Source organism: Canis lupus, chromosome 4, assembly GCF_048164855.1.
Source record: "Canis lupus baileyi chromosome 4, mCanLup2.hap1, whole genome shotgun sequence".
Taxonomy (NCBI): domain Eukaryota; kingdom Metazoa; phylum Chordata; class Mammalia; order Carnivora; family Canidae; genus Canis; species Canis lupus.
In genome coordinates this window covers 88855970-89110198 of record NC_132841.1, presented here as the reverse complement: position 1 = coordinate 89110198, position 254229 = coordinate 88855970, and the positions used below count along the sequence as shown (strand labels likewise).

General features: G+C 52.5%; 2 protein-coding genes and 3 long non-coding RNA genes across 6 annotated transcripts; 2 read left to right on the top strand and 3 right to left on the bottom strand.

Annotated features, from left to right (window-relative positions):
* Positions 1-11591: 11591 nt before the first annotated feature.
* On the bottom strand, positions 11592-48503 carry LOC140632756 (mineralization regulator ANKH-like). The gene is made up of 9 exons (XM_072825069.1): positions 48369-48503; positions 43592-43762; positions 41876-42010; positions 40517-40609; positions 36228-36323; positions 17492-17621; positions 14944-15067; positions 14389-14488; positions 11592-13028 (listed from the first exon to the last, which is right to left on the bottom strand). Exons 1-9 carry the CDS (start codon positions 48486-48488, stop codon positions 12915-12917), a joined length of 1083 nt encoding a protein of 360 aa, XP_072681170.1. The 5' UTR covers positions 48489-48503; the 3' UTR covers positions 11592-12914.
* A 13953-nt stretch (positions 48504-62456) lies between these two features.
* ANKH (ANKH inorganic pyrophosphate transport regulator) lies at positions 62457-178542 on the bottom strand. 2 transcript variants are annotated; one of them, XM_072825067.1, is made up of 12 exons: positions 178093-178542; positions 108559-108775; positions 101998-102116; positions 99330-99413; positions 94559-94729; positions 92843-92977; positions 91483-91575; positions 87182-87277; positions 68408-68537; positions 65854-65977; positions 65299-65398; positions 62457-63900 (listed from the first exon to the last, which is right to left on the bottom strand). In XM_072825067.1, the coding sequence occupies exons 1-12, from the start codon at positions 178186-178188 to the stop codon at positions 63787-63789; spliced, it is 1479 nt and encodes a 492-aa protein (XP_072681168.1). In that variant the 5' UTR covers positions 178189-178542; the 3' UTR covers positions 62457-63786. The 2 variants fall into 2 exon arrangements, with proteins under 2 accessions (XP_072681168.1, XP_072681169.1); XM_072825068.1 differs by lacking the exon at positions 178093-178542 and adding an exon at positions 177459-177563.
* Positions 178543-179376: 834 nt separating this feature from the next.
* Positions 179377-182574, top strand: LOC140632754 (uncharacterized). Its single transcript, XR_012030447.1, has 3 exons — positions 179377-179948; positions 181280-181958; positions 182084-182574. It is a non-coding gene; the product is annotated as an uncharacterized lncRNA (long non-coding RNA).
* Positions 182575-204149: 21575 nt separating this feature from the next.
* Positions 204150-214279, bottom strand: LOC140632753 (uncharacterized). Its single transcript, XR_012030446.1, has 3 exons — positions 213687-214279; positions 212547-212680; positions 204150-210986 (listed from the first exon to the last, which is right to left on the bottom strand). It is a non-coding gene; the product is annotated as an uncharacterized lncRNA (long non-coding RNA).
* A 6538-nt stretch (positions 214280-220817) lies between these two features.
* Positions 220818-224694, top strand: LOC140631649 (uncharacterized). The gene is made up of 4 exons (XR_012029184.1): positions 220818-220993; positions 222364-222452; positions 222877-223254; positions 223518-224694. It is a non-coding gene; the product is annotated as an uncharacterized lncRNA (long non-coding RNA).
* Positions 224695-254229: the final 29535 nt, after the last annotated feature.

Here is a 254229-nt window from a genome sequence, read left to right as displayed (position 1 = left end):
AGCACATGGCGAGTGGGAGCTCCTGAGGCTCCGTCCCCGGGGCCCGGGGCGGGGGGTGGGGGGCACGGCCCTCCCTCCGAGCTGCCCAGAGTTGGGGTCACATTCCTCGCCCTGGGGCCCGGGGGGCGCCCTCGGGGCTGGGCTGGGCCGTGGGGAGCGCGTCCACCCGGCTCCAGGGGCCGCGGCGTGGGGCCTGAGCACCTCCTGCCCTCCCGCCAGGACGAGGAGCAGATGTCCACCGGCATCTATACCCCAAAGTGGTTCTTGCAGTGCTTCCTCGACCGGGTGAGGCCCCCCCGGGACCCCCGCTCCCGGACCTGCCCCCTGCCCCTGGGGAGGGCCCAGCTCAGCCCCACCCTCCAGATGAGCCAGGCCTGACCCGGAGCTTCCAGCAGGTTTCAACTTCCTGACATGAGAAGCTAGTTGGAAGGTGCATTCTAGGAAGGCTTGTCTCCAAGTGCGTTTTTCAGTGCATTTTAGTTCCCCCCTGAACACACTGCATAGCTGCTACCCCCTTGAGTGGCATCAAGGGACGCTTGCACCCAGGGCTGGACAGCAAGTTCCCTGGGCCTCCGACCCATTGTTGAGCCAAGGCGACCTCCCTAAAGACAACGGCTAGATGAAAATTCCTTCGTAGCAGCTGTGTCAGAGTCCCTGCATCTCCTCGTACCTGCGCCTCCACACCAGCATTCGGGAGAGGTCCTAACTCACTCCGGTGTCAGATACTTGCACGCTGTAGGCCAGGAAAGCTTTTCCTAAGTGGTAAGCACCTGGCTTTTCCACTGTGCCAACGTCTAACGTGCGGGGTTAGCTGTTAGGCTCCCTCAGGGTGAGGGCTCGTTGAAGGGTGCCTCTGCGAAGGCTTGGCCTCCTTTCTTTTTTTTCCTTTTTTTTTTTTTTTTAAGGGTTTGGCTCTCAAAGTGAAGCAGACGACTTTCTGCTGCACATATGCAACCCTGTGGGGCTCTACCTTCTTTTTGAAGATGCTGTGAAAACCTGCACTCAAGGGACTGGGGTGTCCCAGCGGCACCCAGCGCATGTGTACCCCACCTCCACATCTGCTGTTGAGATGGTTTGGAACCGCCTTGATGTAGAGGTCAGCCAGCTAGGAAGGCCTGAGGCTCTGATTATGGCCAGTTCGTGGCCGCCGATCCTTCGCAGCTGCTGTGGGGTAGAGTCTATCTCATGGATGTGAGAGGCCTACTGCAGAGCCTCCCTCAGAGAAAGATCTGTCCTCAGAGATAAGGAGACCACCTTCCCTTCGCACCAGCCCTGCTGCTGAGACATATGACTTAAACTCCCTGATGTGACAAGCCCGTCAGAGGGGCACTCCAGGACGCCCGTGTCCCCTAGAGGTGGACAGCGCCTGCACGGCCCCTCCAAACTCACTAAGGAGCTGGGCTCAGAAATCACTCCCTGAGAGGCCAGCGGAGAGCCGACATTAAGGTGAGCTTCTGCTCGGGGTCCACGGCAGCCAGTTCCACTGCGTCTCAAGGCTAATGTGGGACCAGAGCTGCCACCCACCTGGGAGGGGTAACTGAAGGTTTCACTCCAGGAACGCTCGTTCCCCAGCCTTCGGGAGGTCGCAAGGAATATGCACCTGCACAACCACTGAGGAGAGGTTGTGCCAACTCACCCCGGTGACAGGTTTGTGGTCAGCCTCAGGCCAGGAGAAGTGCCTGGCCTCTGCCCCCGCCCCGTCCCACTGAGGTTGGCCCTAGCTGCTCACCGCCTCAGCTGTGAGGGCTGGCATGTGAAAGGTTCCCCCTAGAAGGGCTGGTTCTCACGCTGAAGCCCACGGCCTCATCACTGCCCTGGCCCCTCTGTCTACTGGGCTGAGAGGTCCGACTTTCCTCACAGAGGGGCCCGGTGCAGAGCTGTGACTATCACGTTAGCGTCACCAATTGGCCATCGTGGGCTTTTAAGGGTTTCATTTCTGAGCCTCTCCTTTGGCCTTCTCATCTCCTGTGTGAATCCCTGATCCCACGTCGTAGCGTCCACCGCCCCGGGATGGAAACTGTTCCCTGTAAATCCTACATCCCGAGCACTATGAAGGCTACTGAGGAGATGCCCACAAGCGAGAAATCAAGCAAGTCATGTGGCTCGGGAGGCTGGCTGTCCAGCGGGTTGAAAACTTGACCGAACATGAGAAACTTGAAAAGGAGGGTTTTCTTTCAGGGAATCCTTCCTCAATAGGCTGAACTCTGTGTGTTGCTGGTATTTCCTCCACCTGGAGGGCAGCTGAGCAGAAGGCTGCTCAGCAGGGGAAAGGTCACAGGTGAAGACCTCACGTTTGTTTTTCAAAGACACGTATTTCAGGGCACCTGGCTGTGGCTCCGTGGGTCGGAGGAGCCTGTGCCTCCACACGCGATGGGTGCATCGCGCCTCCCGAGGGCCAGCACCACGTCAGATGGGTGTAGAGATAACCTGGACAAGCTAGACAGGCAGAGGGCCAGGGATGCTATGGGGTCACGGGGACTGTCCCAGGAGTGGGGTGGCTGGGTCCTCCAGGAAGAGCGTGTACAGCTCGCAAAGCATCGCCCCTCCCTGGGACCTTCCTGGAAGTGGTCTCTGGGAGCCGGCGGGGCAGCACCCTGAAGGGAGTGAGCAAGGCCATGAAGGAGGTCGACTCCAAAGATGCTGGAAAGGACAGCGTCCCCGGGCACCACCTTGACCTCCACCCTCTCAGCGTCTGGGGCCCCCACCCCGAGGATGACCTTGACGTCAGTCCTAGGAATGGGGAAAGAAGCAGACGAGTTTGCTTCAGGTGGCACAGCCCTCCTGAGCAAAGACCCAAGGAGTGGCAAGCCCTACATGCTTGTCTCTTGGGTTGAACGAGGAGAAGAGATTGTGAAAGAGGAGCGGGGGGGTGGGGGTGGGGGTGGGGGCTAAAAGAACATAAGGATTTTCTTTTTTTTTTTTCAATAACAAGATCTGTTTGTCCAGAATTCTCATTGTCATGCTCAACTTCCTGCCCTTGAAGATGAGAACGTCTAACTGTGCCAGCTCACGAGGAATGCCGTACGCTATTAAGGCTTTAAAAACATCTTTTGAAAGCATATAGTTAACGCCACTGGATATTTTCAATCTTTGAGATCATAAGTAGTGCTGTAATAAGCATTCTGGAGGTGAATCGTTTCAGGCCTTTCTAGATTCAACATGTGTAAAGCTCTTAAAATATATTTCCAAACAACCCTCCAAAAATGTTGCAAGAATTTTCAGGCTCACCAGGACATACCTGAGCCGTAGGACTGATAGTAGGTATGATTTAATTTTTAACTTTGACGATTCAGCAAGAAAAATATTGGAACGAGAGGGAGACATAGTTTTTGGTTCTTGTTTCGTTTTTAGATTTGAGAGAGAGAGATCATGAGCAGGGGGAGGGCGGGGGAGAGGGAGACGGACGCCCCACAGAGCAGGGAGCCCGACGGCGGCTCCGTCCAGGACCCCGGATCATGACCTGAGGCGAAGGCAGACGCTTGGCGACTCAGCCACCAGGCGCCCCAGACGTCTAGGTATAATTGGCTCCGATCCTGGAAGCGGTGGACATTTTTCCTAGGTATTTATCAGTCATCGGATTTCTTTCCTGCTTTGCCTGTTCACGTTCACCCATGACCTTAATCTCCCTGGTTGAGGCTGTGCGTGAGGCATGTTGCCGAAGTGTCCCCTGAAGAGGTGCCACGGGTTGGCATCTCCAGGGGACCAGGGGCCACCTCCTTAGGCCCCTGCCGGCCGAGCTCCACCACGGCTTTTGGTCTCTGCTGGTCGGTAGTTGGACATCGGTTTGCATCCCTGTACTGAGACTGAACCTGCTTCTGTTTGTAGAAGCTGTTCACAGGCCATTTTCTGGGAGCTCTCGTCCTTTGGCGGTCTGTCTGTCTAACTAGACTGTCATCTGCGAGGGTACCTTTGGTTCACATTTCTGTATTTCACAGAGATTTAGGGGGCACGTGGAGAAGGGGAGGCCGCAGAGGGGTGCCCACACATCTGTGCTGAGCTCTTCTGATGGCAAGTGACAACTGGCTTAGGTAATGTTAGTTCATGGAGGGCTTGACCAACTTCACCATCAAGAAGCGACTTGGAGGTAACACGGCCTCGGGGAGGCAGCCGCTGCACAGGTGTCCTGGGTTAGCGTGTTCCAGGGAGGAAGGTGTGAATGCCGTCGCTTTCTCCAAGAGTGCTGCTCTGGGCGGCACGGTTCCAAACCCAGCTGCGAGGAGGAGCTGGCCCAGCCTTCCCGTCCCGGTGCCTCCCGACCGTCCCTGCCCAGCCCTCCCAGGCCCTCTCCAGCTGTCCCCAGCTCTCACACACCTCACGTGCATCTGCAACAGGTGAGCTGAATGCATGCCTCCGCGGACCGGGTCACACAGCGATTTTGTTTTCCACTGTTCAAGAGGCAAGCACCAGGAGCACTTCCCCAGCCCTGGGGGGGCCTCACCTCTGGGCTCCATGACTTCACTGAGCACCCTTGGATAATGAAGAAAGCTTATGGGGCACCCAGGTGGCTCAGTTGGCGGAGCGTCTGACTCTTGATTGCAGCTCAGGTCGTGATCTCAGGATTGGGAGATGGAGCCCTGTGTCGAGTCTGCTTAAGGTTCTCCCTCTCCTTCTCCCTCTGCCCTCCCCCCACTCCAGCTCTGTCTTGTACGTGTGCTCTCTCTAAAATAAGTAAATTAAAAAAAAAGCTTACCATCATCTTATGCTACCAAAGTGATTCCCGCTGAGAAGTTGGAAGCCCCCTCGGGTAAGTGGCAAAGCCATGAGCCATCGCTGACGGCCCCGGAGCTGAAGCAGGGAGCAGAGTCTCCTGAGGAGTCCTAGGATGAAGGCATCAAAGGCCCCCCAGTGCCCCCAGTGCACACGTGCACACAACCCTCAGAAGGAGAAGGGCTCAGCTTTGCTCTGCAAAGAAATCATGTCTACAAATGATAAGTACTCTTTGTTCTTTTATGCCCTCTTGGTAGGTGAGGATGAAAGAGGGGACAGGTTCTGGAGTGGGCCAGGCATGAAGACAGCTGGAGCAGGAGGCTGAGCACCTGCAGGAGTCCCCACCCTGGGACGCTGCTCCTCACTGGGTGTCAGCATCCACCTTTCTGGTAGGGCCCTATTTACTATGTGTAGCCTAAGCTCAGCCTGGTTGCCACCCACGTAAGTGTGAGGTCCTCCTTGTGGCAACCCAATGCCTAGAGTGAGAGGAAGGGTCAGGTTGGAAAAGCAAGAAGGTAGTGGGGGGTGGTGGGTAGCCTGCCAGGAATGGTTGGGCATGTTGTGCACTGCAAAACTCCAGGAGGTGTCATTCACTTCACAGTCCAGGGGACACATGAGCCTGAAGGCTCCTGCAGCATCCTGTCCTAGGTGACCAGGAGTCCCTGAGCTAAGCCAGAGGGACTAAGGATGCAGAAGACGGACAGACGTGAGAGTTACTGGAAGAGAGAGCTGCTCCTGACTTGATCCAGGGAGGGATGGGACATGGAGGAAGCTTCTGGGTGGTGATACTGAACTCACCTGGCCGGAAGTCTGGAGGAGGCAGGGAGAGGGTGGTGAGAAAGGTGCAGGGAGGAAGACCCTAAGGGCCTAGGCCCCTCTGGGACCCCTGTGAGAGGTTGGGGGTACTGGTCTGGGCTGGGAAACTGCCCTGGGTGTCCCGTGTGTAACTGGAACTGGAGACAGGCCCAGATTATGTCGTCTGGGAGCATGCAGACCTGGATTCCCGTGGGGGCCAGGTTTACTCTTTTCCAAAGAAGGTGGAATCCAGTAGCTCCGACCATCACAGCTGTAGGGTGCAGGGGGTGGGTGGGAGGTGGCTGGAAGCACAGCAGCAGTGGGGGGAAAGCAGAACAGCTGAGGCGGGGCGTGCCGCCGGCTGGGACACGGGAAACCGCTGCTGACCTGATGCAGGAGCCTGCGAGCGTGTGTCCTCATGAGTCTGGGGCTGGGGGGCAGCGAGCTGGCCACAGAGGCCTTCCTGGGCTGCCGGCCTCTACAGCAAGGCAGCTTTCTGCAGAAATCAGAGGATACTAACTCGTTCATTCTGTTTTGGTCTCCGGACTCAAGGGTATTTGAACTGAAGACCAATTGGCCACGGTTCTGTGTGGTACAAGCTGTGGTAGTTCGCGTTTGCTGAAAGCAGGCGGGCAGGTGTGCTTGGAGAGTCACCAGCCCTCAGAGCTAATCAGCAGCCAAGACGGGGTAAGAGTCACAGCTCCTGCGTTTTGAGTTTTGTGCTTTTGTTTTTCTTTTTGTGCAAAGCCAGTGTATTGACCTGTGAAATCAGCACAGTATTTATTGGCTTGTGTGGTCCAGATGAGCCTGGAGCTCATGGCGGGTGAATTGAAGAAACAAGCAAAGCGAACTCCCCATGCTCCCCCGACTCAAGTGTTGCTTTTAAGAGTGTTGAAAAGGATAATTTGGAAGAGGGTAGTTTTCTTCATGACATTAAGCTAAAAGCCAAGTAGATCATGTCTGTGGCTACATCTGAACTACCCGTCACAAGCGTAAACCTTTTGGAATTTTGCTCCCACTGTATAACATGTGGCTGTGGGTGGTTTGGGATAATTTACAGACACGCAAAGAGATTAGGGGCAGGTGCTTCAAAACCATGAACTGTCTCATGGTTTATTTTAACAGTCCCTGGATTAAAAGCTCTCAACTATCCTAATTGAAGAAGACAAGTATGAACACTAAAAGTCCTCTGCAATGTATGACATTGAGTGGAGGTAAGGAGAGGTGGGCAGGCCGCTGGGAATGGTTGCACGGGTTGTGCACTGCAATCCTAGGTGTCGTCATTTACATTGTAGTCCAAGGGGACACATGAGCCTGGAGAAGGCTCCTGTAGCATCCGGCCCTAGGTGACCAGGAGCACCTGAGCTAAGCCAGTGGGACTAAAGAGGATGCAGAGGAGGGACAGACGTGAGAGTGTGACTGGAAGGACAACTGCTAGGGGCTAGTGGGACCCTGCTGGTGCAGGAGAGGAGTGTCATGGAGTAGGCTTTTGGGTGGACGATACTGTGACTCATCTGGGATGTCAGGAGAAAGCCCGGGAGGGGTGCAGACTTGCATCTTGCGCAGTGCTACTCCCAGTGGGGAAGCTGGAGGATGCCCGGGCCAGCACCACGCCACATGCTGACATTCGAGCCAGGCAGGAAGACGGGCCAAGCCCGAGTGCCACGGATGGCGAGAAAGGTCCACGCCGCCTTGGCTCTAAAGCATGGTGGGGTTAGAGGCAGTTCCAGGGAAGCAGGATAGAGGCGTGAGATCCGGGCTTTAACCCGAAGACAGGGAGCAGAGCGTGTGGGGGACGCGCAGGCTCGGCGGGGCCCTGGGGCTCCTCCAGCCTCTTCAGTGCAGGTGCGTAACGGAGCCCTTCCTCTGCAGACCCTCCCATGGGGGTTCACAGTGAGCGCCGTGACTCTGAGCTCAAGACACGGCGTTTCACACAGCGATCGAGAGGAACAGGAGTCTCTTGGGCGCGGGCAGGAGGGCGCTCGGGTCCTGGCCGTCTTGTTTGCCCGCGCCCGGCTAGGTTGGGTGTCCCCCTTCGAGCAGGGCCGAGGAGGAGCGGAGCCACAGAGAAGTGCTGTCAATACGATGGGAAGGAGAAACTCATTTTCACACGGAGTACAAGTTGAAGCGTTAGGTCCTATTTAAATAAGGGAGTGTAGAGAACTATCCCAGTGGTCAGAGAACTATCCCAGTGGACTGTTCCACAGTCCGTTCTAATCAAAGGCCGCACCAATGTTTGAATGTGATTGATTTCAATGAAACCCACAGTTTTAGGGGCGTCTGGGTGGCTCAGCGGCTGAGTGTCTGCCTTCAGCTCAGGTCGAGATCCTGGGGTCCTGGAATCAAGTCCCACATCAGGCTCCCTGCATAAACCCACAGGTTGGCTTCTTTTTTTTTTTTTTTAAGATGTTATTTATTTATTCGGAGAGACAGAGAGAGGCAGAGACCCAGGCCGAAGGAGAAGCAGGCTCCCTGCAGGGAGCCCGATGTGGGACTCGATCCCAGGACCCCGGGGTCACACCCTGAGCCGAAGGCAGACACTCAGCCACTGAGCGCCCAAGGGATCCCCAAACCCAGTTTTGACGTGAAACCGAAAAGCTGGTACACTGACAAGCACGCACACGTGGAATGACTCCCAGTAGACTTCATTTTGTTAAAATGGATCCCGGATTGCTGCTAATGTTCACGTCTGAGGGGAAGACTGCGGTGATTCTGTCTTTCCACTTGCAGGATCCCGAAGCGTGTTCTAAATCCGGGACTGTACACGGGGTGCCAGCCCTGGAGGGAGCCTCGGCGGTAGCGGCCGAAGCCTCTCGCTGTGCAGGTGACGAGCGTGAGGCGGGGACACTGTGAGACCTGTGGGCCGTCGTGCGCCACACCCGCGGCGGCTAAGCTCTCTTAAACCAGGAGCACAGGCCGGGCCGTGGCCCACGGTCCCAGGGGAGGCTTGGTCAGGGTTTCTGGAGCTCCACGGCCAGCTCCTTGGGCATTTCAGCTTTGGGTGTCTGTGCTCTCAAAGCCTCACGAAGCAAACCAAGCAGATCAAGGCTGCAGGGAGCGAGTTTGTGGATGGGGCCCCTGGGGACTGCTCTGTGGTGACCGGCCCTCCCTACGGCCGGGACAGGTGCTGGCACATACCCTACTCCTTTGTTCCACCGGGCCGGTCGGGACTTCACCTTTATGGCAGGTTCCTCCAAGCCGTGGGGCCCCCACGTTCACGGCCCCACGCTTCGGGGAACCGGAGTCCACTGGCCACAGTGGGGCCCGACTCCAAAGGCACCACCTCTCGTCCCCGGCGCAGGGCTGGGGAGCGGCTGCCGCTGGGCCTCCCGGTGCCCCCCGACCTCCGCAGGCCACTAACTTCCCCGAGGCCAGGCAGGCCGGCCTGGCTCTAGCGTTCTTTAACCTACGGAATCCACGTACACTTGCAGACACAAAAAGCACTCCTAGGTCTCATGTGTTTCCGTGTGCACGCCCGGCTGCGCTAAGTCTTGTTGGCCAAGTGCACTCACGTTCCATGACCTCACTTAGAAAGAGGCACCGGGTAAGACCCGTGTGTAGCAGCCTGCCGGCTATAAAAGCCCGTGACTTGTGCAGACTTCAGGACCCTGGTTGATGCTACGTGAAGCAGAGGGAAAAAATCTTTCCGAGTCACCTGGACTTGGCCAACACCCTGCCAGCTGGAGGCCGAGCTCTGGTGTCCTGCTTAGAGGAGACTGCTAGGACTTCACCTCTGCCCCGAGGAAGAGAGTCCACTCAGAGCATCTCCTCTCCACTGCTTTTCCCTGCTGAGATCAGAGAGTAAGCTACACACACACCTCTCCTGACCTCTGAGTGAGGTTTGGGTTATTTTCATTACATAATAACATTTATCTCACTTTGAACATTAGTGTAGTTAATTTTAGATGTTTTGCCCTTAAAAGGCCAGGCAACAGGGCCTCTTTGTACGTTTGTCTTCAGATTGCTTCTACATCCTGTCTGATGTGTGGTTAGATCAGCTGATGAATCATGTGATGTTTTGCTGCTTCAGATGACAGAAATACAGACTCAAAATAACCAGAGAAGCATCTCGAATGTTTACTAAACACGTTGCTCAGAAAGCATGCTTTTCTATGATTCGCGGGCTTTTTATGACAGACCTGGGTGAGGGTGGCTGCCTAAGGGAGGCGGGGGCTGGTGGGTCTCAGGGAATTGGCTGCAGGTGGGACACAGTTGTCCCCACCTTCCGAAGCCCTGCCCATCGCAAGCTGGGTGACCCCAAGGGGGGCGGGACTTAGAACATGAAAGGCCCCTTGTACTGGGCTGTGCCTCACTTTGAAACCTTCATTCTCTGTTTAGGGGTCAGCTCACTTGCAAACAGGAGGCCAGAAGCTGTGGCTGGTTGGAACACGACAGCATGTGCTGTCCTGGGCACTGGCCTCTTAGAGACTGGCTGAGGTAGAAAGATTTTTTAAATACTTCTCAAGGTCTTGTAATTTAATTGCAAGATTATAAATACTATTTCTCTTACAACCACAACCTCTTGGGCTCTCCCACTTCAGTCTGAATAAAGGAAAAAAAATACAGCTGGTCAGAGAACTACTGAGTCTTTAAATTGTTTTGTTTCTAGAAACTAAGAATACCAAAAACAAACAAACAAAAAACCCTTACTCTCCTCCTCCTCCTCCTTTCCTGTAAGAAAACACCCCAAATGGGGAACAATGAGGGTAGGGAGCTGTTGAGTTGTATTTTTTAAAAATTTACTTCTTAACTCTAAGCTATCATTGAAGAACTTCCGTCGTATTTGGGAGATGTAATGACTATCCCAACCCTGAAGGAGATCCAGAAAAGGCTGCTTGTGAGGACCACGGAGCCGGACCCTGGTTGGGAAGTGCCATGGGGTCTGGAGAACTTTCAGCCTGATGGAGCTGGGCTTCGGTGGAGCCCCTCCCTCCCCGGGGCGTCCCTCCTCCTGGGCCCCTGCCCTCCGCACCTCCCAGAAGTCATTTATCGGTTGGACTCCAAGAGTTTTTGAGAACGTGCGTTTGCTACCCTACCGAAGCCTTCCTTGGCCCCACCTGGTACCACCTAAGCAGCCCTGAAAGCTGCTCTTTCCAAGGGTATCAACCATCCGTGGCCATTTCCAAAGCCAAGCCACCTGCCAGGGCTGACACAGGAAACAAAACGCAGAACGAGACGACTTCTGGAAGAAGACAGACCCAACACAGGCAGCTCGAGGCCATGCCCGGCTGCCGCCCGACGTACACCAACGGCCTTCCACTCCCAAGTCAGAGTCCCAGAGAGGCCAACGTCCAAACCTCACAGCACGTCCTGAGCCTCACGACCAACAGGTCCAACCCTCTCCCGACTTCCCTGGAGCAAGCCTTGCCTGGTTCCTTCTGCTCACGTCTTGGGCATCTGATGCCCGGGGCCACCACGCTCCAAGTGGAACAGAGCAGACGGCACCTGCATGTTTAGAACGACCTGGCGCATGACCCTCAAAAAAGCAGAGAGGCCACAGAAGCAGCTGCTCCGACCTGGGAACACCCTCAGGGTGGAAAGCCTGCTTTGAGCTGCCCCCAAGGCAGTCCTCCGCCCTCTAAAGTCACGCTGGGCTTGTCATGGTCCTTGACCCGTGGCTCTCGTAGGCAGCACGCCCTTCTCATCCTATCTGTCAGCTGAGCGACTTGCAGTTAAGAAGAAACCTGCGGGGGAAATCTTTGGTAGGCAATGTAAAAGGGGTGCTGCTCCCACCCCTGAAAGTGGGTTAGGGTGGATGCAGACAGGCCACTGTGTGTCAGGCCGCGAGTTAAGCCCAAGTGAAGGAAGTGCGGGGGGTCGGCGTGCTTCCAGGTGGAAGGTTTTGGACACGACCTCTACAATGTCTGTCATCATCGTGGTCTGGTGTGGGTGGCTTCCCGTGTCCCTTGGGCAGCCACATATTCACCGCCTGTGATGTTCACCCCCGATGGGTCCCTGAGGCCCGTGCTCTAGTTGCATCATGAGGCGTCTCTAGCTGCTCTCTCCCCATTTTTTAGAGAGAGGAAGAAGTGGCTTTCACAATTTGATCTCTGAGCTCCAGCCCCGCAAGCATGAGATAGTCACACATGTTAAAAAATACTGCTGTTTAATTTTCTAGTCATGTACTTTTAAAAAGCTGATACAATTAGATGTTTTTCCCCCCCGTCTTGTCAGATCTGCCCCTGCACCGCCTGTGAGCTCCGCGTCTTAGTTTCCAGCACTCATGATACGGAGGAAGTCTCTCCGAGGAAGCCGAGAAGTATGTCCCCACGGTGGGCACACCCAAGGTCACTTGTCCGGAGATGTGGATGCGGCCCTGTGATGTTCGTGGCTGACTTTATGCCCTCACGTTCTTTTTTGTTTTGCTTTTTAACGAGGAACAATATGGTTACACGTACTGAGAACAATGAACACACAAGGCTTGTCTGTTTTCTTTCCTTCTTTGGCCCTTCCAGTGTATGTTTGCATTCCCACTGCTGTCTAGGCCGGCTGGCCCCATTCCCACCCTTACCCATAACGAAAAATAGTTGTCTTGTCGCGTACTGATCCTTACATTTATATACAAACGACAGACTCCAAAACTGCTGTAAATAACATACAATGTTCATTGATACAATACGTCTCAACTGCAAGTCTGGGGAGCACACAAGCAATCAACCGTATTGTATTAGAGACATTTTATTGAAAATGCGAAAATAGGAAATGTATTATAGCCTAAAATAAATTACATAACATATACAGTATATATTTATATCTTTAAAATATTTTTGTGTTTAGGTTCTTTCCGTCTAGGAATTTTGACTAAATCAAGAATTTAGTGAACTGTGTCCATAATTTTTGTAAAGAAAAAAACCCGCTTTCCAAAACTTAGAAAAATAGACTGCACTACGTGGATTTCAAATGTGTCTCCCGGGGTGTCCCCGCGCCTCCGCCGTCGCTACAAAGTGTGTCGCCGCGGGGGGCCGGGCTGGGGCGGGCAGGGGGCGGCGCTTCCCTCCCTCTGGGACTAAGCGGACCGGGCGCGGGGCGCGGGGGTCGGGCCCTCCCCGGGGACGCCGAGCGGCGGCAGGTGCGGTCCGGGGCGCGGCCCGAGCCCCCGAGCCCCGAGCCCGACCCCTGCACCCCCGGGGCTCTGCAGCCCGCCCCGCCGCGCGTCCGTCCGTGTGTCCGTGAGTCCGTCCGTGTGTCCGTCCGCGGTCGCGCGGGGCCGCTGCGGGGGCGCGATCCCGGGGGGCAGCGGGGGCGCCGGGGGTGGCCGCGGGAGGGGGTCGGGGGGGGGCGGCCGCCGTCCTTGGGCCGCAGATTGTCCGAGGGGAGGCGCAGCCGCGGCCCCGGGTCGGGCGGGTCGGGCGGGTCGGGGGGGGGGGGGGGTCACGTGGCCGCGCTGCCCCCGCCGCCCGCGGGCCCCGCGCTCAGTCGTTGTCCCCCCGCATTTCCACCACGTCCGCGCCCTCCTCCGCCGGCGGGATGTCCGTCATGGCCGAGTCCTCGCCCTCCGCCGCCGGCTCGCTCTCCAGCTTCTTTTTCTAGACCCAAGAGGACGCCTGAGTGCGGCCCGGAGCCGGGGCGGGGCAGGGAGGGGGCCCCGCGCCCCGGGGTGACCTGGCGGGCGGCTCCGGCCCATCCTGCCTCCAGGCCTCCAGGCCTCCAGGCCCGCCGCGCAGGGTGCAGGGCGCCGGCTCCCCGCTCCCCGCCCCCCCTCCCCGCGGCCTCCGCCTCCCTCCGCAGCCCCCGCCCCCTCCCCCCTCCCCCCTCCCCTCCAGGCTGGTCTCCCCCTGCTCCCCGCGCCGGCCTTGCAGGACTCGGCCCCGCCCCGCCCCCTCCTCCGTGGGGCTCCCCTTCTCCAGGGCCCCCCCCACTCCTTGGCGTCAGCTACAAGGACTCGGTCCTCACCTCCTGCCACGCCCGGCCCCTGCCCGAGCCCATCGGCCTTCTCTCCCCTCTCATCCGCCCCAATGAACCTTTCCGTAATTATAGACACTTCTGGGCCCCGCCCCTCTTTCCTTTAATCTCACATGCAAGCAAAACCCCGACCTTGGTTGGGCCCAAACGTCTCCCAAGTTCAGCCCTTGACCTGCTGCCGCGGCTGGGGGACCACCCAGGTGAGCCCCGGCACCCATGCTCGGCCCCGCCCGTCTCCACCCCCACCCAGTCCGTCCTGCTCCCTAGTCATGGTCTTAGGACTAAACCCCTGAACAGGTGGGCGACCCTGCAGGACAACTGAGCTCCGTGCTCAGGGTGCAGAGTGCCCAGTGTGTAGGTGGGTGCGGCGCGTGGTGGGCAGCTGGGAAGACTTCCTGGAGGGGCCTGGGGCCGGAGGCTGAGGAGAGGAGACGCTCTGCGGAGGGGAGAGGGCATCCTGACCCCCCACATTTTCTGGATTGGTCCCTCCTCAGCAATAAAGTCTGAGCGGATAAGGACTCAGAGGATGGAAGGCTTGCAACAGGAAGCACCTTTTGAGTACGTCCTGGCACCGTTCAATCATTATTCAGTGTCTATAACTTGAGATTGTCCCAAGGCAGCACCAGGCTGCAGGGCTGCGTCCTCCTCGGTGGCTCCCGGGCCATACAGCTGCCCCGGGAGACCAGGCAGGACTAGGCCACGGGGCTGCATCCCTTGGCTGTCACTCCCGGGCCATACTACTCCACAGATTAGTGCAACAGTGGGTCCCCTTGTTACCACCCTGACCTGGGGCCCAGGTGCTCTGGCCTAGAGGGTCCCTGGGGTTCCCGTGAACAGGGTGCGTCCAGCCGCAGTGAGGTGTGAACAAGAGGTGCCACCGCCTTGGCCGCCTCCCCCGGGGCCCTCAGGGAGCCACTCAGGTCCCCCTCTCCCCGGCATGGTGTCCCCCCGGGGGCAGGTGTGCAGGTCTGGGGCTAGACTCACCTGTTTCCGATAGACGTAGCACGCGGCTATGGCAACCATGGTGGACTCTCCCACAAAGCCCGCCAGGAGGGAGCCCACGCCCAGGGTGGCCCCGTGCACGCTGTGGAGGAGAACACAAGGGCCGCGTGTGTCAGCCACACGGAGGCACAGACGGGCAGAGATGCAGGCAGGGTGCAGGCGGGGAAGGGAGCTTGCAGGAGAGCCCTGGTGAGGCCTGCGCGGGACAGGAGCCCCCACCTGGCGGGACCTGGGGCTGCGGGGTGAGCCGCCCCCACCACCCTCCCGGGGCTGCACCTGGGCCCCCGCCCTCCCCGCCAACTCCGGGCAGAGGTGGGCTCTGAGGGCGGGGTCACCGCCCTTGCTCCCTGGTGTTTGGTCCTTCCCGCCCTGCCGCCTGCAGCAGGTGCTCAGTGAGGCCTGACCACAAAAGTACCCTTCTAGAATGCTGCTGAACAGAGAAAGGAGGGCTCAGTCAGCACTTCTAACTGTAGACACACTTGGGGGACGTACTTCAGTGGCAGAAGGACCCACAGCCCCAAGCCCCCGACAGCATACCCCAGGTAGGGCAGGACCACGAGGCTGGTGATGAGGACGATGATCCGCAGCACGGAGCTGGGGGCCAGGACGAAGGTCTTCTTCAGGGTCATCAGCCACCCGGTGAGATGGGCCCTCACGGTGACTGAAGGACACAAAGGACTCATCAGCGACACCCTGCTTCTCCTGGTCCTCGGCCTCTCCCCCTGCCTCGCCAGCACACCCGAGGCCGTGGGGTGCTGGGTGAGGACACAGGCCTGGCTGCCGCCGCCCTGGGCTGGCCACCACCATCTCCTGCCAGGCTTCCTGACCCTGCTTCTGGGCCCCTGGTAACCCCGACCCGGCCTGCAGGCAGCTGCCCCTCTCCACTGTCACTGCCCCCATCCGTCTTCGCTGAGCCTGCTGGCCCCTGGGACGCTCCTCCAGCCCTGCCCCTGCCTCCCCAGCCCTGCCTCATGCTCTGATGTCTCTTCTCTAGAAGAGAAAACACTGAACACTGACAACTTGCCGGCCATCCAGTTTGACTGCGGGTGAGGAGGGAAGCTGGACCAGAGGCCCCATCTTCCGGAGGGTGGGGGAGCAGGGAGAGGGAAGGCGGGGGCACCCTGGCCATCTCCTCTTCCCCTTCCCTCAAGTGCCCGCCCCGTCTCGGTCTGCAGTGCCCTCCCGCACTGTCCCCCATCCACGCTAGCGAAGTGCAGGGTGGGGGTGCCCGGCCTGGGCACAGAGGGCTGCCGGGACGGGCAGCGTGGGAAGCACAGGCCCCAGCAGGAGGACGTTTAGATTTGGTCTGAAACTGCAAGGGGCGGTTGGAGGCTGTGGCCTGGTCCTCTGTTTAGGGTGGGCAGCGCCAGGCAGACCTTGGAGGGGCGGAAGTGTTCACTCGTGTCCAGGGTACGTTTGGAGGGAGACTCTCCTGTGCTCCTCATCTAACGGGCTGCCCTGTCTGCCCCAGGTGGAGGCCTTGGGCCTGGCTGAGTCTGAGGGTAGGGCGCACACTGGAATGCTCGTCGGCTTGGCCTCAACCCGAGGTTGTAAAGGCAACAGGGCCCTGACGCCTGGCTGGAAGCCCTCGTTACAACACAGAAGTGAGTTGAGAGATTAAAAACCAGTCCAGGGGCGCCTGGGTGGCTCAGGGCACGATCCCAGGACCCTGGGATCAAGTCCCAAATCAGGCTCCTTGCTCAGCGGGGACTGCTTCTCCCTCCCCCAATCACGTTCTCTCTCTCTCTCTCTCTCAAATAAATAAAATACTTAAAAAAAAAAAAAAAAAACCCCAACCCAAACCAAAGGAAGAAACTAGTCCAGTTGCAGCTGGAGTTGTCCGGGGCCGGGCTGGGTCTGGGAAGGAACAGCACGTGTCAATCTCCAGCGGAAGCATCCTCCTCTAGGGGTCACCTTCCGCAGCCTGGCTCCCGTGGGGACCCCAGGGCAAGGACCAGACTCCACCCCACGGCCACGCCCTCCCACTCCTCCCACAACCTGAGAGGCCTGGCCCCAGGGAGGCGTCTAAGAGCAGGGCTGGTGCTCAAGGATGGCACCACAGGTCCGGGCCTCCTCCAAGGCTACTTCTCAACTTGGGCTTTGTCAATCCTGCTTTCCCGGTGGAATGATTTAGTGGATTATTTGGGCAATAGAAAGATTCTATTTTCAAGTAATCTCTACACCCACCATGGGACTCGAACTCACAACCCCGAGATCAAGCGTGGCATGCCCTTCCGTCCGAGCCAGCCAGGCGCCCCAGGCAGTAAATTTCTGAATAAGTAACGAAACCCACTTGGTACAGAATTTAAAAGGTGAGGAAGGGAATACAGTCCCCGCCCAGGCCCTCGTCCCGCTTCCAGAGGCAGCCACGGCTGCCAGTTGGGCGAGTTACTTCCAGGAACAGCGGGAGTGACACGCGCTTACCTGAGCATCACACACAGGTGTACAAACGCGTGTGATGCACCTGTTGCAGGAAAGGCAGCTCCTGTTGACCCCCGTCCCGCAGCCTGCGCTTCCCGTTAATAAAGCACCGGTAAGCCTCCGCCTACCCGATCAGGTTGGGAATTTTCAGACGGGCTTCTTTTTGGCTACAGAGGTTTTCCTCTCTGGCCATTGGCCGCCTGGCCTCGGCCCTGCCCCCGGAGTCTTCACTCCAGCTGCTTTTGTACATCTGCAGGGTTTACCAGCCTGCCTACCTTCTATTTTTTATGGTATTTTTTAAATACCGTATCATAAAGCCGACTTTGGAGCATAGAGCTCGAAGAATCTTAAGCCCTGCCCTGCTGTGTGTGGCCTGGACACCACCAGGGCACGGGCAGCCCTGTGGCCCCCAGAACCCCTCACGTTGTCCCCCCGGGTGTGCTTCCTTTCTCCCGTGTCTGCAGCCTCAGTCCTTGAAGACATAGCGTGGCTGCTGTCCCATTTGCTTCTGGAACTCGCCACCCACTGGGTAATGGGGGCACCTCTTCAATCCACCGTGAGATTTTATGGTTCTGGGGGGACATGATCGCAAACCGTTCTAAAGACAGAAGACCGAGTCGGGCCTGAGGGTGGCAAGACCTTCTCTTCCCTTCTCTGTCTTTACCTGGAACCGGGAAGAAGGAGAAGATGCGCAGGGGAACCACACACAGTTCTGCAAATGCGAAGTCCACTCCAATGATGTCTATTAGGATTTTCTCGGAAACGTCGGGAGTCCAGAACATCACGAAGCAGAGCTGGGGGCAGAAGGGACAGTCAGGACGCCAGGCAGGTGTCTGGAGACGCCCCCGGGGGGCCAGGGAGGAGGTGAGCCTGCCCACCAGTCCTCACAGTGGCCCCGTCCTGCTCCGTCCTCGCCTCCGGGCCCGCGCTGGGGACCCTCCTGCAGAGGGGGACGCACGAGCGGGCCGTGGGCTGGCGGGGCCCAGTGAGCTCTCACAGAGGGCCCTATGGGCCGTGAGCAGCTGTGGGTGCAGGCGACCGCGCTCCATCCTGGGAGTTTTACGGCTTGAACCAAAGAGTGAGCAGTGGCCCGGAAGCACCTACAGTGATGGGCAGGCGGAGGGGCCCGCTGCACATGCGCCCCTCGGGGAACCGGCAACAGTGATGCTGAAATTAGCGGCGGTTCGGGGCTTGTCGAGGCCTAGTTACGGGAGCAAGGGAAGTGCCATGCGCTGCGCACTGCCGGGCAGCAGATGGGCAAGGAGCAGCTGACGCAGCAGATCGTGTTTACCTGACGGGTGGCGGCGGGCAGCGAGCTGCTCCAGCCCTTCCCTCCCCCCCCCCCCCCCCCCCCCCCCCGCCGTCAGGAAGTGTGGCCACGGGCCCTTCTGGACGTGGGGCGAGGGCAGGGCCGACAGCAGGCTGGTGGGAAGTGCAGACAGCAAGCAACCTGTGCGCAGCTGCTGACCGTGGCTCCTGGACGGGCGGCCCTGGAACTTCACCTCTGGACAACGTAAGAGGGGCGGCGAGGGCACCAGAAGCCGGGCATGCAGGGAAGGGAGGAGGGCAGGGAGGAGGGAAGGCCCTGTCGTCTTCCTCTGTGCGGCTCCTGGGGTTCCCAGGCCGGAGGCTCCTGGTGAGCACCAACCCCTGCGCCTGACCAGCCACCACCAGTCGGCTCCTGATGCCCGCCCATTAAGATGAGGACGAGCAGGTCAGCCTTTGAGGAAGGCCTCTAAGCTGAAGAGGCTAAAACAAAGGGGAAAAACTGGGAGGAAACAGAGACAAAGCGGAGAAGTGGAGACGGACCGGCGTGCGCACACGGGGTGGGGGGTGGGGCCCACTGACGCTCTCAGAGCGATAGAAGATCCTGCATCCAGGAAACAAGGACCAAATGGAAATGTTATTTTAAAAAGGCATTCAAAGAATAAGAAAGCACTTCTGAAAATTAAAAGATTAAATCAGAAATTAAAAATGCACAAAATGACAGCAAGATAAAGTTGAAGAAATCTACGACAATGACAGAGCAGGACAGCGACACGGGAAGCACATGAGAATGGGCTTAAAAAATAAAAGAGCGATCTAGAGGCCCCACATTCGAATAATGCGAGTTCCAGAAAGAGAGAACGGTGAAAACCTGAGAGCTGAATGGTGCGGCCTTAAGACCACCCTGGGCTCCCTCAGGTGGACGGAGCGGAGCGGAGGAAGGAGGACCGCTGAGCGGGCGCCCACGGGGCTGGGGGCAGAGAGCCGGGCCTGGGAGCTCCCTGCTGCGGGCAGAGACTCGGAGCAGGTCAGGAGCAGAGACGCCCATCCTAGGGCCAGGGCAAACCGTCCATCTCACGTGTTGGAAGGAGGACGTCTTCAGACGCTCAAGGCCTCAGAGGATTTCCTGCCTACACACACCTTTCAAGAAGCCTCCGCGCTACCTCTGCCAGAGCAAGGGAGTCACAGACAAAAAAAAAGATACAGGATGGATCTCAAGGAAAAGTCCTGAGGGGAAGGGTCCCTGGGTGGGGTCAGCGCAGGTCCCACAAGCGCCGGGAAGGCCCCTGGGTTGGCGGGTTTGCACTGGTGCTGCCGGCATTTCTTCAATGAAGGGCAAGTACACGAAAGCTAAGAAAAATTATAAGCAGGACAAAGATGAAGTCCAGGAAGGTCTATAATTTTTTCAAGAAAAGAGCTTGGGGGGCTCAGGTCGTGACCTGGGGTTTCGGGATCAAGTCCTGCATGGGGCTCCCTGCAGGGAGCCTGCTTCTCCCTCTGCCTGTGTCTCTGCCTCTCTCTGTGTCTCATGAATGAATAAATATAATCTTTAAAAAAAAAAGAGAGAGAAAAGAAAAGAAGGGAATCAGAGCTCAGCCGTCAGAGGTTGCCCTAGTTGGAATCCATGGAGAGAGCTGCGGGGGGCGGGGGGTCTGGGAGTTCGGGAGCGGGGGGCGCACAGACTAGGGGAAGGGCTGTTGGCCACAATCCTTAGCTTTGTGCGTGTGTAGCTGCTCAACAAACTCCGAATTAAAAAATGTAATACAACTTTGGAAGAGAATGCTCAACACCTGCCAATTCCATCAAATATCTTTCTTTCTTTCCTTCCTTTCTTTATTAGTTATTTCAGAGTGACAAGGAGCAGTGGGGAGGGGCAGAGGGAAAGAGAGAGGGAGAAGCACAGTCCCGCTGCGCAGGAAGCCTGACGCGGGGCTGATCCCAGGACCCCCAGGACCCCGGGATCATGACCTGAGCTGAAGGCAGACGCTTCACCGACTGAGCCCCCCAGGGGCTCCTTTCTCTCCTTTTCTTAAGGTACAAGTGATTCTTCTTTAAAATGAAAGTGAATATGTTACAGTATGAATCACAATCATGTAAAAACAGAACGCTGAAATTTTAGAATAGAACATCCTTTAGGCTTTGGGTAAATTAAGTTTCATGGAATTAGGCTGGTCCCATTAACTATGTTGCGCTGAAATATTTTCTCAGCTATCTCGGAAGATCTATTATAAATACGTTCCCCCTTATAAAGGTAGTGGAGCTTTTATTCTATCATGCATTCTTCAGCATCTGGAAAGAATATTCCGTTGCTTTTCAGAAATGACAGATGTACAATCATTTAACCCTCCTGCCTGATGCCAGCACTCACACCCCATTTTTGACGTGAAGGGAAAATGCTTCCTTAGATCTAGCAACCCAGAGTGCAGAGCTTTATCACCCAGCGGCCTGGACACGCGGCCCCGTCATCTTTCCCATTGCGGAGCTGCCAGCCTGAAATGGGGAGGTTCCCGCCCACGGCTCGGGGAGGGTCGGGGCAGGGCGGCAACTCCACGTAATTATAACTTCAGGAGGACAGTGAGCGTGAGACTGGGAGGGACACCATGCACTTCCCTGATGAACAGATGGATCATCTCTCCTCCTAAATATTTTCCATCGCAGTAAAGCTGTAAAGATGAAGATAAGCGAGCATCGCCCCAAGTCTGGACCTGCTCTGTGTCCTAGGACCTGTGGGGGGCACGCCATCCTGGGTTTTCCTGGCTGGTGGGACATACCCAGGGCATGTTCTCCTAAAACCCGGAGACGCCCTGGTACGCCGTCTTTATTCTATAGCCAGCAGTTATCTGAAGGCGAGATCACGCCGCACGCTGCGATCCCTGAGATCTGGAAGTCGCTGTAAAGTAGCCTTGAAGTTTCAACAGGCCAAGGACAAAGGAGGGTGTAACTGTGCATGAGACAGGACGGTGCAAGCAAGCATCGTGGCCAGGCCAGGCAACTCCTCCCTCTCGCTTCTCCACGTGGATAATGTTCACCTGGAAGCTTTTTACCGCCTTGGACGAGACTCTCCGTAAACCTTTGAAGGGGGGAGTCCAATCTGAGGACGCAGCAGCAGTGAGCACGCCCACGTCACGCGAGACGTTTACACGGATATTAACCTGGATGGGTGGCCACCGTCCTGGTCCCCTGCAAACAAGACGCTGTGATTTGGCGGGTCTCTCACAGGGCCCCCAGGAGGGTGGCTTGATATTCCATTCCTAAAGTTCCACAGTATTTCACTGGGACCCACTGAGCCTCGGCTCTCCGTCTGTGCCACGCGCACCTTAAACGTCCCTGCCAAGGCTGCATGCACCGAGGTGCCTCTTCGGAGCTTTCAATCACACACACACGCACACCTAGAGTCTAGACTGGGTCTTCCAGAGCGAGGTAGCTGAAGGCCGCCAGTCTGGGCTGGGTGTCAGCAGTCCCAAGTAACCATTCAAAGGGAAGGAACACGACCTATCTCCAGGCTCCCTTTCTTTTCTCCCCAAATTTCTAAGTATGCCCTTTGTCTTGGCCATGCTTCCAGTGTGAAAATGCCCCTTGTCTTCCAGCAAGTTCCTCAAAAACTGGCTATTTCCTACGTTGCCCAGCAGGGAAGATGTGCAACCTGGAAGTAGGTGTGGTGTTGCTGAGCAGCTCATTATCTGTCTGCTGGTCAACTTCCCCTAAAAAATAATCATCAGATCACATTTGACCAGCCTGTTTCAGAAAACAAGAAGCTTCAGAAATTAACCTAACAAAGAACATCTCAGGAAAAGTGTCATTCCGATGGGTCGCCCGGAGGAGGCTTCCCTCAGATACGTGCCCTCCCAGCTGACCACGACGTGCCGTGTTCCTCAAATATTTGCAGAGCCTAATGACATTGACTTTTCCAACCAGAACACAAACCTAATAAACTGACAGTGAACACTATTTCTTCTCCTTGGAGCAGGGGTTGGGTGTTTTTTTTTTATTTATTTACTTTTCCCCTGCAGAGCTTGCTGTCGACATTATCTCATTAGGAAGCAGCCAGCAAAATGGAACAACCCATTCGATGCCCAGATATGGGTTTTCCTGTTTATTCTCTAATAAAAGGAACCAGGCAGGGCTTCTTAGAGAAGCGGCTTATCCTAAGACCAGGGCAGGACATAAACTAGGTGATCGGCTTGGAGACTGTGTCAGGGGACACAGGAGCTCAGCACAAGGCTCCCAATAGCTGAGGCTGGAAGAGTCTGAGCACAGAATAATACAGCATTGAGTTACGGCCCGGAGTACAGAAGGAGCTACCCACGAGTCCACACTGATATAAATAGGGACAATTGCCCGCGTAGCATGCCAGAGGGTTTACATATTGGGTAAGGACCCAGGGAGGTGGAACGACAGCAACCTCCTCCTAGAGTCAGGAAAGGGGGAACGCGTGCCCACAGTGGGGAACGCAGGCCGACCGTTAAGTCACGCTGGCAGCATCAGCATGGACTCTTGACAAGATGGGACGAGCGCACGTCACCCGCGTCGGCTTCCTCCCCCCCGGAGACACTCCCCACAACCCCATCCTCTTTTATTTGACGGTCTGTGATCCTTCTTCCCATGGACTCTGAAATTCCTATTCTGAACTTGGAAATACTTGTGTTTCAAGATTCTTTCATCTCTAGCGGAGCACAGACGCCTCTGGACAAACCTCCCTTCACGATCACCGGCTTTTGGTATCAGGCTCTCTACAGCTGACCACCCCGCGAGGCCACCGGCCTTTCATCACAAGCAGAACGTGAAGGTCCCAGGCGGTACAGATGCCACGGTCATGGTTTCTGACGACCCTCTGGTTCCTTACAGGCATCGGCCTGGTAAGCAGGCTTCACGCGGACGTAGCCGCTCTGTCGGGGGCAGCATTTATCCTTCGTTTCCAAATCTGTGTAACGAAGACCTAAGCTATGACAAAGCCCTGCTGCACATTAGAATCCTCGAGCAGGATTACGGCACGTGCGAAGGATGACGGAAGCCCCGAGCCTTCCAGAAACATCTCCTAGGTCTAAGATGTTAGTGTCTGAGTCCATGGACTAGGCCCACAGCAGGGGCGTTCTCTCCCAGCCTCCCTTCGTCACCCGCGGCGTCAGTCCCCACCCCTGGGACGAGGGCCTGGGAACGGGATTTGAAGAAGCCAGCTGTTTCTATCAGCATCTGAACTCAGAGAACATGCGAACCCAGCCACAGTGGGGCAGCCAGGTCCGCGCGTCCCAAGAGGAGCCAGTTCCACAAAGAAACACTGCCAGGACGTCTGCGTTTGACTTCATTTCCAGAGACTGTTGACCATGCTTTTGAGGAGCTCCCAAAGCTGTCTTCATTACCCCAACACTCAGGATTAGCAGGAAGTCAGAGGTTCTTATCTCTGCCAGTACAAAACGTAAGATGCATGCAGGTGTTTTTAGTTAAACTGCCAGCCCTGGGCTTTCTTCTGATGTGGAGATTTTACTTAGAAGGGTACAATATCCTTTTAAGTGGCCTTAATTCTCCACTGGGTTGACCCTCAATAATACTGTGTACGAAGGGGTGGTAAGGAGCTTGGCTCTGGGCCGTGTGCTTGGCTGTCCTGGGAAGCTGCAGCCCGCGTCGGTCCATTCTGCAGGCACGCTGATTAGACTTGTTTGGGGGTGGAGGGGTGCTAGCAGAAAAGCCGGACCCTGCCAGGTGGCACAGGCCTATCTTGCCTGAGATTTTCAGTGGCCCCAGTACATCCACCAGAGCACCCAGGCCCAGTACACCCATAGCAGCACCCAGGCCCAGTACACCCACTGAGCACCCAGGACCCAGTAAGCCGACAGCAGCACCCAGGGCCTAGTATGCCCACAGGAGCACCCAGGGCCCTGTACCCCCACTGAGCACCCCGTGCCTCTTGGGGCAACGTCTGGACTCTGCAGAAGGCGGCAGCATCGCGCTCCAGCAGCAGGGGGCGCTGTGCACCCAGCCCACAGAGGCGGCTCCCTGCCCCGAAGGTTTCCCTCGTCCGTCCGTCTGTCCCAATGGATGAGAAATATCAGAAAGGGAGACAGAACATGAAGACTCCTAACTCTGGGAAATGAACTAGGGGTGGTGGAAGGGGAGGAGGGCAGGGGGTGGGGGTGACTGGGTGACGGGCACTGAGGGGGGCACTTGACGGGAGGAGCACTGGGTGTTATTCTGTATGTTGGCAAGTTGGACACCAATAAAATATATGTATATATAATTTTAAAAAGCGTTTAGGAGCTCCCCGCTGAGCCTCGGTTTAGCCTAAGGTTTCCCTGAGGTCACAGTGAAAGGGCAGGGTCTGGGGAGACGGTGCAGGCGGAGAAGCGTGGGGCGAGGACTGGGGCCCTGCAAGCGATCAGTGGGCACCGGGCACCGGGCACAGCAGGGGCAGCGACATCCTAAGGTTTCTAACTTGAAAGGCGGTTGCACACTCGAGGATCTTTAAAATGTTGAACTTGAACAGCGGTTAGGGCGCTAAGTGTTATGTTAAGTGCGTTTTACTGTGAATAAAAGATCTTCCGATATCATCATTTTATCAGCGCGCTCAGGCTGGGCTCTCGGGGACTGAGCAGCCTCATGGGTCTTTGTCCCCCAGGAGCTGTGAGGACGCGGGGGGTCCTCCTCGGAGAACGGCCACCGTGCCCGAGCGGGGAAGGGAGCCCCGGGGAAGCGCCGCTCCTGCAGCCGTGGGTCCGGGTCGCGCCAAGCGACTCGGTTTCCAATGGAGTTTATTCACCTTTGGTCCTTTTTGTCCTCTCCGTGCACAAGGGGGTCATTTTCTGCTCCCGGAGGCCGCGAACAATGAGCGGGCAGTCTGGGCGCGGGGGCGGGTGCCGAGCAGAACAAAGCCTCTCACAGGCCCTTCCTGCGGGAGCCCCGGGTCCGCATGGTACCGGGCCCGGAATAAGGCCCGTAGTGTCCGCTGCCCCGATGGCCGGGTGACAGCCCGGGGGCGGGAGCCGCAGCAGGGTGAGGCTGGGTCATCCCATGTCCCTAACTTCCAGCTCCAAAGACGGGGCCGACTGGACGTGGTCTTCTGGGACAGTGGCTTTCCTGTTGTCCTACTGGGATCCCGCAGCTTTCTAGCACAGCTGAGGGCCTCCGGACGGAGGAGGGATTCTGGACGCGTCGGCTGACGCTCTGCGTGCTGCTCCGGGGAGCGGCAGGTGGGGACAAGTGGGGCGGCTGGGCACCTGAGGCCCTCTGCGTCGACGGAAGTGGTTCATCCTGAACCCCGGATGCCAACAGGCTCCTGAGGGGGGCCCCGAAGCTGCAAGCAGCACTGCGTGTCGCAGCTTTGGGGGAGGCCGGTCTCCTTCCCTGCGATGCTGCTGTTCTGCAGCAACACCTCACACCCCGAGCACAGGCGGCCGGAACCGGGGAGCTGCCGGGCTTTGGGACACCACAGACACCGACGGCCTGGGCCACCTGTCTTCCCAAGGTCGGGACGGCGGCTGGGGAGACAGCGAGGCGGAGTTCCGGGTCCTTGTCCTTGGGATTTGGGCTTCCCGGGGCCTTATCTACTGTGAACAGCGCAAAAAGCATTTCAGGATTATCTCCGTGTGTCACGAGAAATCACCTGACCGCTCCCCTCCGATGCTGCAGCCTCTGGCTTTCCTTCCCCACTGCAGGGTGCCTTGGGGCCCAGGCCCTGCAGCTTTAGGAGTCACGCGCTGCCAACGCCAGATGTCTCCACCCCTTGACGGCACCTATTGCCCCCGGACTCCGGGCGGCACAGCTGGCAGGGGTGTCCGCTGCTGCAGCCCCACGCCCGACTTCTAGAGTGTCTGAATCCCGTCTCTGGCGGACTGCATGGTAATGCCCGTGCACGAGGCTTATCTCAGGAGGCTGGGGCCCGGGACGGAGCACAGACCGCTGCATGGGACTCGGACCCGCAAGGAGGAGGCGGCTCGCGTGGGAGCAAGTGACCAGTGACCAGGGAAATTAAAAAAAAAAAAAAAACAACGATTTCAAATTTTGTGGAAAAGAGCTACGATGGAAGAGCGCTAGAGCTTCTGAAAGGGGGCTGGGAAGCTCTCAAGAGACGCTGCCCCACGTAACCAGAAGAGGGGAGCAGAAGACGCCTGCTTGTGCGCAGGTGGTTCCCTCAGGGGCTTCCCCGGCCGCCCCTCACCTCTTCCTCCAAAGCACCTGGGGTCCCTGCAGCAGGTGGCACGAGGCCCGCCCAGACATACGGACTCCCAAATCCCCAGGACACGTATTTATTACTTAATAGAGCAGTAGGTGTGATTAGATTAAGGGTCTCGAGATGAGATCATCTGGGGTGTCGGTGGGCCCTAATGACTATCCAAGGGCCCCTGTGACGTGAGCTCCAGGGCAGGGGCGATCCCACGTGGGTGCAGGGAGGAGGCGGGATGTGCAGAGCCAGGGCCAGCGACCACTGCGGCCGCCGGGAGCTGCACGTTGCTTGGACGGGCACCTTCTCGGAAGCCGCAGGGGGCAGCACGCCCTGCCAACGCCCCTGTCGCAGCCCTGTCGCCAGGCTTCCCGCCCCAGGCCTCCAGGACTGTCGGAGACAACACTTCCATGGCCTTGGAGCCCCGACCACGGGTGGCCATGGACCTCCCACACTGCCAGACACCAGTGTCCGTGTCCTGCCTGTCTGCTCCAGGGGATGACAAACTCCAAGCAGAGCGGCTCGGGGTGTCCATGCACCATGGCAGCCTCGTGCCTGGCACGCAGCAGGGCGCAGGCCTCCGTGGTGGGAGAGCCTGAATCAGTACGCGTGCTCTTCCCCTGGTGGCCGTGCCCATCAGCACCAGCTTCGAGCTTCCTCTAAAGCTCAGGCTCCAGGGAATGTCTGCGGTGCACACGTGTGTGGCTTAAAGTCTTTCTGTACTATCATTTCTAATATTTGGTTGGAGTCTCCAGATGTACTGCACTCCTGGGCCGGAAGCCTGACGACATGATTCTCCTTCTGCGCTCACTGCTGATGCGGCCAAGGACATTCTGAGTTAGCGAGACGGCGGGGCTGGGGTGAGCCGCGTCTGCCGCGGGCGCCGAGGTTGCGGACAGGAAGCAGCAACGGGCATCGCAAGGCATTCCCAGGCCTCAGGGGGAAAACCGGTGCTCGCGTTATAGCCTTGGGTACACGTCATGTCCCCCATGCAAGGTACGGATAAATCTATCACGATGCTGATTTTTTTCAAAACAGCTCCAAAAAATCCCATAGGAATTTGGAAGGACAGATTTTATAAAATCAGAAAAATTCACACGTATGTCCATTGGCATCCAAGGCACCAAGAAGCATTGGCTTACGTGCACGGGCATCTACCTCCGCCCGGAAGCCCCCGTGTCTGGGGCTTCCTGCTACGAGAGCCACCGTTCTCGGCCGACAGCACGCCTGCCAACGTGCTAAGCTGCTTTACTTTCGAAAGGCCTTCAATAAATCTTTAAGAATCTTAAAAAGGGCAGGGGGCACCTGGATGGCTCAGTCAGTTGAGCGTCTGCCTTTGGCTCAGGTCACAATCCCGGGGAACTTGGGGAGCCTGCTTCTCCCTCTGCCTCTGTCTCTCATAAATAAGAAGATAAAAAGATAAAAACCTCTTCGAAAGGTCCTATAAGGTGGGTATTTCCATCATGCCCGTCTGGCAGCCAGGGACGCTGAGGCTTAGTTCAGGACGACCTTCCCAGAGCCACCCAGTCGGGGCACAGAGGAGCCAGGATGGGACTCCAGGCCCCGGGACCTCAGGGTCACATCCATAAACCCCACATTCTGTGGCTCCGAGCTCAAGCTTGAGGTAAGCCCCTCTCCCGGGGCCCCGGGGCCATCGGTGCGGCCTGCAGCCCTGCCTCCGAGCACGGCTGGCTCTGGCCAGTGCGCCATGGTTTTCTGGAAATGTCTTATTTTGTTTGGTGAGGGCCAGTTTGCTCCTCAGGCCGCATGGGTTAAGAGCCGCCTCTCGGAGGATTAAAGGCAGGCCCTTGAGGGCCATCTGGCACCTGGCTGATGCTGAGCAGCTTCTCCAGGCGCCCGAATCTGCCACGTGTGCTCTTTCCCAGCATCGTACGGCAGTTAGTTCTTTGAGGGCTGCCCTGGGCTCGGAAGGCACGTATGAGAGGACATGGAGAACAGCCTGTGGCCCGATCCCCCTGTGTACGTCACGGGGTCGGAGCTAGAGCTGGAAACGCAGTCGTAAATCCTTTCAGGGGAAACACCGAGTGTTTTGAGCAACAGCCGTCCATCGTTGGCTAAGAGCGACTTTCCTTTCCGGATCGCTTTCCACATCCATGTTCGGGGACAGGGGACGCGTGGCAGTGGGGAGGTGAGGCCGTGAATGCCTCTGCGTGGCCTGAGTGGTTCTTCACTGCTCTGTTTTGTTCCTGGGTCCAACGGTCTCTGGCGTCCTTAAGCACATAAAACGACCATTTAACCTGCCAATTAGGGTCTTGTGTCCCTGACGGGCTCTTTCCCGCGCTGCCTGATGTGTGTAGGTCTATGTGCTGTTCTTGGAGGCTGCGGAGACCCTGGCCACGGGCCTTGCTGACTCCCTGTGTATCCCTCAGTGTACGTGCACAGGACACCAAGACCTTGGGGCCACCAGAGGCAGGCTCAGGTCCAGAGCCCCACGCCGGGAGTGTGCGCACGGGCTAATGTCGGAAAACCCGGGAGCACGGCCTTCTGCCTCGTTCTGCCCACACGTCTTATCGCCAGCCGTGGTCAGGAGGGTCAGACTATGTGTGTGATCGAGCAACATCTCGGGCCTGCACACGGCCAGGTGGCCGCGCTGGTTCTGTCTTTATGCCGAGACTAAATAGAAACCACCATAAAAGGAGCCACAGAGGGTCCTAAAATACAGCGTCTCTGGAAGTCTATGAATAATCTCCACCGGGTTACTGTGCCATTGCTGGAGCAACAGCTCACACTGTCATCTCATTCCCATAAACCTGCTGTGGTGCCAGAAAAGCCTCAGGGGCGCCCGGAACCGCACCTGGGATGTGGGGCTGGCTGGGAGCACTTGGCAGGTGCAGGATCCGCGGCCAGTCGGCCCCGCTCAGCCCCGGGGCGGGGCGAGGGGTGTGCTGTCCTCCCTGCGGGGGCTCTCTGTAGACCACAGGTGTGTACTGACACGGTGGAGGGAAACGAAGTAATTTTCATAATTTTGTGCCAAATCAGATAACGTCTATAGGGTCTAAGGAGAGAGGAGTCGAAGTGTCAAGCTTCTGAGACAATTTGGGGAAATAAACACAACTGGATAAAATACTAGCGACTGAATTTGTTCTCTGAAAACTGGGAAGGTGTTTTGGCTCTTCGGAGTTCGCGACGGTGGGTTCCGTAAGGGCTGGTCCAGAGGCCCCAGGTTAATCAATTAGCGGAAAGCAGAACAAAGCCAAAAAGCAAATTAACCTAAATCCAGCAGCGCTGCTTCTGCTGGATGCTGTGATGTCAACACCCCCCCAAAAAAACCCCCGAAAGTCGTATGCCAGTAAAGACATAATTAATCACATAAATCTGGGGACAGTCCTGTATCCATGAAAAATATTCCTAAGAAAACCCTCTACTCAGAATCTTACATGGAGAATCTGGAAATAAAAGCATAGAGAGGTCTTATGGGAACAGTGAGTGGAGAATTTAAACAAGGATGGGCGCCTGGGGGGCTCCATAGGTTGAGCATCTGACTTCGGCTCAGGTCACCATCTCGGGGTCCTGACTGAGCCCCACGTTGAGCTCCCTGCTCGGTGTGGGGTCTGCTCCCCCCGCCTCGTGTTCTCTCTCTCAGATAAATAAATATTTCTTAAAAAAGAAAACAAGTGGAATAGTTACATTAGGGGAATCCACCCATGCGGCCCTAAGTGACTAGAGGAGGACTCTCTCGGAAGCCCCGTGTGAGTTTGCAGGGCTGCCGGAAGCAGGCAGGCACCCGGAGGGTTGGGGCCCCGTGTGCAGGCGCCAGGCCCCTCCTGGCTTCCAGCAGACACGCGGCCCGCGCCGGCCTGCACCCCGATGCCCCGTCAGGCCACAGTGGTACTGGCTGGTGCCCCCGCCCCCGCCCCGCCAGCCCTGAGGCACCTGCCGGGACCGCGTCCTAACTCTACTTCCAAGTAAGACCTTTTGGAGAGGCCGGGGGTTGGGACCTCGGTAGCGCCATGCTTGGTGGACACGGCTCAGGCCAGCAGAGCCGGGACGGATGACGCAGGGCTGGGGGCGAGTCGCACTCTCCCTCTTCACCTCTTCACCACCATTGACGTCGAGAAGCGAAGCCCAGGAGGAGCCACAGTAAAAGCCTATTTTAAGATTTTACAGGACCTGATGCTTCAGTGGTCACAGCCACTGGGCTCGGATGCCCTGGGGACGCTGTCCTGTGAGGCGGTGCGGGGCGCTGGCACCCTGCTGGAAGCTTCTGTTGCTGCTCTGGGTGACGGCGACACACGGACACGGACACGGACACGGACAGACACACAGGCACACACTCCCCCCCCGCCCCCAAGCAGCCCCCACCGGCGGGACAGGAGGGAAGCCCGGGGTTGCTGGTCCCACCACGCGGGCAGAACGTGCACCTGGGGCGGGCGAGCCGACTGTGCAGGGCCTGCTGAGGCTCCCACTCCGTCCTCTAGGAGGCCAGTTCACCAGAAATCAACCTGTCAAATGGCCTATGTGGCAACCAACAGTTTTTCAAATTCACTGATTTCTTAAAAACTTGTCTTTGTGACCGTTCCTGAGCTCACAGCAACTGGTGCTGGAAGGACGGGCGGGGGTCCGCGGGCCCTCGCAGCCTTCCTCTGCCCGGTCCCCACCGCTGCCTCTGCTCCGTCCGCCCTGACCCCCAACCTCTGTCCCTTCCCCGACCTCCTCCTTCTGACCTGCACCCCCATCTCCCCTCCCGACTTTCTCCGGGTTCAAGGGGCGCCGGGTATGACTGCGGACGTTGTTCACTGCACAAAAGTGCCCTGCTGGCCCTGCCTGCCAAGACCCGTCTGGACAGATGCCCGTTTCCATTTTGCAAGGAGGGGGTTGGGAGGCCTCAGGAGCAGCCAAGCCTGTGCTTTGCAGGGATCCTTCTCCAAGTGCCTCGCAGCAGAGCGGCCGCCCTCTTGGCACCGGCTCCCCAAAACCGGAGCAGAAAAGAGCTTAAGGAAATACCGCATGTCCTTGAAGTGCTACAGTGGAGTCAAAATGGAAATGGGTCGACTAACATCCATCGACGTTAAGATCTCCCCGTTTAATCTGATTCGCTATGAACTTTAGAAATAGTCTAAAAAACAAATGCTTGGAGTAGATCGGCAGTTTGGTGAACTGAGCGAGCCGGTCCCTTGGCCGCACCAGCCTGGCCCAGCACCCAGAGCGGCAGGTCCCTCATCTTTTGGGGACACTTCTTCCTCATCAGAAGGACCGTTGATAAGACACGTCCTGCCCTGGCTGGTGGTTCTGTCTGCCTCCGAGGCTCAAATCCAGGCCCGCGTCGTGGTGAACCGTCAGGCTGACGGGAGGCTGAGGCTCTGCACCTCGGCCGTAGCAGCGCTTTCCTGCGAGAGGAGGGGTGTTGGTCCCACCTCCTGCCGGCCAGCCCAGCACCCCCGGCCCGGGGTCTGCTGGGGGAGCGGCCCTCGGTAATCAGCACCGCCTTGCGGCCTGTCACACAGTAGGGGCACCCGGGGCTCCAGCGGGAGGTTCGGGCAGGACTGGCCGTTTGTTGGGACGGCAGCCCCAGCTCAGCCTGGCAGCCCTGCCCCCTGGGACTGAGACCCCTCGGGGCTGGGACGGCTCGGGTCCGGACCGCTCGGGGCCACCGCAGCACGCTCTCCGGTGCAGCCCAGCCCTGAAGCCCTTCTTCCACATCTTAAACTGCATGTTTTTAAAGATTTTATGTATCCATTCATGACAGACCCAGAGAGGCTGGGACCCAGGTAGAGGGAGAGGCAGCTCCCTGCGAGGAGCCCGACGCAGGACTCGATCCCGGGACCCTGGGGTCCCGCCCTGGGCCCGAGGCAGCCGCTGCACCGCTGGGCCCCGGCATCTGTCTGTTCCACCCGGTGTCCCTTTACTGCAAACAGCGCCGTGGCCACTCCTTCCCCAGCACCGGGGGGACGGATCACCTGGGGTGACGGTCCCCCGTTCTGGACTGCTCCCTGGCTCCCCGAGCCCCCGTGTCCCCCGCCATCGGCGGCCACCAATGGGCGCTGCTCGGAGGCCCGGGAGGTGCAAACGGGACACGGCTGCTGCCCGCTCTCCGCCTCCCGCCCCCAGGGGCATCTGCGGCCTTTCTCGAAGGAAAAGCGCCGGCTGAGAGCGCGGGAAGAGCCCGGACGCAGGAGGACGTTGCCTCCGACTTGACGTCGCCGTCTTTCCGAGGGAGCAACGGGGTGTCAGGCGTCAGGCTCCCCGGCCACAGCGGCCCCGGCACAGCCCAGGCAGCCCCACAGGCCGGCCGGTGACCCAGCGACACGGCTGCCCGAGGGAGGGGCCCAGCGCTTCTGGCAGCACCCGCTCCCCCGAGAAGCCGTCCTCGTTCCTGGGTCACCTGGGTCATGGCGACCGCGGAATGTGCGGCCTGTCACCCGCCCAGGACAAGAGCCGGCGCCCTGGGAGCGGCGCTCCCGACGGTGTTCGAGGCCTGGGCGATGCGGCATCGCGGGGAGGCACCCTGAGTGCGGCCTCGGTGGCTCTGCCCGGGGCCCCCGACGCGGAGAAGTTTTAAAGCCACAAAAACAAACCTGGACTCCGAGTAACGGGTGCCTTGGAGGCTGTGGAAGTGGGATGAGCGGGACGTAAGGCGGGGGCTGCGGTTCAGCCAGTGCCGGGGCCGGCGGCCGACTCGGGGGGCAGCCTGGACAGCAGCGCGGCATCACCTTCTGGGTCCAGGGGACGACCCCGCAGACCCGGACCTGACCGCCAGAGCCGCCAAGGGGCACCACGCGTGCACACGGCGTATGGGCAGTGGCACAGGAAGGAACGTGCGCCTTAGGGTGACGGCCTGACGTTTAATTTAGTAAAGAAAAACCAGGAACAAACCCTACGCCTAAAACGGATGCCGCGCTGTGTGTCGGTTATGCTTCAGTTTAAATAAAGTTGCTTCCGGGCCCCCGGGTGGCTCCCAGCTAAGCGTCGGCCTTCAGCTCAGGTCCTGGTCTCAGGTCCTGGGCCGAGCCCCGAGTCGGTCTCCTGCTCAGCGGGGCCACGTCTCCCCCCCCTGCTGGCGTTCTCTCACGCTCTCTCTCAAATAAACAAACTATTTTTAAAAAAATGTTGCTTACTTTCCTGTTTTTTTTTTTTTTTTAAATATTTTATTTATTTACTCATGAGAGACACAGAGAGAGAGGGAGGCAGAGACCCAGGCAGAGGGAGGAGCAGCCTCCATGCAGGGAGCCTGACGTGGGACTCGATCCCGGGACCCTGGGGTCACGTCCTGGGCCCAAGGCAAACGCTCCACCACTGAGCCCCCAGGAGTCCCTTTTCCGTGTGTTTTAAGCATACTTCCCGTAGCCAAGATGTTGGACCAACTGACTGAAGCGTAAGGATAATGTGTATGAGGATAACGTACTTCACTAGCTGCAAACTCAAATTCCACGTTTTTAGTGTTAAGGAAAATGCCGTCGCAAGCAGGGTGCCCAGCTCCGGGGGCTCAGGGCCGGGCAGCCCTTCCTCCTTGCCGGGAGCAGCACAGTTTGGACTAATGGGCCTGGAGGGTGGGCCTGGAAGCCCTGGCATCGGCTTGTTCTATGACAGGTGCTCAGGTGAGTCACCGATCCCAAGTCCTTTCCCCCTTCCTAAGAAATGAAAGGTTTGGGGCCCCCAGGGGGGCTCAGCACTGAGCATCTGCCTTCAGCCCAGGGCGTGACCCCGGGGTCCCGGGATCGAGTCCCGCATCGGGCTCCCTGCAGGGACCTGCTTCTCCCTCTGCCTGTGTCTCTGCCTCTCTCTGGGTCTCCCAGGAATAAATTCATAAAATCTTCAAAAAAAAAGAAATTAAGAGTTCTGCCTCCCTCGACTCCAGTCTCTCCCCAACGAAGACTGTGCCTCCATTTGTCTGGTGCAAACCTCCCCTGATATACTTCCAGTTACAGGAAGGACGACGGGATTAGGATAATGAAATAAATAAAGCCTGTCCGTGGGACATGGAGCACTCTTCTCAAGCATCGTCACACCCACGAAGGCGGCGGCTCTGGTCTCAGGCACAGGTCAGCGCCCGGGCACCGACGGGGGGCGGCCTCACGCCTGGGCCGCCCCTGTCCTCCGTCCGACTCCACTGGGCAGACCCTGGACCGCAGAGCCAGTGACACCCGAGAGCTTCCAGCTTCCAGCAAGGGCTGAGCTCCAAGTCGCAGGCCCTGGCGTCAGGTCCAACTCAACTTTGGACTTGCAATCGCTTCACATGGTCTCCAAAGGCTGAGATCTGTTCCTGGAATAGAAACCTTCTCTGCTTTTCCTAAAATCCTCTTTTAAACCGTTTCAAGGTTGCTCAATGTTTTCCTAATATTTTAGGGAACTATGGAAAAACTTGCACGCCGTAGAGAAATAACACACGGAGGGGAGCGGGGTTGCCCGGGGTAACCTGTCCACCCACACACACACACAGACACACGCTATCAGGAATTCCTCCTCGGTGACGTGGTGCTGAGACACGTTCCCCACACCCGTCCCCGCTCCCATGACGGAGGCAGGTTGGGGCGAAGGGGCGGCTGAGGATGTGGGGTCGTGATGCGCGACCAGACGGCTACTCGTCTCGAGCTGCCCTTGTCACAGTCTGTTCAGGTGCGGGATCCGCGGATCAAATGTCCCTCTGTGGGCTTTGGAAAAACACCCACTGAGGGTTTAAAACGTGTGCGGGGCTTGATTTGAAGGACCACGGCTGGGCGCAGCAGGCCAAACGCTTGTGAGGACAGGGAGGGGCTAGAGCCGCCGCGCCTCTCCGCGCCCAGCCCTTCGGCCGGGCCCTGGATGCCCAGAGCCGCGCAGCCCAGGCATTTCTGCAACATCCTTGCGCTTTATAAACGGAGAATTTCTACAGGACTTAATAGGAGATGCGGAGCCACGACAGCCATCAGGAAGACTGAACAGAGTTCAAAAGACCCACATCTCAGGGCAGCGGGGTCGCTCAGTGGACTGGGTGTCGGCCTGTTGATTTCCGCTCAGGGCGCGACCTTGGGTCACGAGATGGATCCCCGACCCCGATCCCGATCCCCGATCCGATCCCCGGGCTGTCAGACTCCGTGCTCAGCAGGGAGTCCGCTTGGGATTCTCTCTCTGTCTCTCTCCCTCCCCTGCTTGAACGTGCTCTAGATAAATAAATACCATCTTTTTTCAAAGATGGTATTTATTTATTCATGAGACCCCGAGAGAGGCAGAGACCCAGGCAGAGGGAGAAGCAGGCTCCATGCAGGGAACCCGATGTGGGACTTGATCCCGGGACCCCGGGGTCACGCCCTGGGCCCAAGGCAGATGCTCCTCCGCAGAGCCCCCCGGGCGCCCCATAAATACAATCTTTTAAGAAATCCGCATTTCTTTTACCTCCTGCTCATCTCCGCCTTCAGAGCTCAAGGGCACAGATGCACATGCAAGCCGTGTCGTACGTGCTCTCCCTACGCACACATGCCCCCATGCTTTGGCTTCCTGAGCGCCTGCCTATGTGCTTGTTCCCTACGTCCCACGCTGGAGCACCGTGGGGGCTGGCGGGGAGGACGCGTGCGGCGCGGTGGCCTGCGGCTGGATGCGGGGGGTTGCAGAGGGCCGGGACGAGTGGGGGCCGGATCCGCACATGCCGCGTGCCGGGGAGACAGGACACAGGGGCCGCGCAGTGCAGTCAGGAAAGGGGCCTCCCCTGCGGCCACTGAGGTGGGGCTGGGGTTTCTACACTCGACCCTGACGCTTAAACGGGTCTGCAGTTAGGACGACAGGCGTGTTACTACAGGGAAAGGCAAAGGCGGCCTTTCCCCGGCGAGTGACAAGTCCCTGGAATTGCAGGCGTCCACCCTTCGTTCCCCGACTCAGTGACCGTCTTAAGGAGCTACTGTTCCTATTTTGGGACAAAAATGTTCTCAAGAGGTTGTGCGTGGAACCCACAGGCCGTGGCAGTGTGGAGTACGACACGTGTCCCTGAGGATGGCCCCTCCCCTTCCAGAAACACGGGGCGCGCGGGGGGCGGGGGGTGGCGTCTCCTTACCGTGAGCGACAAGGCCATGCACACAAACGTGAACTTCTTGATGTGGGCGGCGGTCACCGTGCTGCTCGCGCTCACCAGCTTATTGCTGGGGTTGTTCTGGGGGAAAGAGGAGGGTGGAGGTTACCCTTGGCTGACCCCGCGGCCGTGTGGAAAGCATCCTCAGTGCCCTGTGATGCGCCCGAAGGACAGACGTCGCCCGGCAGCTGGGCGGACGGCTGTCCCTCTGTCCGTCTCTGGCAGCTGCCGGGTCCCTGGACGTGACCGTGGGCCAGAGGAAGCTCCGGAGGCGCGCGGACATGAATGGGCCCCGCGGCCCTGGCCTCCCGCAGTGGCGACAAGCTGAGTGGCATCCTCGGCCCCGACCAGACTCCTCCACTCCTGTCCCAGACAAGACCTGCTCTTCCCGGCACACCTGGGGTTCTCAGATTTCTGCACTTTTGCTCCACCTGTTCTCGTTGGGGCTCCTGATTCTCAAAACCCCATCTTCAGGGCCCATCGCTGGCACGGCCCATCCGTTCCTCACGGGCCGGCTGACCGTACTCCCAAGCGCCCCGGGGGCCCGCCTCCCGCCATCCTGGGGGGCCCTGGGGCCCTGTGGGGGTGCACGTGCCCGCGGGGCACACGTGGAGGCTGTGAGGTGACCACTGGCTCTCTGAGACTAAGGACTGTGCGCCTCGCCCTCCCCTTTCACTCCACAAGTCAGCACAATCCTTCTTGACTGGAGAGGGTGCAATCTGTGTTACACTTATTTCTTAAGATTTTATTTATTTATTCCTGAGAGACACAGAGAGAGGCAGAGACCCAGGCAGAGGGAGAAGCAGGCTCCATGCAGGGAGCCCGACTTGGGACTCGATCCTGGGACCCCAGGGTCACGCCCTGGGCCCGAGGCAGGTGCTCTGCCGTTGAGCCCCCCGGGCGCCCTGTTAAACTCAATTTTAAGCAAATTGTGCAGACAGCGCCAACGTTCTCCTGCACATCCCGAGGCCCCGAGACCATCCCAGCACCTGCTGTGCTGCCCCTCACCCCATCTCACCAGGGCCTGGCCCCACCTTGAAAACCAGTGGACGAAGAGCCCCCTGCCCCCGGACAGATCCCACTGGGCCCGGAGGCGGCCCCCGAGCACCTGGCTGGCGTCCATCTGAGCGGAAGTCACCGGAGTGGAGCGACTGCAGGCTCCACTCGGAAACAGCTTTTGACGGCTCCTTCATTTTGGAGGCCGTGGCGACCTCGCAAATCCCTTCCCCAAGATGCCGCCAGCACAAACTCAGGCTGAGGCCGTGTTTCCTTAATTCTAGCCTCTAAAGCAGATCCGTTTCCTGAATAACAGATTTTGCTGCCACAGCCGACGTTCACAGGCGAGTGTGGGAAGAGGGGCAGGGGACAGTGACAGGAGGGGAAGAGGGGCAGGTGCCAGCCAAGTGCAAGTCCCCGTGTGGGCACCCCGAGGAGTCAGGCAACCTCCCAGCACTCCCGCCTGGCGGGTGGGGGGCCGCGGTGCCGTCGGGGGCTTCCACTGACAACGCAACGGTTTCTCCCGGCGTGGCTGGAATACGCTAGTACGGCCATGGGGCCGGCACCTCATCCCCTTGTGTTTGCCCGATCTGCATAGGGTCACACCCTCGCGGGGACGGCGACCGAACATCGGAGACTCCGTGCCAACGACAGCGCTCCCAGTCGGCATTCAGCAGCGGCCACCAGAAGCTATGCAAGAAATGCTAACTCTCCTATTCTGGAACCACAATGAGACTAAGGACTGCAACTGTCAATGCAGCAAATTCTGCAAGTCCACACAGAGGTGTCTCAGATTTGGGTGAATAGACGGCATTCACGCGGACGGCTTGGAGGAGCTCCCTGGAATGCCTGGAAACAATGAGGGAGGCTCCAGAGGGTTCCGAGTCGCTCCAGTGGCTGTCGAGAGGTACGCTCCTTAAAGGGGTCTGTCACAGCACCTAACCTCTGTGACCCCGCATAAACCCAAGTTTTTCTTGGATGCTCCAGGGAAACTGTAGAGTGTTCTACTGTTGTTTCGAGGGAGCCAGGAAAATTCTAGATTTGACTTTCCCAGCCAGGAGGTCCTAACACTTGGGTCCCTGCTGTGCTCAAGTTCTATTGTACAATATGGTTCTCCAAGAGCTAGAAGTTGAGCAAGAAAACTTATAATCATTTTGGTTTTCTAGGATTCACTTCTATACGTACATTCCTTAAAACCAAAATAGCGATTTCTGTCAGTAGATTGGATTAAACTCGCTCAAACAAGGACTGCAAGGAGACAAGTGTCCTGCAAGCCACTCATGCCTTCTCCAGTTTGCTCCCAAAGGCCGGAGCAGTTTTCAGAAGACGCTGTGCATCCCTGATGTGGCTGATGTTTGGGACGGGTGGTGGGTTCCTCTGTGTACTGGGGAAGTGCCACGGACTTCCAGTAGAGACCTCAGGGCATGCCGCAGCCCTGTCTCACGTTAGGCAGCAGGGTGGGAATCCTGAGTGAGCCGCCGTTCACAGGCCAGTGTGGGAAGATGGGAGGGTGAGAGTGACGGGAGGGGAAGGGGCAGGTGAGAGTGACGGGAGGGGAAGGGGCGGGCGACAGTGACAGGAGGGGAAGGGGCGGGCGACAGTGACAGGCGAGCCGCGTGGGGGCTGCAGGGTGTGGAGGGACGTCACAGATGGGGACGTGTGACGGGGTGTGTGTGCGCCCGGGTCCGCCGGGGCACAGTGAGGGGGTGGACCCATGGTGGCCGCTGTCTTCCCAGGCCTGAGCCTCAGCCCCACGTCACCGCCGTCAGAGGTGCCCGGGAGCGTCCTGGGTCGGGGCAGGTGGCCAGGACACCTTTCTGAGCCCCGCTGCACAGGCCCTGCCCTCCCCGGAGCCCACAAGCAGCTACGGGTGTGAAGAGCTGGAAGCTCAGGCTGAGGCGGGGCCTGCCTATGGGGCCTCCAGGCCATCCTGCGCCCCCACGGGTCTGGCAGCTGGTCCAGTGGCGGGGGGGGGGGCAGGCCCTCTGTCACCTGCAGGGCCACCCTGCCCGAGCTGCCGGCTTCACCTGCCGATACCGTCTTATCTGATCCCCCACGAGAGCCCTGGGCCGCGAGGAGAGGCGGCCTCTGTGCTGGAGACCCCGGCAGATGAAGCAGCTCCGAGCCGCTGCTGTAGAAACTCAAGGCAAAAGAATCGCTATTTAAAGCACAAGTGGCAGCTTGTGTGCTTCTTTTCCTATTTTTTTCATTTCATTTTATTTTTTAAAGGATTTTCACTTACTTGAGAGAGAGGTGATGCACGAGGGGAGGGGCAGAGCGACGGGGAGAAGCAGGGCCCCGCTGAGCTGAGCAGGGAGCCCGACGTGGGGCCCTGGGGTCATGATCTGAGCGGGAGGACGACACGTACGTGACCGAGCCTCCCGGGCACTCCCCCGTTTTTCATTTTTCATTTTCATGTCATTGTACAGGGGCTGCGGGTGGCACAGTTGGTTCAGCGTCTGACTCTTGGTTTCCGCTCAGGTCACGCTCTCAGGGTCCCAGGATCAAGCGCTGAGCAGGCTCCAGGATGAGCACAGAGTCAGCTTGAGTTTCTCTCCCTCCCCATGTCGCTGCTCGCTCTCTCTCTAAGTTATTAAATCTTTAAAAAAAACCTGTATACTATCTCTGGGGGAGGGTGTGTCGTCTATGAAGGTCTACAGGCTCAAGTAATTAGGCTTTAATGAAATCACCATTGATTCAGTGACCGGTAGGACAGTCCCCAGCGAGCCGCAGGCTACGGGTCTGAAGGGTTAGGTGCCTGCCGAGGCTCGGCCAGCAGCTACCAGAGGACAGAGCTTGCAGCTGGACCAGGTCTGCGGCATCCAGACCGAGCTGGACCACACAGCTTCAGGGTCCATGGGGTAGACCTATCCAGAAGCTTAGGAGCTCAAGAGCACAATCCCGTCTGTACCTTTGCATCTGCTGTGAGGGCAGCAAAGCATTCGTTTAATTAAGAAAACAAACCACAGGAACAATAACCAGGGTAATAACATTTGAGAGTATATCTTCCCTTTGCAAAAAAAAAAAAAAAGATTTCTCAATAGGAATAAACCCAAAAGTGAATTTGGTTCGGAGGGTGTTAGAGAATCGGCATCAAGGTAAGCTTAATCACATCCGTTATCTTTGGAGGAAAATATTGCACGGCTAGGTCGGATTCCGCATCCTGCGCAGGAAGCTCACAGGGAGGTGGAACCGGAAACCTCAGAGCGGAGACACTTGTGTGTCAGAAGCTGATTTTAAAGAGGGTGTTTGAGACGTGACAGCGTACGGGTTCTCACCTTGTCAAAAGCAGGGTAGACAGCACGGATCTCCGTCAACCAGCCGTACGGCATGTGGCCCACAGGGTACGTGGCCGTCAAAATCGCCACCGCCTGCAAGAGGAAGAGCCGGCAGTTAGCGTCGGCGTCCCCGGGAGCTGCTCCCGCCACGTGGCAGGGAGCGGCCTCCGGCGCGGCCACCACAGCAGATCGTGCCACCGGGTGATGGGCCCCGGCCAGCTGCAGGCCAGCCTGGGGACCGGGAGGGGTGGCCCTCCGCAGCCTCCCCGGCGGTTCCTCCAGCACAACCGTGCGAAGAAGATCCGTCGCGCAGCTTTGCCGGAGTCGATGAAACGGGCACAAACGGACACGTCGTAGCTGGTCAGCACACGTCTGTCCTGCACCCTGCCTGCTGTCCTCGAGGCCACTGCAGTCCTAGGAATGGCTCTATGAGAGCATTTACCTTGCTTTCTTAAAAGGGGAAGCTGGAGTTCCAGCACACAAGGGAGGAGGCTCACGTACTTTCTTCTGAGCAACTTACGCTGATGCGGTCGCCTAAAAGCTGCCGGGTGAGCAGAGCCACCCAAGACGTGATCCAAAACGCAAACCCCGGAAAGAGACTGGGGGGGGGGGGTGAGCATCCTGCTGTGGGCACATGAGCGGCTTCCCAGCACGTGGTGACCGGCAGGAGGCTCAGGCTGCAGATTGCTCGCCGCGCTAAGGGCCACGTGCGAGCAGAGGCCCTAATGAGCAGCCACCAGCCTTCCCGAAGGATCAGCAGTTCCAGGGCAGCATCAGTTCTCCGGAGGGCAGCGGAGGGGGAAACAAATGAAGTCACTCTATTCGGAATGGAAGATGGAAAAACCGATCCAACTCTTTCTTTGGAGCAGCTGCCAGTTTCCAGATAAATCTCTTGAGTCGTGAGCGAGTAAATAATGGGGATCCTTGTCTAGGGGAGGGCAGGCTGGCAAAGGGGAAGGCGGGGCAGGAGCAGGGGCGCATGGCCGGGACAGAGAGAGGCACGGCGCCCTCGGCTGGGCCCTGTCACTTCGGCTGCGGCGGCGTCCTCGCTCTCTGCCTCTACGGCAAGGCGGCGTCACGCGGGCTCCATGGGGAGACAGGCCACGGGGCGGCCGCGTAAGCATCTGTACTCCCTCCCAGCCCGGCTCCCCACCAGCTTCGCATCCCGGACCCTGGGCCCCTGCCCGGGTTCCTCATCTGGTCGGGGGAAGAACGGAGGAGGCGTCTCCCTCCAGCCTCAGACAAGCGCACGGTCAAGGCCTCGTGGCTTCTTTCTCAGTGGGAACAGGTCACATGGCTTGACGCCGCGGAGGAACCGGAGGCCTCCCCACCCCCACTCTTCACCAGAAACCGCCCTACCTCCGTGGCTGCGGAGCTGCCACCAAGATCCCGGGAAACGAAGAGGTTGACGATAGGCCTACTGATTCTCTGTGTAGCCAAGATGAGAGCCAAAGGCCACCAGAAGCTCAGCATCTTCCGTATGGTCGCATCTCCCTGCGTCAAGACATGCACATAAAACTCAGTAAACTCTAGAAGCAGAGCAGAAAAAAACAATTCAGAGCCAAAAAGCCTTTTCCTTTTGAGGTCAATAAGGAGCCAGTTCGTTGCACTTAAAAATAATATAAGGAAAAGCCTCTGCAGCAGAGCCAACCTGACCTTAAAAATGAGACGTACAGTCTTGTTAGAAGGCAACTCGGGCAGCTGGCAAGCTACTGGGGAACCAAAACAGGTGAGGCCTGGTGGGGCCAGACCTCTGTTCTCCGGACACGGCGGCTCCCCCCAGGCAGAGCCCAACTCCACGACCTGGGAGACCGGCTGCAAATGGGTGTTTAAGTCTCCAACCGACTGGCTGGAAGCCGGGTCAGGAAGAGGAACCTCTCACAAGCAAAATGTTATTATAATTTATTTTTATCACCGCTCAGGTCATAGACACCTAATGATCCGGGCACCGTACAGATCCACGAGCAAGGGCCTTGTCCTCAGGGCTGGAGCAGAAGTCACGTGAATGCTCAGAAGCACGCAAAGAAAAGCAGGGTCAAGGGAAGTGATTAATTAAGAATCCTACAAAGCAAAGAGCTGTGCAATCGTTAACGCCTGGCTTGTAGGATTTCACTCTGGTTTCGGTTCCTCGGGGGCGGAGTCACACGGTGGCATCACGCCAGCCACCTCTGAGCCCCCAGAGACGGACAGTTGCCCTCAAGACCGATCTGACGTGGTTGCCGTAGTGACAGAGACAACCGGACAGACCTCGGATGGGGGTCAGCGGTCTGACCTGCCGAGGGCAACGTGCGGTCCGAGGCGGGATGGGGTGCCGTGCTGACCCCCCGGGCTTCGTGGAGCTGTGCCCATCGGCCTCACAGCTGCGAGGAGCCGGAGCCCAGGGATGCCGGGTGCCAAGGGCAGAGACAAGCAGCACATACAGGAGGCAGACACCGTTTGCACTCATGGTGAGAACGTGCCCGCGCCGCTCAGGCCGATCGCACCCGGCTGGACGCTGACTCCCCTTGGGAGGCTCGGGCCAAGCTCTGCCTCCTTCAGGGCCTCTCCGTCTCCCCACTGTCTGCCCCCCCGAGCTCCACGGGCTCCCGTACTCCCCTGGCACATGCACGTCTGACCACTGCTCCTGTGTTGGTCGTCTACCAGGTGGGCTGTAACAAGCTGCCTGAGGGTACAGACCGTATTTTAAATTCCTCTGTGCTCCCTACGGGGCTCCCGTGCTCTGCTTCCCCCAGAAGGTGCCCGAAGGAGCGACTGCGTCTGGCCGGTAGGGAAAGAGTGACCCAAAGTGGGTTTAAAGGTACCGTGGGCTGCAAAATTCTTGATTTATATGTGGGATGACTCACTTTTGACCACAGACGCTAAGAACCAAAAGTGCCGTATCTACTCTTCAGCCTGACCTGACCCACTGCGCCTCCGTCCCCGACAGGGAAGGAAGGAGGCTGCATGGGAACCCGAGGCCTCCTCCATCTCCTGAGGCCATTAACTCTCCACCTGCCTCTGCCTCCAGACACGACCCAGCGCTGGACATTGGGTTGGGGACATGCGCGTAGGCCGGGGCGAGTTCCAAGGACGTACCCCCAGCTCCGGGCCGCTCCTGTCGGGGATGATGTCATGGATGTTCTTGTAGTAGCCCAGGCACAGGGTGGTACAGCGCACGAGGGCACCCATGTACAGGGAGAGGATCGGGATGAGCAGCGGTTCTCTGCATTCCAGGTGACTGTGCAGTAAGATGGCTACAAACACGACCTGGAAGGTGAAAAAGCAGGAACGAGTCAGCGGGGAGAAGTGCAAGCAGGCAACGGGCGTGCCCCCGACGGGACAGGGACGCCCAGGAGAAGACAGCCGGGCCGGGCTGGACGCTGCCCACACAGAGCTCGGGCCCGGGCATCCTCTCTGCAGGGGAAGAGTGCACCGTCACTGTGCCACGGGCTCCTCTAGGGATCCTTTAAGGCAACAGGTCACGGTCATAGCAAAAAAGTATCTGGGACTTTGGTCCCCCAGATTCCCAAAAGATGTCAGAGGTTTGCCCTCCTGAGCCCAGGGCCTGGCATGCACGAGTAACCCACACCGGAGGCCCTTGGGCCAAAGGAAAACATAACAGTGATCGGTGACGGATACAGGAAAACAGTCACGTCTGTAAGACGGAATTCACGGAAAAATGCCACAAAAGGCACCAATGGTGATAATTACAAAACTAAATTGAAATTTAAAATACGAACTTACAAAAGTGCAACAGGTCAGAAAAACACTGAGGAGGGATCGAAATAATAATGTTGATCTCCACTGGCTGTACAGTCTCCAAAGCAAACCTAACAATGTGTTTAACTTTCCCGTCTGCAAAAGTCAGAGCAGCAGCCCAGCCTCCGTGCAGAGGCGTCCGGGGAACCCACAGTCAGGAGGCCGCTGAGCAGACGAGGTGTGGAAGGTGAGGAACGGGAGGGGGACGCTATTCCTGAGCTACGGTGACTCTTCTCTTCTTCCAAGGTCTCCATGGAGCAGCAAACTCCACGCCTAACGTGGGGCTTGGCCTCGGGCCTGAGATGCAGACTCGCCGGGGAGCCCGGGAGCACGGCTGCCCGAGGCCACCCACCTGGGCCGCGCTGGGCGTGTGCGGCAGGGGCCTGGCCCAGGGGGGCTTAGCCCATCACCGCGGGACCCGACACCAGGAGACACGAAGTTGGAGACGAAGGTGGACCCAGGCCAATGACCCACGGGGGGGCCTGTGGCGGGCGCGGACCCGGAAGAGCCAGTGGTGGAGACGCCCGTGACCGCGGCGGGAGGACCGGATACTGGTGGTGGCCCATCTGCGGCCCATCATCCGCACACCCAGCACACGAGGCCCATCAGCACCGGGCCTTGGGGCGCGGGCGACAGGGGCACCATCTGGCCACGTGGACGCGCCCAGGCTGCATGCAGTCCCCATGAGGCCAGAGGACACAGGCCAGAGGATGCCCCGAGGATGCCCTGACGTGGAGGAGGCCAGGTGAGAGCTGCCGGCCCGGGAACCCCCGTTCCCCGAGCCCCCCACCTCCCCCTCCTTGCCTGCATCCCCCCTTCTCCTCTGGGCCACATCCCCCTCCGAGGTCCTGCTCGGCAGGCCTGCACCCCCCAGCCTTCCTGGACAAGGCGGGGGCTTGGTCCTCAGGACTCCGCGTTCCTCCCAGGATGGCTCAGTGTCTTCACACGTTCGTCTTGGTTTCCTCCGGGGCCCCCGGGGTGCCAGATGCCCCCTCGGTGTGGGCGAGCAGAGCAGCTCCCGTGGCACCTGAGGCGCTAGAGAGACTGCGGCATGGAGCTCCCCCCTTTGGTTCCCTCACGGGAGCGAGCAGTGACACGGTGACCCGATGTCCAGGGAGTGGAGGAAACTGTCCGGGGGATTATGGGGCACAAAGGTTATTGGCGAGAACTGTTAGTGTGAACCTGGGGAGGGGGGTCGACCTGGAGTCCGTGAAACATAGAAGCAGAGAGAGATGGGGACAGCGAGGAGTGGGAAGCCCGGGGAGGAGAACCGTAGCCGCCAGGCACAGGGAGCGGGCAGCTTCCTGCGCTCACTGTCGAAGCGGCAGATCCTGGAGCGCGTCTACACGTCCGGAGAAAGGACTCGGGGGGACCACGGCTCCCGAGGAGGCACGGAACCCACGCACGGGCGCAAGAGGTAGTCCAGCACCCTGGGGAAGGGACGGGGAGAAACGGCGGTGACACAGAGACGAGGGCAGGCTGGGGGTTTGGCCGCCAGGACTTGAAGAATCCAGCTGCTTCGACTTCCCCACAGAGGTGGGAAGGGAGCCCGTGACCGGGCAGAGCGAGGAGGGTAGGGACCCACTGACTCAGCGCCTGGAGTCCGCTGGGCGGGTGACGGGCACGCGTGCCACCCGCGGGGGAGAACAGTGCAGCATGGGGGCTCAGGGGCGGGATCCCGCCAGAGGGCTGGGGGCACAGGGCAGGGGCAAGGGGATGCACGGCGTGCAGCAGGACTGCTGGCCCAGGATCACGCATCCCATCCTGGGGCCCTCGTAGGGCAGGAGGTCCCGGGAAGGCCCAACAGCGCCGGGAGAATTCTCACGCTGCCACTGAGCAAATGCTGACCAGCTGATTGCGAAATAAACCAGAAACAGCAATATTTTTCGTAAGCTCTTTGGCACCAGGTTGGGACATAGCGCTGCTGGCAGTGGTGGTGGCACAGAAAGCGCAGCGCGGGGGACCGGGCCAGGACAGGCTTCTCGTACTGCGGCCAGAGATCAATTAGCTTAGTAAAACTTTTTTTTAAAGATTTTATATATTTACTTATGGGGGCGGTGTTGGAGAGCAAGCGCAAGCACAGCTGGAGCAGGGCCGGGGGCAGAGGGGGACGGAGAAGCTGCCTCTGCCCGTGGAGCCCAAGGTGGGGCTCGATCCCAGGACCCTGAGATCACGACCTGGGCAGAAACCAAGACTCGGACACTGAACCGACTGAGCCACCCAGGCGTCCCAGCCTAGTAAAACTTCAAAAAATGGGAGTTGTCACTGAAATTCAAGGCACTGAAAACCATCTTCAGGGCAGCCCGGGTGGCTCAGCGGTTTAGCGCCGCCTTCGGCCCAGGCCCTGATCCTGGAGTCCCGGGATCGAGTCCCACATCGGGCTCCCTGCATGGAGCCTGCTTCTCCCTGTGCCTGGGTCTGTCTCTCTGTCTCTCATAAGTAAATAAATAAATCTTAAAAAAAAAAAAAAAAAAAAAAAAAGAAAAGAAAACCATCTCCATTCTACTGGGGGCGGTGTGCCGGCCGCCTCCCTCTGCCGCGCGGGGTTTTCAGGACTCGGCCCGAGACCTACTTACTCCCGGATTCGCCAATTAACAAATGCGTCAGGTAACGGGAAAAGCTGGGAGGGGCGGGGGGCAGGGGTAACAGAAGACTTAGGAACAAAAATTGCATTTATTCCCCCAAACTTTCCAACTACAAGGCTTAAAATAGCTCCTTCACCAGGAATAGCCGAGGCCAGACGGCTCCGGGTCTGGCTCCCACCCCTCCCACCAGCAGGTGCGATCACCGTGCTCGGCAGGCGCCGGCCGGGACCAGCTCTGGGAAGGACGAGGGCCGTGGGCGTCCCGGCAAAGCATTTTTCACGGATATGGTTTCCTCTTCTACCCTTAGATGCTCGCCGTATTTATCTTAGGCAAAGCGGAGTTTTTCTGTGTGTTTGCCCTTAAGAAAACCTCTATAAATGCGCACTGAGTCGCTGATGCCGATGCTGCAACCGAGAGGCGTCTCCTTAATGTCACATTAAGGGACTTGAGTGAATAAGGCAGTTAGTTCATCTCTCGGAGGACGAATGAAAGTAAGATCGGGATAAAAATCTCTAGTGACTCACAAATAAAATTCCCAGGGCTGTACCATCAGCTGGCGCTCAGGCCCGCGCATGCCCGCAGACACGGCCATGCAGGGTTCACGGGAATTAACCTGAAGTACTTCGAATGGTGACCCGTGGAGTGACTGCAATTTCTTTGGAAATGTACTTGCTGGCCTTTAGGGAGGTGCTGACGGCCCGACAGCGGGTGATCTCAGAAAGGCGGCTAAAGGACGAGCACGTGCAATTGGGGGAAACCCGCAGAGGCGCATGGAAATGCCCCTAAGATGGAACAGAGAAGTGGAAAAGGTGCTTAAACATCAGCCCGCCACTCCCTCCCCCTCGGCGAGGACACTGCTCTCCGGAACCCCTGATTGTGGGAGCTACGGCTGGTTTATGGGTTGCAGGGATTAAATCTGATTTTCCGCTGAAAGTTTTCACGCATCGTCCTCGGTGGCAGGAGGAAGGAAGGAGAAGGAAGATGCGTGGAAAGCCAGGGCTGGTGCCAGACCCTGGGGACCTGGGCTCGGAAGAAAGTGTGATGCAGGCCTGCTTCCCGGGCAGCGTCCAGCTTCCCGGCTCTCTTAAAACACGGGTTAATGACGGGTTAAACGGCAGCCCCGTGTGGCATCTACACGAGAAACAACACGTAAGGATAATTCCTAAGAGCCCTCCCTCCCTAGAGCCGTGGGGCAGACCGTGCATTGTTGGGCAGCACAGAGGCCCAAGTGTACACCCGGCCAGGTGCCCCGCGACCCCATGACCACCAAGCCCGCACCAGCCGGGACCCGGCCGTCATCCCATAGGCGAGCCTGTAAGAGGAAAAGTCAAAACCTCCGAGGCTGCATCTGAATTCTTACCACCTCCTCCTCGCAGGCTTGGACCCAGGTCCACTGCAAGAAGTCTCATTTTCTCACTTGTGTAACGAACCTTTCCTGACGCCCGCGTCGGGCACAGGGCGCGCGTGTCAGGGAGGCAGGGGTGGGCTGAGGCCCGAGGAGCTCCGACCGGCGCACGGCCCACACTCACCTGAGCTATGACATCGGAGATCGAGGCACATCCCACCAGGAAGCTGTATTTGTGTTTTAGGAGAATGCCAGCATGGGTCCATGCCTTCCGGAAAGAAAAGAGTTTGGCGTGAGATGCCATGGACACTGGAGGGCTTCGGTCGTTGTGATTTACTGGGCGTTCCTGAGAGAGACCTTCTACCCCCCGGGACCTTCCGCGGGGTCACGGACTCTGACTTGGGCCGGTGGGTAGGTCCTTGCTAGAACCTTAAGTGGACTCAGTGACTGCAGGTATTTATTTAGTACCAACGGTATGCAGAGCGGCGTGTGCGTCAGCCTTCCCGCTGGAACGCGAGGCGCAGACCAGGGATGGAGGGAGCACGCCCGCCCCGGGGGCCTGGGACTGGCAAGGGCTCTGAGCTACCACCGGCATTACGGGTTCTCATCAACGGTCTCCTTCTCTCCAAGTTGGGGCAGGATCTGAGCTGAGGGAAGGCCCGGGAAGGTGCTCCAAGGGGAGCAGACGGCGCCCCTGGGGGTGTCGCGGCCAGCCAGGGTCCGTGGGAGGACCGTGCTGGAGGCCGCCGCGCCCGACACCACGGGGACGTCTCTGTCCAGACCTCCTACGGCAGCCACACGGCTACCCCGTCCCGCAGCCCACAGGCCGCGAGCTGCCAGGCGGGGAAAGAAAGGCAAACTGCCGATAACATTTGCAAACAGTGGCTCGTGGGCTGCGTCTGTTGACCGAAGCCATCGGGGTGATAAGCCTTGTGGTTTTCAAATATCCTCTCTCCCTCCCGATGTCTCAGGGCCGCGGCAGGTGTAGGCGGCAGGTGCCTGTGCCTGGGGAGGCGACCTGGCTCCTCAGAGAGGTTCATTATTTTGTTTTTTTATTAACACTCTCTTACTGCTGGGTCTTTGGGGCGGCCGGTAAATGAATCAGGAAGGTGAAGGTGTGGATCACACTGAGTGTTACACCGAGTTACACGGCAAACTAATAGGGCAGAAGGGAACTAGGGCACGTGGGGCTTACGGTCCACCCTCAGTCCCTGAATTCACTGGGTCACCACAATCTTCCGTGTTTGCGGAGTCCCCATGGACGGGGGCGGGCGTTACAGCAAGGTCAGGACTCTGTCTAGGAAGTTGGGCTTTTACTCTTTGAGGACGTGAGAGAGGTCGCCTCATTCAGCTTCCTGGTTCAAAGCCCTGTGCTGCCCCGTAGGCGGGCGTGGGCCCCCTGGGGAACCCGGTTCTAAGAAACCCAGCCCCTTTGCCTTTTTTCTTTCCTATTTTAGAGTATGTGTCAGCTACTAGTGTAAATACAGAGTAAATTTTTTACTTGGTGGTAAGTAAGGAAACCCGGGCACCAGTGCTCCAATGGCCAAGAGCACCGTGACCCGACGTGACCCCAACTGAGCATCTGAGCCTTTGGGTCAAAACTGAGAGTTTACGAGCCCCATGCAGACTGGTGGAAAGAGTCCAATCCAGGGAGGCCACGTCCCTATGCTACCTACAGGCAGTGTTGCCCCCACTAAGGCCAAGGGTCTCCTTCCTCCAGGGATGCACGTCGGCGGTCTCACCTGAGTGTAGACGCCCGCTTACCTCACATGTCCACAGTACGTAAGATTCGAGGGTGCGTGTGCGTGAAAAACCATGCAGATTAACTTATTTTTAAGTCTCTTTCCTCAGGTAATTTGAAATGGAGCCAAAGAAGGCAGTTACTTCCCAGCGTTGCACATTACTGGAAATCCATGTATACAGAGTTTGCTAAGCCTCCTTATGACTATGACCCAGAGGAACAGGAAACAGCTTTCTCTGAGAACTCTCTAGTATCATGACAAAGCATGATACTAACCCTAACCCTAACCCCTAACCCTAACCCTAACCCCTAACCCTAACCCTAACCCTAACCCTAACCATCTGCGGGCTGGGTTCGCACTCCTGCTGCTCCCCCAGCCTCCTGCCCGGCTGCCTGCTTGCCCCTTAGGCCCCCCTGCCAGCCCACGGCCACACGGGGCCCAGGGGGCAGCGTCTCCCCCTCCTGGGGGCCCCCAGCCTCACTCCCAAGCCCCACAGAGGGCCGTGCACGCCCATCACCCTCCCCGTGGCCTGCACCCGCTGTTCCCTCGGGGCTCGGGACCCGCCTTTCCCCCGGCGGCCCCTGCAGGAGAGAGGGTGCTGGGTCAGCCGGGCCAGGTTCTCAGCCCCCAGCCCACGCCCCGCGGGGTCTCTGTGAGGATGAGGGTCCCCGGGCCCCGCGCCCCCGGCCTGGGAGGCAGCCCTGCCCTCTGGGAAGAGCGGGTCCAGTCAGGGCTCCGAGGGCGGTGGGCACACGGGGGTCAGGGCGTGGGGGGAGGCCCCTTCCCCGACACCCCCCACCCCGCCTGGTGCAGGAGGAGGCCCTGACCGTGGGGGCCTGGGGCCTTCTCAGGGTTCTTCATCCCGGGCTTCCCGAAGCTCCTCAGGTTCCGGGCTCATCATGAGCGCATCCTCGAAAGAGCTCTCCCCAACCTGAGGAAGCACATGGCGAGTGGGAGCTCCTGAGGCTCCGTCCCCGGGGCCCGGGGCGGGGGGTGGGGGGCACGGCCCTCCCTCCGAGCTGCCCAGAGTTGGGGTCACATTCCTCGCCCTGGGGCCCGGGGGGCGCCCTCGGGGCTGGGCTGGGCCGTGGGGAGCGCGTCCACCCGGCTCCAGGGGCCGCGGCGTGGGGCCTGAGCACCTCCTGCCCTCCCGCCAGGACGAGGAGCAGATGTCCACCGGCATCTATACCCCAAAGTGGTTCTTGCAGTGCTTCCTCGACCGGGTGAGGCCCCCCCGGGACCCCCGCTCCCGGACCTGCCCCCTGCCCCTGGGGAGGGCCCAGCTCAGCCCCACCCTCCAGATGAGCCAGGCCTGACCCGGAGCTTCCAGCAGGTTTCAACTTCCTGACATGAGAAGCTAGTTGGAAGGTGCATTCTAGGAAGGCTTGTCTCCAAGTGCGTTTTTCAGTGCATTTTAGTTCCCCCCTGAACACACTGCATAGCTGCTACCCCCTTGAGTGGCATCAAGGGACGCTTGCACCCAGGGCTGGACAGCAAGTTCCCTGGGCCTCCGACCCATTGTTGAGCCAAGGCGACCTCCCTAAAGACAACGGCTAGATGAAAATTCCTTCGTAGCAGCTGTGTCAGAGTCCCTGCATCTCCTCGTACCTGCGCCTCCACACCAGCATTCGGGAGAGGTCCTAACTCACTCCGGTGTCAGATACTTGCACGCTGTAGGCCAGGAAAGCTTTTCCTAAGTGGTAAGCACCTGGCTTTTCCACTGTGCCAACGTCTAACGTGCGGGGTTAGCTGTTAGGCTCCCTCAGGGTGAGGGCTCGTTGAAGGGTGCCTCTGCGAAGGCTTGGCCTCCTTTCTTTTTTTTCCTTTTTTTTTTTTTTTTAAGGGTTTGGCTCTCAAAGTGAAGCAGACGACTTTCTGCTGCACATATGCAACCCTGTGGGGCTCTACCTTCTTTTTGAAGATGCTGTGAAAACCTGCACTCAAGGGACTGGGGTGTCCCAGCGGCACCCAGCGCATGTGTACCCCACCTCCACATCTGCTGTTGAGATGGTTTGGAACCGCCTTGATGTAGAGGTCAGCCAGCTAGGAAGGCCTGAGGCTCTGATTATGGCCAGTTCGTGGCCGCCGATCCTTCGCAGCTGCTGTGGGGTAGAGTCTATCTCATGGATGTGAGAGGCCTACTGCAGAGCCTCCCTCAGAGAAAGATCTGTCCTCAGAGATAAGGAGACCACCTTCCCTTCGCACCAGCCCTGCTGCTGAGACATATGACTTAAACTCCCTGATGTGACAAGCCCGTCAGAGGGGCACTCCAGGACGCCCGTGTCCCCTAGAGGTGGACAGCGCCTGCACGGCCCCTCCAAACTCACTAAGGAGCTGGGCTCAGAAATCACTCCCTGAGAGGCCAGCGGAGAGCCGACATTAAGGTGAGCTTCTGCTCGGGGTCCACGGCAGCCAGTTCCACTGCGTCTCAAGGCTAATGTGGGACCAGAGCTGCCACCCACCTGGGAGGGGTAACTGAAGGTTTCACTCCAGGAACGCTCGTTCCCCAGCCTTCGGGAGGTCGCAAGGAATATGCACCTGCACAACCACTGAGGAGAGGTTGTGCCAACTCACCCCGGTGACAGGTTTGTGGTCAGCCTCAGGCCAGGAGAAGTGCCTGGCCTCTGCCCCCGCCCCGTCCCACTGAGGTTGGCCCTAGCTGCTCACCGCCTCAGCTGTGAGGGCTGGCATGTGAAAGGTTCCCCCTAGAAGGGCTGGTTCTCACGCTGAAGCCCACGGCCTCATCACTGCCCTGGCCCCTCTGTCTACTGGGCTGAGAGGTCCGACTTTCCTCACAGAGGGGCCCGGTGCAGAGCTGTGACTATCACGTTAGCGTCACCAATTGGCCATCGTGGGCTTTTAAGGGTTTCATTTCTGAGCCTCTCCTTTGGCCTTCTCATCTCCTGTGTGAATCCCTGATCCCACGTCGTAGCGTCCACCGCCCCGGGATGGAAACTGTTCCCTGTAAATCCTACATCCCGAGCACTATGAAGGCTACTGAGGAGATGCCCACAAGCGAGAAATCAAGCAAGTCATGTGGCTCGGGAGGCTGGCTGTCCAGCGGGTTGAAAACTTGACCGAACATGAGAAACTTGAAAAGGAGGGTTTTCTTTCAGGGAATCCTTCCTCAATAGGCTGAACTCTGTGTGTTGCTGGTATTTCCTCCACCTGGAGGGCAGCTGAGCAGAAGGCTGCTCAGCAGGGGAAAGGTCACAGGTGAAGACCTCACGTTTGTTTTTCAAAGACACGTATTTCAGGGCACCTGGCTGTGGCTCCGTGGGTCGGAGGAGCCTGTGCCTCCACACGCGATGGGTGCATCGCGCCTCCCGAGGGCCAGCACCACGTCAGATGGGTGTAGAGATAACCTGGACAAGCTAGACAGGCAGAGGGCCAGGGATGCTATGGGGTCACGGGGACTGTCCCAGGAGTGGGGTGGCTGGGTCCTCCAGGAAGAGCGTGTACAGCTCGCAAAGCATCGCCCCTCCCTGGGACCTTCCTGGAAGTGGTCTCTGGGAGCCGGCGGGGCAGCACCCTGAAGGGAGTGAGCAAGGCCATGAAGGAGGTCGACTCCAAAGATGCTGGAAAGGACAGCGTCCCCGGGCACCACCTTGACCTCCACCCTCTCAGCGTCTGGGGCCCCCACCCCGAGGATGACCTTGACGTCAGTCCTAGGAATGGGGAAAGAAGCAGACGAGTTTGCTTCAGGTGGCACAGCCCTCCTGAGCAAAGACCCAAGGAGTGGCAAGCCCTACATGCTTGTCTCTTGGGTTGAACGAGGAGAAGAGATTGTGAAAGAGGAGCGGGGGGGTGGGGGTGGGGGTGGGGGCTAAAAGAACATAAGGATTTTCTTTTTTTTTTTTCAATAACAAGATCTGTTTGTCCAGAATTCTCATTGTCATGCTCAACTTCCTGCCCTTGAAGATGAGAACGTCTAACTGTGCCAGCTCACGAGGAATGCCGTACGCTATTAAGGCTTTAAAAACATCTTTTGAAAGCATATAGTTAACGCCACTGGATATTTTCAATCTTTGAGATCATAAGTAGTGCTGTAATAAGCATTCTGGAGGTGAATCGTTTCAGGCCTTTCTAGATTCAACATGTGTAAAGCTCTTAAAATATATTTCCAAACAACCCTCCAAAAATGTTGCAAGAATTTTCAGGCTCACCAGGACATACCTGAGCCGTAGGACTGATAGTAGGTATGATTTAATTTTTAACTTTGACGATTCAGCAAGAAAAATATTGGAACGAGAGGGAGACATAGTTTTTGGTTCTTGTTTCGTTTTTAGATTTGAGAGAGAGAGATCATGAGCAGGGGGAGGGCGGGGGAGAGGGAGACGGACGCCCCACAGAGCAGGGAGCCCGACGGCGGCTCCGTCCAGGACCCCGGATCATGACCTGAGGCGAAGGCAGACGCTTGGCGACTCAGCCACCAGGCGCCCCAGACGTCTAGGTATAATTGGCTCCGATCCTGGAAGCGGTGGACATTTTTCCTAGGTATTTATCAGTCATCGGATTTCTTTCCTGCTTTGCCTGTTCACGTTCACCCATGACCTTAATCTCCCTGGTTGAGGCTGTGCGTGAGGCATGTTGCCGAAGTGTCCCCTGAAGAGGTGCCACGGGTTGGCATCTCCAGGGGACCAGGGGCCACCTCCTTAGGCCCCTGCCGGCCGAGCTCCACCACGGCTTTTGGTCTCTGCTGGTCGGTAGTTGGACATCGGTTTGCATCCCTGTACTGAGACTGAACCTGCTTCTGTTTGTAGAAGCTGTTCACAGGCCATTTTCTGGGAGCTCTCGTCCTTTGGCGGTCTGTCTGTCTAACTAGACTGTCATCTGCGAGGGTACCTTTGGTTCACATTTCTGTATTTCACAGAGATTTAGGGGGCACGTGGAGAAGGGGAGGCCGCAGAGGGGTGCCCACACATCTGTGCTGAGCTCTTCTGATGGCAAGTGACAACTGGCTTAGGTAATGTTAGTTCATGGAGGGCTTGACCAACTTCACCATCAAGAAGCGACTTGGAGGTAACACGGCCTCGGGGAGGCAGCCGCTGCACAGGTGTCCTGGGTTAGCGTGTTCCAGGGAGGAAGGTGTGAATGCCGTCGCTTTCTCCAAGAGTGCTGCTCTGGGCGGCACGGTTCCAAACCCAGCTGCGAGGAGGAGCTGGCCCAGCCTTCCCGTCCCGGTGCCTCCCGACCGTCCCTGCCCAGCCCTCCCAGGCCCTCTCCAGCTGTCCCCAGCTCTCACACACCTCACGTGCATCTGCAACAGGTGAGCTGAATGCATGCCTCCGCGGACCGGGTCACACAGCGATTTTGTTTTCCACTGTTCAAGAGGCAAGCACCAGGAGCACTTCCCCAGCCCTGGGGGGGCCTCACCTCTGGGCTCCATGACTTCACTGAGCACCCTTGGATAATGAAGAAAGCTTATGGGGCACCCAGGTGGCTCAGTTGGCGGAGCGTCTGACTCTTGATTGCAGCTCAGGTCGTGATCTCAGGATTGGGAGATGGAGCCCTGTGTCGAGTCTGCTTAAGGTTCTCCCTCTCCTTCTCCCTCTGCCCTCCCCCCACTCCAGCTCTGTCTTGTACGTGTGCTCTCTCTAAAATAAGTAAATTAAAAAAAAAGCTTACCATCATCTTATGCTACCAAAGTGATTCCCGCTGAGAAGTTGGAAGCCCCCTCGGGTAAGTGGCAAAGCCATGAGCCATCGCTGACGGCCCCGGAGCTGAAGCAGGGAGCAGAGTCTCCTGAGGAGTCCTAGGATGAAGGCATCAAAGGCCCCCCAGTGCCCCCAGTGCACACGTGCACACAACCCTCAGAAGGAGAAGGGCTCAGCTTTGCTCTGCAAAGAAATCATGTCTACAAATGATAAGTACTCTTTGTTCTTTTATGCCCTCTTGGTAGGTGAGGATGAAAGAGGGGACAGGTTCTGGAGTGGGCCAGGCATGAAGACAGCTGGAGCAGGAGGCTGAGCACCTGCAGGAGTCCCCACCCTGGGACGCTGCTCCTCACTGGGTGTCAGCATCCACCTTTCTGGTAGGGCCCTATTTACTATGTGTAGCCTAAGCTCAGCCTGGTTGCCACCCACGTAAGTGTGAGGTCCTCCTTGTGGCAACCCAATGCCTAGAGTGAGAGGAAGGGTCAGGTTGGAAAAGCAAGAAGGTAGTGGGGGGTGGTGGGTAGCCTGCCAGGAATGGTTGGGCATGTTGTGCACTGCAAAACTCCAGGAGGTGTCATTCACTTCACAGTCCAGGGGACACATGAGCCTGAAGGCTCCTGCAGCATCCTGTCCTAGGTGACCAGGAGTCCCTGAGCTAAGCCAGAGGGACTAAGGATGCAGAAGACGGACAGACGTGAGAGTTACTGGAAGAGAGAGCTGCTCCTGACTTGATCCAGGGAGGGATGGGACATGGAGGAAGCTTCTGGGTGGTGATACTGAACTCACCTGGCCGGAAGTCTGGAGGAGGCAGGGAGAGGGTGGTGAGAAAGGTGCAGGGAGGAAGACCCTAAGGGCCTAGGCCCCTCTGGGACCCCTGTGAGAGGTTGGGGGTACTGGTCTGGGCTGGGAAACTGCCCTGGGTGTCCCGTGTGTAACTGGAACTGGAGACAGGCCCAGATTATGTCGTCTGGGAGCATGCAGACCTGGATTCCCGTGGGGGCCAGGTTTACTCTTTTCCAAAGAAGGTGGAATCCAGTAGCTCCGACCATCACAGCTGTAGGGTGCAGGGGGTGGGTGGGAGGTGGCTGGAAGCACAGCAGCAGTGGGGGGAAAGCAGAACAGCTGAGGCGGGGCGTGCCGCCGGCTGGGACACGGGAAACCGCTGCTGACCTGATGCAGGAGCCTGCGAGCGTGTGTCCTCATGAGTCTGGGGCTGGGGGGCAGCGAGCTGGCCACAGAGGCCTTCCTGGGCTGCCGGCCTCTACAGCAAGGCAGCTTTCTGCAGAAATCAGAGGATACTAACTCGTTCATTCTGTTTTGGTCTCCGGACTCAAGGGTATTTGAACTGAAGACCAATTGGCCACGGTTCTGTGTGGTACAAGCTGTGGTAGTTCGCGTTTGCTGAAAGCAGGCGGGCAGGTGTGCTTGGAGAGTCACCAGCCCTCAGAGCTAATCAGCAGCCAAGACGGGGTAAGAGTCACAGCTCCTGCGTTTTGAGTTTTGTGCTTTTGTTTTTCTTTTTGTGCAAAGCCAGTGTATTGACCTGTGAAATCAGCACAGTATTTATTGGCTTGTGTGGTCCAGATGAGCCTGGAGCTCATGGCGGGTGAATTGAAGAAACAAGCAAAGCGAACTCCCCATGCTCCCCCGACTCAAGTGTTGCTTTTAAGAGTGTTGAAAAGGATAATTTGGAAGAGGGTAGTTTTCTTCATGACATTAAGCTAAAAGCCAAGTAGATCATGTCTGTGGCTACATCTGAACTACCCGTCACAAGCGTAAACCTTTTGGAATTTTGCTCCCACTGTATAACATGTGGCTGTGGGTGGTTTGGGATAATTTACAGACACGCAAAGAGATTAGGGGCAGGTGCTTCAAAACCATGAACTGTCTCATGGTTTATTTTAACAGTCCCTGGATTAAAAGCTCTCAACTATCCTAATTGAAGAAGACAAGTATGAACACTAAAAGTCCTCTGCAATGTATGACATTGAGTGGAGGTAAGGAGAGGTGGGCAGGCCGCTGGGAATGGTTGCACGGGTTGTGCACTGCAATCCTAGGTGTCGTCATTTACATTGTAGTCCAAGGGGACACATGAGCCTGGAGAAGGCTCCTGTAGCATCCGGCCCTAGGTGACCAGGAGCACCTGAGCTAAGCCAGTGGGACTAAAGAGGATGCAGAGGAGGGACAGACGTGAGAGTGTGACTGGAAGGACAACTGCTAGGGGCTAGTGGGACCCTGCTGGTGCAGGAGAGGAGTGTCATGGAGTAGGCTTTTGGGTGGACGATACTGTGACTCATCTGGGATGTCAGGAGAAAGCCCGGGAGGGGTGCAGACTTGCATCTTGCGCAGTGCTACTCCCAGTGGGGAAGCTGGAGGATGCCCGGGCCAGCACCACGCCACATGCTGACATTCGAGCCAGGCAGGAAGACGGGCCAAGCCCGAGTGCCACGGATGGCGAGAAAGGTCCACGCCGCCTTGGCTCTAAAGCATGGTGGGGTTAGAGGCAGTTCCAGGGAAGCAGGATAGAGGCGTGAGATCCGGGCTTTAACCCGAAGACAGGGAGCAGAGCGTGTGGGGGACGCGCAGGCTCGGCGGGGCCCTGGGGCTCCTCCAGCCTCTTCAGTGCAGGTGCGTAACGGAGCCCTTCCTCTGCAGACCCTCCCATGGGGGTTCACAGTGAGCGCCGTGACTCTGAGCTCAAGACACGGCGTTTCACACAGCGATCGAGAGGAACAGGAGTCTCTTGGGCGCGGGCAGGAGGGCGCTCGGGTCCTGGCCGTCTTGTTTGCCCGCGCCCGGCTAGGTTGGGTGTCCCCCTTCGAGCAGGGCCGAGGAGGAGCGGAGCCACAGAGAAGTGCTGTCAATACGATGGGAAGGAGAAACTCATTTTCACACGGAGTACAAGTTGAAGCGTTAGGTCCTATTTAAATAAGGGAGTGTAGAGAACTATCCCAGTGGTCAGAGAACTATCCCAGTGGACTGTTCCACAGTCCGTTCTAATCAAAGGCCGCACCAATGTTTGAATGTGATTGATTTCAATGAAACCCACAGTTTTAGGGGCGTCTGGGTGGCTCAGCGGCTGAGTGTCTGCCTTCAGCTCAGGTCGAGATCCTGGGGTCCTGGAATCAAGTCCCACATCAGGCTCCCTGCATAAACCCACAGGTTGGCTTCTTTTTTTTTTTTTTTAAGATGTTATTTATTTATTCGGAGAGACAGAGAGAGGCAGAGACCCAGGCCGAAGGAGAAGCAGGCTCCCTGCAGGGAGCCCGATGTGGGACTCGATCCCAGGACCCCGGGGTCACACCCTGAGCCGAAGGCAGACACTCAGCCACTGAGCGCCCAAGGGATCCCCAAACCCAGTTTTGACGTGAAACCGAAAAGCTGGTACACTGACAAGCACGCACACGTGGAATGACTCCCAGTAGACTTCATTTTGTTAAAATGGATCCCGGATTGCTGCTAATGTTCACGTCTGAGGGGAAGACTGCGGTGATTCTGTCTTTCCACTTGCAGGATCCCGAAGCGTGTTCTAAATCCGGGACTGTACACGGGGTGCCAGCCCTGGAGGGAGCCTCGGCGGTAGCGGCCGAAGCCTCTCGCTGTGCAGGTGACGAGCGTGAGGCGGGGACACTGTGAGACCTGTGGGCCGTCGTGCGCCACACCCGCGGCGGCTAAGCTCTCTTAAACCAGGAGCACAGGCCGGGCCGTGGCCCACGGTCCCAGGGGAGGCTTGGTCAGGGTTTCTGGAGCTCCACGGCCAGCTCCTTGGGCATTTCAGCTTTGGGTGTCTGTGCTCTCAAAGCCTCACGAAGCAAACCAAGCAGATCAAGGCTGCAGGGAGCGAGTTTGTGGATGGGGCCCCTGGGGACTGCTCTGTGGTGACCGGCCCTCCCTACGGCCGGGACAGGTGCTGGCACATACCCTACTCCTTTGTTCCACCGGGCCGGTCGGGACTTCACCTTTATGGCAGGTTCCTCCAAGCCGTGGGGCCCCCACGTTCACGGCCCCACGCTTCGGGGAACCGGAGTCCACTGGCCACAGTGGGGCCCGACTCCAAAGGCACCACCTCTCGTCCCCGGCGCAGGGCTGGGGAGCGGCTGCCGCTGGGCCTCCCGGTGCCCCCCGACCTCCGCAGGCCACTAACTTCCCCGAGGCCAGGCAGGCCGGCCTGGCTCTAGCGTTCTTTAACCTACGGAATCCACGTACACTTGCAGACACAAAAAGCACTCCTAGGTCTCATGTGTTTCCGTGTGCACGCCCGGCTGCGCTAAGTCTTGTTGGCCAAGTGCACTCACGTTCCATGACCTCACTTAGAAAGAGGCACCGGGTAAGACCCGTGTGTAGCAGCCTGCCGGCTATAAAAGCCCGTGACTTGTGCAGACTTCAGGACCCTGGTTGATGCTACGTGAAGCAGAGGGAAAAAATCTTTCCGAGTCACCTGGACTTGGCCAACACCCTGCCAGCTGGAGGCCGAGCTCTGGTGTCCTGCTTAGAGGAGACTGCTAGGACTTCACCTCTGCCCCGAGGAAGAGAGTCCACTCAGAGCATCTCCTCTCCACTGCTTTTCCCTGCTGAGATCAGAGAGTAAGCTACACACACACCTCTCCTGACCTCTGAGTGAGGTTTGGGTTATTTTCATTACATAATAACATTTATCTCACTTTGAACATTAGTGTAGTTAATTTTAGATGTTTTGCCCTTAAAAGGCCAGGCAACAGGGCCTCTTTGTACGTTTGTCTTCAGATTGCTTCTACATCCTGTCTGATGTGTGGTTAGATCAGCTGATGAATCATGTGATGTTTTGCTGCTTCAGATGACAGAAATACAGACTCAAAATAACCAGAGAAGCATCTCGAATGTTTACTAAACACGTTGCTCAGAAAGCATGCTTTTCTATGATTCGCGGGCTTTTTATGACAGACCTGGGTGAGGGTGGCTGCCTAAGGGAGGCGGGGGCTGGTGGGTCTCAGGGAATTGGCTGCAGGTGGGACACAGTTGTCCCCACCTTCCGAAGCCCTGCCCATCGCAAGCTGGGTGACCCCAAGGGGGGCGGGACTTAGAACATGAAAGGCCCCTTGTACTGGGCTGTGCCTCACTTTGAAACCTTCATTCTCTGTTTAGGGGTCAGCTCACTTGCAAACAGGAGGCCAGAAGCTGTGGCTGGTTGGAACACGACAGCATGTGCTGTCCTGGGCACTGGCCTCTTAGAGACTGGCTGAGGTAGAAAGATTTTTTAAATACTTCTCAAGGTCTTGTAATTTAATTGCAAGATTATAAATACTATTTCTCTTACAACCACAACCTCTTGGGCTCTCCCACTTCAGTCTGAATAAAGGAAAAAAAATACAGCTGGTCAGAGAACTACTGAGTCTTTAAATTGTTTTGTTTCTAGAAACTAAGAATACCAAAAACAAACAAACAAAAAACCCTTACTCTCCTCCTCCTCCTCCTTTCCTGTAAGAAAACACCCCAAATGGGGAACAATGAGGGTAGGGAGCTGTTGAGTTGTATTTTTTAAAAATTTACTTCTTAACTCTAAGCTATCATTGAAGAACTTCCGTCGTATTTGGGAGATGTAATGACTATCCCAACCCTGAAGGAGATCCAGAAAAGGCTGCTTGTGAGGACCACGGAGCCGGACCCTGGTTGGGAAGTGCCATGGGGTCTGGAGAACTTTCAGCCTGATGGAGCTGGGCTTCGGTGGAGCCCCTCCCTCCCCGGGGCGTCCCTCCTCCTGGGCCCCTGCCCTCCGCACCTCCCAGAAGTCATTTATCGGTTGGACTCCAAGAGTTTTTGAGAACGTGCGTTTGCTACCCTACCGAAGCCTTCCTTGGCCCCACCTGGTACCACCTAAGCAGCCCTGAAAGCTGCTCTTTCCAAGGGTATCAACCATCCGTGGCCATTTCCAAAGCCAAGCCACCTGCCAGGGCTGACACAGGAAACAAAACGCAGAACGAGACGACTTCTGGAAGAAGACAGACCCAACACAGGCAGCTCGAGGCCATGCCCGGCTGCCGCCCGACGTACACCAACGGCCTTCCACTCCCAAGTCAGAGTCCCAGAGAGGCCAACGTCCAAACCTCACAGCACGTCCTGAGCCTCACGACCAACAGGTCCAACCCTCTCCCGACTTCCCTGGAGCAAGCCTTGCCTGGTTCCTTCTGCTCACGTCTTGGGCATCTGATGCCCGGGGCCACCACGCTCCAAGTGGAACAGAGCAGACGGCACCTGCATGTTTAGAACGACCTGGCGCATGACCCTCAAAAAAGCAGAGAGGCCACAGAAGCAGCTGCTCCGACCTGGGAACACCCTCAGGGTGGAAAGCCTGCTTTGAGCTGCCCCCAAGGCAGTCCTCCGCCCTCTAAAGTCACGCTGGGCTTGTCATGGTCCTTGACCCGTGGCTCTCGTAGGCAGCACGCCCTTCTCATCCTATCTGTCAGCTGAGCGACTTGCAGTTAAGAAGAAACCTGCGGGGGAAATCTTTGGTAGGCAATGTAAAAGGGGTGCTGCTCCCACCCCTGAAAGTGGGTTAGGGTGGATGCAGACAGGCCACTGTGTGTCAGGCCGCGAGTTAAGCCCAAGTGAAGGAAGTGCGGGGGGTCGGCGTGCTTCCAGGTGGAAGGTTTTGGACACGACCTCTACAATGTCTGTCATCATCGTGGTCTGGGTGTGGGTGGCTTCCCGTGTCCCTTGGGCAGCCACATATTCACCGCCTGTGATGTTCACCCCCGATGGGTCCCTGAGGCCCGTGCTCTAGTTGCATCATGAGGCGTCTCTAGCTGCTCTCTCCCCATTTTTTAGAGAGAGGAAGAAGTGGCTTTCACAATTTGATCTCTGAGCTCCAGCCCCGCAAGCATGAGATAGTCACACATGTTAAAAAATACTGCTGTTTAATTTTCTAGTCATGTACTTTTAAAAAGCTGATACAATTAGATGTTTTTCCCCCCCGTCTTGTCAGATCTGCCCCTGCACCGCCTGTGAGCTCCGCGTCTTAGTTTCCAGCACTCATGATACGGAGGAAGTCTCTCCGAGGAAGCCGAGAAGTATGTCCCCACGGTGGGCACACCCAAGGTCACTTGTCCGGAGATGTGGATGCGGCCCTGTGATGTTCGTGGCTGACTTTATGCCCTCACGTTCTTTTTTGTTTTGCTTTTTAACGAGGAACAATATGGTTACACGTACTGAGAACAATGAACACACAAGGCTTGTCTGTTTTCTTTCCTTCTTTGGCCCTTCCAGTGTATGTTTGCATTCCCACTGCTGTCTAGGCCGGCTGGCCCCATTCCCACCCTTACCCATAACGAAAAATAGTTGTCTTGTCGCGTACTGATCCTTACATTTATATACAAACGACAGACTCCAAAACTGCTGTAAATAACATACAATGTTCATTGATACAATACGTCTCAACTGCAAGTCTGGGGAGCACACAAGCAATCAACCGTATTGTATTAGAGACATTTTATTGAAAATGCGAAAATAGGAAATGTATTATAGCCTAAAATAAATTACATAACATATACAGTATATATTTATATCTTTAAAATATTTTTGTGTTTAGGTTCTTTCCGTCTAGGAATTTTGACTAAATCAAGAATTTAGTGAACTGTGTCCATAATTTTTGTAAAGAAAAAAACCCGCTTTCCAAAACTTAGAAAAATAGACTGCACTACGTGGATTTCAAATGTGTCTCCCGGGGTGTCCCCGCGCCTCCGCCGTCGCTACAAAGTGTGTCGCCGCGGGGGGCCGGGCTGGGGCGGGCAGGGGGCGGCGCTTCCCTCCCTTTGGGACTAAGCGGACCGGGCGCGGGGCGCGGGGCGCGGGGCGCGGGGGTCGGGCCCTCCCCGGGGACGCCGAGCGGCGGCAGGTGCGGTCCGGGGCGCGGCCCGAGCCCCCGAGCCCGACCCCTGCACCCCCGGGGCTCTGCAGCCCGCCCCGCCGCGCGTCCGTCCGTGTGTCCGTGTGTCCGTCCGCGTTCGCGCGGGGCCGCTGCGGGGGCGCGATCCCGGGGGGCAGCGGGGGCGCCGGGGGTGGCCGCGGGGGGGGCGGGGGTCGGGGGAGGCGGCCGCCGTCCTTGGGCCGCAGCGGGCGCAGATTGTCCGAGGGGAGGGGCAGCCGCGGCCCCGGGTCGGGCGGGTCGGGCGGGTCGGGGGGGGGGGGGGTCACGTGGCCGCGCTGCCCCCGCCGCCCGCGGGCCCTGCGCTCAGTCGTTGTCCCCCCGCATTTCCACCACGTCCGCGCCCTCCTCCGCCGGCGGGATGTCCGTCATGGCCGAGTCCTCGCCCTCCGCCGCCGGCTCGCTCTCCAGCTTCTTTTTCTAGACCCAAGAGGACGCCTGAGTGCGGCCCGGAGCCGGGGCGGGGCAGGGAGGGGGCCCCGCGCCCCGGGGTGACCTGGCGGGCGGCTCCGGCCCATCCTGCCTCCAGGCCTCCAGGCCTCCAGGCCCGCCGCGCAGGGTGCAGGGCGCCGGCTCCCCGCTCCCCGCCCCCCCTCCCCGCGGCCTCCGCCTCCCTCCGCAGCCCCCGCCCCCTCCCTCCCCCCTCCCCCCTCCCTCCCCCCCCTCCCCCCTCCCTCCCCCCCCCTCCCCTCCAGGCTGGTCTCCCCCTGCTCCCCGCGCCGGCCTTGCAGGACTCGGCCCCGCCCCGCCCCCTCCTCCGTGGGGCTCCCCTTCTCCAGGGCCCCCCCCACTCCTTGGCGTCAGCTACAAGGACTCGGTCCTCACCTCCTGCCACGCCCGGCCCCTGCCCGAGCCCATCGGCCTTCTCTCCCCTCTCATCCGCCCCAATGAACCTTTCCGTAATTATAGACACTTCTGGGCCCCGCCCCTCTTTCCTTTAATCTCACATGCAAGCAAAACCCCGACCTTGGTTGGGCCCAAACGTCTCCCAAGTTCAGCCCTTGACCTGCTGCCGCGGCTGGGGGACCACCCAGGTGAGCCCCGGCACCCATGCTCGGCCCCGCCCGTCTCCACCCCCACCCAGTCCGTCCTGCTCCCTAGTCATGGTCTTAGGACTAAACCCCTGAACAGGTGGGCGACCCTGCAGGACAACTGAGCTCCGTGCTCAGGGTGCAGAGTGCCCAGTGTGTAGGTGGGTGCGGCGCGTGGTGGGCAGCTGGGAAGACTTCCTGGAGGGGCCTGGGGCCGGAGGCTGAGGAGAGGAGACGCTCTGCGGAGGGGAGAGGGCATCCTGACCCCCCACATTTTCTGGATTGGTCCCTCCTCAGCAATAAAGTCTGAGCGGATAAGGACTCAGAGGATGGAAGGCTTGCAACAGGAAGCACCTTTTGAGTACGTCCTGGCACCGTTCAATCATTATTCAGTGTCTATAACTTGAGATTGTCCCAAGGCAGCACCAGGCTGCAGGGCTGCGTCCTCCTCGGTGGCTCCCGGGCCATACAGCTGCCCCGGGAGACCAGGCAGGACTAGGCCACGGGGCTGCATCCCTTGGCTGTCACTCCCGGGCCATACTACTCCACAGATTAGTGCAACAGTGGGTCCCCTTGTTACCACCCTGACCTGGGGCCCAGGTGCTCTGGCCTAGAGGGTCCCTGGGGTTCCCGTGAACAGGGTGCGTCCAGCCGCAGTGAGGTGTGAACAAGAGGTGCCACCGCCTTGGCCGCCTCCCCCGGGGCCCTCAGGGAGCCACTCAGGTCCCCCTCTCCCCGGCATGGTGTCCCCCCGGGGGCAGGTGTGCAGGTCTGGGGCTAGACTCACCTGTTTCCGATAGACGTAGCACGCGGCTATGGCAACCATGGTGGACTCTCCCACAAAGCCCGCCAGGAGGGAGCCCACGCCCAGGGTGGCCCCGTGCACGCTGTGGAGGAGAACACAAGGGCCACGTGTGTCAGCCACACGGAGGCACAGACGGGCAGAGATGCAGGCAGGGTGCAGGCGGGGAAGGGAGCTTGCAGGAGAGCCCTGGTGAGGCCTGCGCGGGACAGGAGCCCCCACCTGGCGGGACCAGGGGCTGCGGGGTGAGCCGCCCCCACCACCCTCCCGGGGCTGCACCTGGGCCCCCGCCCTCCCCGCCAACTCCGGGCAGAGGTGGGCTCTGAGGGCGGGGTCACCGCCCTTGCTCCCTGGTGTTTGGTCCTTCCCGCCCTGCCGCCTGCAGCAGGTGCTCAGTGAGGCCTGACCACAAAAGTACCCTTCTAGAATGCTGCTGAACAGAGAAAGGAGGGCTCAGTCAGCACTTCTAACTGTAGACACACTTGGGGGACGTACTTCAGTGGCAGAAGGACCCACAGCCCCAAGCCCCCGACAGCATACCCCAGGTAGGGCAGGACCACGAGGCTGGTGATGAGGACGATGATCCGCAGCACGGAGCTGGGGGCCAGGACGAAGGTCTTCTTCAGGGTCATCAGCCACCCGGTGAGATGGGCCCTCACGGTGACTGAAGGACACAAAGGACTCATCAGCGACACCCTGCTTCTCCTGGTCCTCGGCCTCTCCCCCTGCCTCGCCAGCACACCCGAGGCCGTGGGGTGCTGGGTGAGGACACAGGCCTGGCTGCCGCCGCCCTGGGCTGGCCACCACCATCTCCTGCCAGGCTTCCTGACCCTGCTTCTGGGCCCCGGGTAACCCCGACCCGGCCTGCAGGCAGCTGCCCCTCTCCACTGTCACTGCCCCCATCCGTCTTCGCTGAGCCTGCTGGCCCCTGGGACGCTCCTCCAGCCCTGCCCCTGCCTCCCCAGCCCTGCCTCATGCTCTGATGTCTCTTCTCTAGAAGAGAAAACACTGAACACTGACAACTTGCCGGCCATCCAGTTTGACTGCGGGTGAGGAGGGAAGCTGGACCAGAGGCCCCATCTTCCGGAGGGTGGGGGAGCAGGGAGAGGGAAGGCGGGGGCACCCTGGCCATCTCCTCTTCCCCTTCCCTCAAGTGCCCGCCCCGTCTCGGTCTGCAGTGCCCTCCCGCACTGTCCCCCATCCACGCTAGCGAAGTGCAGGGTGGGGGTGCCCGGCCTGGGCACAGAGGGCTGCCGGGACGGGCAGCGTGGGAAGCACAGGCCCCAGCAGGAGGACGTTTAGATTTGGTCTGAAACTGCAAGGGGCGGTTGGAGGCTGTGGCCTGGTCCTCTGTTTAGGGTGGGCAGCGCCAGGCAGACCTTGGAGGGGCGGAAGTGTTCACTCGTGTCCAGGGTACGTTTGGAGGGAGACTCTCCTGTGCTCCTCATCTAACGGGCTGCCCTGTCTGCCCCAGGTGGAGGCCTTGGGCCTGGCTGAGGCTGAGGGTAGGGCGCACACTGGAATGCTCGTCGGCTTGGCCTCAACCCGAGGTTGTAAAGGCAACAGGGCCCTGACGCCTGGCTGGAAGCCCTCGTTACAACACAGAAGTGAGTTGAGAGATTAAAAACCAGTCCAGGGGCGCCTGGGTGGCTCAGGGCACGATCCCAGGACCCTGGGATCAAGTCCCAAATCAGGCTCCTTGCTCAGCGGGGACTGCTTCTCCCTCCCCCAATCACGTTCTCTCTCTCTCTCTCTCAAATAAATAAAATACTTAAAAAAAAAAAAAAAAACCCCAACCCAAACCAAAGGAAGAAACTAGTCCAGTTGCAGCTGGAGTTGTCCGGGGCCGGGCTGGGTCTGGGAAGGAACAGCACGTGTCAATCTCCAGCGGAAGCATCCTCCTCTAGGGGTCACCTTCCGCAGCCTGGCTCCCGTGGGGACCCCAGGGCAAGGACCAGACTCCACCCCACGGCCACGCCCTCCCACTCCTCCCACAACCTGAGAGGCCTGGCCCCAGGGAGGCGTCTAAGAGCAGGGGTGCTTGTGGTCCAGCTCAAGGATGGCACCACAGGTCCGGGCCTCCTCCAAGGCTACTTCTCAACTTGGGCTTTGTCAATCCTGCTTTCCTGGTGGAATGATTTAGTGGATTATTTGGGCAATAGAAAGATTCTATTTTCAAGTAATCTCTACACCCACCATGGGACTCGAACTCACAACCCCGAGATCAAGCGTGGCATGCCCTTCCGTCCGAGCCAGCCAGGCGCCCCAGGCAGTAAATTTCTGAATAAGTAACGAAACCCACTTGGTACAGAATTTAAAAGGTGAGGAAGGGAATACAGTCCCCGCCCAGGCCCTCGTCCCGCTTCCAGAGGCAGCCACGGCTGCCAGTTGGGCGAGTTACTTCCAGGAACAGCGGGAGTGACACACGCTTACCTGAGCATCACACACAGGTGTACAAACGCGTGTGATGCACCTGTTGCAGGAAAGGCAGCTCCTGCTGACCCCCGTCCTGCAGCCTGCGCTTCCCGTTAATAAAGCACCGGTAAGCCTCCGCCTACCCGATCAGGTTGGGAATTTTCAGACGGGCTTCTTTTTGGCTACAGAGGTTTTCCTCTCTGGCCATTGGCCGCCTGGCCTCGGCCCTGCCCCCGGAGTCTTCACTCCAGCTGCTTTTGTACATCTGCAGGGTTTACCAGCCTGCCTACCTTCTATTTTTTATGGTATTTTTTAAATACCGTATCATAAAGCCGACTTTGGAGCATAGAGCTCGAAGAATCTTAAGCCCTGCCCTGCTGTGTGTGGCCTGGACACCACCAGGGCACGGGCAGCCCTGTGGCCCCCAGAACCCCTCACGTTGTCCCCCTGGGTGTGCTTCCTTTCTCCCGTGTCTGCAGCCTCAGTCCTTGAAGACACAGCGTGGCTGCTGTCCCATTTGCTTCTGGAACTCGCCACCCACTGGGTAATGGGGGCACCTCTTCAATCCACCGTGAGATTTTATGGTTCTGGGGGGACATGATCGCAAACCGTTCTAAAGACAGAAGACCGAGTCGGGCCTGAGGGTGGCAAGACCTTCTCTTCCCTTCTCTGTCTTTACCTGGAACCGGGAAGAAGGAGAAGATGCGCAGGGGAACCACACACAGTTCTGCAAATGCGAAGTCCACTCCAATGATGTCTATTAGGATTTTCTCGGAAACGTCGGGAGTCCAGAACATCACGAAGCAGAGCTGGGGGCAGAAGGGACAGTCAGGACGCCAGGCAGGTGTCTGGAGACGCCCCCGGGGGGCCAGGGAGGAGGTGAGCCTGCCCACCAGTCCTCACAGTGGCCCCGTCCTGCTCCGTCCTCGCCTCCGGGCCCGCGCTGGGGACCCTCCTGCAGAGGGGGACGCACGAGCGGGCCGTGGGCTGGCGGGGCCCAGTGAGCTCTCACAGAGGGCCCTATGGGCCGTGAGCAGCTGTGGGCGCAGGCGACCGCACTCCATCCTGGGAGTTTTACGGCTTGAACCAAAGAGTGAGCAGTGGCCCGGAAGCACCTACAGTGATGGGCAGGCGGAGGGGCCCGCTGCACATGCGCCCCTCGGGGAACCGGCAACAGTGATGCTGAAATTAGCGGCGGTTCGGGGCTTGTCGAGGCCTAGTTACGGGAGCAAGGGAAGTGCCATGCGCTGCGCACTGCCGGGCAGCAGATGGGCAAGGAGCAGCTGACGCAGCAGATCGTGTTTACCTGACGGGTGGCGGCGGGCAGCGAGCTGCTCCAGCCCTTCCCTCCCCCCCCCCCCCCCCCCCCCCCCCCCCCGCCGTCAGGAAGTGTGGCCACGGGCCCTTCTGGACGTGGGGGCGAGGGCAGGGCCGACAGCAGGCTGGTGGGAAGTGCAGACAGCAAGCAACCTGTGCGCAGCTGCTGACTGTGGCTCCTGGACGGGCGGCCCTGGAACTTCACCTCTGGACAACTTAAGAGGGGCGGCGAGGGCACCAGAAGCCGGGCATGCAGGGAAGGGAGGAGGGCAGGGAGGAGGGAAGGCCCTGTCGTCTTCCTCTGTGCGGCTCCTGGGGTTCCCAGGCCGGAGGCTCCTGGTGAGCACCAACCCCTGCGCCTGACCAGCCACCACCAGTCGGCTCCTGATGCCCGCCCATTAAGATGAGGACGAGCAGGTCAGCCTTTGAGGAAGGCCTCTAAGCTGAAGAGGCTAAAACAAAGGGGAAAAACTGGGAGGAAACAGAGACAAAGCGGAGAAGTGGAGACGGACCGGCGTGCGCACACGGGGTGGGGGGTGGGGCCCACTGACGCTCTCAGAGCGATAGAAGATCCTGCATCCAGGAAACAAGGACCAAATGGAAATGTTATTTTAAAAAGGCATTCAAAGAATAAGAAAGCACTTCTGAAAATTAAAAGATTAAATCAGAAATTAAAAATGCACAAAATGACAGCAAGATAAAGTTGAAGAAATCTACGACAATGACAGAGCAGGACAGCGACACGGGAAGCACATGAGAATGGGCTTAAAAAATAAAGGAGCGATCTAGAGGCCCCACATTCGAATAATGCGAGTTCCAGAAAGAGAGAACGGTGAAAACCTGAGAGCTGAATGGTGCGGCCTTAAGACCACCCTGGGCTCCCTCAGGTGGACGGAGCGGAGCGGAGGAAGGAGGACCGCTGAGCGGGCGCCCACGGGGCTGGGGGCAGAGAGCCGGGCCTGGGAGCTCCCTGCTGCGGGCAGAGACTCGGAGCAGGTCAGGAGCAGAGACGCCCATCCTAGGGCCAGGGCAAACCGTCCATCTCACGTGTTGGAAGGAGGACGTCTTCAGACGCTCAAGGCCTCAGAGGATTTCCTGCCTACACACACCTTTCAAGAAGCCTCCGCGCTACCTCTGCCAGAGCAAGGGAGTCACAGACAAAAAAAAAGATACAGGATGGATCTCAAGGAAAAGTCCTGAGGGGAAGGGTCCCTGGGTGGGGTCAGCGCAGGTCCCACAAGCGCCGGGAAGGCCCCTGGGTTGGCGGGTTTGCACTGGTGCTGCCGGCATTTCTTCAATGAAGGGCAAGTACACGAAAGCTAAGAAAAATTATAAGCAGGACAAAGATGAAGTCCAGGAAGGTCTATAATTTTTTCAAGAAAAGAGCTTGGGGGGCTCAGGTCGTGACCTGGGGTTTCGGGATCAAGTCCCGCATGGGGCTCCCTGCAGGGAGCCTGCTTCTCCCTCTGCCTGTGTCTCTGCCTCTCTCTGTGTCTCTCATGAATGAATAAATATAATCTTTAAAAAAAAAAGAGAGAGAAAAGAAAAGAAGGGAATCAGAGCTCAGCCGTCAGAGGTTGCCCTAGTTGGAATCCATGGAGAGAGCTGCGGGGGGCGGGGGGTCTGGGAGTTCGGGAGCGGGGGGCGCACAGACTAGGGGAAGGGCTGTTGGCCACAATCCTTAGCTTTGTGCGTGTGTAGCTGCTCAACAAACTCCGAATTAAAAAATGTAATACAACTTTGGAAGAGAATGCTCAACACCTGCCAATTCCATCAAATATCTTTCTTTCTTTCCTTCCTTTCTTTATTAGTTATTTCAGAGTGACAAGGAGCAGTGGGGAGGGGCAGAGGGAAAGAGAGAGGGAGAAGCACAGTCCCGCTGCGCAGGAAGCCTGACGCGGGGCTGATCCCAGGACCCCCAGGACCCCGGGATCATGACCTGAGCTGAAGGCAGACGCTTCACCGACTGAGCCCCCCAGGGGCTCCTTTCTCTCCTTTTCTTAAGGTACAAGTGATTCTTCTTTAAAATGAAAGTGAATATGTTACAGTATGAATCACAATCATGTAAAAACAGAACGCTGAAATTTTAGAATAGAACATCCTTTAGGCTTTGGGTAAATTAAGTTTCATGGAATTAGGCTGGTCCCATTAACTATGTTGCGCTGAAATATTTTCTCAGCTATCTCGGAAGATCTATTATAAATACGTTCCCCCTTATAAAGGTAGTGGAGCTTTTATTCTATCATGCATTCTTCAGCATCTGGAAAGAATATTCCGTTGCTTTTCAGAAATGACAGATGTACAATCATTTAACCCTCCTGCCTGATGCCAGCACTCACACCCCATTTTTGACGTGAAGGGAAAATGCTTCCTTAGATCTAGCAACCCAGAGTGCAGAGCTTTATCACCCAGCGGCCTGGACACGCGGCCCCGTCATCTTTCCCATTGCGGAGCTGCCAGCCTGAAATGGGGAGGTTCCCGCCCACGGCTCGGGGAGGGTCGGGGCAGGGCGGCAACTCCACGTAATTATAACTTCAGGAGGACAGTGAGCGTGAGACTGGGAGGGACACCATGCACTTCCCTGATGAACAGATGGATCATCTCTCCTCCTAAATATTTTCCATCGCAGTAAAGCTGTAAAGATGAAGATAAGCGAGCATCGCCCCAAGTCTGGACCTGCTCTGTGTCCTAGGACCTGTGGGGGGCACGCCATCCTGGGTTTTCCTGGCTGGTGGGACATACCCAGGGCATGTTCTCCTAAAACCCGGAGACGCCCTGGTACGCCGTCTTTATTCTATAGCCAGCAGTTATCTGAAGGCGAGATCACGCCACACGCTGCGATCCCTGAGATCTGGAAGTCGCTGTAAAGTAGCCTTGAAGTTTCAACAGGCCAAGGACAAAGGAGGGTGTAACTGTGCATGAGACAGGACGGTGCAAGCAAGCATCGTGGCCAGGCCAGGCAACTCCTCCCTCTCGCTTCTCCACGTGGATAATGTTCACCTGGAAGCTTTTTACCGCCTTGGACGAGACTCTCCGTAAACCTTTGAAGGGGGGAGTCCAATCTGAGGACGCAGCAGCAGTGAGCACGCCCACGTCACGCGAGATGTTTACACGGATATTAACCTGGATGGGTGGCCACTGTCCTGGTCCCCTGCAAACAAGACGCTGTGATTTGGCGGGTCTCTCACAGGGCCCCCAGGAGGGTGGCTTGATATTCCATTCCTAAAGTTCCACAGTATTTCACTGGGACCCGCTGAGCCTCGGCTCTCCGTCTGTGCCACGCGCACCTTAAACGTCCCTGCCAAGGCTGCATGCACCGAGGTGCCTCTTCGGAGCTTTCAATCACACACACACGCACACCTAGAGTCTAGACTGGGTCTTCCAGAGCGAGGTAGCTGAAGGCCGCCAGTCTGGGCTGGGTGTCAGCAGTCCCAAGTAACCATTCAAAGGGAAGGAACACGACCTATCTCCAGGCTCCCTTTCTTTTCTCCCCAAATTTCTAAGTATGCCCTTTGTCTTGGCCATGCTTCCAGTGTGAAAATGCCCCTTGTCTTCCAGCAAGTTCCTCAAAAACTGGCTATTTCCTACGTTGCCCAGCAGGGAAGATGTGCAACCTGGAAGTAGGTGTGGTGTTGCTGAGCAGCTCATTATCTGTCTGCTGGTCAACTTCCCCTAAAAAATAATCATCAGATCACATTTGACCAGCCTGTTTCAGAAAACAAGAAGCTTCAGAAATTAACCTAACAAAGAACATCTCAGGAAAAGTGTCATTCCGATGGGTCGCCCGGAGGAGGCTTCCCTCAGATACGTGCCCTCCCAGCTGACCACGACGTGCCGTGTTCCTCAAATATTTGCAGAGCCTAATGACATTGACTTTTCCAACCAGAACACAAACCTAATAAACTGACAGTGAACACTATTTCTTCTCCTTGGAGCAGGGGTTGGGTGTTTTTTTTTTATTTATTTACTTTTCCCCTGCAGAGCTTGCTGTCGACATTATCTCATTAGGAAGCAGCCAGCAAAATGGAACAACCCATTCGATGCCCAGATATGGGTTTTCCTGTTTATTCTCTAATAAAAGGAACCAGGCAGGGCTTCTTAGAGAAGCGGCTTATCCTAAGACCAGGGCAGGACATAAACTAGGTGATCGGCTTGGAGACTGTGTCAGGGGACACAGGAGCTCAGCACAAGGCTCCCAATAGCTGAGGCTGGAAGAGTCTGAGCACAGAATAATACAGCATTGAGTTACGGCCCGGAGTACAGAAGGAGCTACCCACGAGTCCACACTGATATAAATAGGGACAATTGCCCGCGTAGCATGCCAGAGGGTTTACATATTGGGTAAGGACCCAGGGAGGTGGAACGACAGCAACCTCCTCCTAGAGTCAGGAAAGGGGGAACGCGTGCCCACAGTGGGGAACGCAGGCCGACCGTTAAGTCACGCTGGCAGCATCAGCATGGACTCTTGACAAGATGGGACGAGCGCACGTCACCCGCGTCGGCTTCCTCCCCCCCGGAGACACTCCCCACAACCCCATCCTCTTTTATTTGACGGTCTGTGATCCTTCTTCCCATGGACTCTGAAATTCCTATTCTGAACTTGGAAATACTTGTGTTTCAAGATTCTTTCATCTCTAGCGGAGCACAGACGCCTCTGGACAAACCTCCCTTCACGATCACCGGCTTTTGGTATCAGGCTCTCTACAGCTGACCACCCCGCGAGGCCACCGGCCTTTCATCACAAGCAGAACGTGAAGGTCCCAGGCGGTACAGATGCCACGGTCATGGTTTCTGACGACCCTCTGGTTCCTTACAGGCATCGGCCTGGTAAGCAGGCTTCACGCGGACGTAGCCGCTCTGTCGGGGGCAGCATTTATCCTTCGTTTCCAAATCTGTGTAACGAAGACCTAAGCTATGACAAAGCCCTGCTGCACATTAGAATCCTCGAGCAGGATTACGGCACGTGCGAAGGATGACGGAAGCCCCGAGCCTTCCAGAAACATCTCCTAGGTCTAAGATGTTAGTGTCTGAGTCCATGGACTAGACCCACAGCAGGGGCGTTCTCTCCCAGCCTCCCTTCGTCACCCGCGGCGTCAGTCCCCACCCCTGGGACGAGGGCCTGGGAACGGGATTTGAAGAAGCCAGCTGTTTCTATCAGCATCTGAACTCAGAGAACATGCGAACCCAGCCACAGTGGGGCAGCCAGGTCCACGCGTCCCAAGAGGAGCCAGTTCCACAAAGAAACACTGCCAGGACGTCTGCGTTTGACTTCATTTCCAGAGACTGTTGACCATGCTTTTGAGGAGCTCCCAAAGCTGTCTTCATTACCCCAACACTCAGGATTAGCAGGAAGTCAGAGGTTCTTATCTCTGCCAGTACAAAACGTAAGATGCATGCAGGTGTTTTTAGTTAAACTGCCAGCCCTGAGCTTTCTTCTGATGTGGAGATTTTACTTAGAAGGGTACAATATCCTTTTAAGTGGCCTTAATTCTCCACTGGGTTGACCCTCAATAATACTGTGTACGAAGGGGTGGTAAGGAGCTTGGCTCTGGGCCGTGTGCTTGGCTGTCCTGGGAAGCTGCAGCCCGCGTCGGTCCATTCTGCAGGCACGCTGATTAGACTTGTTTGGGGGTGGAGGGGTGCTAGCAGAAAAGCCGGACCCTGCCAGGTGGCACAGGCCTATCTTGCCTGAGATTTTCAGTGGCCCCAGTACATCCACCAGAGCACCCAGGCCCAGTACACCCATAGCAGCACCCAGGCCCAGTACACCCACTGAGCACCCAGGACCCAGTAAGCCGACAGCAGCACCCAGGGCCTAGTATGCCCACAGGAGCACCCAGGGCCCTGTACCCCCACTGAGCACCCCGTGCCTCTTGGGGCAACGTCTGGACTCTGCAGAAGGCGGCAGCATCGCGCTCCAGCAGCAGGGGGCGCTGTGCACCCAGCCCACAGAGGCGGCTCCCTGCCCGGAAGGTTTCCCTCGTCCGTCCGTCTGTCCCAATGGATGAGAAATATCAGAAAGGGAGACAGAACATGAAGACTCCTAACTCTGGGAAATGAACTAGGGGTGGTGGAAGGGGAGGAGGGCAGGGGGTGGGGGTGACTGGGTGACGGGCACTGAGGGGGGCACTTGACGGGAGGAGCACTGGGTGTTATTCTGTATGTTGGCAAGTTGGACACCAATAAAATATATATATATATAATTTTAAAAAGCGTTTCGGAGCTCCCCGCTGAGCCTCGGCTTAGCCTAAGGTTTCCCTGAGGTCACAGTGAAAGGGCAGGGTCTGGGGAGACGGCGCAGGCGGAGAAGCGTGGGGCGAGGACTGGGGCCCTGCAAGCGATCAGTGGGCACCGGGCACCGGGCACAGCAGGGGCAGCGACATCCTAAGGTTTCTAACTTGAAAGGCGGTTGCACACTCGAGGATCTTTAAAATGTTGAACTTGAACAGCGGTTAGGGCGCTAAGTGTTATGTTAAGTGCGTTTTACTGTGAATAAAAGATCTTCCGATATCATCATTTTATCAGCGCGCTCAGGCTGGGCTCTCGGGGACTGAGCAGCCTCATGGGTCTTTGTCCCCCAGGAGCTGTGAGGACGCGGGGGGTCCTCCTCGGAGAACGGCCACCGTGCCCGAGCGGGGAAGGGAGCCCCGGGGAAGCGCCGCTCCTGCAGCCGTGGATCCGGGTCGCGCCAAGCGACTCGGTTTCCAATGGAGTTTATTCACCTTTGGTCCTTTTTGTCCTCTCCGTGCACAAGGGGGTCATTTTCTGCTCCCGGAGGCCGCGAACAATGAGCGGGCAGTCTGGGCGCGGGGGCGGGTGCCGAGCAGAACAAAGCCTCTCACAGGCCCTTCCTGCGGGAGCCCCGGGTCCGCATGGTACCGGGCCCGGAATAAGGCCCGTAGTGTCCGCTGCCCCGATGGCCGGGTGACAGCCTGGGGGCGGGAGCCGCAGCAGGGTGAGGCTGGGTCATCCCATGTCCCTAACTTCCAGCTCCAAAGACGGGGCCGACTGGACGTGGTCTTCTGGGACAGTGGCTTTCCTGTTGTCCTACTGGGATCCCGCAGCTTTCTAGCACAGCTGAGGGCCTCCGGACGGAGGAGGGATTCTGGACGCGTCGGCTGACGCTCTGCGTGCTGCTCCGGGGAGCGGCAGGTGGGGACAAGTGGGGCGGCTGGGCACCTGAGGCCCTCTGCGTCGACGGAAGTGGTTCATCCTGAACCCCGGATGCCAACAGGCTCCTGAGGGGGGCCCCGAAGCTGCAAGCAGCACTGCGTGTCGCAGCTTTGGGGCAGGCCGGTCTCCTTCCCTGCGATGCTGCTGTTCTGCAGCAACACCTCACACCCCGAGCACAGGCGGCCGGAACCGGGGAGCTGCCGGGCTTTGGGACACCATAGACACCGACGGCCTGGGCCACCTGTCTTCCCAAGGTCGGGACGGCGGCTGGGGAGACAGCGAGGCGGAGTTCCGGGTCCTTGTCCTTGGGATTTGGGCTTCCCGGGGCCTTATCTACTGTGAACAGTGCAAAAAGCATTTCAGGATTATCTCCGTGTGTCACGAGAAATCACCTGACCGCTCCCCTCCGATGCTGCAGCCTCTGGCTTTCCTTCCCCACTGCAGGGTGCCTTGGGGCCCAGGCCCTGCAGCTTTAGGAGTCACGCGCTGCCAACGCCAGATGTCTCCACCCCTTGACGGCACCTATTGCCCCCGGACTCCGGGCGGCACAGCTGGCAGGGGTGTCCGCTGCTGCAGCCCCACGCCCGACTTCTAGAGTGTCTGAATCCCGTCTCTGGCAGACTGCATGGTAATGCCCGTGCACGAGGCTTATCTCAGGAGGCTGGGGCCCGGGACGGAGCACAGACCGCTGCATGGGACTCGGACCCGCAAGGAGGAGGCGGCTCGCGTGGGAGCAAGTGACCAGTGACCAGGGAAATTAAAAAAAAAAAAAAACAACGATTTCAAATTTTGTGGAAAAGAGCTACGATGGAAGAGCGCTAGAGCTTCTGAAAGGGGGCTGGGAAGCTCTCAAGAGACGCTGCCCCACGTAACCAGAAGAGGGGAGCAGAAGACGCCTGCTTGTGCGCAGGTGGTTCCCTCAGGGGCTTCCCCGGCCGCCCCTCACCTTGTGCCTCTTATCTTCCTCCAAAGCACCTGGGGTCCCTGCAGCAGGTGGCACGAGGCCCGCCCAGACATACGGACTCCCAAATCCCCAGGACACGTATTTATTACTTAATAGAGCAGTAGGTGTGATTAGATTAAGGGTCTCGAGATGAGATCATCTGGGGTGTTGGTGGGCCCTAATGACTATCCAAGGGCCCCTGTGACGTGAGCTCCAGGGCAGGGGCGATCCCACGTGGGCGCAGGGAGGAGGCGGGATGTGCAGAGCCAGGGCCAGCGACCACTGCGGCCGCCGGGAGCTGCACGTTGCTTGGACGGGCACCTTCTCCGAAGCCACAGGGGGCAGCACGCCCTGCCAACGCCCCTGTCGCAGCCCTGTCGCCAGGCTTCCCGCCCCAGGCCTCCAGGACTGTCGGAGACAACACTTCCATGGCCTTGGAGCCCCGACCACGGGTGGCCATGGACCTCCCACACTGCCAGACACCAGTGTCCGTGTCCTGCCTGTCTGCTCCAGGGGATGACAAACTCCAAGCAGAGCGGCTCGGGGTGTCCATGCACCATGGCAGCCTCGTGCCTGGCACGCAGCAGGGCGCAGGCCTCTGTGGTGGGAGAGCCTGAATCAGTACGCGTGCTCTTCCCCTGGTGGCCGTGCCCATCAGCACCAGCTTCGAGCTTCCTCTAAAGCTCAGGCTCCAGGGAATGTCTGCGGTGCACACGTGTGTGGCTTAAAGTCTTTCTGTACTATCATTTCTAATATTTGGTTGGAGTCTCCAGATGTAATGCACTCCTGGGCCGGAAGCCTGACGACATGATTCTCCTTCTGCGCTCACTGCTGATGCGGCCAAGGACATTCTGAGTTAGCGAGACGGCGGGGCTGGGGTGAGCCGCGTCTGCCGCGGGCGCCGAGGTTGCGGACAGGAAGCAGCAACGGGCATCGCAAGGCATTCCCAGGCCTCAGGGGGAAAACCGGTGCTCGCGTTATAGCCTTGGGTACGCGTCATGTCCCCCATGCAAGGTACGGATAAATCTATCACGATGCTGATTTTTTTCAAAACAGCTCCAAAAAATCCCATAGGAATTTGGAAGGACAGATTTTATAAAATCAGAAAAATTCACACGTATGTCCATTGGCATCCAAGGCACCAAGAAGCATTGGCTTACGTGCACGGGCATCTACCTCCGCCCGGAAGCCCCCGTGTCTGGGGCTTCCTGCTACGAGAGCCACCGTTCTCGGCCGACAGCACGCCTGCCAACGTGCTAAGCTGCTTTACTTTCGAAAGGCCTTCAATAAATCTTTAAGAATCTTAAAAAGGGCAGGGGGCACCTGGATGGCTCAGTCAGTTGAGCGTCTGCCTTTGGCTCAGGTCACAATCCCGGGGAACTTGGGGAGCCTGCTTCTCCCTCTGCCTCTGTCTCTCATAAATAAGAAGATAAAAAGATAAAAACCTCTTCGAAAGGTCCTATAAGGTGGGTATTTCCATCATGCCCGTCTGGCAGCCAGGGACGCTGAGGCTTAGTTCAGGACGACCTTCCCAGAGCCACCCAGTCGGGGCACAGAGGAGCCAGGATGGGACTCCAGGCCCCGGGACCTCAGGGTCACATCCATAAACCCCACATTCTGTGGCTCCGAGCTCAAGCTTGAGGTAAGCCCCTCTCCCGGGGCCCCGGGGCCATCGGTGCGGCCTGCAGCCCTGCCTCCGAGCACGGCTGGCTCTGGCCAGTGCGCCATGGTTTTCTGGAAATGTCTTATTTTGTTTGGTGAGGGCCAGTTTGCTCCTCAGGCCGCATGGGTTAAGAGCCGCCTCTCGGAGGATTAAAGGCAGGCCCTTGAGGGCCATCTGGCACCTGGCTGATGCTGAGCAGCTTCTCCAGACGCCCGAATCTGCCACGTGTGCTCTTTCCCAGCATCGTACGGCAGTTAGTTCTTTGAGGGCTGCCCTGGGCTCGGAAGGCACGTATGAGAGGACATGGAGAACAGCCTGTGGCCCGATCCCCCTGTGTACGTCACGGGGTCGGAGCTAGAGCTGGAAACGCAGTCGTAAATCCTTTCAGGGGAAACACCGAGTGTTTTGAGCAACGGCCGTCCATCGTTGGCTAAGAGCGACTTTCCTTTCCGGATCGCTTTCCACATCCATGTTCGGGGACAGGGGACGCGTGGCAGTGGGGAGGTGAGGCCGTGAATGCCTCTGCGTGGCCTGAGTGGTTCTTCACTGCTCTGTTTTGTTCCTGGGTCCAACGGTCTCTGGCGTCCTTAAGCACATAAAACGACCATTTAACCTGCCAATTAGGGTCTTGTGTCCCTGACGGGCTCTTTCCCGCGCTGCCTGATGTGTGTAGGTCTATGTGCTGTTCTTGGAGGCTGCGGAGACCCTGGCCACGGGCCTTGCTGACTCCCTGTGTATCCCTCAGTGTACGTGCACAGGACACCAAGACCTTGGGGCCGCCAGAGGCAGGCTCAGGTCCAGAGCCCCACGCCGGGAGTGTGCGCACGGGCTAATGTCGGAAAACCCGGGAGCACGGCCTTCTGCCTCGTTCTGCCCACACGTCTTATCGCCAGCCGTGGTCAGGAGGGTCAGACTATGTGTGTGATCGAGCAACATCTCGGGCCTGCACACGGCCAGGTGGCCGCGCTGGTTCTGTCTTTATGCCGAGACTAAATAGAAACCACCATAAAAGGAGCCACAGAGGGTCCTAAAATACAGCGTCTCTGGAAGTCTATGAATAATCTCCACCGGGTTACTGTGCCATTGCTGGAGCAACAGCTCACACTGTCATCTCATTCCCATAAACCTGCTGTGGTGCCAGAAAAGCCTCAGGGGCGCCCGGAACCGCACCTGGGATGTGGGGCTGGCTGGGAGCACTTGGCAGGTGCAGGATCCGCGGCCAGTCGGCCCCGCTCAGCCCCGGGGCGGGGCGAGGGGTGTGCTGTCCTCCCCGCGGGGGCTCTCTGTAGACCACAGGTGTGTACTGACACGGTGGAGGGAAACGAAGTAATTTTCATAATTTTGTGCCAAATCAGATAACGTCTATAGGGTCTAAGGAGAGAGGAGTCGAAGTGTCAAGCTTCTGAGACAATTTGGGGAAATAAACACAACTGGATAAAATACTAGCGACTGAATTTGTTCTCTGAAAACTGGGAAGGTGTTTTGGCTCTTCGGAGTTCGCGACGGTGGGTTCCGTAAGGGCTGGTCCAGAGGCCCCAGGTTAATCAGTTAGCGGAAAGCAGAACAAAGCCAAAAAGCAAATTAACCTAAATCCAGCAGCGCTGCTTCTGCTGGATGCTGTGATGTCAACACCCCCCCAAAAAAACCCCCGAAAGTCGTATGCCAGTAAAGACATAATTAATCACATAAATCTGGGGACAGTCCTGTATCCATGAAAAATATTCCTAAGAAAACCCTCTACTCAGAATCTTACGTGGAGAATCTGGAAATAAAAGCATAGAGAGGTCTTATGGGAACAGTGAGTGGAGAATTTAAAAAGAAAACAAGGATGGGCGCCTGGGGGGCTCCATAGGTTGAGCATCTGACTTCGGCTCAGGTCACCATCTCGGGGTCCTGACTGAGCCCCACGTTGAGCTCCCTGCTCGGTGTGGGGTCTGCTCCCCCCGCCTCGTGTTCTCTCTCTCAGATAAATAAATATGTCTTAAAAAAGAAAACAAATGGAATAGTTACATTAGGGGAATCCACCCATGCGGCCCTAAGTGACTAGAGGAGGACTCTCTCGGAAGCCCCATGTGAGTTTGCAGGGCTGCCGGAAGCAGGCAGGCACCCGGAGGGTTGGGGCCCCGTGTGCAGGCGCCAGGCCCCTCCTGGCTTCCAGCAGACACGCGGCCCGCGCCGGCCTGCACCCCGATGCCCCGTCAGGCCACAGTGGTACTGGCTGGTGCCCCCGCCCCCGCCCCGCCAGCCCTGAGGCACCTGCCGGGACCGTGTCCTAACTCTACTTCCAAGTAAGACCTTTTGGAGAGGCCGGGGGTTGGGACCTCGGTAGCGCCATGCTTGGTGGACACGGCTCAGGCCAGCAGAGCCGGGACGGATGACGCAGGGCTGGGGGCGAGTCGCACTCTCCCTCTTCACCTCTTCACCACCATTGACGTCGAGAAGCGAAGCCCAGGAGGAGCCACAGTAAAAGCCTATTTTAAGATTTTACAGGACCTGATGCTTCAGTGGTCACAGCCACTGGGCTCGGATGCCCTGGGGACGCTGTCCTGTGAGGCGGTGCGGGGCGCTGGCACCCTGCTGGAAGCTTCTGTCGCTGCTCTGGGTGACGGCGACACACGGACACGGACACGGACACGGACAGACACACAGGCAGACACACACTCCCCCCCCGCCCCCAAGCAGCCCCCACCGGCGGGACAGGAGGGAAGCCCGGGGTTGCTGGTCCCACCACGCGGGCAGAACGTGCACCTGGGGCGGGCGAGCCGACTGTGCAGGGCCTGCTGAGGCTCCCACTCCGTCCTCTAGGAGGCCAGTTCACCAGAAATCAACCTGTCAAATGGCCTATGTGGCAACCAACAGTTTTTCAAATTCACTGATTTCTTAAAAACTTGTCTTTGTGACCGTTCCTGAGCTCACAGCAACTGGTGCTGGAAGGACGGGCGGGGGTCCGCGGGCCCTCGCAGCCTTCCTCTGCCCGGTCCCCACCGCTGCCTCTGCTCCGTCCGCCCTGACCCCCAACCTCTGTCCCTTCCCCGACCTCCTCCTTCTGACCTGCACCCCCATCTCCCCTCCCGACTTTCTCCGGGTTCAAGGGGCGCCGGGTATGACTGCGGACGTTGTTCACTGCACAAAAGTGCCCTGCTGGCCCTGCCTGCCAAGACCCGTCTGGACAGATGCCCGTTTCCATTTTGCAAGGAGGGGGTTGGGAGGCCTCAGGAGCAGCCAAGCCTGTGCTTTGCAGGGATCCTTCTCCAAGTGCCTCGCAGCAGAGCGGCCGCCCTCTTGGCACCGGCTCCCCAAAACCGGAGCAGAAAAGAGCTTAAGGAAATACCGCATGTCCTTGAAGTGCTACAGTGGAGTCAAAATGGAAATGGGTCGACTAACATCCATCGACGTTAAGATCTCCCCGTTTAATCTGATTCGCTATGAACTTTAGAAATAGTCTAAAAAACAAATGCTTGGAGTAGATCGGCAGTTTGGTGAACTGAGCGAGCCGGTCCCTTGGCCGCACCAGCCTGGCCCAGCACCCAGAGCGGCAGGTCCCTCATCTTTTGCGGACACTTCTTCCTCATCAGAAGGACCGTTGATAAGACACGTCCTGCCCTGGCTGGTGGTTCTGTCTGCCTCCGAGGCTCAAATCCAGGCCCGCGTCGTGGTGAACCGTCAGGCTGACGGGAGGCTGAGGCTCTGCACCTCGGCCGTAGCAGCGCTTTCCTGCGAGAGGAGGGGTGTTGGTCCCACCTCCTGCCGGCCAGCCCAGCACCCCCGGCCCGGGGTCTGCTGGGGGAGCGGCCCTCGGTAATCAGCACCGCCTTGCGGCCCGTCACACAGTAGGGGCACCCGGGGCTCCAGCGGGAGGTTCGGGCAGGACTGGCCGTTTGTTGGGACGGCAGCCCCAGCTCAGCCTGGCAGCCCTGCCCCCTGGGACTGAGACCCCTTGGGGCTGGGACGGCTCGGGTCCGGACCGCTCGGGGCCACCGCAGCACACTCTCCGGTGCAGCCCAGCCCTGAAGCCCTTCTTCCACATCTTAAACTGCATGTTTTTAAAGATTTTATGTATCCATTCATGACAGACCCAGAGAGGCTGGGACCCAGGGAGAGGGAGAGGCAGCTCCCTGCGAGGAGCCCGACGCAGGACTCGATCCCGGGACCCTGGGGTCCCGCCCTGGGCCCGAGGCAGCCGCTGCACCGCTGGGCCCCGGCATCTGTCTGTTCCACCCGGTGTCCCTTTACTGCAAACAGCGCCGTGGCCACTCCTTCCCCAGCACTGGGGGGACGGATCACCTGGGGTGACGGTCCCCCGTTCTGGACTGCTCCCTGGCTCCCCGAGCCCCCGTGTCCCCCGCCATCGGCGGCCACGAATGGGCGCTGCTCGGAGGCCCGGGAGGTGCAAACGGGACACGGCTGCTGCCCGCTCTCCGCCTCCCGCCCCCAGGGGCATCTGCGACCTTTCTCGAAGGAAAAGCGCCGGCTGAGAGCGCGGGAAGAGCCCGGACGCAGGAGGACGTTGCCTCCGACTTGACGTCGCCGTCTTTCCGAGGGAGCAACGGGGTGTCAGGCGTCAGGCTCCCCGGCCACAGCGGCCCCGGCACAGCCCAGGCAGCCCCACAGGCCGGCCGGTGACCCAGCGACACGGCTGCCCGAGGGAGGGGCCCAGCGCTTCTGGCAGCACCCGCTCCCCCGAGAAGCCGTCCTCGTTCCTGGGTCACCTGGGTCATGGCGACCGCGGAATGTGCGGCCTGTCACCCGCCCAGGACAAGAGCCGGCGCCCTGGGAGCGGCGCTCCCGACGGTGTTCGAGGCCCGGGCGATGCGGCATCGCGGGGAGGCACCCTGAGTGCGGCCTCGGTGGCTCTGCCCGGGGCCCCCGACGCGGAGAAGTTTTAAAGCCACAAAAACAAACCTGGACTCCGAGTAACGGGTGCCTTGGAGGCTGTGGAAGTGGGATGAGCGGGACGTAAGGCGGGGGCTGCGGTTCAGCCAGTGCCGGGGCCGGCGGCCGACTCGGGCGGCAGCCTGGACAGCAGCGCGGCATCACCTTCTGGGTCCAGGGGACGACCCCGCAGACCCGGACCTGACCGCCAGAGCCGCCAAGGGGCACCACGCGTGCACACGGCGTATGGGCAGTGGCACAGGAAGGAACGTGCGCCTTAGGGTGACGGCCTGACGTTTAATTTAGGAAAGAAAAACCAGGAACAAACCCTACGCCTAAAACGGATGCTGCGCTGTGTGTCGGTTATGCTTCAGTTTAAATAAAGTTGCTTCCGGGCCCCCGGGTGGCTCCCAGCTAAGCGTCGGCCTTCAGCTCAGGTCCTGGTCTCAGGTCCTGGGCCGAACCCCGAGTCGGTCTCCTGCTCAGCGGGGCCACGTCTCCCCCTCCCCTGCTGGCGTTCTCTCATGCTCTCTCTCAAATAAACAATTTTTAAAAAAATGTTGCTTACTTTTCTGTTTTTTTTTTTTTTTTTTTTTTTTAATATTTTATTTATTTACTCATGAGAGACACAGAGAGAGAGGGAGGCAGAGACCCAGGCAGAGGGAGGAGCAGCCTCCATGCAGGGAGCCTGACGTGGGACTCGATCCCGGGACCCTGGGGTCACGTCCTGGGCCCAAGGCAAACGCTCCACCACTGAGCCCCCAGGAGTCCCTTTTCCGTGTGTTTTAAGGATACTTCCCGTAGCCAAGATGTTGGACCAACTGACTGAAGCGTAAGGATAATGTGTATGAGGATAACGTACTTCACTAGCTGCAAACTCAAATTCCACGTTTTTAGTGTTAAGGAAAATGCCGTCGCAAGCAGGGTGCCCAGCTCCGGGGGCTCAGGGCCGGGCAGCCCTTCCTCCTTGCCGGGAGCAGCACAGTTTGGACTAATGGGCCTGGAGGGTGGGCCTGGAAGCCCTGGCATCGGCTTGTTCTATGACAGGTGCTCAGGTGAGTCACCGATCCCAAGTCCTTTCCCCCTTCCTAAGAAATGAAAGGTTTGGGGCCCCCAGGGGGGCTCAGCACTGAGCATCTGCCTTCAGCCCAGGGCGTGACCCCGGGGTCCCGGGATCGAGTCCCGCATCGGGCTCCCTGCAGGGACCTGCTTCTCCCTCTGCCTGTGTCTCTGCCTCTCTCTGGGTCTCCCAGGAATAAATTCATAAAATCTTCAAAAAAAAAGAGAGAAATTAAGAGTTCTGCCTCCCTCGACTCCAGTCTCTCCCCAACGAAGACTGTGCCTCCATTTGTCTGGTGCAAACCTCCCCTGATATACTTCCAGTTACAGGAAGGACGACAGGATTAGGATAATGAAATAAATAAAGCCTGTCCGTGGGACATGGAGCACTCTCCTCAAGCATCGTCACACCCACGAAGGCGGCGGCTCTGGTCTCAGGCACAGGTCAGCGCCCGGGCACCGACGGGGGGCGGCCTCACGCCTGGGCCGCCCCTGTCCTCCGTCCGACTCCACTGGGCAGACCCTGGACCGCAGAGCCAGTGACACCCGAGAGCTTCCAGCTTCCAGCAAGGGCTGAGCTCCAAGTCGCAGGCCCTGGCGTCGGGTCCAACTCAACTTTGGACTTGCAATCGCTTCACATGGTCTCCAAAGGCTGAGATCTGTTCCTGGAATAGAAACCTTCTCTGCTTTTCCTAAAATCCTCTTTTAAACCGTTTCAAGGTTGCTCAATGTTTTCCTAATATTTTAGGGAACTATGGAAAAACTTGCACGCCGTAGAGAAATAACACACGGAGGGGAGCGGGGTTGCCCGGGGTAACCTGTCCACCCACACACACACACAGACACACGCTATCAGGAATTCCTCCTCGGTGACGTGGTGCTGAGACACGTTCCCCACACCCGTCCCCGCTCCCATGACGGAGGCAGGTTGGGGCGAAGGGGCGGCTGAGGATGTGGGGTCGTGATGCACGACCAGACGGCTACTTGTCTCGAGCTGCCCTTGTCACAGTCTGTTCAGGTGCGGGATCCGCGGATCAAATGTCCCTCTGTGGGCTTTGGAAAAACACCCACTGAGGGTTTAAAACGTGTGCGGGGCTTGATTTGAAGGACCACGGCTGGGCGCAGCAGGCCAAACGCTTGTGAGGACAGGGAGGGGCTAGAGCCGCCGCGCCTCTCCGAGCCCAGCCCTTCGGCCGGGCCCTGGATGCCCAGAGCCGCGCAGCCCAGGCATTTCTGCAACATCCTTGCGCTTTATAAACGGAGAATTTCTACAGGACTTAATAGGAAATGCGGAGCCACGACAGCCATCAGGAAGACTGAACAGAGTTCAAAAGACCCACATCTCAGGGCAGCGGGGTCGCTCAGTGGACTGGGTGTCGGCCTGTTGATTTCCGATCAGGGCGCGACCTCGGGTCACGAGATGGATCCCTGACCCCGATCCCGATCCCCGATCCGATCCCCGGGCTGTCAGACTCCGTGCTCAGCAGGGAGTCCGCTTGGGATTCTCTCTCTGTCTCTCTCCCTCCCCTGCTTGAACGTGCTCTAGATAAATAAATACCATCTTTTTTCAAAGATGGTATTTATTTATTCATGAGACCCCGAGAGAGGCAGAGACCCAGGCAGAGGGAGAAGCAGGCTCCATGCAGGGAACCCGATGTGGGACTTGATCCCGGGACCCCGGGGTCACGCCCTGGGCTCAAGGCAGATGCTCCTCCGCAGAGCCCCCCGGGCGCCCCATAAATACAATCTTTTAAGAAATCCGCATTTCTTTTACCTCCTGCTCATCTCCGCCTTCAGAGCTCAAGGGCACAGATGCACATGCAAGCCGTGTCGTACGTGCTCTCCCTACGCACACATGCCCCCGTGCTTTGGCTTCCTGAGCGCCTGCCTATGTGCTTGTTCCCTACGTCCCACGCTGGAGCACCGTGGGGGCTGGCGGGGAGGACGCGTGCGGCGCGGTGGCCTGCGGCTGGATGCGGGGGGTTGCAGAGGGCCGGGACGAGTGGGGGCCGGATCCGCACATGCCGCGTGCCGGGGAGACAGGACACAGGGGCCGCGCAGTGCAGTCAGGAAAGGGGCCTCCCCTGCGGCCACTGAGGTGGGGCTGGGGTTTCTACACTCGACCCTGACGCTTAAACGGGTCTGCAGTTAGGACGACAGGCGTGTTACTACAGGGAAAGGCAAAGGCGGCCTTTCCCCGGCGAGTGACAAGTCCCTGGAATTGCAGGCGTCCACCCTTCGTTCCCCGACTCAGTGACCGTCTTAAGGAGCTACTGTTCCTATTTTGGGACAAAAATGTTCTCAAGAGGTTGTGCGTGGAACCCACAGGCCGTGGCAGTGTGGAGTACGACACGTGTCCCTGAGGATGGCCCCTCCCCTTCCAGAAACACGGGGCGCGCGGGGGGCGGGGGGTGGCGTCTCCTTACCGTGAGCGACAAGGCCATGCACACAAACGTGAACTTCTTGATGTGGGCGGCGGTCACCGTGCTGCTCGCGCTCACCAGCTTATTGCTGGGGTTGTTCTGGGGGAAAGAGGAGGGTGGAGGTTACCCTTGGCTGACCCCGCGGCCGTGTGGAAAGCATCCTCAGTGCCCTGTGATGCGCCCGAAGGACAGACGTCGCCCGGCAGCTGGGCGGACGGCTGTCCCTCTGTCCGTCTCTGGCAGCTGCCGGGTCCCTGGACGTGACCGTGGGCCAGAGGAAGCTCCGGAGGCGCGCGGACATGAATGGGCCCCGCGGCCCTGGCCTCCCGCAGCGGCGACAAGCTGAGTGGCATCCTCGGCCCCGACCAGACTCCTCCACTCCTGTCCCAGACAAGACCTGCTCTTCCCGGCACACCTGGGGTTCTCAGATTTCTGCACTTTTGCTCCACCTGTTCTCGTTGGGGCTCCTGATTCTCAAAACCCCATCTTCAGGGCCCATCGCTGGCACGGCCCATCCGTTCCTCACGGGCCGGCTGACCGTACTCCCAAGCGCCCCGGGGGCCTGCCTCCCGCCATCCTGGGGGGCCCTGGGGCCCTGTGGGGGTGCACGTGCCCGCGGGGCACACGTGGAGGCTGTGAGGTGACTGGCTCTCTGAGACTAAGGACTGTGCGCCTCGCCCTCCCCTTTCACTCCACAAGTCAGCACAATCCTTCTTGACTGGAGAGGGTGCAATCTGTGTTACACTTATTTCTTAAGATTTTATTTATTTATTCCTGAGAGACACAGAGAGAGGCAGAGACCCAGGCAGAGGGAGAAGCAGGCTCCATGCAGGGAGCCCGACTTGGGACTCGATCCTGGGACCCCAGGGTCACGCCCTGGGCCCGAGGCAGGTGCTCTGCCGTTGAGCCCCCCAGGCGCCCTGTTAAACTCAATTTTAAGCAAATTGTGCAGACAGCGCCAACGTTCTCCTGCACATCCCGAGGCCCCGAGACCATCCCAGCACCTGCTGTGCTGCCCCTCACCCCATCTCACCAGGGCCTGGCCCCACCTTGAAAACCAGTGGACGAAGAGCCCCCTGCCCCCGGACAGATCCCACTGGGCCCGGAGGCGGCCCCCGAGCACCTGGCTGGCGTCCATCTGAGCGGAAGTCACCGGAGTGGAGCGACTGCAGGCTCCACTCGGAAACAGCTTTTGACGGCTCCTTCATTTTGGAGGCCGTGGCGACCTCGCAAATCCCTTCCCCAAGATGCCGCCAGCACAAACTCAGGCTGAGGCCGTGTTTCCTTAATTCTAGCCTCTAAAGCAGATCCGTTTCCTGAATAACAGATTTTGCTGCCACAGCCGACGTTCACAGGCGAGTGTGGGAAGAGGGGCAGGGGACAGTGACAGGAGGGGAAGAGGGGCAGGTGCCAGCCAAGTGCAAGTCCCCGTGTGGGCACCCCGAGGAGTCAGGCAACCTCCCAGCACTCCCGCCTGGCGGGTGGGGGGCCGCGGTGCCGTCGGGGGCTTCCACTGACAACGCAACGGTTTCTCCCGGCGTGGCTGGAATACGCTAGTACGGCCATGGGGCCGGCACCTCGTCCCCTTGTGTTTGCCCGATCTGCATAGGGTCACACCCTCGCGGGGACGGCGACCGAACATCGGAGACTCCGTGCCAACGACAGCGCTCCCAGTCGGCATTCAGCAGCGGCCACCAGAAGCTATGCAAGAAATGCTAACTCTCCTATTCTGGAACCACAATGAGACTAAGGACTGCAACTGTCAATGCAGCAAATTCTGCAAGTCCACACAGAGGTGTCTCAGATTTGGGTGAATAGACGGCATTCACGCGGACGGCTTGGAGGAGCTCCCTGGAATGCCTGGAAACAATGAGGGAGGCTCCAGAGGGTTCCGAGTCGCTCCAGTGGCTGTCGAGAGGTACGCTCCTTAAAGGGGTCTGTCACAGCACCTAACCTCTGTGACCCCGCGTAAACCCAAGTTTTTCTTGGATGCTCCAGGGAAACTGTAGAGTGTTCTACTGTTGTTTCGAGGGAGCCAGGAAAATTCTAGATTTGACTTTCCCAGCCAGGAGGTCCTAACACTTGGGTCCCTGCTGTGCTCAAGTTCTATTGTACAATATGGTTCTCCAAGAGCTAGAAGTTGAGCAAGAAAACTTATAATCATTTTGGTTTTCTAGGATTCACTTCTATACGTACATTCCTTAAAACCAAAATAGCGATTTCTGTCAGTAGATTGGATTAAACTCGCTCAAACAAGGACTGCAAGGAGACAAGTGTCCTGCAAGCCACTCATGCCTTCTCCAGTTTGCTCCCAAAGGCCGGAGCAGTTTTCAGAAGACGCTGTGCATCCCTGATGTGGCTGATGTTTGGGACGGGTGGTGGGTTCCTCTGTGTACTGGGGAAGTGCCACGGACTTCCAGTAGAGACCTCAGGGCATGCCGCAGCCCTGTCTCACGTTAGGCAGCAGGGTGGGAATCCTGAGTGAGCCGCCGTTCACAGGCCAGTGTGGGAAGATGGGAGGGTGAGAGTGACGGGAGGGGAAGGGGCAGGTGAGAGTGACGGGAGGGGAAGGGGCGGGCGACAGTGACAGGAGGGGAAGGGGCGGGCGACAGTGACAGGCGAGCCGCGTGGGGGCTGCAGGGTGTGGAGGGACGTCACAGATGGGGACATGTGACAGGGTGTGTGTGCGCCTGGGTCCGCCGGGGCACAGTGAGGGGGTGGACCCATGGTGGCCGCTGTCTTCCCAGGCCTGAGCCTCAGCCCCACGTCACCGCCGTCAGAGGTGCCCGGGAGCGTCCTGGGTCGGGGCAGGTGGCCAGGACACCTTTCTGAGCCCCGCTGCACAGGCCCTGCCCTCCCCGGAGCCCACAAGCAGCTACGGGTGTGAAGAGCTGGAAGCTCAGGCTGAGGCGGGGCCTGCCTATGGGGCCTCCAGGCCATCCTGCGCCCCCACGGGTCTGGCAGCTGGTCCAGTGGCGGGGGGGGGGGGGGCAGGCCCTCTGTCACCTGCAGGGCCACCCTGCCCGAGCTGCCGGCTTCACCTGCCGATACCGTCTTATCTGATCCCCCACGAGAGCCCTGGGCCGCGAGGAGAGGCGGCCTCTGTGCTGGAGACCCCGGCAGATGAAGCAGCTCCGAGCCGCTGCTGTAGAAACTCAAGGCAAAAGAATCGCTATTTAAAGCACAAGTGGCAGCTTGTGTGCTTCTTTTCCTATTTTTTTCATTTCATTTTATTTTTTAAAGGATTTTCACTTACTTGAGAGAGAGGTGATGCGCGAGGGGAGGGGCAGAGCGACGGGGAGAAGCAGGGCCCCGCTGAGCTGAGCAGGGAGCCCGACGTGGGGCCCTGGGGTCATGATCTGAGCGGGAGGACGACACGTACGTGACCGAGCCTCCCGGGCACTCCCCCGTTTTTCATTTTTCATTTTCATGTCATTGTACAGGGGCTGCGGGTGGCACAGTTGGTTCAGCGTCTGACTCTTGGTTTCCGCTCAGGTCACGCTCTCAGGGTCCCAGGATCAAGCGCTGAGCAGGCTCCAGGATGAGCACAGAGTCAGCTTGAGTTTCTCTCCCTCCCCATGTCGCTGCTCGCTCTCTCTCTAAGTTATTAAATCTTTAAAAAAAACCTGTATACTATCTCTGGGGGAGGGTGTGTCGTCTATGAAGGTCTACAGGCTCAAGTAATTAGGCTTTAATGAAATCACCATTGATTCAGTGACCGGTAGGACAGTCCCCAGCGAGCCGCAGGCTACGGGTCTGAAGGGTTAGGTGCCTGCCGAGGCTCGGCTAGCAGCTACCAGAGGACAGAGCTTGCAGCTGGACCAGGTCTGCGGCATCCAGACCGAGCTGGACCACACAGCTTCAGGGTCCATGGGGTAGACCTATCCAGAAGCTTAGGAGCTCAAGAGCACAATCCCGTCTGTACCTTTGCATCTGCTGTGAGGGCAGCAAAGCATTCGTTTAATTAAGAAAACAAACCACAGGAACAATAACCAGGGTAATAACATTTGAGAGTATATCTTCCCTTTGCAAAAAAAAAAAAAAAAAAAAAAAAAAAGATTTCTCAATAGGAATAAACCCAAAAGTGAATTTGGTTCGGAGGGTGTTAGAGAATCGGCATCAAGGTAAGCTTAGTCACATCCGTTATCTTTGGAGGAAAATATTGCACGGCTAGGTCGGATTCCGCATCCTGCGCAGGAAGCTCACAGGGAGGTGGAACCGGAAACCTCAGAGCGGAGACACTTGTGTGTCAGAAGCTGATTTTAAAGAGGGTGTTTGAGACGTGACAGCGTACGGGTTCTCACCTTGTCAAAAGCAGGGTAGACAGCACGGATCTCCGTCAACCAGCCGTACGGCATGTGGCCCACAGGGTACGTGGCCGTCAAAATTGCCACCGCCTGCAAGAGGAAGAGCCGGCAGTTAGCGTCGGCGTCCCCGGGAGCTGCTCCCGCCACGTGGCAGGGAGCGGCCTCCGGCGCGGGCACCACAGCAGATCGTGCCACCGGGTGATGGGCCCCGGCCAGCTGCAGGCCAGCCTGGGGACCGGGAGGGGTAGCCCTCCGCAGCCTCCCCGGCGGTTCCTCCAGCACAACCGTGCGAAGAAGATCCGTCGCGCAGCTTTGCTGGAGTCGATGAAACGGGCACAAACGGACACGTCGTAGCTGGTCAGCACACGTCTGTCCTGCACCCTGCCTGCTGTCCTCGAGGCCACTGCGGTCCTAGGAATGGCTCTATGAGAGCATTTACCTTGCTTTCTTAAAAGGGGAAGCTGGAGTTCCAGCACACAAGGGAGGAGGCTCACGTACTTTCTTCTGAGCAACTTACGCTGATGCGGTCGCCTAAAAGCTGCCGGGTGAGCAGAGCCACCCAAGACGTGATCCAAAACGCAAACCCCGGAAAGAGACTGGGGGGGGGGGGGTGAGCATCCTGCTGTGGGCACATGAGCGGCTTCCCAGCACGTGGTGACCGGCAGGAGGCTCAGGCTGCAGACTGCTCGCCGCGCTAAGGGCCACGTGCGAGCAGAGGCCCTAATGAGCAGCCACCAGCCTTCCCGAAGGATCAGCAGTTCCAGGGCAGCATCAGTTCTCCGGAGGGCAGCGGAGGGGGAAACAAATGAAGTCACTCTATTCGGAATGGAAGATGGAAAAACCGATCCAACTCTTTCTTTGGAGCAGCTGCCAGTTTCCAGATAAATCTCTTGAGTCGTGAGCGAGTAAATAATGGGGATCCTTGTCTAGGGGAGGGCAGGCTGGCAAAGGGGAAGGCGGGGCAGGAGCAGGGGCGCATGGCCGGGACAGAGAGAGGCACGGCGCCCTCGGCTGGGCCCTGTCACTTCGGCTGCGGCGGCGTCCTCGCTCTCTGCCTCTACGGCAAGGCGGCGTCACGCGGGCTCCATGGGGAGACAGGCCACGGGGCGGCCGCGTAAGCATCTGTACTCCCTCCCAGCCCGGCTCCCCACCAGCTTCGCATCCCGGACCCTGGGCCCCTGCCCGGGTTCCTCATCTGGTCGGGGGAAGAACGGAGGAGGCGTCTCCCTCCAGCCTCAGACAAGCGCACGGTCAAGGCCTCGTGGCTTCTTTCTCAGTGGGAACAGGTCACATGGCTTGACGCCGCGGAGGAACCGGAGGCCTCCCCACCCCCACTCTTCACCAGAAACCGCCCTACCTCCGTGGCTGCGGAGCTGCCACCAAGATCCCGGGAAACGAAGAGGTTGACGATAGGCCTACTGATTCTCTGTGTAGCCAAGATGAGAGCCAAAGGCCACCAGAAGCTCAGCATCTTCCGTATGGTCGCATCTCCCTGCGTCAAGACATGCACATAAAACTCAGTAAACTCTAGAAGCAGAGCAGAAAAAAACAATTCAGAGCCAAAAAGCCTTTTCCTTTTGAGGTCAATAAGGAGCCAGTTCGTTGCACTTAAAAATAATATAAGGAAAAGCCTCTGCAGCAGAGCCAACCTGACCTTAAAAATGAGACGTACAGTCTTGTTAGAAGGCAACTCGGGCAGCTGGCAAGCTACTGGGGAACCAAAACAGGTGAGGCCTGGTGGGGCCAGACCTCTGTTCTCCGGACACGGCGGCTCCCCCCAGGCAGAGCCCAACTCCACGACCTGGGAGACCGGCTGCAAATGGGTGTTTAAGTCTCCAACCGACTGGCTGGAAGCCGGGTCAGGAAGAGGAAGCTCTCACAAGCAAAATGTTATTATAATTTATTTTTATCACCGCTCAGGTCATAGACACCTAATGATCCGGGCACCGTACAGATCCACGAGCAAGGGCCTTGTCCTCAGGGCTGGAGCAGAAGTCACGTGAATGCTCAGAAGCACGCAAAGAAAAGCAGGGTCAAGGGAAGTGATTAATTAAGAATCCTACAAAGCAAAGAGCTGTGCAATCGTTAACGCCTGGCTTGTAGGATTTCACTCTGGTTTCGGTTCCTCGGGGGCGGAGTCACACGGTGGCATCACGCCAGCCACCTCTGAGCCCCCAGAGACGGACAGTTGCCCTCAAGACCGATCTGACGTGGTTGCCGTAGTGACAGAGACAACCGGACAGACCTCGGATGGGGGTCAGCGGTCTGACCTGCCGAGGGCAACGTGCGGTCCGAGGCGGGATGGGGTGCCGTGCTGACCCCCCGGGCTTCGTGGAGCTGTGCCCATCGGCCTCACAGCTGCGAGGAGCCGGAGCCCAGGGATGCCGGGTGCCAAGGGCAGAGACAAGCAGCACATACGGGAGGCAGACACCGTTTGCACTCATGGTGAGAACGTGCCCGCGCCGCTCAGGCCGATCGCACCCGGCTGGACGCTGACTCCCCTTGGGAGGCTCGGGCCAAGCTCTGCCTCCTTCAGGGCCTCTCCGTCTCCCCACTGTCTGCCCCCCCGAGCTCCACGGGCTCCCGTACTCCCCTGGCACATGCACGTCTGACCACTGCTCCTGTGTTGGTCGTCTACCAGGTGGGCTGTAACAAGCTGCCTGAGGGTACAGACCGTATTTTAAATTCCTCTGTGCTCCCTACGGGGCTCCCGTGCTCTGCTTCCCCCAGAAGGTGCCCGAAGGAGCGACTGCGTCTGGCCGGTAGGGAAAGAGTGACCCAAAGTGGGTTTAAAGGTACCGTGGGCTGCAAAATTCTTGATTTATATGTGGGATGACTCACTTTTGACCACAGACGCTAAGAACCAAAAGTGCCGTATCTACTCTTCAGCCTGACCTGACCCACTGCGCCTCCGTCCCCGACAGGGAAGGAAGGAGGCTGCATGGGAACCCGAGGCCTCCTCCATCTCCTGAGGCCATTAACTCTCCACCTGCCTCTGCCTCCAGACACGACCCAGCGCTGGACATTGGGTTGGGGACATGCGCGTAGGCCGGGGCGAGTTCCAAGGACGTACCCCCAGCTCCGGGCCGCTCCTGTCGGGGATGATGTCATGGATGTTCTTGTAGTAGCCCAGGCACAGGGTGGTACAGCGCACGAGGGCACCCATGTACAGGGAGAGGATCGGGATGAGCAGCGGTTCTCTGCATTCCAGGTGACTGTGCAGTAAGATGGCTACAAACACGACCTGGAAGGTGAAAAAGCAGGAACGAGTCAGCGGGGAGAAGTGCAAGCAGGCAACGGGCGTGCCCCCGACGGGACAGGGACGCCCAGGAGAAGACAGCCGGGCCGGGCTGGACGCTGCCCACACAGAGCTCGGGCCCGGGCATCCTCTCTGCAGGGGAAGAGTGCACCGTCACTGTGCCACGGGCTCCTCTAGGGATCCTTTAAGGCAACAGGTCACGGTCATAGCAAAAAAGTATCTGGGACTTTGGTCCCCCAGATTCCCAAAAGATGTCAGAGGTTTGCCCTCCTGAGCCCAGGGCCTGGCATGCACGAGTAACCCACACCGGAGGCCCTTGGGCCAAAGGAAAACATAACAGTGATCGGTGACGGATACAGGAAAACAGTCACGTCTGTAAGACGGAATTCACGGAAAAATGCCACAAAAGGCACCAATGGTGATAATTACAAAACTAAATTGAAATTTAAAATACGAACTTACAAAAGTGCAACAGGTCAGAAAAACACTGAGGAGGGATCGAAATAATAATGTTGATCTCCACTGGCTGTAGAGTCTCCAAAGCAAACCTAACAATGTGTTTAACTTTCCCGTCTGCAAAAGTCAGAGCAGCAGCCCAGCCTCCGTGCAGAGGCGTCCGGGGAACCCACAGTCAGGAGGCCGCTGAGCAGACGAGGTGTGGAAGGTGAGGAACGGGAGGGGGACGCTATTCCTGAGCTACGGTGACTCTTCTCTTCTTCCAAGGTCTCCATGGAGCAGCAAACTCCACGCCTAACGTGGGGCTTGGCCTCGGGCCTGAGATGCAGACTCGCCGGGGAGCCCGGGAGCACGGCTGCCCGAGGCCACCCACCTGGGCCGCGCTGGGCGTGTGCGGCAGGGGCCTGGCCCAGGGGGGCTTAGCCCATCACCGCGGGACCCGACACCAGGAGACACGAAGTTGGAGACGAAGGTGGACCCAGGCCAATGACCCACGGGGGGGCCTGTGGTGGGCGCGGACCCGGAAGAGCCAGTGGTGGAGACGCCCGTGACCGCGGCGGGAGGACCGGATACTGGTGGTGGCCCATCTGCGGCCCATCATCCGCACACCCAGCACACGAGGCCCATCAGCACCGGGCCTTGGGGCGCGGGCGACAGGGGCACCATCTGGCCACGTGGACGCGCCCAGGCTGCACGCAGTCCCCATGAGGCCAGAGGACACAGGCCAGAGGATGCCCCGAGGATGCCCTGACGTGGAGGAGGCCAGGCGAGAGCTGCCGGCCCGGGCACCCCCGTTCCCCGAGCCCCCCACCTCCCCCTCCTTGCCTGCGTCCCCCCTTCTCCTCTGGGCCACATCCCCCTCCGAGGTCCTGCTCGGCAGGCCTGCACCCCCCAGCCTTCCTGGACAAGGCGGGGGCTTGGTCCTCAGGACTCCGCATTCCTCCCAGGATGGCTCAGTGTCTTCACACGTTCGTCTTGGTTTCCTCCGGGGCCCCCGGGGTGCCAGATGCCCCCTCGGTGTGGGCGAGCAGAGCAGCTCCCGTGGCACCTGAGGCGCTAGAGAGGCTGCGGCATGGAGCTCCCCCCTTTGGTTCCCTCACGGGAGCGAGCAGTGACACGGTGACCCGATGTCCAGGGAGTGGAGGAAACTGTCCGGGGGATTATGGGGCACAAAGGTTATTGGCGAGAACTGTTAGTGTGAACCTGGGGGGGGGGGGTCGACCTGGAGTCCGTGAAACATAGAAGCAGAGAGAGATGGGGACAGCGAGGAGTGGGAAGCCCGGGGAGGAGAACCGTAGCCGCCAGGCACAGGGAGCGGGCAGCTTCCTGCGCTCACTGTCGAAGCGGCAGATCCTGGAGCGCGTCTACACGTCCGGAGAAAGGACTCGGGGGGACCACGGCTCCCGAGGAGGCACGGAACCCACGCACGGGCGCAAGAGGTAGTCCAGCACCCTGGGGAAGGGACGGGGAGAAACGGCGGTGACACAGATACGAGGGCAGGCTGGGGGTTTGGCCGCCAGGACTTGAAGAATCCAGCTGCTTCGACTTCCCCACAGAGGTGGGAAGGGAGCCCGTGACCGGGCAGAGCGAGGAGGGTAGAGACCCACTGACTCAGCGCCTGGAGTCCGCTGGGCGGGTGACGGGCACGCGTGCCACCCGCGGGGGAGAACAGTGCAGCACGGGGGCTCAGGGGCGGGATCCCGCCAGAGGGCTGGGGGCACAGGGCAGGGGCAAGGGGATGCACGGCGTGCAGCAGGACTGCTGGCCCAGGATCACGCATCCCATCCTGGGGCCCTCGTAGGGCAGGAGGTCCCGGGAAGGCCCAACAGCGCCGGGAGAATTCTCACGCTGCCACTGAGCAAATGCTGACCAGCTGATTGCGAAATAAACCAGAAACAGCAATATTTTTCGTAAGCTCTTTGGCACCAGGTTGGGACATAGCGCTGCTGGCAGTGGTGGTGGCACAGAAAGCGCAGCGCGGGGGACCGGGCCAGGACAGGCTTCTCGTACTGCGGCCAGAGATCAATTAGCTTAGTAAAACTTTTTTTTAAAGATTTTATATATTTACTTATGGGGGCGGTGTTGGAGAGCAAGCGCAAGCACAGCCGGAGCAGGGCCGGGGGCAGAGGGGGACGGAGAAGCTGCCTCTGCCCGTGGAGCCCAAGGTGGGGCTCGATCCCAGGACCCTGAGATCACGACCTGGGCAGAAACCAAGACTCGGACACTGAACCGACTGAGCCACCCAGGCGTCCCAGCCTAGTAAAACTTCAAAAAATGGGAGTTGTCACTGAAATTCAAGGCACTGAAAACCATCTTCAGGGCAGCCCGGGTGGCTCAGCGGTTTAGCGCCGCCTTCGGCCCAGGCCCTGATCCTGGAGTCCCGGGATCGAGTCCCACATCGGGCTCCCTGCATGGAGCCTGCTTCTCCCTGTGCCTGGGTCTGTCTCTCTGTCTCTCATAAGTAAATAAATAAATCTTAAAAAAAAAAAAAGAAAAGAAAAGAAAACCATCTCCATTCTACTGGGGGCGGTGTGCCGGCCGCCTCCCTCTGCCGCGCGGGGTTTTCAGGACTCGGCCCGAGACCTACTTACTCCCGGATTCGCCAATTAACAAATGCGTCAGGTAACGGGAAAAGCTGGGAGGGGCGGGGGGCAGGGGTAACAGAAGACTTAGGAACAAAAATTGCATTTATTCCCCCAAACTTTCCAACTACAAGGCTTAAAATAGCTCCTTCACCAGGAATAGCCGAGGCCAGACGGCTCCGGGTCTGGCTCCCACCCCTCCCACCAGCAGGTGCGATCACCGTGCTCGGCAGGCGCCGGCCGGGACCAGCTCTGGGAAGGACGAGGGCCGTGGGCGTCCCGGCAAAGCATTTTTCACGGATATGGTTTCCTCTTCTACCCTTAGATGCTCGCCGCATTTATCTTAGGCAAAGCGGAGTTTTTCTGTGTGTTTGCCCTTAAGAAAACCTCTATAAATGCGCACTGAGTCGCTGATGCCGATGCTGCAACCGAGAGGCGTCTCCTTAATGTCACATTAAGGGACTTGAGTGAATAAGGCAGTTAGTTCATCTCTCGGAGGACGAATGAAAGTAAGATCGGGATAAAAATCTCTAGTGACTCACAAATAAAATTCCCAGGGCTGTATCATCAGCTGGCGCTCAGGCCCGCGCATGCCCGCAGACACGGCCACGCAGGGTTCACGGGAATTAACCTGAAGTACTTCGAATGGTGACCCGTGGAGTGACTGCAATTTCTTTGGAAATGTACTTGCTGGCCTTTAGGGAGGTGCTGACGGCCCGACAGCGGGTGATCTCAGAAAGGCGGCTAAAGGATGAGCACGTGCAATTGGGGGAAACCCGCAGAGGCGCATGGAAATGCCCCTAAGATGGAACAGAGAAGTGGAAAAGGTGCTTAAACATCAGCCCGCCACTCCCTCCCCCTCGGCGAGGACACTGCTCTCCGGAACCCCTGATTGTGGGAGCTACGGCTGGTTTATGGGTTGCAGGGATTAAATCTGATTTTCCGCTGAAAGTTTTCACGCATCGTCCTCGGTGGCAGGAGGAAGGAAGGAGAAGGAAGATGCGTGGAAAGCCAGGGCTGGTGCCAGACCCTGGGGACCTGGGCTCGGAAGAAAGTGTGATGCAGGCCTGCTTCCCGGGCAGCGTCCAGCTTCCCGGCTCTCTTAAAACACGGGTTAATGACGGGTTAAACGGCAGCCCCGTGTGGCATCTACACGAGAAACAACACGTAAGGATAATTCCTAAGAGCCCTCCCTCCCTAGAGCCGTGGGGCAGACCGTGCATTGTTGGGCAGCACAGAGGCCCAAGTGTACACCCGGCCAGGTGCCCCGCGACCCCATGACCACCAAGCCCGCACCAGCCGGGACCCGGCCGTCATCCCATAGGCGAGCCTGTAAGAGGAAAAGTCAAAACCTCCGAGGCTGCATCTGAATTCTTACCACCTCCTCCTCGCAGGCTTGGACCCAGGTCCACTGCAAGAAGTCTCATTTTCTCACTTGTGTAACGAACCTTTCCTGACGCCCGCGTCGGGCACAGGGCGCGCGTGTCAGGGAGGCAGGGGTGGGCTGAGGCCCGAGGAGCTCCGACCGGCGCACGGCCCACACTCACCTGAGCTATGACATCGGAGATCGAGGCACATCCCACCAGGAAGCTGTATTTGTGTTTTAGGAGAATGCCAGCATGGGTCCATGCCTTCCGGAAAGAAAAGAGTTTGGCGTGAGATGCCATGGACACTGGAGGGCTTCGGTCGTTGTGATTTACTGGGCGTTCCTGAGAGAGACCTTCTACCCCCCGGGACCTTCCGCGGGGTCACGGACTCTGACTTGGGCCGGTGGGTAGGTCCTTGCTAGAACCTTAAGTGGACTCAGTGACTGCAGGTATTTATTTAGTACCAACGGTATGCAGAGCGGCGTGTGCGTCAGCCTTCCCGCTGGAACGCGAGGCGCAGACCAGGGATGGAGGGAGCACGCCCGCCCCGGGGGCCTGGGACTGGCAAGGGCTCTGAGCTACCACCGGCATTACGGGTTCTCATCAACGGTCTCCTTCTCTCCAAGTTGGGGCAGGATCTGAGCTGAGGGAAGGCCCGGGAAGGTGCTCCAAGGGGAGCAGACGGCGCCCCTGGGGGTGTCGCGGCCAGCCAGGGTCCGTGGGAGGACCGTGCTGGAGGCCGCCGCGCCCGACACCACGGGGACGTCTCTGTCCAGACCTCCTACGGCAGCCACACGGCTACCCCGTCCCGCAGCCCACAGGCCGCGAGCTGCCAGGCGGGGAAAGAAAGGCAAACTGCCGATAACATTTGCAAACAGTGGCTCGTGGGCTGCGTCTGTTGACCGAAGCCATCGGGGTGATAAGCCTTGTGGTTTTCAAATATCCTCTCTCCCTCCCGATGTCTCAGGGCCGCGGCAGGTGTAGGCGGCAGGTGCCTGTGCCTGGGGAGGCGACCTGGCTCCTCAGAGAGGTTCATTATTTTGTTTTTTTATTAACACTCTCTTACTGCTGGGTCTTCGGGGCGGCCGGTAAATGAATCAGGAAGGTGAAGGTGTGGATCACACTGAGTGTTACACCGAGTTACACGGCAAACTAATAGGGCAGAAGGGAACTAGGGCACGTGGGGCTTACGGTCCACCCTCAGTCCCTGAATTCACTGGGTCACCACAATCTTCCGTGTTTGCGGAGTCCCCATGGACGGGGGCGGGCGTTACAGCAAGGTCAGGACTCTGTCTAGGAAGTTGGGCTTTTACTCTTTGAGGACGTGAGAGAGGTCGCCTCATTCAGCTTCCTGGTTCAAAGCCCTGTGCTGCCCCGTAGGCGGGCGTGGGCCCCCTGGGGAACCCGGTTCTAAGAAACCCAGCCCCTTTGCCTTTTTTCTTTCCTATTTTAGAGTATGTGTCAGCTACTAGTGTAAATACAGAGTAAATTTTTTACTTGGTGGTAAGTAAGGAAACCCGGGCACCAGTGCTCCAATGGCCAAGAGCACCGTGACCCGACGTGACCCCAACTGAGCATCTGAGCCTTTGGGTCAAAACTGAGAGTTTACGAGCCCCATGCAGACTGGTGGAAAGAGTCCAATCCAGGGAGGCCACGTCCCTATGCTACCTACAGGCAGTGTTGCCCCCACTAAGGCCAAGGGTCTCCTTCCTCCAGGGATGCACGTCGGCGGTCTCACCTGGGTGTAGACGCCCGCTTACCTCACATGTCCACAGTACGTAAGATTCGAGGGTGCGTGTGCGTGAAAAACCATGCAGATTAACTTATTTTTAAGTCTCTTTCCTCAGGTAATTTGAAATGGAGCCAAAGAAGGCAGTTACTTCCCAGCGTTGCACATTACTGGAAATCCATGTATACAGAGTTTGCTAAGCCTCCTTATGACTATGACCCAGAGGAACAGGAAACAGCTTTCTCTGAGAACTCTCTAGTATCATGACAAAGCATCTAAGCTCTGGACGCGAGCCGCCCTTAGTAATGCACTAAAGCTGGTTATTAACGTAATGAAATCCTACCAATATTTTCAAGAGATTCTTATTCTAAAAAGCTTTGGGTGCTTAAGCCACACAAACGGTGAGTTTATCGGAAAGCTGTCCTGATCCCTTGATCCTGAACGTAGCAGAAAACAACTTCATATGTAAGGAAAATTTTCAAATAGGCTCTCTTGCTTCCCACCAGAACTTGTGGGACCACGGAGGATTGTCCTGACGCCGCTGGCAGCTGGGCTCCTCCGCGCGCTGGTGCGGGAAGGGACGTGGCACAGCTGCCGCGGGGCTCAGTCTGAGGGTCCCTCCGACACTAAACATAGAATTACTCTGTAATCCAGCAATTCTCCTTCCGGCTATCCACCCAAAGGATTAGAACAGGAGACTCAAGGCGGGATTTGTATGCTCGTGTCGGTAACAGGCGTCATCAGAAAGGCCAAAAGGCGGGTCACCCGGTGTCCACTGCGGTCTATACAGACGGGGGACTACGGCGCGGCCTCAAGACATCCTGGCTTTGGCCGCAGCACGAGGAACCCTGAAGATACTACGGGAAGCTAATGGGCCAGCCACAAAAAGACAGACGCTGTCCTGTCCCGCTTACGGGAGATCCTGGAATGGTCGGATTCGCAGACTCGGACCGTAGGGCAGTGGTGCCGGGGCGAGGGGACAGGGAAGTAGTGTCAGTGTCACGAGACTCCCGGCGAGGCAAGACCCTCCACGCCGCTGCACTGTACGTGCACAGATGCTCACGTGGCCAATCTTATGTCCTACACACCACAATTTTTTCAAGTGCCCCGATTACTCACCATTGCATCCATAAAAGGGAAGGCAGCAAGATACAGGAAGGCCCTTCTCGTTTTGCTCCCCACCGACTCATCCACATGGTGCAGTTTATTGATAATGTAGTAGCCTAAGTCACTATAAGCTGCAAAGGGCCCAAAAACATAACATGGCGATATTTAGAAGAGGTTACCTTTTAAGGTTTTCATCTCAAAAGTACAAAAACAATGTTAAACATAGTTTTTTTTTTTTTTTTTTTGTAGAAAATTAGAAAATGTCATTGAGCAAATAGGAAAAAAAAATCATCTACAATCTCACCCCTCTATCCAGAGGGGATCATGGTTAATGGCCTGGGTTTAACTGTCCAGTTCTCTCGTGGGCATGTGGGGTACGCACGTGTTTTAACATAAAAATGGGGTCACACTGTGTATATACATGCTTTCGTCAACCATGAACAGCTTTCCATGATTTCCAAGGACATCTTTCACGTTTTAATGGTTGCGATGAATTCCTTTTTGGAGGTTTACTTAACATCGACATAATCTCCTATTACTATGCATTGTGGATGCGTCCATTATTTTGAGATCATGAAAGGATGCTTGAGGGATCATTTGGAAGCTCAATGTTTACACGGAGCTTTACTAATTGACTAAGAAAATTCCCAGAGGTTAATATGCTTTTTCTTTTATTTTTTTAAGGGGGGGGGGCAGAGGCAGAGGGAGAGGGAGGAGAACCCTAAGCAGACTCCCCGCTGAGCTCAGAGCCTGACTCGGGTGGGATCTCACAACCCTGAGGTCACGATCTGAGCCACAATCAAGAGTCAGATGCTTAAGCGACTACAACACCCCAGCGCCCCGTTAATATGGCTTTTCAGGAAAGAATGTAAAGCTAGCTTTTGGCGGCTTGCTATTTTTTGTTTCACCTTTAGGGAGGAGCGTGTGGGCACCGAGCTGAAACAGGCTGAATGAATCTGAAGCCACCGAATAGCTAGAAAGGGAGAGAGAAAGGTGTTTGTGGTGTATTAGCCGGGCATCCTGACAGGTGCCCTTAGCAAAGACGAAACACACTATTAAGATATCTTTACTTCATTGACAGATGTTTAGACGACATCAGAAAATAGTGACTTTCATGCTTCTCAGTGTTTTACACAGTGCTTTAATAGCAGTGCACCTGCTGTGTTCATTTTTTCATAAATATGGACACTAATGGGTGGACAACTACAGAAGCTGCTTTGAATTCATAAAGGAGATAGGATGCAGTGAGTCCCATTTTATGTGAATCATAGGATCCCTCCTTCCACTTCAAAGTTTGGGAAATGGTTTATAACCGTATGAACTGATAAGAAGAAGAAACTGATGGTAAAGAAGTAAGCCTCTACTCTTTTGGGGGATTAGTCTTGCACCACAGGAAGTTTGAATGAAGTCAGGTCTTTGGGATGATATCAAGGATATTCAGATGCACATATGGGGATCCCAGAAGGGGAAGAGGTACAAGTGGGTGATTCCAAGGGGCAGGGGGCTGGCATGGGTGAGACAGCCCGAGAGTGAGGTGGGACGGGGTGGGGGGGCCCTCCAGGAGGGGCAGAGGTGAAAACCTAAGGAGAGCCACCAGGTGGGGGAACATGTCAGGTGTGGAGCAGGCTGGGGCCAGTAGAGCCACCGAGGCAGCAAGAAGAGAACCGGGAGGGATGGTGTCACAGGGCAGAAAGAGCAAAGACCCGGGAAGGGGGGACAAGGAGGGAAGGGGAGCTCTGTGAGGTCCCCGCTGGGACCCGGAGGCACACAGGTTAGAGGAGAGGGGCGGAGAGAAGGCTGGGTCTGACCCTGGGCGGCTCAGTGGAGGGCAGGGGGGAGCCTTCCCCGGGGTGGGACGCGCACGCAGAGCGGGGTGTGCAGACATGCGGAAACACCAGGCCAGGACGGTCCAACCACAGGGACGGCTTCCCCGGGGCGCTGGACCTCGGGGGCTTGGGCTCAGAGTGCGTCGCTGCCACCGTTTATGTGCACGTTCGTTCCCTTGAGCCGGGAACCAGCCACTGGGCTGGGACCTGCCAGGAGCAGCCCGGCCCGGCCCCAAGCCCGGCCCCACCCTGGTGGACGGAGGCAGCTGGCAGGCTGAGGCAGCCGAGCCGGGTGAGCCGGGGCAGGAGCTGGGCAGCCAGGAATAGATCCCGGGCTGAAATTGCAGGGTAAAGAGCCCACACACAGGGCCACAGGGGGAGCCTGATGGGACTCCGACCCCGGGGAAGGCCGGACCCAGAGGGCCTCGTTCCCTCGGAGTTCAGAGGTCAAGCCCGTCCCAGGGGCTGCAGACTGTGACCTTCCTAGTGACAGGTCACTGCAGACGTAGCTAGGTAAGATGCGGGCATTCGGAATGGCGTGGGCCCCCCAATATGACTGCGGTCCTGAGAAAGGGAGATTTGGACACAGAAGTGCACGCACACAGGCAGGAGGCCACGGGGACGTGAAGGCAGAGATGGGCTGATGCCTCGGCCCCCAGGACGGCTCCAGGTCGCCAGCAAACTACAGAGGCCTGGAGGGAGGCCCGATGGACTTGACTGTCCAGCCTCTAGAGGGGGAGCCAATGCGGTTGCGCGGTCCTAGCCCTCCCGTCCCCGTGCATGGTTGGGACAATGCACGGTCGCACGGTGGCTTCTGAGGGAGGGAGACTTGGACCTGGGAGTCTGAGCAGCTGAGAGCAGGGCCTGTGGTCGCCTGTGTGGCCCGGGGGCGGGGGCAGAGATGGGTGTCAGCTCCTCTCCTGCAGATGGAACTACAGGCACCTACTCTCCAGAGTGTCAGGGTAATGAAGGGTGGTCTGAAGGCAGGCTGGGGGGGGGTGGGCTCAGCCGGCCAGGCATCTGGGCCCCCCACCCCCACCCCTTTGCTTTCTTCAGCCCCGGCTGCTTCTGGCCTCTCCTGCCTCCAGGCTCCAGGGGACTTTGGGACTGACTGGCCCAGGGCTGCCTTGGCTTCTTTTGGCCTCTTATTCTCTCTCGGCCACTTCCTCCTCCCCCTGCTCCTCCCCTACGCAGAGAGGAGTGTGACCATGACCACGAAGGTTGTTGTTCCTGCCCTGTGAGCTGGGAACGTAAAATCCCAGCAGCTGTTTCTCGCCCAATGCCCCCTCCCCGCCGCCCGTGCCCTTGAGCTGCTCCTGGCCCGCGCTGTTGGCTGGGGTGATCTGTTGGGAGCGCTTTGCATGGAGTCCACAGTTAGCAGGCTAGCTGCCCTAACATTCAGTGACCATCGGCTCCTATCAACTGCCCTACCTCGACCCTTATTTTCCTTCTGAAGAGCAGAGCATTAAAAAAAATTAAGCGAGGCTTTTGAACAGATGTAAACAGATCTCATGCCGAGGTGGCGACGGGAGGACACAGACCTGACCTTTTAGGGGCAGACAGCTTTTGACTCCCCCCCCCCCAAACAAGAAACCAGAAGGGCCACTCAAGTCCCTAGCTCTCCTGCCCCGGGCCCATCGGGGCGACAGACTCTTTCCAGAATCAGTGGTTCTCAGACTTGTTCAACCAGTGGCTCCTAGGGCTTGTTGCAAAATGCCACGAAATATCATTAATCAAGACAAGTCTACACACCTATTTTCTCACGGGAATTGAGGAGACAGCCCTCCTCCCACCCTGGTAACAGGATACTGCGGGTATTTCCAAGAGGCAATGCGAGAAGCCCTATTCTCATTCAAATCCCCAAGTTCCCATACCTAAACGTAAATGTCTCACAAGTACAACTGATTATGCCACTAGGTTCTGTTCCCTGGGCTTTCCAGAGGCAGGTAACCTGACCCCTATGCTTCTAATGAATCATTTCAAAGTGTGTGTGCTTGTATGGCCGATACTTAAATCGCTTCCACACGTATGGCTGAATGGCTTCTATGCACCAGGCGCGGTGCCAGCTAACCCAGCCGTGATGGGGCCGGTTACGGGGCTGGGGCAGGGACACAGGACACACCCCTGCGCAGCCTGCACCGTGCAACATTTATCTGGAAGACCCAGGGGTGGGGAGTACGACGCTGCCCCGGCCTTGGAGAGACGGCATAAACCCCTGCAATAAGAAAGTACCGTAAATGTGAGATTTTAACACAAGAACATAAGCTTGATCTCACTGCTGTCAAGTCCTGGTGGATGGGATTTGGAATAATTTGCTGTATGATTATCTTGCGTCTCTCTGGAGAATATGCCTATTCATATGTGCATTCCCAGGACCTAGCCCACTGCTGGCCACACAGTAGGTGTTCAACACATACTGATTGGATGGATGCATGAAGCCATCATCCCCCAAAGAGGGGACCAGGGTAGATGGATTACAAGATGTCCCTGCTTCTTCTCTCCTCCTAACATCCCTTCTCTGCAGGATGACTTTGTAGTTCCTCTGGGGAAAAGCTGGAGTCTATTTCCCTGCCCCCTTGAACCTGTGCAATAGCAGTGATGGTGGCCACTTCCAATTCTCGGCCTCAGAAGGCCTTGTGGGCCTCTATCTTCTCACTTGGGGTATCGGCAGAGCTGTGTGCTCCACACAAGCTCAGGCTGGCGGAGGAGAGCCCCGCCGTCCCAGCACAGGCCATCTGGACCAGCCCACCGCTGGCTGATGGCCACCCTGTGAGCCCACCACGAGCCGCCTCCTGGCTCTCAGCTGACCACAGAGGTGTGAGCACACTGAGACCAAAGGGCCACTCGCTGGCCCGTCTGATGAGCAAGAATAAACGCTGTGCTTTGGGTCACTGAGTCTTGGGGTGGTTTGTTACGTGGCGACCCATTTTGAGACTATGCTGAAACTTCCTAGCACCCCTGACCATATCAAAATGTACTGAGAAGGGAAGACGGGCAGACGGATGCATTCTAGCAGCTGCTTCAGCTCCTCCCCATAGGAGCAGCGGAGCTGGCTCGCCTGAGCTGCACTGTCTGCCCAAGCGGCTTTGGACACGGGAGAGGCCTTGCAGCTCACTGTCGAGAATGAGCTGTGCAGAGAAATGCAACAGCCACAGCAGTGGCTTCTCCACCTGCGTGAGTTAGGTGGTCGGGCAATGCTGGCTTCATGCGGTGCGATGACCGTGGACTCAACCAAATACACGGTCAGCAAGGTTTCCTCTTTTATAGATTAATTAACGGGGGGAGTTGGAGAACACCTACATCCTGACCACTGGCCTAAATTAAGGTCTAGTTGGTGGCAAACCCTGTGCCCTGCAATTTAAAAAAAGTGGTGTCTCACAGATGAGCCCATGATAACAGTGGTGGCCACAATTTGGCTAAAATGAGACAATTACTGGCGGCTGCCCAACAAAGAGCAAGAACCCAAAGCTAGAAATACTCCCAAGGTTCCTGCAACTTGGGCGTCTAGAGCGAGGCTCTGGTGGATGCAGAATAGACACGAACTTCTGGGTCGGTGGATCTCCTAGACCTCCAAGTCTGTGAGTCCAACAGAACTGCCAGCGTCAACTCCAGACAACTGCTAAGTCTATCTGGGCTACAGAACCATCTTGATTCCAATTGAAGATTTTATCATTCTCTTTTAAAATGGGAAACTTTAGGGGATGCCTGGGTGGCTCAGCGGTTTGGTGCCTGCCTTTGGCCCAGGGCGTGATCCTGGGGTCCCGGGATTGAGTCCCACATCGGGTTCCCAGCATGGAGCCTGCTTCTCCCTCTGCCTGTGTCTCTGCCTTTTTCTCTCTCTGTGTCTCTCATGAATAAATAAATAAAATCTTAAAAAAAAGGGAAATTTTAGATTTAACTTGAAAAATGATAATTTTTATCTCAGTGGCCACGGGTTCCTCACACCAGTTTCAATGACCCAGGATACTCAGCTCTTCTCTTCCGTGATTACTGATGGCTCGTAATTAACTCTTAGTCCCAAAGTCTTATTCAACGATGACGAAAACACAGAATGTTTTCGTTAGGCGGGCTGAAAACCTGGCCCGTGAGCGGCATCCTCTCATGGCCTCACGGTGTTCTCAGCACCAAAGTCGGTGTCACATTCAAAGGGAAAACCAAAACGGTCTCACCCCGTTTACGTTTGGGAGGAGCAGGGCTGAAGCTCCAGAGGAAGTCCTTTTCCACAGTCCTGGAGAAACTACGCTAGTCACCGCAGGTGTGATACAGCTTCCTTATTTTTCCATGGAAATCATGTTTTGCCCCAGGGTTTAGTCTGGTCTTTGAATAAAACAGACTAGTGAGCCCCTGAAATAAGTTAATTTGATTACATAAAGCCATCTGTCATTTGATTCAGTGGATAAGCACTAACCCTAATCACCACCAGGCTATCTTGGTTTTTAAGACGGAGCGTGTGCAGGAATGCGCGTCTAGTAGGGTGCCCGGGCCACCCTGTCGACCTTCCTGAGATCACATCCTCTCTGCCACAGGCTTGGGAGTCAAAGAATTAAAACTAGGGCTTCCCGGGGAAAACACATTCCCTCTTCTTGCGCTAAGGGGCACAAACCCGGTCTCTTCATCCCTTGGAGTGTTCATGACAAATGTCTCAATAATCACGGAAGAAATCCTTATTACAAGAGACACGTTGGAGCGGATGGAAAGGAACAGGGAGGACGCGGGCTGGTGCCTCCCAAACGCTCAGCAGCCTTACCGATGAGGGTGTGGAAGACGGCAGCGACGGCGCCGGCCACCACCATGCACAGGACGGCCTTGGTCCTGTCCCGCTTGCTGTTCACAAACACCAGGCCCACGTTCTTAAAGTCGCTCATGGGACCCGTGAAGAACTTCATCAGCGAGTACGCCAGCCCGTAGCTGGCCAGCATCTCCACTGCATCCTCCTTGACAGCAGCGATGCCCCGGTTCAAGGCCTGCGGGGGAGAGACAACCCACAAACAGCATCAGAAGTGTGGGCGCACCTCGGGGGACTCACACCCCCAAGGAAGCCCCAACGGGTAGGTTTCTACGGAGACGCTAAGCAGCGTATAGGGTGACGCTCACTCTGATTTGATAAAGGGTATTCGCTTTCATTTTCACCCATATTAGCTTCGGGTGCAAATAGCTCCTTGTAGGGGAGACACCTGCCCGCTGGGGCTCAGGTAGTAGAGGAAAAACGCAACAGGCATTTTATGTTCAGACCAAAGTCATTGTAGGAAGTTTTGGTTAAAAGCAAAACATGTTAATTTTACTTGTAGGCTGAGTTTATGTAACAGCAACGGGCATTCTGGAAATGGGTCCGCCGCCTTGCACGGAGTGGGTGACGGCTTCTCGTTTTCTTTAAGGAAGGGGCATGTGTGCACGGGACGAGTGCGCGCCCACGCCGCCACGCCCCGTGTGCGTTACGTGGCCCCTTCACGGCAGAGTGGGTTCTATGAGCAAAGTGCTGGAGGAATACATTATATGGCGGGTGCTGTTTACCCAGTTCTTGCTGTATTTTAACTCGAAATGTATTCCTCAGCTCCGTGCAAACAAGTATGAAAAGAAAGCCTTTAAACCAAATACACTGTTTGCGGACGATGCTTGCTCAGGAGGTTGTGGTCGCAGCATATTCATATTCTGATTGCTCGACAGATTATAGCACAGATGGTGGGAATGGATGTCTGGGTGGAGAGGATTTTTTTTTTTTTTTCTGATGTCACAGGACATCAGCTGTTCCTTAGGAACCGGAAGCCGATTAAGGAGGAGAATCGGCTTTCTGTATAGTCACAGACCTTCAGAAGCAGACGTGCCGTAGGCACGGGGCAGGCGCGGCCCAGGTGACACCCGAGGGCGGCATCGACTTTCAAGACAACGATCCTGAATGAACCACGGCCAGGCCCGCGACTACAGGAAGGGCCGGGCTACCTCCCCCGCCGCCGCCGGACCTCCTTGGTTTTGGAGACCTTGGCTGGTATCATCATAACTGGCCATTTGGGGCACTTGTCATTTCTCTTCCCCATGTTTTAAATTCCTGCTCTTATGTCCCAAACTCACCAATAAAGAGTAAGCCTGCGAAACTCTGGGTCCCCACCCTTGACCCCCGAGCAGGCTCTCCGGCCTGTGTGCGTGTGCTCTCAGCCCCCACCCCCACCTCACTGCTGTAACCCCAGGTGTATGGTGCCACTTCCAGGTCTTGTGAGTAATGAACCTTTATTTTTTCCAAGTTTCATGACGGCTGTTGCTGCAGGGCATCTTGCAATCATATTAAGATCCACAAGGGTCAGCCCAGTAGTAACATCGATTCTGAAAGGGGGGATGTCCCTGGAAGGCTCACCGCGGCCCACGTGAGCACCCTGCAGCATTGGGATTAGTACCGACAGGCTGAGAGCGGCGTAAAACAAGACTTCAGTTTTTAGAGCCACACAATGGAGCAGAATGGAGCAACTGCTGGACTCCCCTGGCCCCACTATCCCACTATCGATAACCCCTGCCACAGTGGTCCATGTTTTTTTTTAAAGATTTTATTTATTTATTCATGGGAGACAGAGAGAGAGGAGCAGAGGCAGGCTCTCCACGGAGAAGGGAGGCTGATGTGGGACTCGATCCCAGGACCCTGGATCTCAACCTGAGCTGAGAGCAGTTGCTTAGCCCACCGAGCCTCCCAGGTGCCCCGGGGGTACATTTTCAGTCAATGAGCCTACAGTGATGCATCTTTATTGCTCAAAGCTCACGGTTCGCAATCCCTCTTGGGTCGTACATCCAGGTGCTTTGACAAATATATAATAACAGCGTATCCATCATTACATAGTTGAACGTTCTATGCAAATCACCATTATAAAAAAGGTATTTATAGTAAAATACCGACGTGTGAAATGGTCTTAGGAAAATGTAAAAGAAGGGGAGGAGGGCGGGGGGTGGGGGTGAATGGGAGACGGGCACTGAGGGGGGCACTTGACGGGATGAGCACTGGGTGTTATTCTGTATGTTGGCAAATTGAACACCAATGAAAAATAAATTTATTAAAAAAAAAGGAAAATGTAAAAGAAAAAATATCTAACAGCCGTAGGAATTGGGTATCATTCTTCTGACAAAGTTGGTATTATATAAGCTAGTTTTTGACCATTGTTTCCGATTATATGTTTAATCCTCTTTTCCTTTTTTTTCCAATTAATACCTTAAAAATTTCCATAAGAAGTGTTGTAGCCGTTGCGGAGCGTACCTGCCCTGACGCCTTCCTCAGAAAAAATTTCCCCTCTAGCCCAGCTGATCTAATACTGTAACACCCTAAAGCAAAATAAGAATCAAGAAGCTCCTTGATTGGGACGCCCGGGGAGCTCAGCGGTGGAGCTGCTTGGGCCCAGGGCGTGACCCCGGGTCCCGGGATCGAGTCCCGCGTCGGGCTCCCTGCACGGAGCCTGCTTCTTCTTCTGCCTGTGTCTCTGCCTCTCTCTCTGTCTCTCGGGAATAAATAACAAAATCTTTTTAAAAAGGAAAAAAAAAAAGCTCCTTGTTAATAAATCCCGTGTTCAGCAGACACATCTAAGCAGACTGTCCTGTTTTGTGTCAAAATCTCTCACTTAAAAAAAAAAAAAAAAAAAAAAAAATCTCTCACTTGATCATGTTCCAAAGTAACGTATTTGGACTTGGGCTGCGAGTGTCCCTCCCAGGCCTTTTCCCCGCAGAGCGCCCGTCGGTGCACACCTGCCTCCTCCTCAGAGGAAGCTGTCCCCAGGCACTTCAGGCTCATTAGGGGACCCCTGACCCCAAGGCCCCAGCCAAGGGCTGGCGGACAGAGGGGTATAGAGGGCCCCGCTCCCCGGGGCCGGGCTGCTCTGCTGCGACCCAGGCCCCAGAGCTCCCTGTGGGCTCAGGTGGGTGCTCGCTGCCTGTGGACACCAGCTCCTCGCTCAGCTCCCACCCCCCCGCACCCATCAGCCTTCCCTGCACCACGTGCCCCAGGATTCCCCCGCGCAGTTCAGCTCCGGGGACCCCAACTTAGCACAGCTTCCAGTGTGTCTCTCGCAGACACTGAGGCCAGTGCAGAGCTTATTCTCTTGCCTTCCTGTCCCAACCCCCAAATCTGGCTGCTGATTATTTATTTATTTATTTATTTTTTATTGCCAACAGGTCTGTTGAAATCTAAGGGATGTATATTATTTAGCGCAGGTTTAAAAAGCAGACAGGACGGCACCTCAATGACGTAGGATTAGACTTTTTCTGGATCTTGTTGGCGGAACGTTACTCTTGGCTCAAAAGACCTCAGCCCTGGCTGGGGCGCTCGCTGCGACGCTTCCTACTTCCACCAGCAGTTCCCTGACGGGGTCCTAACCCAGGGTTGAGGCAGGTGGGTGGCGGGGGGGGGGGGGGGGGGGAACGGGGAACGGCGGCTCTGGCAGCAAGACTGAGTGTGAACAGTCCACTTAGCTCCACAATCATGGTAATCTGGGGGAAGCACACAGGATTTAGAGCCACGCAGACCTGAGCTGCTTCTATCACTTAACTGCTGAGTGCTGTTGGCCAACGTGCTTATTCTCGCTGAAATAACCTGATTTTTAAAAAGATTTTACTTATTTACTCCTGAGACACACAGAGAGGGAGAGACACAGGCTGACGGAGCAGCAGGCTCCATGCAGGGAGCCCGACGCGGGACTCGATCCCGGGACCCCGGGGTCACGACCTGGGCACAAGGTGGACGCTCAACCACTGAGCCCCTTAAATAACCCAATTGATCTTAGATTGGATGTAAGTATACGGGGCCTCAAGCCGCGACTGGCCTAGAGGAGGCACCTGAAAGCAAGGGTTTTTGTCTATCTTGTTTACCAGTCTACACCTACCGCCTCACCACACCATAAACACTCAAATAGTTGTTAAAGGAATTATTTTCTACCGAGAACTTTAATGTTCATATTAATTTCTATGAACTTAAAATAATCGCATTTTGTTTGTAAGAGGATTGGTCGTCAGATACACCACTGATTCGATGCTTTTAATGACCACGTTGTGCATATCCAGTGAATGAAAAACATTCTGGTTTCAAGAAACATTAAAATGTAAGGAAAGAGGAGCTTTGCCGTTGAGGGCATGTGCCGTATTAGTATGATTAGCCTTTCCATTATTCTCATTTATACCCAGTATTTCCTTCAATTTCTCTACTTCTTCATTTCCTGATTTTCTCTTGATCCCCCAGGAAGAAGTCACATGCAGCCCATCAATCGTCCCGTGGAGTTTCTCCCCGTACTTTTGGACTCTGCCATTCTGACCCAATCCGCAGGGAATTCTATCCTAGTTGATGGTTTCACTGGCGCAAGTAACTTTCCATCCCCTCAGGGCGTGTGCCATGGGCCATGGTTGACAATTCATTTTCTAAAGAAATACTTTATTTCCTCAAGGCCGATTTGAACAAAGCACCAATGGCCCATTATTATTATTATTATTATTATTATTATTTTTGCCCATTATTTGTGATGCTTTCTTTCCAGTAGCTCATCCTTCCGGATCCTCCAGTGCCTGTTTGCCTCGGCTGTGTCAACGCGCTTGCTCTTTCCCTTCACAGCATGTTCGTTACCTGACCCTATATTTGCTCTTTATTTGTCTTACTGTCTGTCTGTCTGTCTCCGTTTGAGCGTAGCCTCCAGGGCACACAGAACTTGGTCGGATCCACGATAGCTCCCCAGACATGCGGCGGGAGGGGAGCATACACTGGTAGCCGTGTGAAAGGACAAAGTGTCAGGTTCACAAGTGACACAAACACTCTCTGTGACAGGTACCGAGGAAACAAAATATGCAAATGAACCAGGACCCCCGGAGAAGCTTATTCAGATGGACAGGAAAGGAAATCCGTCTAAGGAGGAGACAACCGAGGTCACGGTGGAGCTGAGGCCCCAAGAACAAGAAGGAACCAGCTGGGGACAGAGCTGGCGGCAGGGGCGGGGGGGGGGGGGGGCGGCGGTAGGTGGTGGAGGTAGAGGCCAGTAAGCCTGGCAGGCGGTGGGGACAACGGGGTCTGGGAAGGTAGTCGACGTAAGATGGTTCCAGGTCACGGTGAGGAGCACGTGGGAGAGGGTCTGAGCAGGTGGGACTGAGGCTCCTGCTGGCCACGGGGAGAGGGAAGGGTGGAAGCGTGGAGTCGAGGGCTGGTCGTGATCCAGGTAAGAGAGGGGACAGCTCAGGCCAGGAAGCGTAGGAGATGAGGAGGAGGGGGCCGGCTTGAGAGCTTTTTGGAGACAAAACTGATGTGGTGAGGGACCCCATGGGGGCATGAGGACAGGGAGAAATCAAAGCTGAGTTTGAGTTCAGTTTTTTGGGTTTGAGCCTCCGGTCAATTGTTGCAACTGTTTCGTGAGATGAAGGGACTGGGAGAGGGAGGACGGGTTGGGGAGGAAAAGCAAGCGCTCCACCTGGGTGCTCCCCATCGGGATCGGGTAGGACAGCTGGCTCGGAGGGTCTGCAGTCCAGGGGAGGGTGCGGGCTGCGGACACACAGTTGGAGGCCGTCAGCGCGAGGGCAGCGCTTACAGGCAGGAGACGGACGGGAAGCCCGGGCAGGATGCGGAGAGGGGCGTCGGGAGGCAGCCCCGCAGCACCCGAGAGATAAATGAGACCCACTCGGGAGGTGGCGGCTCCCCAGGGCGCAGCACGAAGCTCCGGGAAGGTGGCAGGCGGCACGGCGGGTAACGGGGAGCACTGCGGTCTCCTCGGGGGAGCACCCCGGTCTCCTGGGGGGAGCACCCCGGGCTCAGGGTCTCGCCACAGCAGCGTCTGCACCGTCCTTGGAAAGCATTCGGCTTCCAGTCAGAATCCTGCCAGGACTTCAGAGCTTCGCCTGCTGTGGAAAGTGTCTCCATGTTCATGAACGTCCCACAGCAAAGGCACTTCGGGTGCGGGCGAGGCCCAGGCGGCTTCCACATGGCTAAATGCAAGGCTGCCCTTGTCCCAGCGCCGTGCTGCTCACAGACACCGCGCCCGGGCTGCCCCACACCTCCCACCAACGTGCCCCACGCTGGGGCCGCTCGGCAACAGGGCACGTTGGACTCAAAACTGGGCCTAGGAGGCATGAGTGGATCCCCCTGCCTCAGTATCCCCCAGAGGCTGCCAGGCTCACGGTGTGCTGCGGCCTGCGTGTTTTCCTCCCAGAAAGTCATCAAACTACAGGATATTAAAAAGTAAGAACCAAAACCCAAAACAACCCCCAGGGAAATGGCTAACAAATCCGACATGCGATCCGCCTGATATGAACAGTCTCAGCTCCTTAAACCCCAGAAGATGAACCAGAAACATCCCCATACTGCAGACTGAGATTCTCAGGCCAAGGCCCCCCCCCCCCCCCGCCCACATCCTGCAGGCATTTGGTGGCCGCGTGACGGCAAGCATCCCCTGGAGCGGGGGGGACGGAGCCCGAGGGCAGCCCCCGCCTGTCAGGCCGCTGTGGGGCCCCCGTTCCTCCTATTCAGGTTCCTGGAGCCTCGTGGCTTGTCCCTCCTTCGACTGCTCTCCGGCTCCTCCCGTCTGTCCCTCCACACTGTGCCCGGTGTTTCAAGAGCATCCCCTGGAGCACACGCATGTCAATACCCACAACTCCTCGTGTACAAATCCCGGACCTCAGGTTCATCCAGCGATGTCCCCCTCCCCGTCCTCTGTATTTAGGGGCTCTGCTTGGGCTCCCAGAGCGGCTGGAGCCAGAAGCACAGCAGGGAGAGCTGGCCGCCACCCCACCGCCCCACGTCCCCCCCACCCGGCTGCTGGCTGCTCCGTCATCCTCTGTTTCCCGTCTCCTCTCTCTGCGCCTCTGCCCTGCCTCCTTCCCTCTTACGCAGCTCACAACCTCACCTCTTGCTTCATCTACAACGTGGAATCCATCAGAAACGAAATTTCTTCGGGGCGCCTGAGTGCTCAGTAGGTAAGCATTTGACTCAGGATTTCTGCTCAGGTCATGATCTCAGGGTCCAGGGATCGAGCCCCAGGTTGGGCTCCGAGCTCAGCACAGAGCCTGCTTCTCCCTTTCCCTCTGCTCCTCCCCCGCTCGTGTGTTCTCTCTCTAGTAAACAAATAAATGAAAATCTAAAAAAAAATTTTAAAGATAGAATTTCTTGTTGCTTCTTTCTCTAAAACAAACCTCAACAAAACACACCTGCCCAAGGCCTTCCTTCCCCACCACCTGGGTCCTGTCACATGGAAAAGGCCAGTCTGCCCAGTGACTGCAGGGGTATCGACCCGGGCTCTGCATTTCGGACCCTGTGACCTGGACAGGAGCCCAAGCTCCCGGGCTGCTCTGAGCCTGGCTACGCGCCTGGCTCCTCCCCAGCAGCACTTGCAGACGTACAGGTGTCTTCCAGCCTGAAAGGAACTTCTCGAGTCCTCGGGGCGCCTAGTGCCCCCTGCTTTCTCACCTGCCTTTGGCAGGAAACCTCTATACAGCGTCGCCCCCTCGCCTGCTCTTCACCTCCCCCAGGTGCTCCATCGCTCTTCACCTCCTCCCAGGTGCTCTTCACCTCCCCAGTGCTCCTGAGCCCGTGAGGACAGCAGCCGCGTGAGCGAGCGCCAGGCCTCACCTGGACACCAGAACCACAGCCGTCGCGTGGTCACATCACAAGCGGTCAACCGCCGGCCCGGCTCCTCCCCCCTCCCTCCTCCCCCCACACTCTTCTGGCTGAAGCCAGCGGACACTCTCTGCTCCCACCTTCCCGACCCTGTCGGCTCCTCCCCCTCCTAACGAGTCTCCCCTCGGTGTCCGCAGGACTGAGGCGCCTCTTCTGCTCCAGCTGCCCCCCCCACGTGTGGGAGCTGGTGGCCGGGCCCTGCCGAGGCTGCTCCTGTCCCCGCTCTCGCCCAGGTGCCCGGCCGCCCGCACAAACCGCAGGTACTGCCTGTCGGCCTGAATTCTCGGAGGGCCCTCTGCACGCTGCTCTCCCCTCCCAAGCCACGTCTGCCCTGAATGGCCCAGGGGCCCCTCACACCCACACTCCCAAGCCTGGGGTCACCAGTAGAGATACCTGGGCTCCTGCAGACCTGCCTCCCCTGGGCCTCCAGTCCGTGCGTGCCCAGAGTCCCTGCCCAGGAGACGGGGTGAGCTCCTGACGCCTCTGATCCTGGCTCGCACCTTTCTGGGCCCCACCCATACTCCCCAGTCCCTCCGGACTCTGGCCCCGCTGCCAGGCCTTGGGTCGGGTCACTGACGGCCTTCCAGTTCCCAAGCCCTTCCCCGGTCCTCCCCATTGTGGTCAGATCGCAAAAATCCAAATTCCTCCAAATGCACCCAACATGCCTCGGGGCTGCACCCCGCGCACAGACCACGATCTCCACGGCCTTGTGCTACTAACGTCTGTAGCCGCGACCGGCGTGTGGTTAGTCGGCATCCAAGAAATATCTGGGCCATGAGTGAACCAGTAAAAGGCCTTTCACGACCTGACCTTGCGTGGTGCTTCCTGCACCGTGTGTGGAAGCCTAAATGCACTGCAGTTTCCGGGATACACCATGCTCTCTCTCACCTGAGGGTCCTCAGCTTAAGCTTTTTCTCTCTGCACAGAATCACCTTTACCTGGTCCCACCCATCACCCGGTAAACCCCCATCAGCCGAGGGATCACATTTGCTGGGAGCCGTCCCTGGAGCCCACTGCCTGCCCTGTGCTTTGCAGCCGCCTGCGTGGACCGCGGACCCCATGCCTGCACCTACCACGGTGTACCATGCTTGCTTTCACTTGGCCGCGTCTCCCTAGACCCCCGAGGCAGGGATCGGGCTTCCTCGCCGCCAGTTCTCCCACATTTGTTCAGCACACCTCACACGCGGTTGATACGCGATCCACGAACAGACACGGGTGTTCCTTGTACACACAGCTTACGTACGGTCGTTCACAAACAGAACCCTCCGGCTGCAGGTTTGGGTGTCTGGGTAAAGAAAACGATTTTTGGTAGGACCTATGTATTTAAAATAAGCATGCAAATTGATGGCAGGAGCGCCGTATGCATTCTCAAGAGATGGGCCAGGACTTGGTCGTTACTTTTTTTTTTTTTTTTTAAAGATTTTATTTATTTATTCATGATAGACACAGAGAGAGAGAGAGGCAGAGACACAGGCAGAGGGAGAAGCAGGCTCCATGCAGGGAGCCCGACGCGGGACTCGATCCCTGGGCCAAAGGCAGGCGCCAAACCACTGGGCCACCCAGGGATCCCTTGGTTGTTACCTCTATTGTGCCTTCCTGGGTGCCCGTCGGCGCCGGACGAGCACTGGCTGCTTACCTAGAAACACGGACCTAGAGGATGTGGCATCGGGCCTCCTAAGGAGCTTCTTAAGTGTAGAGCTTAAGCAAAGACTTTTGTCCTGGCTCCCTTCTTGTGGAGGTCACCTGGGATGTAGGACGTGCTGTTCCCCTATAGAGTCCAATCCTCTAACAGAAGTTAGCTGCCACGCAAAGGAAATCGGAAATTCAGAGTCCGAGGAGCGCAGAGAGAGCTGGTGCGCTGCTGCGGCCCGAAAACCCGGGCAGTAACCTCCAGATTCTGAAAGACGGGGGACAAAGAGGCATCGGGACGGAAGGCCACACCACCCAGAGGCCTCAAGGGCCACCAGAACCTGACACGGCAACTGGCATTCACGGCCAATTGGTAAGAACATGACCGCGTTGCCACAAAGAAACAGCTTTTCAGATTCTGCACAGTAAGGTGTGGAGTCGGGAACCGGTGGTTTCCCTGACGTACCGAGAGGCTAGTACACGAGATGCTCCAAGTCCTGTTTCTTTCTTTAATTTTAGTAAGATGGACACTTCCTTTAATGCCTCATCCTGGGTTAGAAAAACGAACAGGACACCAGGCTGAGCAGTAACTCTGTCTGGTGAGACGCATCTTTTTGATAAAAGACCACGCTCCTCTGCCTCCAGCTTCAACGATCCTGTTAAACCTTTAAGAACACGAAGCAAACTCGCTATTGTCACGAAAAGGTACAGTTTAAAAATCTCCCTCAAATCCAGGGTCCTCAAGAGAATCCACGTTGGTGAAAGCAGAGGGAACTCCGGGGTGGCCACGTAGGCCGGGCTGCCTGGGGTGGGGGTAAGTAGTTTTTTTCGACGACATGGGTCATCGGCACCCCTGGATTTCCTTCCTCGAGGAGTCCGGGTTCCTGTAAGTTTCCACTGTTATTGTTCTGTTTGTATTTTAAAAAGTGGTTTTGGTTAAATTAGATCATTTGTCTTCCCGGTAGTTTTCCAGCCATGTTTTATTTTCTCAGGATCTATACTGCTCTAAATGAGACACCCTCGCCCTGTTTAGCCGGCACTGCAGCCAAGAACTCGACACCCACACACAAGGTTGTGGTTTAAAGGGGGCAGCAGAGGAATGAAGCCTGGTCCGGGCTCGCCAGCGGCCAGAGGCAAGGCTCCGCGGTGCCGTCCACAGTCCAGGCTTCCTGAAAACACAGAGGCAACCGGGGCCAGCCCAAAATAGGACGCAGCTGCTTCTGCCACTTTCCACACCTGCAGGACAGTTTCTTTTTTTTTTTTTAAGATTTATTTATTTATGATAGACATAGAGAGAGAGAGAGAGAGAGAGATGCAGAGACACAGGCAGAGGGAGAAGCAGGCTCCATGCAGGGAACCTGACGTGGGACTCGATCCCGGGTCTCCAGGATCACGCCCCGGGCTGAAGGCAGCACTAAACCGCCGAGCCACCCAGGGATCCCCAGAACAGTTTCCATAAAGAATAGAGACAAACTACCAAACAGCTGCCAAGCATGGCCAATAGTTTCCTCCTGTTGCTTTTTTTTAATTTCAGGGGAAATAAAAAAAAACATGTTACTTTTTGGCCTCTTAGATGGAAGTATGTTAGTTCATTAGAAGATACACTGTAGTGTTGGAGGACCCTCTTCAAATCATCTTGCTCCTTCATTTAAACACGGATAAGGGGGATCCCTGGGGGGCTCAGCGGTTTGGCGCCTGCCTTTGGCCCAGGGCGCGATCCTGGAGACCCGGGATCGAGTCCCACGTCGGGCTCCCTGCATGGAGCCTGCTTCTCCCTCCGCCTGTGTCTCTGCCCCTCTCTCTCTGTGTCTCATGAATAAATAAATAAAATCTTTAAAAATAAATAAATGAAAATAAGTAAACATGGAGCTTCTTCACTGGCTTCCCTTTGATCCAAGATGGTGGAGGCTCGACAAGGAAGAAATGTTCCCGTGGACCAAGGCTTCGTGTGCCGTTCAACCACTCGTTCCCCAACTTGACCCCACATCTTTACTATTAGTGAAATTCCCAAATGTTTTTATATGGTCCCCAAATGATGCTGTTCCTTGATTAATACGTCAAGGTTATATCCATTCCACTTCACGGCTGTGTTTAAAATACTTTTATATTGGAAAAAAAAAATCAACCCATAACTCCGTGAGCAACATGCTGGAGCAGATGACCTCTGGGACCTGCAAAGCCTTTTTGCTCACTGGCCACACGATCACCCGCGGGCATGCACACTGCCCGCCCCTACAAGCTGAGGCGCCTACTCCCTCCCTGCTGATAGTCTGTGCCCTCGACGGTTCTAGAACCTGAACCTGTCTGCGGGCCCCCGGGCAGCTCAGAAGCCCCATTCTTCTTGGGCTCCGCTGCAACATTCAGAAGCGTCACCCGTCGCCTTCCACTCTAGCCCAGGTTCAAACGCATTTGTACTAACGGGATGAACAGGAAGCCTCTGCATCCAGGCCTTGTAGGGCCAGGGAGCACTCCAGTGATGACAAGGCTGCCCCCAGCCAACTCCGAGGGCCCGCTTTGCGGCAGACGCTGCTCCAAGGCCGTCTCGTCCCCCGCACTCTGTGGGCGAGGTACTGGCATTCCCCACCTCCTGGCGGGGACACGGGCTTGTGGGGAGGCTGGTCACCTGTGCAGGTGACCTGAAGCAGGAGCAGAATGCGGGTGCCCTGTGCCCTCGGCCCCGCAGGTGGGTGCCCTGTGCCCTCGGCCCCACAGGTGGGTGCCCTGTGCCCTTGGCCCTGCAGGTGGGCACCCTCTCGCACCCTGTGCGGGTGACCCGGAGTGGGAGCACAACGCTGACCCCCGCCCTTTTCACGTGGAATGAGATGTTGCTGCACTTGGACCCAGTGCTGATTTGAAGCAGGATTAGCTGGTCAGAGTAGAGAGAACTTTTGGATAAAAGCTATTCTTGGGAGAAATTCCAAAGACCCTGAGGTAAAGATTGACTTTTCAACAGTAACGTGGGGCAAGTGCTCCGAGTGGACACACGGAGGGTGAACGGTGAGGCCGCAGTTGCTGTCTTACCTGGGCTGTGCCACGGCTGAGGGCACAGGGCACCCACCCATGAGGCCGAGGGCACAGGGCGCCCACCGTGCAGGGCCGAGGGCACAGGGCGCCCACCCTGCAGGGCCAAGGGCAGAGGGCGCCCACCCGCGGGATGGGGCACCGTGCGCATTGCCAAGCTCAGACGCCACCTCAGTGGCAGAAACGGCAAGAGGCTCCCGCCGCCCTCTGCAGACTCGGGCGGGATGTCACGGCTCCTCTTACACACACGTAAGGCCCCACCCCAGTCTCTTGAGCCCGTTCATGGCGCCACGCGCTTCTCGGCTGTGGGACTGCCTGGCTTCTGCGAAAGGCTGGGTGACGACTCCGTGCCTACAGAGGGGCAGATGCCAACATCCTTGGACCATTGAGCCTCTGGGCTCCTGATCGGACTGTCTTTAGGAGGCAAGTGAGATACTGAAAGCTGGTCCTCAGCACCGGGCGTCACACGCACCTGATGGATCACTGACCTCCCCTCTTGAAACCGGGACACACTGTACGTCAACGACACTGAATTTAAACAGAAATATAAAACACCTAAGGACCGAACAGCACGGTCCGTGCAGCCCGCAGACGCAGGCCGGTGGCCATCCACGCACACGCGTGCACACTGGAGATGAAGGCTCGCAATCAGCTGCCTCGGCGCTCGCGTCCCGTGGGCAAGCAGAGCTGCCGTTACCTCCCGGCTCCCACGGCAACGGCGAAACTATTGGCCTGACTTGTGGTATTTTACGTGTAGGAGTTTTGTCTCACTGAGTAAACAGCCTAGAACAGCAAAGAGAGGCTGGGGGGCATCGCTGTCACACAGCAAATAGCAGCGGGGATTAAAGAAAAGTACATACGACCCCGAATTTACTGTCTTTGCAACTATGACTGTGCTTTACGTTTGATATTTTTCACCTAATGCAATACATTAATAAGCTATAGAATAATGTGGATAAAATCACAGTATTTTGAAAATTTCTAAACAGAGAACAACAAACACATCTTCACGAGTCATACCTCATGCAGCTAATGCACGAGAGAGTAACTGCACATGTTGAGCCTCGTTCTAAAAATTCAGCTTCCCTATAATTGAGGTTTTGCACCTTTGGCTATCAGAGTAGCCCAAGCATCTGTCTTCTCAGCCCTTCACCCACACACACGAGGGGGATGGACGGGCCCTTGTGCCCCCTCCGCTTGGCCCTCTGGCCCCGAGGGTGTTGCATCCTAATTCATTTGGGCAACACGGGTCGCGTGAAGAACAGGTCGTACGTGCGCAGAACGGCAGCCCTGGACGCGCCTTCACGCATCCCCCTATTGGTTTTATCTCACGACGCTGCGACAGCAGGGTAAGGGCTGAAAGTGCCCACCGTGCAGACAAGGAGCCCGAGGCTCAGAGATCCCGTGACTGGGTCTTCGGGGTCCGCCGGGGCCTGCGAGCTGACTTAACTTCCCGGAGGCTTTTCTCTTGGAAAGCAGCAAAGCGCAGGCTCCTGGCATCAAGCGATGCCGCTGCAGGGGGCCGAGAACAGGCCCGGTCAGCCTCGACCCTGCAGTCTGGGCAAAGAAGCCTGGAGGACAAGCAGCTCCGGGAGCTTCCAGGGAGACCTGTGTCAGCCTGGGAGAGGCGTCCGCTAGAGCAGGACGGCCTCAGTCAAGGCCCTAATGATCCCAAAGGGAAAGATTGGTGAGTAAGTCTGGCTGCACCTGACTCCAGGAAGGCCCATGGGTTGCCCCCTGCGCTCAGCTCTGTCTGTGGCTTAAATGTACGGAATCCTCCACATATGGCGGGCTTGGGGTTTTCCCTCAGTTTCTGTTCCTCTTTCTGACCATCAGAGGCCACTGCAACTGTCCAGGGTCAAACCAAGAACAGAGCGTAAAGGCCCCCAAGACCCACGACCCCGGACCCCGGAGGGGCCATCCAAGCGTTGAACGTCCTCTGGGAGTTCCGCTCGGAGTTGAGATTCCGCAGGACCAGAGCACAAGCACTAAACCCTAGCAGCCAAAAATGAAGTTGTGGTTTTAAACCATCACTTGGGAAAATATGAACATAAATGGGTACGAGAATCAAACTCCTTACTCTATTATTACTTAAAAGTACAGTTGAGGGGAAAAAAAAGGAAAGCCTGTCTCCTGTCTTTGTTTCTGATGACAGTCTTTGTCTTATTGGACTAATAAGCTTATCAGACCAATGTGAGAATAACAAACTGCAAAAAAAAAAAAAAAAAAAAAAAAAAAAAAGAATAAACTGCCTCTGTCCTATTATAGAAGAGAAAAAAACCATATAACTCTTGGGAATAAACTCAACAAGGAGTGTAGTTCCTAAAGCAAGAAAAGCTAAGAATTTTCTGAAAGTTCATCTACTTAGACCCGAATAAAGGGAGAGCAAACTATGTCCCTTGACGAAAAGACAAGGTCGCAAGCAAGCCCATCAGAGGTCTTTCAGAACTCATCGGTGAGGTTAACCGCCTTCCGGTAAAAATTCCAGTGATTTGGGTTTTCATTTGGACGTGGGTAAAATGATGCTCAGCTTCATACAGGAGAGGTTAGCCAAGAAAATGGGATAAAGGGGGCTGGTGAGGGGCACTTGCCTCTCCAGGTATTCGCGGTTCCTAGAGAGAAGGCAACTCGCACAAGTCTCAGATCTAGACTCGAGACGCGAGAAAAGAGGAGTCTTGGGTTCAACGCTCCCTCCTGATGCGGCCTGTTGAAGCCATGACCTACTTGCTTTTACTCCAGCACCTGCACCCTGACTCGTAGCGCAGGGCGACCGGAGCCCGGGGGCGGGGGCAGAGAAGGCTTGCTGCGTCCCACACACTGCGTAGGCCCTGGACGTGCCCGTCCTCCGCGACCAAGGGCTCCTTCCTCGGGAAGCCCATAGCCCGAGGGGCAGGTCCGTGTGGGCTCGGGCCTGGGCTTAGCTTCGCCGTCCACTCACCCGCAGAACGATTCCATTCACTCGGATGCACCTGGCGAGGAGGGGGCGAGGAGGGGGCGCCGGCCGGCACCACGCTGGCACCCGAGCTGCGGGCCCACAGACCCGGAGGCCTTCGGGGCCAGCGTGGCCGCACACCCAGGGCCGCCTCGCACACGCACTACCGGTACCCCATGTTTGTGTCCTGCAAACACCTTGGAATTGGGGTTACTTGGCGATGAAGAGCAAGGATCCCAGCACCTTTGCGCGGCAGGAGGAGGACAGACTCCGAGCGCTGGAGATGAGAAAAGCGGTGAGGGGAGGAGAGGAGGGGCTGCAGGAGAGAAACACAGGACCGTGGCTGGAACACGTGCAGCCGCACGGCCGAGGGGTCCTAACTGACCCAAGTGAGTCAGAAAGGGGCCTTCATGAACAAAGGGGTTTTGGAGTGTGCCCCAAGCGACTGTGTAAAAAGAGAAAAAAGATGTAGCTTGGACTCTGGGCATGAGTCCAACAAACTCACTGGCGTCACACAAACAGCGTTTCTGTAAGAAGCTAAGAATTGTTGTTCCCTGCAATTGCTTTATTTGCATTTGAGCCTCCTTATGGCTTCTGTGCATTCTTTTTTTTTTTTTAAATAAAGATTCCTTATTTATTTATTTGAGAGAGAGAGAAGTAGCAAGAGAGGAGGAGCAGGGGGAATGGGAGGCGCAGGCTCCCCGCTGAGCAGGGGCCCAGCACAGGACTCGATCCCGGGACCCTGAGATCATGACCTGAGCCGAAGGCAGACGCTCAACCCATGGAGCCACCCGATTAAGGTGCGCCTTAAACCATTCTCCAAAAAGTAAATCTAATATTCTCACAACACATTGAACCTCCAGGTAAACTGCTCTCAACTCCCATTGTGATTCCATAATGGCTATGATGAAAAAGCTAATAAGCTCTTTTTCTAGAAATTTTTTGAGGTGTTCAGTATTTTGGCTTGATAACCTCCCCTTAACGTCAAGGAATAAACCAAAATAAGTATTTCTTCCTATTTTACTGGGAGCAAAAGGGCCTCTTCCAAGGTGATTCGTTAAGTTTCTAAATGGCAAAGTGCAGATTTAAAAAATCGTGCTTCAAGTGTGAAAACAGTGGCTTTGAATAGTAACGGATTCTTCTCATTGTGTGAAATTACTGTGTCCATATATTTTAACCTGTTTTAAAGTAAGCTTTATGATACCTCTCGATTGCTCAGGATAGAATATGACGGTTCCTTGCAAGTTAAGATGCACTAAGATTTTCTCCTTGGTCTCTCTAAATGACCATTTCCACAGAAGAAGAAAAAGGTTAATTTACAACTACTCCCTTTTATGTGAAGATGAGTCTACATTACTTAGATAAAATAGGACATAAACTAGGATATCACCTAATTTCTAATCCCCTCAAACACAAAGGAGACTTAAGACTAATCCCATAGGACCATACTACATGTTTTCTCGGCTGATGCAAAAATTGAAGAATTAAGAGAAAAACAACTGATCGGGGAAAAACAGGAAGTCCCAACTCTGCAAAAACACTCGATCCACCTTCTACACAAACCACAAAAAGATTAGACAAACTAAGTATTTGTTGACATTGGCTGAAATTTTTGAAAAGGAATAGAGCCTTAAAATACATCTGGAATGAGACTTGAATCCTTTTCCACTGGCCTTTTCTTTTTCTTTCTTTTTGTAAAGTGTATTTTAAAGGAACTCTTGGGTAGAAATTCGAGATTATTTTCGTATTCACCACCGTACCGATGAGCAGAGTCGCGTGAACCTCCAGCTCTGGGGACCGGGGTCTGTGCTGGCATTTGAGTTACGAGATTTCATTTAATCCTCCTGAAAATCCAGCCAGGTAGGGAGTCTTGGCTCCTGTGGGAGATGGGGAGACCGAGGCTCAAGGGCCAAATAATTTACCCAAGCTCCTACAGCCGTCAGTCGCGGAACCGATGCAGCGGCGAGCTGGAAAGCAGCTGGGCCACCACAGAGACGGGGGCAGTGCCGTTCCTTTGGGCTCAGGACTGCACCTCTCGAGTGTCTTCTAGTAAAATAGGAATGTCACCCAAATCTGTCTCCCGTAGAGGGGATCTGAGGGATTAACTGAGATCATGTGTATACAAGTGCCTGAGAGCAAAAGAGGCAAAGCACCAACCCACTCTGCTCCCAAAAGAGAGCGCTGGTGAGACTGGTCCGGGTGCCTGCCCTGCCCTGGACCAGAGGACCTGGCATATCTGGGTCCTCCTGGGGCTCCAGGGCCCTCAGGATGCAGCTTTGGTTCAGGGCAGATGAAAACTGGTCCTATGGGATCCCTGGGGGGCTCAGCGGTTTAGCACCTGCCTTTGGCCCAAGGCGTGACCCCGGGGTCCCAGGATCGAGTCCCCCGTCGGACTCTCTGCATGGGGCCTGCTTCTCCCTCCTCCTGTGTCTCTGCCTCTCTCTGTGTGGCTCTCATGAATAAATAAATAAAAATCTTAAAAAAAAGAAAGAAAACTGGTCCTAAAGACCTAAGCCAGGTCTAAATCTCTTCTGGAATTTGCTTTTTAGAATAGCCACAGCCTATGGACAGATTGAGGCCAACAATCAGCTCCGTGATCCACCGGGTCCCACCCACACGGCCCCTCACGTGGACCCCCCTGGTCGGGCCGATGAGCCCGGTCTTCTAGAAATGACCGTGCTGACCCAGGCTGCCGGAGCCCTCACCACGCTCAGTTGGCGGGAGCAGCGGGAGGCAGGAAGGGCGGTCGTAGCTGCTTTGTGATCTTCGTGAAAGATGCAGAGATACAGATTCAGTGAAGTTCCAAAGTGGCTCCTACGCCAAGACCCTGCACTACGTTGCCAGGGCCCCCAGCTTTCACACCCCCTTTCTGCCTCCCTCCCTCCCTCCCTCCCTCCCTCCCTCCCTCTCTCTCTCTCAAGATTATTTATTAGAGAGTGAGCGACCAAATGTCTTACGGCTCGATGTGTATGTTCCCCTGACAGTCTGCGCACAGTGGGGGCACGGCGGGGGCACGGCGGCGCTGGCGTTACTGGCCACAGGCCTCTTAGGGACACCCCCATGGGTAGAAAGCCTGCCCCGGCCTCTCTCTGGGGCCTCCTGACGCCTGCACCTTGGGCATCCCTGCCAGCAGGTGCTGCGTGGACTGGCCTGTCTGGGATTAAGTCTCCTGGTTATTGGCTGCTCATCGTTATGCGCCCGGAGCCACGGGCCGACCCAGGAGACTGCATGGGGGCGCCGCCCTCACGGAGGCTCGGGTGACCCCACGGAGCAGGTGGAGGTGGTAAAGGTGGCGCAAGCACACACTTGAGCCACGCGGACACCAAGCCGTGGGCTGGGGAGGACGGGAGGAAGGCTCCGGGGCCCAGAGGGGGGCTGCGGGCAGCGGGCGGAAAGGCCGGCCAAGGTCACGCGGTCCCAGGCGGGTGGACTGGGGCTGGCGGCGTGGGCGCGGGAGCCCGTGTCTGCGAGCTCGTGAATGACTGGTCTGGCTGGGATTGCACGTCACGGGCTGGTGGCCGGGGGACAGCACCAGAAAGCCATGGCTTGTCGCAGCCCCGGGGAAGAGGTGCGGAGTCCGGGACGCACGGCGTTGGTGGCTGGAGTGGAGGACAGGAGCCGATGTTTATTTTGGTGCAAGAAATCAGAGGTTTCTTGCCTGCCTTGAGCACCCCCATCCTGCAGCCATCTCCCTGGGGATGGAACCTGCGTCTAGGTTGTCAATGAAACTGGCTTCATGGTCAGCGGCGGCAGCCGATGCAACTGCAGGCTCCTTGTCTCCTTGTCCTGGTCTCTGGAAAGCCCTCAATGCTTTCAGGAAGGAAAGCGCTGCCCGGAGAGGTGCCGGGAAGACCAGCCTGTTGGGGGGCAGCAGAGCCCATTCTCACCCCCCAGTAGAGCCCTGGGAAGGCGGACGGCCCTCCCCGCGGGCCCTGCCCTGACCCCGGCTGCAACCTCGCTGCGGCAGAACGGGGGGAGCCGAGCCACAGGGCCAGACGCCCTCCCAGGGACCGTGCAGGCTTCAGGGCCTCCAGAATCTTCCACCACCTTTGCTCTCGCTTCCGTTTCCCACTCGAATTACTCAGTAGTTCTCCTTCCACAGAAAACCCTTTTGCTTACTGATGGGTTGGACGATGCAGTCCCCGGGCTCGCTACCTGCTGTGACCTAAGCGAGCTGAGGCTGAAAGCAGACCCCGGAGCAGACCACTCTCAGGGCACCGTATGGAAGGACGAACGTAAGACACAAGTGACAGAGCTCGCTGCAAGTCCCATAGCAGACTTTTTATTTCTTTTCTTTTTTTTCTTTTCTTTTCTTTTTTCTTTTCTTTTTTCTTTTCTTTTCTCTTTTCTTTCTTTCTTTCTTTTTCTTTCTTTCTTTCTTTTTCTTTTCTTTCTTCTTTCTTTCTTTCTTTCTTTCTTTTTCTTTCTTTCTTTTCTTTCTTTCTTCTTTCCTTCCTTCCTTTCCTTCCTCTCTTTCTTTTTTTCTTTTCTTTTCTTTCTTTCTTTTCTTCTTTTCCCTCCCTCCCTCCCTCCCTCCCTTCCTTCCTTTCTTTCTTTTTCACAGACGTGGCCGTATGCCTCAGACACCGCCGTTTGGAACAGACCAGTCTCCTTTTCTCGGAAGGGGCCTGGGGTTGCCCTTAGCACCACCTTGTCCTAGGACTTCGAAGAAATACATCGCATTTGCTTCGGCATAAGGTGAGGCAACAGGGAGGAGACAGGATTCCTTTTGTGCCTTACGAGCAGGGCCCCCGTGTTTTCTTTGCTGTATGTTTTCTGAGGCAGTGGAAATGGAGACAAAGTGTGCTCTGTGCTCCTGGCTGAGTGACACTGTTGTGCGCCTGGACTCCGGTCCCCAGGCATATCCACTGGGCCTCACTCATCACACACCCTGCAAGCAGCTGCTCTTTTCCGAAGCTGGATTTTTCATGCTTGTGCATGGAAACCTTTTCCATGTTCCCCGTGGCGTGCTCATGGCAACATGAAGTCTGGCCGCCAACTTGGAGCTCCTGCCCGCCAGATCTCAAAATGCAGGTGGCAACCAGAGGGTAGAAAAAGAAATTGGTCTTCGGTGACACCAAAACCTAATCAGGAGCTACTCAATGTCGCTGTTCGCTATCTGAACAGGCCGACTTTTCTGTATTTAAAAAAAAAAAAAAAAAAGATCCAAAAAACAGATGCAGATCTTCTAAAGTAGAATTCCCTTAACACTTAACCACTTTCTGGTTCTTAAATTCCCTTTAAGTGAAAATAAGTCAAGATCATACAAAACTAATGAGACATGAAAAAAACCAAGAAGGAAAATGCTGGATTCCTTAAGCAAACCTTCCCCCTTTTCCAGTGAGAACCGTACAAGGGATGTCGCAAAGCAGGCTGGGGCACAAATACATAAAAGCAAATATCCTGAGATGAGGCCAGAGACTGTGGGGCTTGTTAGTTATTCCTTTTGCAATGTGACATCTTATTAGTGTTCCGTTCCTTGGAGCCTTTGATAAAATTCTGTTGGACATATTTTCCTTTTCGACTGTCAAGGTGGGCTGCAGCTGAAGAAGCTCTGTCTTTCTGTGATGTGGTATTTTTACAAAGAAATTAATATCTGTGCCTTTTGAGTATAATTTGCTCTACATATCTTCAATGATTTAACAGAATCACTAACTAAAAGCCTTTTTTTAAAAAACATGTTGTCTCATTTACTTCCTACCTTTGTATAGGACCTTATTAAATACACTTTCCTTTTTTTTTTTTTTGTAAGATTTTGTTTATCTACGAGAGAGAGAGAGAGGCAGAGACACAGGCAGAGGGAGAAGCAGGCTCCCCGCAGGGACCCGTTGCAGGACTCGATCCCAGGACCCCGGGACCATGACCTGAGCCAAAGGCAGATGCTCAGCCACTGAGCCACCCAGGTGCCCCAGCGTTCTTTTCTTCAAGTCTTTAAATTTTCTGACTCCCCTTGAAAACTCTCTCCCTAATTCCTAACCTGGTGATTACCAACACTTACCCTGAAATTCCCTAGCTTGGAAACTGAGGAACTCACGCAGTGTTTCTGAATATGCCCTTAGGAACGTGGTTTCCCCCAGATGTTAACAGGTGCTATACTAGGCAAATTCTTCAAGGATTCAAAGCCAAACTCTTTTTTTTTTTTTTTTGCTCCAGGGACACAGCTTCTCAAAGATGTTAAATGCCAACGTGTGCTATAAATCTCCCACGGGAAAATAGTATCAGAGAGTTTCCCATATGTTTTTACCTATAGAATCTGTTTTTGAGGTGCATGTTGCACTGTTGACTTTCCTAAGTAAGATATACTCTTGCGAGGTGTGCACGCACAGGCGAGGAAATGAAGACTATGGTATTTTTAGAACAGGAGAATAAAGACTCCTGATCGACGCTCACCGACGGTTCAAACAAGGTGGTAGTATGAGGAACAGCAGATGCGGAGTCAGTAGGCACGCATGCACACGCGCTCTCCCTTTCTATGTAATATATATTTATTGTATGTATATTTACTTGAGAGAGAGAGAGAGAGGCGGCGGGAAAGGGGCAGAGGAAGAAGGAGAGAGAACCTCAAGCAGACTCCCCATTGAGTGTGGAGCCTGACACAGGGCTGATCCCAGGACCCTGAGATCGTGACCAGAGCTGAAACCAAGAGCTGGACACTTAACCGACTGAGCCACCCAGGCTCCCCGTCAGCAGGGTTTTTTTAGGATCTAGTTCCTTCCTCGGCACATTAGGCTTTGGGATCCTGGCGAGGCCGCCAGGTCACCTTGTGTGGCTTGGATGGCCCCTGAGTCCTCTGCTTGCGTGGCCCTTCATCTACTTGTACCATAGTCTGAAGCAGCTAGAGACTGTCAAGGTTTAACGCTTTCGAAAGTGAGTTTAGCATTTCTTGTTTTAGGCATTTATTCTGAAGTACCCAGTTTGCAGGGAATCTGCTCAACCTTTCTCAATTATCTTGTCTACAGGCTTAATCCACACATTTCTTCTCTGCAGCAGACAGTAGCTCACGTTGACGGAGGTCATCAAACCTGGATGTGCTGACAACTTTGCAGGTGCAAAAATACCCCCCTCCTCTTCCCACACGAAGTTAGGTAACACTGTCACTGGATAGGTGTGTCCACCTAGGTCACCCGGGCCCTCGGCCTAACCAGGTATCGTGTGGATGGTCTGCTGGCCCCAACAGTCTGCGCGTCTACGTATTTCTATTAGTGCTGAGCTAGGAGTTTTAGGAAGATGCACAGCGCCTTATCAGGCGATTTCTGACTTGTTCAGTCTAGGTAGGGAGTTAAGGTAAACAAATGTATAAAAGTATAAAACATGTACAAGTAGACAACTTTTATGAGCACAATTTTCAACTCTTCCACATATTTGCTTTGAAAACGCTAAGTACGAGCTGCCTAATTCAAGAGTTGCTGAGTAAAATAAAAACATCAATCAGGTAAAGAGCCTTAATCCCCATGTAGCCCGTCTTCCCTTTTACCATCCCCCCTTGAAAAAAAAAAAAAAACATAAAAACCCTCTAAATATCCCATTTGTAAACGATGTTCGGGTTAGGGGAAAAACCTATTACATAAGTTTACTGTTTGAACAGGGTTAAAACAAGAAACTTCAATGTTTTAAATGGAACATTGGTCACAATTCTAATAATTACCACTTAATGGTTATCTTGGAGTCCAAGGGAACACTCCCCCACAGCAGCGTCCGAGGCGCAGGGCTCTGCTATCACCGCTGCCGCTGGGGACCCATCGGGGAAATGTGCGGAGACGGGAGCCCCCGGGCTGATCCTCCACAGGGTGACAGAGGACGAGACGCGGCATGAGGCGCTGGTGCTTCTTCGCTTTCAGAAGCCCGTGTCATTTCAGATAAGTGGCCTGCACAGTATCGGTGGTCAGGAATTCCGAAAATACAGTTCTACTTTAAAAAAAACCCTCATCTTTTGTTTTTTGATCCTGTGTGATGATGGAGGGTTTCTTGTGCCCCCTTCACTGGCCCAGCAGCAAAGTATCTCCCCCAGCCTTACAGCTCCACCGCTGCCTTCAGGACTGGCAGGTTCGCTCCTGTCACTGAGTCAACACTGGGGTCCTGAGGGTCGAGGGTCTAATGTTTCCTGGGCACAGTTTCCTATTTGTCCTTAACCCGAACCAGTTGCGAGAAAGGGAGGACTAGTAACATATCTTCAGCTTCTGTATGTGCAGCTTCACACACGTACAACCTGCGCCAGGGTCCCCTGTTTTGGAGGAGGAATCTCTAAAACACAGGCACCGCGTCCCCCCCGCCCCCCCCCCCCCCGTAAGCCTGCACTCGGGGCGGCGGCACACGGCAGCGGGAGGGTTAAAGTGTTTTGGCGGGAAGTGTGCACGCGGGGATCCGCTCCCCCCGCCCTCCGTGGTTTTCTGTTTCTCCTTGAAACAAACTGTTCAGGGCGTGAACGATGCTTTTCTAGAGTGATGATGCGTACAAGTAAGTGCATCCTGCAAACGCTCAAGCCTCATCACCCTTGAGTTTTCCAGACTCCCCAGGCTGAGGCCAGGGGCCGCTTGGATGAAAAGTCTCCAAAGAAAACTCTGGACCCACAGGAAAGAGGGTGGATGAGTCACCAGGAGTCAGCCTGGTCTCAACGTGACCCCAGAGTGGGCACTGGGCTCCTTAAGCCAAAACAGAATGAAGACCTGAAAGCAAGCTTTTGCTCACAAAGGAGCCTAAACAGGAAGCTGGCTGCTGGATGCCAGCCCGACTGCGGCCACAGTCTGCGTTCACCCCCCCGCGGCTCTGCTGCCTGCTGGGCTGACTTCTCGGGGCCGCAGGCAGCTGTGAACCCCGCCCGGGGCAGGGCAGACACGGATGCACTTGTGGACCGCGGGCAGGGCTCAGTGTCACTACTGGGGAAGCACGCACGCCCCTAAGGCTTCTAACGTAAAGCTGAATCGCGATGGCATGTTGGTGCCTGATTGCAGCGACAAGCCAGGTCCGGATCACCTTGCACTGACTTTGAGTTCCAAGGACCCAAGTAACAAGACCAACTGCATTAAGCGTGGATTCGGTGCCTGACCATGGAGTCCAGCATTTTCAGGTTTCGGGAATTGCTTGCAACACTGAGGAACTAGAAAGACAAGTGCGTGTCAGCTCCTGCCTCCTGTGCCCTTGGAAGCCGCTGCTCGTCCTTCGTTCCCTGACTTACTATCCCAGTGAACTTTTTGTCTCTAAATTAAAAAGTCAGCCAAAAGGAAAAAAAAAAAAAGATTTAGTATGGGATCAAACCTTGTGAATCACTGTCAAGGTCACTTTTACCTCCTCTCCTCTCCCCCTGGACTGCTGGATGGCATCGTGCGCTCATAATATTCCAGATTCAACGCTATCATTTCCGTGGAGACAAAATGTCCTTTTACAGAGAATTATGAATTCAAGGGGGCACTACAGGGTGAAGAAGGTAGGTGGGAAATAAATGGACTAAAAGCAGAAGATAAATCACGTTCCTGCGAGTACAGCTCCGTCCGACCCCTCGGGCACGGCCCCCGCAGCGCCCGGGCCCACGGCGTCCCCACACTGCACTTTGGGAACAGAGCGGTTACTTGGCTTTGCAAAGCCTCGGTTCTGCCAACGAAGGAGCTCAGATACTCCGTGTCCCCACTCGGAAGAAAGAGGCACAGCTGCCCAGTAATACAGGCCAGAGACCGAGAAGGGACAAAGAATTCTGGCGGCCCAGGCAGCAGGCCTCCCCCGCCGCCACCGGCCACCAGCCCGTCTCAGCACCCGTGGGCACCCCCAGGGCTCACTCCTAAACCCCAGGGTCTGGGGCCCTTTACGGTGCCGGAGAGCGTGAGTCTTCCGACCTAGCCGCTTAACAGCATTCCGCTTCTGTTACGCGCCGTCGCCAGACACAAGCTACGATCAAACCTGTGTGAGGAGACAACAAAACAGCAGGAAGCCTTGATTTTCAGCCCACGGAATTTTCAGTTTCTTAGTAGGTGCATATATTTCTATTTCAGAGGCAACTCCTTTCCCTTGTAGTCCCAGGCTCTCGCTCAAAAGAGGAACTTTTACCACTTTCTCTACGTTCCTGTTTTCAGCAAAACAAAATCTCTGAGATGATCCCATTTTCAAGTAAAACAATGAAATCAGCCGAGGCGGCCAGGCCCTGGGGCTGGATGACACCATTGCTTTTTCATGGAGTCTGTGCTCCGTGTTATCGATCTTAGTCAATTTTTTCTTCCATCCTTCATTCTTGAAGGTCTGCAGACAGACAGGAGAAGTATGCGGCGCCACTGGGGCCCATTAGAAACTCTTCCTAAGTCTGAATGTAGAAAATCACTTTTTTTTCCTACTTCAATTCATGGCACCATCATAGTCCATTCTCTTTCTATGTATATTTCCCTCCAAACAAATCCTTGACTAGGTACTTTCAATCATTCGATCCTGAAGGTAGTTTTTTCCTGTTAAGAATATTTGCTTTAAAAAAAAAAAACCCCAACAGAAAGAGCCCCAGGAAGTCCACATTGATGTCATGTACCAGACACCTCCTTCCCCAAGAGGCCCCTAGACTGTTCCCCAAAATCTCTGGTGATGCTTCTTGGCTTGGAATCAAACTGCAAGGAAGCATTTACAGATTTTCCCGCCACACACACATAACACCGCGTGTTTCCCAGTTTTAAGGTGCTGAACGAGACTCTCCTTGACTCAACATTAATCAGGCAGCATTGGGCCCCTTCTGGATGAGGCCTCGTTGAACTTGGGTCTTGGTTTTGTCCTGTCTAGCCCACTTGCAGCAAGTCATTCTTCACCCTTGATATGTGATCTCCCTCACTAGCCGTTCAGTTCCTCATCCTCGACCTTGGATGTCTAGGCTCTGGGCCCACCCTTAGCAAGACGCTGGTAGCAAGAAGGCCCCACCCCTGATGCTTCCCCTTCTTCACTTCTGTGCACTGACCCCTCCCTCTGTTCACTGGGGATAAAGCACCACTTGTCTGCGCTGTATTTGGAGTCGAGCTTGATCTTTCTCCTTGACAATCTTGGTCATCAACACAACAGTCCTGAATAAAGTCTTCCTTGACATTCTACTAAGTCTCAGACTAATGTTTTCTTTAACACAGGTGACAATCAAAAGATGAATAAAGTATAGTCCCTGCCCTCAAGCAGCTGACAATCTAGATGGGGAAACCTCTGTTTTGACACACGCAGTATAACCCACACGGATATAGTGCGGCCAGAATGGAGTGCTACGGACAGACATGCAAGGGGCTGGGGTTTATTCTGATTCGGTGTAATATCTTTGTCATGTTTATATAGTTATTAGCATGATCCACTTTTCAGTGCCTATCAGGGTCTTTAGCATGTTACAAGATGTTGATAAAAATAGGACCACATATACTTGGGGAAAATGAATTTTGGCAAAAATATTGTGCAGATTAGCGAAGCCAACTAACACCTGGATTCTCTCTCACTTTTTGTATTCATTCATTCATTCATTCATTCATTCATTCATAAGAGACAGAGGCAGAGACACAGGCAGAGGGAGAAGCAGGCTCCATGCAGGGAGCCCTGGATTCTCTTTTTAAAGTGTTAAGTTCATGTGGTTATTAAAGAGTTATTTTGGCCCAAATATAAACATAGAAGAGTCACAAGAAGAAAGAACAATTCGATTCAATTAAAATGCATAATAATTGCCTCCGTTTTGTATAGTATTAAGGTGACCACAAAGCTCCAAGTCATCGTGGAAACTCCCAACGTGAAGAGGTCCTGTGTTCACGCAGGACAGATGACCACCAACACCCAGATCCTCCCCGTGGACCCTGGCTGGGGTCCCTGGTACTTGCTCCATCCGTATCTCTGCCACAGCCCATCAACTCCCTGTCTACTCTCCTTGCTCCCCAACTGCGTCTCCACCCTACTCCATGGTCATCTTCTTAAAACATGGACAAGATCCTGCCCCTTCTGTTTTCAACACCCATTAAGGACTCCCATTGCCTACAATGTAAGTCCAAACTCCTATTTGTGGGCATCTGTGCCGCATTCCTTTCCAGCACCTTCTCCCACCGTCTTTCTCTGCTCCCCACATTCCAGCTCTCCCTGACCACTCACCAGCCCGAGCATCACACTTCCCCTCTACTTTGCTTGGACTGATTCTTCAGGGTAGGCTCTCCACCCTCCTACTTACCCCCTTACCCCAGTCCCACTGAGCCCTCAAGGTGAAGCCCGGGTACTAAGGTTCTTGAGCTGGCATTCCTTCCTCTCACATCAGAAGCAATCGCTCCCTTTTCAGTGTTGTTTCCATCGACAATTGGGAGTCCTTGCATGACAACGATTTCATTCACACAGAGCTTTATAAAATTATTTATTGGGCAGCCTGGGTGGTTCAGCGGTTTAGCACTGCCTTTGGCCCAGGGCAGAATCCTGGAGACCCGGGATCGAGTCCCACATCGGGGTCCCTGCATGGAGCCTGCTTCTCCCTCTGCCTGTGTCTCTGCCTCTCTCTCTCTCTGTCTCTAATAAATAAATAAAATATTTTAAAAAATAAATAAATAAATAAAATAAAATTATTTATTTGTTTGCCTGCTCCACTAGATCACAAATGATACGAGGGCAAAAGAATGCATGTGTGGCGTGTGTGTGTGTTTACTCAACGTACTAGCCTAGCTTCTGACAAATGTCAGGTATCTAAAAATGTAAATAAAAAAATAAATAAAAATAAAAATGTAAATAAATGGATCCCAGGGTGGATGGATTAAGTCAGATCCTTTAAAATAAAAATAAAAAAAAAAAACAAAACAAAAAACTCAACACCAAGGTACATTTTACGGCATTCCTTGCCTAAGACTCGAGGATATACCTTGGATTTATCCATCTAAGAATTTCTCTGAGCAGCTCATACATTCAACCTTCAACCCACAATACTTCCCAGGGTCATTAAGTTCGCTAATAGCTGCCCATCCAGTTCTTTCTTTCCCTCACTCCCTCTCCTCTCTACATAAAATATCACTTCCTTCAAATTTCACAGAGGGAAGTCCAAATTTCAGAATGCCAACATCTACTGAACAAGGCCAGTTTTACTCGCCCATGTGTGAAAACAGAACTGGGGTATTTCACAGAGTGTTGGCCTTTCTAGTTTGAAGAGTCTTGGCTTTGAAGTACGCTCTTCCACACCAGCATCGCATCTGTCCCGGCCCTTTCTGGACACTCTGTACTTCTGTGTAGACAAACTACCCTCAACGTTCTAGTTCTGTGGCTTTCCAGAAAAGTAAGGGAACATTTTGTTTCATTTTCAATATCCTCTACCTAATGATTCCTACTGAGCTGAGCATGACCTCTGGGCTAGTGTGTTCAAGAGAGATTACAAGTCTCCTGGGTTGTGCCACGTGTGGGAATTTAAAAATTGATGCCCATTGTGCTGGGATCTTTGCCCCTTAAATTCATTAGTTCACAGGTGCCCAGGCTGAAGCTAATCTGTATGTACGCACACGGATGCGTACGCGTATGTCTAAGAACACAGCCACAGCCTTGAACTTTCTCATTCACAGTCGTTCTTGTCATTTGCCATGGACTTCCTCCCACGGGTCACTATAAAGCTATGAGAGATCTCGGCTGGCCCTGACTAAATCCAAGTGACTTTCAGGGAACCCCACAGGTTCTGCATTCCCCTAGACGTGCGAGTTCTTTGTTTCTTGTGTCTTAAGCCATTTCTCACGGATGACAAAGTACTTACTAGCTTCTACCAGGCAATATTCTCTATTTATAAGATAATAACCACCGCTTGGCCATTTCCAGATGGTGAAAGGAATGCCAAGTGGTCACACAGAGACAGGGGCTATACAGTAGACAGTAGTGAGGAGAGTGTCAAAAAGCCCAGAGACCCCAAGTGCAGAGGCCAAATACTGCTAAACACAAGTCGGAAAGAGCCCTGAATGTTTGCGAACCAGCTTGCTCAGGTTCTTACAGGTAAAGACGGAGCGCTCGGCTAGGGAGCCAGCTGCTGCTGAAGGCGGATGGGTTATCATAAAGTTCTGGTCCCTACAGCTTCCTGTTTGCGTGTCCCATTCATGAGGCCTTTCAGTCCTGGTTTCCAGCTTTAGGTATTTTTGGCAAATCAGTTTGAACAAAGCACCGAAGCTAAGCCGGTGAGAAGGTATTCCCGACCTACAAAACGTCCCCTCCTGTAATTCCAACATGGAGATTTGGCATATGACGCCGAATTTCTTTCCTTTCCCAATCTAAAAGCATTTTACTTTGTTGACCTGAAGCAGTTTAAGAAAAGAGGTGATCGTCTTTAAAAACAAGCAAACAAACAAAAGCAAGCTTTTGAAGGGTGGGGCTTGAACACCCAAGGTGGGGCCTGAACCCACAGCCTAGAGATCACCATGGTCTATACTGACTGGGCCAGGCAGGTGCCCCGAGGGATGACCGTCTTGGTTAAGAGAGGACGTTCTACTTCTGCATCTGTCACACCTGAATGCCTTATGTTCGACAAATAACCTTATATGCAAGATAAAAGAGGGCTGGTTTAGAAACCCTAAGAGAAGAGAGAAAGGAGCTACTTTAACTTTCTTTTAAGATTTTTAAAGTGATCTCTACAGCCAATGTGGAGCTCGCACTCACAACCCCAAGATCAGGAGTCACGGGCTCTACCAAGGGAGCCAGGCACATGCCTCAGAGCTGCTTTAAATGGGTCTAAGTTTAATTTCTTCCAAGCTCTGAATAGATGCACTGGTGATTTCTTTTTCTCACGATGCTTTCACTCCCAGTGATTTGCTTTAGCACCAGGGAGGGATCTGAAGCTTAAGAAAGGAGCAGGGCCCAGCAGGAGAGGAAGAAACGGCTCAGATGGGAAAACTGTCACATTTAGAAGCAAGACTCAATCATGACCATCTTACAAAGGATGGAAAAGTCTCTCTGACAACTCCTCTCTCTGGATCTATTCTCTCACAGAACATTTTATAATTTATGTGTCAATATTTTCACGAGGTCCAAGCGTGTTTGCCATCTTTCTCGGAACATGAGTGTTAAGTACACCTGACTGCTTCTCAGTGAAGCCTCTGTAATAGGCTGGTCTGGCACCAAGAAAAGCTTCTCAAAAATTCATCCAACCAAGAGGCAGGGCAGTCAACACTACAAGCCACGCACTTTGGCCAGGATGCAATGTGATGGCAAAACAGACTCTCCCACAGGGCAAAGAAAAACACTCACTTGGGACGTGAAGAAAGAAAAAAGACCACGGGCTGGGAACACGTGCTCTTACCTGATGCTCTGGGTCTTGGCCATGCGTTTCTGTTGGATACATTTTTTTTTAACTAAAAAATATAAAATCTGCTTGGATGATTCTGTGGCATGATATTTTCTGAATTCAAATATTTCACCGGATAAAATACTTCAATTCCTTTAGATCCTTTAGACACGGGCTCTCATTTTTCTGTTGTTTTTGCCAAAAAGGCAGATGGAAAGGATGTATCGTGTAAGAATCTAGGATTGGACACTGTGGGGTAGAAATGATGAATCAAGGCTTACGGCTTGTGCTTGGCTCTCTGTGGTGCATTTTGGCAGCCTGTGTTCCATGTGTCAGAGGCTGTCTGACTCTGCACGATGCTGGTTGACGGTGGTGGAATTCTACATGTGACGCAAAGACGCAAGGGAAGGAACGATGGAAACTGTTAAGTACGAGGGAGAATAGGTGAAATGCGAGGATAAAAATAAGAAGAGCAAGAGAGCAATGAAAGAAAAGACAAAGAGCCCACATGACGTAGGGGAGCACACAGATCTTTCCGAACTGCATGAGATGCGATGCATGTGTGGCGATGAACAAACCTCCTCCCATACACACCGTGCATTTACCGGAGAGCGTCCAGCCGGCCCCCCTCTTCCTCCCTCCTCTACCCTGCACTGCACTTATCCCACACAGGAAGTGGACCCCTGCCCCGGCTCTGTGTTCAGTCACAGATGCGATGAATCCAAAGGTTGCTTCTTTCCTCGGGGCATCTGGTCTACAGCTTCAGTCCCGGGTAGCAGCCGCGGCCCCCGCATGGCTACGCACCTGAGGCCGGCATGGACGGCTTTACCTGGACTCAGGTGTCACCCGCGCTCTATCGCAAATAATGCAGGTTGTTATAATAACGGTAGCAAACTTCAAAATTTAAAAGTGGGTGTAAGAATGCGATTTAAAGAAACCAACAGCAAGGCACATTTTGCAGCCCATTCAGTTAGCCGGCTGTGATGGCCAGGAGTCCTGCGTTACGCATCGCGATGACATCTTTGGCTTTCTTCTCCTCACCTGCTTCGTCTCACCCGGAAGCTGGGTTTTGCTCGTTTTCCACATTTAAGCCGTCATGCTCTCCCGCAGAGCCACGGGGAGAGGGTCAGCCCTCCCACCACCGTGTATCATCCCTCCTTGGGCCTTTTTTATTTAACGAGGCAGAAACAGAACAGGATCACGCTCGCGGTTCGCGCAAGCAGCTGCATCTGGGCAAACTGGCTTCCGCGATGCCGACGCCAGGGTCACAGCTGCCCGTCCCCTAACGGGAACGGAGGGACTGTGCCCTGCCTTCCTGCGCAAGAACTAGGAAGCCCCCTGACATGCTGTTGTCCTGGTCCACGACGAGGTGAAATAAGCACGCGAGGGACGGCTGGCAGAGGCTGTGCCGGCAAAGGCCTTAGCAGAGCTCAGACTGAATGGCTTCTGCAGAGACACTTTCGAAAAAAGCGGATTTTTGAGAATCATGAAGTACCTTATGCTAAAAACAAGTTCACTGAGGTTTTAACATAGAGATTGAAAGTGGTTTTCACTACAAGCTCAACTCTGGCCAGGAAACTGCTGACAGGTGGTCGGCGTGGGCGGTCCCTTGTCGGGGCCGCGGAGCACTGTGGCCAGCGTCCCGAAGGCCCTCACGAGCTCTGGAAGGGCAGTCCCTGGGTGAGCCCTCAGTTACCTTCAGAGAAACACCAAAACCACATGGCATCCCGCTTTCTCTTTTGCAAAACGTGTGACTCAACATAAAGAAAGACATTCTGGCAGGAAACAGACCGACACGAGTCCACGCGTCCACCCCTCGGATGGCGCTGCTTTGCTGCGATGCCGCCGGGAAAACCTCGCCTGTGGGTCTGGGCTCCCTCGCGGGCCACGCTCTCCCAGGGCCCAGCACTACACAAGCAGGTCCTCCCCAAAGCAGCAGCTATTCCAAGGGTACAGGGTGACTCACGGTCACCTTCATTCCAGCAATGCTTATGTCTACCACAGAGAGAGCCACTGTCCATGCAAACTCTCATTAACTTTCTGCAGGTGGGTTAAAACAAATTAAATTAATTAAACCTAATCTCTAAAAACCTACCCGCCCACATATTTTGGGCTAAGAACACCCTACTTCTATAGAAACAGTTAAGACTAAGGAGAGCCAGTATTTTGGGAATAAGCTTTCTGTAAAGTTCTGGGCCAGTTTTTACACTTTGGTTACAAGTATGATAAAACGTCTGCCTAACATAATAGTAATATGGAACAAACTTCCTAAATAAGAGTGAACTTCAATTCCAACCACAGATTTTACTTTACCTGTTTGAAGCAGTGTTTCTTTGGGATGAAATACTACTACTACTACTACTACTACTAATAATAATAATAGGCTATAATAATAATATAATAGCACAGGCTGCTATATTTCTTTGGGATGAAATAATAATATAATAATAATATAATAATAATAATAATAATAATAATAATTTACTATGTATCATCACAAAAGAAAATTATCCTAAAGTTTAACACACGAGCTTTCTAGGCAACTTGGTGATTGTCTTGTCAAGGAAGAAAGTTATTCTGACACTTGTTGAAACAATAAGGAAGACTTTACTTGGAACTACGCAATGGGGTAGAGAGAGCAGGCTCAGCTCTGAGTACAGCAAGGAACAGGGGTGCTTCACCGCCAAGGAGCCCACGGAGGGTCTGTGCACGACATCAAGGGTGGGGAGATTCTCACTAGAGGCAGGGCAGGTACTTATCGGTATCAAGGGTGGGGAACGAGGATCTTGAGAGATTTCCAGGGTGATTAGCTATCAAGGGTGGGGGACTCTCCCTAAACTGGCATAGCAGGATTCTTGCTAAAGGCAAGTGAGGCAAGGACCCTTCGGGAAGGTCAGGGTTGGCGTCTGGGTTGAGAAGAGGGCTAACTACAATTTGGTTAATGAGAGCATCTTCGTCAGTTGCTACCCTACAAAACATCTAAGTTGTTAAACGTCAAAAGCATTCAAAGACATTATGAGAGTCAGCATCAAGAGGACAGTGGATTTATGGGTTGGTAGAGACATTCCAAATTAATTTGGAGCATATGTCTCTATTACAAATCCCTTGAGGATAATAATCCGGCAAAACCTCCTTCTCCAATCAACACTAATAAACTCAAAGGTCACGGCTCCTTTGGAATGAGGGCCATCTGGTTGGCAACACCTCCTTAAATTGGCCACAAATAGAGCATGTTATCACCTCCTTCAGAGTTACAGTAACAGCTCTTATACTCTGAAAATGGAATGGCATAAAACAGCCAATTGCAGAGGGAGCACGGAGGGTGGAAAATCACCACACATGAAATGACTCTGTGACTGGTTCTGGTTATGAGTTAACACTAATCGTTTCTGGTAATTAGGGCTTATAGTTGCTATAAGTGAGGTCTTTCAAGCATTCGGTATTACTGTGTCATTTTCCCACTGACCATTCCAAATGAAAACATACACATTCATTAAACAGAAATTCCACATGTTCAGGGGGAAAGCAGCCCAATACAATAAAAACAGCTGCTAGCTATAAAGTAGTGTGATAACTAAAGAGACCGTTGTTGAGACTAGAACTGGTGTTTTTAATTCTCCGGTACGGCATCCGTGTAGCTATGGTAACAGCAGACCCAGATAAATGAGTACAAAAAAGGAATCCTTTACATTAAGGCTCTATGACGCTACATTTTAATTTCCTTTAGGAAATGACTAACATTAGATCAGTGGGGTTTTGTTTTTGTTTTTGTTTTTTCCATCAAAACAAAGTCAGCTCTGCGATGGAGCAGCATTTGACCTGTACAAACAAACAATTCAGAAATAAAGTTCTATTTTCCAGAACTTCTTGTCAACATTTTCCTCCTCATGAACTGACTTTCATTTTCTGCAAATGAGCAGACATTTCACACGATCCCTTTCTGTCTCCTACCTGAAGCGACAACCAAACCATTAGTAGACTCAGTATGAAAACCCCAGACCTGGGCTGTCCCGTGCAATGACCACCGGCCAACATTTGGTTTGGGGCCAGTCTGAACTGAGATGTAACGTATGTGTGAAATACACACATTTCAAAGACTTAGTGCAAATAAATAAATAAATCTCTCAGTGATCATTTTATTTCAATTACATGTCAAAATGATAGCATTTGAGATATAAGTTAAGTAAAATACACAAAAATTATTTTCACCTATTTACATTTTTTACCCTTTATATGAGGCTACTAGATAATTATAAATTTCATATGTGGCTCATGTTACACTTGTGGTGGACAGTGCTGCATTAGACACTTCTTTGGGGGAGGCTGTTTTTCCCAGCCATCTGAAGAGAATGAATATTTCACACGTCAGAAATAGCACACCAGCAGAATCACATAATGACCCTACAATGGGCCCATCTGCTCTGCTACTAATTTAACTCTGTTATATAATCTTTTTACTGTATGTAAAAAGGTAGTGGCCCTCCACTTTTTTCATGATATACAGCGTGTATTCAGAAGCAATGCTAACCACAATAGTCAAAACTCTAATAAATAGAAATTAAAAAATAAGTAAACAACAGAAATTTCATGACCACATATCTGCAAATCCAAGAAATCCATGAAAACCACTTTGCCCTCTTCTCATGCCTTAAGTACCTGCCATTAAATACCACTGATACTGTATTAATTTGAGGTTATCTGGGCTTGGTAATATTAAAGTACACTATTATGAAATTTTATGACACTAAATGAAATCAAACTTTCAACTACACTTCTGACATTGACTATATTTGTCGCAAAGGGCAAAATATCAACTGGAGAGACTAGTGCTAATGAACAGTCACCTGGGTGATCAGAAAGCTGAATCTGTACTATTTTACACTTACATTATAAGACAATAATGTTCGTTGATTTATTTCACTGGCCCTAAATACTTTGAATTGTGATTCATTCAAATGTTCAGCGTGCCTGTCTCCCAAATATCAGGAATAACAACAGCAATGACTAAAAAATAAAAATAATTTGAAGAAGAAGAAGAGGGGTGCTGTTTACAGGGTGAACAATGTGCTGCGGAACCGAACAGGTCCCAACGTTACATGGCAAGAAAGCAACCATAGCATGGAGTTAAGAGTGCAAGATCCTCCTGCAAATGGCTCCATAACTGAAAGGCTGAGAGAGAAAAAGTGATTTATTTTCAAGCCAAGGAAAGACCAAAACTAACAGATGACTTTCAAGTTCATAGCCTCTGACGCATAAGAGGTCATTTCCACATTTAAACTTTCCTTTCTTCCTGTGGTTCTGTCGCCCAGATAAACAGGCAGCAGAGACCCACTGAACAAGTGGGTGGTAGTGAGAATATTCCATACCGACGAAGAGCCTGCTGAAGCTGCAGGCAGCCTTGAGGGAAGGAAGACACATCTTGGTTACCAGGCTGAGACAATCTATTTTCAGCAGAACCATCCTTGCTTAAAAGAGAGGGGAAAAATAGGTTCTGATGAAATATAAATAGGAAAAAATTAAAAAGTGATGGGAAATTGATTTTTTCCCCCCAGATTCCTTATTGGGCTGGGGAGAGAATCAGAACCGGGTAGACTCGGCCTGGAGATGGTTTTTTTCAGCAATCCAACGTGGATTCGAAGCCCTGAGGGGCAGTCATGAGTGGGTGATTTGTCCAAGAGTGCCCATAATAAGAAGCGGTTTCTTATTAATGTTAAAACTGGACTTCATCTGAGTTAGGAAGGGAATGATAAAGTGTGTCCGTGGCTGTGTAACCTAAAACACAACAGCCCAATGTGCCAAAGAACCAAAAATACCCTTGACGTAAACTCATGGAGTAAGAACCACCATGTTGTGCTGTTTATTATAAAAATAAGCAGCCATTTCCACACAACGCCAGCTAATAAATGCAATGAAAACCCCTGCAGTCTGTGAGGACATGTCATCAACTGATATGAGGGACTGCTGACACTCCTGGATCCCGATATGTTACTACAGGGTCCCCCAGCATGAGGTCCCAAGTCCTAAGTCCCTACTAAATCACTAGTATTACACCTGGGAAGGCGGCTCTGGATGCTTTCATTTTCTGCCCAGCTCCTCATTTGAGCCTAGCCTGTAAATTCAACTCAGTGACCCATGGCTGAGGTTACACACCCTGCGAGGTGAGCAATGTTATTCTCGATTCAATGAAAATTACTTTGAAGAACAGATGTGATAAGGAACGCTATAGTTTTGCACAGCAGAAAATACTCTGAGGTCTAGAGATGAAAAGTGTAGGAATATCACCTGTTAGTAATGGATAGATTGATGGTTAGCCTAACTTCTCATGTTTTTGTAAAATCCAAATAAGGCAGCAATGACAAAAACAACAGCACACTAATAGCCACTGAGCCAAATATTCAGGAGTAGGTGCTTTCCTCATTTGGCTGCCATACTGAGTCTTTTCAAAAGGCAGATGAGGCCACAAGCAACTGGGCAAAGGCCCAACTGTCTTGTAGCTTCGCCAAAAAATGTTGAAGTAGATACGCCGGCGTACAGACATTCTAATTACCCCGCTATTCCATGGCCTATCAAAACCCTTTGTACTATTGCACATCTGCTGCTCCCATCTGACATCTGTTTAAATCTCGACTTCTCAATGCTTTTACAAACATATCTTAGTTCCACACAGAAAGCTGAAAATCTATGGAATTGGTAAAAATGGCAATGAGCTGACTCATTTTTAACTAGCCATGCAGGATCTCGTAAGGAAACAAGCACCGCACTCGAATATCACTCTTTACACTGTCCACCCACAAGGGCTCACAGAATTGTGCTTTTATCTTTTTTCCTACGATGCTATACTTAAAAGATTAAAGCGCATACACCAGTGACATCAGGTTATTTAACCTCTATAATTAAAATGTTAACTGCAGACCCAACAAATAAGGGGGCTGATTTTTCAAAAAATATCTAAACAGATATTCAGGTGTTAAGACACTAAAGCTACTTTTCTAGACTAACCCCCTGCACGCATGGTTAACCTGATAATAAACACGGCATGTTTAGTTAAGCAAATAAAGTAAACCAAAGGATAAAGTACACACCAATGTGTGTTTTTCCGTGCTCATGTGTATTCCTTTTTCTCGACAAGCCACTTAGATCATGACAAATTGATGTGTGCTGTATGAGGCTGAGTGGATTAAGTCTGCTCTGCTGTGTGTCTGGATTTGGTCTCCCTAAGTAAAAAACAAGAGTTGACTATAAATTCACTATCAAATCCTGTCCAGATTGAAGGGCTACAGGAAGACAAACCACCAATTTTGTGATATGTTAATCTTGTGATTGTTCATCAACTCATGTATTTTTGTTTTCGTTTGATGAACGGCTTCTCTGAAATTCAGTTTTTTTTTTTTGTTTTTTTTTTTTACCCATCAAATGTGGACAATTCTGGTACTTATAAGGGCTATGAGGGGATTAAACCAAATAATTTCATCTTATTAATTAGCATGAAAAAAGCACACAAAGTGTTTAGTATTTTGGTAGGCCCCAAAGTGTTAGCTTTTATTATTGTCTTATTCAGGAATGATGTTGAAGTTCTGTGTGAACATTAGAATTTCTGAGTGTTGCTCAAGAGACATTTCTCCACTACTTATTAAGATTAAATTTAAAAAATGCTGATGTGTCACAGGGAAACTATAAACCAAAGTCAAAATCATCCATTTGCTCCTGGTTTATCCATGTTTGGACCAATACCCCACGGTCTTCTCTGCTTGCTGGGCACACACGGCTGAACTACACTTCTCAGCCGCCTGTGAGTTAGGTGGGGCCACGGGGCCAGTTCTAGCCCATGAAATGCAAGCGAAGTAGTGAACGTGAAAGGCGGCCAATGGAATGTGGGAGAAGGAGTGATTCCTAAGAACTCCTGAGCAAACAAACCTTTCCTTTCCTTACCTGCCATCCGATGCTGGAAACCAGTGAAGAACTCAGAGGCCCCAGAACATGGCGGAACTATTACAATCAAGGCGCCTAGAAACCTGGCTCTGCGTGGAGCGCGGCCCCCGTTGACATGGTCTGTGGCACCGACAAGAGCGAAACCTTGGCTAAGCTACGCGGCCGAGACGTCAGCAACGTTTGCTGGGCAGTGAGCGGCCCCCGACCCGCGCCTTCTCCCTCCTGTGGGCAGGATTCTAACATCTTTTAGCAACCATAACAGCTAGTATTTCACCACGTGCCAGATAGTATTCCAGGCTCTACGTCCCTAAATTCTCCAACGACCCTATGAGCCTGGTATATTTTTCGGATGAGCAAAGTGTCAGGGCAGCCAAGGAAGCCGGCGATCCTGGCACGTGTCCGGCTCGCCCTAGAGCTGGTGTCCTCAGCCACTGTCCCCACTGCCTTTTCAATACAAATGCAGCACCGTACACACACACCTTCGGGATCATCCTCCCACCCGCATGCTAGGCAGGGCTCATCCAGCCGCAGCCAAGAAGAAGGCCGTCGGTCAAGGTACTCTCATTTCCCCTTTGTAGCTCACGCCACGTCCCAGGCCTCCCCATTTAAGGGTCCTATCGGGCACAGTCCATAGATTCTCTGACCTTTGTTTCAACTTTCCTTATACCAGAGCTTCTCTGGTTCCAGGACTTAACTTTTCTTGGGGATCCTGCTCACTGAGAGCTGATCACTTGGCAAGTTGATGTGACCCATCAGGGTTCTCCTCCCCTCAGATTATCTTTTTATTGTAATGGAGGTTTGGACAGAGGCCTTCAAGAGATAAAGCCATAATCTGAAACGGTTATTGGGTTGCCGACAGTTTCCAAACCTCTCCAGGTAGATGAAGGAGCTGTATTTGTTTGGATAAAGAGCAGCACTTGGCAGACTTCAGATCAGAGCCCGTGGGGCCATTCTAGCTAGGATAAAGCACATTGACTACAGGCAGACTACAAAACACGTCCCCTCGTTTCTAGGCATGTCTGCAACCCCTTCCTTTAAGAACTGCTACCTGTTTTATGCTATTAACAAGCAATCATGGTGATCTTACGACCCAATGAGGCGTAAAGCTGTCCACGAAGGCTGGCTCTCACACCACCGAAGGGTATCCTACCACGAGAAACAAGCTTGTCTTTTCTTTATAGTTCTTTGGGCCATACCATAAAGTAAAATCCACCCCAGTACTGCGCCCTCTCATAAGGATCTCATTATAGGGAAATTTACTTGTTTATAGGGAAATTATTTCATAGCCTAAACTCTAGCCACGCTATGGGAAAATATCAGTTCATCAGACAAGGTGCATCCCCGGCACCGTATCCAAATCAGAGGTAAAAGAACAAGCTAGCAAATGACTTGGCCCAGGGCAAGCGCACCTACCCTTGAGGTCTGAGTTACCCAAGGGGATTCCTTGTAGGACAATCATGCAGAAGAAACAGTATCAAAAGCATGGTTGTGGGGTGCCTGGGGGGCTCAGTGGGTGAGCATCTGCCGTGGCCCAGGGCATGACTCCAGGGACCGGGATCGAGTCCCGCATCGGGCTCCCTGCAGGGAGCCAGCTTCTCCCTCTGCCTGGGTCTCTGCCTCTCTCTCTCTCTGTGTCTCTCATGAATAAATAAATAACAGCTTTATTTTTTTTAATTTTTATTTATTTATGATAGTCACACAGAGAGAGAGAGAGGCAGAGACACAGGCAGAGGGAGAAGCAGGCTCCATGCACCGGGAGCCTGATGTGGGATTTGATCCCAGGTCTCCAGGATCGTGCCCTGGGCCAAAGGCAGGCGCCAAACTGCTGCGCCACCCAGGGATCCCTAAATAACAGCTTTAAAAGAAAAAAGCACTTTCCTTTACTAAAGCTTTAGTTAATCGATGACTCTTATTGCACATTATAAAGAGAAATGATAGAATCCAGAAGAATTTACTTAGTATCAAGGTATGAGCACCAATGCTGTTTTATGCAGTCGAACATTCACTGTTACTTGTCAGCCCTTTAGAGTCCAGACAGGCTGGGTGGCTGAGGGACTAACCAGGGTCACATCCTTAGTAAGTGGCAAAGCTCGCACATGAACTCAGGTTAATTCTTCGGTATTTTTTTCTAGGAGACGGAGAGACTGGGGGTGGGGGCGGGCAGGGGGAGAGGGAGAGAAGGTAAAGCAGGCTCCATGCCCGCACCAAGGCCTGCGGGGCTCCGTGTCGCCTGGGCCGGGATCGAGATCCGAGGCTGCCCTGACGGAGCCCCACGCCCCAGGTCGCCAGCGCTTTCAGCCACTATGCTCTGTGCCTCCCCAGCAGGGCTTATTCTGGGCACAGCTCCCCGAGGTCCTCCCGTCGCCCTCCTCGAGCTCGCTCAGGTTTCTGGAAGTAACCGTCCCAGGTGCTGGGGGCCCCCCCTGAGCTCGCCTGGCCCCCCTGGCTGGACCTGTCTCCGTGGGACCCTCCCCACCGAGGCGCCCGGTGCCCATTGAGTGGGGCTACGTCTCCGCACTCAGGTGGCAGCCAAGACCCACGGAGGCCGCTTCCCCCTGGGCACAGGGCGCGAGCTCCCAAGGAGGAGGGACGCGTCTTCGTGCAGGTTCACGGGGTCGCCCCTGATTGAATGACTCCGGGAGATCGTCACCTTTGCCTTTGAAACGATCCTACAGTCGTAGCCTCGGTGACAGAAAGCAGGCAACCGTCTATGCTTGATCCCGGCCCCGGCTCTGCAGCGGCTGCAAAGGGGCCCAACTAGGTTTTATCTGTAGGTCGGCCGCAGGGACGTGGTGGGGGCTGGGGAGGTCCTCGCTGGGTGACACACTAAGTGCCCGGACAGACTGAGCGTCCCGAAGGGTGACGGCCGAGCGGGCTTTTCCGAAGCACACAGGTGGGCAGCAGTTCCGTGCTGGGGCTGCCGCGCAAAGGCCCAGAACCCGCCGGGCCCGGCCTGGTGACACACCATCCCCGGGGGGGGGGGCGGGGGGGATGCAGCCCAAAGCGGGGACAGCGCATGGGAAAGCAGACGCCCAGCCCCACGGGCTCCGGGTATTCAAATGTTGTGGGCTGGGGAGTGTGAGTGAGTGTGAGTGGGTGTGGGGGGCGTCTACGACCTCGGGGAGGGCAAGGCAACGCTGCTCAACCTACAAAGAATTTGGTGCTGATGTGCAGATCCATCTAGATCCAGATCCAGAACCTGAGACAGAGGCCACTGAGGCTTCCGGGGCTGCAGGCCCGTGTCCCCAGGCCCTCCCGGCCCCTGCAGCTGGCCCCGCGTGCAACGGCGTGCTTGGTTCACCGCGGCCCGGCCTTGCTCGCGGGAGGCACCAGCAGCCCCGCTCTGCCCTCGGCCAACCTGCCTTAGCACCCAACGTCCCCGATCCCTAGAAACGCCGCAGTCGTGTGCAAACTGGGTCACTTGGCCACTCTGTGGGCATCTCATGTTGGATCTCTTTTATGCCTTTAACAGAGGGGTGCTTCCATTTATTCTTTTTTTTCTTTCAAAGGACAACGCTTTAAGGCAAAGTAACCGTTTTGTGATATAAGTAGAATATCGAGGCTATAACTTGGGCTACTCCAAATGCTGCACCGCACATAAAGTGACAAATCTGAACATAAAAAACTGTTTTTAGAGTCCTATAAGGCAACATCCCGTGCAGTTTTTAACACTAAAATACAGTATTTAATAGTATTACTGATGGTACATTTAAAAGCAACATCCTTTCACCTCAACTGTGTACAAAATTTACAAGCTGTGGGTTGAGAGAACCCCTTCCTAAGGACTCTTAGGCCTGGAAGCCACTGAGCCAGGCTCTGCCCCCCCCCCTCGGGGGCACAGGGCCGACACCCACAAAGAGCAACACCCACAAAGAGCCCACGGCTAACCCCAACCTCCAGGCTCCCCTTACCAATTCCTGACCCCGCCCTTCTCCATTCTTATCTGGAAATGCAAACTTCCCGACTTGTTTTGCTCTCTTGAGGGACAGCAAACTGCTCCAAGGACAAACTAGCCTCCAGCAGAGTGGGATGCAAGGGAAACAATGTCCCCATTAGCTAGCTTCATTATTATTATTTTTGCCTCTCCTAAGTCACTAAATGTTTTAAAAAAAAAAAAAAAAACTTTTCTTGCTTGTCACATCTCGCTTTGCTCTGTAATTCAGCTCATTTGCTGCTGGTGCAGGTAGTACGCTGTATGCTAAAGGTGTGCCTCTAACACATTTCCAGGATCCCCCTTTCCCATGCAGAATGCTGCCACGGTATTTTTTAAAAGAATTTATGTATTCATTCATGAGACACAGAGACAGAGAGAGAGAGAGAGAGAGAGGCAGACACACAGGCAGAGGGAGAAGCAGGCTCCATGCAGGGAGCCCAACCCGATCCCGGGACCCCGGGGTCATGCCCTGGGCTGGAGGCAGATGCTCAACCTCTGAGGCCCCCAGGTGCTACCACAATATTTATAGCCATGACTCCCACTTGCAGAGGGACCCTTGGTCAAACGTCCTGCCTACCACCCTCCTCCAAGAAATCCTTCACGAGGGATCCCTGGGTGGCGCAGCGGTTTGGCACCTGCCTTTGGCCCAGGGCGCGATCCTGGAGTCTCGGGATCGAGTCCCCCGTCAGGCTCCCTGCATGGAGCCTGCTTCTCCCTCTGCCTGTGTCTCTGCCTCTCTCTCTCTCTCTCTCTCTCTCTCTGTGACTATCATAAATAAATAAAAATTTAAAAAAAAGATTAAAAAAAAAAAGAAATCCTACACGACAGGAAACCATCCATATGTAGTCAACCCAACATTGTCCCAAAGTACTGGATCACAGGGTCCAATCTGCACTTACAACAGATTTTGGGAAACTCAAACTAAGGTATTCACAGAATTGAAAACAAACAGTCTCTTTGTCTCAACTAGACTGAATCTTGCTAATTGAGGGAAAGTGGTGAGCAAACCATAGGCTATCTCCCATATTAATCTTTTTCATCAACAAATTAAATTCTTAGGAAAGATAAGGATGAAGAATAACGTTTAAGGAATAAAGCTTAAGTGTTTATAGAAGATATTTTGGTTTTAAAAACTTACCCTAAATTTTGAGGGGGGGAAAAATCCTTGTCCAGCAAAGCATTCAATTCTCTACCAGGATTTCCCAACAGCTCATAATACCAACAGGGCACAGCTCTACTCAATATTACAGTGAAAATTCCTGGCAGCCCCCTTCCAAGAAAAGCAAGTTTTAGATCAAGAACCTCCAAATATTGATATTTTCTGGTCTGGAAATTATATTAAGAGATCAGTCTTTAAGCAGTTCCCTTTCCAAAATGGAACATTATTAAAAAACTAAAAATGTCACAAAAACTATTTAAAAGTCATTTAAAAGGCTGCTGCCACAGACAAAAATTTATTGCCCCAGTGGAAATTCTGACAGCTTTCCACATGTAAATAAATATTATTTCCATTATTGTGCTTTTTTTTCCCCCATTATTGTGCTTTTTTATAAGGTCCCCAAAATAGCTGCAATGAGTCAAAAATATTTCTAGACTATAAATAAGCATATCCTTTCCCAAAAAATTCAATAATAAAACCCAACTATCAAATCGCTATCTAATGGTTCTAGAGGTAGGTACACACGGGAAAATGTTAAACAGGTTATATGAAGTCAATAAGACTTGTGGAAGTGTCTGAGTTATCCAGAAAACACAGTAGGAGAATTAAAAATAAATTCTAATAGATTTACTTAAAATTGGTGTAAGCGGCGTCGGTCGCTTGACCTCAGCTCAGATCTTGACCTCAGGGTTGTGAGTTCAAGCCCTGGCTACTTAAACAAAAACAAAACGAAAAACAGTCACGCAAGAGGATCAGGAGGCAGTAAGATTCCGACAAAGGCTAAAGTGAATTTTAATTACTACTCGTGTTTTGGGTTCCTAACTTTAAAATGGGGATAAGGATCTAGGCTCTACCTGGAGAGCAATGAAGAATTTGGAAAGAATATGGCTACCAAGATCCTGAAAACACACCAACATCTACTAACTCTGTGACAGGAGAAATCCCAGCCTGCCTTCCGAGTGACAAAATATGCCACTGAACGGGTAAGAAGCCAGAGACCGTTTCTGGGCTCTTAACGCTGCCAACCTGGAGGCGATCGCACCGCTGCCTGGGGAGCCCCCAGCTTGGCCAACTTGACTGGAGGCTCCATCAACCTGCACTCGTGTTTCTGGGTCTGACGGGTCCTGGGGCAGCAAGCAGAAGAGCCTGAGGTCCGCAGCGCTCTTCCCCCTCCCCCCTCGGGCTGGGGCTCATGACAGATTGTATCTTCACACGTCCCCGGGCAGCTAAGTGCTCGTTCCACTCTTAACTCCCAGCGGAGTCATCTATGTTGGAAGTTCTACCCGAGAAGAGCTGGTTTGACGTGCTCGGTAAAAATGAGGCCTCTGTCCGGATATTCCGAACCCTGGGCTCTCTAAAGTAGCTCAGGTCTAGAAGAGGGTTCATTCATGGACCAAGGCGTTAGCTCTTCACGCAGGCAGGTCCAACCAAGCTCTTACCTTCCAACCTGGACAGCTTGTTGGGCTGTTAGAAATAACCTTTTTTTTTTTTTTTTTTTTTTTTTTTGGTGAGGGAGAGAATGAGGGGGAAGGAGCAGAGAGAGATAATTCTAAGCAGGCTCCAGACGCTGCGTTGAGTCCCACACAGAGCTTGATCTCACCATCCCAAGACCTTGCCCTGAGTTGAAATCAAGAGTCGGGAGCTTAACCTGTGGAGCCAGCCAGTCTTTGTAGCACCCGTAGCAAGGGAGGCTGAAGCAAGATTCTTGCTCATTCTTTCCCTGTCCTGATGTATATAGGGTTCAGGACTGAGCCCTAGGGCTGTAGGAGTAAGAAAGGGCGGGCATTACATTAGCAATCAGGGTTCAAAGGCTCTTTGCCAGTCTTTTCAAAGCATCCCAGATAATACCCTGTGGATTGGCCTGTGTTAGACTTCAGGGGGGCAAGCCCAGCTGACCTGAGGCCTTGCCCCGCTCATCACATTAGGCAAGAGGAAAATGACCTGGTACCTATTTATATGCACTGGTGGGCCATTCCTTCCTCCACTACTAGGGGCTCTGCAGGCCCTCGACAACCTCTAAGCTTCTGTCTCAAATCAAAACTCTTTTCAGGTATTTTTTTCAACACACCTCCTAAAAGGGGGCAGCAGGAAGGGACGAGACCGGCCAGCACCGGCACGAGCCTGCTGACGTAGACCCGACCCGGCCTAAGTTCAGAACGTGGCTTCCCTTCTACGAAATTCATCAGCATCTCATAAGCAACTTGAAAGTGATTTTTATATAAAATTTTTAAGTACGAGGCCAAAGTGCCCAATGCCGTGGCAAAGAACACGAGCTCTCCCGTTGGCCTGTCAGCATTGCTGTATGTCCCCAGACAAGCCATCTGCCATCTGCGACTGCAGTTTCCCCACCTGTAAAATGGAGAGGACAGGAGCCCCCCCACAGGGAAAAGCGTCTCTCTAACGTGCTGGGTTTACACGTGGTCTAGAGGAGCGGGCCTCCGTGCACAGCGAGGACTATGACTGTTACTATTGCTACTTGCAGCAAAGGCAAGTGAGCTCAGGGTGCAGAGGACGACTCTGTTCAGGGAAAACTCATTTTCACTGCTTCATCTACTAGGGGATTTCTTGAGAGTCTCAAAAAAAAAAGTAAAGGTCTATTGTGTGGTCTTGGGCAAGGCACTTACCCTCCCTGCGCCTTCGTTTCCTCATTTGGAGAGAGAGAACCATAACGTTAGCGGTTTCCCGGCGTTAAGTAGCGGATGAAGGAGTTAATGCCCATAAAGGATTCAGAGCAGTTAGCTGGAACAAATCAGGGTTAGACAACCTGTTTGTTATTTTACTATCATTAAGACAAAGAAAAGCACTGTTCTCAAATAAGTCAGCCAAGGTAGGAAAGAAAAGCCTATTTACTTCACCAACATTAATGAATCAAATACTACTAATCATTACTTGTGCTGCTAGTACAACTAATTTTAATTTTTATGGTGATATTCTTATGAGGGTTTTAAAAACACAGATATAATTCTGGATTTGTACAGAGTTGCTTAAATTGTAAGATGCTTCCAGAGATGTACTTTTAATTCTGTTCAGACACAGAGACTAACGTTACAAGGGACGACGGTGCGCCTCTGCTTAATCATCAGAATAACCCGGGTGAGTCTGTGCCACCGGAAAAGGAAGCCTTAGAAAAGCCCGACAGTCCGTGTTCGTGGCCAGCTCAGCACGCGTAGAAATGCGTCGCGATTCCAGGACTCCTGACGTTGAAAACCACGGTAGCAATCAGGCCCTGGAGCCCTCAGAGCAGCGGAGTCTGCTCTCTATGAGCGGGCATCTCCCGCGGCTTACCGTCCGTCACTTAACGGCAAGCCCTGGGGAGATCCAGAAACCCCCCTACGGTGGAAACCTGCATTTTTGGCTTGCAAGATTCTGGCACATGCGCCGCTGGCTGAGAGTTACTTTTCCTGTGTGTCTTTCTGCTTAGCCACTCGCCCTGTCTCCCACCGGAATCAGGCTCCGGGGATCCCGCGATCCAGACAGCCAGGAGCACCCTCCCTGCTGCAAGCCTGCAGGCGGGAGCTGCAGTCACTGGAGCACCCTCCCCAGCCAGGAGCACCCTCCCCAGTGCAAGCCTGCAGGCAGGAGCTGCAGTCACTGGAGCACTCTCCCCAGCCGGGAGCACCCTCCCCAGTGCAAGCCTGCAGGCGGGAGCTGCAGCCACTGGAGCACCCTCCCCAGCCATGGGCACCCTCCCTGCTGCAAGGCTGCAGGTGGAGCCACAGTCACTGGAGCATCCTCCCCAGCCTGAGGCCACGGGAGAGGAGAAGGAGGGGAGAGAGGCTCCAGCACAAATAACTGGTCCCCCAGGGCCTGTCTGCTGAATTCCAGGGGGATTATGTTACTTGGCAGATGGCACTCTGCACACTTTCTGATAAAGGACAGTTTAGAAACACTTTTATTTTTTCAATAAGTCACTTAACGAACATGACAAAACAACGCACGGTGTGAATTTTTCTGCCAGTGTATACAAACTGCAGCTGTGCCCGGGCAAAAATCCAACCAAACCCTTCCCGGCCCCCTAAGGCTTGTGCAGATGCTGGCCACGGGACAGAATCACTACCCACGTCAGGACGGAGAACACCGGAGGCAAAAGGAGGGTCTCTAGGAGCAGTGACTAATCATACACATCTGAGCAAGGATCCTTCTAGCGAGCTTGACCTAGCTATGCAAAGGTACCTCCACTTCGGCTTCTGGAGCAAACTGAGCCTAGTGCCCAGTTGGTTTACCAGAGGGCAAAGGTCTTGAAAGTGAAGCTTGGGGTGTAGCCTTGGGGTTGCCATAGCAACCGCAGCGGCAGGTCAGGTCTCTGTTCCCCACTCAGGGTTTCAACCTAAGCGCTCAACTGGGGAACACACCGACTCACTTTTCATTTCTGGAAAAGGAAAGATGAAGCTGTTTCATTCTAACCCTTCACAGAGAGAGTAGCAAGGGCAGGTAAAAAGGATGCTACCGCAGATGCGTCAAAACTTGTGCACACACGGGCACACGCGTGCACACCACAGCTGCAGCGCCGACTCGCTCCTCTTAGAGCACCGCCCGCCGGCGTATTCCGTAACCTGAATTCCTAGAGTTTTATATCAGTTAAGAATAAAAACCAGAGATTCTTTTTTTTTTTTTTTTTTTTTTTAATCTTTAACATATAAAAGAGCTTTTGTTTGGTTCTGTTCTCCAGACTGGGTAGAAACTCCTATTACCTTCAGGCTGAAATCCAGACTAGAGAAAATGCCAAGGCCCGGATTTTCACTTTCCTAGAAGAAACCGGACACTGGACAACAGAATGAAAGCACCAGCGGTATTGGCCATGCAGCATTTTATTCTCAATATTCTAATTCTGCACCATAAATAAGGCCCCCCATGCACACGGTGGATGTCTGCGGGGCCCGGGGTTTATTCTGACGTGGGGAGGACCGTGAGGACGGAACACCAGTCACCGTGCGACCAATCACCCCCTGAACCAGAGGAACGACCCATACCTGCCCCTTTTCTGTGATCTCATGTCCTCATGTCCAGGCTGGCCTTGTCCAAGACCCTTAGTCGCGCCCTCTCCCCACCCCCAAAATGTCACCAAACCTGAGAATAAGCAAGAGAATAGATGGGAAGCTGCCAACCGCCCTATTCCGGCTCCTGCCCCACTCGATGGGAGGTAACACCCTGCTTGCATTCCAGCCACACTCTAGAAACTGGTTCCCACAAGAAGATCCCAACGCTCTTATTCTCGCAAAGTGCAGCACCTGGCTACAGCAAGGAAGTTCCCCAGCATTTGAGGATAATTTATTTTCTTCCTCTTTCCATAACCAAGACACACAGTTTAAAGCTTTTAAGAAGGAACGTCAGGTCATTCCAGCAGGGTGTACGTACCCATCGTTTTCTGTCTTGTCCTACGACAGAACCACAGAGAAGGTTGTTCTCTGCCATAATTTCCTAAGAAGGAAGTGAGGGTTAAGCACAAACTAATCACAAATGTGGGTTATTCTTTTCTGGATTCAGGCCGCAACCAAATTCTGTTTTTTCTAACTGGGTTTTTACCATATTAAATTCGGAATCTAATATTCTATTCGTAAGGAAAATTGCATTTTTTTTATTTGAGGGTTATTTTTTTTCTTTTTAAATAAATCTTTTTTTCTTGTGTATCGTATCTTCTAATTTCCTTTTTAAAATCTTAAATTGAAAATAAATAAATAAATAAATAAATAATAAATAAATAAATAAATAAAACCTTAAATTGAAAGAACTTTCAACACAGCTTTATTGTGGCATATTCTATGTTCTGACGTATGTATACACCAGGGGAAGTATCACCACAATCAAAATCAGCCATCCACCCAGTACCCCAAAAGTTTGCTCCTACTTTTTTTTTTGTAAATTAAGGTATAACTGACATATAACTGACATAGAACATTCTATCAGTTTTAGGCGTACAATGTAATGTGATGTATGCATTTATGGTGAAATGATCACAGCAAGTCTGGGTCACATCCATCAGCACGCACAGTTACAAATTCTTGTGATGAGAACTTTAAAGGTCTACTCTCTTAGCACCTTTTTTTTTTCTTTTATGCTTTTATTAACTTTCAAATATACGACAGAGTATTGCTGATTCTAACGTGACAGTCACTCTAACCGTTGCTTTCGTGGCCATGTTCAAGCCAAAGTAGATGCCGACGAATGTGCTGCTTTCTAGAAATGACACATTAATGTGATTTAGTAAGCACTACCTTTTCAAGTTTCCTGCAAAATTCTGACTTCTCAGTTTAAAGGGCTCCTCCCAGTTTTCTACTGATGCCCCGGCAGCCTCATCAGAGCCGGTCCCAAAGGAAACGCTATTCTGACATCGCCCGAAGACAGCCAAGGTGTGGGGCCCCCGCTGGCTCAGGCGGTGCAGTGTGCACCTCCCGACCTCAGGCTTGGGGGTCTGAGTTCCACATTGGTTACAGAAATTACTCAGAAATAATATCTTTAGGGGAAAAAAACAAAGTCAGCCAAGGTGCATCCTGAAAGCTGACTCCAAGGACCTCCCTGACAAGGCACAATGAAGGCAAGACAGGAGCCTCAGAAAAAGAACTTCCAGCCGTCTCAAATTAACATGCCTTTGGGTTTTATAACTGGGCAGGCTAATACCCTAATCGTGCGTTTTTTTTCTTTACCGTCTAGCACGCATCGGGAACTTCTCTACAAATTTTGTGGGAAAATGTATGTGACGGATATGCTGAAGGATACGAGTTGTCACCACTGGTTTTACAGTCACTAGGTAGAATGGGGCAAGCAAAATGTTTAGAGGGACGAAGCGCTAACGTACAAAGTTTTGTTTAAAATAAAATAAAAAAAATAAGGTAAATAGCAGGCCTCTTGCATCTGGATGAACAAGGGATCCAAGCGAAAACAGTTAAAGCATAAAATTATGTGATATTTCTTTTTCAAAATTTTTTTCCATTGGGGTAAAAGCTGCATTGTAAAAATGTAGCATTTTAACGATTTTTTGCAGTGTACAGCTCTGCAACATTAAAGCACATCCACGCTGTGCTGCGACCATCACCACCACCCGTCCCCACCACCTTTCTCACCTTGTAGGACTGAAGCTCTCTCTGTCCCCATCAAATACCAACCCCTAACTCTCGGCTTGCCTCACACAACCCCCCCCCCCCCCCCCCGCCCCACCACTGGGTTTTCCTGTCTCTATGAAGGTGACTCCTCCAGGGACCTCATGAGTGCAGCCTGTATTGTTCGCCCTTTTGTGACCGGCTGACTCGGCTCCGCCTAAGGACGACCGGGTGGGTCCACACTGTAGCCCGGGCAGGTGCGCGGTAATTTGGTTTGCCCAGACTCCTAGGATTCCAAAGCTGGGTGCCAGTTCTCAGCTCCAAGGAGGTAGTTTTAAGAAAAATGTAACGGGTGAGTGCGCTACAAAGGGAGAGTAAACTTGGAGCAGTTGCTGCCCCCAGAAGATGGTAAAGGGCTCGTTAGACTGACTCCAGCACCGCGACCCCATGACCCCCTAGTGTGGCCCCTGGGAAACAGCTCCTTGTGAGGAGAGGGGCTTGCTTAAAGCGGAGACGGCTCCTGAGCCTAGAGAGGGCAGGGTGATCTGGCCGGAGGGCCTCGGAGGCCGGTCCTGCCCCTCCCCCTCCCACCTGCCCGCCCCTCCCCCTCCCACCTGCTAGCCTTCCCTCCCTCCCCCCCCTTAAGTCCCCACCCCAGCTGCCAGGAGAGACCTGCTCTTGCTGCGGCCTGAGCACTCAGTGCCCTTGGGCTGCACTTGAGCCACGGGGCAGGGCGAGAGAGCGGGGGTCCCGGGTCCAGGCCAAGCAGGGGAGAAGCACCAAGGGGTTCCTCCTCGCTCAGTGCTCGGGAGCCAGGACCGAGTCAGCCGGTTCCCTCCTTCCCTCCCTCCCTCCACAGTGGCACCTGGAGGAGAATGTTCTGGACACACAAACGGAACACGTGCAGATGCCCAAGGGCCAGCCCGCCCGCACCCCTCCTGCGTGCTGCACCCTTGGCTCCCCCTCGTCCCCCTGCATCTCCTCCCCAGCACGGCCAGGTCTCCCCACGGCCTCGGAGCACGCCAGACCGGTGGCCGCTCCCCAGGAGCCCAGAGCCCCCTCCGGCCAGCACGGGTCCCCGCAGCAGGATCCTCGGCAGCACAGCGGCCTCCTGAGGTCAGGCCCCGTGCAGCTCCCGGGGCGACCACACGCGGAGGTCGGACCCCAGACGGCGGCGGGGGCCCGCGGTGACCTCGGGGCGGGGGAAGTTGGACCCCAGACAGCAGCCGGGGAGACACGGGGAGACCGCGGGGAGGGGGAGGTCAGAGCGGGTCCAAGGAGGCTGCGAGCAGGAAGCAGCACAGTCGGAGGCGGGTCCACGGGGCCCCACCGCCCAGGCCTGGCTCCGGGCTCCACGCAGGTGGGCCCCACGGGCAAGCGGCCCCGGCACAGGGCGACGTCAGGAGAAGCAGAAAAGACCCGCTGCCATCACGCGGGGCTGCCGTCGGAATCAGAGGCCCAGGTGGCCCGTCCAGGTCCCGGCAGCCGGACCCTTCACAGCCGGGGGAAGAGCAAGGACGCCTGCGGCAGAGGCCTGCATGTCACCTTTCCTTTTCTTCTTTTAAAATTGTATTTATTTATTCTTCTAATTTACGGGGGGAAATTAGAATTTCTTCTAATTTACCCTTCCTCCTCCCCGTGAACACAGGAGGCAGGGACGCGGGGAGGATGGAGCTGCGCCTCACCCGCACCACCGCCCTGGAGCCAGGTTCACCCTCACCTCCGTCTGGGCGGGAACCGGCCTCCTGGCTGCTGAGCCGAGCAGCTTTATGAGCGGGGCTGCAGAGCCTCCGTTGCCCCGAATTCCCATATTCACGGAGGAACCTTTTTCACTTGTTCACATTCCCACGCGGGCGGTGTTTGGGACAAACGCTGGTGCCTTACGCTTCTCCCTCTGGTCCACCCTTTCCCTGTACCAGAAGCAAAGAGGCTCAGGGACTTCCCAGACAGGATTGTGTCCACGGGTCAAGTTCCACGGCCGCCGGCCTCGCTGCTTCCAGCTACAGGCACCGCCGCCCCGCAGACTTCCCGGCCACCGCCGGCTCAGTGGCAGCAGTCGAGGTCACTCCAGGAGCGGTCCTTTGGCCTGAAGAGAGACAAGTTCGGTGCTTCCGAAGCAAGGGGCCCGGCCCTGCAGCCAAGGAGGTGCACTGCTCTCGGAGGGACGAGCCAGCACAGCACGCCCCTCAGGGCACCCCTGAGCCCCACAAGAGCAGAGTCCTCCTTGGCATGACTTCCATCCACACTGGGGGGGGACAAGGAGGCCCAGGGACAGGCCTCATGGTGAAGCTCCTGTGGCCAGCAGAGAATGCAGAGATCACAGAGGGGACAGGGGTGGCCGCCGACGTAGCTGCCACTGAGGAGCCAGGCCTTGCAGGAGGGGGCCCAGAGCGGCCGGGGTGAAGGCACCTGCAGCCCGGAGCGGGCACACTTCGGTGGAGACGAGCGGCAAGTGGCCAGCGCTGCCCAGGGGACACAGGGCTGTGATCCAGGAGGGTCACCCAGGGCCCCGGGGGCCTTGGGGAAGCACGCAGCGCAGGGCCCATCCTTTCCCTTCTGCCGCCTTTGCTTCCACCCGCATACGGCCTGCTTGGGGCCCGCGGCCGGGGGGCAGCCGGCGAGTCCGCTCGGTGCCTGTAGACGCGGACGGGGCCCTCCGGCAGCCCGGAGGCAGAGAGAGCTGCGCCCACTCAGGAGCAGGAGGCGGGACCCTATGCCTCCCAGCGCCCGCTGCTCATTATGAGGCCCCGGGAAACTTCAGTGAGGGTTTTTAAATTTCCTTTAAGTTTTTACATTCTGTTCCACAAAGAAAAGCTTCAGGTGTTATTATTGTGCCATTCCGTGATAAGGCAGGAGTAAGCACTAGGGAGGAAATGATATTACAAGGAGGGGTTCAGTTATAAATTATTTTAATGATCCAGTGGGGAAAAAAAACAGTGGTTTATCTCCCTCGACTCACCCTCATCCTCTCTCTCCCTGTTCCCACCAAAAAGTCAAAAACCAAGCAAATAAACAAAAATACCTCAAAGGGTATGAGACAAGGGAGGGAAATGCTTTTATGCCCTGGACCTGTGCACCCCTGGAAAAAGCAACAACAGAACAGGCATCCAAGGGCTTTTTCTACATCTAGATGTGGAAACCGCCCGACAGGCAGACGACAGGCGCCCGGAGTCCCTACAGGATCAGTTGTACCACGTTCCTGGCCAGCCGGTCAGCGGCTTTATTTTCAAAGCCCCACTACCAGCCTGATGACAAATCCGGGCTCTACACCGTAGGTTTTTTTTTTTTTTTTTTTTTTTTTTTTTGTCTTTTCTTTCTTTCTAAAACAGAATGCCATCCCATTAAAAAGAGAAAATCTGGCCTCTTTCAAACAGCCCATAAATATTTTATACTCTGCTAAGGGAAACCTCAAACAACACAGAACTATCAAAACGCTGCCGTGGCTAAGTAATCAATGATTTAATAAGCTCAAAAGGGAAATAAGTACCAACAAGCACACATCACCATCACCGCTGTGGGGTAAGGAGGACAGAGCCTTCGGTTCACGGCGCGGTGCTGCGTTTCAAGAACGCTCGACTCTCACCTCTACGCTTCCCCCTTTGGACTCACTGTCAACCTCAGCTGCTCAGGACTGGCGTATGCCGGGGATCACATTTCTTCTTGCTGAACCTGGGGCGGCAGGTGCGTCCCAAGTGCGTTCCTTTTCATTTGGATTTTGCAGACGGAAAGCACTCTAGTTCTGCTTTTTACCGGATTCTCTTGTTTCGTGTCATGGTAAGGGACGTACGTAACCCATCCAGAATCCCTAAAGCAAAGGACTTTCCCCTCGGACAATGTTAACCATATACAGGTAATTCATAAAGCTATTAAAATAAATAAAACCATTTGCACAGAAAACTATTACAGGCTCTCTGGCGATATATTAGACGGAGGGAGCCAAGATGGGCTCAGTAGCAATACTGTTTGCTATTAACTGGACTGTTCATCGCTATTAATATTACTAACGCCGCTATTGGCGTCCCCCGCCGTGACACGTAGTAGCACCCTGGCCCTGCTGTGACACAGAACATGGGCCTCGGAGCATCGGCCCTCGCAACGGGAAGTGCAGAGTGTACGGTGAGCGCTCCTTACCGGGAGGGTGACCCGTGCGCCTCTGCGTCCTGAGACAACTACCACGTTTAATGAGCACAGATTTTATGAACTATCAAGTCCCCTACGAAAGTGAAGTGTGCACCAGGCAAGGGAAGGGCAATGTTCATTTTGTTGCACCCTGAAATAAGGTTACTCACTTCTGCTGAACTAAAAAGAAAAAAAGGGGGGGGGGATCCCCGGGTGGCTCAGTGGTTTGGCGCCTGCCTTTGGCCCAGGGCACGATCCTGGAGTCCTGGGATCGAGTCCTGCGTCGGGCTCCCGGCATGGAGCCTCCTTCTCCCTCCTCCTGTGCTTCTGTCTCTCTCTCTCTCTCTCTCTCTCTCTCTCTCTCTCGATGTCTATCATAAATGAATAAATCTTTAAAAAAACAAAATAAAATAAAAAGAAAAAAAAAGGATTAAGTCCAAGTCTTCGGCTCTTGGTGTAATCCCCGGCATCCCCATTTGTCTTAGGCTGGAGATGACGTGACTGATTTTCAAAAAGAAAAAAAAAAATGTCTGGATATAATATATAATTAGAGATACTCGTTTTACAGTATGGATTCGGTCCAATTACAGAAACTATTTTCACTTCCCCCAAATTCTCATCTGTACCCTGAGCTTCCCCGTGGCTTATGGTTCTCTTACTACGAAGTGCTGCTTTTGCATTATTCTTCAAGAACATGTTAATGGGGGCACCTGGGAGGCTCAGTGGTGGAGCATCTGCCTTCAGCTCAGAGTGTGACCCCTGGGTCCCGGGTTCGAGTCCCGCATCGGGCTCCCCACAGGGAGCCTGCTTCTCCCTCTGTATCTGTGTGTCTCATGAGTAAATACATAATATCTTAAGAAAACATTATTGCTCACTAGAACACAGAGCAAGTTACTATCATCACCACAGCTGATGACTAACGTGCATCAAGAAGACACATTTATTTTACCTTCTTATTTACTGTATTTACTGACAGATAATTGAGGTCCGATATTTTATTAGCTTCGGGTAAAGCGCAGTGACTCGACACCGGGATGCCCTGTGAACTGCTCACGTGGGGCCGGGTACCACCTGCGCCAGACACTTCAAATGGTGCTGTGTTTCCCATGCCCGGGTTTTAGGCTAACCCGACCTCTAGGCGGATGCCACCAACCTCCGCCCTCCCAGCCATCACCTTTCTGATTGTTGTCAAGCCAACTGTTCTTAAAGTTAATTCAGACAAATGACATTTTTCACTGTCAGTGCTTTTCTCAATTCCTACTATTCTATACCGCATGGTCTTCGACTCCTCCTCATTGCAGATACACACGTTAATGACATTAAGGGTTAAAGAACTTGGGTGGAATGGCCTGGAAACCTAACCACGACTTCTAATATTTCTACAGCAAAATGTACTGTAGGTGCATTTTATGAATTATAACCAGCCTGTAAGCTCCAGACAACACTAAAGAACAGATGAGCAGACATAAAGCCGTAACAGGAACCCCTTAAGGCTAGTCCACTCCCTACTGTTTACCCAGCAGACGTTTCATATACAGAAAGAGCAAAGCAGGGAGCCTCATCAAATTTAATTCCAGATGGCATCTCCGCTGTCACCAGGCACCTGGCGCAAGTGTAATCGTATCCTCGGCACAGCACCATGATGATGCAGATAAATTTCCTTCCCCCAAAGTCCTTACTTCTATATTCCAGCGCCAAATATTGAGAAATGTGGTTGGATTTTCCAGCTTTTGCTATTGCATGAAGGCAAACGGCTGAGAACGGACTGCATTGTAACAAAGCATTTTTACATGTTGAAGGAAAAATGAATATTCACAGCATTTGCATTCAGGTACAAATGCAAAAAGCTCTCACGTATAAAGACTATAACCAAGTTGTTCCAGAGAGGGCGGGGAGACAGAGGGAAAGAAGAGGGAGAGGGAGGAAGGGGGAGACAGGGAGCCAGAAAGAGGGCTCTGCAGACACCAAGGACGCCTGTGGCCCCATTACCCGCTATCCGCTCCCAGGCAAGCTGTTTCCCAGTTCACTAAACCCATTAGCCACCGAGCGTGATGAGAACGGAACTGGCTCCCTTCACTCCCGACCAGCTCTTGCAGAGGGTGGTGACACCAGCACCTGCCCGCCCCGGCGCCCCCCCCCCCCAATGCTGTCCGCGGCGAAGCCCTCCCGAGTCTAGACGGCCCCTCAGGCTCTCCCGGCCACCCAGCCCTCTGCTGGGCCACCTCTCCTGTGGTCTTCCTGTGGCTGGTCTCCCCGCCCCTGAACTCGCCCTGCTGAAACCACAATCCTCTTTCAAATGTGCAGATCCAAGCCCGCTGCACCCCTCCTACCAGGAGCCCTTGGAAGTTCCCGCTGCTCTCAGCACTGGAACCTTGCCAGTCTGGGGTCTGCTCGCCCTGCTGCCCCGGAGTCCTGCCGCTGCCCCCTCCGGGCTGGTTCCCTGCCCATATCCCGGGGAGCACCCGTCATTCCTCAGCTGGAATCCCTCTGCTTCTCAGGATGGGGACACACGCTTCTCTTCAGGTCTCAGCTCAAACCTCTCTGACCCTTAAAGGTGAAGGTTCCCCCCTATGGTCCTAGAGGAGAGCATCCCAGAGGGGAGAGCATTCTGTACAAAGTGCCTGCCTACCTGCTTGTCCTGGGGGACGACGGCTGTGCATCCTTTTTCTTACTCTGTCCTTAGTGACTAACACTGTGCCCGGGACACAGAAGGTGCCCGAGAAGCATCGTCGAATGGACACCTCGGTGAAGAGGCTCTGCCCTGAGTTCCATGATCCCCAGTGTTTACCGGAAAAAACACTCCGGAACCAGCACCATGAGCACCCGGAGAAACAGGTCACAGCTTCTAGCCCACAAAGCACCTGCCGTGCTCTCACTTAGCAAATTCTTTGCTGGGTCACTGTCATGACTGTCATGGAAACTGAGGAAGGCCGCTCCCACCCGGTCTGAACCAGAGAAGGGCCCACTGGTGCGCGGCCCTTCCCCTCCGCGTCTCTGGCACACGCAGCCTACAATTCAAAATGCAACCTATCATTTCAAAAAGCACAAGTTACCTAGATACATTCCGGGAATTCAACTTAAAAAAAAAAATCAAGACAAAACCAAACTACTGAGAAAATCCAGCATTAAACGTCTTTCTTTCCCAAAGTAGGGGAAAAAAAAAAGGCCACAGCAGGCCCGCTGGCATATGTGTCGCCCAAGCCGCGTCTCCGGGTCACCTGCAGCCGGCTGGGTCCCCCAGCCCCCTGCAGACCCCCAAGCCAGGCAGTCGGGGCAGCGCACAAATACGCGGGGGCAGCGGGCACCACCCGGCTCCCGGGGGGCTCATCACGGCACCTTGGCGGGCGCCTCCTGGATGGTGCGCACGGCCGCTGGCTCTGCTCGGCTCGGGGCCAGCGGGTGCAGATGTAGGGGGAGGCCTTGGAGCCCCAGCGGGCGCCCCTCCGAGGGAGACCCAGAGCAGCTGGCGGGTCCGGCGAGAGGAGAGGGCACCCCCGAGGCCCCTCCACAGCTCCCTAGCACCCCGCCACTGCCCGCAGCCGCCCCAGGGCCCGGCCATTCCTCTCCCGCGTCCACCTCTGAAGCGGGAGGGGACGCCCAGGTGCACGCGGAGCCTGAGGTCTGGCATCCAGAAAGCTGAGCTTTGTCTCCTCTCCCAGGTGCTCACCTGGGAAGTTCTAGGAAGCACACTGCTTGAGCACCACTGAACGCATCAGGAGAGCACCTCTTGGGGCCCCTGGGGGGCTCAGGCCACTGGGTAAGCATCTGCTCTTGATTTTGGCTCAAGATCTCAGGGGCATGGGATGGAGCCCTACCTCGCGCTCCCTGCTCAGCAGGGAATCTGCTTGAAATTCTCTCTCGCTCTCCCTCAGCCCTACTCTCTCCCAAATAAATAATAAATCTTAAAAAGAAAAAAAAAAAAAAAAGTATGCGGCCTGGGTGGCTCAGAGGTTTAGTGCCCGCCCTCAGCCCAGGGCGTGACCCCAGAGTCCCGGGATCAAGTCCCACGTCGGGCTCCCTGCATGGAGCCTGCTTCTCCCTCTGCCTGTGTCTCTGCCTCTTTCTGTGTGTCTCTCAGGAATAAGCGAATAAAATCTTTAAAAAAAAAAAAAAAAAAGAGCACTCGTCTCTGTCTTGAAAGCTGTCAGAACAGGTATTTTCCCAACATGAAAGTAAAGCCGACAGGATCTTCTTCCTCCCTGGGCTGATGTGAAACCCCATGCAGAGCAGGGATCTGGTCCACAATGTGCCCACGGAGAAGCATGGAAGTCCTGACACAGTTTAAAAGTGTTGCATCATGAAAACCTGAGCTGCTCTCTCAGCATTAAACAAAACGCTTTTAATAAAAGAAATCATTTGAAGGAGCTTTGAGAGAGATTGCACGGAGGTTCCTGGCGGCAGGCTCCCCGGACCATGGAGCGGCGTCCAGGCGGGGACACGGCACAGCCACACGGGCCCGCGTGGAAGCCAGAGCCCGGGGAGGGAGCCTGGGGAGGGAGCACTCGTGCGCGGGTATTTCTAGCATTAACCCAAGGAAGTAGTCAGATGTGTGCAAAGATCTCTGGATAAAAACGTTCCCAACCATTATTCATAATAGAACGAAACAGAACCACCTTGAACATCTAACCACAAGGGAATACATAAATTATGGCATCTCCACGCAAGAGAATGCTGGGAGGCTACTAATCATCGTGAGCTAGATGAGCACTTAAAGGAAAACTGCCTATGATGTAAAATGGAAAGAGGTTAAAATTTTGTTTTAAAATACATGCAAAAAAAAAAAAAAAAAGAGGTTAGAAGAACACATGGCAAAATAAGGTACGGCCGTTACCTCTAGGTGGTGGGTTTGCCCATGATTCTTACTTTCTTCTTTTTGTTTAGTTTCCTCCCCTTTAGAATGAAAATGATTATAACTAGGATAAAAGTAATAAGTGTTGTTCTTTTGAAAGGAGAAATCTTCAAAAAGCCACAGGCTTTCCCAGTGGCTTTTCATGTCAATTAAAACTGTACATCACAATTCCATCCTTTCTAAGGCTGAGGAATGATCCGTTGTATGTGTATGTACCAGGTTTTGCTCTATGATATTAGCTTTTAAATCAGGCTTTAATTTTTATCAGGTCCGAACATCAAAATTATGGGCAGTTGGTATGATTGAAGGATGTATTTCATCAAAAGAATTAAAAACACCAGACAGGAAAACGAAAACAGTTATTTTATGCGGGAAGCCGAAGTCTCCACCCGGCTGGAAGCCACTACAATCTGCAACAGCAAGCCATGTTCTACAAGAAGAAAGAATAACAGGTACTACACAACGGGATAATAATTAGTGGCCCGAAACTCAGTGATCTGGGACCAAAAGTGCACGTGTCATTTTGCAGGATTCCTTAAGGAGCTCCTCCTCGGCCATCAGAGCGGGGCTGTGTGGGGCAGCGAGTCCTGCGGGCTGACAGACTTGCGCGCTGCCACCACGTCTGGTCACACGCACATGGCACTTGGCACTTGGCATGGCTCAGGGACCATACACACGAGGCCTGCACGCCTCCCTGTGTCACTGTACCCCAGGTCTTGGTTTACTTCTTTTACTTTGGAGGCTTTACTCACCAGACAGTCGGAGCGAGTGAGGCACGGGCGGGAGGCCGAGTGGTGAGCCCTGGATCAGGAGCCCGGCCGGAGGCAGCCACCCAACCTCGGGGCCACCGGGCGCCCCACGCCTCCATTTGTACAAAGGAAGGAAAACGAGCCTGCCAGGACCCCCCCCCCCCGAAGGAAGGCACCTTAAGCCTAAGTTGAGTAAGTAAGAATTCTAGAAGAGCAAAGGTGGCCTTGCAGCCGTGTGCAGAGGCGCCGTCACCGTGTCCCCGCGAGGCACTGTGGTGCCCCGTCCCAGCCGCTGCGCCCTGGCTGCCAGACCGCCGAGGCACTCAGGAGCCCGACAGCGCGCTCCCTGGCGACGAGCCGTGCCAGGCTCTGCACCCCCTGCCCTCCGGCCCGAGGCGCGCACGGCCCGCACATCTCTGGGGTCCGGGCTGCGGCCCCAGCGGCACGGGCGCTTCTGAAGGCACAACAGGCCCCCGGGGCCAGGTGGCACCGCAAAGGACAGAGACTCCGAGACCTCCCCAGGCGTCACGCCACATGTTTAAGAGACCAAGCGGGGATTCCCAGAAGCTTGTCGACGTGGGCTCGTTATCGCTTAGTTAAGACCGTGACCTGGAGTGGCCACAGGCGCGGGCACGGGACGACGGGACCTCAGAGCTCCCGGACCCACACCTGCTGTCCTGGGGCCGCTCACAGAATACGCCACCTTTACTCTCACATCCCAGGACAGCCCAGCCACAGGGCCACCTGCTGCCCCCTCCCACCTGGCTCCCTGGCCTCCTGGAGGAAGCAGCATTACACCTGCCGGCGGACAGTCTGCGCCTCAGTCGCTTCATTCCAGCTAAACGTCCTGAGGGGCCTCAGCCCCTCCCTCCCAGTCACCTCTGCAGCTGCTCAGCCAGGGATCCCCCTCTGTCCAGGCCAATGGGGCGCAGGAAGCGTGCGGTGAAGTGCACCTGAAGGTGCGCACGGGCGCCTCTCGCCTCCCCACAGTCCAGGGCAAGGAGCCACCCCCAGGCCGGGGACGGCTATGTCCCCTCGACTCGGGAGGCGGCCCCGCGTCTGTGCCGCCAAGCCCATCTTTACAGAAAAGCAGTCCTCTAAGCATGCCAAAGGTGTCAGACTCTTCGACAGCCTGGCCCATCTAAAGATCGCCAAATGCCACAAAAAATGCAAAACCAGCAAGGACCTGGGAGCTGACTTAGACCAAAATGTACTCCCCTAACTCGAAACAAGGCTGGTCCATCTGTCCCGGGGATCCCGGGGGGCATTTCCTGAACCAGGTAACTCATCGGGGGGAGAACTTACCCCCACCGCCCTGAGCAATAACCAAGTCATCTGCCTTCCCAGGGTGGACTCTGAAAACATTTTTGGTAGAAAGGGACAATCGCAAGGAAGCAGCTGAGCGTTGTGACGCACGGTCCACTAGCTGACCAAGGGCACCGTCCTCTCTGTCATTTTAAGCTCATCTGTCCTCAACCGTGAGCGGGATTTGGTTGGAACAGCAGCTGAACGATCCCAAACCATGGAAATAGCAAACACAAAACAAACCAGCAGTTCTGAGGGTGGATGGCTTGCTATGCAGGAGTCAGACATGTGCCTCTTCTGTGACCCTCCAGCCACCTTTGCAGGTGGGGCGCGTCCCTCTTTGGTGACAAGGGCATTCGCAGCGGAGGAGGCAGGCGACCACAGCCGGAGGGCGGCTCCGACCCGCCCGACTGCGACTTCCGAGCATCCTGCGCGTGTTGTCACGGACTGCACTGTGCAATTACACGTGTGCCCCGTGACGGCAGAAGTGACCCGTGTATGTTTTCTTAACCGGGACCTAAGCGACCTGCGGGCAGGGCCGTGTCGAAGGCGGCAGTGCCTCCCCTGTTCAAAGGTCACTGCTCCATGCCGACTCTCAAACACAATCAGTGCAGGTAGGAAAACAGGGGTCATGAGGTGCATACGCTTTGTCCCAAAGGAGGCCTCCAAAATGATTTACTCTTCACGTTTCATGGAATTCTAACAAGCTTTGGTGTCTTAGGCCCCGGGCAGATAACAAAGCAAATAATTAAAAAGTACTCATCTTGTATTACCTAATCTGTTAATTATTATTTTGTTATTTCTATTGTCTTGGTCGGTGCCAAACTCTAAGTATTTTGACTATCACCTGTCAGCAGACATCCCCGGTTTCTCAGCACAGCAGAAACTTATAAGACACCAAGAAATGTCACAGCACCTTTTGCATACTGTATTTACTGAATAAGGCGGACAAATACGTGATACGCATCTCCAGCAACAATAATTCTCAGACTAAAAAAACAAAAAGAAACCAACAATTTGCATTTTATGGGATAACCTTCAGTTATCAAGAAAGATGTGCAATCCTATAGGCAGCTCATGTCCAGATAATGTCGCAGAAAACAGAGTCCTTGGTATTTCTAGCGCATCTCCACAGCAACTCAGGGAGTCACAGGGAGAAAAAACACCAGATTGACTTTTTTAAATATAGGCATCACCCAAGTCACTCTGGGATGAGTTTAATGAGGTTTATTTATTCCAACTCCCACTCACAAAGGATGATTTTCCACACGGGGTCTCTCAGCCTCCCATCCCAACACAGCCTGCCCAAAGTCGGACGGGGAGGGCCGGGGCACGGGAGCCACAGCGCTGAGCACGGGTACACACCGGACTTGCCACACTAAAGGAGAGAGACGTACCGTAAACCAGAGGACTCGGGACTCACAGCTTTCCAAGAATTTGATTCATTCCTAGAAAGATACTTAGATGCTGCCCCCATATATGAAGACTTTGATGATCTCTTGAAGGAGAGGCTGGGGAAGAAGCATTCTGACAAAGTGGTCGTTAGGTCAGTCATCAAACCCGTCAAGAAATAAATAAGTGGAGGAACGGGCCACAGGCCGATAGCTCCGTGGCTCCAGAAATAATCTACCTACCTGAGTGCATCGAAAGAGAGACACTTCCAATGCAGATAAACATCTAAAGAGAACTGGCAAACACCCTGGAGAGCTGAGGATCACTTGGACTAAGGAGGTCACAGTGTCCTTGACTAAATACGGACTGCCAGAAAAGAGTGACCTCATTTTCCATGTATGAATGAGAGACTGAAATAGGCACCAAATTACGCGAGGCATAAAGCCCGAGGCCGACAGGAAAAACACATTATCTACTTAGTACACAAAGATGCTCACTGAAACTTTATATCGCAGGAAACAAGAAGCCTCAGCATTTAAACAAATGGGGGAAGAAACCGTTGAAGGGGATTACGAGGCACAGACTTCCAGTTACAGAACAAATAAGTCGTGGCACAGCACTTGGGGCACCGTGGGGCACGGTCAACAGCACCCTGGCAGCGACTTGCTCTCCTGCAGAGCGCGGGAAGGCGGAGGATGGTCAGATCACTATGCTGGACGTGGGGAACCAACGCCGCATTGTATGCCAACTGCTCTTCGATAATAAAAAGGCATAAAAAATAAATACCATCACGAAAAGTAGGCACTCGGTAAATAATAAAAGAACAAACAAAAGAACAAGAGGAGAACATTCTGCAAAGGGAATTACGCCGCTATAATTGGATACGATGCTTCTATTTAAAATCATACCTAGGAGCACCTGGGGGGCTCAGCGGGTTAGCGCCCCTTCAGCCCAGGGCGTGATCCTGGAGCCCCGGGATCGAGTCCCATGTCGGGCTCCCTGCAGGGAGCCTGCTTCTCCCTCCGCCTGAGTCTCTGCCTCTCTCTCTGTGTCCCTCATGAATAAATAAATAAAATCTTTAAAAAATAAAATAAAATAAAATAAAATAAAATATAAAAAATATAAAAAATATAAAAAATAAAATAAAACAAATAAAATAAAATAAAATTAAAATAAAATAAAATAATAAAATCATACCTAGGAGCACCTGGGGGGCTCCGGCGGTGAGGCGTCTGCCTTTGGCTTGGGTCATGACCTCAGGGCCCTGGGATCCAGCCCCACACCGGGCTCCCCACTCAGCGGGGTGTCTGCTTCTCCCTCTCCCTCCCCCCACTCGTGCTCTCTCTCTTTCAAAGAAATAAATAAAATCTAACAATAAAATAAACTCATACTTAAATACTTGTAAGTGATATGGGAAAATAACCTCTGTGTTCTGCGAAACATATACCTATCTCAGTTACATTGAAAAAAAAATGGGTAGGTGACATTCAAAATGTTAAATAAGTTTCTTTCTTCAGGATGGAATCAGTTATTTTTAGTTTTGTCCTCCATTTTAGACACTTCACCACTTCACCAAACTTTAAACGGCTGGCATGTATTATTTTTATGATCCAAAAACAATTAATGTCATTTTGAATGTCATTAGTTCCATTAATACAGAATAGATTGAAGGGAAGCAAGTGTCCCCCCAGCAACTGCTTGGAAACTTGGCGTGAGGTTGCCATTTCCGTCTCTGGGTACTTTGCAAAGTGGAACGTGGTGGGCAGCTCTATTATTACTTAAGGCAAACTCTGCCTGGGGAGTCTCTTGCATCACTTAGGGACCTCGGATAGGGTCCCTTCCCAACACTGGCCAAGGTCAGACACTCACCCTTTTCATTCTTGTACCTCCTGGTCTGGGGTGGGTGAGGGGATATATTTTTTCTACTTAGTAGACAAAAAAAAAAAAAAAAAGACACTTATTAAACTATTTTTCCTGGGCCTCTCCTTTTCCCCATTTTGTCATAGGGATTTGAAACACTTCTGTGATAGCCTCAGGCCAGGTTCCCCAAGTTAGAAAGGACTCTGCACGTCCTACGACCCAACTTTCTCTACCAGTTGTAACAATCCTTATAGGAAACTCTTCACTCCCACATAAGACCTTTGAGTCTTTGAATTATCGCATTGGACCCAACCAGTGCAGCATTCAGGGCAATCAGGGAAATACCCACGGTTAGGGTTTTGTGCGAGAGCGAATTACCCAACAGAACACATGCCTCCTTAAGTTTAGAGAACAAGTTCAACCTTGTCTTCTCCTTTGAAGTCTTCATAATGAAGTGTATTTAACACTTTAAGCGTCATTACCCTGAAACAAAGTTCACCTACTTATTCTACATAATTTGGAGAACTTGGCTTTCAAGGAATTCAGGGACTTTGCACCAAGCTTAGTTTTAGACAGAAATGACAGTCTTTGACCACGGTGACACACCGGAGCCACTTTAAAGAAATACATTGTTCGAAATCTATCTCAGCAGTCTGTAGTGCTCTGGAGAAGACGACTAAGTAATTTCTAAATAATTTTATTGCAAAGTGTCAGCTGCTTCTGATCTTTTCCCTCCCTTTTAACCGAAGGCAAAATAAGATACACTGTAATTTATCAGCGTGAATTATCTGTATAATTTGGTTCTTCTGTGAACCTCCTGGTCACCATCCCCTGTTGCTGAGAGCCCCTTTTATGATTGTCTTACATCCTAAAATCCAAAATTTGACACCTAAAATTAAGTTTAAGCCCAGACTGGGAATCAGAAAAACTAGAGCTTATTCCTAAATTTCTAAGAACTTTCCGGGCGGATTTCAGCAGGCGAGCCTGCCGGAGGAGGCAGAGAGCAGAGCGGCCAGGAGCTGAGCAGCTCTGGGGGGTCCGGGCTCCGCCCCGTGACACCTGCGGGATCCCCAACGAGTCCCCCAACATGCCCGCACCTCTCTGTCTCCTCGCTGATACCACGTGCTGCACCGAGTGAATGCAAGCAGTTAATACCTTTGATTTCCAATCTGTAGAAATAGAGATAAAACGATAATTCTAGATTTCATCATAAGGTGTCCCTATGCACCTACCAGGGCTCTACAAACATTATTTTAGTTTCTGCAATAATGGATCTATTCTCATTGTTTCCTACAGTGGTTTCGTTTAATATTAAAAAGCAGGTTATCCTATTCCATACAGCTTTTTCTTCCCCAGGAAGGAATCAACCTTCCCTTACCCCCAGCAAATTACTGCCACCATCAAAATTTTAAATGTGATCATAGGTTTGGCCTGTCTTGTTGGAACACTCCACGATATTTGGGTTTCCTCCCTGACTGAGCCACAGAGTTATAGGGAAATCTATGTCCAACAGAATGTCCATCCATCAGGCTCCTCCCCGCCCCTCCCCCACGCACTGACAGCGCTGAGATAATCCATGACTATGTAATTCCTTTACACAACCACATGTGTGCTGTTTCTTGAAATTTCAGTGGGAATCCTGTATATAGCTGGATTTCCATTTTAAAACTTCTGTCCACATTTTGTACAGAAACAACAAACTGGAGCACCTGGGAGGCTCAGCGGTGGAACGTCTGCCTCTCTTTGGCCCAGGGTGTGACCCCAGGGTCCCGGGGATCGAGTCCCATGTCGGGCTCCCCGCAGGGAGCCCGCTTCTCCCTCTGCCTGTGTCTCTGCCTCTCTCTCTCTCTCTCTCTGTTTCTCATGAATAAATAAATAAATCTTCAAAAAAATTTAAAAAAAAGAAACAAACTGAGACGTTTATAATCATGAAAAAAAGACATCTACTATCTTTTGTTCTTGACAGAGACTTAAAAGCTAAAGAGATGTTTTACAATTTTATTTTTTAATTTTGCCTTTCCTGATCATCTCCAGGGTGTATGACCCAAGGGCTGCTTTGACCTCCTTGGTTACCTCTCTACTTTAAGATTAGTAAATTCCTGAAACACGAAGGATTGTTCACGGAAGGCAAGCTGTAATACACCTGCCCACTCTGAGAGAAGAATGGTAGAGATCTGCACGCGTCCGTCCAACACACGATTAAAAACCCATGTCAAGAGCAGTGCATTTTCTGAGGTCTAAAGTAGTCCTACTTTTGCAAATAGGTTCACTTTCCTCCTCTCTGTTGTGCTGTAAGGCAGGTGGGGTAAAACGCACTTGCATTCTCTCCCACGGGGGACCAGGTCACTCGTCTACCGTAATTCTTTCCCTTCAGGTTATGAAAATGTTAAGTTCTGTCCCTCTAACCTTGTTTTGCAAAAACAATTATCATGTGATACCAGATGGCAAAGGATGGTTTTGGAAACCTATCAATTTCTTCTCCCCACCCCTTCACCCCTAACTCTGACAAACTATCTCTACCACCAGGCAGCCTGAAAGCTCATAAAGACACTGGCGCGTGAGCGATGAGGGCCTCAGACAACACTTGTTGATAAAACTTCTGCGCAAAGAGACAAGTCTTCTCGTGCTTAGCTCCTGTCTGCTGTGATAATTAGGTTAGCGATGTTTTAAGGATGCGGTTGCATTATTAGACCCCCTGGGATAAACCATGTGTATAACCGTTTATGTCAACCCTCCCTCTGGTGACCTCAGGAGATCCTTTCCCTTACACTAGAATCAAATCCTTGTTGCATCAGCCCGGCATTAAATCAAGGCCTGTGTGAGGTAATAGTACGGCATGTTTCAGGTCGTTTAGTCACAACACAGCATACTCTCACCTCCACCAGTTACCCCGTATAATTCTCTTTCCGTCCCTCTCTCACTCGTGAGTGTGCGCTCCCTCTCTCTCTCTAACATGCACGCATACACACACAGACACTACAACAGTTCAAGGAGAAGTGATCTGGTCAGCAGCCCGGCTTTCTGACAACCTTTCGAGGGTAGCTCCAAAAAAAGAAGCCTTAAAATAGTAAAAGGTGCAGGTGAACACACAGCACGTGGCTCATCTAAAATGTGCAGGCCAGTGTACTGAATTCAGGTCCTAAAACCCTTCCTCGGATTATACGAAACACTTGAAGTCACCAGTTAACTATGACAGAAGGGAAGCTGGGTAGAGAGGAGGTGAGACAGCAGAGAGGCCCTTGGGGGACCCTGGTGAGCTGCTGCCAGGGCCCAAGTGGCAACAGAAAAAAACAATATTTCAGCAAAGGCAATCTGCTGGCTTACCAGACAAAGGTCTCTAGAGACCGTACCATCTCGTGAACCCTTCTTGGCAAGACAATTTGAAGTAAACCGTAGCTTACAACGTGGGCTAAGCATTAGGGAGCCTAGCAGAAGTTCTGAGTCGGGAGGAACAAATTCCAGCAGACACCCCTCACCTGGAGGGATCCCACACACCGCCTTCTGAAAGGGCACCGACAGGGGTGCATGTTCTCTACGGATGTTCTTAGAAGCCTCTTGACTTGGAGGAAAGGAGCTACCGGAGTAAGGGCGAGGCCACGCGGTGGGCACCTGCCACCAAGGTGGCCCCGACCTGCCCCAGGCCTGGCCGCAGCTGCATCCCGCTGGAGGCCCTGCGGGGACCGCTCCGCAGGCAAAGTGCGGAAACCCGGTGCCCCGCTGCTGGCGTCCGCAGCGCTGGATTTGCAATGACGCCACATGGAGAGAAATGGGGGAAAACACGAGAAACAAACAAAAATGTCCAGACGGGAAAGAGAGAGAAAGGGAAGCACCCCACACCAGAGAGGGCCAACGGCTGGCGCGTGAGGACACATTCGGGGCACCCTAATCTAAAGCTGGGCAGAAAAAAAAAAAATCGGAGGTACCTGGGAGATCCACTTGGATACATTGTAACGCGAATGTCCCCGCGGTCGCCATCAGCCCGCAGCGCGGGGACGGGGACGGGGACGGGGCGGGGCGGGGCGGGGGCGCCCGCAGCTCCCGGTGCTCGGGCCGCGGTTTACATAACAGCCCCTTACGTAACCCCCGCCCGCACCGAGGCCCTCCTGCGGGGCGGCCCCGGGCCCTCGGGCTTCGGCCGCTTTCCAGGGGGGCTGCGAGGGGAGAGGTCGGCGCCGGCAGCGGCAGCGGCAGCGGCAGCGGCAGCGGCAGCGCGAGCCCGAGCCCCAACCCGAGCCCGGCCCCGGCCCCGCGCTCCCGGGTGGAGGGGCCCCGGGGGGAGGGGCTCCCGGCAGGTGCTCCCCGCGCCCGTCACCGGCGCCCGGGCGTCCCAGGCCCAGGGGGGGCGCGGGTGCGGGTGCGGGTGGGGGCGGGGGGTGATGGGTGCGGGGAGGGTGATGGGGCGATGGGAGGGTGATGGGGTGCAGGGGAGGGTGATGGGGCGATGGGAGGGTGATGGAGGTGATGGGAGGGCGATGGGTGCAGGGGAGGGCGATGGGCGCAGGGGAGGGCGATGGGTGCGCGGAGCGACGGGGTGCGGGCGCGGCGGGCGCGGCTCACCTGCTCCCCGAAGTCGATGGCGATGTTGGTGATGCCCAGGGGCACCAGGAAGCGGATGAGGGGCCAGTAGTGCGTGAGCGCCGGGAATTTCACCATAGTCCCCGCCGTGGGCCGCCCCCACGCTCATGTGCCGCGGCGCGGGCTGTGGCGGGTCGGGTCGGGGTCGGGTCGGGGTCCGGGTCCGGGTCGCGGTCGGGGTCGGGTCCGGGTCGGGTCCGGTCCGGTCCGGGCGGCGGTGCGGGCGGCGGCTCTAGCAGCAGCGCCGCGAGCCCGAGCGCATCCCCGCCGGCCTCCCACACAACAAAGATCTGCCGGGAAAAAAAAGAGGAGGGACGGCGGCGGCGGCGGCGGAGGGCTCCGCGGACAGCGGCTCCATTATAAGCGCGCCGGGGCCCGGAAATAAATAAATACCGCGCACGAGGCGCCGCCGCCGCCGCCGCCGTGCGGAGGAAATCAGGGGCGGGCGCCGAGGCGCGGAGGCGCGGACCCGGCGGCGGCCGGGCGGGGGCGGGGCGGGGGGAGGGCGGGGCGGGGCCGGGAGGGAGGGGCGGGGCCGGGCGGCCGGGGCTGGGGCGGAGGGGCGGGGCCTTGCGGCCGGGTGGGCGGGGCCGACGCGGAGGGGCGGGGCCGGGCGGCCGGGAGGAGCGGGGCCGGGCGGCCGGGGCTGGGAGGGGCGGGGCTGGGAGGGAGGGGCGGGGCCCAGCTGCCGGGAGGGGCGGGGCCTGGCGGCGGGGCGGGGCGGGGCCTGGCGGCGGGGCGGGGCGGGGCCGGGCGGCGCCCTCCTCCCCCGCCGCCGCCTGCGCTCCGTGGCCGCGGGGGGCGCTGCGCAGGCAGAGGCCGCGGGGCGGCCGCCGAGCCCGGGGGCGCGCGGGGTGGGCCTGGCGGGGGCCCCGGGCGGCAGGAGGGGCGGAGCCCGGGGTGGGGGTCCCCGCGGAGCCCGGGAGCGGCCGGGCAGGGACGTGAGCGCGGGCGGCGGAGGAGCGGGAGCCCCGGGGCCCTGGGGGGAGGGCGGGCGGGGCGGGCCTGCTTCGGGCCCCGGGGACCTGGGGCGGGACAGACGGGCGGCGGGGGCTCGGGGGGCGCTCCCGGGGCGCGGTGGGGGGGGGCTCCTGGGGCGCCGCGGGTCGCGGGGGCGGGGGGTGCTCCGGTGGGGGGAGGAGTCCCGGGGGGTCGCGGGGTCACGGGGGTGCTCCCGGGGCGCCGGGGGTCGTGGGTCGGTCCCGGGGCGCCGGGGGGTCGCGGGGTTGCGGCCCACTCGCAGACGCAGGAGGGAGGAAGGAGGAGCCCGCGGTGGGGGCGGGGCGGGGCGGGGCCGGCACCTGCGGCCCAGGAGCGCCCCTGCGGGTGGGCTCGGGCCTGGAGCCCCGGCGGCCTCTTGAGACCCTCTTGGGACCCGGAACCTTGGGGGAGCGCGTCCACCCCTACCGGACGCGAGGCCTGCAGAGCTTCATTTGCACGATGAATTAAAGCAATTCCTTGTCAAAAGCAATAAAGTAATTTTGCACCCAAGAAGGAGCCTGCTACCTCACACTCCGCCTTGCGAATGAGCTGGGTGCCCGGGCTGGAGGCCTCGGGCGTTCCACGATGTATTTACAAGTATTGAACGCTTCCCATACTTCGTGCCCTCCGAGAGACCTTTTAAAATTCCACACAGTCCACGCAAGGCCTTGAGAAAGAGGAGGACAATTTACCCTGTGGCTCTGCTGTAACCTCCGACGACGTCCCCTATAATTAAAATGAAAATTTGGTAATTATTAATTGTGTTAGGGGTGTCCAGTAATATTATTTAAAAGACTCTGCAGCAAAACAGGAAGTGCCCGTGTACAGGACTCTCCTCCATAGCAAGTTCCTGAAAGGTGTGTTTTAATGGAGCCAAATCCTCTGCGCCATATACTAAGAGAGCTTGTTATTTAAAGGCATTCTCGGGGCAGGAGTTCTTTTCTAAAGCAAATATCACCTTATGGTTTATCCACTGTTACCCTAGGTTTCCATGGGCTTGTTTTACTCAAAGCAATCTAATTGCACTGACCTTTGTCTGGAATGTGGGGTTGATGAGGTCTCCGATCAATGCTCATCAAGCCGGGTTTGCTTTGGCTGCTCTCTTGACGAGGACCTGCCTGCAGACACAGGCCTTCCCGCCCAGGGGGCACGGTGGGAAAGGCCCGGTGAATCCATGAAGGGCCGTCTTCCTTTGCGAGTACTCTAGAAGTGTACTTTTGTTCTTTTTTTAAGATTTTATTTATTTATTCATGAGAGACACAGAGAGAGGCAGAGACACAGACCGAGGGAGAAGCAGGCTCCATGCAGGGAACCCGACGTGGGACTCGATCCTGGGTCTCCAGGATCGCGCCCTGGGCCAAAGGCAGGCGCTAAACCGCTGTGCCACCCGGGCTGCCCCAAAAGTGTACTTTCTAAATGAGTGATCTGACAGTGTCATCTTTGATTATGGCAAAGAGCACTTTTTAGATTTGAGAGGCCTCTGAGTTTCAGTTGCCCTGTGGCAAGGTGGAAAGACAGGACATTTGATTATTTCTTCTGTCAAGGACTCAATCAGAGAATTGATTTCAAAGGGAGGTTTTGGCCATTCTTTAACTTCCTCTCTTCACTTAGTAGTTGTTTGAAAAGATAACTCCAGAAAAACAAGGGATGATAATGAAGTTTTCTAAGTGTCATGGAACCCAAGAAGAGATCGTGGAGTCATCTACATTGGATTCAGAGTGTTCTCTTTCAGGGGATATAGCTTTCTCGTCAATTTACAGGTTTTTTTTGACCAAAGGACGTTGCAAGGTTTACAGGCTCTACACTGGAAAGTGTAAGGAGAAAATATACACATATAGGAAAAATGCCAGAAGAAAATATATCCAGCTATTTACAGTGTGTAGCTACAGCTGCATAGTATTATTAGTTTCCTTTTATACTTTTCAATATTTAACACGATGGGCATAGAGCAGTTTATATGAAGAAAAAGTTTTAAAAAATACTTACAAAATGTCATCAGAAGTGCAAGTGGGCATTGATTTTAGAGCTTTGGAAAAAGTTAACTTTGCACAGAAACAATTTCACAGATGACCAGCCATATACCATTGTTTTAACGTTTAAAATTATTAACTCCAATTTTTGAAGAAGCTAATTAAAAAAGAGAACTAAAAGTTACTTACATGTGTGTCTTTTTTTTTTTCTTTTTCAGGAATTGATCTTAAATGGCTAAGGACAAGTTACCCCTATATCTGTTGCAAAGAACAGAATAAAAGGTCGTGTCTAAAATCATCCGATTCTATAACTCGGATTTCCTTAACTTGAGGTGCCCACTGGCGGCAGATTGGAACGGTAGCCACGGACAGGAGCTGGAAGGAGATGTCATAAAGATTTGTGTAAGACTGACTCTGTAGAGCTATCTACACGGGTCACACGTATTTATGGTCTATCATGGAGTTCATGTAAGCAGCCTAACAGATCATTCTAGGGGAAGGATTAGTTCTGGATATTGGTGTCTAGTTTTGAAATGAGTAGGGGGCACCCCAAAGTAGGCTAGTTATAAGGTCAACCTTACGGTTCTACATTGGAGCCTCATACAATTTTACTGCACGGCCCATTGGGGGTGCGGCGTGGGGAAGCCTCTGATTTCTAGGCTGCTTAATTGAGTTCATATGAATATTGTTCCGTTTGATGAAGTCATGATACCTGCTCCGATCCACGCTTCCAGAGCGCAGGAAGGAAAGTTTTCTCCTCCCCTTCCCGCCAGCTGCAAGCCTGACTCTTGCCATCCCTGCGTCCTTCTGGCCCGAAGCCTTGTTACTGTGCGCCTGGGCCAGCGATCAAAGCCAGGGTTTGTACTCTCAGCATGTCCCACCAATAGGAGGTAGGAGGTGAGTGGCATGGGTAAACGGTCCAGAAATTGAACTTTTGCTATACATAAACTAGAATTAGGTATTTATATTGTGCCAGGAGTTAACGGGTCTCACTCTTCATGACTTCTTTAATATTTTTAAAGGGACCACACGGATACCTCCAAATGTTGAACTGCACAAAGGAATGGGGACTATTTCTAACATGCTGTTAATGAGTGGTCTGCAGGATATTTTGGTAAGTGAAAAAAAGCAAAGTGCCAAACTGAAATGGTATGCATTGGGGGGAGGGGGTAAAATGGGAGAGAAATATGAATATGGCTGTGCATACATGCATGTATTTGCTTGTATTTGTGAATAAGTCACACTGGAAGTATAGTCCACAAATGTTTCAAGTGCTTATCTGCGGTGAAAGAAAGAGCACAGGGTCAGATGGGGATGGAAGAAGGAATTCTCTGAATGTATTTTGCAATCTAATTTTGGCTTTGGAAACATTCATGTTTTAAGTGTCGAAAACGTAAAATTAAGTCAGAAGAAAACAATCATGGGCAGCAGACATACACGTCATGCATGTTTTTTTCTTGTTTCGTCCTCTTTGATTCTGAGGAAAGGATTTGAGACAGCTTTAGACAGAGCACAGATATGATGCATTTTATAAATTTTGTTTTGCTAAAATTTTTTGTTTGTTTGTTTTTGTATAACTGCTAGGGAATAAGACATTCAGGGAGCCTCTAGCCAGGCCAATTATACAACCTGATGACATTGTGTATTGGTAACTATTAACTTATTTTGTGTTTTAAAAGTGACTAAAAAAACAAGAGTAAGCTTTGGGGTGGGTTCTGCTGGTGCCATTCAAAAATACCAGCCACTAGCACCTTTCAGGATTCGGAGTCTGGAAGCGACGTACTTTATATAGGTGAGCACGTGATGATTCGCTGGCTCGTATTTGGCTCGTGATGGCGACACACGAGGGATAGGTGTATAGGTAATTCATCCTGGCTCTGCAAACCTTAGGTCTGGAATGGAATGCAGAAGGAACCAATATTAAAATACAGCTACTTTTCATGACCTCTTTGCCTCTGTTTCTCCAAACTATGCCCACTTGTTTTTAAGTAATCTCTCTGCCCGACTTGGGGCTCGAACTCATAACCCCAAGATCAAGAGTCACAGGCTGTACTGACTGAGCCAGCCAGATGTCCCTGCTTTTGCTTGTTTTTAGAAAATGACCAGAATAACGTAAAATGCATATAATTAAAAATATGTAATAAAGCTTAAATTTTTATTCTTGCTAAGCTATCCATGGTCTAAAGTCTATTTTTTTTTTAAAAAGCCCTTTTAACATAGCATGTGTTTCACAAAGATTCTAATTCTAGCTCCCTCTGACGTTTTTTTCTTCTATTTATTTTGGCAATCAGATGTAAAGCTGCTTCAGTCTCAATTTCTAATGTATGTCTGATACCTACCACAAAATATGTAATTTCCTAAGGTTAGGAACTATTTAAAATACTACAATCTGCTTTCACTTCCTATTTCTCACCTCCACTCCCAGGACAATAACAGACACCAAGTGATATGTTTTGAATTGAGTTTTCTAAAAGTGTTTTATGTCTAATCTCCAAGTTGGGAAGGATATTAATCCTTTCCATGATGCAGTTAGTACTAACTGGACACCCTTAGCATTTTGATAATATGTAGAAATCAAGTTTTGTCACTTCTCAGACTTGACTATCCCAGAGAAGAGGCAAACAATAGTTCTATTGTTACTGCATTTTAATTGAGTCTATTAATTTGATTAATTAAAGTTTTAATTCACCAGACAAATATGCAGTCTGGTGTCACAACAACTAGATAGCTTGTCCCTAAATTCCTATATTCCCACCGGAGCATTTTTATACTCGAAAAGGTTCCTAATTTCAAAATGATAACCTGCAACACGTTACATAATTTTACTTGTGACTCAATAGATTGAGTAGTTGGACAAGATAGTAATGAAACCAATGCCATTTTAATCTCTATGTAGATAAGCTAACTTTGTTTTCATTCATTCAGCAACCTCTCTTGAGGGTCTACTGTGTGCCAGGCGTGGTGCAAGGTGCTGGGTGTGTAGTATTGAGCAAAACAAACGTAATCTCCCCACGACTGAAAACAATGCAAGGTGTCTTCTCTGACCGCTCCTATTCAAAGCTGTACCGAGGGTTCTGGCAAATGCAATCAAGCAAGTACAAGAAATAAAAGGTACGACGTACCCTGGCATGAAAAAGCACTTTTTTTATTTGCAGATGATGAGATAGTTTAACTAGGAAGCCTCAGAGATTCTATGAGAAAGCTACTAGGACTAATACATGAGCTTAGCAAGGTCACAGGATGCAAAGGCACTTAGAGTCCTCCACCGTGTTTATAATATACCAGCAGGGAGACGTTGGCAATTGAAATTTAAAAGCTGTCATTGACAGTAGTATTAAAATTCATGCGATACTTAGGGCTGGCGCTAATAAAAAAAATGTTGAAAACTATAAAACATCAGGAGTTCAAAGAAGACTTTACTTAATGGAGAGGTGAGATAGATTAATGGACCAGAAGGCATTATTAAGATATCAGTTCTACCCAAACTGGTCTACAGATTGAACAGAATCCCAATCAAAGAAAAGGAAGAAAGAGCACAGGACTGAGGATAGCCAAAGCGATCTTGGAAAAGAACAAAACTGGAGAACTCGGTTTTGAGTTCACTGATTTCGAGACTTACTGGAAAGCTACCGTAGTCACCACAGTGTGCTTCAGGTGAAACATCCACATCCACGGAATAAAGAATGAGAAATAGCCCCTCACTTATACGGCCAATTGATTTTTCACAAAAATGGCAAGGTAATTAAATGGAGATGGAATAATAGTTTCAGCGAATTTTGCTGGAACAAAATAATGACCTGCGAGCCATACTTCATGCCACGTGTACAAATTAAATAAAAATATATCATAGATTCAATGTAATAACTACAATACTTCTAGATAAACACATAGGAGGAAACCTTTGTGACCGTAGGTTAGGCAAAGATTTCTTAGACACAACATCGAAAGCACAAACCACATTAAGATTTTATTTATTTATTCATGAGAGACACAGGCAGAGGGAGAAGCAGGCTCGCTGCAGGGAGCCCGACACGTGGGACTTGATCCCAGGACCCCGGGGGTCACGCCCTGAGCCAGAGGCAGAGGCTCAACCACTGAACAGCCCTGGTGCCTCAAAGCTCTTCTTAAGAAAATTAAGAAGACTAGCCATGGATTGGGGAGAAATATTTATAAAATTCATATCTGATAAAGGGCTTTTATCAAGAATATAGGAATCTTTTCAAAACATACCAATAGAAATACAAATAACTCCAATCCGTGTGTTTAATAAACACATGAAAGGACTCTCCTCTTCTTTACTTATTAGGGAAATGTGCATGAAAACCACTAAACATTCACTAAAATGGCTAAAATTTAAATATATGGCAAAAGTGCCTAAGTGCTGGGGAGGCTACAGAGCAAATGGAGCTCCCCTAATCACGTTGGGAGTGCAAAATGGTGCAATCACCTTGGAAAATGACTTGACAGTTACTTATGAACTCAAATATACACTCACCAAACCATTCCACTCCTGGGTGTTTATCCAAGAGAAAGGAAAAGGTATGTCCACAAAAAGAACCCACATGCAGATGTTTATGGCAACTTTATTCGTGATGGTCCGAACCTGGAAACAACCCAAATAACCATGAACTGATGAATGGATAAACAAGTGGTGATAGAGCCAAACTGTGGAATCCTGTTCCCAGTAAACAAGCCAAACTACTGATAAACAGCACAATATGGATGAAACTCTTACTGTCAGGACAGAAATCAGACCAGCGGCTGCCCTTGCCTGCGGGTGGGGGGGGGGTGGGGGTGGGGGGGAGCTTAAAGGATCCATTCCAAAGTAGCACAAGGAAACTTTCTGGGGAAATAGAAATATTTTACATTTTGACTGTGGTTGTGATCACATAACTCGTGGAACTGTCTACCTAAAATGGGTGAAATCTTGATACGTGTAAATCAGATATTTATTAAACCTACTTTTTCATTTATTTATTTTTTATTTTTTACTATTATTTTTTTTTAACGTAGGCTCCATGCCCAGCTTGGAGCCCAATGCAGGGCCTGAACTCACGACCCCGAGATTAGGACCTGAGCTGAGATCAGGAGTTGGAGGCTGGGGGTGCCTGGGTGGCTCAGTCAGTTGAGCGTCGGACTCTTGATCCCAGCTCCAGGTGCCCCAGTATAAACCTACTTTAAATAAAGCATATATGTATATTTAAACAAAATAAAATAAATCAGAAGCCTTTTCTTCATGGAGCAGCCATTAAACAAACAAGCACGCAAATAGAGAACACGGTTGCTTGCAGCATTCAGCAGTGCACCTGGCCAGCGCATCATAAAGGGCTGCACGAGCACGTTTCCAATTTATGTTTGAATATTACATCAACCCAGTTAATTTGCTTTAGAATTTGTACAGCCTCCTATTTGCTCTATCGCTAACAATAGCTAATATTTACTGCAATTTTTCTGAACGCCAGATGCCGCTGCCCTAGATTCTTGATACGTATCATCTCATTTAATCCCTGAAGTAATTCTATGAATTTGCTACAATGACGCCCGCCTCCTTTTTTTTTTTTTTTTAACGGAGTAGAAGCATAAACACAAAGCTTAAGCAAATTTCTAAGGTCTTAGAGCTAATAAGCGGCAAGGTTGGTACTTAACGCACACACGCGGGGCTTAAAAGCTGTTGAGCCCCAGGGCAGGGCCTCTTGATGTCTGAAGCTCAAAGGTGTTGTGCCCGAGGTTGCGAATCCGAGAAACCGTCGAGGAGCCGACACCGATGCAAGCGCACGAGGGTTTACTCACAAGCTCGAGCTTGGGTCCAAGTGCACCCGACACAGCGGGGCAGGGACTTGGACCCCGAGGTGGGTTACAGCTGGGTTTTTTATAGGCTGGTCTAGGGGATTTTCAGGAGGGGGGGAGGAATTTCTCAAGTTCTGTTAACATTCTGATGTGGGGCTTTCAAGGGCATTGAGCTCTGTTCTCATTCTAATATGGGAACTTCTTCCAGGGGCGTGGACTCTGTTGTCTTTCTGATATGGGACTGACATCGAGGACATTCTGCAGTTTTTCCCGTAAAGTTCAGCTCTTATTCCCAGGGGCCTAATGGCTGGACTTGAGCTAATGCTAAACTCGAGGTGGGACGGCCTTGATTTTTCTCGGCCTCCACGAAGGGCAGAGTCGCAGCCCTCCCTCAGAGCCTGGGGTCCAGGCTGAAGGATGGGGTGATCCTAGGGCTCCAGGAGGGAAGCCGCGGAGCTGGCGGTTTCTCAGAAACGGGGAGATGAAGCAAGGCTTGGAGAAGGGACGGCGGGAGGTCGGGGCGGCGGGGGCCGGGCTGCCTCCATCACCACTTCCCACTGGCTTCTCTGTGGTGCTGCGTCGGTTGCAGAGCACTAGTGACACAAGTTACGTTCGTTCTCCACAGTGAATCTGTGAATTCCTTTGGTTGCTGTAAGAGAGGTCAACTTAGACTAGTAAGGCCACCGTCAGGACCCTCTCCGTCCCTAAACCACTAGTTCTGTTCTCCCTCTTGCCCCTTCCCTCCCTTCCTCTCTGTCCTCTGTCCTCTTCTGTCTCTCTGGTCCAGGCCGTGAGTACAAAATGCCCGTCCACAGCTCCTGGGCTTAGATACCAGGTCCCTTCAGCTCCCGGGTCTATGTTTCAACAGCGGGACCCCTGCATGGGCCAGGTTGGGTCGGGCGCCCATCCTGGTTCAATGGGATGGGTCAGGGATGGGGTCCCGTTGCCCACAGTGGCCCCTGGGAGCTCCAGAGCGGACGGACTGGTGGACAGCTCAGCAGGTGCCTCGCGCGTGGCCCTCTGCCCCCCGGTCGTGTTACATCGCCCCATATGTACGACGTGGCACAGATGCCTCTGCCTCGCAAGGCCTAACCATCCAAACGTCCGTCCTCTTTCCCCAACAGCTCAGCCACCCCATTAATTGAAGTCCCTGCTTCAGAGTCTCACCTTTTGCCATATAAGGTGATGCCCTCCGGTTCCAGGGAGTAGAGGTCCTCGGAGGCCACTTTTTAGCCTGTCACAATAACCTCATTAGAAGGGCAAACCGGAACAGAGAGGTTAACCTTCATGATCTGTTTTTAGCCCCCTGCATCCAAAACATTAGTTAGACGTGTAATCGGTGTAAGAATACCGACGATTTCTTTTACGCCCTTTTTTTTCTTGCTAAGCTTTCCGACGTGCATATGCCTGTGCCCTGTGCGTCCTATGGGGAGGATCCTATGGGCTGGGGCGCAGCTGCACACGTCAGGGGGGATGCTGCAGCTCGGGGACCCCACGGGGCTCTCCTTTCACCGGGGAGGAGCGGCCCTGGAGTGCTGAGGCCATGGGGGAGGGCTGGGGAGGGCCCGTGCTGGGCACCTGGAGACCCATGGGAAGTGGGGTCCAGGTGCGGCCCTTTTCTCTGCACATAGGGTGGGGCTGGCCTGGGAGGACCGACTCCTTGGATCTACATTTTAGATGTCCCCGATTCCAAAGCCGGTTCTCCCAGCCGTGCTCGCCCGCTCCTGCCGGCTTGACCGCACCCAGGGGGAGTGGGAGCCGGGGTCACGGCCGGGGAGGACCGAGCTAGGGGGTTGCTTACGGAGGTAGCCCCGGGTTGGGTGGAGGTGGGGCAGCAGGCGGGCGGCCCGGATCGCCAGGAACGGGGACGCAGGGAGTGGTCCCCGCAGCCGAGGGAGCACCGGGCCTTCAGGAGACGCCCGCCCGCCTCCCTCCCTTCAGGAGACGACGCCCAGTGGAGGCCGTGCCTGGGGCAGCTCGCGGAGGAACTTGTTTTGGGTAAAGGTGAACTGCTGAGCTGTTTGTGTTTTGATGAACCGTCCCACCCAAGAATGTTCCAGCCACGTCTTAAAAGGCTCAGCCCCTCCACAGAGCGCCTGGCTTTCCTGAGTCGGGGATTTTTGCCTCCTTCTGTCTAAGAATCCTGCCAGTTTGTCTCCAAAGGAGTGTTTTGCTGGTGGATTGGGACCCGAGCGGCTCTGGATTGAGACCGAGGCTCATTGGCCTTTGTGTTAGGATTTTTCCAGTTCCCTCCTGGTGCCGGGGCTGCAGAGGGGGGGGGGCGTTCGACCTGAGCCTGCCCCTAAGCAGCCCATCGGCTCCAGGTGCCAGGGTGGCCGCCAGAGCAGGTGCCCATCCGGGCCTCATCCCGGGGAGGCTTGGCCGCCGGCAAGCTGGGGCTGCTGCTTGCCAGAGGCTCCATCCCAGCAGGAGGGGACGCATTCGTCCTCGTCCCTGTGTTTTCCCAGGACTCCCTGCCCAGCATCCCTAAGGCCCGTGTTCCGGGGTGTGCTGCGTGTGTGTCCACCTGTCCTGACAGGCCCATGCATGGCAGGTGGCCCAAGGCTCAAAAAGCATGCAGATGAGCAACACGTTAGCTGCGACGAGCATCTGCCCTTTCAGGTCCCAATGCGGGTTGCGGGACAAGTTTACGGGGTGTGTTTTCCCGGGGTTGGCCTGCCTCCTCCCTGCAAATCCCGCATATTTAAATTTGCACGGTCCCCCATCCTAATAGTCAGTGAAGGTGAGTCTGATTGTGTTGTCTGCCCCCTAAATCCTGTTTTTGGCTATTTTTCAAAATCAGTCTGGGAGAATCATTCGAAGGCAGAAATCAAGAGTGCTAACTGGTCTCTAAGACGACGGGACACGCGCTTGGACCTGGGGCTGCCCACGCTCCAGGGGTACCGGAGCCCGGCCTTCCTCCTCATCGCGTGCAGGCGACAGCACCAGCCTCACGCCCCTGCCTCTGCGTTCGTTCACTAGCCCTTTATTCGGTTCCTCATCATTACCAACGAGCCGAGCAGCGTCCCGGGTGCCAGCGATAGAGCCCTGAACGCTGACTCCTGGCAGGGGGACAGCAAGCGGCCCTGTGACGCCGAGCCGAGAGGAGACCTGAGCACAGGGTGGAGGGGGGTAGTGGCCTTGGACGGAGACTGGCGACTTGGGCCCCGAGTTAGGGTGGAGGCGGTAAGCGGCGATCCGGGAAGTGCTCCGGTGTGCGAGGCACTAGCCGGCGACCTGGAGTGGGGCGAGGGGCAAGCGGGTGGTGGCGGCAGCCCACGAGGGGGCCTGTCTGGAGATGGGAACCCGGGGGTTCGCGTGGACACCCTGGCCGCACACCTGCTGGGCCCTTGTGGAGATGGGAGGCCGGATGGAGAGTCGGGGGCCCCTGCCCTGCGGGGCCATCCAGGGAGTGGCGTAGGACTGGGGCGGCGAGCTCGGGTTGGAGGACTGGGGTCGGCCTGCGGGACAGGCGGTGGCCAAGGGACAGCAAGCTGGGGCACATGGAGATAGTGGCCGGGGCCTCAGCGACGCAGCCTCCAAGCCCCGGGCACGCAGTCCCGCAGTGGACCTGCAGGAGGCCACAGGCCGGGCTCTGGGGCGCCCTTCCTGCCCCGGGGGGGATGCGGGCGGGGGGGACACAGGGCCCCAGGACAGGAGCGGCTCAGCGCCGCGGGGGGACGACCGGGTGCAGGGGCCTCGGGGGACCGATTCGAACGGGCCCGGAGGGAGGGTAACAGGAGCGACTGAGCCACCCGAGCCCATGGGTGCTGTCACAGTGTCTTATTAGCATGAGACAGAGAAGAGAGGCTCAAAATAAAGTGTTTATACCAAAAAACCGGAGCGGAGGCGTTGCCAGCTTTGCTGACAGCTTGTGGCTACAAGACAGACTCGCGGCAGGCGTCTCAGCTCTTGTGCCTGCTCTTCTCCGTTTCCTCTCTTTTGTGCTTAATGCCCATTAAAGGAAACCTAATTCAGACACTATAGGAACAACACGAGTAACCTTCGTCCCTAAATCATGTTACCTATTGACTGCAAAATATTTTGCACAAAAAGCATTTTCGTTTTTTTTTCTTTTGAGGAAAAAAGTAGCTAACGTCTTGCCCTACTCTGCGCATCCTATTTTCTGATTGTATGTTCTTAAAATTAGTAATTCTCTGAACGTGGGTATTCAAATCTGGGTTTTTCCCGATCCGAAATCAAACAGATTTACGGTATGCACATTTTATTGGTTTTAGATACCAACGCGGTTTTAGAGGAATAGTCACAAAATGAAGCGTTGTTTAAAAAAAAAGCAAAAAAAGATTAAATCAGTTAATTAACCAGAGAGAGAGGGCGCGAGGGCAGGGGTCCGGGGACGTGAGGGACAGGCCAGCCGCGTAACCAGCTCAATCCCCAGGCGCCCCCCAAGGTGGAAGGCTCTTCAGTTCAGTTTTGGGGCTGTCGGGACAAATCACAGTAGAGCCGGTGGCTTAAAACCAAAGGGTTTAGTCCCTTGTGGTTCTGGAGGCTCGACCCCCGGGGCCAGAGGGGAGACGCCCTGCTCGCCTCTCAGGATCCTGACCCTGATTCTCAAAGACCCCTTTCTCCAAATAAGGTCACGGTCGCGGGTTCTGGGTGTTGGGATTTGGACACACGTGGGGGGGGGGAGGCACTGCTCACCGTCTGTACCATGTGACGCCCCAAGCTGGTGGGAAGGGATCGGAGGCCTCGGGGACTCCCCCGTCCAATGTCCCCTTCTGTAAGTGTGTGTCCAACCCCGCTCCTGGGAGTACGGCATGTGTGAGTCGCTTGGAGAGGCCAGTGGGACGCAGAGGAGGTGACAGTGCCTCGGCAGCCATCCTGGCAGCGTGAGGCCCCACGCGGCCCCGGTGCTGGGCTCAGGGCCCCGGGAAGTGGCCGCCAGTTACCGGCTGTGTGATGCTGCCTGGGTGCCCTGCGAGTCGCGATCCTGAAAGCGGGGTGTGGGTGACCCCGCCATGGCGGTGTCCCCATGGCCTGCCTCAGGCCTCCCCCTGGGGCGCCCAGCTGCGGGGGCTGGGGCCCGGCTCCGCGGTCCCTGGTGGCCTCTGGGCCCCACGATACTGCCAGCTGACACCCGGGTCCCTTCTGGTCTCTGTCTTCCCAATGGCCCCGAGCCTGGCTGCCCAGCCCACTCAGCACCCGTGGGGACACCCGTGGCTCCCGGCAGTCCCAAGACTGTGGGCTGGGGGGTGGGGGGTGACGGTGGCGATCGGCCTGGAGACACAGGCACAGGCCCTTGCGTGGCCCGGGCCGAGTGGGTAGGAAGGGGCTCGCCGCCGCGGGCGTCTGGGCCGGTGGGGGCCTCGATGGCCAGGAGGTAGGCGACGGAAGTGCTTCTGGAGCCTCAAAGGCCTCGCGGGGCCCTGGGGGTCCTGTTACAATGCAGTTGTCCTTTATGTGGTCGCCTTGCCAGGACCCGACATGTTTCTCCGCATTTCTGGCAGGTTCTAGGTCCTGCTGGTGCAGGATAACACTTGAGCAGCCAGAGGCCAAGTAGGGGCCTGGACGTCAGCCCCTCGGCCGGAGCTGCCCCTTGAACAGCGTGGAGCCCGGGACACGGACGCCCCGTGCGGCTGAACATCTCCCCAAACCTTGACCGCTAATCGCCTCCTGTTGACGGGGAGCCTTTACCAATAACACAAACAGTCGACTAATGCAGATTTTGGATGTCCTGTGCATCATATCCCGGATTCTTACAGCAATGCCTAACTTTTTTCTTACATTTTCCAGTGTTTCTAAAGCTAAGCTGTTCCACTTTGGGTTTTTTCAAATTGTGTAAATCCCCCCCAAAATTTTCCAATATTTTCTCTCTGGAAGGCTTCTCATTCTCATTTCTCTTTCCTGACCCAGGATCCTCCGCAAGCCCGTCTGGCTCCTGGTGTTTGCCTCCAGCCCGACGGGCTTCGCTGGGTCTGGCCGTCTTCTTAGGGGTGACCCTCTTCACACTGGGAGGTCCTTGAGGAATAGATCGTGGCTTTTGTCCCTGTGTCCTAGAGACCCGACGTCCGGCTTGGTACCGGACACTCCAGTGCTTGGACACCCAGATCTATAGGTATGTGACTCATTCGCTCATCGTCACAGGAAGCAAGTTGCTGCTTGCCAGAGGGGAAGGGGCCAAGGATGGGCAAAAACAGCCGTTTTTCTTTTTTTTTTTTTTTTTTGGAAATAAAGCTGCAATAAACATGGGGCTGCGTATGTCCTTTCGAATTAATGTTTTCATTTTCTTTGGGTAAATACCCAGTACTGGAATCACTGGATTGTAGGGTAGCTCTATTTTTAATTTTTTGAGGAATCTCTATATTGTTTTCCACAGTGACTGCATCAGTTCACATCCCCACCAACAGTGGTTGTATGAGGGTCGCCTTTTCTCCACGTCCTCACCAGCACTTGTCCGTCTCGATGTCGGCCGTTCTGACAGCTGTGAAGTGATACCTCTTTGAGGTCTTGGGTTTTTTTTTTTTTTTTTTAAGATTTTATTTATTTATTCATGAGACACAGATAGAGAGAGAGAGAGAGGCAGACACATAGGCAGAGGAGAAGCAGGCTCCGTGCAGGGAGCCCGACGTGGGACTCGATCCCGGGTCTCCAGGATCATGCCCTGGGCTGAAGGCGGCGTTAACCCGCTGAGCCCCCTGGGCTGCCCCTCTTTGAGGTTTTGGTTTGCGTTTCCCTGATGATGAGTGATGTTGAGATGGTTGTTATTCTTTTTCAACATTTTTACTTGGCAAAACTTCTTTGCCTTCTGTCAAATCCCAATGATGGGGAATCGCTGCTCTAAAGAAGGTGAAGACGTAATCAGGAGCGGAGCCCCCACTGGCGAAAAAATAGGCGGATGTTTTTAGTGGAGGATTTTGAAATTACAATAAAAATTCCTACTCATGTGCACTCTGGGCAGGGAATGAAGGAAGGGGCAATGGAAGGAGAGGGACAGGGCATGTTCCGAGAAGGCCAGTGGTGTTTGGTTGAGGGAACAGGGCCGGCAAGAGCACGTCTGCAATAGTGGGCACACCCAGCGTGACGCTGAACACGTGCACAGAGAGAAGAGGATGGGAGCGTCGGATTTTTACTGCTAACCTGCTTCAAGACGAAAACTCGAATCAAAATACACGCAGCAAGCACGGTCCCCGCGATGGCATCAGACACGGACCAGTTTGCACACGTCGGATAAACTGACGGAATCCTTGCAGTCGGTCTACTTCAGGGGGGATAGAGTCACGCAGGATCTCTTTCTCACTGTGTTCGCCTCATTGTCTGGTGATTACAGTGACGACAGGGTAAGTACAGGCGATGACAATCTTGTTCTACCCGCGTTTCCCAACACCCAGCCCTACCCGGCAGGACCGACCTGGTGCCCACACTACAGAAGGAGCAGCCTTGCGAGAAGCAGCAGGTCACAAGCAGTAAAGATCCAGGTGGGCCCGTACCGTGACCCCAGGAGGGCTTGGCGCAGGGCAGACCTCCTGGCCATTGTCCCCTCGCCGAGTCACGGGTCACTGCTGCCCGTAAACTCCTGACACACTTCCCAGGTGAGCAGAAGTCCCCATCCTGATAGTAAAACTACGTCTCATTGCTAAGTAGCTCAAAAGTCAAAAAGCCAGCTCTACGAGGGCAGCATCGGAACGACGGTATGTGATTAGAACAACTGGAACCATCTTGCCGTGTCATGGACTCATTACGTCTGTTGTGTGATTGCCTCTTTCTGAACCAGATAACATTGGAATTGGTAATGGTCAAGAATCAAGTCCGGTGCTTTATCTCTGATAAATATCTCTTTTTCAGTATTTATGAGGAGACAAGGATTTCCGGCGGTTGAGGGACAGAATAATTCAGGGATATCTCCTCGCTCTGAGAGACCTGACCCCAAAATTAAGCCTAAATGTATATTCTGTGTTTATTGATCTGTGGGTGACAGTGGGATTGATGTCTCCTCACATTCTGCGTGTGGGCAGATCTTTCCCAAGGGGGTACCTGGGCAGGTACGAGGAGAGGAGTGTTAGGTTGGCAGATGGGAAGACAAGACGGGCCTTGGTCGTGGGAGTTTTGGGAACCACACTGGAGACTTTGACCTCATTCCATTTGTGATTATTGGAGCCACCGTTCTTTGTCAACTCAGCCGATGGGACTTACTCCTATTTCCCCCTTTGCTGATGGAGCCATAATAATCATAAACTTTGCATTTTACAGATTGTCAGCGTTCATAAAATGGTTTTGTAGGTGTTTGACCTAAGGAATGGGGCTTGAGCTGATGGGTCCTTTATGTGGACAGCCCTGGAGGGAGGAGGGAGGGTGGGGAGGTTGAAAGGTCTGGGAAAGACTTGGGAGAGCCAAAAAGACAAAATGAAGGCCATGAAGTAGAGCAGCCATAGGACACACCCAGGAACCTTCTGGAATATAAAAATGTACAAAAGTCACTTTGCATAATACCAGAAAGGCAATAACTTTCTTTCTAACCACTCTGGGTTGTTAATAACATACTTAGTTTGATTTGACTCATTCTAACGGACGGCTTAATCCCAAAACAGAACTGTAAGAGCTGTGCTAACTGAGGGCGGGGTCCAGCCAGAAGGCTCTCGCCACCCGCTTTCACGGGCCCTCCTGCCATCTTCACACCCCCCAGGAATATCAATTGTCTTTTTTTTTTTTTTTAAGATTTTATAGATTATTTATTTGAGAGAGACAGTGAGAGAGCACGAGCAGGGGCAGAGGCAGACCCCCGCCGAGCGGGGAGCCTGACATGGATCTCCATCCCAGGACCCTGGGACCATGACCTGAGCCAAAGGCAGACGGACGGACGCTTACTGACTGAGCCACCCAGACGCCCCATCATGAATTGTGTTAAACACGGATGGACTGAAGTGGGCTGAACTGTGTTTCCCCCAGAAGAGATGTTCAAGTCCTAACCCCCACATCCGTGAATACGGTGTGGGAAGTAGGGTTTTTGCAGGTATCCTCAGGTTAAGATGAGGCCCCGGAGAGGAAATCCCAAGAATTTGCATCACAAGGAAAAGACTTTTCTTTCCCTCCCTCACTTTCCTCTTTTTCATTTTTTTTTTTTGCATCTGCATGAGATGATGGGTATGACCTGCCCTTTCTGTGCTGACCAGCTCACTACACATGGAAGTTAAGTGACTGCGATACACCCCACACTGACACAGCACTGGACTTTATCAACAATGAACTTTATCTCAATAAAGCTTGGGGAGAATCAAGAGGAGTTCACCCTGGGTTAGGGTGGACCTTCGATGCAATGACTGGCGTCCTTTGGAGAACAGGCAATTTGGCCACAGGGTGGATGAGGCACAGAGGGAAGGAGGCTGTGCGAGGCAGAGGCCGACAGAGGCACAGTAAGTCAAGAAACGCTAAGAGTTGCCACCAACGATCAGATGTTAGAAGAGGCAAGAGAAGATTCTTCCCTGGAAGCTCCCAAGGAAGATTACGTAGCTCTGCTGACCCCTCGATTTTGGATTTCCAGCATCCGGACTTTTGAGAGAATACATTTCTGTTTTTTTTTTTTTTTTTTTTAAAGATTTTATTTATTTATTCATGAGAGACACAGGGAGAGAGAGAGGCAGAGACACAGGCAGAGGGAGAAGCAGGCTCCATGCAGGGAGCCCGATGCGGGACTCGATCCCAGGACCCCGGGGTCACGCCCTGGGCCGAAGGCAGACGCTAAACCACTGAGCCACCCGGGCTGCCCATTTCTGTTGTTCTAAGTCCTTGGTTTGCGGTCATTTGTTCTTGCGCTCCCAGGAAACTAATAAAATTGAAAAATGTTGAAAAATAAAATAAAATAAAATAAAATAATAAAATAAAACTAGAGATTGTCAGGGTCCCCGGGGGGGGGGCGGGGGGGGGCTCAGTTGGCTGAGCACCTGACTCTTGATTTGGGCTCAGGTCATGATTTCCGGGTTGTGAGATCGAGTTGGGCTCCATGCTCAGCAGGGAGTTTGCTTCTCCCTCTTCCCTTGCCCCTGCTTTCTCTCTTTCTCAAATAAATGTTTTTTTCAAAAAAATAAAAGCCAAAGATTGTCATGCTGGATGAGAAGCAACATATACACTGTTTTTAAGAGACATGCTTTAAATAAAAAGACAGATTGAATGCAAAAAAATGCAGAATAGCACGCCACTCCGACACGAGCCACCAGAAGGCTGCTGTGGCTGTTATTATTATAAAAACAAGTAGATCCTAAGGTAAGATCTACTGGAGGAGAAGAGGGACATTTCCTAGTGATGAATAAGCTGTTCGACAGAAACACAAAGCAACCCTAAGTTGTATACACCTAACAACACGGCTTTGTACCACGTGAATGAAAAATGAGCAGAGCGAAGGAGGAATGAACCCGCACCTCCGCTACGGATGCTGACAACCCCCTCTCAGCAACTGATCCGATAAGCAGGGAAAAAAACCAGTAACGTAGGAAACCAGTAGAGTAATACGATTCACCTTCATCTGAGCAATGAGCTCGACGGAGCAGAAAATCCCCCCTGCCCCCGCCCCTGATGGATCTCCATGACACGGGCTGTCACCGCACGTTGGCAGAGTTGTGATTGATTCATTATTAGGAAGGTTCCCCCTCATGCTCATTACACAGACTTTTTTTTTTTAATAGATTTTATTTATTTTAGAGACAGAGAGAGAGCAAGAGAAAGTGTGAGTGAGCAGAGCGGGGACGGAGGGGGAGAGAGAGAATCCCAAGCAGATGGCAGCTGAGCAGGGGGCCTGACACGGGGCTCAATCCCGGGACCCCGAGATCATGACCTGAACCCAAATCAAGAGTCGGTGCGTCCCCGAGGAGCCCCCCAGGCGCCTCCAGACTTGCTCTCGCGGGAGTCGCTGGCAGGCCGACCTCTCTGCTCCCACGGCCTCAGCGCCCGCGGAGGAAGGAAGGGGCCAGGCCGCGGGGATCTGAGCGCCTGAGAGGTACAGAAACAGTGAGGACCTGGATCATGACAACAAAGACTTGTTACGGGGGGTTTGTGGTTCAGAAGCCAGAGCAGCGAGAGCGTAGGAGCCAGTGTGGTTGATGACTAAGGACAGGAGTCAGAGTCCAGACCAGGCACCTGGGGCCGCCGGGCTTCCCTGCCTTGAAGCACGGGTGAGGTAAGGCTGTAAAAGGGGAAATGAGATAAAGAGTGGGCCAGGAAAGTTACGGGAGGCCATGGGGTACAGAGGTTAAGAGGATAGACTTTGGAGCCACACTGCCTGAGGTGGTTTTTTTTTTTTTTTTTAGGATTTTATGTATTTATTCATGAGACACAGAGAGACGCAGAGACCCAGGCAGAGGGAGGAGCAGGCTCCATGCAGGGAGCCCGATGCGGGACTCGATCCCGGGACCCTGGGGTCACGCCCTGGGCTGTAGGCGGCGCTAAACCACTGAGCCCCCCGGGCCGCCCTGTATGGACATTTTTAAGGCTCGCGACGCACGCTGCCAACCTGGTTCTCCAAAAGTTGGGCCCACTGACACCCCCACTGGTGCTGTGTGGTGTACTTCCTGATTTTAAGGTCTTTTAATTGGAAAACAAGACTCCCGAACTTGCCCTGCCTCTGTTACAGATTCGTTTCTCTGAACTCTAGGCCTGCTTTCTTTCGGGCTTTCGGGCCTCCTCCGGGGGGTCATTCGGGCCTTAGGAAGCGGTGGCCTGTGTGGTTTCCTCAGTACTGGCTCCTGTGGGAAGCTCAGCCCGTGCCCCTGCCCCACCCCAGCCTCGATGGATCGAGCCCCCTCGGTGGTCAGGTTGAGGACCCGGCGGGGTGCTGCCCTGCACCCCTGCTCTGGGACTGCCCCGAGCACTGCAGTCCCCTTTGGGGAGGAAGGACAGTCTGTCATTTTGTAGATCTGAGGTCGAGTCGAGTCCACAGGCTGCTTACGAGGATCACCCGGTTGGGAAGAACCAGCGGCGCGGCCTGTTGGTTGACGCGGAGCGTGTGTTGGCTGTAGCCCGCGCGTTCACGTCTCGGATGTTTGCAGACAGAAGCCCCAGTTATTACGAAGGAGCCTTCCAGCGTGTGACACTGCGTGGATTTTAAACTTCCATTCATATTAAACAGAAATTACTTGCGTGTCCAACTGTCACTGTAAGATTTTCATCCATCCAACATTTTAAAGTAAAAGAGTAGCTGCCTCCCTATGCTTTTGGGATAAGTAGCCACATCTCCGTGACCCACGCGACTTTCTGGTCTTATTTCATGCAAACCTCCCCCCTCAAACCTCCTTGACCTTCTTCGTAGACCTGAGAAACAGCATGTTCCCTCTGGCCTCAGGGCCTTTGAACATGCTCTTCCCATTGCCTGGAATAGTCTGCTTCTTCCCGGAAATAACTTCTGACCCAGCAAGTTCCACCCCAGGACCTTCCTCTGCTCAGTCTTAGTGGGAGCTCTTAGATGAGCTAAAAAATCACACCTTAAGAAAAGGCTCTCCCCGGTGGCCCAGACCATTTCTAGACCGTCTGACGTATATCACGGCATCTTGGATTTGGGTTGTGATGTTTTGTAGTTTGCAATTCAGTGTTTACCCAGGTCATTGTTGTTACCTGTCTGTCTCCGTCCTTGGTCTTTCAGGCCCACGTGGGAAGGGATGGCTTTTCCTGGCCGCTGTGGGCTCGGCTGCAAGCTCAGTGCAAGGCAATTGGACTTGTTGAATGAGGTGCCTGGAAAATGGCCATAAGACAGCTGACGGCTCGGCTAGGTTAGTGGGGTGGCTGCGCATCTTTGCGTGCAAGCTCCTTACAAGGGAACACAGTATTTCTGATGCCTTAGAAGAGTGTCATTCACAGACGGGCAGGTTTCTCACCCACAAGAGATTGGGCCTTGATTCCACCTTTGCCTCAGTCTCATTTAAAAAGGGGAACAAGGAAAAAAAAAGGGGGGGAACAAGGGTGGGGGTGACTGGGTGATGGGCACTGAGGTGGGCACTTGACGGGATGAGCACTGGCTGTTATTCTATATATTGGCAAATTGAACACCAATAAAAAATAAATTTATAAATAAAATAAATAAAAAGAGGAACAATATCTTTACATTTCCTTCATCCTAAGACACCATTGACTTTGGGAAGACCGTCTTAAAAACAAACCATACCCCCCCCAAAAAAATCAGCATTGCTCCCACATTAAATGTACATATTGACTGCAAAACCCCCAATTCTTGGACATGTTAACATGTAAAAAAAGGAACATCTTAGAATTTGGATGGCATTTGGAGTCCGTGCCACCAAGGATGCTGGTGGGAACAGAGAGTAGCGTGCGTGTTGAGTGAATCGCTAAGTGCCTTTTTGGGGTTTTCATGAAATCACACGGGAGCCTCTCTACTCTACGAGATCACTGCTGAGTGTTTCTGGTCCCACGGCCACCCCCGGCCCAGCCACCTCACGCGGACTCCACACCCCTGTCCCTCCCAGATGAGTCCCAACAGTACAACCCAGCACGGTGCTGCCCTGCAGGCATCCGTCTCCGTCTCAGTTTCGCTCCTCTGGCTCCCCTCGAGTGTCGGGTGAGGCTGGAAAGGTCCACGGCCGCGGAAGACATTGCTCTTCGTTAACACGCAGAGTGAGGTCAACCGCCTAATTAGGCCGGTGTCTGACACGTTCCCATGTCAGGATCCCAGTCTCATTTCCTAGCTTTCCCACAGCTCAACCTTGGTTTATTCCTGACTCCCTGCCAACCTCCCTGATTCCATGTCCTCTGCTTTCTGGAATAATCTCACTCACTCTGACCTCCCTTCGCATACTGTCTGGGCTTATCTACGGCTCTCAACTCCAGGCTTCTGGCTTGGAATGTAGTCAGACGAGCACTGAGCTGTTCCTTCTAGACTCTAAACTCCTTGGAAGCTGGGGCTCCACCTTATTTATCTTTACCTTTTAAAGATTTTTATTTATTCTTGAGAGACAGAGAGAGAGAGAGGCAGAGACCCAGGCGGGACAGGGGGACCGGGAGCGGATGGGGTCGGGGACCGGGGCCGAGGGCACAGTTGGGTGAGGCCATGCTTCCCAGGACCGCCCTGCTCCCTGGAGCTCCTGGGGCACACAGAGCACCCACTGGACACCCCTGGCCTGAAGACCTGGGCTGACTCCTCTTTTAAGAAAATAGTGTCGTAGAGAATTATCCTAATCTAAAGACCTCGTGATACGTGGAAATGGAAGTTCATGTATTTGAGGGGACCCTAATAAAGCACGTCTGCATGCAACATGGCTTATTCTGTTCCAGGGCTCCCTAGGGTTTTAGGTGGGCTTTTGAAGTAGTGATTTTTTGCATCTTTTAAAATTGTGTACAGATATGATTTCTAAGTCTAATACCTCTTTTTTTTTTTCAGTAACTGAATTGCATTTGTATCTTTATCTGGTGGCAGATGTGTTTCTGAGCATTAACTGCACCGTAAGTCAACGACATGGTCTTGCTGATCGGTAGATGATTTTCAGATTTCTTTTAATTACTGAAAATATGAAAGATAGCAATTCCAAATGAACAACAACAAAGCCAAAAAGCCCTAGTATGTGTAACGACAGGTTCACAGGTCGGGGGATGTGGGTTCCAGCTTCAGCCTGTAGATGCTTGAACTTGATCGTGGGGAGCACGTTGTTTTCTCCTCTCACCCCCTGCCTCTCAGCCGTAGAGCACAGATGGGAGGTTCCTGTCACCCCAGAGATGCAAAGAAATAAAATGTAAAAAGCTCCGCAGACAAAAAGGCCATATGTGCATTCAAATTAAATTGTGAGCCGAGGGGCTCCTGGACGGCTCAGTGGTGGAGCATCTGCCTTCGGCCTAGGTCGTGACCCCGGGGTCCCAGGATAGAGTCCCGCATCAGGCTCCCTGCGTGGAGCCTGCTTCTCCCTCTGCCTATGTCTCTGCCTCTCTCTCTGGGTCTTATGAATAAATAGATAAATAATCTGTAAAAAAAATAAATTGTGAGCCTAAGATGTTTCTAGGTGCTGCAGTTTCTGTGTAGGTTCCTTATAGAGGAAACTCTATCTCAGTGACAGGTGGCAAATTGCTCATCTGTTATAAAAGTCGGCAAAAATCCTTTATCTTTCCCTCTTTCCCTGCAATCCCACCTTCATTTTTCAAGCGCCGCAAGAAATGGCCTTGCTTTTGGGGACAGACGTCTTGCGGGTGGCCATTCTGTGTGTGTGTGTTCCGTGTCGCCTCAAGCCTTGGCTCCGTGCCACTGGCGTCCCAGGGGAAGGTCGCCCGCCGGACTGCTCCACGGAATGAGGTCTTACTCCTGAGCCTAGTTTTCCTGCATTATTTTAACCAGAGGCCAGTAGACATCAACAGGTAGATAACCTCTCCTCAAGCTTTGGAAGGTTTCTTGGGTAGAGGCTGTTCAGCGAGAACTGTCACTCTCCAGCTCTTTCCAAACCGTGTGATTTTTATCAGAATGGAGTTATTTGCTTTAAGGATTTTTCTAAACCAATTACTTTCCTATAAGAGACTTTCAATTGAAATAATACGTTTCTCATTATGTAGTTACTTTCATCGCTGGAGACTCAAAATACTTGAAAAATACCTTAAACTCCTCTGCAAGGACCTCTGTCGCGTTTGTAGACTTCACACGTGGGGACACGCGGTGACCGTCTGATACCTTGCCGTCCTATTAATAAGATCCCGAAGCAGCCAGGGGGGCCCTGCACCCTGACTGTGTCACGGCGCTCTGCGGGATGCTGGGTCGCCCTGGCCGGGGCTGCAGGGTGGCGGCCGTCCTAGAGGAGCATCACCGGCTGCCCCGACCTGCAGGTGCCACCTGGCCCCCGCTCAGCCCAAGGGTGCCCCGGCCCCGGCCCCAGGCCCTGGCCCCGGCCCCTTTGCTTCCCCGTGCACTTGCCGGAAGCCTGGCCGCGGGGCTGGAACCCAACCTGCAGGCCCGTCCCTGGGCTGCAGCCGCATCTATGCACACCCGAGGCCGGCCTCGCGGCGCCCCAGTGGCCCCGACCGCTGCCACCATCTCAGATCCCCCGGGGACGCTTCCTTAGCGCCTTCCCTTTGAGACGTTGGACGCTGCTCGGTGGCTGGGAGGTTTCCGTCCTCCTGGAAGGTGAGAAAGCGTCGTCGAGTGGGAGAGTGACCGTGTGACCTGGACGGGAATCTCCACAGGGTTTCGCTTTACAGTGTGAGGGTTTTTAAAGATTTTATTTCTTAGAAAGAACGAGAGCGAGCGAGAGAGGGAGAGAGAGCAGGGGGAGGCAGAGGGGGGCAGAGTCAGGCTCCCCACTGAGCGCAGAGCCTGACCTGGGGCTCGGCCCCGGGACCCTGAGGTCATGACTTGAGCCAAAGGCAGACGCTGAACCAATGGAGCCCCCCAGGCGCCCCCACAAGATTAAGATTAATCTTCATTAAGATTAAAAGCAAAAGAGACCTTTCTAGAACTGATATATTTTTACTTAAAAACAGTTGCTTAATCCAAGGTGGGCTTTTCTCCCCTTCCACGGGGAAGGCCTCTTGGGTATTAATGGAGCTTAGTGGGTATAGTTCTTTTATTCGCAGGACCCCAGTGCCTAGGACGATCCATTTCAGTAGCTAAGGGAAATTTCCTCTGGCTAGAGCCAAAAACAGCTATTTGCTCAAGATCCTAATAGTTAATGGCACTTGTGTCATGGAAATGCCTCGAGTCCCTTCCGTGTTTGTCCTGCCGTTCAGCAAGGGCTTTACATCCACCCTAGTGCTGTTGCTCGACGGGACGGTGTTGCCCCGCTGACAAGATAACTGGCTGCTCGCGGCTCAGGAGAACGGCTTCAGGGTCCCTTGCAAGTTGCCTTTGAGCACGTGGAGCGAGAGCAGTGCGGGGCCCACCCCACGGCCATGCGCAGCGGCCACCGGACCCGAGTGGAACGTCAAGGGACACTGCACGGGGATCACGGAACACGGGTGTGCGGCAGGGAAGGGGAAAGGGCCTCCCAGTGATTCCTGAGATCATATTTGTATTTGTGACAATTTCCTTTCTTGAGGTGTGTGAATTAGCAGCTATTTAGTTCTATAGAAAGCGTCCTCTGGGGCGCCCGGGGCTCAGCGGTGCAGCGGCTGCCCTCGGCCCAGGGAGTGACCCCGGGGTCCCGGGATCGAGTCCCGCACTGGGCTCCCTGCATGGAGCCTGCTTCTCCCTCTGCCTGGGTCTCTGCCTCTGTGTCTCTCAGGAATAAATAAATAAAATCTTTAAATAAATGAATGAATGAATGAATAAATAAATAAATAAATAAATAAATAAATAAATAAATAAAAATTGTCCTGTGAACGAGTCCACTACTATGAAAGCCTGCTAATCACAGAGTGATAATTGCACTAGGTTTCTTCACTTTTTTCAGACGCTTTCTTACCAATATTCTGCGTTGGTGAGGTAGCAGGCCTTCTAGAAGGCCGTGGTCTAAGGTGGCATTTCCCTAACTGATTGTTCTCCTTGGAACTCCAGTGTCTCACAAAATGTTAATCGTGGTTTCATGAGAAAAAGATTTTTTCAGGCTGCATTAATCAGGGTTCTCCAGAGAAACAGAACTGTTCAGGTGTATATAAATAGAGCTTTATTATAAGAAATCAGCTCACGTGGTTATGGAGGTCGACAGCTCCAAAATCTGCAGTGTGAGCCAGCGGGTGCAAGACCCAGGAGAGCCGGTGTACCAGTGAAGTCTGAAGGCCTTATGCTGGGAAATTCTCTCTTGGTTGGTCTTCTTGTTCTACTCGGGGCTCCAACTGATTGGATGAGGCCCACTCACATTGTGGAGGGAATCTACTTCCATCACAATCTACTGATTTAAATATTACTGTCATCCAAAACACCCTCTGAGTCGAAAAATAAAACTAACCGTCACAAATCCGCCCTGTGTCAACATGGCACCTGTAGGCATTGCTTTAAACCATACGTAACCACCAAATTAAGACAATAACAAGGTCATAATTCTGCTGACGAGATACAAAGATCGCGTATACAATCTAATACCTGCCAACTCTCTCTCCAGATGAGGCCGCAAAGTCCTGGAATGATCTTCATTCTTCTTGGTACCCTGTCGCCTAAATACGATGATGTAAAGTCAACAACACTTACTATGATACAAAATCAATACATCTTGTGTTACATGAAAAGGGGATAAGAGGGGGGGAAACGGAAGTACTTGCTTCATGCACGCGCACACCCCTACACAAACACACACACATTCAAAACAAAATGAGGAAATACTCCTGCAAATTGCAGTCCTCATTCCTGCAACTGGCCACGTGGTAGTAGTTGGCACCGGCAGCGCCCTTCTTTCACCATCTACCCTGTATTCCCTTTGCCTTTGGCCAGCATCACCATCTGAGCTGCTCAAGGGTTTTGTTGTTGTTGTTTTTAACCTTGTGGGGTAATCCACACCTTCATTCCTGAAGGGTCTGGGCCATGAGTAGTCCTGCCTGGATTGGGTTGTTATGCTTTACCAGTGATCTGCATCACAGGTCACGGTAATCCCACCGTGAGGCCCCTCCTGTCTCCCAGGGATGCTCTTCCTCAGCTCCACTGGGAGCAGCAGCCCAATTGTCCCTTGGCGGCCAGGATGATAACTCCAACCTGTAATGTGACTCCCTATTTTGCCTATTGCTTTGGGGGCATGAGGAGCCCAAAATGGCCAAGTAGCAGCCTTAGCTTCTGGTTCAGTGGAATCGCTGTTGTGTCTCCTGGTGGAAGCATTCCTCTCTTTGGAACTAGGACATCTAGGCCAGCAGGCCTGGAGTATAAGGCCCTGGGGGCAGGAAGCAGAAGCTTTGTAGGTGGGTTACTAGAGGTAAGAGTGAGTGATGCCACCTGGACCTGTGAATCCTAGCTCCCGAGACCACAGCAGTGTGTGTTAGGAACCGATTTAGAGCACAGACAGCCCCCTGGAGAGCCTTGCTCCCGTCCCTCAAAGGGCTACAGCCTAGCTGGTGCTGTAACTCAGTCTTCAGAAGGGCGTTTTGCCATTCCACTGAACCAGCTGTTTCAGGGCGATGGGGAACATGGTAAGACCAGTGCGTTCCTTGAGCATGGGCCCACCGTTGTACTCCGTTTGCCCTGAAGTGGGCAACAACAACAGAAACCATGCTGTGGGGAATGCCATGATGGTGGAGAAGGTGTTCTGTGGGTTCATGGATGGTAGTTTTGGAAGAAGCGTTCCATGCAGGGAAGGCAAGGCTATATCCAGAGTAAGTGTCTGTTTCAAGAACAAAATGCCGCCCCTTCGTGATGGAAGCTGTCCACCGTAGTCAACCTATTGCCGGAGAGCTGGCTTATTGCCTCACTTACGTACCAAGTCTTTATTAGTCAGGGTTTTCTGGAGAAATATGAGTGATGGGTTGTATATACATGGAGAAAGAGATTTATCAGAAGAAACTGGCTTGCACACTTATGGAGGCTGGCACGTCCAAAATCTGTGGGCTGGCAGGGTTGAGATCCAGGAGAACAGATGACTCAGTCCCAGCCTGAAGGCTGGAGACTAAGGAAAGCCAGTGGTGCAGATGGGATGTGAAGGCATCTGCTAAAGAATCCCATCTTGCTCAGGAGCCCAGTCATTTGTTCCAGTCAGGCCTTCAGCTGATGGGCTGAAGCCCACACACATCATGGGGGACGATCCACTTTACTCAGAGCTCACCAATTTGAACGTTAATCTCATCCAAAAACACCTTCCAAGTTAACCATCAAACTGGCAAACGCAACAACAACAACAAAATGAGAGGAGGGAACACTGCAGGTTGCCGTCCTCTCACGGAGGGAGAACCGTCGTACACATCATCATAAGTGTTAATGAACATTAATGTCAGGCCTTGGGAAGTCCTGCAGTGAAGATGCCTTTTCATGTTTGTATAACCCTATCCTGCCTAAAATTATTTGCTCATAGGAAACCCCGCCCCCCCCAAATTTTTTTGTTTTCTGTGAAAACTTGTTTCCATTTTGCTGTACACCTGTGTTTGGAGAAACACAGTCAGATGAAAAGCTGGTCTATGGGATGGTGTCTGTTAGAGCAACTGGCTGGTTTGGGGATTAGATTGATGACAGTAACCTCATTAACAGGCTTCATCACCCGAGTCCAGTAGCCTCAGTGGGGGTTTACGCATTTGATTTGTTAGGTGCCTACTATCCGCTCTGTTCACTAAAGCATGGTGCCAGCGCAGCGAGTGAGGGGTAGCGAGGGGGTGGAAGCGTGCTGCTAGAGTCCCCAGGGCCGGGCCGGGGAGCCCCACTTCCTGATGGAAAGGCTGGGTGGGCACAGCAGCGGCAGAGAGCACGGCGGCCGCCACCAGTCGGGGCTCGAAGAGGGCCCCGCATGGACCCCACGCACCGCTGCTGACATGGGGGACGGCAGGTGCCCTTCCATCCTCATCAGTGCTGAGTGAAAACCAGCATCCGCGAAAGGCACAGAAAGCGAGAGAATCCTCATAAAAGGAATCGCTCAGCCATCGCTTTTCCCACTTGCGAGCTCGTAGGTTCATGACGTCTCTTAACTCAAGGCAGTAACGAAGCAATCTCTCCTGAGATACCGTGGCTCCCTGGGGCCCTTCTGGAAACATCCACACGGCCCAGAGCAGGCGTGTCTGTGAAGCCGCGGCCACCTCGGTACCATCTCCGGCTTCACTCATTTCCCTTCTCCCTTCACTCCCGCGGCCCCGGTACCAGGTCAGCTTTGCCTGGGGCGGCTTTCTTTTAGGGAAGCCGAGAGGACCACGCCAGGGTTGTCCAATCGAGGTCATTGTGCCTCACTCATGACTTTCTTGTCTACGCGAGGAAGCAGAGTAGACCTGGGAATGGAATCATAACCTCATCACACAGGGGAAGCCTTCGAGGCCTTGCTGCCCGAGCAGCACGAGGCTGTGGCCGCGCGTGCAGAGGCGTAAAGAGAGTGGCTGTGTCGGGGCCTTGTCCCTGGAGCCCTGGTCTGGGTGGACGGTGCTGCTGCAGGGCCCACCTCGCTGGCCGCCCGTCAGTTGGAGCGCTGCCCACACCACCTGCCCCCTGAGCCCCCCACGGCCCTGCCCTCTCCAGGGTGTTTCTGGGCGGTTCTGGCCAGCCTGAGCTGCCTGTCTCCTCTGCTCCAGGCCTTCCCCAGGAGCCAATGACTGCTGTGTTGGGAGCCCTCCCGTTACAAAGCCTGTGGATGAGCACTGGGTGTTACACTATATGTTGGCAAATTGAATTTAAATAAAATTAAAAAAATTAAGACGACGACAACAACAACACAAAGCTTTATGGGTTTGGCGTGCTCTGCTCTGCCCTACTTTCCCCATAAACTCTGTAACGTTAGTGCCAGAGTTTTGAGAACGGGGGGTGTGTTCTGAAACGCACACGACTCAATCGAGCAGAAATGTCAGTGTCTCTTTTCAAGGAGACATGAAATAAAGACTTGTTGGGTGAATTAAATACACTACACACATTTCTAGGGGTACGCAGGGTGGCTTGGCCCCATCGTCGTATGACTGTGGTTTTTACTGTCTGTCCACAGCAGGGAAGATTTAAAGCTCTCACACTGCAGCTAGTTAAGAAAGACAGACTTCCCCCCATGGCAGTAAGTGCATCGCTAGGTGTGCAGTAGGCCAACCTCACTGCTCCCCCCGAATCCACTTTTCCCTTCTCCCTCGTGTCTGGGCCTTGAGACACTGGATGGACTGGGCGTGGTCACTTGTGACTCTTGCCGTCTGGTCTCCTGTTGGATCCAGCCTGTGGGATGCCACGGACGGATGAGGTGCTCACACCTTAGTGCTTCCATTTGTGTGCACACCTACTTCCCGCTGCGATCTGTTGGCCTAACAACTTTCTCTGAAGATTTGTGTGTTTTTCAACCGTCGGTAGGGAAACGAGTGACACAATTTATTGACTCTTGTTATAATCATCCTTGGCTCATTAGAAATTCGCAAGAAACGGAGGGGAGGGTATTTCACTGTCTTCAGATGAAGCGAAGGTCATCTTTTCCTTGCAAATGTGTATCTAAATAAATAACACAATAGAATGCAATTTTGAAAAAGTGCCATTTAAAACATAATTCCATCTGTTTTTAATGACTCAGAAGATACTTTAGTAGACAGCAGGGTGGGTTGTGAGTGACAATTATAATTCTACTAAAGATATATGAGAATTCTGGTTAATAGAAACCAGGCAGCAGAATTTTCTACACGTTGGGTCTAATAATCCTGTACGTGTTTACTATAAAAATTCTCTATGAACAATGCTGAATAACTAACAGAACACAGACCCAGAAAAATGGCCTCCTGGTAGATTTTATATTTTTGAAGTAAAGTCAGAAATATTTGTTGACAGTCTCCAGTGTTCCAGACACTACTCTGGTGTGTTTACTTATTTCCTTTCCTCCTCAGGGCAACTCAACGAATTGTTCTTGTTTTTGCTTTTTTTTTTTTTTTTTTTTTAAATTTCTGTTTTAAAGAGTAGGAAAAAGGCTCAGAGAAGTCAAGAAACCAGCCCAAGTTCACATACCTGGTGAGGGCAAGGCCTGGAGGAAAGCCTGGTCAGTTCGATTTTAAAGTTGCTCGTTCACTGGACCAACCGCCAGGCAAAGGATTGTCAAATGAGAATTCGAGAATTCCCGGCTTGGCTTTTCTGAGCTTTCATGGTTTTGAGTGATCCTGAAGAGGTTAATCCCAGCCAGCAATGACCGCGAGGGCTTCTCTATTTCTTCCTTTCGGATGGAACGGATTCTTTTATTTTTTATTTTTTATTTTTTTACAGATTTATTTTTTATTGGAGTTCTTAGGACTGAGGCGTCGCCGCGGGCCCCACCCTGCAGGGGCCTAATGTGCCGGCTGAGTCTGCGGGACGATCCTCCACGGTGACGGCTGCGGGTCACGGCGCTGGGAGGCCCTGGATTGAACTCCTTACCCAAGGAGGGGGTAGGAGGCCGTCCCTTCACGGGCACCTACAATGCTGGGCATCGAATCACGGAGTCTGAGAGCTGGAGGCGAATACTTATTATGAAAACAATAATTTTTACTTACTCTTGAAGACCTGTCTCAAAACAGTAGACGCTACTCGGCAGGCAAAAGGCAATCTTTATTCTTCGTGTCCCGTAAACGAGGCAAGCAGCTCCGCGTGAGAAGTGAACGAAAGGCTTAGTTGTGGATATTTTATGTTCCTCGGGCTTATATCCAAGTAGACGTTAAATCCTGAGGGTGACCCAGAGCTGGAAGGTCACTCCAGGCTCGCCCGGTGGACACGGCCAGCAGGGGCACGAGCGGCGGGCGGCATCCGGACTGGGGTGCATGCGTGGGCGCCCACGAGGCCTTTACCTGGAGCTTGATGTTGGTCGACAAGCTAGTCAAGGGGGAGAGGGAGTTTCTACGAGGAGGCACGCCACGAGCTCCCTAGGTCAGGGGGAGGGTGTGTGCGTTGCCCAGCCTGGTGCCCCTTATGTCAGACCGGGGACAAGCTTGTGTTGCTTAACGCGAGGGTCGACGTGGAAAACCAGCCCCATGTGAGGTCCTACGCGAGAGAATTCTGCAGACATGTGGCTTCAATGCAGGCTAATTTTGAAATATTCTTTCCCTCTGAGTCCATCATGCTTGGGTTTAAAACATTTAGGGGTTTGCTCTGCTGAGCTACGCGCGGGTCACGGTGGTGGGACGTGAAGGATGAAGGCATTCTCTGTCCCTTCAGTATTTATTCAGCGTTCGATCTCCAGCTTCTAGAACAGTGCCTGCAGTACTTGGTGCTCGCTGAATGGATGGATGACTGGATGGGGGGAGGGAGGAAATAATGAATAAACTTCCTGCATGATGGAGGGGGGCAGGGAGGAGCTCTACCGTACCCCACCCCATGTCCTCCAGGCTGGGCCCAAATGCGAGGCGTGTGGATGATCGGGTTCTACAAGCTCCCGCACACTTGCCCTTCCCCACCCGCCCCCAGTGGGCATTAGCACTTGATCTCCCCCAGACCCGAACCATGGGACCCACGGGGCCTTCGGGACAGGAAGGGTGAACCCCAGCATATCCATCTTCTAGTTCCCTGGGTCAGAGCGGCTCCTGAAGCATTCACAGAAAAGCACATGTGGCGTCCACCTGGAGATGGGGCGGAGGAGGGAGTCACCCCGCGAGGCTGGGAGGCCGTTTCAGCAACGCAGGTGAGAGCTGCGGACGGCTTGCGAGCAAACACAGGTGGTGGGAATGGCCCGGAGGTGACGTGTTCTGGAAATATTTGTAGGGAAGATCATCAGCTCTTATTGGACTCATCATATCCTGCCCTGAGGCCTTAGATGTCCCCAAATAAAGTGAGTTTATAGTTTCCAGTTGAGAATGTTGGATAGACACCAGCTATTGCTAGGAACTGGTTTTTTTAGAAGGGCCACTACATTCATTGTTTTTGAATTTCTGTACCATCTGTTTGCTTCTACAATGTGTCTTTCCAGCCTCAATAGAGACCTATTGAAATGGCATTTAATTCAGAATTTTTGCACCTATGAAGTCACTGAAACTTTTCCTGTCGCCCTAGCATTGCACACCCCCACCCCCCACCCCCACTTTCTTTTTAGCCATGACGGGCTCCGTGTATTGCAGGAACACCATGCCCTATAATCTTGATTGTAATCCCTGGAAGGAAAAACTTTAAAACTCACAGGCACCCTTAAAACACATACGTGATCTCCTCGCCCCTGATCCGTAGGCTTGCAGGAGATGGAGGCTGTAGCAGAGAAGGGGCATGTCTGGTGTCAGGACCCCGAGCCATCTTAATTAATCAATTAACTAATTAATTTTAAAGATTTGCATATCTATTTTAGAGAGAGAGAGAGACGGGGAGGGGCCGAGGGAGAGGGAGAGATTCCCTGCGGAGCACAGAGCCTGACCTGGGCCTTGACCTCACAACCCTGAGTCGCTACCAGAGTGGAAACCAAGGGTCCGTTGCCCAGAGGACTGTGCCACCCAGGCAACGACCGTGCCACCCAGGCACCCTCCAAGACATTTTGAAGGCAGAGACTCAGGGCTTCCTCTGCTCCTCCCATGAATTCCCTAGTTCTTTTCTGGAACTCTGAAGCTTCCTTCCCCGGTGATTCCCTGCAGTGGCCAACAGCTCAGGGCCTGCCCTGGCCCCGGTGGGTAACGCCCGCCTGCCCGCCAGCCACTGTCCGGTCATACCAGGAAGGTTGCTTAGACCAGAGTCAGTTCACCCGCGAGGATGCAGGCTCTGTGCACCTGCCCTCCTGCTCTTACATGTCTTCTGTACTCAGCCCACCCGCATGGCTTCTCCGGTCTGTGCCCCTTGCTTAGCCTCACTCCTGGGTACGTCTTCCCGTCCTCAGCGTCCCCAGTACAGACCTATCACTCGCTGCACGAGTGTGGGCCCGGGACGCCTTGCCAGCTGGGGGCCTTCCCTGTGCTCTCTGGTTTGGTGTCGAGCCTCAGGCCTTCATCTTGCTGTCACCCCTTCCCCGGTGGTCCTGCCCTCTGCGCTTCACGTCCCTGGGCAGCAGCGAAGCCATCGGCCTGGCTGTCTCCACTTGGGACTTTTTGGCAACAAGAAGTTGTGTCCTAGTTCCTTGTATTGCTATTCAGGACACCCCTCGGGGCACCTTTTCTTTGGCCCACACTGGGGCCCAAGATTTCTAAGTTCTACCTCTACTGTCATTCATCGACTTTAAAAATTCACCCTCTTAAGCAGAAATTTCATTCAACGACCCTATCTAGTGTGATTACAGCTTCTAGATTTAACCTGTGCTCACTGGTCTGTATTTACGGAGGAAATCTGCTTACCGGGCACTTTCTGTTTTCTCTCTTGAAAGGCAGAAGTTACTTCTCTGCTTTCATTACTGTGTAATGTGACCAACGCCACTGGCCTGCTGTAAGGCATCCAGGAGGACATCTGGAGACAGCGGATCCACCGATGACTATGGAAAGGTAATTTCTTTGTGAAATGGGAGGAATAGTAGGAAAACACTAGTGTGCTTTCTCTCCTGCACTTCTTTTGAATTTGTTGTCGTACCCCCAACGGCACCGAGGTGCCCGTCTGCCTCATGCTTGTGCCACTGTGACAACTAATGGGGGATTTGTTGACAATTAAAAAGCTAATGTCAAGGGAAATCAAAAAACTAATACTCAGATTCTGGCATTCAGAATAGGCTCTTGCTACTAAGCAATAGACCTGAAAGCCATGTTTTGCTGAGAGGAGATGCCCAAATTAGCACATTGAGGTCTGAGGCCCAGCCCTTCTGTTCCTGAAGTTATGGGGAGAAGAGGGAGGGAAAGGCCCAGAAAAAGGAAGGAATAAGATGTGTAGTCTTAAAAAAAAAAAAAAAAAAAAAAAGATGTGTAGTCTCTCCCCACCCCTAGCTTTATTGAGGAATAATTAACAATTAAAAATTGTATATATTTAAGGCCTACAGTTGTGTAGTCTATGTGTACATCGTGAGATGATCGCCACAGTCTAGGTAATTAATATACGCAGCCCCTGACATCACTTCCTTTTTCTTTATCTCTTAGTGAGAACACCTAAGAGTTACCCCCCAGCCAATTCCAGGCACGCAATACAGTGTTTTTATTTATTATTTATTTATTTATTTTGGTCTTTTCTTTTTTTTTATTTTTTTATTTTTATTTTTTTAATAAATTTATTTTTTATTGGTGTTCAATTTGCCAACATATAGAATAGCACCCAGTGCTCATCCCGACAAGTGCCCCCCTCAGTGCCTGTCACCCATTCACCCCCACCCCGCCCTCCTCCCCTTCCACCACCCCTAGTTCGTTTCCCAGAGTTAGGAGTCTCTCCTGTTCTGTCTCCCTCCCTGATATTTCCCACTCATTTTCTCTCCTTTCCCCTTTATTCCCTTTCACTATTATTTATATTCCCCAAATGAATGAGAACATATAATGTTTGTCCTTCTCCGATTGACTTACTTCACTCAGCATCATACCCTCCAGGTCCATCCACGTCGAAGCACATGGTGGGTATCTGTCGTTTCACAATACAGTGTTTTTAAGTCCTCACGTCGTGCACTCTGTCTCCGGAACTTCGTCATCTCGTGTAACTAAGACTTTGCACGCCTTGACCAGTACGTCCACGTTTTCCCTCCTCTCCGACTCCTGGCAGCGCCACTTTACTTGCTGTTTTAGATTTCACGTGTGAGTGACGTCATGCATTGTTTGTCTTTCTGTGTCTGACCCTCACTCCGCACGTGAAATGAGGTTCGTCCATGTTGTTGCAAATGGGAGCGTTTCCTGCTTTTCTGAGACGCTGAATAATATTCCATGGACAGATGCACATTTTATTTATCCATTTATCTGTTGATGTACGTTTGGCTCGCTTTCATGTCTTGGCTGTTGCGAATCACGCTGCACATGGGATGCAGACCTGTCTTTGCGACAGTGATCTCATGTCTTTCAAATATGTGCTCGGGAGTGGGAGTGCTGAATCATGTGGTAGCTCTATTTTCAATTTTCTGGAGCCTCCATACTGTTTGGCATAACAAGTGCACCAGATTAGACGCACAAGGTTCCTTCTTCTCCACATCGCCTCGATCATATCTTTCTGGGAAAGAATCCAGAGAAAGGAAGGGTGTCTTGTAAGTTGAGGTGATGCTGAGAGTGCGAGGGTTTTGCTCCAGTTTTGTGTTTGGAGCTCTGGGGGGAGATTGTCCTGCAGGCAACATGTTCCCTTGTGAACCTGGGGACAGCCTTCTCCAGTAACACACAATGGGCCAGGATCATTGGCCTGAGTTGCCCTTGCTTCTTGGAGAGGGGCATGAGTGGGGCATGAACGGGGCATGAGTGGGGCATGAACCGGGCATGAGTGGGGCATGAGTGGGGCATGAACGGGGCATGAGTGGGGCATGAACGGGGCATGAGTGAGGCGTGAGTGGGGCATGAACGGGGCATGAACGGGGCAAGAGTGGGGCATGAACCGGGCATGAGTGGGGCATGAGTGGGGCATGAACGGGGCATGAGTGGGGCGTGAGTGGGGCACGAACGGGGCAAGAGTGGGGCATGAGTGGGGAGTGAGTGGGGCATGAACGGGGCATGAGTGGGGCATGAGTGGGGCGTGAACGGGGCATGAGTGGGGCATGAGTGGGGCATGAACGGGGCATGAGTGGGGCATGAGTGGGGCATGAACGGGGCATGAGTGGGGCGTGAGTGGGGCATGAACGGGGCATGAACGGGGCAAGTGTGGGGCATGAACCGGGCATGAGTGGGGCATGAGTGGGGCATGAACGGGGCATGAACGGGGCATGAGTGGGGCATGAGTGGGGCATGAACGGGGCATGAGTGGGGAATGAGTGGGGCATGAAAGGGGTGTGAGTGGGGCATGAGTGGGGCATGAACGGGGCGTGAGCGGGGCATGAGCGGGGCATGAACGGGGCATGAGCGGGGCATGAACGGGGCATGAGTGGGGCATAAGTGGGGCATGAGTGGGGCGTGAATGGGGCGTGAGCGGGGCGTGAACGGGGCGTGAACGGGGCGTGAACGGGGCGTGAACGGGGCATGAGTGGGGCATGAACGGGGCATGAGTGGGGCATGAACGGGGCATGACTGAGGCATGTGGGGCATGAACGGGGCATAAATGGGCAGGGACACAGAAGGGGGCTGAGTCAGGGGCTGCAGTTCAGCTCAGCCCCATCTCGCTGTGGTGAGGGGGCAGGTGGGCCTTCAGGAGAGGCCAAAGGAGGATCACTCAGGCTTAGAGCTAACGGACGTTGTGCTGGAGGCTCAGGGCTTCCAGCGCCTGTGGGAAGGGAGATTGGTCTGTGGGCAGAGAATACCTGGCCAGGTGTTACTAATGATGTGTTCTGACCTGATAGAGGAAAATTAAAGCGTAGTGCACAGGCTCACATTTTCCTTAGTAACAAAACCAGGAGGACGTCTTCAAGAAGTTGACGATAGTTGCATCATTTGTTAGAGTTATAGATGATCTTGCCTTTTCCTTTTCTGCCTCTCTATTTTTTAAATATATTTTGTTATGGGAAAGTGTTAATTTTATTTAAAAAATAAAACTTTCTTTAAATAACCAAAAAGAATCATACCAGACACCTTTAATATTACTTAATATTTCAAAGCCATTGCTAGAAGTCTATGGACATAAATCTCTCTTTAAGTTCTTTAACACATGCATATAATGTCACACAAATAGGATTGTACTTTTAAAATCCAGCCTCCTTTATTCTTCTCCTTTCCACCTTTCTTCTCCACCTGCATTGGCCCTATGGTCCACTTCCCCGTGCAAAGCCTTAGCAACCTGGTATGTAGGCTTCAGTATGGTTTTCCTTGCAGCTATGTACAAAGACGTATGAGTATTCATACAGACACCTGTACATCGTGCACTACATACAGACATTTAAACACACATACAGGTAATTATTATTATTAGGGTAATACTATGAAGACATCTCTGCATTTTATCTTTTGTCCTCACTACCATCTCCTGGAAAACGTTCCCAGTTAACCGGCATGACTCCAGTTCATTCTTTTAATGTTCCTGTAATGGACCACCTGGTGGCTCAGTAGGTGAAGCATCCGCCTTTGTCTCAGGTCATGATCTGAGGGTCCTGGGATCGAGCCCCACATCAGGCTCCCTGCTTGACGGGGAGTCTGCTTCTCCCTCTCCCTCTACCCCTCCCCCTTGTTCGTCCTCACTCTTTCTCAAAAATAAATAAATAATAAAATCTTTAAAAAAATAATGCCTGTGTAACATTTTATGGTTGTTGTCATAATTCCTTCTCCCATCTGTAAAATATTTGGACATATTTTTCTTGATTCTTGGAGATGTTGGCTATTTGGCCGCCCTCATTTGAAAGCTTATTATGTGTTCTATATTTGAAATAAGTTTAGCAATGAAGTGTTATTCATCTAATAATGTTTAATACACCTAGATTGGGGATCCCTGGGTGGTTCAGCGGTTTAGCACCTGCCTTTGGCCCAGGGCTTGATCCTGGAGTCCCGGGATCGAGTCCTGCGTTGGGATCCCGGCATGGAGCCTGCTTCTCCCTCTGCCTGTGTTTCTGCCTCTCTCTCTCTCTCTCTGTGTGTGTGTCTATCATGAAGAAATAAATAAATAAATCTTTAAAAAAATAATACACCTAGATTTTTATCCACTTAGTTCTAAAGACATTCAAATATGCTCTTGTATCTTGGAGCTATGACAATACTTCTTGGCTAAAGTCAGTGGTATGGAGTGAAATTGTAGGGCAGGTAATGAGCAAATATTTGAGAATCTCTGTTATGTAAGATACAAACTTCACTTTAATTAGTGGTTTGCCACAAAACCCCTTAGTTGACTTTGTGTGAGGGATTTCTGTGGAGGGAGTAGAGCTGGTTCAAGATCAAGAAGGTGGTGACTTCTATTTCATTAATCAATTGTTGGAAGATGGGCTTGATCTTCAGAAGGCAATAGGGTTTTTACGGTTTTATTGATGTTTTTGTTACACATAATAACATAGACAGTACTATACATATAGGTTTACTCATAGGTATAGGCTGTATCTGATTTTTTGAGGTTAGTAAAATAACATCACCTGCTTAGTGTCAAACTCTCCTTGGTCTACAGCAATTACCTTGTACCCCAAAGATTTGAGTTGTTTACCACCAATATCTGAGATAACTCTTCATTATACATGGAAGTCTAAATTTTTGAAAGGTTATATACATCTAAATCTTCACTTAAGGGGCGCCCGGGGGTCTCAGTGGTTGAGCATCTTCCTTCGGCTCAGGGCATGACCCCGGGGTCCCGGGATCGAGTCCCACATCGGGCTCCCTGCGGGGAGCCTGCTTCTCCCTCTGCCTGGGTCTCTGCCTCTCTCTCTGTGTGTCTCTCATAAATAAATGAATAAAATCTCTAAAAAATAATGTCTCCACTTAATTTTTTTGGACTTTTTTGGGTGAGAATCTTATTGACAGCCGATGAAGACTATACTTTTTATTTGAGTGTGCCAAGAGCTTTAAATCACGTCAACCGAATGTGATAAAATATCGCTTAGCTGAGTTAACTCGGGTGACAGTTTATAAATCACTTCCTATCATTTTAACCACAGGAAGGAGAGGTTGTTAGCCAGTTATACACGCCTTAAATGTCTGACTGTGGCTTCTATTACAAACAAAAATTGGGAAACGTATTCATCCACCGTCATAAAGTTTTGACTATATTTAAACCAGCACATAATGAAAGTTTTTTCTTAAGCTTAAGTTTAAAACCACGCGTGGGAGCAAAGAGGTTTGCTAATGTTGAAGAGAGGTCTCTAGACACACGGACAGTTTGTAATGTGTGTTGGATAAGATCGACTTTTTAAGCAAAAACTTTCATTTCCTCTTTGCAGGGAGTGGAAATAGAATTACCTGAGAATCTACCCAATATACTCATTACTGTATTAGTCATTTGACTCTGGACAGAAGTCCGGGTGCCCTTCACACAGTGAAGACACTTAACTAAAAGGGAAATTAAGGTTCGGGTAAAGCTAATGGCCCGGAGAGAGTGGCAGGGTCTCCTTCGTAATAACAGGGCGTAATTACAAGCTTTGCCTTTGGAATGTTTTTCTACCGTCACATCTCCTCTCCGAGGCTGGCAGAGAGGTGGGATAGAGGCAGCTGCGGTGAGAGGCCTGTGCGAGAGAGTGTTCTCCACCACCCCCGCGGCCCTGCCAGTGTGGGCTGAGATCCGGCCCTGCTCCACCTCCAGCCTGACTCACGCGCTGCGGCCCCGCACATCCCGTCTCTGCCCCGTGTGTCCCGCGGGCGGGGCTGCCCGGCCTCCTCCTGCCTGGCTCACTGTCAGGGGCTTCAGGAGCTGGAAATCAGAGACAACGTGGCAGCCCTGCCTTATCTGCTTCCTCTACGGATGATTGAACTGACCCAAGGAGATTGAGTGTCATGTGGGCACACCTGCATGGGGACGCAGGTCTGATCCCGTAGATCTGTGTCCTCTCTACCCCTGGGACCACTCCACCACGTAGCCATGATTCTCCTTCCTGGAGGCTCACCTCCGTGGAATTCCTGGGGTCCTGGCAAGTCAGTTACCCTTGGGAGAAGTGCGACGTTGGCCGACCTGAGCGCCAGCTGTCAGACGCCTATCTTGTTGGGGAGGATGGCTCCAAGTCGGGCTGCTCTGCGAAGGGGACTCACTTTGAAGAAGAGATGAGCTTGAGATGACAAGGTTCTTTCTCTGGGGCCTGAGACACTGGCCTGGGGCACCGATGAAGAGTGAGGTCAACCCTTTGACTATGTCACAGCTTCTTCTGTGGCGGTCCTCCCTCCAAATCCGCCTTAACACCAGTCCCCACCTTCAGCTTTTGCCACATGAAATGCTAGTCTGTGCATCTTGAGAACATTCAGGGGGGCTGCTGATATCTCCTACTACATTTAGCTTGGAGCTTCTTGGCTGAAGCTGCTCCATAGAGACAAAATATTATTATTGGTACTTTGGGGCCATCAAGACTTCCAGCTGTATAAGCTGCTCAGCTTTTTTTAGCTTCTCTTGTGCAGCAATATTTTCATTCCCTGAATGAAGGAAAACGGACTTCTAGTTCTAGATAATATCAAATTTGTGACAACTCCATCAGGATGTAGGTGGAATTAAATTTCTTTACAAACACTTTATTTATTTATTTATTTATTTATTTATTATTTATTTATTTATTTATATTATTTTTTTTACAAACACTTTAAATTCTGAATGGACCTAAGTGACTTCCCCATGCCTTTTCTGTTTAGAAAAATCAGAAAGTAAGCTGCATTTCTACCTTCTTCTTCTTCTGGAGCTTTCCAAAGAAAACTCTACTAGTGTGGGCCACCTGGTACAGGTAGTAGAATGAAATAAGGAATTTTGGGGAAATAGAGCCATTATTGTGAGAACCATTATTTTTTCAGTGAAAGATGTAAGCAGCCCTTAGCTGGAGGTGGCATCTGAGCGCCCTCTCAGCAAAGTCCTTCACTGATGGCTTTTCATACTGGAGAGACTGTCAGGATTCTGAGCAAATCTTCATCCAAATTACTTTCAAAGTTTGCCTATTGGATTCCAGGAGATGCCATAGGTTATTCTGTAAAAGGGAACACTAACCATGCATTTTTTGCCCTCCAAATTATACTTAAAAATTAGATGTAAGAACACATATGTGTTCAACACATATGACGTTCTATCCGTCCGTGATATGGACACGGACCTGTTTGTTTACTGTCAAACTGGCACGAGTGTTCTCTTTGAAGACCACTGATTGAGGCTATGCATCCTGCCTCTCAGTTTGAGTGTATATTAGTCATGTTATTCTATGCATTTAGGGCAAAAACGATCGCATTATGCAAACTCACTTCTTAAGATCTATAGCTGACAGGGGCGCCCGGGTGGCTCAGCGGTTGAGCATCTGCCTTTGGCTCAGAGTGTGATCCTGGGGTCCCGGGATCGAGTCCCCCGTCGGGCTCCCTCCATGGAGCCTGCTTCTCCCTCTGCCTCTCTCTCTGTGTCTCTCATGACTAAGTAAATAAAAGCTTAAAAAAAAATCGATAGCTGACAGAGGAAGTTCATTTTTTTTTTGAAGATTCTATTTATTTATTTGAGAGAGAGTGAGAGCCAGAGAGATCACAGAGGGAGAGGGAGAAGCAGGCTCATTGAGGAGCAGGGAGCCTGACACAGGGCTTGATCCCAGGACCCTGGGACCACGAACCAAGACGAAGGCAGACGTCTAACCAACTGAGTCACCCAGGCGCCCCTGACAGGAAATTTAAACAGAAAGTGAGATGCTTGTGGTACTCAAAGTATGTCTAGTATAAATGAGCTGAAACAGGAATACTTTGAAGAGAATATTAACAACCATAGTCTTTGGTTTTTATAAAAATTACTCAAGATAAATTATGTAATACGAAGGACCCTAACTCATGATCTCCCAAATAGTAGAACAGCATCGAGCCATACCTCCCTCTTTTTGCTGCAGTGTGCCTGTAAGAAATCAGATTTTTCATTCTGACACTGCAGGAAAAACCAAATATGGGCACACTGCACTTGGAGCTCTGCAGAGTTGTTGAGATCCTGGGTGTAGTGTAATGAAAGGAGCTCAAACCCAGGCTCCAGCTACTTACTTTCCCTTTGAGCAAATGCTTTGGCCTCACTAAGCTTTCGTGTTCTCCTTTATAGGATGAAATATCAGCAGCAGATCGCTCCAAGTGTTGTCTTGAAGGTGAAACGTCCCACGTTTAGTGCCGCGTCTGCTGTGTGGGAGTGGCCGGTACAGGTGGGCTACTTTCATTTCCTGTTATCCATGCTGAGCCTTCTACCCAGATTGGATTTAACATCGTTCCTCTTTCTAGCAGCACATTACAAAATTAAAAATTTTTATTTCTCAATTTATTTTTTGTTCTGTTAAAAACTTGACAAATCTCAACTTTGGGATTATTTCTTATAGTAAACTCAGGCTAGTATTTTATCTTAACTCCTGTTACGATTTAGGAGTGTTTCTTGGACAAATGATCTTAGGAAGTGGTGAGAGAAGCTATCATTTATCTCTGTGGGGATTTAAAAATTACTAAATATGGTAATAAGAGATTGGAAATGACTTTTCTATGCCTTTATATACCATACTTGATTTAAACAGTCTCATATACTTGGACAATTAAATGTATTTTTTTTCTTTTTGCTATTTTATATGGTGTAAAATTGGTAGAAGACAAAATTTTAAAATGATATTGGTTGAAAAATCCTTTCTGACTATAAAATAGATCTTTAGATTTCAAGACATAAAAAGTATGACTCATACATTGCCAGTAAGAATGTAAGACGGTTCAGCCACTGTGGAAAACAGTGTGGTGGCTCCTCAATAAGTTAAACATGGAATTACCATATGACCCGGCAAGTCTACTCCTAGGCATATACTCCCCCAAATTGGAAGCAGATGTTCTTTTTTTTTTTTTCTTTTTTATTTATGATAGTCACACAGAGAGAGAGAGAGAGAGGCAGAGACACAGGCAGAGGGAGAAGTAGGCTCCATGCACCGGGAGCCCGACATGGGATTCGACCCGGGACTCCAGGATCACGCCCTGGGCCAAAGGCAGGCGCCAAACCGCTGCGCCACCCAGGGATCCCAGAAGCAGATGTTCTAACAAAAGTGGTACATAAATGTTCATAGCAGCCCTAAGCACAGTAGCCAAAGGGTGGAAATAACTCAATTGTTCTTTTTTTTTTTTTTTTAAAGATCTTATTCATTTATTCATGAGAGAGAGAGAGAGAGGAGAGAGAGAGAGGCAGAGGGAGGAGCAAGCTCCATGCAGGGAGCCCGACGTGGGACTCGATCCCGGGACCCCAGGGTCATGCCCTGAGCTGAAGGCACCAAACCGCTGAGCCACCCAGGGATCCCCTCAATTGTTCTTAAAAGGAATCACAAATTGTGGTGTATTCACACAGTGGAATATTATTTAGCCATAAAAAGAATGATGCACCCTGAACACAAAGACAGGCATGAAAGTTCATATATTGTGTAAATCTATTTATATGAAATACCCGGATAGGTCAATCTGTAGAGACAGAAAGGAGGTCAGCGGTTGCTCAGGGGCTGAGGGGAGGCAAAGGGAGTATGACGACTTAGGCAGTGGAGGGTTTTCTTTGCAGGTGTTGAAGACATTTGGGACTTGACAGTGGCGATGGCTGTACCACCTTGTGAATGGACTAAAGGACACTGAACCATGCACTTTGAACTGGTAAATTTTTATCTTATGTGTATTTATCAAATAAAAATCCAGAAAATTGCCCTGTGGTGCCCCCAAAATGCCAATATCCGAAAACCCTTTAACTGGAGATGTGCTTCCAAAGAATTGTCCTTTTGATCCAGCAGCCAGCTCACCTAATTTGCTTTCCTGGCCAAATTACTGCCTACTAAACTACAAGGAGCCCTTTTCCGCAAAATGGGTTAAGCCTTTTTGCTCCAACCTCCTGAACTGGATTTGATCGAAGGGCATTTGATTGAGATTAAGAAATGTGTGATCGAGGATCCGTGGGGGACGCCCAGTTCCCAATGCAGACCTCTTGTTCTTATTTTTCTTTCCATCCCCCTCCTCATGTTGTCTTTTCTCCCCTCCCTCTTTGCCTTTCCCCTTAATCATTGCTTACATTTCGACTCCCCAGACACAGGGAAGAACATTCTCTTGGCGGCGCTGAGAGTGCGTGCGGCTGGTGGTCTTGCTGCTTTGCCTCATCCAGACAAGCCAGTCCTTACCCACACTCCTGGCATCCTGAGCTCTGCTAAGGGATCTCCCGGGTTTGCACTCACGCCGACGTGTGTGTGGTCAATGTAACTTCCTCTTAAAACGACAGCAGGGAGATTGCCCCTATTTGTCGCCTATTTTTGGCCAATTCTTTTGATAATTTGTTGCTGAATATCATTAGAAGAGACATGTTTATCGCTTTTTAAAATTTGGGTCCCTGAAAGAAATTTTTTAAAAAGCCGGCGTGATTGATATTTGACGTGAAAGAGCATGAGCACGAGGAACGTTGGCCTACCAGGTAGGAAATATTATTTACCGATGAAGTAATGGCTTTCAAAAATTGAAGCAAAAGTCATAAATCATATAATTAAGCATTTAAAAGTGTATAATTCACTTTAGTACATTCACACACTTAGTGCACTCACAGTGTCATGCAAGCATCACCACTGTCACGTTCCCGAGCATTTGCATCATCTCAAAGGGAAAGCTCTACTCACTGTGACACCCCTTCTGCCTCCCCTCAGCCCCTGGGTAACCGCCTGTCCCTTTCTGTCTCTACAGAGTGACCTTCCTGGGTATTTCTTATAAATGGATTCGCACCGCATGTGACCTTCTGTGCCCGGCTGGTTTCCGTAGCGTGATGTTCACAAGAGTCATCAACGTCGTGGTCCGGATGCGCACTTCACTCCTCCTCGTGACCCCATCGCCGGCTGCCCTAAGGATATACCCCGTTTGTTTATCCATTTGTCCCTTTAAGGGCATTTGGATCATTTCACATCTTTGCTGCTGTGAATGGTGCCGCTGTGAACATCTGTGAGCAAGTCTTTATTTGAATATCTGTTTTCAGTTCTTTTGGGTCCGTAGCTAGGAGTGGAATTGCTGGGTCATACGGTGATTTTGTGTTTAACTCGCCGAAGAACCACCAAACTGTTTCTCACAGCGGCTACAGCACGATACGTTACTACCACCGGTGCCGTATGAGTGGATCTCTCCATGTCCCTGCCGGCCACGATCACTTTTCCTTTGTTTGATTATAACCATCCTAGCAGATGCGAGCTAGTGTCTCATGTGGTGCTGATTTGTATTTCCTCTGTCTTTCTCTCTTACTTCTCTTCCTCTGTCCTTCCCTCCCTCCCTTCTTTCCTTCCTTCTTTCCAATCACACCCCACACCTTCAAGAACACTGAAAAAGATCTGCAGATCTTTGCTGGTGCAGGAGGAACCTCTTTAATCTTCTTGTGGTTGAAGTTAAATACATTCTTTTTTTTGTATATTTTTTTATTGGAGTTCAATTTGCCAACATATAGTATAACACCCAGTGCTCATCCCGTCAAGTGCCCCCCTCAGTGCCCGTCACCCAGTATCTTTTTGGCAATTAGTCATTCCATTAATTTTTCTTGATAGGATCTTTTGTTACTGTGCTGTGGGTTCACCTGCTTTCTGTGCTTAAACCATTAGAGGCCACCTTTGATTTGGATTTTTCAAATCACCAACGATGTTGAGAATATATTAATGTGCTTGTTGGCTATTTGTACACCTTTTGGAGAAAGATCTATTCAAATTCTTCACTCAGTTTTTAATGGATTTGTTCTTTTTGTTGTTGAGTTGTAACAGTTGGTATGGATTCTGGATTCTAGACATTTATCAGATATATGATTTGTAAATATTTTCTACCTTTCTGTAGTTGTCTTTTTACTTTCTTGATAATTTTCTTTAATGCACAAAATGTTCTAATGTCTATGAAGTCCATTTTATCTATTTTTTCTTTTGTTGCTCATTTTTTGGTGCCAAATATAAGAATCTATTGTGAAAATTAAAGGTCATGAAGACCTATGCCTATGTTTTTGTCCAATAGTCTTTTATTTTTAGCTTGTATGTTCAAGTCATTGATCCACTTTGAGTTAATTTTTGACTATGGAGTGAGGTAGGGATCCAACTTTTTTCTTTTGTCTGTATTTATACATTTTTTTCCAGAGCCATTTGTTGGAAGAGACAGTTCTTCTCCCATTGAATAATCTTGGTACCCTTGTAAAAAAAACAATTGGTTATAAATGTTTGGATTTATTTCTGGACTATCAGTTCTATTCCATTGATCTGTATGTCTATCTTTATGCCAGTAATACACTGTTTTATTTACTTTTGCTTTGGGAGTTAGTTTTGAAATCAGGAACTGTGAGTCTTCCAATTCTTTTTTTTTTTTTCCTTTTTCAGTATTGTTTTGGTTATTCAGAGTCACTTGCAATTCCATACAGATTTGAGGATACCTTTTCCATCTCTCCAAAGTCATTGGAGTTTTAATAGGGGTTGCATTTATCTGTAGATTGCATTGGGGTATATTGGCATCTTAATAATATTGTCTTCCTATTTTTTCATTTATTTAGGTTTTCTTTAATTTTATCTCAGTAATACAGGACTTCTAGTGTCATATTGAATAATAGTGGTGAAAATGGGAATAAGAAAAGGATGCCTGCTTTCATCACTGCTATTCAACATTCTACTGAATCTTGCAGCACTCTTTTATTTCAATCCACAAACTAAAACCAGTGGTTTAATAATGCCCCACTTTTTCTAAGGTTGAATGTTTTGGTAAATTTGCTATCTAGCTCATGTCTAACAACATAGAAATATTGAAATAGTCCTCTGAGGAGCAAGACAGTAATTATCACAAAGCTGTGTGTCTTACTTGACTAAGTCTGCTTTCTGATAAGACCTCATTGACTAAGAATCATATCTAAAATTAAGACTACTGATTTAGTAAATTTTCTGTTTTCCTTAGAAAATTGTTGTTCTAACATACGATAATTTGAGCATAACTCTACCAGTAAATATTTAGACCAATGAACAGTTACTCATTTCCTAAGCACTTAATCTTGAGGGACCACATAATTTATTGCTCAACTTTTAGACCCTTTGGAGAAAGAGACAAACTATTAATTTTGCCAGAACAACAAGCTTAAACCAGTACTGCCTCGGGCAAACTGAGATGGTGGGTCGTTCTAAGTAAACTATTGAGTTTTTATTCTCATTGTTATCACTGATTTAGCATGGAAAGAAGTTTGTAACAAGAGAAATTCTTATTCTCAAAGTTTTAAGCCAAATTTTCAAGGGAGAGGAAAATGAAGTGAGAGTCCATTATAGTGGTGGTCACTTTTTCCAGTTTTTCTGTGTGCTTTTCTAGATGGGCTTATTCTGCTCATGTGAGGCAAGACTATAGTCAACTCAATTCAAATCAGTCTGATACTGAATGTGGCCTCAACTGAGCCACCTGAAGGGTTTAGGTCCATTCAAAGACCAGGGTGAAGGAGAGCTGGCTTCATCCAAGATCTTTGGGGCCATTCTTGTGCCCCTCTCAGTCTTTATACCACAAACAAGGCAGCCTGGGACCACCTCAGCTTTGCCAGGTCTATACTCTGTGGAAAAGCCTAGGATTTGCCTATAAACCTTGGACTTGTTTCTGGATTAGTAACAACCGAGCAAGATAACTTTTCATTAGGAAGAGTTTTGCTCCCTGGCTTTTTGTTGATAAGTACATTTCACAACAAGGCAATTTCTACACTAATAAAAGCTATTATATAAATATGCTTAATCATGTGAGTGTCATTTATGGTCCCAAGGGCTAAAGGTAAGATAGTTTAAAATCAGAAACACTTGAGTTTAACTAAACATGGTGAAAGGTCCTTGTCTAACTTCAACAGGACCTATATTTACTAATCCCTCTCTGATATTTGATTGTGAGTCTGTGCATCCTTACGATGGAGAGGGTATGGATGGCTATTGGAAAAATAAAAGTAATGTGAGTCATCTATGAGCATCTAATATGTACCAGGCACAGGCAATTTGCCTAAAGTAAAATGTTAGCTAGGAGCAGAGCTAGAGTTTATAGGTCATACCCTTTCTGCTCTGCTATTTTGGTTTCTAATCCACAGATGCTGCGTACAACAGATGAAACCTTGAGATGTAAGTCAGGGGACCTGTGTCCAAGTCACAGATGTGTCTGTGATAAGGGCAGTCACACGATCTCTCTAAATTATGGTTTCTGCATTTGTTCAAGGAAGTTAATGCAGGGCCTACCTTGAGTTCCAGGCTAGTGGTGAATATCAATAGCATAGAAATATGATGCATATGCAAGTACTTTGAAAACAGTGCTGTAAGCACTGTTTTAGAGCTATTAAGGAGCTTCTGTCTTATTCACACTGTATCGTGACCTTTAGGAGAAATTCTTTTAGCTTTCTTTGATTCTCTCCTCTGTACTTAGATGTGCAAAAGACAGGGAGAAAAAGGATCATTTTTTTTGGTCCTCATTCATCTCAGGCATTCCTCATAAACGCTTCTCCAAATGATATTTATAAAAGTGCATTTGGCTGGTTTATGAGTTGTTTGCAGATACTAATTTCTACATAGATAGGCACAGTTCTGAATGCCTCCTGTGATAATGTAAGAATTCCTGAGATTTTAAATGTTAAATGAAATTGTTAAGACATCTTAGGTTTTAAGTAACAGCTATCTGCTACTCAAATTGATTTAAATATAAGGAAATGTAAGGTACTTTCTCACCTCACTCAAGAGTTTGATAGGTAAGACAGTTCTTCCTCTGTCATCTCAGGGCTATAGCTTTGCTTTCTGGCAGTTTTATTTGCCTTTATTTACCTTCATCATGTATTGACCACAGAGCTGTAATTCCAGGTATTAAAGCCTACAGGGCATCTGTCTTGTAAGGAAGAAAGGAAAACTTTTCCCCAAAGGTTTTTCACCTTTGGATGGATGCCTTTCACCTTTTGCCTCAGATTGGATGCTCCCTCTGAGCCACTTACAGCACGAGGAATGGGATTACCATGGCTAACCATCTGGGGTGGGATGGGAGTCAACCGCCAAGACAATTATGGTAAGGTAGTTTGAAAGGATCGAGCCACTTGATACTATGTAACTTCCAGGCAAACTATTCCACGTAAACTCTTTACAAGGCTGCTTTGTTGGTGGAAATGTCAGAGCATCCGCCATTTTGCACATGTCATCTACGCAGATCATGACAGTGTGAAGAACCTGATGGTATAATCCCTGTTCTGTGGCCACACTCATTGATTTCATTGATTTATTGTGAGATTTCTATGTAGCTTTTCTGGAGAGGTATGTGAGTGGAGGGAGTGTAGTCTTTCCTTCCTCCAGTTGGAGTACCCACCCTAATGCAAATGTATTCATTACAATAATTTTGCATACAGATTTTAAGGTAGGCCTTTTGGGAAATGCATTCTTAGCTTTCCAAAGTGTATGTGAAACTCTAATACATTTCTAAGTGTTGGTATGAACAAGATTTTGTTAATGTCGGCATCTTGGAAACCCAAAGAACATCACTAATAATAAGGGGGACCTCAGGAATGGCATTTTTGTAGGTTCCTCTTTCTCTTCATTTACCAATTTGCTCAAAGTAGTATGTGAAAATTGTTCAGGTGGGCTGCTCTGGGGTTGGCCTACTTGGAGTCCAATCTTAGTGTCCCATCACTTACTGGCTGTGTGACTTCAAACAAGTTCATTAGCTTCCCATTTCTCAGTTTCCTCTTTGGAAAAATAAGCATCATAATAATACCTACCTTGTAGGGTGGCGAGGTTTCAACAGGTAATATAGTGGAGGTACATAGCCTGGCCTCCAGGAAGCAGAGATTAATTGATATTTCTTTTTTTTTATTTATTTTTTTATTGGTGTTCAATTTGCCAACATATAGAATAACACCCAGTGCTCATCCCATCAAGTGCCCCCCTCAGTGCCCGCCACCCAGTCACCCCCACCCCCCGCCCTCCTTCCCTTCCACCACCCCTAGTTCATTTCCCAGAGTTGGGAGTCTCTCATGTTCTGTCTCCCTTTCTGATATTTCCCACTCATTTTCTCTCCTTTCCCCTTTATCCCCTTTCACTATTTTTTATATTCCCCAAATGAACGAGACCATATAATGTTTGTCCTTCTCTGATTGACTTATTTCACTCAGCATCATACCCTCCAGGTCCATCCACGTCGAAGCAAATGGTGGGTATTTGTCGTTTCTTATGGCTGAGGAATATCCCATTGTACACATAGACCACAGCTTCTTTAATTGATGTTTCTAATTAATCTTTCCAATTAACGTTCAGTACTACTACTATGACTACTGCTATTACTATTACCACTCCCACAGCTATCACTGTACACCAGTGGGTGCACTGTCCTGAACAAAAAAAGAAGCACAATGTGAGATCAATGTATTCTTATACTGTGGTTTGGTGGGGCAGAGGTTGGAGACAGAAATGTGCAAATTGGCTTCACATCACTATCAAATGTATTGTCTCTTTGGGGAGTAAGAGTAGGAAAGTGAAATGAACTCGGGGAATGTAAGCCTGATTTTCAATTATGGCTGGACAAAGTACTGTAGTAACATGTCTTAAACCATGCATCCGTTCTGTTTTTCAGTTAGACTGAGTCTATAATTCCAGCTGAAGACATTGAGATGAAAGAAAATTTCTACTCTTTTTAGATTAGCAGGGGAAAAAAAGCTGAACTATTCCAGGAAGAGATTGGTTATACCTTATAATGACTTTTGCAGAAAAAAATGAGCCTCAAGGCCCTGGTGAGAGAGAAATGGCACCTCTGAAATCTGGCATCTCCTTCCCGGGCAATTAGTTGACTCATTTCAGCTTCTATTCTTGGACTGGCCGGTAGTTAATCTAGACTAGTACGCTGTTGCTCAGTGTCAAAAGGACAAGTAACTAGTTAGAGAACATTCCTCGCTGTTACTTGATAAAGGCAACAATTCTCATCTGATGGAAAAAAAAATCATCCAGACATTCTGTATGTTTTGATGTAATGGAAAGTGCTCTTCTTGATGAAAGCTTGCTGGTTTAAGACGTTAAATTCTTATTTATTTTGTGTCTCCAACCAGAAATTCACAATGGCAGCTGTTTATAATGCTTATAATTAAAGCCATGCCAGCGTGAAGAACCATTTCTATTATTCAGTCCCCTGAAGGAAATATTTGAGAACTCAAAGCTTCCAATATCAGTTGAGATTATCTTCTGGAAAATGCTTGGTCTGGGCAGCCTACGTAACCTGTTCTGTGACTGGTTTCCCTGGATGACTGGAATCTGTTTAAAATATGTGCAGCTTAGCCTCTGCTTTCTCCTTTACCGACTTCGGTCCCTTTTCTTACATTTAAATGAACATTCAATATGGCAAGGACAACTCATGATGCTCCTGACAAAGCATAAAAACCATCTAGGAAAATATCTACCGGTCACTTAGCCATGAACCATGACTAATTGTTATCTAAATGGAATTAAGGGTAATGACTCCAAGATGTTCATAGGAAAAGAGTGCTCAGTGTTTCCCAGTAAGACCTACTGAGCAGTTTTTCTTTCTTCTTTTATAAAAAGTTTTACCATTTAATCTCAGAATGCTTAACAAGAACCCTTTTACATACCCTGGGATGATTCCTTTTGGAAAATCTTATAACATTATGTTTAGAAATATTATGCTATAGAGAAAGAAAAAGAATAAGCTTCAGGTTGACCAAATTTGTCAAGAAAGGATTTTTATTTTTATTTTTTTAATAATAAATTTATTTTTTATTGGTGTTCAATTTGCCAACATACAGAATAACACCCAGTGCTCATCCCGTCAAGTGCCCCGTCAGTACCCGTCACCCAGTCACCCCACCCCCCGCCCTCCTCCCCTTCCACCATCCTTAGTTCGTTTCCCAGAGTTAGGAGTCTTCATGTTCTGTCTCCCAAGAAAGGATTTTTAAATGCCCCTAACTTATGCCAATGATGCCATTAACTTCCCAGTCCGTTAGGAGCAGCAGCTGTATTATATTCTTTTGTGACAATATTTTCTGAAAGTCCAATTTCAGGGCATGTTTCTTGCCTTGTATTTTTGTTTTCAATATATTTAGAGAAAGCAGAGATCTCTGATAGAGTCTGTCCTCCCACCCTGCTTTGGAATTAAAAAAAGATAAACATGGTAGATAAATCTTTCATTGGCTGCAGTCATCTCTTGAGCTTTATATTTATTGTCCAGGGAAAATTAATTCCTTGCAGAGCGCACCTCAGCAGGAAGGCACGAGGAAGTGAAGCTTCTGGTGTAATATCCTGAATCAGGTGCCCGAGTGCTCTGCGTTTTCCAGCACCTCTGAGGACAGGTGGGGACCTCATCTCACTGGTGAACTTACCCATATGCTCACAGACCCGGGGGGTCCAACGTCAGGGAGTGAGTTTTCTTCATTTTCTATAAGAAACAAACCTATCGAACCAAACCAAACCAAACCAGACCAAACCGAACCGAACCGAACCGAACCAAACCAAACCAAACGAAATGTACTTTTTATCATAGGCATTATTTCTTGCTTATCTTTTCACTTCTCAGCATATATGATGGCTCAAGCAGGTTAGACGCTGACGTCAGCTTCGTTCAAAAATAACCTTCTGAATTCATTACCCTTTTCCTATTTAACAAATGGGATTTAAGAGAAAGGGTGATTTGGTATATTTTTTTCCTATGTTTTAATTCCATTAGGCACCAAACAAAAATACACATGCACTGCACATAAGACAAACAAAAACCTGAATTCTATTTGGTAGTACAAATCAAAATCCCCATATTCATGAAACTTTCTTCCCAATTTCATGATCTCAGGAGAACTGCATGATCTCTAGGTATTCACAGAAGCAGGAGCTAAAGGATTACCTGACTTCACATCCCAAACCTGACAGCTTCTTCCATCTGTCACGTTAAATATAGTTCAGTGTCGTTACCTTACTCACTGATGTGACATTTATCAAATCATCACACAGAAGAGTAAGTTGGGGAGAATGACAAGACCATATTATTTAATAGACTCCTAAAATTGACTAAAAATAATAAAGTTTAACTTTAAATGTCTTTCTTTCTTTCTTTCTTTCTTTCTTTCTTTCTTTCTTTCTTTCTTTCTTCTTTCTTCTTTTTTTTTTTCATTTAGGGCTCAAATGAGTGTTCACCACTGTGCACAGACACTATTTCTCCATTACAGGAAAGGGATAATTATCTGAAGTGATTTGTACTTTGAAATACTGGTACGAGAGGGAATTGTGTTGATCTTCAATTTTTCACAGAAATGACAAAACAACCTGTTTGACCAACTACAAATGATATGCCTGCAGGGAAACATTATAGCTTTAAAAATGCATGCATTAGTTAGACCCTATAACCAACCACACAAAGTTGCACTTAGAGTTCTATAATATAAGGCATTGTTCAAAACTCTCCTCTTCGCCAATCCTTATTTTACTATGGTGATGCTTCGAGTGGAAAAATGGATATGTCAGTGTCACGGAGGCAACAAGGACTTTCTTGGGGAGCATTTCTCGCGGATCTTTGGTCATCAAGCTGCCACCACTGTTAGCTTTGAAGACCCCATGCTATTCAAAGCTTACCTGTTATTTACACAGAATTGTTTATTGTTGGATCTTGCATTGTCTTTCTCAAAAATCAAAACCCCTCTTCCTCTTAAGTGGTGGCTGACTTTAAGTACTCAGCCTTGGAAGTGGTCCTACATCTCCAAAGCAAGGCTTTCTGTCTAAATCAAAGTATGGTGTTCTATCTTTACAAAGGAACAACTGTCATTAGAGTTGTTTTTTCTTTTGTTCTTTATGGTTAGAGAAATATATGGCTTGAGTCCTAGGATTGGTTTTAAACAATCATAACAATAAATGCATCCATTCTCAAAGTGGGCATTGTATTTGTTCAAATAATAGAACATTTTTGGAATTCCCTTGCGAGGGTTTATTGCCCACACAAGGGAATGAGTCATCACTCCACACTGATGGTTCAGTCCCTGAGCGCTCACACTCTGTCCCTGTATCCCTCGCTGGGCCTCTCCACCCAGCCTTACGCTGCTTTTTTTTTTTTTTTTTTTTTTGCCAGTTTAGCTGACTATTCATGAGTCTGTGATCAAACTGACTCTCTCTCTAGACCCCTCTAGAGTCTGTCAACAAAAATTTCTGGGAACTAAATCGATATTTTCCTACAAACTCAACTCAAATCAAAGATCCATGAGATTCCTCTCCTGCATCAATCAAACTATCTTCTGAACTCAGCTTTTCCAAATGACTTAGATTTCCAAATTGTCACAGATTTCTTACTGGCATCCCTATCTCCCATGGTTTGCCCACCCGTCGAGGTGATATAGACTTGGGCTTTCATTTACATCTCTTCTTGTCTTCTCCAGGAAAATATTAGAACTTCTAAGTCTCAGTTATCCTTGCTTAACAGCCAAACTAAGAGTGCTTATACTTTATATAGGATTGCTTTCCTGCTGTAGATTAAACTTTTTCATTGGGATCCTTCAAATTGTTCTATAGCAGTCACCATTAACACATAGAACCAACCTTAAATAGTAATAGTAATTTAGAGCCTTGGAATGATCAAGTGCTGTCCCCTTTGTATACGAAATTAATGAGATCTTTTTTATTTTTTTAAGATCTTATTTATTTATTCATGAGACACACACACACACACACACAGAGAGAGAGAGAGAGAGAGAGAGGCAGAGACACAGGCAGAGCGAGAAGCAGGCTCCTTGCAGGGAGACCGACGTGGGACTTGATCCCCAGATCCGGGATCATGCCCTGGGCCGAAGGCAGATGCTCAACTGCTGAGCCCCCCGGGCGTCCCAATGAGATCTTTTTTAAACTGAAAGCATTTGAAAGACTTTCATGTAGTTAAATCTCATAGAGAAACTTTGGTTATCTCATACTTTTTAAGATTGTCCTAGAGTGTTATTTCCATAATAGTTTTGTCTATTTTGGGGCATCATTTATTTTCTGAGCTTAGAACAGTTCTCAATAACTATGCAGTCTGCCCTAGGGCTATTTCGAGAAGTTCAAGGATGTTGTTGATGGTGCTGGTTTATGAACCTGAGTATGGGAGAGTAGGCGTTCTATATCTGGGCCTGAGTACCTGGGAACTTCTAATCATATTGGCCACAGCATGCTCAGAGCAATTAAAGTTGGAGGTTCTCTAATGCATCCATAGAATGAGAAGTAAATAGGGAGATTTCAATTTCTAGAACTTGGTAACTGGACACAGGTTTTAAATTTTGCCCAGAACAATGTAAAATGCTTCTGGTTAGAAATCACATCCTGTCCAAACATTTAGGAAAATTGAAGTAGACATTTCCATCTTGTTTATGACCATCTAACCAGTTAGATTAAAGGAATCATGCTGGTTTTTGGCTCTATTTAAGAATTCTGTTTGTGACTGTGCACTATTATATATTCATTGATATGTGAGAAAAAAAAATCAGAAGTCACAAGCTTGAACAGCGTGGTCTCCTGGTTGAGCTCTGGCAGAGGGAATATAATCCTAGGTTCCCAAAACGCAAGTTCCTTGGTGGGGAATTAATGAACAAGGCTGCTGGGCAGCTTGCGGCCTGTGCTCCAGCTGGGCAGCACAGCATCCCATGTGCCATCCACCGGAGGGCACCAGGCCATGGTTCTGCTTCGGAGCCCATGGTACCAAGACAGGGTCTTTTTTCCACCCCCACTTGAATTACTTTAAAGGATTTGCCAGAGTATCAGAGAATGTTCCCACTGCGAAGGGGATTCATGACTACCCAGGCATATATTTATTTTGCAGAGACATTGTGTGCTGATAGGTTCTGTGAGCTAGCACTAAATAACTGGTTAGAAACAGCCAGAATTTAAATTCAATGGTGTTTTCCCTGCTATACTATTACCTATTTCCTTCTTTGCTTGCGCCTCTGACCATTATTTATCCAGAGGCAGAACTCATTTCTGTAGTGCAGTCTACGGGAGCTGTGTCGGAACAGCCAGGGCGAGGCCAAATCCTTCCTGTTGAGGGATTTTTGCCCTGGAAGCCCTGCCCTCTGCAATACCACAATGAGCCTTTGTGGGGTTCCTCAGAGAAATGGTCAAGATGCTCGTTTCCATTTCTGGGCTATTGTGGTGCTTTGCGTGGCACTGACATAGTGAGGAAGGATGGGGTTTAAGGTCTTAACTCTTTTTGCTCAAGCCTTGAAATGATGTCAATGGGCCGGAACAAACAGCTCAATTTGTTTATTGTATTATGTAGATTTCCTTAGGGCATTTAGAGAACTGAATGGAAAGAAGGAAGTGAGTGAGACATAAAGAGCCAAAAGATCATTTTCAATGTGCAAAGAGGTTGTATGATGTTTTTGGAAGTCCCTTGAGCTTCTGTATGATCCTCTGGTCTTCTAAGGCTCCCAATTTAAATCTCAGGCAAATTCAACCACTTACAGTCACACACGTGCACACACACACACACACACACACACACACACACACTTTAGAGAGGGGTAGGGGGAGGAAGAGGGAGAGGAAGAGGGAAAGGGAGAGGGAGACAAAGAATCCCAAGCAGGCTCCATGCCCAGCACAGAGCCCCAACAGGGCTTGTTCTCATGACCCTGAGATCATGACCTGAGCCAAAATCAAAAGTTGGATTTTGACCAACTGAGCCACCAGGTGCCCCCTTATATATTTTTGAAGAAATAACTGTCCTCTGCTACCTCCTATTTCCTGTTGCTTTTATACAATAGTAAATGTACATTTTTGGTACATTGAAAGTATACCTTTTATTAAAGTGTCACAAAAATTGGGCGCTTTTGGGTGGCTCAGTCGGTTAAGTTTCTGACTCTTGATTTCAGCTCAGGTCTTGATCTCATGATTGTGACTTTGAGCTGCAGGTGAGCTCCATGCTGGCATGGGGCCTACTTAAAAAGAAAGAAAGAAAAAATAATAATAAAGTGTAACAAAAATAGAGAAAATTATTGTTAATTTTCACAAGATGAACAGAAATTATAAAGGCCATCCAGGCCGAGGTAGAGAACATTATAGGCAACTTGGAAACCCTCCTCTCCAGACACTTTCCAGGAAGTTTCCTCCTCCCCTCAAAAGGAGCCAATATCCTAACTTTGATCATGGATCGTTGATTTTACAAGTTTTTGAACTTGATATTGATGAAATGATACAGTAGGTAACTCTTTAGTGTCTGATTTCTTTCATTTTCTGAGATTCATTCGTGTTTTTACAGGTAGCTGGTTTGTTCATCTTCGCTCCCGCCCAGCATTCCGTCATGGGAACAAACCACTATCCATTTTCTGTTGATGGACGTTCGAACTCTTTCCAGTTTCCGGCTACTGTGCCGAGGGCTCCGTGAACATTCCTGTACACGTCCTTTGATGAACATATGCCCTCAGTCTCCTTCGGGGATGTATTTAGGGGTAGAGTTGCTGGTCATAGGGGAAACAAAGTCCAGCTTTAGTGGACACAGCAGAATGATTTTCAGTTCACTCTGCACTAATTGATGTCACTGACAGCACTCTGTGGGGGAACCCCGTTGCTTAATATTCTCATTAGTTGGTGTTCTAGTGAGTACATAATGGCACTTCTTGCGGTTTTAATTTGCATTTTCCTGATTACTAATGATGAGCACCTTTTCATGTTTCATGGCTATTTGGATGTTCTTTTTGCAGAGTGCCTCTTTGTTCAAGTCTATTGCCTATTTTTCTATTGGATGGTCTTTTTTATCCTGTTGGCTTGCAAGAGTTTTTATATATTTTGGATATGAGTCTTTTGTTGGGTAGTTGCATCCCAAGTCCCTGTCTATTGTTTGCCTTTTTGCTTTCTTTTTTTTTTTTTCAACATTTCACTTATTTATTTGAGAGAGAGAGAGAGAGAGAATAAGCAGAGGGAGGGATAGAGAGAGAGGGAAAAACAAACTCTCCACTGCGCAGGGAGCTCGACGTGAGGCTCGATCCAAGGACCCTGGGATCATGACCTGAGCCGAAGGCAGTTGCTCAACAAACTGAGCCACCCAGGTGTCCCGGCCTTTTCACTTTCTTCATGGTGTCTTTTGACAAACTGAAATTCTTTTAAACTTAGTCAAATTTGTTCATTTTATTTATGGTTATTGCTGTGTGTCTTCTTAATTTATTTTTTGCATCCCCCAAGAACATGAAGATACTATCTCCCATCCCTGCCCCTGGAATCTTTATTTCATTTTCTACTACCTACTTTGACAGCTAAAATCCACCTGGAGTTCATTGTTGTGTATGGTGTGAGGTAGGGATTTAAGATTTCTTTGTCTTTACATACAGATTTCCAATTGCTCCAGTGCAATTTTTTAAAAAATCCATTCTTTACCCACTAGACTGAAGTGTCACCTTTGTAAAAATCAAGTGACAGTTTCTTTGCTAATACCACACTCTCTTAATTGTTATAGCTTTATGATGTGTGGTGATATCTGCTCATGTAAGGCATCGAGTTTGTTCTTCTAGCTTGTCTTGGCTATTTTTGGATCTTTGCATTTTCACATAAATTTTAAATCAGATTTCAATTTCCACAAAAATCTCTGCTGGGATATAGATTTATTTTGGAATAATTGATAACTTTAAAATATCGAGTCTCCAATCCATAAGCATGGCACAGTTCTAAAGATTTCTCTCAAATTTGTAATGTTCATTGTAGATATCTAACAAGTCTTCATCAGATTTATTCCTGGCTTTTGGAGTGTTTTGTTTTAGTTTTTTTGTGTGTTTGTGTTGCTTTATTGTACTGGTTAAAAACTCCTGTTCTTTGAACAGAAGTGATCATAGTGGCATATTATTTTATCCTCTATCTTGGGATTTCTTTTTTGTAAGGTGGTGGCTATAGAGTTTTCATAGATAGTCTATATTAGGAAAGTTTCTTTTTTGGTATCTTGGCCTCTTAAGGCCACTTTGATAGCCTAAAATCCCATTTTGTCTTCCTAGCTTCATAAAATTACTTAAAGCTCTGTTGCCTTCTCTTCCTCCCCCATCCCAGCCTGCCACTGATGCCAGAAATCTCTTCGATAAGGAACAAATTCTATGGCTGGAGAAGTATAAACTCGTCAAAACTCCAAGAGCTCTGAGTCACACACTAATTTTTGGGAATGACAGATGTCAGGTTCTTCCTTAAGAGCAGGAATGGGCACAGTATGGCATGACAGAGGGAGAGCAATGGAAAAGAGGAAACAGTCTGGTGACATTTTGGTCATGTCTCTGGCAGTGTCTAGAGGGCAGAGGCAAGTGATCTTTCCGTGGCTACAATAATCAGAGGGGCCTGGTGGCTTGAGAGTCTTTATCTCCTACATGGACCCAGAGTCCTGCGGTAGATGGGGAACTAACAGGGTGTGAACCAGTCTGTTTCCTGATTATTTTACCCCCATGCCACTGTTTCCCAGGCTGCAACCTCCCATGGGAACTCAAATGGCAGGAAGCATAGCCCTACTTTACGCTCTTTCATCTTTGAGGTTTTCACTAATAGTGTGATGGGGACACAGCCCTTCTAAAAAATTGATTATTGGGGCGCCTGAGTGGCTCAGTTAGTTAAGTGTCTGCCTTTAGCTCAGGTCATGATCTTGGGGTGCTGGGACGGAGCCCTGAGTCCAGTCCCCTGCTCAGCAGAGTCTGCTTCTCCCTCTCCCTCCACCCACCCTCCTGCTCATGCTCTCTATCTCTCATTTAAATAAATAAAATCTTTTAAAAAATTGATTATTGCTGCAGCTTGATGAGCTTTCCATGTATAAAGTTTCTCTCCTCATCTGTTGTCTGTTTGCATATGGTGTTCCTTAAATACATTAATTGGTGCCACTTTTAATTTAACTGTCACTGCTGTCTCTTTTTTGGACAAGCTTATATTAAACCCACTTATGATGGAACAAAATAAAACCACCCAGCCAGAGGGACCTATTTTGGCAGAAGAGGAATGTAACAGGAATAAAATTTGTAGTCTTGTGGTGGGGAGAGAACTGGTAGGACTCATCAGTGACAGTTTGTGTGAAAAATTTGGAACACAGATTCTTTCTTAGTTATATATATATATTCTTTATTATATATATATATATATATATATATATATATATATATATATATATCCTCCAGAAAGCTACTGAAATAAGGCAGGTGAGATAGAATTATTAGAACAGCTGCAAGGAAATGGGCTGACAGCAATTCCAGCTTCACTTTAGCATCCATCATGGCACACTAATTATTATTATATTTTAAGATCTTACTTATTCATTTGAGGAGAGCGAGCATGAGTGGGACAAGTGGGGAGGGGGCAGAGGGTGAGGGAGAAGCAGACTTTGGTGTGGGGCTCAATCCCAGGACCTTGGGATCACGACCTGAGCCGAGGCAGAGAGACTTACCTGACTGGGCCACCCGGGAGCCCTAGAGCATGCTTATTTTAAAAGAGTTTGGTCAGGGTAACATTCCAGAAGGCGTCTCCCACATGTGCTCCTTTCTCCCTGAGAGGCTGCAGCCATTTAACAACAATGGAAACCCAACTGGTGTAAGTGCTGATCTCAAGTGTCTTCTCAACTTGACAGGAATCAGCATAAACCAGTTGTACATAGAGTATGTTCTCACTAACTCCCATCTACGTGACATTTAAGGACATAGTAGCAAATCGTTGTAGAGGTCTGCTATTAGGGGCTCTAAAGTTTATAAAACCAGTGTTTTAGGGATTTGGCAACTGACTAAAATTTAGGATATAATGAGGTCCTTTATTTACAGATGAGCTTAGATTGATACCATTCTAGACTAGTCAACTGGTCTAACGGTCAATGGACGAACCAGTGACTGGGGGGCTGGCAAGTCTGACATCCCTCGGACAGGCCGTCAAGAAGAGCTGTCCTGAAACCCTTGGTCAGGAGCTGGAATTGTAATCTGCACGTGGTTGCAAGACACCTTCTATCAAGAAACCTCAGTTTTGCTCTTTCAATAGATTGGGTGGGGGCCCCTCCCATTATCAAGGGTAATCTGCTTTCTTGAATGTTAACTGACTCAGTGTTAGACACATCTACAAAATTCTTTCACCTCGACTAGAGTTTGATCGAATAACTGGGTTATTACAAGCTAGCCTTGTCACTGTGACACATAAGACCTACCGTTCCTCTTGGTCCTCTGGTTTGAGAGGAATTATCCCTGCATGGTGATAATTAACCAGCCCTGGGCTGTATGGCTGGCTCTCCAGCCCCTAAGTGGAGCTCTTCCTGGGCTGTGAAAGAAAGCCTAGAGCATACTGCTCTGTTCCCACAGTTCCTAATGCTTTGAAAGGAGGAATATGCTCAGGACATCAGACTTTAAGGCAGAACTTTCTAATTTTTTAAAATTTATTTTTATTTATTTTTAGAACTTTCTAATTTTTAATGAAAGCTGGAAAAAAAATGTATATCTACCTCGACTCTTTGCCTTTGCTTTTGGAGAACGAAGTGTAGGGAGAGGCCTTCGCGAATTTGTAAGCTGTGTTTCGTTCTGAAGGAAGTTTAATTCAAAAGATACCAAAATGATAATGTTTCTGCAGGTATGGGTTCTTTACTTACAGGGAATGTTTCCTTTTAGAACATAAAGAATAAAATATGCACTTGGCCAATCAATATTTATCCTATAGAAATTTTCGTGGTTGCTTCATGTTTTTGAAAGCTGGAGCGATGTTAAGTGTGACACACGTAGCTGCCTTAGTTCGTTCAGTAATTTCATACTTTTAAGTATATATTTTTCTAGAATGTACAAAATGAATGCAACATGAACAGATACGACATGCATCCAGTAAGAAAGAAGCTTAGCATGAATTTAGGTCTAGATTTTGTTCCTTGGCCATTAAATATTAACCAGTAAAAGTGACATACAAAGGGGAATAATAACTGGGTTTATTTAAGTGTAGTTTGTCAAATGAGATTATAGAAATTCTCCTTCTTCCACCCAAAGCTCTTAGATCCTCTCATCTCTTGGGTAGCCTACATGTCATCAAATATGACTTTAAAATACAAATTCTGTTGATGTGAATTTATGAAACACATGCTAAGATGCTTTGATGTTTCCTGAGCGTGACAGATATTCCCTGTGAAACCCTGGGCTTTTCTTCCTTCCCCCAACATTCCAAATTCTATTGCTATGCATTAAGAGGTAAAGGAAAACTTTTAATATTTTGACTTATATTTTCACAATAAATTTATCTTGAGAGAATTTTAAGGAAAAAACCAAGCAACTTTGCAATATGATTCATTGCCAGGTTAAAAAGCAATGCTGTCCACATTTCGTGTAGATGGGAAGTGGCCAGGGGTCCCCAGTGTGCATCCAGCCAGCGGACAGGAGCGGGACCCGCTCAGAGAGCCACCCGGGGGCATGGGGGCCGTCACCCCGGTAGACCAGCTTGTGGTGGTAAAACCCAGGGGTTGGAACCTGCTGCATGGAAAGGAAACTCTATCCTGGCCCTATTCATCTTGAATGACGATGAAATATAAATGAGAGTATTTGTATTTGAGCCTCTTGCAACCATCCATTTTCTTGGAAAGTATTTTCTTAAAACCTCTTTTGAAATTGAAAATGCAAACTGTGGGTGTCAGTTAGTTTGCCCCTGGGTGGTCGCTAGAGGCCGGACTGAGGCTGGGTGTTTGGGTGTTTGCCTGTGTGGGGTGAGTGAGATGTGGGTAAGCCTGGACACGTCATTTCTGAGAAACGGATTTTTCTCCTTGCACCTCCTGTCTGGCTTCCTAGGCTGATTATTGCAGGTAAGGGGGTAGGTTTTGTGGGCAGGTTGCTGCAGCTTGTGAGACCAAGTTGTATCTTTTTTGAAAAAGATTTTGTTTATTTATTTTAGTATAAATAAATTTATATTATTTCTTTATTTAATTTATTTATTTTAAATTTTTTACATATTTATTTTAGAGAGAGAGCACGGAGGAGCAGAAGGAAAAAGAGAGGGAGAAAGAATCTGAAGCAGACTCTGCACAGGGCATGAGCCCAGTGCGGGGCTGGATCCTACCCCCGTAAGATCACGGCCTGAGTCAAAACTGAGAGTTGAATGCTTAACTGACTGAGCCCCCCAGACCCCCCCAAGTTCTATATTTGCATGTGGCCTGGCTATTGTCAGTTTGTATATTCGGTCTCTCATATTTTATTATATGTATAGATAAATATATATGTGTCGCCAAATATGTTTTGTATTATGTAATTTGTATTTTATATAAAATAGCCAATTTATGTTTTATTTAAAAATAAAAGTGTTTAACTATGAAAGGGCAACAAAAAAATGAAAAGCAGGGCGGCCCCGGTGGCTCAGTGGTTTAGCGCCACCTTCGGCCCAGGACGTGATCGTAGAGACCTGGGATTGAGTCCCACATCAGGCTCCCTGCATGGAGCCTGCTTCTCCCTCTCCCTGGGTCTCTGCCTCTCTCTGTGTCTTTCATGAGTGAATAAATAAAATCTTAGGAAAAAAAAAAAAGAAAAGAAAGTATTTTTATTCAATTTATTCAAAATAAAAACCAAACCATTCTACCCATTTCTCTCACCCTCCACCACTGGCCTCTGACAACCACCAATCTGTCCCCTGTATCCATGAGCTTGTCTTTTTTTAAATTTGTTTTAAAATTTAATCTATAAGAGAGACTATATAGTATTCATCTTTCTTTATCTGAATTATTTCACTTGGTATAACATCTTCGGGGTTCCTCTGTGTGTCAAAATGGCAAGATTGCATTCCTTTTTATGGCTGAATAATATTCCATTGTGTGTGTGTGTGTGTGTGTGTGTGCGTGTGTGTGTGTGTGTACATATCACATTTTTTTAAATCCATTTGCCCATTGATGGACACTTACGTTGCTTCCATATCTTGGCAAATTGTAAATAATGCTGCAATGACTGTGGGGGTTCATATATCTTTTTGAGTTAGTGTTTTTCTTTTCTTTGGATAAATACCCAGGGGTGGATAAATATTACAGAAGTTGAGTTATTGGATCACACAGTAGCTCTATTTTTAATTTTTTGAGGAACCTCCATACATTTTTTCCACAGTGGCTGTGTTTCCACAGTTTGCGTTCCCACCAGCAGCACAAAAGGGTTCCCTTTTACCCACATCCTCACCCCAACATTTGTTGTTTCTCGTGTCTTTGATTTCAGCCATTCTGACAGGTGTGAGGTAATGCCTCGTTGTGGTTTTGATTTGCATTTCTCTGATCAGTGATGTGAGCACTTTTCATGTGTCCGTTGGCCATCTGCACGCTTTGGAAAAGTGTCTCTTCACATCTTCTGCCCCCTTTTCTGTGGGACATACAAATCTATCTCCTATACCTATATATTGCTATTGAATTATAGGAGTTTTTAAGATATTTTGAATATTAGCTCCATATCAGATACATGGCTTACAAATATTTTCTCCAATCCAGAAGGTTGCCTTTTCATTTTTTTTTTTCTTGATGGTTTCTTTTGCTCCGTAGAAGCGTTTTAGTTTGATGTAGTCCCACTTGCTTATTTTTGCTTATGTTACTTGGGCTCATGGTGTCAGATTCAAAAACTGATTTGCCAAGACCTACGTCCAGGAGAGATTGCCTGTTTTCTTCTAGGAGCTTAATGGTTTTAGGTTTCATGTTCAAGTATTTAATCTATTTTGAGTTAATTTTTGTGTATGGAGTAAGATAATGGACTAGTCTCTAACTTTTGCTCGTGGCTGTCCAATTTTCCATTCATTGAAGAAACTGTGCTTTCCTCGTTGTGTATTCTTGGCTCCTTTGCTCTTTCCCTTCCAACTTGATGACTGACTTTAGTGATCACCATTTGAGGAGCTCTTAGTTGGTTTAGTGTCGGTGCACGTGATTAGAATTTCATTTGGGGGCCTTGCTATTTTGGTGCAAATATGTATTTAACTAGCTTAGAGATGCTGCTCCCAGGCAAACAGGAGGACGGAGGAGAGGTGTTGCCCAGCTCAGAGTAAAACTGTGAACAGCAGCTGGGCAGCAGGTGAGGAAGCAGGCACCTGGGCAATGCAGGTATTGCCAGCAGGGAGCTGGCTGGCCCCAGAAGATGGAAACAGGTGATGCAGAGCTACAGGTATCCTGGGCTCTACACTACACCAAAATTGTCTTTGTAAGTGAAATATTATTTGGCATTGGATATCCAAAAGAAATTCTTGATTTACACATAAATTCTATCTTGTCCATAAGCAGGGGTCACACTCCTAGGCCTCTGGCAATATGTTTACTTTCTGGGGCATCACTGAACACCCCATGACGTATGTACATAGCTTTTGGCACTTTATTTTTTAAATATTTTTTATAAATGTATTTTTTATTGGTGTTCAATTTGCCAACATATAGAATAACACCCAGTGTTCATCCCATCACGTGAGCTTTTGGCACTTTAAAATTCACTCTTGAAGTCTCTTTTGGTCTCTTCAAATATAGGCAGTGTGACTCTGGTTTTCTCTATTTGGTCCTAAATCTGAAGGGGGTGACTCATTTCTGCCTCTAGCATAATTGACAATCAAAACATCCTCATTTGTGTGACATTTCCATCTCCTGGGCAGTGGAGCTACTTGTGTTTGCCTGTTTGACAACTCGCTTCTCCCTAGAGATCTGAGGGACTCTGGACTCTTAATGAATGAACGGCTGGACTTTTGTTTTGAGTGGTTGGCACTTTTTTCTTTGTAAAGTGATCCATTGTCATCTCTTGGGCTCCCTGTCAGGGAGAGGCTCTGCAGTCGGCTCTTCTGTCTTGTCAACATGTTCAATTGAAGAATCTTTTTGAACCTAGATATGCAAAGTGTATTGGCCTCAAAAAAATCGAAGGCCTGGGGCCGCGAGTCTCCTGTGGGCCTTCTCCACCCTGAAACGTCTTTGAAGCCCGTAGTTCCTCATGCCACCGGCCAGTCCTGGTTCTTGGCACTGCCACAAATGTTTGACTTACATGGAAGCTTGCATCAGGAAGCTTCCTCACCTGTGATGATGGCACTAGAGTCAGAAAAACTTTAGTTGAAAAAAATTTAAGATCGAAAAGGGACAAGAGCTACCTGTTTGAACAGACTATGGGATGCCCTTCAACCTGTGTTGCAGTCACAAGGCATCACACGGGCAGAACAGGCTCCAAGGGAGAGAACCGAACACTTTCCACTACTTTTCTGGTGCCCTTCTAGGGAGTCCCTGTACACTCAAGTGTGACAGATGCCCTTCAGCCCAGGTGCCCAGAGACCATTTAGCCCAGTGATTAACCTGTTTTACTTTGGCCCCAAAGATCCCATTTCTGTAGGAGGAAAACCCAGTTACGTCTGCTAGATTCTCATTTTGAAGTGTGCTCACTACAGTGTATCTCCCCGTACGGACCATGAGTTTTGCCTGCTTCCCTTCTATCCTGGGCTGTTGTTTTCCAAGAGAGTAACTAAAAGCTGCAAAATAACTGCAGCTTTCTCCATTGTCCTGCCTTTGCACGCATTTGAAGTGCTAACCCGTCTGCACTACGCACCATGTGTGCGGCAGGAATGCCAGCAGCTTCCTGCAAGGGGTTTTACTTCACTGACGAGCCCCAGGGCCCTGACTTTGGCTCTGCTTGTCCTCCTTGCAGTGACCTTCACCATCCGCTGAGGACCGAGGCAGGTAAGGGGGCATCTTCTTCGGCCGTAGTCTTGGTCTGAGCCTACACAGCTGTGTCCTGCTGGAGCAGTTGCAGTGACTTGCTCTCAGAGGTTAGCTCTCAGGGTTATTTTATAGTCTATGTTGCTTCTTGGCATCAGCAGTCGGGACGGATGCTTATTAGTGTCTGTATTTCTTTATTTTATTTTTTAAATTTTTTTTATAGACTACTTATTTTAATAAATGTATATTTCAACTTTTTTTTTTTTTACAGTAGAATAAATGTCTTGATGACTGTAGATACGTAAGGCTGTTTGGTAGCATTAGGAACCACCACAACAATGGTGGTCACCTTGCAGTTCCCACATGTGACTTCTCTTTCCCTGAAGTGGGATGGGAAAGGAGAAAGCCCGTGTGAGCTGGCAGGGGACAGGCGTGGATTTGTGCTGGGAACAGGGGCTCTTCCTCACCTCTCATGCCCCGTCCAAGCTGGTAGTAAACAGAAGGTCCTACCAGACAGGACTCTGAGTAGACTAACTGGAGACCCGGGCGAAGGTCTTGACGGGGCCTACGTTTGCTCTCCACTCAGTTCTGGTAGACGCTCTAAAAGCCCCTAGAAAGGAAATTAATTGCCTATGTTTTCTGGGATGTTAATGGTGTTCCCTTGGGTTTGCATCAGCAACTTTCAAAGGAGAATGTGATTTGGTCCATAGTTCTATTTATTTTTGGTTTCCCAGTGTCTGGACTTCCTCATTAAAGGCTGTCGACCCAGGGTTATGATCACAAAGATTTAGCACCATGTTTTTAAAGAAAAGAAAGTAAAACTTGGGGTTAATGAAAGTCAAGAATCTTTGACTCTCCCTGTCATCTTCCCCGACTTGTTTTGCCACCGTCTCTTGCCTGCGTCAGGTCCTTGCAGACCAGCTTGACCAGAGGAAAAACCAAGTAAACATTGCCTGCGGAGGCTGTCATACCCAGCGGCCTCCTCCACCTTTTTTTCCTACCAGACAAACCTCTTTTACCCCCTTTTAATTTTTTCTGTATTTGACATTTTGAATCACCCCAGAAGGCAGAAGATTGTTTTTGCTGAAGCCACTGGGTGGGCGTCTTCTACTTACGTCGTCTGGAAAACGCCCCAGACATCCCCTTCCCGTCGCTTCTGGCCTGGGAGGGACCTGCTCCTCCTGACCCCCTGGGCCGTGCCCTGAGCTCACGTGGCCCAAACACAGGGAGACCCGGTGTGGAAACGGACACCTCATGGGACACCCGTCCACGCGGGAGCCTGGCTCACGGGTTGCCAGTAGCCCCAGGACCTGGCTGACGTGGCCTGTCAGTCGGTGTTGGGCCTCCCTAACTTTCACATGAAATGAAAACCCTAAAGCCTGAAGGTGTTAGTCACACAGTACATGAAAGGGGTTCCTGGAGGAGGTGAAGGCCGACGCCTCAGAAGCAGGCCCGGCATAGCAGAAGCATCGTGTCATCCCTGCCCTGCCTGACGGTCGGGGTTCGGGCCCGGGTGCGTCTTTGGCTGCTTCTCCAGCCAGACCTCAGGGCATCACCATCTGCTTCCTGTTTCTTCAGGGCTTGGTGCCACCTCCCCCGGCCGTCGCCTTCTGCCTCCCCCGGCGATTCCCTCCTGCCTCCAGATCTGCTCACCCCAAGCTTTGGTGGCCCCAGAACCACCCAGCCGTCAAAGGGGAGATCCCTGGGCCTCCAGCCCCGAGGTCCTGACTCAGCAGGCGTGGGGCAGGCTCAGGGACCGTGACTGCTGACACACAGTGTCTGGGTGACGCCGACGGCCGGGCACCTGCTTTGATGCTCCGACTCACAGAGCGCTCGCTCTACCTTCGCGGCTGCCCTTCCTCCTGTGCCACCGAGCCCGTGGCGGCCTGGTGCAGCATCCCTCCCCCCATCCATGCACTGGATCCACGGGGCACCCAGCCACGTCCCTCTCTCCTCGCTGGGCTTCCATGACCCCACTCTCCCCCCACTTCCTCCCGCCTCCCCACTTGCTCTGTCTGAGTTGCCTTTCCAGGCACCTCTCCTGGCCGCCGCAGGCTCCGGCCTTCCTCAGGGCGCTGCCTTTGGTCTTTGCCTTCCTCTCTGCACAATGGGCATCCTTCCTGGGGGGCCACACCCACGTTTATGGCTTACTGGTAGCACGCCACGGACCCCAGGTTGACTCCTCTGCCACAGGCCTCCCTTCTAGCTCCACATCTGTATATCCAGACTCTTGAAGCTAAATATGGCCCCAAATGGACTTACTCTATTTACTCCTGTCTCTGCCTCTTGTTTTTCTTATCTCCTTCAATGACACCCACGTCCACCAAGCTAGAACTCTGTGCACTATTCTTATTTTCCCCTTCATCTCAATGTCTAAGTCACCATCGACATCTCTTATATCCCCCCTTCATTTTCCATCGCTAATGCTTTAGTTCACTACTGTTTGCCAGCACTACTGAGATGGCCCCCTAACTGTTGACTCCTTCCAGGCTGGACATAGGGGTGACTCATGGAATCAAAGAAGAAAAGACCTAGATAATGACTTTCTGATGCCTCTAGTCTTTGACGGCAATATATGCTTCGCTCAAACATGTGACATTGTGCTGTATCATAAGTTCTGGTCTGGCCACTTGATGTTTCATCGTTTAATACAATGAGCATCACACGTCTAGAGCATATAGAACATTGCTGCTCATTTGCGATTGTCTGTATTTTTTCTTTAGCAGAATGTATGCAAACTTCTGTGCAGTCCTGCTTGACTTGACTGTTGCTCTCCTGTATTTTTTTTTCCATAAAGTACCATAGCTGAGAGAGAAGAGGCTAAAGGGATCCTCCCCTATTTTGGATTCAGTGTTAGGAAATGACTTTATCTATTTATTTATTTATTATTTTTATTTATTTATTTATTATTTTTATTTATTTATTTTTTTTTCAGGAATCAAAGGAAGAAATAATCTTTTTTATAGGAAGATACAATTTAATTAATTTATTTATAAACAGTTTTTTTATAAATTTATTTTTTATTGGTGTTCAATTTGCCAACATAAGATTTTATTCATTTATTTATTTGAGAGAGGTGTGGGGAGAAGCAGAGGAAGGACAAGCAGGCTCCACACTGAACGTGAAGCTGGATGTGGGGCTTGATCCTAGGCCCTGAGATCATGACCCACGCTGAAGTCAAGAATCAGATGTGCAACTGACTGAGCCGCCCATTGTGGAAAATGAGAACTCTAGCTCCTTCTGGATAGAATCTGTAGGTGTAGTTTATTGTTTTGTTGAAGTGCTGTTAAGTTTTGATAAACTCAGACATCCCTATAGTGAAGCACCAGTGAAAGAAGTATTACTAAAACCAAATATAATCTGGTGGCATTTTTCTTTTAAAAGATTTTATTTATTTATTCATGAGAGACACAGAGAGAGGTAGAGACACAGGCAGAGGGAGGAGCAGGCTCCCTGCAGGAAGCCCGATGGGGACTAGATTCCGGGACCCCGGGGTCACGCCCTGGGCGGAAGGCAGGTGCTAACCTGCTGAGCCCCCCGGGGGATCCCTCATGCTACAGTTTTGTAATCACCTCTCTTCCCCACACCTCTCCTAACCCCTGAAACCACTAATCTGTTCTCCATCTTTGTAAGTTTGTCATCTCAGCAATGGGTGATAGTGGAAGTCTGGGCTCTTTGTTGGCCTTTGCTGATGGAAGAGTGCGGGGCCGTATTTTTTCTGTGGTGTTTGGCTGAGGTAGAATGATTTGTCTAAACTTTTTCTATCTTGCTATCTTGTCTATTTCCCAGTCCTTCCAATAGATTTTTTTCTTTTGAGGTCTGTACCTGCTGTGGCTTTTGAGTGGCTGGCTTCTCCTGTGTGGGATGTGAAGCAGAAGGAAAACCCAAGGAACTCAACACCAGGGTGTCCTCAAGTCCTAAGGCCATTAGTCAGTTTTCCCTTCTCCTCTCTACCTTCTAGAGTCTTCTTAGGTTTGTTTTATACATGACATTCAGGGTTTTTAGCTGTACTTCAGCTTCATTTCCTTAGATCAGATGTGGTTGTGCTTTGGTGAATATGTTCCACAAAAGCATAGAGCAAGTGCTAAACACCTGACCACTTCCCCAGGTTTCAGACCCTCCTTAGCACCTATTCCTCAATGTCCTACATGCATTTGAACTCAACAAATTGCCTTCAGATGCCTTCTTGAGTCCTCACTATTAAGACAGGTGATATAAGCGTTGATTCAGTCATCTGAGGCCAAAACTTGGAAGTGGATCTAGACACTTCCTCATGCACATGATCATTCATCATGTCTGACTGATTTTACTTACTAAATATCTTCTGACCTTAACATCTCCTGTCCATTTCTTTGTCTTTATTTGAGACTTTGTCATCTCTTGCCTGGGCTGTGCCCTAACTTCCTCCCTGATTCTGTGTCTCCACTTTGCTTCTTCTGAGCTGTTCTCCCAGTGCTCTGAAATGCTTCTTTCTAAAATGGACGTTTCTTCCAGGTCCATCTGTGGGTTACCCAAGCCTGTCAGCCAGTAGGCAGGGCTCTTGACATGGTCTCAGTCTTCAATCTTGCCATTAGTCATGCCCCCGTGGAAAGGTCCAGTAAGTGCCACTTGTCACTCCTCGTACCTGCCAAGCCATCTCATGCCTCCAACTCTTACTTGGGGCCCTTGTGCACACTTTCTCTTCTTTTACCCCCATTTATTCTTTCCTTTCTTGTCAATAATGTGATCTTTAAGATTTAGAGCACAAATCTCTTTATTTGTGAAGCTTTCCCAGATACTATAGCTCTGTAACTGTACTTAGTACAAGGTGCTGTGGTTACTTTGGTTTACACACTACCTCTCCTAGAGGAATAAATACCCTTTGAGAGGGGATCTTACCTGATCTCGGGGCAGCGTAATGTAGTGTTTAAATACAAGGGTGCTGAGTCCTGAGTTTAAGTCCAGACTCTGTGCATTAGTTCTGTGATCTCAGATAAGTTATTTTACCTCTTTGTTAAGAGGTTTGTCATATATGAAAATTTATAATGTGTGAAATGGGGATTTCTGTGAAGACTGACCAGGATAATACATCTAGTTGCATAGCACAAAGCCTGGCACAAAATAAGTTCTCCAAAGTTGTTGGCTATTATGATCATTCTTTTTTACTATGACTTACTGAACCATGCTCCGTATTATTTAAAACTTGAGTTGCCTTCATTTTATTTCCTTTATGCTGTTGTAGTTAATCCTGGTGGAAAAGATAAATAAAAAACAAGAGGTGACTAGAATTGGGATTATGGATGGTCCTTGAGCAGCATTGAGGTAAGGGATACCAACCTCCTTAAAAGTTGAAAATCTGTGTATAACTTTTGAATTCCCCCAAATTTAACTACTAATAGCCTACTGATAACAAATAGTTGATTAACACATTTTGGACATGTTGTATGTGTTTAATACTGTAGTCTTACAATAAAGTAAGATAGAGAAAAGAAATTGTTATAAGAAAATTATAAAGAAGAGAAAATACAGTAGTACAGTATTTATAGTACAGTATTTATAAAAAATAACCTGTACAGTGGTACAGTATTTATAAAAAATAATCTGTGTATAAGTGAACCCACACTGTTCAAAACCATGTGGTTCAAAGGTCAGCTATACTCTTGTGTCTTTGTGTATGAAGTCAACAAAATTGACATAATTTTCCACCTATGTTTGAAATAGTTGCTGAAAAAAAATCTTGGTATTAGCTGTAATCTTTCCCATATTACATGGCTCATTGGGTCTTTGAAATTAATTACATGTTTCTATCCTGCCAAGACATTAAAAAAGAAAAGCATCAGAGGAAATATGTAACAAGTGAATTTATACTTGAGTAATGGGTATAAGCAATTGGGTAAAAGCTTTATAATTTTGTTTCTCAGTTTGGATTGCTCTTCTCTCTCTCTTTTTTTTTTAAAGATTTAATTTATTTTTTATTTTTAATTTTTTTTTAAATTTATTTTTTTCATGAGAAATGCAGAGAGGAGAGAGAGAGAGGCAGAGACACAGGCAGAGGGAGAAGCAGGCTCCATGCAGGGAGCCCGATGTGGGACTCGATCCCCGGTCTCCAGGATCAGGCCCTGGGCTGAAGGTGGTGCTAAACTGCTGAGCCACCCAGGCTGCCTGGAATGCTCTTCTCTTAAATGGGGGTACTGAGTTTGTTTTTTTTTTTTTTTAAAGATTATTTATTTTGAAAGAGAGAGAGGATGAGCAGGTGGAGAGGAAGAGGGAGAAGGAGAGAGAGAATCTTAAGCAGACTCCACGCTAAGTGCAGAGCCCCATACAGGGTCAGTCCTAGAACCCTGAGATCACAATCTGAGTTTAAATTAAAAGTCAGATGCTTTACCACCTGAGCCACCCAGGTGCTCTAGTACTGAGATTTTGAAGAATACTTTGACCTTATTTCTGCTATACCTTTGTTTTCACCCCAAAGAGCCTAGTTTGTGAATATAGATAAGGTGAGAGGTGCAATTTCTTCTGTGCTAAGGAAATACCCATTTGAGGAACTGGGACTCTCCTCTCAGCATTGTGACAGTGGCTTTAGCCTCTGTCTTAGTATGTGCAGGCAGTTCTACAAAATACCGTAGACTGAATGGCTTAAACCACATTTATTTCTCGCAGTTCTGAAAGCTAGAAAGTCCAAGATCAAGGTGCCAGCCCATTTGATTCCTGAGAGGGCTCTGTTTCTGAGACGGCCACTCGTGTCCTCACGTGATGGAAAGAGAGACCACCTCTCTCATGTCTCTTGTTATGAGTGCACAAATCCCATTCATGATGACCCATCCTCATGACATGATTACCTCCAAGTACTTTGCACTCACTGATAGTTAAGTGTCAACATACAAATTTTGAATGGACACAAATACTTGGTCCAAAGTAACCTTCTTCAGGAGGTGAGCGGTAGGGAGTTTTCTGAGAGATCATCTGAAATGGAAATTTGGCTTCCAGAAAATTTTGCATTTTTAGGATGATGCCGACTGATTTCAGCTCATGTCACCAAGCATGGTGTGTTAACAGAGCTGAGGCTTTCTCATTATTTTTCTATTTTTACTCATGAATAATCCTCCAAAGCTTTTCAGACTTCACCAAAATCTATCCTAAGTTAGTGGTTTTGCTTTATGTCCTTGTTAGGGTGAGATGGGATGAAGATAAAAATAAGTGAGTCTCAGCTTTGGTAGTTCCCTTAAAATATTCTTTCCATATATTGAGAGGATTATTAGAGAATAGTTCTGTTTTCTCTAAGCACAAACTCCTTTCATCCATCTGTGGAGCTTCAGTTTTAGGGCCATGTAATGGCCTACGACTCTCCAAGTCTACCGCTTGGTCTTGGACAGTATTTTGGATTTCTCCTTTTTGCAGATCAGATTTATAAATCAGCTCCACTGCATGAATAGCACTTTTCAACTACATGACCATTGTAGGTGCATCTATCTTTGTCCATGAATTACACTGAGAAAAGTTCTGCCTGTTTCCCAGAGCAAAGACCCTGAACTGAGGGCATGACTGGTGTTCGAGGAATAGCAAGAGGGGCTGTTGTGGGTAGGGGTGAATTGTAGGAGAAATAATGTGCCTGTGGACAGACATGGAAGGCCTTGGTAATGGCAGTGAAGGTCGTTAGGCTAAAAGTTTAACGCATCAAAATTAAAATGTGGAGTGCATTTAATATCATTTGCATGTGGATTGTGTTTTTACTCCTTACTAATTCTTAATTACAGGTTGATTCATCTAATGAAAAATCCAAAATCTTTATTCACTTTTGATTTTGCCATTGGCCAACTCAGCCTATAACTCTTCTCTTTGTCTGTGGAATTCACTATTCAATAGTCATCGCCTCACTTAAACCGACATGGGAAATGATTCCTGGTGATTTCCTCTTTAGATTATATGCTAATGCTTTCAAGAATTTCATACTTAAGTATGAGGAGATATAAGTAAAAATCCATTGATTTGAATGACCTAAGCGAAGTACTCATTATTTCTTTAAAACCTCTCAACACTGTGATTTTGCAGCTCTCTGCCAAAAGAGTGATTTTCTTGCTAAGCACAGGGTCGTCCTTTGCAGCGAGGTACAGTCAGGTGACCGGGTTCTAGCCAATAGAATGAGAGTGAGGTGAGTGCCCCCAGGCTGGAGCCGCAAAATCTCCAAACTCTTTCAAGAGCAACTTTGCAGGGAGAAGACAGTGGAACCACAAGAGAGAAGGGGCACAGGTCCCCAGAATTACCGCTCAAAGGAGAGTTCTTGTTGATTAGAAACATCCACTTCAGAATTTTCATGGGCAAAAATAACGCTTAAGTGTATCAATCTGCAGAATGTTGGGGGTTTAGCTGTTTATCGGCTAGCAATTCCTTAACCCAGGTGATAGCATGAGCTTTTGGTTCAAGTTTAGTTCTCATTTTCAGTTTTCTAGAATAAGACAGTGGTTAAGACCATAAGCTTTGGAATCAGATAGACCTAAGATGGGGTCCCCTTACCAGCTGTGTAGATACTTCAACCTTTCAGAACCTTGGTTTTTTAATCTATGAAATAGGGATATAATATCTGCTACTTAGAGTTGAAGCCCTAAGACAAAGCCCTTAAAACATCTGGCTTTGGGAATCAAGAGTCTTATGCTTGGGGGCCTGTGTGGATCTGATCTCCTCCTTTTGAGGGGATCGTACATAGACTCACTGGTCCCAGGACCTGGTACAAAGGCAGCAATTTGAGAGGTGACTGGATCATATCTGAAGGAGATTCATTTGCTAATCTTAGAGCATCTGCCAGAGAGGCAGGGGCCAGCTGGGACTGTCTTTGGGGACGGAGGTGCGGTGAGAGCATTCTCTGTCTCCCTGGCTACAGCAGGCAGGTGCTCATAGACAT

Coding starts and splice junctions, on each gene's coding strand:
- LOC140632756 (XM_072825069.1), bottom strand. CDS start 48,488: ATGGCATCTCACGCCAAACTCTTTTCTTTCCGGAAGGCATGGACCCAT. Junction 36,324..40,516: donor TCTACCCTGCTTTTGACAAG/GTGAGAACCCGT, acceptor TCTTTCCCCCAG/AACAACCCCAGCAATAAGCT. Junction 17,622..36,227: donor GCATGGCCTTGTCGCTCACG/GTAAGGAGACGC, acceptor TTCTGCCCCCAG/CTCTGCTTCGTGATGTTCTG.
- ANKH (XM_072825067.1), bottom strand. CDS start 178,188: ATGGTGAAATTCCCGGCGCTCACGCACTACTGGCCCCTCATCCGCTTC. Junction 99,414..101,997: donor TCCCTTTTATGGATGCAATG/GTGAGTAATCGG, acceptor TCTTTCCGGAAG/GCATGGACCCATGCTGGCAT. Junction 65,978..68,407: donor CTCCTTCTTCCCGGTTCCAG/GTAAAGACAGAG, acceptor TGTGTCCTTCAG/TCACCGTGAGGGCCCATCTC.